Source organism: Coccidioides immitis (genome assembly GCF_000149335.2).
Source record: "Coccidioides immitis RS genomic scaffold supercont3.1, whole genome shotgun sequence".
Classification (NCBI taxonomy): domain Eukaryota; kingdom Fungi; phylum Ascomycota; class Eurotiomycetes; order Onygenales; family Onygenaceae; genus Coccidioides; species Coccidioides immitis.
The window spans coordinates 2,931,366-3,170,885 of record NW_004504310.1 but is presented as its reverse complement, the minus strand read 5'-3'; the positions used below and the strand labels follow the sequence as shown (position 1 = coordinate 3,170,885).

Sequence of the window (239,520 nt, the reverse complement as noted above, 5' to 3'; positions counted from 1 at the left end):
CAGGGTATAAAACCAGTGCAGAAGAATTATCAGAATGAGCCTATTTGAACTGCTTGATTATACTTTTAAGCAAATTAGCTCTACTGTCTTTAGTTGGAGACAGGCCTGATGCAGAGATATTTGACTGTGACTGAATAAAGAGAGAAGATGTGATTGAAGTAAGAAAGAGAAAGAGAGAAGCAGATACAACAGAAAGCAGAGCAGCAGCAAATTAATTTATCTTAACTACTGATTTATAGATGATTTCTTCTGTCTTTTACTTTTTCTATTATTAAATATTAAAGTCAGTTTAATTCATTCTGATATTGCATCAAGTATACTGACTGCAGAAGATAAATAATTAAACTTTAAGTTCTGGTGAATATTAATTAAGGTTCTTTCAATATTCTATATATATAACTACATTAGCATGAGTTGAATGTATGATATCTAATCAGTTCAATCTATCTTGACAGAGTAAAATGTATACTCTATAAGCTCTTTTTATTTAACTTGAATAGATATAAGCTTTTTTAATACTGCTAAAGTGGCAGCATCAACTTCAGTATTGAAGAAGGGAAAAGAGAGAGATTTATCAGTTTGAACTAATAAAGATATCATTTTAACAAGCAATTTACTGAGATCAGTAATCTGTTCTGTTATACTAGCTTTTAATTTCTCTTGAAGCATCATATTCTTAAGTCTGAGAAAATTATTATAATCAGACAGTAATGCTGCCACTTTCTTCTGCAGCTCTGAAGAGACAGAAGTACAGGCTTTTTTATCTTCTGCATAATTAATACAGATCTTTATAGTTTCTTGCTTGCAGAAACAAGACTTTTTAATATATGCTGTATACACAAATGTCAAACAGCAGCTACAGAGTGTATTATTTATTATAGTGAGCTCTTCTTTAATAGTCAAGAGCTTTTGCTCTGGCTTCTTCTTTGTGAATATTAAAGAGTACTTGTTCTGAGCTGCTGCTAATTTATATATTTGTGGAGCTATTTTTTACTATTTCTGTATATATTATTCTTCAGTTTACTGCAGTTCCTTATTTCATTCTGAAATTCACCACTTATCTTGATATTAGAATAGGGGGAGAGAGATAATAAGAAATATAATGAGCTTAAGAAGAGGAAAGAAAGAAAAGAAGAGAAGAAGAGAGAGATTTTATGTAAAAAGAGATTATTATATCTAGTGTGTCTGCTTGATTGTTTTGAATTTTCTAATTGAGATGTATCTATTTATATATTACTAAGTGTTAACTCATTTTGCTTAGAGCTCCTACAGCTGATTACAGTAAATGATAAAGAGATATATATTAAATATAGTGAAATTTGGCTTTTGCAAGCATTGATATAACAGAGTATTGTATTGAAGTCTAGATATCAAACCCTGAAATCTATTTTAAAGTACAAACTAACAGCTAATTTTAATCTGAGAAGACATCTTTTCATGTATTTAACTAGAATCTGTGTCTCTTTTGAGGCATGTGACCAGTTATAGCTGGTGTGAATCTCTTTAAACAGACAGACTGATTTGTTGCAGTCTCAAAATAATTCTCTGTAATATTCTGTAAAGAATTCTGATTCTTCTTGTCTGAATTGTCATTCTCTGGCTTCTGCAGAGCTTGCACTGCCTGAGCTAGATATAAATTAGGTTTTCTGAGCAGTATACTAGATATCAACTGAACTGCATTCAGAATTTCTGGCAAAGTCTTAATATAAACAGTCTTTAGCTCTCTTGATTGAATCTTCTGTTAAGTGAAGTTGTCTGAATTAACATCTCTCAGTTCTGGTTTCTGTGTCAAGCAGTTCCAGAGCTTGAGTATAGAATTCCAGATGTAGATCAACAGAATGAATACATTCTATTTCAGACTGTTGTTATCAAGATACAGCTTTATATATACTGCTAAATTTGCATACATCTCTATTGCCATAACTGTCAAAGCAGAAATTATGATAATTAAGATTTACTATTAACTTATGTTCAAAATATTATTTCTCTTGTGGGGCTGACTTCTCAAAATTAACATATGGCTTGATTCAGTAAAAGACTTTACAGAATTAGTTTCACTTGAATAATCAGATAAAATAGCTGATCAGCTTTTATTAATTGATTATTTCATGAAGTCTGAAATTAGAATTCCCAGTCAAGCTAAATTTAATATATTCTCTGACATGATTCTGCAAATGAGATCAGTTTATATTATAACTAGAAGTTTAGAGATGTTGTTTCAATCTTCAAGCTACTCAAAATCTTATATTTTCAATCTTTACAGAGATCTGACATGCATCTGAAAAGTTTATAAAAATATGAGTTATTTTTGACTTTCCAGTTCTCAAGACTCAGTATCTTCTGGATGATATTGGGAATTGAATCAGTATTTAATGTTAATATATAGGCTCACTGCATCTGATTTTGTATCTTGTGCTTCACTACTTGAATCTGCTTTTCAATCTCTGTATGATTAGAGAATGCTTCAGTTTGAATACTTGTATTTGAACTGAATAATATCTATTGAGTCTTTAGCATGTTGTGTGATTAGATTCATGAAAAGATGTGAGCTGTTTTTTTTGGTGCTGGTGTACTCTATATCTCTAATATTTTGGCTATTAAATTACTATTGAGAATGAATGAAAGTAAATGCTTGAATTTTAAAGAGATTTACTATCTATTATATAGTTGACTTGAAGTGCATTTGACTGCTCAAGTTGCTATTCAGATCTGTATTTATATTCTTCTACATTGTAAAATTCAACACCACTAAGTGATTGATTTCTTTAAAATAGGCTGATCATTCAGAAGAATGCAGATCATTGCTGATTCTGCATCTCCCAGAATTAATTATAGATCTAGATGATTAGAATATTATAGTTAGTCTGCAGTACAGTTGGCACATTTTGTGGCTGCTCTAATATTTAACTTTGCTATAATATATCTGATTCCTTAATTGAACAGTAATTTTCTTTCTAATTTCTATATATTTTGTTCTAAAGCAATTCTGCAGCAACTCTTACTGTTTCTGCAACTTGAAACTCAATCATTATGAAAACTGATGTATAAATCTTGAGCAAACATGCAAGATCTGAGATACTTGAGGTGCATAGAGAACTATATGTTTTGAAGAAGGTGACTTTATTTGTTATTTTCAGTCTTGCAGTTTTGAAGGTGCAAACAGCCTGCCCATTTGTTATAGGAATTGCAAGATTATAATTATATTTTATCTTCAGTGAAATCTGATATTCAGCTGAACAATCAAACTGAGAAGTCAGAATTAAGTATAAGATCTTGAATTCTCTGTCAGCCTGCATCATTCTAATTACTGTATACAGAATGCAGCAAGTCTTTCAGATATTTCTAATACTCTGTCTGATGCTCTATCTGACACTTATTCTGAACCAGAAGATATCAGAATGCAGAAGATTATACAAGAAGCAGTGGCAGCTCTATTCATGAAATCAGTTAATAATAATGAATTACAACAGTATAAAGAGCCTGAATCTGAACTCTGATTACAGACTATATTATATCCAGTGCATCTGATTAACAATGAAGATTCCAATTTTTATTCACAACTAGAGAATTCATTAGGCAACTAGCCAGCTGAGATCTACATTCTAACTACAATGAATAATCTATCAAAGATTCTAGTTCATGTACATGTGGAGTCTGATGAAATGCTGGACCACTTCATGCTTGCTTTAGAATTATAGTGCAAAAAATCAGGAATATCTTGCTGATACTATAAGATACTGTGGGAAGTCTTACAGATTTCTGAAGACATTAATGCACTGAGATCTCTATTATTAGAGCTGAGCATGTTGAAGAAGAAATGCAGAGCTTAATTTTCTATACTTTTCATCTGACAGGCATTCATACTGGCTGTTCTATTAAAAATATCAACTCTTTTGCCTGCTGAGAAGTAACTAATACAAACATCTCTTACATCTAATTTATTCTTTCAGAATTCTGTAGCTCTTTTATCATTACTGGCAAGATCTTCTGTATTTTGCAAGAAGATACATATTAATATGGCTGATCTAGTTGACAACCTGACTGAATTGTGGTAATCATGAAGCTGGAGAAGCTCTATTAGATGTTTGTTGAGTGACTTTACTTAATATTCTGACAGAACACCAGTCTTTTCTTCTGATTTTGTTTATTTCAGGTGCAACAATGCTACATATAAGTGTACTTGAAATGAACAAGAAATTCATATTAAAAGAATTTAATTTATAAGTTAGGACTGGAGACTGGCCTGCATAAAACCTGATGAAATTATTCTTATTATCTAGTATACTATTACTGCCAGCAGCTTTGATAAAAGAATTTATTTGCTGAGATCTCTGCTTTGCTCAAACAAGCTGCTCTTACTGAAAGATTAGAAAACTCACATTATACATAAAGACAACATTTTAGTCCAACTGAATGTTCATCTTGACTATATCTTTAATGAATTGGGTAGCTACAAATTCTCAGAAACAAATAGATTCTTTGTACAGTGAGTAATGAATACAATTTGCCACACATCATCTGTATAAGAGCTCTGACTTAGCACTTTGCTCTGGAATAAACTGGAAATTGTGGCATATAAAAGAAATATGCTGATCAAGATGCTCTGCTCAGACAATTCTATTAAGAGAACTATATTCATTTTCTTTCTGCTATTTATTGATAGATTTAGTCTATATTAAAACATGTACTGAAATATAGCTGATTTCTATATGATTTCTGCAGAACTTAATGATTCTGAAAGAAGATAATAAAATAATGTATATATAATTGCTCTCAGGTCTCATGCTACAAATTTTTCTAATGTTATAGAGGTGTTGGCTCCTGGTTTACAAGCAGTTGAAAGAGAATTTGACATTATGATAACTGGTGAAGAAACTGTCAGAGTCATTACTTCTTGTATTTCTTATCTTGATGACATACTAGAGTAAAATAATAATACTGGAATCAAATATTCTACTACAACAGTCTTCTGTTAAAGCTGTACTGTTTCTGATGCAGAGAGATTTAATATGAATTTTGACTTGATGAAATACAGCTGATATCATTATCAGCTACTCAATTTGTAAGTCAAAATTAAGGTGAAGCAGACTGTTTGTGAGTGAGAAGCACTGTAGAAGATCTATAGATTAATTAAGAAAAGTTCTTCAGTTTTGAAGATCTGTCTGATACTGAATCTGATAATATTTTTCTTCTCTGATCTTTATTATAGTGAATTTTCAGGCCTGTTCAAAATTGCACATACATTATTAATATCACATATATTAACACCTGAGAGGCAGAAGAAATACTGCCAAACTCTACAGAGATTTTTATTTTAAAGATGCTGAATCTGACTGCAGTTTCTAATTATCTATCTGGAGTTTTATTAAATTCAGAAACATGTCTGAGCTTTAATTATGATTTTAATTATACTCTGCTTTACTCTAAAGTCTGACTGAATTCAGACTGTTGTTCAGCACACTCTCTATAATTTTTTTAATAAATAATCAATTGATTCTGACATTTTGTATTTGTTGCTTGCTAAAATCTTTGGTGCTATTGCAAGAAGTAATTTACTATTAACTTCTTAGACATCTGTTGAGTACAATGAACTTAAAAGTGTGGTTGCCAATGCCTGAACTATACTTCAGAAAGTAATAGATGCTACTGTTATAACTGCCAAGACATTATAGTTAGCTAGCCAGGCAGTATGAATGCTGAAATTATAGCAGAATTCACCAGTATTTAATTAAATTGTGATATCTCTAATAAAGAATATTTTGATTAACACTGTCAGTATTACTCTGAAAGCAGGTAAGATGTTACATACTTTGAAATATCAATTAAATATATATATTGGGGTACACTATACTAATCAGGCAAAGAAGTATGCTATATCAAATAACTGCAATATACTGATTAGAGAGAATAAATACTGTAAATATAAAGTATTTGTGCAGTGAACTAACAAGTGTAATGTTGAAAAAATTTTACTGATTCATGAGAGCTTCAAATATACTATATTCTTGATACTTGATGGAGCTCTTATGAAATTGAAATCTTATATCAGCAGCCAGATAAAGTAACTTTATTATAAATGTCTGATTCTCATGCAAGATCTTGTGCAATTGGAACACAATAAGTAACAAGATGATGATGAGAATGCTGATGAAGCTGATAATTCATATGCTATTACTCTCTTTTATATTTTAATCAATGTTTACTGCTGACTACCAGCTAGCTGTAAAGTCATGAAATTACTTAATTTATAAAGCACATAACTTTCTGAACTATTAATTATGTATTTCTTTTTGCAAAAGCTCTGACTTTTATACAGCAGTAATTAAGCATATTAACATATACTTGATGAAGATTTGACTCCAATCTAATTATTTCAAAAGCTGATCTTTACATTTAATAAAGATGTGCATTGCACTACATTAAAACTTGATAATCTGATTGAGTATACTTATGTGTCAGGCACCAAGATTGAGCAAATAAAATGCATATTCATCTATAATCAGGACAGCTGCTGGAGGGTTTTTTTTGTCATGTTCTCTGCTTATGAAATTCAGTGCAAGAGAGTACTAGATTTGCTGATTTTGCAGGTGAATTGAGATGAGATTCATATAATTGGCCTACCTGCAATCTGTAAATCAAGTCTTTACATAATATCTGTTAGTAAAGATTCTGAAAGACTCAAACTGGATTTTACTCTGCTGACTATCTTTCTCAACTGCACTTGAAGTGTTTCCTTTTTATAGATGGATCAGGCAGTTTGATGTATGTAGTATTGTGTATTAGTTGAAATCTCTCCAGTGTCTGCTGGAGTAACTATACTATAATGGTTTCTATACTATAATGGTTTCTATACTATAATGGTTTCTATACTATAAACATTTATAAACCTGAAAAGGTATCCTGAACATTTCTAGATATATTTGTTGATCAGGGGTTTGAATGTTTCCTGATTTCTACATTGAGGATTGGAAGCTATGTTTCTGAATTCAGAATGTATATATTTTTAAACTTCCAAACAACTGTGGATTCAGATAAACATATATTCCAATGTAAATGTAGCGGGACTAGTGGATCTACGGTTTACAAATCCTCCCCATTTCTGCTATGGCATTTATGATTTAGCCGCCCCTCTCAACGCCCAAATCCATCACATCGCATTATTGATGCCTCGATCAGCATCAACAGCTTGAAGCTTCCTCGATCACACACCAGACGATGAGTGTTGGCTGGAGGCTTACTCCCGTCGGCTTTTTCAGACCTTTGTTTTCTCGGCTTGCCATTTTTCAGCAGCGCTACCAATACAAAAACAAAAAATTCCCGACGTCGCAGCGGCCCCAACTCGTTTCGCAGCCAGGACATCGATTTTCGTGTTTTAGTACCATGACTGAGTCAACACCATTATATCACCCAGAGTCGGATGTTGAGGATTTGGAAGGGTATAGGCCCGGCGGTTACCATCCAACCCTCATTGGCGACACCTTCTGCGATGGGCGCTACACTGTAGTTCACAAGCTTGGTTCTGGTGGCTATTCCACAATCTGGCTTGCCCGTGACCAACAGCTTCAACACTATGTATCACTGAAGATACTGGTTGCAGGAGCTTCACAGGATACACATGAGAGTGAAATTCTCCAGTTGCTCTCAAAAAGCAACCTGAATTGTCCTGGAAAGCAATTCATACCCACACTGCTGCACCAGTTCTCATTTGATGGCCCTAATGGACATCACCAGTGCTTGGTTGGAGTTCCTACTGGCTGCAGTGTAGCAAGTTCTAAGGAAAACAGTACAAACTTCATGTTTCCCCCTGATGCTGCCAGATCTCTAGCTGCACAGCTCATTATGGGTTTGGCTTATTTGCATTCAAATGATGTATGCCATGGAGGTATGTAATATACACGCTTGCTTCCTAGGGCGGAATGTTCTCCATGCTCAATGAATATAGATCTCCACCTGCACAACTTTCTCCTTCGCGCCCCAAGCTTCAACCATCTAAGCACAACAGAACTATATGAGCACCACAGCAAGCTGTATGAAGTCCCTGTCCGGCGGCTTGATGGAAAGCCGACCGCACCACATGCACCGCCCCGCGCCACTTACCCCATGATTTGGAGAATGCCCGCGAACAAAGTGGCCGATCCCGAGATCCTCATCTCAGACTATGGAACATCTTTTATCGCATCACAGACACCATCTCCAACTCTACACACGCCAGCCCTGTATGCTCCACCAGAAGAATTTTTCAACAAGCCCATTGCAATCCCCAAAGCAGCTGACATCTGGACACTGGGAGTTGTTCTGTATGATGCTGTGGGTGAATGCCCATTATTTGAAACATTTGCATGGGACCCGGATGACATCATTGCTGAGATGGTCAACACACTGGGTGATATGCCTGCAAGATGGTGGGCTGCTTGGGCTAACCGCTCTGAATTCTTCAACCCAGATGGTTCATGGATCTCCAACTTTCAGCGCATCAGCACGCCTGAATTCCGGCGTCTGCATCAGCGTATGTGGGACATGGGTCGGGGTGAGACGCCGGAGACTTGTCAATGGGATGTTGCTGCTGGGGAGTTCAAAGCCCTGGAGGATATGCTGAGATCTATGATGACGTTTGAACCGGCAGAAAGACCAACCGCGAAACAGCTCTTGGAGTCGGAGTATATCGTGAAGTGGGCGATGCCAGCGTGGGAGAGGCAGGTGGAACGGAAGAGTGCCTTGACTAAACATTGATCTCTCCATAATTGTTGTAGCGTTAGGCTATCTCGAAATTCGAGTATCCCAAGACATTAGGTAAAGAGGCCATAGAAAGTCAGTATTTTCCTTAATACAGCTTTTTGAAGCTGTTAGAAGAGCCGATTTCTTCCCAAGTGAACCATTGCTTGGTGGCCGCGGCTCCGCCGTTCGCTTGAGAGCTGGATACCCTTTAGCCGCCCCAACTGTTTTCTGATGAACACGGGTGTATCTGAGCCGGTCGATAAACTCTGTGAAAATAGGAGCGGGCAAAGAGGGGAACAGAAAATTCCAGTAGGGTGTGGGAGAGACTTTAGATCAGCTAGGATTTGGTTGAGCTGATCTTGAATGGACCTTTTCTGTGATATATCTAGCCCTGCCCAGATGGCTGCCAGTGTTGTCGTGGAGGTGTAAGTCATAAAAATTAAAGAGACATCGTTCATTCGCAGTAATCCAGATGGTCTTGGAGCAGGCACACTCGGCTTGTGCACTTCCAGGTACTGTAGTGTTGTATATTCAGTGTAGTCCAGCCCGTCCTTTATTGCTTTGACGACAATATTTCCATCGCATTTGAAAACCATTTTCTTTCGAGGAAATGGGCTTTTCCAGAGAATTTCACAGCGCCGCATAAGCCCTACTAGCGCTTCGGACATATCTGCATCCTCCAGCAGACTTCGGACTGAGTCAGCCAAGGGAAATATAATGGCGGTGGGTTCGGAAGGCCTTAGAAACACGCGGATATCTTCTTCAGTTGATTCGGACGTTGTTGCAGCAGAAATAGGCGTTACTGGCAGAGAAGTTAGAAAAGGCAGGCTCTGATCATGGAGGGAATCTTAACTTGTTGGAGGGAGTAACGGAGTCCGCATTTCAGAAAGACGCCTGGAGTAATCCTTCGGGAAGTATGATGTCAGGTCAATTTCTGGGTCCGCTGCCACCGCCTTTTGCAGCCGCTTTAATGTGTGGATGTTGAATCGTGCTGCTTTTGAAGACTGTTGGAGGGAGGCAGCGACTCTATCATCGAGAAACATAGGTGGAAAAGCAAACAGAAGAAATGCTGTGGTCACCCGCAAGGCGACAACCGCAGCGCAGAAATTGGATCCATCTTTATATGTGGCTTTGTCACCCTTTTGACCATAATACGGAGCAAAACGCCAGATTCCTGTTGCTAAACCCAATAGACATTCGGCTACTAGTGATGAACAGAAGGAAGCGCTCATCTATTGGATCAATGGCAGAAGAGGTTAATTGGCAGTCGCCCATCCAACATTCGGCCACCAAAAAACCTCGGACTGGTTCAGGAAATTACCGAGTCTTTCCTCTCCGTCTCCTGAGGCTTAAATTCAGCTGCGCTGAATTCTCTCTCCAACCGCGTGCATACCAATTCCTCGTCATACGCTAGGCCAACTTTCGCACGGAATGGAACATCTTTTATCCACTAGATCACAAATATTTCGCCATCTCAATTGCGTCCACCTCTCGTCCGCCTCGTCCTCGTCCGCCACCTCGTCCTCCACCTCGTCCTCCTCAAACCATGGTTTCACGAATGAAACTCTGCACCCTTTGCAACAAGGTAGTTGCTGCAACAAACTTCTCTCGGCACGTAACCTGTCAGTGCCCAGAGAGAAATACGGCTATCATCTGTGGGAAGAGTTCCTCCCGATCATTCATGTGCCAGAGGAAAGAGGCGACGCTGTCCGGTCTGCCACAAGTTGAAAGATGTTAACCATATGAAGCGTCATATAGATCGCTGTCAGCGACACCAGACCACTTCAGGAGCATCCAATCAGCCCCTTGGTAATGGCCCAGCCATTTTTCTGCGTATTGGACTGGACTGACCCCTCACACAGAGCACCGCAACTCAGCAGAATTAGTTGCACTCCTTGACGAAATATCCAGCCTCCAGAGTGACAGAAAATTCCCTGAATGTGAACTTGGCAACCTCGAGTTGCTTGTTGATGGGCAGGAACTACATTGGACGAGACCTGCTTTGATACCAATATCTGAAGTCTGGGACGAGCAATTCTCACCGCTTGATATATTCGATGCTGTGCGTTCCAGCATAAAGGACTTGCCTCCAAACTGCGTCTACAGAGATGGTGAACCCATCACAGAAGCAGAACAGGAATGGAATATTAGCAATGCCTTCTATCAGGCGGGCATCCCTCTCCACAACTCCGACCTTTCAGCAAAATCTTCCTTGATGAATGTCCCTCTTCCAGGGAAGTTCCGCCGCCTTCGGCCCTGCCAAGCGCTCAGGAACCAGCTTAGGATCGCATCTGATCATAATCTCGATCTCTTGGCTAATTTCGCACCTGCTGGGACCTTTGTTGATATTCACCTCGGTTTGTGGAAACTCTCCCTTAATTAATAGCTAAAACAGCCGCCTGACTTATCAGATCAGAATCAGCATGGCTTGTCTCAGTCTGTGGGGTATTCCAAGCATATATGGCTCCTGTATCCACCAACAAAAGAGAACCTTAGGGTGTTTGCACAGTCCTCTGGGGAATCAGGCTGCCTCTCCAAAATCTCAGGCAAACTTGTGGAAGGTTGCATCGCACGTGTTGATTCTTCCAGGGTTGTCTATCTTCCCCTGGCTGGTTACATGCCACCTTCACAACAAAACCTGGGGCACTGGTTGGGATCAACTTCAAATCTCTTGAGGGTCTGGAGATTATGGCCCGGAGTGTTGCCATACACCTCCCATATATATACCAGGTTCCTCAGGCGGTGCTGGAAGATTTCAGTGAATATGCCAGAGCCATATTGTTCTTTCTTGACAACAAACATGACCCTCAAATCATCACAACTGTGCTCAAGAGCTGGATAATGTTTTCAAAAGGCCTGTCAGGTGTTCAGCAGCATGTGGGTTTTCAGTCAGCAGTGCTTGCTTTTCTTGATGGTTTGAAAAAGGGATTGTCACAGAAAGAGGCATGGTGCTGTGGGACAGCTTACAAAAATGTCCTCCGCCACATTGCTCACGCACATGGTGTGGCTGGAATGTAACTAGCAGAAAGAAACAGCAGCAGTGATAATGAAGGGTGGGCAGAAGTTGCTTTGGCATCCATGAATACTATGTACATATATTATATCAGAACAATCGGACATAACCTTGTCCTGTTTCTTTGCTCTCAAAGTGTCAATTGTTTTCAAAGTGTCAACTTCTTTCAAAGTGTTGACTGCTGCTGGTGTATGGCTGAATATGTCCTCTGTGGAAAACACTTTCTCTATCTCCAGTCAGGAGCAGCGCTCCTCTGTCATGCTCAGAAGGCATGCATCATCCTCAGAGAATCATTGCAAAGACTTGGCTCCATGGCCCTGCATTCTCTTGCTGTGCCCATGCTGAGTTTGCTTGGCTGCCTGATGGGAATCCATGTGAACAGCTGACTGCACACTCTCATTGCATTCATGTGTGCAGCTTGTCAAAGCACCTTCAAACAGCCAAGAAAGGAACTGCAGGCGTTCATCAAGTTGTAGAGATAGGAAATGGGAACAAAGAGTGGTAAAGGAATCTTCCCTGGCAGGCAACACAGAAGCAATCTGAGGCTGTTTCACATTCTGTTCTTCTGATCCCTCCACTCCTTGCTTGAGACTCTCTGACTGTTCGCCAGGTGAGCCTTCATCCACACTGCTAGGACAAGGTGCATCAGTCCCAGCACTGGGATGGGGAAGGTATAATTGTGGATGGGCCTGGATGTGGGAATCTTTATCTAATTGGGCATTATCATCCCAGCTGTCAACCCCCTCCAGAGAACCTTGATGGTAGTTGAGCAGGTCGAAGAACATAGACAGAGGGGATTTGGGATATGGACAGTTTGCATTTGAGATTGCAGGGCTGTTGCCTCACCAGAAAGATGGGAGAAGCTCACTGGCCTCCCAGGGCCTGTCATCGGCAAGGATGGCCGGGTCAATGGGAATGTTGTTGTCATTCTGGAGAACCAGGAGTGTGAGGAATTCCTCCAGGCTGCCATTAGAGCTAGTTGTAGTTGCATCAGGTGAGGATGGACGAGGCCCTGCAGAGCCGGCTCATCTGGAGGAGCAGCGGGATCCTGGGTGTTGCAGGCGGCAATTCAAGGTGAACTTGGGGTAAGATGTGCCGGGTCATGTAGATATGAGGGTCCATGTTCAGGGCTCTCTGAAGATGGCATGCAGGGTGGTGGTATTGATATCTCTTGTGCTCAAGTTTGTGATGCTGATGGTGTACATTGCTCAGTGTTGGTGCTGAATGGCACACAAAATTCAGCTGGTGGTCTTGCAGGGAGGTGATGCTTGGGGGCTGGCAGAGTGCTGCAGGGAGAATCATGACAGGGTTTAGAGGGAGGGGAACAGCAGGCCACTGAAGAGTGTGAAGGAAGGAATCTATGAGATGGGAGTGGTTTAGGGTAAAGGGGTGCCCATCATTTGAAGTTCGCGTGAAATGGAGGGTTGATCTGGGCAGGAGATGGCATATTTCATGAGGGTGGATTTTGGACGCGGAGGTGATCAGAAACCGGGAAGGAGGCCAGGAATGGGAATCAACGAGGAGAGTGCGCGGTACCGTGTTCCTTCTCCCTAGAGCTCCCGGTGGCTGGTTAGCGTTATACCGCACCTCTAGCTCCGTGGTACTAAGTTGACCTACTTCATGGCAACGAAAGCGGTGTCTGGATGCAGGGTGTCGAGAGATTTCTCGACAGGCATGACGCAATGCGACATATCAGGAATTGGCGCCAGCGACCTGACCGAGCTCCAAGTTAACGTGTCCGGGATGTGGCCCCAGGGCATCTTGGAGGAATGTGTTTCTGGGCATCAAAGCATTGAACCCAGTGCTTTGGGCTTAGTGACCGCCGTGTCCGCACGGATGCTCTTTATTGACTGAGGGCGTTTTCATTGACAGCGGCTGGGTGCTACAGGCCAGATCTGCAGTTCAATGGGTGAAAGTACAATTGATGAAACTGAATCTCCCCTAGAGTTGATAACATTGACATGGGCGATAAATGGCATAAGATTGAGCATTAAGGGAACTGGAATGAGTTGAATTGGTGGCACATTAGACTAAATCCCCAGGCACACCCTCTTGCGCCTGTGACCCGAAGGCGGCCGCCCTCACCGCTTGGAATGCTGGCCGCCATCCAAATCAGCAGGTGAGGGTCGGTTGGAATATCTCTTATGGAACTCATCAACCAGCTCCTCGCATCCTGGTATCAGATCACACCGAGGTTGCCAGCTAGGTGTATAGCCTCTCCAGTCCACAAGGTACTCCAGGCGCACCCTTCCCCTTCTGTCAACCACCATTCTTGAATTTATGATCCTGTCAACAGGCCATTCTGGAGCTGCCACTCTGTTTCTGTCAACCAGAACTGGTGGTGGTGGTGGCTCTTGTTGTTCTGGCAGTGAATCTGCATCACTGCTGCGCCTGCAATTATTCTTGTGCTCAGGCTTCTTGTCATTGGCAGGTCTTCCTGCTGACATTGGGGATATCTGTTGATCGGAGGCATGGCTATCAGGGATCAGGAGATCTGAGGTGCCTTGCATGGGTTTGCTTTGATGTATTGCAATTTCACATTCAGTTGTGCTGTCACCTAACCCTGGTGAGTTGCCTGGCTTGTTTTGGGTATCTGGGCTTCCTGGCACATTTGGTGGTGTCGCTGGATCACTGTTGTATGGGGAACACAACTCAGAAACACAAGGGCTTTGATAACTGGTTTCACAATCTTCTGCATTGAAAACTCTTAGTACCTGATCTGTAGCAGGACAGAAATGGGAACAAAATGGGAGCCAGTAACAAATCTCTGAGGCAGGGTTGTTGGTAATCAAGCAATTGAATGTTGAAACATTGATCAGCCAGGGAGTCATCACAAGTTAGATCGCCTGTCTTGACCACCTCAAGCGCCTGCAACCACTGATTGAAATCATTCAAGGGGGGGTCTGTTAACTCTGGGCATTGCTGATTCGCAGCAGCATGACAACCTGCTATTGGTGGATGTGGAGTGGGAAATGCTGGGGGGACTTGGTGGTTAGGTGAAGAGATGCTTGACAATTGGGACTGAGCTCCTGGTTTGAAGGGTTTGAAGGGTCTGAAGGGTCTGGGGGGTCTCAGGGGTTGCTGAGGCTCTGAATGTGGGTTGTAAAATACTATGTTATTCAGGTCAATAGCAGCAGCCATTGCATTGAAGGAGCTGCAGCATTAAAGATCTAGGAATTCTGTTGAAGTAATTGTTGTGGAGCATCTCCTGTAGCAGGGGAAAGCAGATGGATTATATGGACTCTCGAGAGTGAATGAAAAGAGTTGGGATGGAAAACACAACTGCCCCAGCATCCGCGCCATGGGACAGATCTCAGTGCCGCTCAGAAAAGCTGTGTTGTGGCGAACCACACTGTAAACCACCACCAGCAACCAGAAACCAACTAGCAGTGTAACCCATGAATGCAACAAAATCAGCAGCACAGGTTATTTTGTGAAATGGAAAGCAGAGAAGGCTGTGGCAAGAGTTTTTTGTCCCTCCACTCCCCTGGCCTGGTTCCAGCTCAGCTGAAGGACCGTGTAGCATCCATGCAGCAATGCAGAGCAGGGAGTCCGGATGGGCATGGATCCTCAATCCTCCAGTTTTCTTTCCTCCTGCTGGCTACCGGTGACCTCCAGGGTTTGGGTCACCACAATTGCCATGTCTCAGTCTTGCTAATCCCTTCAGCGACAACCCGGGTGCTCTCGGACACTAAGCACGCCGTGATTCCCAGGCACCGCACGATTTTGCACTCAGCACCATGTTTCCAAGCACCAGCAGTTGACCTGGTCCTCATCTGCTGCAGCATTCGTGCCCATCAGTGGCAAGTGGAGGCATGATGAACGTGCATTGCATCTGAGATGCCGCAATGCGGCCACATCATCTCTCAGCCGCTGGAGTGAGGGGACAGTGTCGCTCATCCAGTCGCTCCTGCCGTCCGGTGTGATCCCATGGCTGCCTGGACCCAACACTGCATCACCACCCTGGAGTCAGTTCTCGATTTCCTGCGGCAGACTCGGGACGGGGTAATTGATCATGTGCAGTGACAGGACAGAGCCCTGCCATCCCAACGAGCTAATCTGACCACCCGCATCATCCATGACACGAGCCAGCCAGCCAGCCAGCCAGCCAGGGATCCACGCGAACGAGAAAATCTGAGACAAGATAGTCACAACACGTCAGCCATTCGACCAAATGAACGCGCGTATCGCCGCAGTGTCTCTGGATCTGGAGTCCGGTGACATCACCTCCATGTTCTTTACCTTGCCCACAGAAAGGTGCGTTGCATGTTGGACAAGGCAGCCAGGCAGACGCGGTGTTTGCTGGCAAGGGTGGGGTCCCCAACACGGAGTGAGAATTGCAGGGAGGTAGGGAGGTGGAGGGCGGACTTCTCTGAGGAGCAGTATGTGGCACAGTCCTGGCAAGTGAGGATCACAGGCGTTGTTCCAGGGAGCAGTGGCAGGAAACAGCTGAGGCTATCGCGGAAGAGCCCAAAAGCAGGCTGAAGCAGTGAGTGAGTGAGTGAGCGCAAAGCAGAATGCTGGAAATGACGCGAAAAGGAAGACAGATTTAGAGTTGGCCAGAATGGGCGTGAAGAAGGGTAAAGCAGACTGAAGATTGGGGTGAATGAGGGTGACTTGAGAGTGACTTGAGGGTGCCAGGGGCCAAATCTGGGTGGGGAAGGGTGAGCAATGGGTGAGCAGCTAGGTGAGGTACCCGATGTACCTATGTACCGCAGAGAAAGCAAGGACGATGAAGTGGCGGGAGGGTGAGGGCCACTTATATAGGTGGCCGGTGGGGCTCCAGGCGGCGACAGGGCGCCAAACGGCAAACGGCACGGCCGTTTCCCGAAGCGGCGACACTCAAAGGTAAATAACAGATTTGAGAGATTTGGAAGCTTTGAATCTTTGTGGCTCTTGCTCACTGCTGGAGCTTGTTGCATGGGGGGGTGTTAGGTAATCCAACTAGCACCTCACTCACGTGACCCACATAGATTAGCCGAGATTCCCCTTTAGGTAGCTTAGCGGATGACAAGCATACAAGTCCTCCATCATATCTAATCAGATTCGGATAAATAATTTCCCGATCTTATCGAAGGGGCCTTAGCCTTGGGTGACAATTTCTCCGTGGTGGGCTGACCGGAACGGCACGGTCAAAGTGTTTCGATGTTCCTGCAACTATTAAATCATTAAGTATCCAATCTAGTCGTGTTTAGATTTGCGTGTACTCGACTCTTCTAGACCTGGGATGGAAGAACTCCAAGCCAAACACCGCAAGGAGCAGCGCGACCTGCAATCCCGCATCACCCAGAAGAAAAAATCCGCGACCAAAAAGACCCGCAAGGGTGTGAACGACGAGTGCGAACGATGGCAGCGGGAGCTCCTGGAGCGTCAACAGACCGAAATTGCGGAGCTAAACGGCGACTTGAATGCCCCAATAGAACACTTTGACAATCTGCATATCACGGACAACTACCAAGCGCCCGTAACAGCCAACGGCCCAACAGATGCAGACGCCAGTAATGCCCCACCTGTACAATCTACACCAACACCTTCCACCGCTGCTCCTCTCGATGGTCCATCCCAGCAGCCCACTAAAAAGCCCAACCGCCAAAAAGCCCGGCTTGCCCGCCGCGCCGCTGAACGTGAAGCCGAAGCCGAAGCCGCCGCCGCTGAAGCAGCCAATCAAACAGATCACCGAAGTAACGAAAAGCAGGCCATGCAAGCTGTATTTGACCGCCTGGGCCTCAAAGAACGAGATATCGCGCCCGACGGTCACTGCCTATACTCGGCCGTCGCGGTGCAATTGGCGGAAGTCGGTGTGGATTTAAGCCTCGATGAACGGACCCCGGCTGCCAAGTCCACTGGGGAGAAACAGGGATCGACCAGGAATGATGGGTATAAAACTGTAAGAGCCACAACGGGAAAGTTTGTACTGGCCAATGCGGATGATTTTGCACCTTTTATCGACGAACCCCTAGAGGAGTATGCGCGAAAGATCATGTTTACCGCGGAGTGGGGCGGGCAGTTGGAGTTGCAGGCGATGGCGAGGGCATACGGTGTGGAGATAAATGTGATTCAGGGAGATGGACGGAATGAGAAGTTTGAGCCGGGGGACGATAAAGGAGGGGAGAGAAAGAAGATCTGGTTGGCGTATTACCGCCATTCTTACGGGCTTGGAGAGCATTACAATGCCCTGTCACGGGTTGCTTGAGGGAACGAGGCTCACATAAAGGTTTGTACATTCGATTGGGATGCTATATGTACAGAAAGGGGGGAGATACGTGCCTTGCACAGACACGCGGATGCAAATGCGATGAACAACAATAACTTCCGTACGCTAGATGCCAGTATATGTGACGAAACGATTAATCCCGTCGACGCCAAATCGAGACCCAGTCCAGCACATTTCCCTTGTCATCCATACCAACCGTGTGGGTCCTCTTAGGCTGCCAGTGAGCGACGCGCTCAAGACCTTTGTCGCTAGGTTGTTGGAGTGGATTGCTCTTGACATGACCCTTGTCGTCATATGGGATATCCTCACCGGGATGGCTGAGATGTTCCATATACATGGCGGGTGTAGAGGCGAATGGAGGTCCCAAAGCGGCAGGGTCCTTTGTTGTTGGGAATTCGAGGCAGATGAGATTCCCGCGAGGTGATGGTGCTAGTAATTGACGGTGGCGGAGCGCCCACTGTGGTCGAAGAGCTGGGTTCAAAGCACAGAAAAACTGCATTGGTTGTCAGTCCGATGTTTCTCCTTAAGCTCAAGACGGACAGAATCAAAAGATAACAGCAACATCGCCAGAAGGATGCTTTATACTCACCGTATAATCATAGATCAAATCAAAAGCGCCATCTTCCACGCCGGCCTCCTTCACCCAATCATCCTTGAAAAAATCTCCTTCCAGGAACATGACCTTCCCACTGCCCACCTTTTCATCCCTAGGAGGGACCTTCCCACCCTCTCCATACTTCTCCATCTCCTTCAGACACACGTCCACCGCTGTCTTACTATACTCCAATCCATACGCATCATACCCAAACGATGCCAGGAGGAAGACGTCCACTCCCCTCCCACAACCGGGAACCAGCGCCTTCTTCCGGCGCAACGGCTCATCCTCGAAAACAGGGGCGCCGAAGAACCCGCGTTTTTCTACCAAGGCGTCTTCAAGGGCGGGATTGTGTGAACCCCGGTCCCAAGGAGTGCGGGATTCTTTCCAGAGATCGTCCCAGACTTCCCCCTGGTTACGGCCGTCGAGGTTCTTGAAGCGATCGCTCAGGTTAGGGGCGGAGCGGAGGATTTCGTTAGCCATTGTTTCGATTGTGAGTAAAGGAGGTAGGCGTCGTGGTGTAAAGGAAGCTGGTGGTAGCGATTGTGGTAGTGATGGTGGGGGCGGGGTATTGTTTGTAGTACTTTTTGAAGACGCAGATTGCGATGGCTTTATTATCTGATTGTTGTGATGACAAATCGGGGACTTTGAAGACGCCGATCTAGAAATGAAAGTTAAAAAGATTAGTTGATGTATGGGGCTGTGGATATGGGAAGCTGGCGAGAGCGGGTTGGACGGGTTGAAAGAGCAAATACCTTGTTGATATGCACACTCTATCCACGGTCGGCCTGCAATTGGCGACGGATGAAGGCAAAGTTGGACATGCTCGTCCTCGTATTGTCCCAAATCGCATTGAACCTACTGGGAGATCGGAGTCTGGATGGTGGTAATTGAAAAACGCAATTTTGCTAGATCTTGTGATCTTCCATCAGAGTTATGTGCACACTGGATTTGCAGGACTGTGATACATATTACAGCCCGCCATTTCAACAGGCGTCTTCCGGTCGCCTTGACCCGTCCCACCGCTGGTCTGCGGTGGGTGCTGGCGCGGTGCGTCGACGTCATCCGTCCCGGGCCTGCGATGGCCAGAAGCCCGAAGCCCGATCGCCTGCGCCGCGACTAGACAGGCCGAGACCGCACAAGCCGCTCGAGTGGCTGAATTGTTAGGTAATCCAACTAGCACCTCGCTCACGTGACCCACATAGATTAGCCGAGATTCCCCTTTAGGTAGCTTAGTGAATGACAAGCATACAAGTCCTCCATCAGGTTATAGCCCTTTGCGCTGAAGAGCAAGTGTATAAGGTTGATTTACAGCTCAATTGGATATTGAAGCTTACAATCAACACCCTGAACAGTTATCCTTGTGGATAACGAGGTTTTACAAGCACTAAAGAGGGCGTACATCAAAGTGGACGCCTCCTATACGTGCAAACCCCTGTAGCTTTCTGGCACCCAACCAGAGAGTGAGCGAAACACCTGCTAAACACACCTAGCAAGCAAATCGAGCACCTGGCAACACCAAAGCCATGGTGAACTGTACAGATGAACCAGAGCACCGAACCCCCGACCGGGAGGCTCTGATGAACCTCCCTACACCCCAAACTGAGCTTAGGTGGTTGAGTAGGCTCAGAGGTGACTGGCCAAATGACAAGCAGGAGCCTAGGGAGGAGAGTGAACTTCAAATGTTGTGCAGAATGATGCTGCAACAACAGGAGACAGTGCAACAGCTGGCACAGCAAATAAGCCTCTTGTCAGGCCAAGAAAGCACTGCAAACATGCCTGCAACAGTGCAGGAGAACCTGGAGCAAGAAGCTCAACAAGAAGAGGACTGAGAGATAGACTCTGAGGACAAACTAGAAGAATATGTTGGCAACCTTATAGACATGAATATGTGGACTGGCAGAGTGATCACCCAATTCATGAAGATCTTGAAAATGGTAAAGAAGCCTATGACCCTGGCTGGGGCCAGCAACTACCTAGCATGAAGCAAAGCCATCCTAAAGATAGCTTGTCAAGTGAATACCAAGAAGATTATCCTGGAAAGACAAGAGACCTCACCATGGCCAGAGAACTTGAAGATTTCACAATACTGGAATGTTCAGAATAAATAGCTACATGATCTAATTGACAGTACAATATCTGCACAAGCCAGAGAACACTTTAAGAAATTAGATAGTCTTAGTGCTTACAAACTCTGGAAAGCTGTAAGAACAGCCTTTCAAGAGAGATCTGAGATACAGTGGGAAAGCCTATTGACAGAGTTAGTGAGAATGACACCACAGTCTGCTGGCTCAGAAAGAAATTATATAGAGAGATTTCTAGCAATCTGTAGAGAATTTGAGAGATTAGAGTTCAAACAACTGAACTACACCCTACACAATATCTTGAAGATGAACATTATGTTCTGATGAAGAGAGTTCATACAGAACCAATTTGATATGGCATGCCAGAGTGAAATGAATCTACTGGAGAAGAATTTGGAAGGCCTATTGAAGAATATTCTTCACTGAATCCCCAAGAAAGACCAGAAGAAAGATAATAAATCTACAAGACCAAATACAAATGCAACAACAAGCTCAGATTCCCAAAAGTCTTACAAAAATATGAACTCTGAATCCAATCCAGAGAAGAGCTCACTGCAAAACTGGAACTGCTATACCTGTGGCAAACCTGGCCACTTAGCTAAATTCTGCAGATCTAACAAGAATACAAAGCCTAACAAGCCTAAGAAAGACTCTAAAGACAAAGACAAGAAAGCAACAACAGTTGCAATGAATAAGATTCATTCAGTTCATGAAGCAGTCTTTTCTATGAGAGAAGTCTGTGAATTCACAAACAGATGGATTCTTGACTCTGGAGCTGGATTCTATGTGACCTCACATACAGATCTAGTTCAAATGGACCCAAAGAGCCATGCAACACAACTGCTTATGGCAAACAGTTTGAAATCAGTCACCAGAGGATTCAGCACAGCCAGTATCCAAACTGACAATGGTGAATTGAGTATTGAGGGGGTTAGAATCATGCCTGACCTCCAGATTAATCTCATAAGCTTTGGAAAGCTTATACAAGACAGCTTTACAGTGGAACAGCTTTATATTGATGGAGAACACATCTTCCTACTAGAATTGGCAGATAAAATGCAGAGCTTTGAAGCTGTGCTTAATGAGGATGACATTCTAGTTCTATAAATGTCTAGAATATGCAACTTACTGGTATACATGTTTCCAGTACCTATGAAACTTCTAGAGCCCTGCTATGTAACAGCAACTCTAGAGAATAAAGATAGAGATGACACACTTTTGGCACTGAATCACCTGGCAAAGACACCAGAAATCAAGGAGAATATGATGGCCAATTGGCACAAATGCTGGAGGCATCTCAATGCCCATAATATAGCTATTTTAGCTAGAGATCTGAGAATGGCAATGCAAATAAAGAGAGTAAAGAAGCTAGAATTCTGTGAAATCTGTGCTAAAGCTAAGCAAGCTTGCAACCCATTTGAACCTAGAACATGCTCTATAAAGCCTGGAGCTAAAATTTTTATTAATATTACAGGTGGTGGCTGTACCCTATCTATAAACTTCAATCCTCCAAGCTATAGTGGAGCAAAGTATTTCCTACTTATAATGGACAATGCCACATGATACAGGTGAATCTACCTTCTGAAGAAGTGGGTAGAAGCTCCAGAAACCCTAAAGAACTGAATCAACATGATCAAAGTATCTACTGAATGAAAGATTGACACTATACTGTCCAATGGAGCTCCTGAATTGATGAGCTAACAACTGGCTGAATTCTACAGGAGCAAGAGTATACAACAGGAGATTATGTGCCCATATACATCTTAACAAGATGGAATGAGTGAATGAGGAATATGACTTCTTTGCAAGTGCACAAGAAGTGTACTTATAGACTCAGGACTACCCAATAAGTTATGGGGTGAAGCTCTTGCTACAGTCTTCATGATGGTGAATCTATTGCCTACCTCAGTGCCTCTATATGGATGCAAGAACATGAAGCTGTTGATACTCTTTGAAGCCTGGACAGGTCATCAACCCCATTACAGATGGGTTTATAGATGAGAATGTGATGCTTATGTGAAGATTTTAAATGAATCCTCAAAGCTCCAACCTAGGTTCAAGAAGGTCAAATTTGTAGAATATTGTGGCATGCACACCTACAGGCTTTGGGACCCAGAAATGAACAGTATAATGATCTTGTGAGATGTTATATTCAATGAGAAATTGGATCAAATCCCTATGAATTCACTAACTGAAGCTGAATATGTTGAACTTTTGGAGGAGTATGATTACATAGATCTATTGAACAGCTGGCAACACAAGCTACTAGCTTACCTTGTGAAGGAGAAGCCAGAAATCATGAAGAAGCTTGTGGACAGCAAATTAGAGGCTTTAGAGCCCACATACCTGAATGAAGAGCAAGAAATTCTCTTGAATGTGATGGAAGAAGAAGAGGTAAATGGAGCTGAGCTTTCAGTGCTCAGCATGTGTACAGACATACTAAAATCCATTACTGAAGCCAAATACTCTGAAGAGTGACTTTATTGAAAGGAGGCTCTAGATGTTAAAGTCTTCAAACTACAAGAGAAAGACACCTGAATTCTAGTTGAGAAGAAATCTGAAATACAGATTCTCTCTGGCAAATGAGTATTTAATAGGAAGCTCAACAACACAGATGGCACAGTATAATTCAAAGCCTGTTGGGTCATATACAGATTTGAACAGCAAGAAGGTGTTCACTACAAGATTTATGCAGCAGTTGTCAGTGAACCTATAATGAGAGCCTTCTTTGCTATCTCAACAGCCAAGAACTGGAAGGTCAGAGTCTTTGACTTTGTGACAGCCTTTCTAAATGGAACTCTTCCAGAGAATGAATGTGTATACATTCAACTACCCACTGGATTCAAGCACAGGCGGGGTAATCTAGTAGGGCTCTTATGCCAGAGACTCTATGAGTTGAAGCAAGCTGCTAGACTCTGGTATCAAGCAGCTACTGACTATCTGAAATCTCTAGGATTCCAGATCTCTCCATACAATACAGGCCTACTCTACCACAAGAGAAAGCAAATCTACCTAACCTTACATGTTAATGACTGCTGTATAATGGGACCCAATAAAGCTGAAACAGAATGGCTCATTGAGAAGCTTCAGGAACACTTTGAGATCAAGAAGATTATGGAACAGAGCTGTTATCTAGACATGTGAGTTCAAAAGCAGCCAAATGGAGATCTTTTTGTGAACCAGAAACAGTATATTGAGAATCTACTGACTGAATATAGAATGGAAGACTGCAAATCTTTCAAAATGCTAATGAAGAAAGAAATAAGCATTGAATTTGTGCCAGATCAGACTCTCAAAGATAGAGTTGATGAGCAGGCTATGCTTATGAATTACAGGAAAGGCCTGGGCTCTCTACAGTTTCTAGTTACATGTATGAGACTGGATATTGCATTTGCAGTCAATTATCTGGTGAGATTCAACAGCAGGCCCAATAGGAAGAGCTGGGCAGCATTCAAGCAGATTCTACACTACCTCAAGGGCACAAAATCAAAAGGAATAGTCTTCAAAAGGAATATGAATTCTGAAGGCTTGAAACCAGCAGCCAGTTTGGATTCTGACTGGGCTGGAGCTGACCCTGCATACAAATCCACCAGCAGCTATATTATTACCATGAATGGAGCTCCAATCTCATGGAGATCACAGTGCCAGATGTCTGTCTTAAAATCTATGATCAAAGCAGAGTATTTGGCAGCTAGTGAAGCTGCTTGTGAACTGGTTTGGATCAACAACCTGTTGATAGATGCTGGAATAATTAGTGAAGGCTCAGCAAGGCTAAGGAGCTCAAAATTAAGTGTTGACAACAAGAGAGCTGTTGACTTAGCCAAAGCTGAAGCTATAATGCAAAGAGCACACCATATTGAGATTTGGCACCATATGCTAAGAGACTGGGTGCAAAAGAATGAAATCTTGATCAAGCATGTTGGAAGTGATGCAAATAAAGCTGATGGGCTCATGAAGGCTCTTGCAATGGATCTCTACACTCAATTTGTGAGTGTGATAGGGGTGACAGGTTAATACAGGAAAATATGGAGGTTTATCAGTAAAGCCAGTGAAAATACTGTATTGTGGTGAACAGAGCTAAGCCTAAAGAAGGAATAAATCTGGATTTTGTAATTAATTTTTATCACAGATTTGAGAGATTTGGAAGCTTTGGATCTTTGTGGCTCTTGCTCACTGCTGGAGCTCGTTGCATGGGGGGGTGTTAGGTAATCCAACTAGCACCTCGCTCACGTGACCCACATAGATTAGCCGAGATTCCCCTTTAGGTAGCTTAGTGAATGACAAGCATACAAGTCCTCCATCATGAATTCTTCCTCTCGGGACAATGATAACCCGCCACCCTCAGCCGCGGTTCGGTGCCGGCTATTACCTAATTACTCGGTACGATGAGTCAGCATGTCGGCATTTCCCCAATTGCTCATTGGCCGGAGCACTCTGCGATCGGAAGTTCGGCACATCCTGTGGCTTGACCATCTAGTCCCGAGAAAGTACGAAGCAGAAAGGGGAATGCCCATCGCCATGCGGAATACTCATTCCCAGGCTGACCAGGCCAAAAAAAAATATTATATTTTCTAGTGTCGGTGCTGAGGATGAGATAATTCATATCAGATTGTGAACAAACATGTATATCATCCGAATGTATGTGCGGTACATACCAAAAGTGGCCCTGATCCTGCAACAAAGTTTTCCCCCGGCTCTCGGGAGTTCGCCGTTGGCTCTCAACATGCGCAGAATGCGAAATGGAATGGAATTGGTGCCGGGAGCTAGACCAGGAATAAATCCTCCCCCGCACGCTGGGGGTTTAGTGGCAACGCTGGTATTCCCGTCGGATCCTAACGACGGCTTGCGTTGCCAGCAGGTTATGAATCGAGAAATGTCGTCAGATTGGACCAATACAACTCCTCTGGTGTTGTGAATGTGTTTCATGGGATATCAATCTTCGCAACATCAATCTCTGAGCTATATTCTTTTGAGTCATTTGATAACTGCAAGTAGCGCTACAACCCTGCTTGACCATAGATATATCAGCTCGCAAACTAGATCCACCCCTTCAAAGGAACCGCCTTGGTTAATGTGGAGCCGAACAAGTTTAGTTCGTCAACCAGGGAATCCTAATAAATCTTGGCTATTTTCCGTTCTCCAGTTTTTGAAGAATTTTTGATATTTTTTAATCTGACTCAGTTCCCTGATATCCTTTAGGATTGTTCTGTTGGCCTTATCGGTTATCCTAGACTATCCGGAATGCTTGATACGATGCATCCCGGAAGCAAAAGAGAATTTCCTTAGTATCCGATTCAGAACTGCTCCTTGGACCTTTCTCAGGGGGAGAAAAAAAGAGGAGGAAAAAGCGGAATGATAATTGCTTCCTTGAATGCCTTTATATTCAAGTGCCGAAACATAGCCTACGAGATATACAGTCAGAACCTACGCCAGCACATAGTGGACGAAGTCTACATCAAATTCATTCCATTAAGCCAAGTGCATTATGTTTAGCAAGGTGGACAGGTTGATTCGAAACCGTTGCATATGAATAAGTACGCATCATGACCGACTCCGAAAAGACCACAGCCGTGGCCGTCAGCCAGTCTACCCTCGAGCTGGACGAAAAGCGGCCCGACCCTGGGCCTCATCCGGGAGAAGCAAAAAAGAAGTGTGCACCAGAGACTCAGTTGGAAGATGAAGGTGGGAGTAGCAGACCATCGTCCGTCCACACAAACCTTTCGGATCGAGAACCGGTGGAAAATTTGGAGCTCGGTCCTGTCACAACCGGGTCAAGCGTCTCCCCTCCTCCCGTTTCGATTCCGATGAGCAAGCGACGCGGATTGTTAGCCCAACTTGCATTAGTGCCAGAGGTTGAAGAACCAAAGCATTATCCCCGAAAAACTAAATGGTTCATTACCTTTGTCATTGGCGTTGCTGCCATGGCTGCGCCCATGGGAAGCGCAATCTTTTTCCGTTCGTGATCCTCTCTCGACGTTGTATCACTCGAGTGCTAACTTCGGTCTGAAATCCAGCCGCCCTCGGCCAGGTCGCCGAAACCTTCAACGCTAGTCCCACGATCACCAATTTGTCTGTCGCTCTATATATGCTTAGTATGGGAGTATTTCCACTCTGGTGGTCTTCATTTAGCGAGAAGCTAGGACGTCGAACAATATATCTAGTCTCCTTCGCATTATTTGTTCTATGGAGTGTTTTGTCCGCCATCGCCAGTTCCATCGGGATGCTCATCGTGATGCGGTTGCTGGGTGGCGGCGCTTCCGCATCAGTGCAGGCAGTCGGTGCAGGCACGATTGCGGATATATGGGAAGTAAAGGAAAGGGGACGAGCGATGGGTATATTTTACCTTGGCCCGTTGTGTGGGCCCCTCCTAGCTCCAATTATTGGCGGCGTTCTATCACAGGCATGGGACTGGCGAAGCACGCAATGGTTCCTGGCCATATATGGAGGAGTAGGCTTCCTTCTCCTGTTATTCGGACTTCCAGAGACCTTGCCTCGGCCCAAAAAACCATCTGCAGACTCCCAGGAATCTGTTCAACGCTCCCTAAGTCGGGTCTCCTCTCGCCAGGTAGTTGAGGCGACGGCTAAATGGCTGAAACTTGCGAGGATAGTTTTTATTGACCCTCTTGGAATTCTGCTTTACCTCCGGTTCCCCGCCGTCCTATTAACGGTGTATTATGGAAGCATTGCCTTTGGCTCCTTATACATCTTGAATATCAGTGTTCAGGACACATTCAGCAAGGCCCCATATAACTTTTCGATGTTGATTGTGGGTCTGCTTTATATCCCTAACTCGTTGGGATACATCGTTGCGAGTCTCACTGGCGGTCCATGGATGGACAGGATTATGCAGCGAGAGGCAAGACGTGCGAATAGGGTTGACGAAAATGGGAAGTTGATATATCGCCCGGAAGATCGCATGCGTGAAAACGCCTGGCTAGGGGCGATACTCTACCCGGTGGCTCTCATCGTATACGGATGGACTGCTGAAAAGGGGGTTTATTGGATTGTTCCAGTATGTATCCCCTGCTTTCGTGCTTGTATCTTGCACCTTTTCTCCGATGCTGATTTGTATCGACAGATCATATGCAACTTTTTCTTCGGTCTCGGCTCAATGATTATCTTCAGCATGTCCACGACCATGCTAACCGAGTTCATGCCCAAGAAATCCTCCTCTGGAGTCGCAGTGAACAATTTTGCGCGAAATACCTTCTCTTGCATCGGCGGTATTGTTACGGCGCCTATCATACATGGAATCGGGAATGGCTGGCTATTCACCATCATAGGACTGGTAGCATTGGCAAGCTGCTCGGTGATCTGGGCAATGAAGAAGTTCGGCCCTCAATGGCGAGTGTCCATGGACGCACGACTGGGGTAACTAGAGCGTTGCATTGTGTCTGTTCTTCGCCCTGCCGGCTTTCGTTTCGTGTCCATGGACATACATGCATACACTGCTAGATAGCACTTGCAACTGCAGCTCGGAAACCTTCGGAGTTTATTTGCGTTCCCTGGTTTCGCATTTATGGAGTTTGATTGTTTGTTGGATATGAGAAAATATTTCGTGCGTCACGATCAACGAGAACCCCATTTTCTTCCTTTCTTTTTTCTTTTTTTTTTTTGCTCGAATACCCCCGCTATGTCTAAATTTTCCCTTTCCCGCTATATCGTTCGTGGACAAAGAATACGGCGATAGACCAATATGAAGCCCGTGCTTTCAAAAGCCATAGTACTTGACGCACACAAAATCAAACCGTCGCCCTGCCAGCCCCGTGATGACCTGGACATACGTACTGGAGCACTACAGCCTAGGTCAGGTAAACTCTAAAAGTCGGATAATAAGGAAATCCAGAAGGATAGTGTGGTTTGCGCACCCGAAAGCCAGAGCCCAACTTGCAACTCCAGGTTTCCAGCCTAATAATAGAGACTGCGATCCTTCAAGCCCCTAAAATTCTCCCAGCCTAGACGTCGGTCAAGTCGAGGGTCAATCCTCTCTCATAGATCATAATGATTGTTACGGCTGTGAAAAGCTGGCTGTGATGGATGTATGAAGACGAAGAATGGAGTAACAGAGTGACTTTGACAGTGATCACTTGGCTAACCAGCTAGTTAACGAGTTAGTTAGTTACTTAAGTACCTAGTTAGGTTAGTTAGCTAAGCTTTCAATCGTGCGAGACAAACTCTTGCAGGTCACTGCAGTTTAATGTTCCATGATGATTCGAGTCCTCGTCGTGTCGATGGTAATCTAAATCAGAATTTCCCCGTGCTCAGAGGATTTTGGTCGAACGATATATCAGCCCCCCTACTTACCTTATTGTCTCCCGCATTGCTCTCTGCATTCTTCGTATCTCGATGCATACTATATAATAACCCAAGTCCAGGTCGAGCCTTGTCTGGATCGGATCTATATATTCACAAATCTTGCTCATGTTTCTCACTCTTCGACTTCTCGAGAAGCTCGAACAGGCAATCTAGACATAGTATTTCAAACAAAGGATAATGATGTAGTCACTACTTATAGTGATGTTGACATTTAAAAACATCCTATCCATCTGCTGGATTAGTTTCGTTTCCTACCCTTCGGTGCCATGCTGTTTTACTTGCGTCTTTCTCTCCCCCCACCCCCAGCAGCAACAAGAGCCAGACAGCTTCAGTTAAGGATACGGAATGAAATCACCGACCCACTCGGATGCGTGTGTGCTGCTGGCCCTCCTGGTGCTTGTCACATCACTGCTAGGCCTGGCCGTGGTTCCAGTAGCAACAGTAAAACTCTCACTGCTTGTGCAAAGAGAATGGGCTGACCGAGGACTTGTTTCAAGTGGATCAATAACTAGTTGGGGTCAAGTGCTATCACCCACGTCCGCTTCAGAAGCCTCGCCTACTGATAGGAAACAGGGCGTTCTAGCATCCCGACGTTACGTCCTCTTTATCGTCGATAGAAATCAACACCGATACTGTAGTGAATTTTGAACAGAATCCGAGGTTGGTGGGTTTGAGTCAGCCATTCTTCGTAGCTGCATCGCCATCTCTTGCCAAGACTAACAGTCAAATTGTTCCGCCCGAGGGTGAAATGTCTTTGGGCAACAAGGCTCGAGAGTTGGTCGCGGAGGATGTGGTAAACTCTTGTAGGGTCAGCTCCTATCTACCTCTCTCTGTCGCAAGCTAACAAGTCGGTGATATAAAAAAGCTTAGAATGCTGAAAATCGAAGACGTGTTCGGCGTGACAATTGCCAAGGACGGGTAGGAGGCGTATGAGGTCGTCAAAGACAATATAGAGAAGGGCAAGAAAACCTCATATTGATGGATATCCAGGCAGCTTCTCGTCTTACCCTGGCCACGCCTTTCAACTGAGTTTAAGTTTTGTATAGATGCCAATCCTGGATGGCATACAATCGACGCGATTGATCAGATAAATGGGATACTCCGCGCCCATTGTCGCTCTGGGTACATTCGAAGAGCAGTGCAATATCAAAGTCTGCGTGGAATCTGGGATGTATACGTTCCTCAGGAAGGAAATACTTAGGCTTTGTAGTAGCATGTGCATGGCCTTTTTGCTAACCTAAACCTCTCAGTAAACTACTTCGAAGACGTGCTTTGAAGCAAGGCTTGAACAACTTCTCAACGATCTACGACGAGCCTGAGGCGCGTTTGACATAAGATTCTTGACTGGCATGGCATGCGTTCCCCTGCATTTCTCGTACTCACTGACAGTGCAGCGCAAGGGGTAAATAAAAGAAGGCGAAAGAGAAAAAGACTTCTTTGCCACCCATAAGGCGTGGTATGTGGATAGGTGGGGAACTCATCACTGGTGTCAAACGAATTTAATACACCCATTTGATAGCACATAAATTGCACATCCAACCGGCCTTCTTTTGAACCAGCCTTGTGGAGAATAGTGATTCACTAGAGGCAAAAGGATCCGGCTATTCAGATGAAGCAGCGAGACTTACTTGCCCCATATAATCTAGGAATCTAGAATTGCTGCGACGTAAACGTCAAATCAAGGCTGGGTAAGCTGTTTTTCAATTTGGCCGCCTAGAGATCCACATCGAGGTGGAAGCTCCTCTGCGTTTCCTTCCAAGTTCCGGCTCTCGGCAGCATCGTGATGAATCGATAGCCATTAGATTGGGTTCTTAAGCAATGCAGAGTGGTTGTACGGGGATTTGTTCGGATGAAAGGGCCGTCCGGAAGCGGTTGCCCTTTCCAGACTTGGGTGTATGCACGTACCTAAAAGTACAGTGCGGTGGTCGTGACCTGGCGGCCAGTATATTGACATTCACATGGATGAAGGAAGTGCTGTGGGTTGCGTCAGGACCTCGCAATGCCTGGCGGGGTTTTGCGGAACCTGAGGCCTGTAATGGACGGTGGTGCAGCGACTCCAAATGCCCGATGGTACCCGACTTTGGTACCGTGGACCGATGTGCGTGAATTACGCAATTATCGAGAGGGCGTTCGAAAGCAGTTGGCTCCAGGTCACCAGGCGACAAGATTTGTTTTCCTGAATCGAATGCTAAAATTAACACATATTAACGGGGGCTGAGCTGGTTGACGGTGAGGTTCCAAGAGCGTTCTCCTGGCGCTTTTCGGCCCAGAGACAAGGGACAGTATTTCGTAGCCTGAAGCTGGTCGAATTGACTATTGTGTTCTCAGGATGCTGACAGCATGGCATTGAATTGCCACAGCATGTCGACGTTGAGAGCGAATGGAGAGAGTGGGATGCTCGATGGCGTCCACCTAAGCAGGACAGCAAGGCCACCACATCGGGAAGAGAGGGAGGAGAGGATGACGAGTTCGGGGGGTCTGACCCATCATTCGCATCCCCGAACTCATTTGTTTTTCTTTTTCTTTCCTTTTTTTATCCTTTCGTTTCGTTGCTCGAGTGATTGGGGTCAGGATGTGCGAGGCATGGGATGACTCTGACGAGGGGAGTGAACTCCATGCCATGCCCATCAAAGCGTACGCACAAGCACACACGCTCGCTCTCAGAGTGTCTTTCAGGCATGCAGGCGTCCACGTGTGAGGCATCCAATGGCGGCTCCGACGCGAGCATTCCGGCCAACCAGCGCTGGAGCTCAGAGGGCGCTAGTCTCGATTCGGCCCGGCCCGCACCAACCACCGACAAAGACGACAAAACAAGACGACGTCAAGACGACCTCAGACGACACTTCTCCCCTGCCGCTCCACCCATCGCCCCATCTGCCATTGCGCATCTCTCTCCCTTCCTCTCGCTCTGCCATCGCCATCCCGGCTAGACGGGTCTCCTCTGGGTCTCAGACTACGTCGTTGGGCATGCAGGTATTATTTCTCTCACGCACATTCAACCTGGTGCGAAAATGCCGTCGACGTCGAGGTGGCCAGGGGCCGTGGTCGACCCTCGATCCCCCACTCAAGGATCGGGATTGATGGCTCTCTCTGTCATTGCAGCGAAACCTGCATCCCACCGAACACAAGGAGCCAATCGTGACATTTGCTTGGTTCACAAGCTTCTGCAGTGTCGCCGCCCTGTTTTCTGACAGGAACCAATTGCCGACGATGCTGTTCGGTAGAGTTGGGCAGGAAAGACATGGCCTGTTAATCCTCCTCTCCCGGTTACCACGCCACTCCACACAAGGAAGGGAAGAAAAGAAAAAGAAAGAAAGGAAAATTGACCTCCACCAAAATCTTATTGACTCCTCTCGCCTTAGTTAGAGAGACTAAATTAATTCCGAGGCTTCTGATTCGAGATCAGCGCCCTGTTCCAACCTCATTTCTTTGTTATTCTTCTTTCCTTTCCTCCCCGACCCTCACGGGTCTCGGAGATGCATCTCATCCACCGGATATGCGGATCCTGGGTGGGGATGCAACTGCATCATTTCCATTTCAGTATTCAGTACCTTTTATTTTTGTCAGCTTCGCCTGCACGCGTGGGATCCTGCGTTGCTAAAGCTGCTTGGCATGGGACCGCTTCACGTTGTGCGCTCAGGGCTCGTAGATTGACCGTGGACCGCCCATGAAATCGTGAGACGTGGCCCAATGACAGAACATTGGCCGTCCGCTGGTTCAATGGTCGCCAGGAGGCCCCTCCTGCGGTCCTTCATGCCTTCCTCGTTGGAAAGTTAGTACCTTCGTCGTTGGGATGGCAGATATCGCTCCATCTGCTTTGAGTCATCGAGGCCAGACATCTTTGTTGTGTTTCTGATTCCTCTGGACAGCACGCCCGACAAGTTGTTTTCTCAATCCGCTTCTTTTCCTGTCAAACTCTCAAGAATCTGCTTTCAGTCGCCCTGTGTCACTGCCTGCGGCATATACAGGCCCTGTGGTGCCGAGACTTGCCACAAATCTCAACAAATAATTTCCCGCGTCTTGCCATCCCTTCCCTCCATACTCCTTCTTCCCTGCATCCCCATTCGTCCCAAAGAAGATGGGAAATAAAAAGTCGAAGAAGAAGAACAAAAGAATACAATTGAATGACATCCAGGCCAGTAACAAAAACAATACCAACGAGGAGCCTCAGGTAGAAGGCCTTGCAGCTCAGCCTGCGCCTGTCGAAAATGGCCATAAGAAAGAACTTCGAGTATGCTGAACTTTCTGGATTTAAGTATCAAACCTTCGATCGTGAAACCCTTAAATTCACAGATGTCCCCGTGACTTCTCTTTACGTGAAGAGCAACGCGACTGCCGACGATGAAAAAGAAAACGCTGACACTGAGTCGAAGGACATGGCGTCGGAAGACCCTCCAGCAGAACCCCCGAAGGAGCAAGAATCCACACCCATGGAAGTCCCTGACAATCCAACCGGTACGTATATGATTCCTCAGCTTAGCTTCCTTTAATCTCTCCGCCGGCGTTCCCATTACACCATATTACAAAGTACATGCTAACGTTTACAACTCTAGAGCCGGAATCCACGGATATACCACAGGACGATACCCCATCGGCTGAACCTGTTGCCGATTCCCCCATGGGGGATGAAATAGGCGTAGAGGAGAGCACGAAAGACGCTATGGGCCAATCGACCGAAGAATCGGCGGAGAAACCGGAAGAAACGAGCGGAAATGACAATGAACATGAGCAGAAAGATCAAGGAGAATCGCCAGAGGATGAAGGCGACCATCCCGCGGCTACATGCGAAGAGCCTGCAGAGCCGTCACAAGGAGCTGATCCTGTCGAACCCAACGCCGATGCTCAAGCGGAAGATACGGATGCTCCAAAACAGGAGACTGAAGGAGGAGAAAATGAAGGTAAAGGTATCCCCATCATATTTTAGGGGGCTCATAACTAACGGTTCTAGACGAGTCGAAGTTCCCAGATGTTGATCCCGCGGCAGAAATCGACCAAGTTGAGGCGGAGAAGGAGGCAGAGAAAGCTGAAGCGAACCTTGATGACTTTGGTTATGACGGAACATTTGCAACTCTAGACGGAGGTGGTGACCAGGAAGGGGACCATACACCAGTTGAAACTGAGAATACCTCTCCATCGGAAGACACTAATGGTGGCACAAAGCAAGAGACAGAAACGGAGGCGACGGAAGATTCCCCTCTTGAAGTGAGTGCCGGAGAAGCCGACGCTACGGAGGGTAGCGTGCCGAAGGATCCTGAATGCGCAGAAAAAGAAGAAGCGGAACCAGAGCCAACGGAACCAGCGGTGTCCGTGGATTCCACCGAAGAAATCCAAGGTGATGATGAGGCGAAATGCCTAGGTGAAAGTGGATTACCTGAAGAACTTAGTGAAATTAAGGGCGAGCCTGATGCTGGCGCACAGGCTTCGGAAGCAGAGCAGAAGAGTGATGGAGCGGCTGAAGGTGCTGTATCGGAACCCTCAACCGCCGAAGCCCCCAGGACCGACGAAAATGCCCCTTCAGGCGCGAATACCTGCGCTGAGGAGATACCCGACCAAGTTGAAGGCGAAGGGGAGAGCCCTGCAGAAAACGAGACTGAGGCTAAGGAAGTTATTGGAGATGAGAGCGAAGCGTTACCTGCAGAAGGAGAAGAAAACCCTCCGACCACTGAGCCTGAAGAGGCCGCGCCAACTGGCGAAACCGATGCGGCACCCGATACAGGGGCACCAGGTGATTTAATTCCCGACGAAGAAGCGCCAATGAACACTCAAGAAGACACGCCAAGTGAGAGCAAGGTGGAAGAGGCAGCTGCGCAGGAAAATGCTGTTGAAGAGTCACCTCATGACTCCGAAATGACCCAGGCAGAAAATGCCGAAAAAGCACCCCCCACTGAAGCAGAGGAAGCGGCCGGTGAAGGCTTGGACCCAACAGAAACCCCACCAGAAGAGGACCAACGGGAAAAGACTGTACCCGAACCGGCTGCGGAAATTGCTGAGACAAGGGCCGATGAAACGCCAACTGAGGATACGCCGGCAGAAGCTGCTCCCTCCGAAGAACCCGTGGCAGAAGAACCTCCTGAGAAGCCTGAGGATGAAGGGGCAGAGAAAAATGACTCTCCTGCTGAGGAGCCACCCGCTGCCCTAGAACCTACCGAACAAACAGCAGAGGAAACACACGAGGAGGAATCACCGGCCGACCAGGAACCAGCCGAGAGGAACCTTGGCGAGGAAGCTCTAGCTGAAAGTCCACCGGCGGCCCATGAACAACAGACTGGTGTGGACGAGGCCCCAGCCGAAGAAAAAGCGGTCGAAGAGCCAGCAGCTGTAGAATCCCCGGCGGTTGAAGAACCTGGTACCAATAACGCCGATCCCGCCGAGGCTCCTATTCCTGATGACCCAGCAGAAGGACCCTTGGAGCGGTCGCTAGAAGAACCAATTGCTGACCCAGATCCAACGCCAAGGGGTTTATTTGGGCAGGAAGCAATAGATGAAAGCAGGCGTAGACGACGCAGACGACGATCAGAATGGGAACATGAACGACACGACTCAAAGGGCTCTATGGACATCCAACCTGGTCTTCGACGTCGGAAAAGCGAAAGAGCGCCTTTCGCAGATCCCATGGCAGATGCAGCAGCGCGCGCTAGATCTCGGGGACATGCCAGAGCAATTGTTGAGGAAGACCAGGACGAAAAACGAAGAAGGAGGCGTACCCAAGAAGCAGAACGCTCTGCACCAAGACACCGCGAATCTCGCCATGACACGACCTCACGAAGCCGGGGCAGTTCGAGCCACAATAGCATCTCTTCTCTGACGGCAAAGCCGGTTGCCCTCCTCAGACGAATGGCCACCGGAGAATCAGATACTTCGGGCCCCATGCTGAGAGTAAATGTAGACAGCTCGAGTTCGTCAAGGTCAGGGAGCCATTCAGACTCATCAAATCGCTCCCGGTCCCATGGCCATAGCCAAGGAAAGCAGCGACAACACCACCGCGAAAAGAGTTCCGGCTTCGAAGAGGAAAGGCGCCGACGAAAGGATTCCATGGCGGAGCCATCTCGTGCTCGTCGCGATCACAGGGAACCCAGGGAGCACCGAGAACAGAATCACCGGTCGAGAAAAGAAATTGAGCGTCAGCCACGGCCCTCAAGAAGGGATAGTCATGCTTACTATGACGAACGGGAGCGGCGACGAGAGCGACGTTCTTCTAGGCGGTACGAAGAAGAGCCTTCCCGAGGTTTCAGACTTCGAGATAAGATTAGAGAGAACTTGAAAGCTGTGATTGCGGCGGCATAAAACGGGTTAACAATACATGAAAACCATCAGATGCAACTTTTTGGCTTCTTTTCCCCTTCAAAGGGGATGAGATCTTTCAACTCTGGATTTAGCGTGATTTAGTGCTTTTTTTGTTCTTTTTGTCCTTGTTTTCATATTTAGCATCAAGCATTTGTTGGAGAATGTTTTATTTGGGCATTTCTATGGTTCGAGACACTTGTATGATCACAAAAGGGTGTTTCCATTCTTGAGGGATGCTTGCCAGTCCAGTCTTGTATTTACAAATGTCTTTTGCATCAAATTGTTCTTTCAAATGTCCTTCTGTTCTCCAGTCAGTTTTCACGAAGTTTATGCTGATGATGTGATGGTGTGCACGAAATGAAATCTGCAAGCTTATTTGGCATCCTGTGGTTGGTGATGTTGATGTGACACTCCGCTTCTGTTGTTTGTTGTTGCCCGACAATGATGGGGAACAGATTGGAGGGATACATCAGATCCTATTGCTGGAATTTGGTAGTCTGAATTTGAATATATTTTTGATAAAGTCCTATGCTGTCCTTGTGACGAAGACCAGAACAGTATATTGGCCTTGAAGCTCAGGAGCGGCCCAGCTGTTGAACCGCTTACCTAAACTATGGATCACCGGCTGGGTCATGTGATGCGGACGCGTGCGGCTCTGCTGTCGGATTATAATTACACCGACAGCCGCGCCTCGAGAATGCTTCGTGATTTAGATCAGCCAATCGGAATGGAGATTATATAAGCACGGGAGCCAATTCTGCCATGGGGCGCCGCCTTTATCTTCGCCCAGCTGATCGCGACACAGCTGAAGGCATGCTCAACTTCAGGCAACATTTCACCATTTTTCTTTCCCCTGTCGTGCTATTTCTTGCTTCCAGCTGTGTTTGCAGAATGATAGTTATCTGACCTGCCCGTTTGGACAGCTTTCTCGGCGAACTTGTCACATCCTGAGTCCACCGCCTATTGCGCTCCGCTTTTTGGCGTATCTGTCATCTCCGGGATGGGCCGGATACTTTTCTCAATAGCTTAGACCGCGAATTTTGTCGTCGTTACAACCCGCGCTTTACTAGTTATCTAGCTGTGTCCGGCCTGTCACTATGGCTGGAATGGAAGAGATTGAGATCCATAGCAAAGTACGCACGCACAATGCGCCCTCTTCCCCCTTTTTCCATTGTCCGAATCCCTCAGACTGATGGGCTTTTCACGTCTCGCCTACACAGTCATATCTTGTTCGGTGGATCAATGTCAGCGGAGAGCACACCATCTCCTGGAGCATCCAGCCTCATAAGAAGTCACTCAACTTCGGCATATTCAAGCATCCCGGTACCACGGGGACGCTGACTGCGACCTCTGCCTCCATCCACTCCAGTAGCGATTTTGGTGACGGAAGGGAGAATGGCAGGCCGGGGAATGCCTCGTCATCAGTGGTTACGGAGAAGCTAAAGGGCATAGGCCTCAAGCCCATCAGATGGGTGGGGAAATGCGAGGCGGATAAGATTTCCCAGGGGACGTACGATGTTGGGTCCGGCGAAGGTGGAAATTATGCCTTGGTGTTTGATAATACCTTTTCGAAGCAGATCTCGAAAACCGCCACGTTTGTTCTATTGACGTACCCTACCCATTGTCCCCCCCGATCCGGACACCAGATCCACCACTCGCAGGCGGGGCTGGGCTACGCTGCAGTAACCAGTGCGCTTACACGCTCGAATCCAAACATCGCCAGTGGAGCGTCGGATTCGACTGAGTCGCTCCGGAATTCTCGCGGATTGGCAAATAGTCAATCAAAAACCGGGTCGCGCGGTTCCGATTCTCCTTTTCCTTTCCATGCGCAATTGCACACGGGCATCCTCCAGAAACGGCGCAGAAAAAGACATCAAGGATTTGCCCGGAGATTTTTTTCACTCGATTTCAATACATCTACTTTATCTTACTACCATGATCGTAATTCATCCGCGTTGCGCGGCGCAATACCTCTCACCCTCGCTGCTATTGCTACTAATAGTGATACAAGGGAAATATCTATAGATTCCGGCGCGGAGATCTGGCATCTCCGCGCCCTTAACGAGCAAGATTTTAATTTGTGGAAACGTGCGTTAGAAAAGGCCTCGAAGATCTCCGAGGATGTGGTACAGCCAGAGCCAAAGGGAAAAGTTCGCACGCATTCAATACCGACGCGCAGACAGAGCATGATTACGCAGGACACAAAGAGCTGGACGGAAGTTGGGTGGTTGGCCGAGAAGGTTGCAATGGCCAGGGATACCGTTCGACAGCTTGCAAAGGATACGGATCCCAAATATTTACCTTATTCCTCTGACCGTCCCCATGTCAACACCCGCCAGATGCCTCAGCAAACAGATGGTACAAATGAGATGGCAGATCGGGAAAAACGTTCGTTTTGGAAGCTGAAATATCGGAATGACAACCAATCAGCCCAACGAGCAGTTTCGCATGGTGAACCTTTTGGCAGTGACAAACCACCTATGGAAATGCCAAATAGGGGGCGCGACCCTGTACATGACAGGTTGATGGCACTTCTCCAGGAACTCGATTCTGTTGTCTCGGACTTTTCGAGTCTCTTGGAGAAGAAGCGCCCTCGGCCTTCAAGACCTCCTTCAATTCGGACTCGTCCGAGTATAGAATCTGACGTTTCCGAAGAATTCTTTGATGCAAATGATGGGCACTGCTCCCCGTTACTCACTATGCATCGTGATAGCGAGGACGAAGACGAGAAGAGCGTTGCCGCAGAAACTGCGGTTGGTGATGAATCTTCACTGTCAGGAAGCGATATCGAAGAACGAGACGATTTCCTCAAATTTAGGCACGACAACTCCTCGTCCCTATTTCCTACAAAACCGAAGTCCTTAATCCCGCTGCCTGTGGAGAATGTTGTTCGACGGAAAACCGTTTTAGCCCCGACCGTCATGCCTCCCAGTTTGATCGGGTTTCTGCGCAAAAATGTTGGCAAAGATCTATCAACGATATCCATGCCCGTCTCTGCAAACGAACCGATTTCGCTTCTGCAACGTGCCGCAGAACAGTTTGAGTATTCGCGGTTGCTGGACAAAGCTGCTAGTGCTACGGATGCTTTGGAAAGATTAATTTACGTGACTGCATTTGCGATTTCGCCTTTTTCGAATATGCGAGTTAAAGAGAGAAGTATTCGCAAGCCATTCAATCCCATGTTGGGGGAGACGTATGAGTTAGTCCGCGGTGACCTGGGATTCCGATTTATTGCGGAGAAAGTTTCCCACAGACCCGTCCAACTAGCGTATCAAGCGGATTCAAAGGACTGGAGTTATGCACAGTCGCCCAAACCGACACAAAAGTTCTGGGGAAAGTCTGCAGAGATCATAACAGAAGGTAAAGTGCGATTGACGTTGCACTCCAGCGGAGAGCATTTTAGCTGGTCTCCGGGAACCTCATTTCTGAGAAATATCATTGCCGGTGAGAAGTACGTTGAGCCAGTCGGTGAGATGTGCATCGTCAACGAAACAACGGGCCAAAAGACCGTTGTCACGTTCAAAGCCGGCGGCATGTTCTCTGGACGCAGCGAAGAAGTCACCGTTAAAGCATTCGATACACACGGCGATGAGCTCCCCCTTGGTTTACAGGGTAGCTGGACCACATCTCTCCAGCTCACCGAACATGGTCGCGAAACCAACCATACCATCTGGGCCGCTGGTTCTCTCGTTGATAAAGCGCCGAAGCACTATGGATTTACGGTATTCGCTGCGAGTTTGAATGAGATTACCGCCGTTGAGAAGGCCAAATTGCCGCCGACGGATAGTCGACTCAGACCGGATCAGAGAGCGTTAGAGAATGGGGATGTTGACCAGGCAGAGAATCTGAAGGCATTGTTAGAAGAAAAGCAAAGGCACAGGAGGAAGGAAATGGAGGCTGTTGGGGAGGTGTGGAGATCGAGATGGTTTACCAAAGTTGGGGGGACTGTTGATGGAGCAAATGGAACCGGTACGGGAGACGATGACGACGATGGTGTGATGTGGAAGCTGAACACCGGAAAAGATGGTTACTGGGAAGAGCGAGCAAGGGGACAGTGGCCTGGTACTGTGCCTGTGTTCAAGCTATGATCCTGACGGCGCCATACGCTTGTCTTTAGGCTGGTTTAGATTTTTCGTTGCTAGACCCATCGTTGTATATCTTCAGCGTTTTGTTTTTCATTTTTAATTTTTCAACTTTTTTTTGGCGATATAGACTTATGACTTGACGATTTTATGCGTCTGGTAGATCTTCCTGATCTGACCCAGGAAAAAAACCATTGCACTTCTTTCCCCAGTCGCATCGTGGAATACAAATCACTGCTGTAGTACAGCTTCCAAGACTCTCTTCGCCCTCTCCCCGCCTAGATAGTCCCTCCCCTCTCTCTTAATCCGGTGTATCTCGTCCTCATCCTCATCCTCAATCCCCGCCTCCAATTCTAATTCTAAACTCGTCGCGTACGCCTTCATTACCGTATCTTCATCGACCTTGATCCCACCCTGCACCAAAACCCTTATACACCCCGCCAACCTCGCAATCTCCCTCCTCGTCGCGAGAGAGATCTCATCATTTTGACTCGAATACATTGTGCCCGAAACCATATCTTCCAGCCGTGTGATCGACATTCCCATCCCACTATCCTCCGCTGCAACATCGGCGCGTTTCGAGATCCATATATATCCATTGACACCCAGAATAACTTCGATATCCGACCCGCCATTAGCGCCAGGAACGGTCCATACCTGCCGCCGACTGCGCACCACGCCCGTACCACGCGCAACACCCGCACCACCCATGCCTGCCACAGCAAGGAATATACCATTCCGTAGCTTTCCGTATTTCAAGGACCGGGTATGCAGTGACGCAGAACCATCCTGGTGTACGCTCTGCACTTCTGCAACGACGAGATCGCCCTCGTTGAAAAAGGATCGGATCTGTAGTTCATCTGCCGTGGTGCGTTTGCGAAGAATACCGCCAGGCAGGTTGATCGCGGAGAGGGGCAGGTTGGCTAGGAGAGGTGCGGCAACGTCGACTTTCCATCGGCGGGATTGGACTTCGACGATGCGACCGACTACGAGGTCACCGATTTCTGGGTTGTAGCGGGCGCGGAGGGGGTAAACGGAGAGGAGCTTGTTGGTTTTGAGGACGGTTCCCGCGACGGTGGCGATGATGGTGCTTGAGAGAGAGGATTGAGCTGTCGAGGAGAAGCCGGGTGGTGCTGGTGTGAATGTGCCGTGGCCTCTGTTGAGTGTAGTTGGTCAGTTATGATGAATACCTTGAAGCTTCGGCAGAACGGGGGAATATAGCGACGAACCTCATCCACTGCGGGTCGTCTGTGACTACTTCTCCTGGAGTGACGATTGTGTTTTTGGAAAGGCGGGGTCGCTTAGACGGACGGGACGTAGCGTCATCCATTTCAATATCAGAGTCAGCATTGTGGAAATCATCGTTTTCTTCGGAAGAGGCGTATGGTTCGTCGTCGACGACCGGAGGAAGGATTGTGATAGCCATTGAGGGATGTGGAGTGGTGGATCAGATGCGCTCAAGGGAATATTATATGTACATATCAAAATTGCGGATTTGGGCGTCAAAAGAGAGCAGGATATGCTCATCTGTGTTGGGAAACGGTTTATCGGGATTAATTTCCATGTGTTGAGAGATCTCAGAAGATTAAATTTGGATGAGGAACGGAACTGCCCCATAATGGCACCTATGGCACTGGCCGGGTGCTAAGCCAGAACTAACCCACAGATTGGACTCTACACAAACGTCCGACATTTTGTACTGCAATGCATGGATGGGGCCGTAGCACACTGTATTATAATCTCTATTTAAGGTAAAATAAGATATATAGCCTGAAGGGATATATCGGTTCACCAAACACCACAAAAGGGCAAAAATACGTGGGATCCATACTTCACGGCTCCAAAACAATGTCTGTCCCGACACACCTGTTGCAGACAAAAAGATTTGTTGGGTCAATACGCTTCTTGATAGCTAACAACCGAGCATATTTCTCTCCCCAGAATACATTTTGCCAATCTGGCTCATACCTATGTCATTGATAACATTGATTGTCAGCTGGCTGAGCAAGCACAAAGAAATTTATCAGAGGAAAGAAGGCTTACGGGTTGGCTTCGTTGACATATGTTCCACCCCCTGGGCCAACTATGTCGCCGAGTTTCTTACTGATCTCTACCAGACTGAGCTTTGCGTTTCGCTTCTCGTTCGCTGACGCATCATCTCTCCAATTTGCCGCGAAACTTAGAAGCGCCCTGCTTTGCTCCCAGATAGGATGCGTAGATGTCTCGTCTCTTTTAGCGGAACTTACTTTACCGACTAGAGAAAGCGATAGGATTAGCATCACTCGCTAAACGGTGAAGTCCATATACGGTTTTCCTGTGTCTGTGGAATTCAAGTATGATACTAACTAAAGTTGAACCCAGGGCCAAATGATGCATATTCAAACATCAAATCCACTAGATCCCGAGTGCGGTGCAACAATGCTTGCGAAGTAAGCAGTCTTGACCCGTCGATAATATTTGTGGCGATGTTTGGGTCCTGCACGAATACTTCAGCGTATTCGATCCAGCTTGGGAAGTCTATGTTGGCAAGAGCACCGGAAACTCCTTGCATCTTGGCAATGTCGTAATATGGCTTAAAAGTCCGGGTGAAGGTGGCATTGGTTCCATTGGGCTGAATGAAAATTGCTCCAAATCCAAGGGGCTCTTTGCCGCCCGATAGGAAGTTCATAGAGCCATAGCCAGTGTAGCCTGCATCCGTAATACTTGGAAGCTCTTGCAGACACTTTTCAATGACGGCCCGTAGTGTTGAATTGTTAGTGACGTTGAATTGGACTAAACCCACTTGGATGTGGGATGGACTCGGATGAGTTTTATATGTGACTGAGGTGATCACCTATACTCACCTCCAATATAAGCAGCGGACCCTTTTGAGGGGCGACAGCAATACTTACACCCCAAGCGCTCCCGCCTCCACCGCGTAGTGCGTAGAAATATTCCGGATCAGTATATTGGTTGATGGTCCGTGGTGTCCCGTTTGCATCAACAAGGTTGACTTCCAGTAAATCTGCGGACATATCAGTCTCTCGTGAAATATAAATTTGTCCGAGAAGCACTCAAGAAGGGTGTGCCTTACTATCCACGGCTAACCCATAAAAATGGGAAAAGGGGCTATGACCCCCACCGGTAAGGTATCCTCCAGCTGCGCCTACAGTTCGAGCTGAGCCTCCGACGACAATCACACCATTTTCAGCAGCTGCTCTGTATACATCTAATCAAAGGTCAGAATGAAGCGGTGTTTAACATGCAGATTCTAGCCTTACCCAGCCATTGTTCTCCTGCCTGGAGTGTCACAGCAGGAATACCAGTAGTTTCCTGAGGAGCTCCTTTGGGAATGAAGGAGGTATGCCACTCTCTCCCCTTCATATTGTGTGTCCAAAGCGAAAATGCGCCTTGACCGCTTGAACGACCGAGGCTAACAAATGTAAGCTTCCAATGCTATCGTGCCAAGGCAAGGTTCCCTACTGGTCATGTCCGGTGTTCTTCACCGTCAGGTATAGTTCCTTTTGTGCTGCAAATTTAACAGCAGTTTGGATATCGCTCGTACTTTGTATATTCACAGAGTAATGTGGAACTATACGGCGGATATGAGTATATGCTCCCAACTAACGCAAGCAAGATATGTCTCACCGATGCCTTGATCACAGGGAGCATCCCGTGGGGAATCAATGAAACATTGTCCGTTTTCACCCAGCTCCCATAAAATTGCCGAATAAGCTCCTGTCTGGTTTGTTCGCCAGAAGCTATCTAGCCAGTTCTCTTTCGCAGCGGTGCATTTGGCGTCATCATAGCGCTCCGCATGGCAAACTGCTGCTGAAGGATATGTCCGAATCAGATGGCCAGAAACGGAAGCATTGAACGATTGCCATTCACCCTCGGTGGGCCAGCATGAGTCGCCGTATGAACATCGTTGCCGATGGCCAACAACAGCGGACGCTAAAAAAAGGGGCAAGGTAAGATATAAAGCCCGGGAGAAAATACCCTTCATGGTAGCATTAACCGCACTCGGCGTTACAAACTAGGTATGTCAACAAAGTGTGATGTATTTGAAAGACAATAAGTCATGCTCAGTTACTTCTGCTTGGGAAGCCATCTCTTTTATAACCTATCGTGACTCGGGATTGACAAAGACTCGTTGAAGGAGCAGAGGGCACACTTTCAGGCTGTGTAGAACATTTGCAACACGATGAATTTCCGGTTTTTGAACAGCATGATGTCGGATGCAAGTTGTTTCAAGATTGATAGTGAATATCAATCTTAGTCAAAGGCAGTGAATACGAATAATTGACGAGTTTGGTAATCTTGGATCGCTTAGCTAGATCCATTATCGTCAAGGGTTGCGGAGATCACTCCGCCTTCCTCTCGTTGAGTGGAGTGCATGGGGTGACCAGCCAACAAAACATATTTTGGCTTGGAGAGAAATACGAGTGAGCCTTGGAACTTTGACGCAAGTTGCGCAGCACTCAGTCCCATCGCCGATGGAGACGGACTCAGGCCGCTTTTACAATACCCATAGCCGTGTTTACCACCAAACTGTGGACTTTGTTTTCATAACTCCATGGAGATTTTAATCCAGATTCTTTTGTGTTCGAAAAATCCAAGCATGGCTAGTGAAGATGGGTTTGAATAAAGCTGAGGGATCTAGTGCTGTTTCTCTTCGCAATTTTCTGCGTGACAAGCACTTAACTACTTACACCAGTCCAGAACAATATCACCATGGCCAAAGGCTAACCCTCTCGTCAGGAACGAAATGGTTGAAGCTGCAGTTAAAGACCAGGGTGAGAATAAAGATCGACTGGTTACATCTTGCCCATCCTGATGTCAATTCAAAGACTCTTGCTGCAGCCTCCTAGCTTTATAGCTATTTAACTATTTTCATCCCTCAAATGGCAAATCAACTAACCGCTGTGTCCCACACTCAAACAAAATCATTCCCGCCGTCGCAATTTATTTTCGCCACGGCTCTTCGAAATCCACGAAGACTAGTTACGCATCAGCCGATATACTTCGCATACTTCCCAAATTCTGCGCCCACCTTAAGCGCCTCTAGATCTTCGTCCCTCAAAGAAATTGCAACCGCAATCTCTCCATCTCGCGCCCTCGGCATAAAATATATCAAACTCTCGACCGGAACGAATCCCGGCCTTCGCACCACCTCAGGCTTCCCCAGTCCAAGGTTAAAATCAAGCTCATAACAGTCTAGCTCGGCCCAGGAGCTTAACATAATGTCAGTTGATGCGTCGATTGACGCTGTAAAAGAGATGGTGCTCTTATCCGGTGTACGGTCAAATAGTGTTGCAAGAGCACGGGTTTGATAGGCTAGTCGTTTTGGGTCTAATGCCGAACGAAGCTGTGATGCTATAATGCCCAGCGGCTCGTCCACCAGTTCCTGAAACGTGTATGTATTGTACGTCATATTCTGCAAGAGGCCGGGATATGTCTTTGGAATGTTGAGATATCCTCGTACATCAACGGCGCGGGCCAAAGTTGACTTAGATGACGGATTCAGGCGGTGAAGGCGGGCTCGCGTAATCGACTGCCAGATAAAGGCGCTAAGAGTGTCGTCAGTCGAGACGTATCCTGAGGACTGGGGAATAGTGTTTGTAGCTAGTGTTTTCAGAGTGGCCAGCGAGGCGGCGTCGAAAGTGAAGTACACCCAAGTGCACTTTGGAGGCGGAGGTGGGACTCCGTGACTAGGAGATGGTGTAGGTTTCACTATCTGGTGAGGGAACTCAGGCCCTAGAATGTAAGAATCATCAAGCAAGGGGATGAGGTTGTCCCCAGGAAGGTTACCAGATGACAGTTCTGCATCTGTGAATTGCTCATTGTGGCAGGCTTTTGAGAAGAGGTGGATGACATGTCCCTGGCCAGTCATGTCCATCGTACTGTGCTGACCAACAAATGTGAGAATGAGGCCACCAGTGATGAAGCTGGCCTGAAGGAGAAATACAGGATCTATGTTGAACTCAAGCTCGTCGGGGCTTCCTGGGAGGGTCCTGCGAGGCGCAACGATGCTTTCATCTAGCATGCTGAAAGGGAACCCGGCCCGCTTAAGGAAGTCCATCGACGGTATCGAAGGGTCATTTCGAAGATCTTTTAGCACCAGACGTGAGGTTTTACCAAACAGTTTTATTTTGAAGGTCCCTGGATTGCATTCACTCAACCCTTCATGGACAACCTGACCTGCAAGCCACGGGAAGCACGCGCACAACCGCTCAAGGCCATTTATCAGGGTATCAACAATCGCTGAATGGGAAAAATGATCCGGCACTGGGAACAAGACGCTTATCTGGGTGTATATCTTAAGTAATGGCTGCTGTGCGAGTATATTCAGAGGGATCCCATCTACGCCCCCGTCATTCAATGGTCCGTGCATGCTGGAAGTTGAACGCACGGGGCTGTGGTTCCAGGACATCAAGTCAAAAAGATATGAGCTATTCACTCCCGGGGAAGCTTGAATGGGAAGTCCAAACCACTCTAGGTGTAAATGCAAAATGGCGCACCTTTGACAAACACTGTGGTTTAACTGGTAACTAGCTGAGCGAAGAGATTGACTCGCGGATAACCCGTTACCTTGGCTTGGTTAACTAACTAGTTATCTAAGCCTTGAGGCGGCACAACAAACTACAGGCCACAGCCCAGGTCCCCGTTCTTTGTACTGTAGATGGATCATCCCAGGGTGATAGGTCCCAATGGGACCTGTCGGTAATTCGGCAAAACCCTATCCGAGATCCCACCCCTCAAAATCCTTCGTGTTCAATTCAACCTCCTTTTGAATGCTACACATGTTCCTACACCTGCGCCTTGATTCCACCAACAGGACCTACCACATTCTTGGAGACTGTCTGTGACAGACATTTTGAAAAGAGGTTAGTATGACGCCGCCCTGCGCAGGCTACCTGAGGCAAAGCATTCCAGGCCACATAATTCACGTCAAATGCCACTACTTTGAGGCAAAAGCCACAACTTTCCAGGCTTCCTAGGGCAAACCACCTGTTTCATACCAAAAGCCACGACTTTAGGGACTCCCCAGGGCAAACCTATATCATACCACAAGCCATGACTTTCCAGGCTCCAGTGAATTCCGCAAGGCAACAGACACCCCAGGGCGGACCACTTTTTTGCAGTGAGAGCCACACTTGGAATGATTTTCCAGGGCAAGCACCTATTTCACACAAAAGCCACGAAGTTCCAGACTCCCCAGGGCAAACCACCTATTTCACACATGAGCCACGACTTTCTAAGCTCCCCAGGGCATACAATCCTACTGAGGCGGACCATAAAATTTCTGGTTGAAAGCCACACTTCTACTGATTCCACAGGGCAGAGGATGCACTGAGGCAAGCCACATGTTTCCATGGGTAGTGCTTTTCCCCAGGGCATTTTTTGCCGCAGAAATCTGAATGAACTGAGGCAGGCCATGATTTCAGAATGAAAGACTGAATTTCCTCAGAGCATTTTTGAGTCTTGAGGCATGAACATGATCAGGGTGCTTTTTTGGACTGTGGCAAGTCTTTGCCCCAGGGATAACCACCTTCCTTCACTTAATGGCCATAAATTTTGCTATTCCCCCAGGGCAAATCTTTGCCTCAGGGAGAGCCACCTTTCTTTACTCACAGCAATAAATTTTGCTATTCCCCCAGGGCGACCTGTTGCCCCAGGGGCGCCATGTTTCTTCACCAAAAACTGGGCTTTTCAATATTCCCTGAGGCAGCCACATTTGCTCCCTTGAAGCGATACATTTCAATATTCTGAACCCTGAATATCTCAGAACTTGTTATGGACTGAAGAGGCTGAAATCTCAGAATGACTACATCACTATGGGAAAAGTAGCTGACCGCTCATACGACACTGTGTTTCCATATGATAAGAGCTCGCAGTCAGGCCAGCCAAAGAAGCCACAGGTTAGAAACAAATCTACATTACAAAGTGGAGTTCTGAGCCTTCCTTGCTGCCAACTATTCTTTTCCACATTGATCCTACCTAGTCATCCTGAGCCTGATACCGTGTTCCGAGATCGCTTGCGGCAATAACTCACTGAAGAAGCATGAAATGTGGCCTAGGGCATGTTGAGTGCGCTGAGCTGCCCGGCAAATTGCTCGTGAACTCGAAGAACTTGCGCAGGACATGCTCAGAACTCGTTCTGAAGAGGCTGAGGTCTCAGAACGACTGCATTAATATGGGAAAAATAGTTGATCACAGGACAATGTTTTTTCATACACTAGGAGCTCGTATGATCCATAAAGCATTCACTGTTTCTCCTCCAACACTGTATTACATCACCTATCAAGGTGTTCAAGATCACCCTGAAGCTCCCTCAACTCAGGCCTATATCTTTTAATGAATGCGATAGCACAGGAAAAGCTAACATAGGTGCCTCGCACAATATGCTTCTCTCCATGTTTCTGGCCGCCAGGCATGACATAAAATGTCTCCTTTTTTCTCTTCAAATAGGATCTCATCACATCCCTTGAGAACTGAAGAGCCCAACATATCCTGGTAAGATTGATTGCCCTGGGAGGGTTCTTGTTAACATCATGGTTAACCCACATTTCGAGCTGAATTGCCCTGAGTCCTTGATTCTCAGCTGTGTGTATGTTACAAGTGGCAGAACACTCCCCGCATATTCTTCTTGTGGGCGGCCGACAGGTGGATGATGGAAGACAAGCCTCTCCTCCAGCTCCTGATATGCCTTCAGTCACTGTGAACCCACTGGGGAGCTGGGACTGATTCCAAAAGCTATCAAATGGGCGACATTCTCCACGATCAACCATCATACGGCCCGTCGCCTGGAATTTAAACGGGCCTTTCTTCGTCTTGAAATGCGCAAGTCCGTTGTATTCACTTGATCACCTCGAAATTAGCTTACACCCTTCTCACATGTAGATAGATAGATGATGCTCTCGTTCTTTCTCTCTTATTCCCCACCCAGCCCACGAAACAGACAGACCGACAGATTTTTGGCTACGACGGATAATAGAAACTCGCATGCAATGTACAACAGACAAGAAACAGGCGCCCACATAATAATTTACGCAAATTCACTCCTATCTTCCGCCTAATATTCTCAATTTCCACTTCGCCTAGCCCAATCTTCCATGGCTTGTGCATATCCTGGAAGATCCTCACCGCGGATAACACAACGGGCCCGCCTCTGAGGTATAATCCGTTCATATCTGTCGCGATAAATGTTCATGTCCATGGCATAGTTTTCATCGACACGACGTGCATATTCTTCCGCCTTGAAGCGAATGCCGCCTGGAGGCTGCTGCCCGCCCTGCAGGAATCCGATGTAGGCGTGCACCTGAGCTTCTGAGAGTTGGAAGATCATGTACCCGCCCACTGGGTGGATAAAGATATCCTTGCACTAAGATTGGCAAAAGATCAAAAGTTAGTGAATATTAATTCGGTTGAGAAGCAAAAGGAGTCTGTATGGGAAGTATGGGACTCTTACTTCATGCCCTATCTCCCCACAATCAAACAAAACAACCCCCCCGAACAGACGATATTCCGCCCAGTAACCAACAATATCAGCAATTCCGTTAGGATATTGCTGCCAGAAATCATAAGAATGATGGAAAAGTTCCGCTGGCAGAGCTTTAAGGGGTGGTGGGGGTGGCATGTTGGGCCAAAGCAGTTCATCGGGCCATACTATGGGGTCGGGGGGCTCTGGTTTATGAAAGCCTCCATCGTAAGCCTGATACAAGTGAACAGCAATGCTGTGACAGAGGACAGCAAGGATCTCAATAAGATGTAAGTGGAATTCTCTTGAGCCAGGGGTAGCATTTTGGAATGCTTGCGCAATCTGCTGACATTTTAGCATTCATTCTCCAAAATAGAAAGCTTGAGGCTCTGAATGTACTATACCTTTGCACTGATTTGAAGACTACCAAGATCCAGATTTCGACGGCACAACTCGACTGCCTCCAGAGCTGCATCACTTGGATGAATATTGTTGTGGAAGCTTTTGCGAAACTCGTAGACATAGTCTTGATAGACATCACGCGTGGGACGGCCATCAACAACTTGGGCAAATGTCTCCGTGGCCAGGTCCGTGGAGAGGATTGTCCACAAGGCCTGTTGCAAAACCTCAAAGTGCCGTGGGGACAAATTCTCCAGCCCAACCGTTGCCAGGCTTTGTGTCGACATCGGACACTCAGGCATGGTCTTGAATTCCAAACGTCAGCAGTAAGTGGACAATGTCTTCAAGAAGTCGTCTTTTTCAAACCGTGAATTCATGGAAGGAGGGGAAATCTTTGATGCCCTTGTAGGCTGCGCTTAGCTAGCTGAGGTCCGAGATCTCATCTGAATATCATCATCTTTGACTGGCATAACACCACCACATGATATTTTTTTGCGTAGTCCAGCCTTATGCCTGAACTTCTCAAGTTCTCAATATGTGCCAGAAAATATCATCCATTACAACTGCATTACATGATGCCCACACCTCTCTATAGCAGCATGTTAGAATACCAATTAACAATGTTAATATGGATGAAGTGAGGTATCCTAGGAAAACATTAGACAGTCGAGCCAATTTTCAACCGCTGTTCCTGTTCACATTGTGTTGATTGTGACATCACAGTTCTTTATTTACCTCGAGTCAAGTGTTGGCCTGCTCTACAGAGCTAACTCATTGTCATTGACTACATAGTGGAATTATGTTGTAAAGATGAAAGATTGGTCATTGAACTCGAAGAACAAACCCTACCACACTCACCTCTTCCTCCTCACAGTCGGTTGAAGCCATCTTCTTCAGGTCTATCGATTTTCGGAAGCCGGACTTGATACCCAGTAACCTCTTGAATGTGTTTTGCCACCTCTCTGAATGGGGTGATATAGCCTGCATCAAGACGATGCGATATACCGGTCTCCCTGACACCCCAGAGTAAGCCAATAAGATCATCGGCGTCGTTGAGCACAAAGGATCCGGAATCACCCCTTGCACAAAAAGGATGGGTAGACGCTGCGACAACAGCCCACTCCGCCAGCGTGACCTCGAGCTGAGTGTTTCGAAAAGTCAGATAGCTCTCGACTCCATTTAGATATCCTACTGTATAATCTGAACTCCGGCCAATCTTTACTACCCGGCTGCCTGAATCGAAGCCCGGCGCGACTGACTGAACGAATCCTTCTCGACACTAAGGAAGTTGTTAGTTTTATGGCGGTATTATTGCATCTGCTCATGTTCACCAACCCTGTTGACACCTATTCGGCCTGGATTCAAGTCAATAAGGGCCCAATCTAGAAGACAGCCACTCTCAGACACTTGATATCCGGATGCGGCAAAGAGATTACCGATGTTTCTATCGGCGTCTTTAGCCGATGCGAGCTTCTGGCGGTATACGGCGGCCATCCGCCGAGTATAACTCAGTGCCTCGATTGCTCTCAAGTTTCCGCTATCAACTCGGACTTTTTTTTCCTGCTCACGTTCAAAGTCTTCATACAGCTTGATTCCCCTTTCGTAGACCTCAATCATGGCGTTATGGTCACCAAAACTTGGGTGGCCAATTGGAATCGGGCTATCTTCAATCATGGTGAAGGGACCAGCTTGGTGTCAGCCGTGACACACCTGCGGGAGCTACAAAAGGAACTCACTGAAGTCATCATCTGAGGAAACATCTTCCTCATAGGCCATACCAATATGGCCGCAAGTAAGTGCGCAAATCCTGTCTGGTGCGCCAGCTTTGAAAAGCTCAACATATCCACCTAGAGTTCCAGTTACCTCAGACGAAGCGATGCTACCGATCGACGCTCCCATTGAAGGTTGCAATTCATATCCTGTTTTTGGAGGCAGTTCGCGATAATGGTACCCGGGGCATATGCGGCCTTCGATAAGTTCGACAAAGAGCCCGCCTAGGATTTCACTTTAGTAACCTGAGGTAACAATCCTGCCAACATGAAAATATTTACCAGAGAGCATATGAATATCCTCCAGCAGCTTTTTTTTATCGAATGAACTAGATGGAAGCTTTTCCAATGTGATCACGACTGTGGTGTCATCAAAATTCTTCCTTTTCTGTTGTAGCTGCCGGCGCTGAAAACACTCCACTCCCGCCCATTTCAACCTCGCATTATCCAGCTTCGCGATGATTTCCCTCGCCACCTCCCGCCAGCGAGCCACAATCGGATGGTCACGGTTAACAGGAAAAGTAAGGACCGGGGCAAGGCCCTCGCCCCGCTGAACGAAGTGACCCATTAACGGAAGTTCAGATATGAGAATCCCGTGGGGATCCCTTGGGTATACGATTCTACCGCACTGATCGTCTGACAGGTCCATATTGAAAGATTTGGCCTGTAGATTGTGTTATTGACGTGTGAGGAGAGGAGGGTTTAACAAGGCCCCAAAGGGTCTATGAGTTTTATACTTAGCATGCTTAATGCAGTCAATCCTGGAGAGATGAAAAGTGATAATAATTGGATATCCTTGGAATTGCGAAACAGTGACCTCAAAAGCCCAACTTTTCGCCCGAAGGGAAATTTTACCGTTTTTGATACGCCGCCTAGGATAGTAAGGTCATGATGAGCAAAATTTCCGCTTGCGGGATAGACAGACCGTAATATGTTCGAATAGCCAAAAGGATATGCTTTGTTCGACCTCTTGGATAAATTCATTGAGGACATGGTCAAAGACGCACTCAGCGTCTTTTGGCCACTGGACCCAGGCTCGAATATGGAAGGAATAGTTCTTGCTTGAGCCTTTTCATATTCTAGCACCTTTTCAAGATAATGCTTGCATTCGAAAGTGATTCTGAAGCTTTTTTCGAAGGTGGGCTTTTAACACGAGCAAGCAACCCTTATTGGAACACCAGCTCATGCTGAAACCTCTTTGTCCACTCTTTCATCATATGGATAAGTCACTTGTTCTGATGCTCCCACAATGCCGCGGTGATAAAAGTTGTGTTTAATGTTTCATCTGCAAAGACTTGTCTGCGTAAATCTTCATTAGATAATATCATCACCCCATTGAACTTGCACCTAGCTCTTTTAGCTTCTTGGTTCTTCTTCAGAACGAGATGTCTCCATTGTGCTGCCATATTCCAGTGAATTCCCAGCCTATAGATGTCAGGGCTGTTGTCAGGATCAAAGCTGTGGCACTTCTGACACAAGTAATGAAAGGTGACGGAATATGGTAGGTAGTTGTCAGCATCACTGCGCCTAGAGATGAGCTGATGCTAAACGTTTATATAGACATTATACCCCTTTTTCGATGCATTCTAGGTTGTGTGGGAAAGAGCATAAATGTCAATCTTAGAACTTATGTTCCAACGTGCGGAGACATCTCGCGCTTCCTATATGATGGCTGTGAGTAGAGCGATTGCAAGTGGGCTGATAAAAGAAACCTCGAAACCTCGATACCCACTGAAGCAATATACTCACCGGTTTCTTCCAGGCAGAAAACTTTTTTGTACTTCTCGCACATCATCATTGGCCAATGTATACGCAAGTCCTAACCATACATAACTGATGAGACGGGTATTTTGACAGTTCCACGCCAAAAAAAAATAAAAATAAAAATAAAAATAAAAAAAAGAAAAAGAAAGAGAAAGAGAAAGAAAAGAAAAAGAAAAAGAAAGAGAAAGAAAAATTCTCTAGCTTACCAAAATCTGCAAGATATAAATTCGGTTATCTCTCGTTGGCATCATCTGATGGAGGCGACCCAATGAAAACTATGAGAACCAAGTGATCAGAACCAGTCCACATATCATTTCTTAGGACGAAGTTGATTAACCCACTGTTACTTGGCTTGTCATCCTTATAGACGATCTCCTCCCATCCAGGTTTCAAGTATGACTTTGCATGACCATTTGTGCAGTGTAACACTGTCGTCACCATGCAGTGGAAAAAGTCACCACAAGAAAGATTCTGGGACCAAGACACTGCTGGAAGGAAAGGCAAAACTGTCAGCGAGTCCTCCTGTATTTCGATCTCGGAAAAAGCATATATATATCAATGCACCTGGTAGAGACTACCTCTTGGATAACAGTCGTAAAGAATGCGAAAATGATATTCTTCCACCGATTATCACGTAGGCCTATAAGACCAGATGTACTAGGGAGTGAAATCGCACCATCTCACCAAATGGATGCCAGGCACGGAGATATACGCTACCCTGCGCACCGTGACTGATGACACTGATGCTCTTCCAGTGATTCCCCTCGGTGACTTTGACGAGTGGCTTAATCCCCGGCAGGCTTCGTAGATATTTCAACTACTTTAGGAATCCATCCGGGTATTCGTAGTAGTCGACATCGATTTCACGATCAGCAGCTGACAGGTTTCTCATAAAACATCTTGCCGCATCCGGGCTAGGAATCACATCGTCTTTTCTAGGAGTAAGGAAGACGCCGCAGAACCTGTAGATGAACGCTCTGGAAATATCATTCATAGACAACACCGGGGAGTGCATTCATGATTGGAGCGCATCTAATAAGATACCTCACGGGCAAATGTGGATCCTAGGAGAAAATTTGAAATCTTGGACAGTAGGTCTGCCCAGTCGCGTTCCCAGACTCATAGGAGGAATTATTAGAAGGTGCGAGGCGGGTCGAGAATTGTGGATATGAGAACTCTTTGATGTATCTGCATGAGTAAATTCATAAACATAGAATGGAGATATGGAAGCGAATCGTCACCTATACTTGAAAATCCCAGCAGAATGAGCAAAACAGATCAGTCTTGGGAAAGTACAGTCGAGTTAGACACGAAAGGGGAAGTAACCCACTATCAAAGAATAACGATGATGGAAGACAATGGATCGGTATAATGAAAACGCCGTATATATTATGGATACAGGAGATGGAAAAAGCACGATTATACTGAACGGAGACTTAGAAGGGAAACGAAACCCAAGTGAAATCCATGGAATCAGGCGACGACACTCTCGAAGGACGGCTACTCAGCTCGCTGATGCAACGGCTGGTCTTTTCCTCTTGGTGCCATCTTCTTTCTTCTTCCTCGAGCGGCCGCTGCCGCCTTTTGGACGGTATCCTCCATCTTCATCTCTCTTTCTCTTGGTACGATTGCTACCTTTTGAGACCTCGGGTTCCAAGTCAAGCATGAAGCTATCGTCCTCGAATATTTTCTCTTCTTTCGGTGCTTGAGCTGCGGCCCGTTTGGATGTGCGGGTGGCCGCTGCTTTTGAAGGCGCTGATGGCTTCTCCGAAGCGCCAATCGATTCCGTATCCTGGAATGCATTTGGATCGTTTTTGCGGAGCCAGTTATACATGGATGTGGGATTCCGCATGATGATTTCTCTTTCTCTCTCAGCGGTCAATGGTCTGTCCCCAGTTCGGGTAAAGCCCAAACCCGAGTCGAGCTTATTCGTATATTCCATATCATGCTCCGGGGACAGGAAACCAAGAGTAGAATCGAGGTCTCCATCCACGGTTGAATGAATGCCGTTGGATGGCATAGTATGCGGCGTTTTTATCAACTCCGAGTAATGCAGAGCTGGGGCGAAATTATCACTTCGCGCGATGGATTCCTCCAAACGTCGACAAGCGACGGCCGACATTTTGCCTTCTAGTAATTTTACTCTTGCTTCCCGGAGCTTTTGACGAGCAGTGGCGGCATCAAAGCTGGGTGTTGGTGGAGTCCCGGGTTCCGGGGGGCAAGCTTCGGAGAACAGCTCTCCTGGAATGGAGAGGCTGTATCGGAGATGTCGAGGGATGCGTATACTCGAATTAAGTTCCAAAAGGAGCTCAAGTAGTTGGCTAGAAAAACGAACACTATTAACAATGCCAGTTTACTGCAGGGAATAGGCTCGAGCATACTCATTTTGCTCCTTGAGTCTCCTTGAAAGGTCGATAATCCTTAACTCCTCTTTGACAAGCGAGTTTCCTTCCTTCATTGCTTGTTCAAATTTGATCTTTAGCTTCGCAAACTTCCTCCTAAATAAAGATAATCAGCATCAATCACCCGGTGGTCAACGCGCGGTTGGCCTAACTTGAAAGACTTGTAGGCGCGGTGGCCCTCAGCTAAGCTCCCGTTCATGGACTGCGATTCAGTAGTATCCCCGTGAGAAGCCATCGGGACAAGTCGGGCGGATTACCAAGAAGAGATATGATAGTTAATGATGGGATTGTATTTTAACTTGATAGGAGCACGAGTTTTCAAGGAGTGAAGCAGCGCGTTTGTTTGAACTGGACTTGGGGGATCGTCTTTTGAGGTTTGCATCCAAAGGGACGAAAAAGCCGCGCTCTAGCCAATCTTGTGACAACCAAGCCCGCACAAGCTCCAAAGCTAAAATTTGCTGTTCCGCGCTTCTTTTGATCACTTTTCTTCTCTGAGTCGGCACGGCCTGCTCCTGTTGAAATAGTCTACATTTACTCCGTGGATTACTTATAATTGACAATGGGAGACAGACCTGATTCTTCTCCAAATGCCAGCCGCAAGCGGAAACTCGACCCAGATATCGAAATAGACCTCGCTGCTCCGGAACCTCCCTCCAAGAAAGCACTCCGAAAGGCTAAGAAAAAGTCAACGGCGAAAGTCGACGATGCACAAGCAATAACGTCCAAATCGGAAACCCAACCCCCCCCTCAAGAACCAACGAACAAGCGAAGTGGGTTTGGAATCTGGATCGGAAACCTTCCCTTTTCCGTGGCCCAAGATGATCTACGCAATTTCTTGACTACAAAGGGGCCATTTACTCCGGACGAGATTACGCGAATACATCTTCCTCAAGGCGAGAAAAGAAATGGGAAACAGCTAAATAAAGGTTTTGCTTATATTGATTTCTCGACTAGCGGTGCGGTGCAACGGGCGATTGCGCTGAGCGAGCAGCTTCTTGCCGGACGGGCAGTTCTCATAAAAGACGCGAATAATTTCGCAGGGCGCCCAGACAAGCCACGCGACGATGGAGGAACTTCCATGGGCTCTAAAACTTCAGCCAATCCGCCCTCCAAGAAGATATTCGTTGGAAATCTAGCGTTTGACATCACAAAGGAGATGCTCGAGGAACACTATAGACCTTGTGGTGGTATCAGCCATGTCCACATAGCCACCTTTGAAGACTCCGGGAAATGCAAGGGGTATGGTTGGGTCGAGTTTGAAGAGCTCGAATCTGCAGCGGCTGCTGTGCGAGGATTTGTTAAAGTCCCACCAGATGAGGAGGCGAATGCCATGAACTCATCAGAGTCCGATGAAAACTCAAGGTATCCCAAGGATAAGAAGAAGCCAAGAGAAAAGAAGGTGTGGGTGAATCGTTTACTTGGGCGTACTTTGCGAATGGAGTTCGCTGAAGACAGCACGACCCGGTACAAAAAGCGCTTCGGGAAGGAAAGCTCGGGGAGACAGGGCACGTCCGCCATTGATGGAGATGAGACCCAGGATGATGGTGCTCTTGCGCCTATCGAGGAAGTTCCTTTTGAGAAGCCAACTTCGTCGAGGAAGAAAGCCAGCCGTGATCAGCCAAAACCGAAAGCAAGGGCACAAGCTGGCTCCGATAGTCGCTATTCTGAAGAGACCGTACAGAGACTCAGCGGCGCTATTGTTGAATCTCAAGGGAAGAAAACAACCTTCGATTAGGCGATACCTAAAAAGTACATAATCGAATAGATCAGCTGCCATGAATTGTTCCTGCTGTCGAGTAGCCTCTCAAACATTGGTAATTTAATCCTCGACATGGTCTTGTTAATGGCGCAAAAAGAGGGTCGCAAGCCCTATGGTAGTAGCACAGCCCCAATCCACTTGACAAGGCTGCTCTCACTCGTGGTTCTGGGGTTTGGTGTGTTGTGGGAGGCGAACGGATGATGTACGGAGTAGTACATAATAGTTATGTAGTTAATTACGCAGATTGACGCAATTCAGGTATCTGGAAAACGGTCCCATAGACAAATGCCGGTTGGCAAGTGGCTTGGTTCTCGTCAACAAATGCAGCGATCACGGTGTTTCTCTCCGCGACATGTTGACCGAAGTGGGATTGACTGAGCCTTGAGCATGGAAGTCGGGGTGCTCCTGGCGCTAACCCCACTGTGGACTAGCGCGACTGTGGATGGGCAAGTTGATTTGCGTCGCTTCTGATAACGGCCTCTTGTCGTGACCACGAGGAGGGCTTTTTTTTTACTATTTCCTGAGGCTTCCTCCTTGCGAGCGAGAGTTGAGTAGAACAAGGTATCTTTCTCCCTTTTGTCTCATTCTCTGTCTCGGCTTGTATTGCTCTTCTTTGTTTTGCAGTGAATAGAGAGGAGCTATCCTTGGCCTTCTTGCACAAGCTGTTGCCTCTTCATCCATCCGCCTCTCTCTCTTATTTAGCCTCACTGGTCAAACCCGGAATCTTACCCTTTATACCATCTATGCACACCATCTAAGTCCCTTTTGACCCTGTCGCTATCTATTCCAGCTTATTAACTTATCATTGGGAATTTTACAGATGGCTCCACACCACCGTCGCCGTCTTCCGGCCAGCCGTCGTAGAATTGAGGATGAGGGAGAGGAGGATGGTTCTGTTGCCGGAGATTTCGAAGACGACTCTTTGAGCGAGGCCAGCAGTCATCAAGATGAAGATCCTGAAGGGGAAGGAAGTGACTTCAGCGACAATGACTTCCCTGCTTCACCTGAATCTCGGAAAGACGAACGCGTCGAAAGTCGAACCCAGAAGGAGGCAAATTGCTCGTCCCCGACCAAGACTCCGTTTGCAGCAAAGGTTTCTGAGACAGAAGCAATGCTAAACGGTATGAAGCTGGCGGATGATACTGCAGGGGTCGCGGAGATACACTTTGACGACATGGCTTCGGAACATGATGCTAGCCCCGATCTAAGTGATAAAGCCACCCGGCTCCCTCAATCCCAACGGAGGAGAAGAGAGCAGACAGAAAATGGAAAGGAGAGGGGAGCAAATCCAGCCTTCGTGCCAACTCGTGGCGGGTTCTTCCTCCATGATAAGAGAAGCAGCAACTCTCCAAATGGTTACCGCACCGCCAACAACAAGCTGAAGAGCAAGCCCCACGGCCTTATTGTAGACAGCAACGTAAGGTAAGTCTGGGATATCTATAAGTCATCTTGGTCTCTGCAAATTGCCTAATAACGTCTCTTTTCGTCGATATAGGCGTCCTCCGCCAAAGCCTGACATTACGGATGGCCCTTGGACCCACGACCTACATGAATCCGTCAACGAAGGACCTCCTCCCGCCTCTAGTCGACCGTCTTCCACTCTTCCCTCAAATATGCCTTCTGGGCAGAGCTCAAAACCAGTTCCCACTGCCCCTAGATCGACGCCACCCAATCGCTCCTTTTCAAGTACTGTCTTGATTGGGAATGTGCCTGTCGTTGTTTTCTTACCTGGCATGGCCAATCCGATTCCTTACTCTGCTGTTCCAAAGAAACAGCATACACGTCTTCCTCAGCATCGACCACCGTTGCGCAGAGATAAACCAGTGAGAATTGCGTTGCCCGGCTCACCACCACGCTACATCTTCCCTTCCACAGAACGATCATTCATATTCATCCCTCGTGCTCTTCGCCCGAATCAACAGGCTTATCGTGGTCGTGGACGCGGTGGATTTTACAGCAGCAGAAGAAGCAGCCTGTATGGAGGAACAGTGTATACTCCGAGTCTACCGATGAGCCGCAGATCGTCGGTTGGCAGAGTCGCTTCTCGCAACGGTATGATTTCGCCAGGTGGCTCCGTAATGTCCCGCCCGCCCATCATGGCTGGAGAAGCTGGAAAGCCAGTGGTTCGCCTCCCGCCCGTAGGACGAGGACCACTGCCAGCCGGCCCAATGGCGCCTCCTCCAGCCCCTCCCAGTGTCGCCTCTGCTGCCGGAGCTGTGCCGCAACCCCTCGCTCAGCCATCGCCCTATACTCCTCAGCACCCTCAGTTCCGAGAGAATCGCCCGACCCCTACTATACCCATGCACCAACCTAGACCACAGAAGACAGTTTCTGTAGCCGACATCGAATCGCCTATGAGCCTATATAACCCTCCTCAGCAGCTAGAACAGCCTTTTCACCATCAAGTGCCCATGGCACTCAATGGCCCTCCATACGGTCCTGAAACAGCAGGCTACTCTTCGCATACTCGTAACGTGTCACATCCTCCTCAGGCTTCAGCTACACCGCTCTCTCAAATCCCAGAGCGCGCGATCCATGCTCCTCCCTTCCAACCATACCCTTATCAGCAACCCCAGAACTACTATCCATCCGCTTCTTACCCGTCAGGACCGGTTGGGTACCCGGGTCCAAATCCAGATTATCCGCAGTACAGTGCCCCGGTACCTCCGGGCCCAACACCCGTGTTTGTTCCCGCTGGTCAACAGGCTCCTTATGGCATGCCTTCTCAACCTACGACCGAGCAGTTCACCCAATCCGGAACCGTTGCGCACGAATCAAACGGCACCGTTTATTATTATGATGCATCTCAATACCCGAATTACCCCAACGCTACCTACCCTGTGGCGCCGCAAGGCGGAGTTGTCGGGATGGGTGGCATGATTACACCCCCCGGGACTTATTACTATCCCCAACAGCCAAATGGGACAGTGTACTACTCCTAAGAAACGCTAAACATAATGTCTCCCAAAGTGCTTTGTTATTAGTACCTTGTTTAACCTATCCCTATTTTTATATCATTCCAATGTCTCCGGGATTACATGATAGCCGGCGTCCCTTTTGATGTTTCGTGATTATGGCTCGATTTTTCCTAGCTAGATTCTTTTAAGTTTCATGCATACTGGCGACCTCTTCTTTCGATATTGCAGCAAATTCCCCCTTCTGAATTTCATATGCTTGTGAACCTTTTTCGCCCCCCCTCTTTTTCCATTCTTCCTTACTTTTGGTTTGTGAAATCTTTATAATGATAGCATCAGTTATGCCGTATTTATTCGAATATTTTTGCTCTCTCCATTCAGCGACTGCCCAATGTTTTGTTCAAAAGCATGGACACATTTCTTTTTTGTCATATCTCTAGCGATTCCAAGATTGACCTTTGACTGACCACCCAGCGGTTATCCCTGTGTTCTTCTGTTCAAAGCAGCACTTTTTCCGTGGTACTTCCTTTTTTTTTAAATCTGCTCCCCTTAGGTGCCCCATGTTAAGCACTGCACTCTCCTCCGTTTTCGTTTCTTCGGCCTTTCGCTTTTATCGGATATAAGGTTGGTGTCGAGCGCACCTTTTTTCCCCCTTCTATTTTTTCTTTGTTTTGTGGCCTTTCACTACCATTTTCTGTTTCTTTTCTCTTTCTCTTTTTCATTTTTTCCTTTTTTTATCGGGTTGTCTATTTGTATCAACTTCCAAAAATTCTAGAAAAAAAAAAAAATCGCCTATGTCAAAAGCAAATGAAATGGCTCATGACCACTTTTCTTATGTCTAATACTTAATAACGCCTCTTCCCAAGTTTCTTTTCGCTTTTGAAGAGAAACAACATAACACATAATTCAGCCATCAATTATCCCCCTCCCCGGACAGCTTTTGAACCATGAAAAGCATTCAAACTTCTATCTGCCTCAAACTCCTCATAACGGGGCGAGACAATCAATAATTTCTACCCACTACTTCTAGCAACGGCCGCCAAATAAAGCTTTTCTATGCTTCCACCACTCCGGCCAAAATCCAGCTATTTCCCATGGCAATAACATGGCCGATAAATTCATCCACCAGAATATTTTCTTATGATCAGTTGGCATGGGCAAAATCAATGTGACAGTTATCAGGGAGCAATTTGTGAAACGTTGCTGAAAATTGTAGTTTTGGACAGTGCTGAGCCGGCGCAACAATGAAAGCTATGGAGAGAAGAAATAGAATCAAATGGTCCACACGGTAGCGTGATCTCAAGCAAAACTTCCAGAACAAGATCCAATCTAGCCAGGATCTGGTGAGTGCAAATTATAATGGGGCGAAATGGTAAGTTACTGCAACTGAGCAAATTGTCTCAGCTTGGGCTTTGTCAGCCATCTTCGGCCAGCAGATAGTTATCAAGACGACGACCAGGAGCGCGCATCAATAAAATCCAGGTGATCATTCGATTCATTCCCGAAGCATTGCTCTTGCGAATCTCTGGAACTGGAATAGAATTGTGTTTTCGAACAAATGCCAATGTTTCCGCTTCCATTTGAATTCCAACATGGCTCCCATATTTGCGAACAGTGGAATCACTCTCGATTACAATCTTCACGGTGCATTGCTGCAGTTTTCTGGAGTGCTGTGCACGAGAGGAAGCCGCGAGCTCACTGACGAATTGTCAGTGGACAGGAAGGGTCCCTTTGGACCACCTCTAATTCACAAGTCTTATACCTTTGGGATAAACAGAGTATCTGGTGACCTTGTCAGATATCATGATGTTCTGCGGCAAAGTTATTGGAAGAATCGCTGGAATAACCAGATTATTCTGCAGTGCTAATTATAATCTGGGTTTAACCAACACCCCCTATAATTGTATTCATTACCGGGCTTAGCAGTCATTCCCAAATGCCAAGGCAATCAGAGTCAACTCATTGTAACCATATTTGTTGATGATGGTGTTGAATGAGGGTTCTTGCAGAAGCTCTGTTGTGGTTAGATGTTTGCTAGGGTAACTCGGCAGGTTCAATTTCAGGGCATGTGCATTTAACAAAAGTTGCAAGATCAAGCTTAGGGTCAGGCGTGTTGTTTTGGCCATGCCGTGAATCGAAGCTTTTCTCAGTGTTAACTACTCCGTATTGATACTTACATTGCTCAGGCTTGTGGGCCTAAACGTGGAACCATAGAACTTGGTAGCGTAGTAACCCGCACTTCCATACACAGTTAAAATGGTCCATGCATATATGTCGAGCTCCATAAATATACATATATAGCTCTACATGTCACAAGCTGTGGCTGGGGGGTTCACTATGGAGTCTATCTGGAAAGGTATATGAAAGTGGTGGAAGTCCCTTTGAGTCACTGGAGCGCCTGGTTTCACCGCTAGACCAAAAGGCACTAAGGTACGATATCTCTGTATGTATTTTAGGGATCTCTATAGGCATCACAATCTCTCCCTATCTCTAGGCTTCGCGAATGGGATGATTTGTTGGTTTAGTGGCCAGCCAAGCGCTTCATACCTAGTAGGCCCGTCAAGATCATCGAGAGGAACAATGACTATGGAGTACAGTTCTTCTCATTTAAATCCGTTGGGCATGTTGGTAGATGGATGCACCGAAGCGAGTAGAAACTAGTGGGGGAATACTCACCATGGATTCCAATTCCAGCATTTTGAAGATTTTCCGGAGGCTCCAGCAGCTGCTTAGTAGCAGACATACATCTCTGTTGTACTGTATACCACGGGCCATCCAGACAGTGGAGAATTCATCATTGCCGAGTTTTATGCTCTATCCAATAATCTTGATTGAGCACCCCCTTTTCCCAGGTAGGGATAAGATAGAAAATGTGCAAAGTGCTCTCCTTTTTGTATTTAACAGCTTCTTCAGCAGCTAAGATCTACCCCCACGTCTTCGGTGGTTGCATAGTAGCCGGAATCAGCCACGTCAGTATCCTCGGGACACTGAGCCTCTGCCGCTTTCCCATGGCTGCTGTATTTGCATTCACATCTGTGGGAGTCATGATATGTATTTTGTGGTGGGTTACTTTTTGCACATACAGTATGCATTGCAGGGCAGGATTCACTCTGGATGAAATTTACCAGCAATTATATGTGGGAGGTTATAAGAGCAGCAGACACAGGATAATGGAAGGCATTAGACACAGGGGAGGAGATGATTGGAAAGAAACGGATGCGAGAAGGGCCCTTCAAGGAGTAATGAGAAGTGCACACACAGGAGTGGATGGGGATTTGCGGATCGCATGGATCAGCACCAGCTCAACGAGCCCTCCATGTCCAAACGCAGCCCTCACGGAGGTCGGTAGCAGTGCGAGTGTGAGGTAGCTCGTAAAGGCTGGTGTACCCAAAGAAGGGTCACAAAAAGCATTGGATGCCAGACGGGAGACCTGGAAATAGTAGCGGTCAAGATATCAAAGGACGTTTAGGTCGTGTCACGGAAACAGGCAACCTCAATGGCTCTGATGGAATAGCTCTCGAAATGCCCCTACTGCGATGCCGCTCGCATACGCCTCCTTATCTTGGACCCACCACGACGAACATCTCCTATGAAACTGGGGATATTCGCCAGGCCAGAGTCTGGCGCCAGTTTATCTACCCAAGCTATCATCCACCAGCGGTATTCCGCAGCGACTGTTCCTTGTTCGGGGCTCCTTTTCCGCCTCTCCAGAGCAAGTTCTTGAGAATGTGAGTTATGCTCCTCCAGCATTGTGCAAAGCACACCAAGAGTAACTACCTAGATTTCCCCAGTAACTCCCGAGCAACTTGCCTACTCCATGCTCCATGGGTGAAGTTGGTGAACGCAGGGGAATTAGCTCACCGCGTCCAGTAACAAACAGACCAACCCGTAACATGCTTACCGCCTCCTGTCATGTGACGGCGACTGATATCATCACTCTGGCAGCTTCTCCGCATTCCGGTGGCCTCAAACATCGCCACTATGCCTGTTCTCGCCTAGCGCCGTACCGGGCCCAGGCAGCCGGCCGGTGTCATCATCCTGCATCACCATGTAAGTTACAGTACCAGCCTCGAATTGGCAGGCAACGAGCGCAGGACGTAACACTGATTTCCATACAAAACAGCCGGAACCCTCGTCGCTGGTTGGCTCATTCCGCTGAACTTTGCATGATTCCGACCCCCTCAAGTTCCATCTTCCCCCGGCAGAGCTTCACCTCTTCTTCCCTTCCTCGCCTTCCGCTCCATTCTCCATCAACCCCCCATCTCGTCACGCACCCTTTACTACATCCATCGAACCTCCACTCCATCCTCCATCGAAGCAACCCCGAATTCATTTGTTTTATCAAGATAACATTCTTCCTCAGCAGTCGGCCTCATCTTTCGACAGATGCTCAGCTAGGACTCGGTCCCTCTGAAGCCCTTCTGCTCCAGGCTTCCGTTTTATCGTCAGCCTTGTCCTTCTCTCAAAGATATTTCAGCTTTGTTAGGAATCTTGATATCAGTCTTGAATCATGAATAGATCAGTGGGGCCCGACACCCTCATCGCCATCAAGGCCAACTACGAAGGTACCAATCGACGCTTTAAGCTTCCCTTGAAGGACCTCGAAGCCTACACATTTCCCCGAAAGGTGATCATCCCTTCTCTTCCTTGTGACCCACACTTGCTCGCTGTCGTGGAACCTCTCTGTCGCTTCTCTCAAATCCCTCGTACTCTATGTTCCTACGTCGCTTCCGCTAACTCGTAGTGTCTTCTCCTTTTAACAGATCCGAGAAGTCCTTTCACTTTCCGTCGATTCTAACATCGTCATCGAGCGCTATTCAGACAGTGCTGCAAGATGGGTGACTCTGAATAGCAGTGATACCGCTATCTACAAGCAACTCTACCGGGCTGCCAAAGCCAAAACCAAGCTCAGGATAAAGATTACCGAAAGCAAACAAAAGCCCGAATGTGTGCCAGAGCCAGAATTACAACCAGCGCACGCCAACGAGAGTACGATCCCTTCAACAGTTCACTCTGCTCGCGGCAGCTACCTGAACACTGTTCTGAATGATCCCCTGCCGATCACAGACAGTGATCATGGTGCCTCATTCAAGGAACGTAACCATCCCCCGGCGATTAAAGCTGCAGAAGATATTGAAAAGCCAACACGTGAATCAGAGGATGCATGGAAAACGGATAGGGAAGGCAGGCTACACTTCAATAACAGGACTAACGTCGCCGCGACCTTTTATATTGACTGTAACCACTGTGGAAACTCTATCCCCAATGCTCATTGGCACTGCAGTATTTGCGAAGATGGTGACTATGACCTGTGCCAACGCTGTATTGACTCCGGACTTCTCTGTCCGGGTGAGGATCACTGGCTCATTAAGCGCTCTGTGATTGATGGATTGGTCGTGAATAGCACCACAGAGACCATTGCCCCCAAATCCCAAGAACAGGTGACAAAAGAATTCGCCGAAGAGGTCGAGGAACCCGGGCTCGCGACTGTCGAGGAGGAAGCTGAACTCGAAGCCCCCGATGCCCCCGAACCGGAACCCACGGTTGAGATGCGTACATGCAATTCTTGCTTCCAAGGTAGGATCGGGTCTCAAATAATGGCGAGGCTGTGCTGGCTAACATTTCCGTAGACTTCGAGGAAGCGCAGCTCGTGACCTGCTTTGACTGCCATGACTATGATCTTTGTTTCAGCTGCATCATCAACGATGTCCATGGCCACCATCCTGGTCACTCTTTCTTCTTTACTCACGATGTTGGGACCTCAAGCCTCAAGGATACTGTTGGACACCTCTGTGACCCAGGTCGTGGAGTACGCCACATGGCCCTGTGCGATGGGTGCGATAAGGTTGATAACCCCCATCCTTCACAATAATTATGGCGCACAGCGATACTGATGTTCACTAGCGAATCCGTGGTGTACGCCACAAGTGTCTTGACTGCCCTGACTTCGACTTTTGTGGCGAATGTGTCCATGCTGCTCCGGCGACCCACCCAGGTCACCGGTTCGTTCCGCTCTATGAGCCGATTCCAGCTGCAATTGACTCATATGAAGTCCACCACGGCGTCTATTGTGACGGCCCACTCTGCCAAGGGAAAGGAGACAATCTATATATCACTGGCGACCGCTACAAATGTGCCATTTGCCATGACACCGATTTCTGCTCTCGCTGCGAGGCCCACCCTGACAATACTCACAACCGCACTCACCCCCTCCTAAAGTTCAAAACAGCTGTTCGCCATGTCTCCATCAGTACTATGGGTGAGAACGACAGAGGGCAGCCGTTGCAGAGAATGGGTGATCGCCCTAATACGAAGACTTCGTTCACCGAACCTATGGCCGTGGGTGTTTCTCACGCTGCAACCCAAGTACAAAAGACCAGTGACCTTCCTGCACCACGTTCACCATCACCGCCCCTCCCTACCTTGAAGGGAGAGAAGGTGTCTTCTCCGGGCGACTTAGCTTCGTCAGGACAATTGCAAGCACAGTTCATGCGAGATACTTATCCGGATGGATTTGAATTACCTCGTGACACCGTTTTTACTAAAACCTGGACCCTCCAGAACAGCGGCGCAGCTCCATGGCCCGAGGGCTGCAGTGTTCGATTTGCTGGTGGTGATACAATGTTCAACATTGATTCTGATCACCCAACTAGTACGAGCGAGCTTATTTCGGCAATGGAAAGCAATAAAATTACCAAACCGGTTGCTCCGGGCGATTCTGCTGATTTCAGGTTGACTTTGAAGACTCCTCTCCGCGAGGGTCGAGCTATTTCATACTGGCGTCTTAAAACTCCCGATGGAGCTCCTTTCGGTGATCGATTATGGTGTGATGTCGCTGTTGTGAGCGGAAGCAAATACATTACTATTGAAGAGTCCGACAAGCCAGAGAATGGATCGGGTACGGAGTCAGCTCATTGTGAAGATGTGATGAGCTTTGAAGACAAGGCTGAGGAACCCCTTGCAGCCAGTGACATGGTCTTCCCGAAGCTGGAGCGGGAGTCTCCTGAGATGAGCATCAGTGATACAAAGACGACGTCATCGGCGACATGCTGGGATGGCAGGGAGGACGAGCATGACCTTGCCGACGACGTTGAAAGCTTGACTATGGACGATGCAGACACTGACGGCTTCCTTACCGATGAAGAGTACGATATCCTGGATGCCAGCGACCAGGAGTTCCCCGTTGGAACCCAAAAGCATGAACAGAAATAAGCTCGAGGTCTTGAATTGCTGTGCTTAAATGGTATGTAATCCATAACATAACTGGTCCATAAAACCTTCGTTTCATATCTTCCAGAATGACAACACAAATCTATGCCTCCGCATATGTTATTATCCTATCTATCCTTTTTCCTTCATTCTTTGTGAGTTTTGTTCTGAGGGAGTTCGATGGGAAAACCATGACTTATTGTGTCTTACAACCGAGGCTTTGTTCCTTTTTTAAACTACCTGCTCCTCCTCCACTCTACAGCGACCGGGCTTGGGGGGTGGATAAATGACTTGTGAGGGAGTTGGAAATTAAATTTTCACCCAACACCGGCGTGCTTTTTGGCTGTTTTATCTATTATTTTCACCCTCTTGCAATACTCCGGCCTTGAGAATTACGTTCTTTCCACTCCGTTTACGACGACGATGATGTCTACATCGGGGGATCTGATATCTCGAGAGTTGTCTGAGAGAAGTCTGTTTAGTGGGACTGGGTGTAATTGTTGCTATCTGTTTTTTTTAAGTATCTCGGTATTGCCGTCACTGTATGGAGTAATGCCATCGTGTTCTTCTCTGTATAAATAACATGAAATGCGCCTCTGCAGCCGGCAGCTTTGCGTGTCTTGCGCGATTTGTAAGATTCCGTTCCTTTTCGGGGTTTGTCGGAAGGGGAATCGAATGTGGCTGATAGAGTCAAAGGTACCGCAACACCCCAAGCAAGCCCCCGTGGTCTAGTTGGTCATGACGCCGGTCTCATATCAACACATATGACGAGTAGCCACAACTACTTGGAAATCCGGAGGCCACCAGTTCGAACCTGGTCGGAGGCAAGCAGCCAAATTTCCCTTTTTTTTAGTTTTTAGTTTTTGTGTGCGTCTCTCTCTCTCTCTCTCTCCTTTTTCTCTTGTTTTTTTTAATGATCGGGTGGTTATGATCTCCCTTCTTTTTTTTCTTTTTTTTTTTTTTTTGGTAGATGCGGAATCTTCCACGCCCTATGCATGTCATGCCGGCTTAACCGCTCCAATTTATGGTAAATGACCTCAGATATCTCCAACAAATGGTTGAGAAGTCAAGTGGCTACCGAGTATACGAATCTCAGCCTTCAACATGTGAGAGACGTGGTTCCTTCTCTACGATACGAGGACATGTTCAAAGCCCATATTTCTACCCTCGACCTCACTGAGCCAGGTTCTCTTTGCTACTAGACTATCTAGTAGGAGGAACCCGCCTATGTTTCTTTTCTCCTCTCCCTAGCTAAGCCGCCCTCTCTGAAAGCAAGATGTCCCAGCCCGACGACTAGCAGCCTTTCCTGGGTGGAAATGCATTGTCGCAAGCCCCATCATTTCACATTCACCCGGTACGCTCCCCGCGGGACATCGCGACCGCAACCTCCTTGATCAAGTCCTACACCGATTCACTAGGCATCGACCTCAGCTATCAGGACTTCAGCACGGAAATCAGTCAGATGCCGGGAAAATACGCCCCGGAAAAGGGTGGCGAGATTTTGCTCGCCATCCAAAACAACTCCACCAGCGACAACTTCTACGAGCCTGTCCATGCAGAGGAAAGCCATGGGGGCAGCGTATCTCCCCGCAAGAACTACTGCTGCAGCTGTACATACGTCGAATCCGACGTCCTCGGGTGCGCAGCTCTTCGCAATTTGCCGTCTATAAACCCCTTGCGCATCTGCGAGATCAAACGGCTTTATATCCTCCCGCGCGCCCGCAGTCTGGGTATCGGCAAGGCGCTTATCAATGCAGTTATCGACACGGCCCGGGAGAAAGGGTACGCTGAGATGCGTCTGGACACGCTGCCGACCATGCATAGCGCTATTGCGCTCTATAAGAGCCTAGGTTTTGAAGAGATCGACGCGTACTATGAGTGTGACTGTCCCGTGGAGGGGAACGGTGTTTTTGGAGTTGAGGTTGGGTCGGGGTTGTTCTGTGAATGATTTAAGTGGAGTGCTTACGCAGTAGATGGCTGGATATCATGGTCTGAGGACTGAGCGCCTTGCATACTGCTGTGGAAGTAACACGTCTAGGCGGATTTTGGAGAATTTGTTGCAGTTGCTCACAAGCAGGAAAGGCTATGGGGGACAACCGCAAGAGTGCTATTTCTTTACCCTTAAAGGTAGTGAATCATGATATACATATTATAGAGAAGAAGCAAAAGGTTGTTTCAAACCTGAGTAAGCATTGCTCTTGTATTTTATCATCAGGAAATTTCTCTAGATTAAACATAGAGAATGGAAAACAGGAAGACAACACTAGCCCAAAGGGGCATGAAATCAAAAAAAAAAAAAAAAAAAGCTCTTCTTGCTTCGCCATCGCTCTCTTTCCAGCCAGAATTTCAGGTTAATATATGTATAAGTATATATGTGTTAATCTACTATGTCAGCGCAGAAGAAAACAAGAACCAGGGCAACCTTTTCAATAAGTTCAATGAACATAGAAGGAAGAACTATAATGCTTGCATAAACAGGAAAAGGGATAACTATTCAAAACTAAACGGTGGCCCTCCCTTATTTTATGTTGCTGTATTCAAATCAAGTAACGCCATGTTTGCATAGTCTGTGAAACGAATAGGAAAAAGACTGCTTGTCATGTTGGCTCATCATCAATTGCAACTATTCAGAAGACTGATAGTTGCAATGACATCCGCCGGTTCGAGCAGATGCCAACTTGCTTCAGTTTGCTTTGAGCTCGCGCCAACTGTGACAGCGAAAACTCGATCTTTCGGAAGATTTGAATGCCGTAGAGCGCGGAACATATCTATACAATCATAAGCTCGTTAGTGTTCGGGAAGTAGGTAAAATATTCCTAAAAAGAACAAGAGGGTGAGCGCACCTTCATCAGTGAAGTCATCACCAAGACATAAAACGAATTCTGGGCGCCCTTGACATTCGTTCACAAGCCTCGACGCAATCTCGCCTTTATTAACAAATGTCGGCCTAACCTCCAAATTCGCTTTACCTGCCATAATCTCGACGTCCCATTTCCTTGCCACAGTATTTTCCAAATGCTTCCTGCACTCCTTGGCCTGATACGCTCCGTATTCAGGGTCAACACGTCGATAATGCCAAGTCAATGCAACACGTTTTCGCTCGATGAAAGAGCCCTGTGTTCGTTCCGTATAATGCTGGAAGATATCAAGGACTTCTTTCTGCCACCCCATATTAGATTTCTCCGTAAGATTTTCCCAGACCTCATTGTGCGGTTTACGAATGAAGCATCCGTGCTCTGCGCTTAATCCTAATTCCGAGATGTGGCCCATCCATTCCTCAAGGAAGTTCTGGTCACGCCCGCTGATGATCCAAACAGAATTCTTAGGATCTGCTGCGAGTGATTTGAGGGTTCTAACAACGCGGTCTGAAGGAATGGCAGCTTGCGGGTCTTTCACAATAGGTGTTAATGTGCCGTCATAATCAAACATGAATAAACGTCTTCGGGCCTTGCGATATTGATATAGCAATTTTGCTTTGTCCAGCACCGGCGTAGCGATTGATTGATTGAAGGACGATAGGTTGTTCAACAGCCGACCAATATATAGATCTGACCATATTGAAACTGTGTGTGTTGTTACATATTTATACAGTGCTTCATGCTGCTCCTCACGTTGTTCGTAACTCATAGTAAGTGCCTCATTTATAGCCGCAGCGACTCCACCCGAATCCCAAGGATTGATGTGGATTGCATTGTGTAAGCTTCCAGCAGTACCAGAGAATTCCGATAGTATAAGTGGTCCATGATTCTCGTGCTGACAGACAACGTATTCCAAGCTGGTGGTGTTCATGCCATCACGGACACTGGTGATAAGACCCACGTCGGCTGCACGAAGAAGCGCAAAGTATTCATGACGGGAGAGATACTGAGGATAATGTTGAACAGGAGAAAAGCTGAGCGATCCGTATCTGCCATTAATGGTCGATACAAGGTGCGACATCTGACTTGATAGTTTGGCTTCTGATTCCTCCTTTTCTTCTTCCACACTAGTTGGGCTCGTGACTTGTATCAGGACGACCTTATCACGCCATTCCGGATATCGCTCCAAGAACATTTCAAAGGCTATGAGCTTCTGGGTCACTCCACGAGCCGAATCAAGGCGATCTCGACCGATGATGATCTTCTTTCCAGCATAGAGCTTCTTGATCTCAGCAATAGTTTTTTCGATGTTGGGTTCCCCATATGCCATCTTCCGGACTGCGTCCACATCAATGCCAATCGGGAAGACGTCCACGGCGACATGGGCACCGTACGCATCGATTCCTGCAGAATTTGAGTCGAATCTCAATATGCGTGTACAACAAGAGGAGAAATGGCGAGAATATGTAAATGACTGAAAACCAATCATGTTGGACCCTAAAACACCGGTAAGAACCTCCTTTCTTCGGGTCAGACAGCGGAAAAATTCACTGCTAGGGAACGGAACATGCAAGAAAAAGCCAATGTAAATCTCCGGTATCCGCTGCCTCAACATACTGGGCAACAAGAACAAATGGTAGTCGTGGATCCAGACAATATCTCCTGGACGATAGATCTCCAAAATTCGGTCTGCAAAGAGTTGATTCATGCGTTGATAGTCCTGCCACCAGCGTCGTTCAGCACGCCCATCCGTCGGGCCGTGCTGCTTGTAGTGAAACAAGGGATAGATTTCACGCTCAGCGTATCGGCGCCAGCGGGTTTGGTCCTTGAGGTGCAGGGTTTCTTCAGGCGACTCGGAGTCATCGCTGAGCCAAACTGGAAGGATCATGCCATATTTACTCGAGTGTAATTGCTTTTCGAGGCGATCTCGGTCTTCTTTTTTGACGTGAATTCCATCTGCCGGAGGTTGGGGCTTATGGCTGCCATCGACAGGAATGGGGGCGGAAGCCTTGCTTAGGGAGGTCATAGGAGTTTCCAGTGATAGCGACTCGAGACCAGAGCCTGTATGTGGCCTGCTTTGAAAATATGAGTCTTGTAGAGTGGAATTTTCCACTTCTCCAGTCCACCCAACCAGGGTGTGAGACCACGGATTTTCCGATGAGGCGAGATACTGGAAGGAATCGAACAGAGCGGAGGTCCCAGGCCGGTGATGCAGTTCCTGCAGCCGTGATCAGCATCTGGTCTAGTGTGAACGAAAGCCCAGACTCTGAAGTCTTACCCAATTCAAACCGGACCGAAAGCGGAGCTTATAAGGGATGCAGAACGAAGCGCTGATAATCCGTCCCGTCAAACGGAGATCCGCATGCTCTTCAGGTCTCGCCATAGCCGACAGCGTTGGTCTTCCCTCCATCAAACTCAGACGACGTAAAAGCTCGATCCCCGACTTTGCGCCCTTTGCTGCCTCGGAAGGAGTGCCCGGCGATGTGCCTAACGTTCCATGTTCTACGCCTGACATGGCCGCTGCCGAATTAGAGGGCTCGTGGCCTTTGGTGTCTGCAGGTCTCGAGGAGGAATTCATCTGCTCCCCAAAGCACACACCATCGCTCGTCTGGCTTCTGGTAGGAAGAATCGTTGAATTCGACAGCATTGGTGGCGATTCGGCTGATGAATGTGCCATGTGCAGGGGGCCTGAGGGATATAGGACGGGTATAAAGAACGGTTCGCTGACGGCTGGCGAATCTACAGCAAGACAAATCAATTGTCAGCCCGCCCGAAGTGAAGTCATTTCGTCATCAGAGTGACGTGTAGGCTGGAGTAAAAAAAAAAAAAAATGATGAGATCACGAACCTAATTACCTGGGCACGGGGCCAGGAAAGCGGGCGGCGGCGGCGCTGCGGCGAGAGCCGAGAGAGAAGCAAGGCGAGACTGGAGCCAGGAGGGATTGAACTCCGTGGTCGTGCGATGCACTGCGGGGCACAAAGCAGCAGAGTGGGAGTTGGGAGAGCACGTCTTTCTTGGCTGGGAAGAGTGGCTTTTTTGGGGCGGATCAAGGATTTAAGACAGCCCTACCTAACCTTGTTGTTTGCAGACATCCAAGGACAATCCTCTCAATCTCTAAACTGCTCATGTAGATGGGACAGGAGAGACAGGAGGTTGACCGGTTCTTATCCTCCATGGAGAGGGGATAGGATAGCAACCCGATTGACGACCCTGGCCCAGCCCTCCCAAGATCGACGTCACAGAATCTCGGAGAATATTCAACCAGTTACTGAGTGAACTAACTAGTTAGTTTAACCCAAGCAATATAACCAATTCGATGACAACCCCAGGTTGGGCTTCTGCTCTTGCGGCTCATCCTCCCAGCAAATCAAGCATCTGGTTTACCTTTCATTTAACATTCACGACTCGGTGGTTACACTACATTCCTCTTCTTCGCATTAACTCTGTATTCTATTTTGAACAGGAGTCTCGGCCTACGCCCTCGCACCTTGGATGGATATCCCTACCATGGTTTTGGCCTTGGTCTCACTCCCAAGTCAGAACAGCAGACAGTCCGATGAGACCTTCCAACGGGCTAATTCTACGGGTTGATGATACCCGGCTCAGCCCCTTAGATAGTATTAGATTCTATGAATCCAACAAAATGCCCTCAGTCCTGCGAATATCGTTATGGTGGCCGGAGTCCTTCTAAGTGCTTTCAGTGCACAGTCAATGTTCCAAATTGTCGCCCATGCCTGTGACCCTACTTCCGCTTGAGGCGCTTTTTCAACTAAATAACTCCTTGCAGATGTTTAGACGTCTGGATTTGGCATCTCATTCTCACAGCTGGTAGACAATATTTGGCGCTTTTCTAATACGAAATCTCCCCTGAGCCGTCTCTTCCTTGAGGACATCAGCCACCAATCGCGATGATATCATCAACATGGGTAGGGTCCCCAAAATAAAAATAAAATAATAAATAAATAAATAAAAAAATTGCTTTGACGAAATATGAAGCACATTCATGGCATCCTAAATTTTCTTCAATCCAAATCTTCATTTTTGAAGCTTGTGCCCACAGGCATGGAATATGGGCAGAGGATACCTATCGGAGATCCATGCGGGTTGATATCTAAAAGATGTAGTTTATAAAAGCGGTGAACTTATTCTTTTATCCTCTTCTTTAGGGAACGAATTAATGCTTGAGATATTCTCCGATTCGTGTAAAATACCATGCTTGGTCGGTCGGTTTGGCAGTTATTCCACGATTTGCACAGCTTAACGTTCAACCCCAGCTCAGTACAAATAACCAGTTGACTGATCAGCCCGAGAGTTTGGATGACTAATCCACCAAAAAGAGCTGCATCCAAAGTCTTCCCGCAATCCAGTGAAGAGGAATGCGAAGCTGGGTTCATTGCCTTCGAGTGTCACGGCCGTCAGATTGAACGGTGCTTAGCTGAATGTCCTCCCTCCGGCCAATCGTTCCCCACCATCTGCTTCAGGCGGAATGCTTCTACCACTCGTCTCTTGCCCAATCTGCCAGGCCCGTTTTCCACCACAATAGGCGATTCCATGCTTCTCCGACACGTGGTCGCCTGGGTGATCTGCCAATCGTCGCAGGCAATCTCACAGAGACCCTCGAGGCCCATCGCTATGCGAATAGGCAAAGGTTGATCCGGTGGATCCCCTGTAAACCCACAGGCGACCGCAATGCAGTTGCGATAGGACCAGCCCCGTCGGTACGGAGAGTACCACGACCAAGACAGAGCCTCCCCGCGACCGGGCGTTCGGTTCAGGAGTCTTCCGAATTGGGCCTAGAATTGCTACATCCCTCATCGAAGAAACTGAGGCCAGATATCCGACCACACGCGGCCATTTCACTATTCCGGAAGCTTATGAAGAAGAGTTCCGCCAGAGTATCGAGGAAAGAATGGTCCAGCAGCGACGCTCAATATCCCTGGTTAGACTACCTAGAATCGTCCAAGGATGATGGGCTGTCACGTCTGGATGACGAGATAAACGCTTTTGAAAACTACATGTCTCATATCCCGCAAGAACAAGCAGCTGTAAACAAAGTTATTACCGAAGTGGAAGAGATTCTTCTACAGGAAGACCACCCGCAACCACTTGTGATAGGTTCTAGGCGGACAGGGCTAGCGATGCGCCACTCCAATATCGACCTTCTGGTCATGCTTTCAGATCCAGACGGTCTCTTCAAATATCGTGGGCCAAGCCCTACCCGTCCCAAGATCGCAGAACTTCAACTTGAGCGGCAAGAGCAGATATCTCGCCTCCTACGGGGAGCCGCGAAGTTTTCATCCGTCATCCTAGTTCGTTCACGCATCCCAAAAGTCATCGCAACTCACGCAGCCACAGGACTTCCTGTGACCATCCATTGTGGCACTCAGCTCCCTACTTCACTGGAATTCACCCAGTCCTACTACTCCGAATTTCCCACTCTCCGTCCGCTCCTAGCAACTATCCGAATGATCCTCGAACAGCGAAACTTATTCGGGCCCCAGAACAGAGGCATAAGCACCTATGGCCTCACCATGATGATAATCGCTGCCCTCAAACTTTCAGAAGGCAAATATTCTCGCACAAGTACCGCGGAGCAACTGCTTCACGTCCTCCGCTTCTACTCCACAGTTGACTTCCACCGGTATGGAATATCCGTAGATCCGCCATCTATATTCCGCAAATGCAGGCATCTTCGTGAATCCTCTAAACTGGTTGAATCGGAAGCCCCGTACATCCGTGGACAGATAAGCATCGGGAAAAGATCGGCCAAGCTGGCGTACCATATACTGTGTCTGCAGGATCCGGCAAACTATATGAATGATCTTGGGATGGAGGCTTTTCGGACGTTCGAAATTCAGGAGGTTTTTGGGGACGTCTATGCTGACTTGCGGGCAGCTGTGAAAGCGTGGGATCGCGAGTGGAACGACAGTCTTGATGAAATAGCTAGCGAGAAGGTAAATAGGGAGCCAAGCGTGGAGTTGATAACTGCCAAAGCAATAAGGGATAGTGACGATAAGAAAGCTGTGAGCATGTTGCAGTTTGCCTTGGGAGGAGATTACGAGCGGCTTGAGAGGATAAGGGATAAAGTCATCCTTGGAGCCGGGAGTTGATGGGAAAGGCACGGATATCTTATGCCGCGATGGCGTCATGGTTTCTCGGAACTTCTTCGCTCCCCTAAGCTGTCAAATTAAAAATATCAGAGCATTCTATGATTTAAATGGGTATCCAGAGTATTCTCTTCTCCCAAATAGTACCTCATGAGTCGTGCAAGCTCCCGGTAGATCCAACAGCCATGATACTAATACAGATTCTATGAAATAAAAAGGTGCATCCGGGAAATGTCCCAAGGTCCTCTTTAAGCGGTCGAGAAACACGCAGGTCCCAAGAGAAGCGAAATGGGTTGTCTCGAATTATTTAATCCCAACCTTAGGCCTTCCCACCCTCTTCTATCCATCGCTCCAGCCATCTGCGCATTATCTTTACTTTCTCCTCATCCCTAATCCGATCGGCTCCAACATCCACTCCGCCTCTCTCCTCCACTGCAATTCTCACTTCATCTGCAGTTAAACCTGCCGCACCTCCAGCTTCCCTCATCAACGAATCATCGACGGATAAGTACTCTAACCATCTCCTCAACTTCGGCCGATACACCAAATTCACAAATGTAGCCTGCATAAACCCTGGTATATAAGCTGGCAGACGGTGCGACTTGGACAAGCCGAGCACGGCACAAGAGCTCAGGATGTCGTTCGCGGACGCATGCCGGACGGCCGAAGCTATGGATTTCGGCAATGTAGTTGCGTTAAGCCATTCCTTTTCGAACGAAGTAACAGCCGCATGAAGCGCAGCGCTCTTCCGATCCAATTTTAGCCGCCTTTCTTTCTCAAGCTGTTTGGGAATCCTGCAAGTCAGGGGTGTGACCCGTGATCCCAACGCCAGCACGATCAACGGCGTGAATTCTCCGCAGACTATCAAAATTAAAACAAAAGGTATCATCCTCCTAATGTCATAGGCGCTTCTTCTTAGTAGCTGAAACTCTGCTCGCGTTACACCCTCTTTCCTGACAAGCTGCTCAAAGGCCGCGGTTCCGGATAGAGAGCGCGGAGGCAGAGAAGTAGGTAAGTACCCTGAAAACCCCAGCCTCTTGCGAATCGGCGCGGCGGCGCGATAGTTGTGATATACGTTCTTCAAACCAGTCTTGTAAAACGCGTAGTATGCCTTTCCCAAAGATATATAATACTTGAACATTCCACTGGAATTCGCTGATTTTTCGGGAAGTTCAAGCTGTGCAGGCCGTGTGCTTTGCGGTGGGTTTAAGGCGGACGATAGGTGGGGGTGTACGGAGGTAGACGTTGAGGACGAGGCGGAGTGGGAGACAGGCTGAACTTGTGATGATTTGTCGGAAGGTGAGGCTGGTTTTCTGGCCGCGGAGGAAGACGAAAAATGAGCGACCCCATGACAAATGGCTCTCTGACGGAGCGGTATGGGAAATATAAGCATCGTGACATTCGTCCGGCAGGTGGAGGCAGCAGCAAAGCCGCTGCGAGCTGAGCGTTGAGAGATCATCGCATAGGAAGAGGTAAGATGTAAGCTTTCCTTGGTAGAACAAGCGAACAAAGAGTACCACAGGCGACGCAACACTCTCTCTGAATGAACGAGTATCCGCGTCCCAAAAAAGAAAAAAAGAAAAGAAAAACGAAGGAAGAGAGAAGGAAAAGAGAGAAAGAAATGAACTGGTTAAATCATCCCGACAGCTGCTTTCCCTTCCGCCTCTCCCCAAAAACTCGCGCTGGCAAATTCAATTTTCCGGGGTCGGGGCGGAATATTATATTCCCGTACTAGTTTGCTCTGTATGCGATATTTGCTCTGTTTGCACTGTTTGTCCTCTTTGCATCCCACGTGACCCCCCACGCCCTTCGCACGACGATCTCGGGCCGGCAGTTAAAACGTGCGTGCCGATTCACCCGGACCGCCAACCCTGGCGTCCTCCCGCCGTTGCTCACGGGGCCCGTGGCCTGCAGCAGGGCATGGATAATGGAAGTCAGATAGTTTGGCGAACCAATCGCAGGAGCAATGATCCTGGAGATCCAAAAGGCCCCGAAGCATCTTGCCGCAATCCAATTGATGATGCCTCCATATCTCTGGAAAGATAACCAAAGTTGAAGATTGTCTCAAAAGGTCGCACTCCACTTTGAACCTCAAATCCCGGCGCTAAAAATTGAAGCCCGCTTCTCGGAAGATGGTTTGAGGGTCGAGACACCAGGCGAATCCAGATTGACCGCTGCATGGCGGACAATTTTAGCTAAAGGAAATGATTCATTTTTCTCACTGAAATTCTCTTGACAATATTTCGTATTTGTTCCTTTCCTTTTGAAAATTAAAGGCTATGGCTGCCTTATGTGTGTAAAGGAACCCTTCTCCACATTGCCCCCGATTTGTAATCCCTTTTTCCTTCTGTTGGACTTTTTCAGAGATACCCACGGGGAGAGGCGGGTATATACCATCTGTTAGTAAGGTATCTTTTGCATAGTCAATCGATATACATATATGCTTGTGTTTCTGAAGTCCCCATGCTTTGAAAATCATCGCTCCTCCACAGTATTGGACTGCGAATACCGTGGTACTGAGGTAAGTAGTCATGGACCCTTTCCCCGGATGACTCTCCCATGAGCTGACAGTTCACCAGTCGGCAACGATTACGTCGCAGCAAGTGACAGCGGGAACACCGATTGCTCGGTTCGCTTGGTCCCCACCGCGTCACTCTGTTCAGGTGTAAAAACAGAAGTAAATCCCTCAATTGGGAGCCGCGCGCAGGATCCACAACATAAACTGCCGCCAGCAATATGGAGAAGAGAGGCCTCGCACTCTCCGGGGAGAAAGGCTCTTCCTTGGATCTCGAAAAGCCACCCTCTGATCACGATCTCCTGCCAAACAATGGATCGACTTCGCTCTCTAGCGATGTGGAACAAGGATCGTTCCACGCTGGCGATGAAATCGAGGAAGATCGTCGATACTCGCTTAGCCGCGAGCCGACCAAGACAGTTGGGAAAGAGAGCATTATAACCAAAACTCTCTCCATTGTACGGACAAAGGACTCTGGACGGGACCCTGGCCCCCCTCCTGATGGTGGATTTGAGGCATGGCTACAAGCGGGCCTTGCCCACTTGGTCATTTTCAACACCTGGGGCTTTATCAATAGCTTTGGAATGTTCCAGGAATACTACACTCAAACACTTCAGCGGCAACCATCCGATATCTCCTGGGTTGGAAGCATTCAAACCTTTCTCCTCTTCGCCATAGGGACATTTTCCGGCCGGGCAACGGATGCTGGATTCTTCAAGCCCGTCTGGGGTTTGGGAGCTGTTACCATTATGTTTGCCATCTTCATGACGTCCCTCTGTAAAACATATGTGCAGTTGTTCTTGGCCCAGGGGCTCTGTCTAGGTATCGGAAGCGGGTTGATCTTCTGTCCAACCATGACACTCCTGTCAACATACTTCTCCTCGCGGCGTTCAATAGCCCTTGCAATCGGTGCGTGTGGATCTGCAACTGGTGGGATTATATACCCTGTAATCGTTCAGCAATTACTGCCCCGTGTCGGATTCCCGTGGACCATGCGAGTATTGGGCCTAATCACCGTGGTGACTCTGGCTCCAGGATTCATATTCTTCCGCCAACGTATTCCGCCCCGGCGCAGTGGGCCCTTTTTCGAGTGGCCAGCTTTCAAAGAGGGCCCGTATTCCCTTTACGCCGTAGGAATGTACCTCAACTTCTGGGCCCTCTACATCGGCTTTTTTTACGTCAGCAGCTTCGCGAGAGCAAAACTCGGTGTCTCCCAAACCGAAAGCATCACTCTTCTCATGATCATGAATGCCCTGGGGACCATCGGCAGAATGGTACCCAGCTACCTCGCAGATTACTTCATTGGACCACTAAACACGATCATTCCATTCACTTTCATCACTTCGATGATGCTTTTTGCGTGGATAGGCGTGAAGGACTCTCCCGGTCTATACGCTTTTTCCATTCTTTACGGATTCTTCGGTGCCGGTCTCCAGGCCCTGTTCCCCGCCGTAGTAACCAGTCTTTCAACCGACTTGAAGAAAACAGGAATTCGATTCGGTATGATTCTGAGCATAGTCAGTGTCGCATCACTAACGGGCCCGCCAATTGCCGGCGCACTCATTCAAAAGGGCAACGGTGATTACTTGTATGCACAGATATTTGCTGCACTATCGATGCTCGTGGGAACGAGTGTGCTGGTTATGTCCCGCTACGCATTAACTGGTGCGAAGATCAAGGCCAAAGTGTAAGGAGTTCCGTGGATAGAAACGGCCTTCTTTTTACTCAAGGTAGCCGGAGGGCAAGACATATGCCTTGTCTGTTGAGCTGCCTTCAAAAGTTCGGTTTATCTCTTCTTTCCTTTTACATGCATGCATGGCGAAGCGAGTTCGGGTGTTAGACGTTGTGCCTGCTTGAAAGTTAGTGATAGACGTTGGCTAGGCCAGAATATAGCAGTTAGTATGAAGGAAATTTAAGAGGGGCAAAGTTCAATTTTTATTCCATAAGCTATTTCCTAAGGCCCTTGGTAAAAAAGAACAGAATCTCAGATTAGCCGAAGTGGGAAAATCGCAGAAAGCTTGAGAAGGAAATTACAAACTGAGAGGGCATGTTGGTGGGGGAATCGGGTATTATTGCGAGGCACAAGGGCTAAACGTGAAAAGGGGCATTTAATGTCGCATTAGGATTGGGATGGGGGGGTATAACAAAGGGATTCATGTAATTGCTTTTTTAAAATGGAATAGGGACAATTGAAAGTTGTCAATTTGGGGAGAAAAAAGAAAAAAGGTAAAAAAATTAAGGACAAAGGGGCCGCGTAAAGGCAGGGCATGGAAAAAGCACAAAAATGGTAAGAGAAGAGTGAACCACCACTAAGGACTGCTAGGGAAGCACGAGACCGAAGGATGCCACCAGTTTGTAAGCCTAACGAAGAGTGTAGTTGACTGGCGATTTTGCAAGGAGTATAGGGACCGATTCGCAGACCGCAAGATGGTCCACAAGGTCCTTAGATAGCAAGCTCTACTGGCCTTGAACAATGTATCAATCTCCATCCTTTCTGCCTCAACTTCGTTTGACATTGTTCGCTTGACCTGGGTCTTAAAGATATGCCTTTCATAGAGACATCCGGCACAGTATCTAGGGTGCTGTATGGTCCTCTCGGCAAGGTTTGCAAAGGGCAGAATGGTGGTTAGGAGGTAAGTATACTGATGAGTATCCTCGTTAATACTTGCTTCCCAGGTTCTAGGTCCGCGAGTAGGGGTACGTCCCTGTGGAAGAGCAGACAGATCGTACAGATTGGCTCGTGCACTGCGAAGGTATCCCTGATATTGAGACAAAGCAAGAGTCAGAGACGTTCGGCGGTCACTCTGCATCTGATCAAAATGACCAGCTTCCAACCGAGCTTGCTGGGCACCGGGCTCTGAGATCAAGTGCTGGATCACATCGTATTGTCTAAGTGGCACCCCGTAGGTCCCTGGGATGGTTCGGAATGTTGCAACGTTGCGAAAGTGTGAATCATCAAGGCCAAAACATCTTTTAACGCTGCTAACTTTGTAGATTCGGAATGTAGGAATGCATTTCCAACAGGTCCGTTTTAGAAGAGGAATAAATAAAAACGGGCCAGTGTTCCCACATTGAGAGCATTTAGTCGACCGCATGACTTCGAAAAGCTCTGAAGCATTCACAAATTTCAAGGTTCCAACAGATTGGATGGCTCTAAGGGTTTCAGAGCTATGTTTCATTGCGACCTCGAACGGTAGATAGGCTGAAACTAATGCAAACGCTGCGTAGTTGGCCTTTTTAAACTTGATTAGGGAAGCAAAGTCGAGATTTGCGAAAATCTTGAAGATGAGTTCGACAGGAAACACATCAAATTTCCCCACCTTTGAATCCCTCGAAGGAAACAAGCCTCCAGGCATGCCGGGGTTGCAAGTGAGGACACGATGCTCCATGCGGGACACCGAACTGGCGAGGGTGGAGAAATTTGGAAGCTCTAGTTCTCGAGGAGAAGTGAACTCAGAAGCCGTTGCCATTTCGATCGAAAGGACCCTTCCTTGTTACAATGTAGGATACTGCAAAGGCAAGCCAGAGTGAGACTTTGTTAGCTTGAGCAGTGATATAATAAGGGTAAACCTTTATTGCTCCAACAAGTGTTAACTGAAGGAAATCTCACATTTTTCAATTAACAATTATCACTTTCTCAGGTTCTTGATATGGAGCAGAGAGCTGGTTGTATGAACTATGGAGTCTGAAAGAGTAAGTTCAACAAAGTAGTCTCTCTAGCTCAGGTGAATTTCAATGAATTCAAGCTAACATTGAAGGCAAGGCCGGCCTTGTTCTTGATAGTAGAAGGAGGGTTGAGACGGAAAGAAAACACGTGAGGAAGCTTAAGCAATATAAGCATAAAGCAAATGAAGCTTAAGAAAAGTTCTTGGATGTGAGAAGGAAAAGAGACGAAAAAAGGAGAGAGACTCTGAGAGCTTTGGAGAAATATTTATCAGTTGTGGATGTGTTCCTCCTCCACTAGCTCCGTAACCTCGTGTGACAGGAGCTGAGAAGATAAACATTAGGAAAGAAAATTTCTTTCACTGAGGAACACATCACAGTGCGCCGAGAGAACCATCTGGGGGTAGTATAGAATTAGGTGCTCTCCCTGCGTGGAAATGGCAATTGCCTCACTACCGCTTGGAAGGACATTTGCGCTTCGCGCCAAAAATCCATCCATTTTTTTTTTTTTTTTCCGAGAAGCTTGGATATCATAAAAATAGTAACCGAAGCATAAGAGCTAAACGTTCTATGAGAAATGGAAAACTTGCTTGGCTAGAGGACGGTGAATCCTCTAGTTCATTTCCTAGCTATGGGCTGGGTACTATGAACAGATGCAGCGCCCAATTATGGGGAAATGGACTAAATAGAAGGGGAAAGTCTTCCAAAATACGCACTAGCATGCGTATCCGATGGGCCCATATTGGATGTAATTCTGGTGTGAGGCAGGCCATGGTGCCTATGGCATTCCTCATGGCGAGAGAGCGGATGCGGACGATTTTTGATGTGTCGTCGGCGAGACCAAAAAGGGGCAGATGGGCAAACAATGCAAACAGTTGGATGGATCTGCAACCTATTGGTGCCAAGTGATATTCAGGATGCAGCTCAAGAACAGTCACATAGCCCGTCGCCTCGTTCCCCTCTTTCTCCCTCCCCGCCATCAGCTTCTTCTGTTCCGGTCAAAGTCTTGAGTGGTAGCCCGGTTCGGTGCCTCTATTTCTGAGTGACTGTTTCTTCAAAATACTGTTATTCAAATCTCGTCTTGAGCTTCATATCCTGCACGTGCCCCGCGTTTGGACTCTGCCTCTCGCCAACTTGCAGCTTTGTTCGCGACTGAACCTGATCACCACCAGCAGGTATTTGGAAAACTAGACGGCTTTCCATCGTGTGCAAAATGGCTCCCCGTGGCCGTGGAGGAAAATTCAGTAAACCTACTCGTGGAGGTATGATTAAGCTTTTAAGATCGTTGCTCCTCCCCCCGTGAGCCCGAGTCTGACAAGCTCCTCCCTTCTGTTCGTGTAGGCGGAAAGCATTTCAGCCGTGATGTTCAGCCTTTAGACAAAGACGGAAATCCTATTGGCATGTGGAGGGTGCGTTTTCTCTCTATCCTTGATTTAAATGCTCATCCTAATTTTCATCTATCCTAGGATCCCGATGACGACCCTCTCTCCTCCGAAGAGGAAGAAGAGTCTGAGTCAGAAGAGGAATCTGAGGATGAGGCCGGTCCATCTCGGTCTATTCCTGAAGAAATGACTCGTGAGCAGCGTAAAGCGGCCGCAAAAGCTCGAAAAGAAGCTGCCATAGCCAGGAAGAACCAAGTAGCGGCAGCTCCAGGAGATCTCCCACCATCCGAGAGCGAGGAGGAATCCGACGATGACATGCCGGCAAATCCTAATCATACTGCGAAATCGCGCTCGCAGGCAGCGAATGCTGCAAATGGAATACCTACTCCGAGGGCTCCTGGAGAGCTGTCTCGCCGCGAGCGCGAAGCTATCGAGGCTCAACAAGCTCGGGAGCGATATATGAAGTTGCACGCAGAAGGGAAGACAGAGCAGGCTCGTGCTGACCTAGCGCGGCTAGCTCTTGTTAAAGAGCGCCGTGAGGCAGAAAAAGCACGAAAGCAGGCAGAAAAGGATGAGCGTGAAGAACGCGAGCGTGAGAAGGCAGAGCAAAAGGCCAGAGAGGCCAAGCTGCGTGAAGCAGCCATGGGCTCTGGTGCCAGAGGTAGAGGAGGTAAGAAGACTGCTGGAAGGAGCAAATGAGCAATGCCAGTCCGTTCAATCTTGGTTCCTCGTTGCGTTTATGCTGTAACGACAATGATGATATTGCATGGATCTCACTGGCTGCGATTGGGCGACGCTGGTCTTTGGCTTTTCCTGCACTGGCTGGAAGGAGTCGCATTGGATCTAGAATTGAGGTGCTGTGTCCAGGTCATGTTGACAACTCATTCAAATAACGATGATATGATGTTGCAATGCCAAATATATATATGCATGAAAACAGCCTCCTTTGCCATTTTAATTCTACTCCAACTCGCGCCAGACCTGGAATAAATCAGAGAGTGCCGGTCTTTGGCCACATCTCTGCGTAAATTATATAGATAACTACCCCAGACCAGACAGTCTACGGAGTATTTAATTTTTTCGCCCTTTTTAGTCCCTTTCGCCGTACATCCCAACCGTTGTCATCATATCGTACACAATACTCTGAACTAACACAGGTGCCCGGGGAGCTCAATAGTAGCCCATGACACCTTTCAATGCATCTGCGAATAGTACCCTCGCGTACCACTGATGGAACCAATTCAAATACCGTACCGTGGCAAGGGTGTCTTCTGCCCGATTCGGGTTGCAAGTGAAATGGGACAAACTGAAGGTTATCACTTCCCGATCCTTTTCACTAGATAACCAGTTGGCTTGTTTTTGGGGCTCGTGCGGGCATTGTCGATGTATCGAGAAGCGATGCGCGCCCCCAAAGTCACCGAGGCCAAAGCCAATATCGATATATGAATAAAGTGTCTCCAACTCATTGGTTGAGCCTTGGGAAGGTGTCGAGGAAGTCGGAAGTATGTGGGAGTCAATAACGAGAAATCCTCCGTAGATCTTTGAGTTGATTGGTAACAACTTGTCTTTTGGAATGTCGGAAGGTTTTAGTACGTCTATCCCGCCAACACTATGCCCATGTTCGAAGCGCTGCTGATATCCTGGGGATCGGTTAGACAATATAGAGCAAGCGATTGGTTTCAGGAACATTGTTTATGCAGACAGACCATCGAATTGGGCCTGGAACATCTTCACACCACCGATTCCCAAAATAAACCTCTCGGGCGCGAAGATATTCCCTCCGAAAAACCCGCGGGTGAACCTTGCAAGGAGCTCCTCATCACTAAATTGCGCAATCGGCTTTGATTCTGCTCCAACTTTTTGTGATAGCGGACCCGCTGAATCTGCAGAAGCAATAAAAATCGCAGTGGTATTTGGCAATGTAACCGTATAGCAATCTTCTGAAATGCGGTGGCCCCGCGGATTTATGATCCGTCTAGACAAGGTGGACCGGAATGAGGTGATCGGCTTGGAATGGTATTGGAGACACCTCAGGAAAGAAATGAATGTTGACGGCGCGGGGATCGAAGGTGGATATGCCATTATTTGGTGTTTATGAAGTGGTTTGACAAAACGACGCTGATGCCTATCTCCAAACGGCCTTTACACGCGCCCTTTTATATTCATGGACCGCCGAATAGAGATCAAGTGACGCATTGAGCACAACTCCATCATCGCACTACACGACAGGAGCTGATGCTTTTCACTTTCGTCATTGCCAGCACATGATGCCCCATATTTACTTAGGCCAGCTTCAGCAAACAGTGGGCAGTATGTCGACTTGGTAGTTTCAAAGGTCGAAATCGGAAACATATCGGCATATTCAGCCCTCAAAAGCTCGCCGACTCGTATTCTTTTCAGACGGGAGTGACCGCCACCAAGTCATATGTTGGCGAGAGAACTTATGTGTCAGGCCTCGTATCGACGTTGGGCTATAAGTTTTCCTGTTATCATAAGGTTTCCTGCTAACTAATAGCGTTAGCCAGGGGATCGAGAAGGCTTCTTTAAAGCCCTGGGAGAAATCTTCCGGGCCTCGCGGATCCCGTAAGACTAGATTTTGGGCCTTCGATATCTCTCATATGTATACGGAGGATAGAGAGTCAGTAGTCGTCGGTCGATACATTATGGAGATTCTCCGTAGATCTTATCTCAAAGAGAGCTCATCGGTCGGTTGGCACCAGATTGGAACGAACAACGATCGGATTGTGACAATGCAAAGGACTTGCAACGATGGTTTCCAGTGCATATCTAGGAATCACGATTTTGATATTTCGCACGGAATTCTCCGTACGTGAAAGCTGTAATACAAGCCAATCCCGCTAAAACAACAATGTAGAATAAAATCAAAAGAAGCAATCAAATCTATGGTTGATGCAGCGCTCTCAACTAAAAAATGTCACTCTGGAGGGTATACAAGAGACAGGCATCGCATGAGCCTTGAGCAATCGGCAGCCATTGCGACAAACTGTAGGCCCAAATTATGCTGCCAAAAAGTCCAATCGTCGGTAGTGTCCCACTCAACACACGAACGGTCTAAATACCCCAAAATAATCCTGCTACTGCACCCCCCTGGCCCACGATTCCCCAACCCAGGATCAAACTGACAAACCAGAGTATAGCAAGAATGAGGATTGGCAGTAGTAGAAGCTCTGTGTGGTGGAGGAACGGTAAAGCGTTATAGCCAAGAAATGTTATATAAATGTAATACGTAAACGCAGAGAGGTAGAGGGTGTTTCCAAGGAGTGTAGCAAGGAAACTTGGAGAGGAATCGGATTTCCGAGTCAATAGTGGGAGAAGCAGGAATTGGATCACGTATAAGTGAAGATATAGAGGGAAAAATGCGCGATTGGAGACCTTTTTTCGTGTTAATTTCGACCCTTCAATCCTGGCTCGAATAAGAAAGGGACACTCACATCAAAACAATATCCAAACTCGACCTGCTCTTTTTCCCCGGGCTGCGCAAACAGCCCCTGAGCAGCTCCCCGACGCCGTACTCGGCCTAGACCGGACCTCATTCCCCGCCATTCGATGAGGGAGGATGCTGGTCCACTGGGTCCAAATATTCTTCCCATAGCAAAGTACGCCAACGCGGAAATAAGAAGGGAGGAGCCGATAAAGTGGATAAATATGAAAGAAGCAGCGAGCCGAATAATGGAACTAAAGCTCGGTCGGTATGCGAGGCCCCAGGCGAGAGCGGTAAGAAGGAGAAAGAAGGAGAGAAGATACGTGAAGGACGGGTCAGGTCGGTGCCACGTATTCTTTGTTTCTGGTTTCGGGGCTCATAGTCAGACTAATGATTCATTTAAGAACAAAAGGAAAATTTTCCCTAGATGAAATTGGGCAACACAAACGTTTCTACGTCCAATGAGGCCACGAGTCAGTAACGGTTGAGATTGGAGAAATGACATGCGGAAATAGAGATAGGTACACGCACATGATAATACATTGACTTGAAAACCTTTTTTGGTGCAATCAGAAGAGACGTCATCTCCCAGATGGCCATTTCAAAGTCCATTTGCGGAAATTTAAACAATCTAATTCATTAGCCATGGTCCGATGGTCTCACAAGGCAATGGCAACCGCAAGCAGCACACAGCCGGGCATATTCGGCAAGTAATAACACTCACCCCCGGAAAAACCTTGGTAACCGTATGGAGGTGTTTCGATTTGGCGGAGATGTCCCGCCAAAATTGGCTGGGCCGCCATGCTGACGGGGGACTGAAATATGAGGGTTCATGGCCCCTCAACCGGTGGGTATATTCAATGGAGATCGAGAAATTGCATGCAAGAGTTTAAAAAAAAAAAAAAAAAAAGAAAAACAAAACCTGTCTCAGTATTAACCCTCAGTTGCTTTCGGTGCAGGGAGTCTAGAAAAGGCGCTCGAGAGTATCAACGTGTTTCGATGGAGCTCAGCGCAGGTTTGTTTGGTGACTTTGCCCACGATGACGCTGTGGTCATCCAGCCAATCATCCACCCCATATTGCGGTCGCCATCACGTGAATTCGGCTTCGCAAGAACCTTAATGCGGTCCACGGGCGGACTCCATTGGGCAAGGTTGGGGAAGGTTTGAGATAAGGCTGGCACCTGGTGACAAACCGGATATGCGCGTCAGAGGGACATCTGTCAGTCGTACGGAGTACCCAATGCAACATCGAATGCTTCAAAGAGGATGGTATTACATGGCACAAGTAATTCATACAGTTTACGTTCCATGTTCTGCACTATGTATACAGAGCATACAGAGTACACACACCTGATCTCAGCACACTCTGTTAGGATATGACGCACAAATGCTTGTTCACTACTCCGTACATGCAGGTTCGCGTGCACTTTGTGGATGAGGCTGCTCTCTTGTCATGAAAATCTCACTTAGCACACCAATTCTAAGGTGTGATACAGAGTATTCTGTCCAACCATAGCTACATTGGAGTGTTTCGTGCCTTTTGTACTCCGTACAGAGTACTCTATATGTATTGCATGTATGTATATATATGTACAGTACAGTACAGAGTACTCCGTGTACATACATCCATGCTTTCCACAGACAGCCTATATTAATTTAAGAATAAGATCAGAGATATTGTTATATGCACTTCCACACTATTCATCAGTTAGGATTGCATCGTCCCGGGAGCAGCACACTGTACACAGTAAAATGCTGTCTGTGCAAAACAATAATATGCCTATAGTTGCAAACTACTCTCTCGAATTCCGATGTCAGTGCCAAGGATGCGTATGTTTCTTCATCCCCGCCAATTTTCTGCAACCAAGATACATAGCCAACCTCAAAGCCGTTTAAACATGTATGGCTATTGTTGCCTGTCAACTGCACAGTGCAGTGAGGCCAGGGTGGTGGATTAAAAATCCATAGACTACTCCGTACTCCGTACTGGATACATACATACAAACAACCCAATCCCCCCCGACCAAAAGCGGAGAACCTTCCTTGATGGAGATCTGACACGTGGTCCGGGCTAAACTGTAATTAAGCTAGCTGTCCCGATGGCCTGCGTCAGTGGCATGGCGTACGGCTGGCTATTGGCTGGCCGCCTTCTAAGAGACACGGTAACCTCCCTTACAGAGGAACCTGTACGGAGTACTTATGTAATTTACCCCTGATTCAGTCGAAGACGAACTTGCAACCTTCCCCTTTCTACTACTCCTGTGACCCCTTGCAACCTGCCCAACCAAAGAGTTCAGACCACCAAGAGAGGACGATGCGAGACTCGACCACCGTCACCGACGAACTCGGAATGGCACATTGACCCCGGGCTTCGGACATCCTCTTGGTATCACGAATTGTTTCACGCAAACCCAATCGATTGAACCTTTCGCCTTGTTGGACCGGAGTTCACGACGACACTCGCTTTTCCAAAGTTGTTGAACCGCATCAGCGTCATGATCAGACAACTTTTGAACCGCCAATAATAGCCCATCCAATTAACAACAGGGATCCCATCAATTTGTCCGCGAAGAACCACTCCTTCAAACTCGATTTTTTTTTTTTTTTTTTTCTTTTCCCCCTCCTGTTCCATTCGTCATCTTCCGTCCCAGAGAGATGACTCCGTGAACCTCTCTTGTCTCGCATGCGGCTTCAGTGAGCTTTCGAGGACACGACGGCAACGACTAATCTGATCTTCGCCGCCGTGAGTTACCGGGGTTTCTGCCATCTTTACTTCTACCCGGAGTACGTCCAGGGTGTTCGCTCAAATTAAACCCTGCAATTATCCATTATCCCCAAGGTCGTCCCTTGCGTCGGGCTGTTATTAGTTGGTTTTTACCAAAGGCCAGGCTAATCTATTCTTTTTCATTTCAGGGACGGCATTCTGAACCGTCGATACGTTCGTTACCTTCATCACCACCACTTTCTCTTTCCGATCCCAGAGTTCGTCTCGTAGAGAAACTCCTCGGGCCTGCTCTCTGCTGCATCCTTGCTTCGAAACCCGTTCAGCGCCCACTGCACAAGCCGTTTACCCCGGCAGTCCCTCCAGCCATGTACTGACACCCATGGGGCTTCGCCAACGGCAATATTGTCAACCATATTCCGTTACATTGACGTCCCCTGAATCCCCCCTTCACATCTCTAGCTGGGAGAAGGCGACCAAAAAATCTTCTGATCTCTTTCGCCATAGGCACCTTGGTCATGTCTGCATACCAAATGTCTTCCGAAATCCCTTGGCAACATGACCCTTATTACGATGCTTCCCCTCCACGCACCCCTCCCCGCCATGTCAATTACATAGATAGCCAGAATGGACTCCTAGGCACGCGATCTTCCTTTCCGGAAACCTTTCTTGACGACATTACTCCAATCGACGGGAACCAACACGAAGACTCAGGAGATGACGAGAGAGATCCCCATGACCTTTCGTTATCTCCGCAGCACGGCACCAGAACTTCCGTCGTCGATAACATGCTCCTTTCATTAGATCAGTTTTCAGAGGCCAATTTCCATTCTCCGGAGGAACCACATCGCTCCCGGTCGCAAGACCCCGACCCCTACACCTTGTATTCCCGTTATGCGACTGCATACTTCAGTCGTCATCGTGGTCACACCCTCTCTTCTTCCCTTTCTTCGGAAATAGAACGATTTGATGATAGCGGCAGCCGTTATTGTGGCCAATCTGCACGTGGACGTCGCAGCAATAGCAGCTCCAATTTCCAGTCCACGATCCGACGGGTTGATGACGTCGATAGCGGAACAGAAAAACTGAGCAATCGCAGCAGGGTCTTCGAGGCACAACGGGCGACAATGGGCAAGCAATCTTCCCGATGCTTGAGGAATGGAAGCCGCAGCAGCGATTCTTCCGGACTCGACATTACCCAAATGTTGGCGGGTAGTCGTATTGGTAGAGGAAGGCGTTCCATTAGTTTCGATTACGGCGCAGACGGCCCAGCGACATTACCGGTGGATAATGCCATGTTACTCTATGACGACATCAACGCCGCACCTACACCCAATGTGCCCGTGGGGCCACGAAGAAGCAATTCTCGTGCCGTTAAGGATTACTCCAATTCTCAATATGTGGCCACTGGGAACGGTCGGACTCCTGCTTTGTCTCGCAAGAACAGTACTAAGTCTGCGCGGAGCATGTACAACAAAAAGGGACGGTCTGATACCTTAGGAACGACCACTATCAGAGGACGGCCTGACGACAGTAGGCACCTTCGAGACAATCGCCACGATATCCCTCCGATGCCGCCCCACGCCCGTATACCTGCCCCTAGCCCCACAATTGCACTCCACAAACCGGTTCAATTCCCCCCTCCCGTGGAATCTGTCACCCCACCGCCCAAAGAACGATACGGCTTCTTTCGACGAGTTTTTGGATCGTACAAGTCGTCGTCACCTCCTCAACCGGAGAAAACACAGAGTTACGCTCGGGATAATGAAGGTTTCTGTCGGCCCAGGGAATCACAGAGCGCTCCCAACAGTTCTAAGGGCTATCCTCAACATGGCCAGTACGGCGTGGGTCGCGAAAATACTTCAATCGTGACTAAAAAGCCATCATCTTTCTTCCGCCGACGAAAGAAATCCTCGACAGATCATGTTCCACCCCCGTTGGTTATACCTAATTCTAATCTGAAACTTGTTCATGCACAAGGAAACGTAGACGCGGAGGCGAGCCCGAGCGGTAGCCTCCGTGAGCTTATGAAGCCCTACATGACCGGGGCCTCTTCTCCTGGCGTTAACGAATCAAAAATGTTTACAGAACCTGATGCACATTTGGCTAGACTCGAGATTGAGCCCGGAAATCAACACCCCGTGAGAGAGGCACCAAGAGATATGGTTGGAAGCAAGCGTCCGTATACGGATGGTAGATCGGAATTTTCACATGTCAACAGCACTTCAAACGCAAAAACTGGCATTGATCCGAATTCCGCGCTCTCTAACCGCGGTGATTCTTTCTTGGTGGATAGCAGTGGGAATGAAGGCGCTCCCAAACAAAGCCCTGAGGATTTATCTAAACGCCCTAAGACAAGCCCTGTTCCTGAGACATCGTTACGTAACGCTATGTTAACTGGCAATGGAAGTAAACAGAACTCAAAAGTGGCTACTCGAGTTGACAACAAACTCTCTGTTAGCACGGGCATGCATGTGCGAGAGGAAGCCCGCCCTAAACCTGTCCCATCGTCAGATCCAAAGCATGAGCCAACCAAGCCGGCGTCACTGCTCGAAGGGTCGGTCCAATCCCCTCCAGTTTCAGCAGCAACCACCGTCTCTACTTATCAGACTGCCTTGAATACACCCCTTATGAGTCCCGCTGAAGACCTCAATTCAAACCTCGGAAAAATGATAACGACGTCTCCCTCGCCGATTGAAGAAAGTGAGGGTCAGAGACGGGAGGATGCGGCCGACATTGGCACCTGCGGAAGCCCCAGTGCCGCAGATCGGGACCAAGCTCAGAAGCTTTACGACTCGGTCGAGGATGGCCAGAAGGCTGAGCTTACAGCCACATGGCTTGGAAACCCTGACAGAGCTGGGGTCAGAAAGGCGTATCTAGATTTGTTTGATTGGTCGGGTATGGATATTTTGGCCGCCATGCGTAGCTTATGCTCGAAGATGGCTCTAAAGGGCGAAACACAACAAGTCGATCGGGTCCTCGATGCATTTTCATCTCGTTGGTGTGAATGCAATCCAAACCATGGATTCAAAGCAACAGGTACGTTTTGGGCATTCGACCTTTCCTCCAAAGCAAGATAACAGTCCAACTGATAGACCTTTCAGATGTTGTACATACGATATGTTATTCTCTTTTACTTTTGAATACCGACCTTCATTTAGCCGACATTGAACAAAAGATGACACGGAACCAGTTCATTCGTAATACCATGCCCACGATTGAGAGAGTCGTGGCGGATGCGGCGCCTGACGCATTTGAGGGCATCGTCTCCAACAAACTCCACCGGCCTCGAAGCACTGACAATAGTGGGTCACAGCCGGGGAGGGCTTCAACCCCCTATGGTGAGAGGGATGACAACGAAACGAACATTGCGTCAAACTTGCTAAACACTCCACAAGATAATATTTCAAAAGCAACCGCTGCGGCTAACATCCCTAATATCAATGGTGGTGATATCTCAGCTGCTAGTTCTATCCAACTTGTGAATGTTCCATTCCGAGGCACGAAAAAGGCGTGGGAAAATCAGATCGAATCGGCTCTCAAGGAGTTCTACAATTCCATCCAGAAGCGGCGGCTTCCATTGCGCGGAGCCCAGGCGGAGCCTGAGGAACAGCAGCCTTCCAATAATTTCCTAACGCTTACAAGCAACGTGTTACGAAGGACACCAAGTACCCTAAGCAGAGCCACTACATCAGATCTTTTTACCCGTGGTCGCCCCACGGATCATCGGTTGTCCACGGCTCGATGGGCATCCAAACCAAGGTCACGACCGCGCATGTATCCGCCATCTACGATGACGTCCAGTCGCACTAGTTTAGATGATCAATCAGTTTGGTCACCAACGGCATCCAGCACATGGAGCAAGGCCTCCTTGGGTAAAACACTAACGTCTATGTCGGTCGATTCTTTGGGTTCTGAGTACCCGCGAGGTGACTATCAGCAGTCGATTGGATTCGCAAATGCATTGAGCCATGCTATCATCAGGGAGGATTCTGCTAGCTGCATTTTTGGAACGGAAGACTCTACGCGTGCGGAATCCTTACTCGAGGATGACACGTTAGAGCTAGCTGGAGCACCATGGGCGAAGGAGGGGAGCTTGAAACATAAACACCACCTTGACTCTGTCGATAAACGAGCGAAGGATAGGAACTGGAATGAAACTTTCGCGGTCATTCAGCGAGGGTGGATGCGGTTGTTTTCTTTTAATTCGTTAACCAAGTCGACGCGGCTGAAGCCTAAGCAGAGACAAAACGGTGGTATCGTCGTTGGCGGAGGGAATTGGATGGAGAATGCAGAGGAAACATGGAAATTCCTCTTGCGCCATACGATAGCCAGCGCATTGCCGCAGCCAGGATACTCCAAGTCCCGACCTTATGTTTGGGCGTTGAGTCTCCCTACTGGAGCAGTCCACTTATTCCAAGTTGGCACACCAGAAATTGTCAAGGAGTTCGTTTCCACAGCAAACTACTGGAGCGCCAGACTCTCTAAAGAGCCTATGTTCGGTGGAATCAGCAACATCGAGTACGGCTGGAGTGATGCCGTCATAAATCATGCTCTGACTCAACCCGAGGACCATAAACCCACGAGCTCCTCTGGAACTCGACTCAGTATTCAGAGCTCCATTCGGAGCTCGATCGATCAACAAAGCGTTCGCCCACGGCTTCCTGCTGATAGAATTCACATCAGCGATTGGATGCCACCGCAACAAAGCATGATTGCATCAACCCTTACCGAAAGAGAGCAGCTTGATGCACTCCGCTCCTACGTAAAATACGTGGAAGAAGAGCTGAAACGCCATAATGAGCTTCGACCAGCCATGGTGCTTGCCTTTACCCCTCGACACCCGAATGCAACTAAGTCGCTTGCTAATTGGGAACGCAAGTCGTCCTATCTCCTTCGGGAGATTGTCAAGTTTCGGACCTATATTGATTGTTTACAAGCTGCCCGGGTTCAAAAAGAGAAATTTGATAGTTCCCTTCGTCCAGAAGAACAGGAAGCCAAAGGAGAGGAGCAACCCGAGACTCCTCATCCTATATTAGGCGACATCACGCTGGCCGACTAATTATTGCCGACTGATCAGCATAACTCAAACTTTTCATTTGTTTGCTCGGTGACCTCATCACGTTCAGGCGTTCTTATATCTTCCGTTTTATTACTTCAGTAAAAAGTCGACGCAATTCTTATGACATGATACACAGCTTCCTTTTTTTTTTTTCAAGCGTTGTATTTGTTTCGACCCTCGACAATTATCACCCTTTTACCTTAAACCCCCCCACCCTTTTTTTTTTTATTCGAGTTATTCCCACTGAACTCGAAAGTCCCTTACCTTTCGACTCTCTGATTTTTCATGCCTTATGCCCACCATTGTCTTATGATTAATACATCTTTACCCCTATTACATACTTTTAATAAGTTATTCCGGATAGTACTTTACCTTCTTACAGCATATGTATATATGGTTGAAATGAAGAATGAGATATGTTTATCCAATAGCGAGCGTCGTCTTTTGCAAAAACATTGGCATCAACATCGGCAACAAACCATGAAACGCACAAAGTATGATCTACAAAAGCCATCAGACCCAAAAATTATTTGCAAGGGAGCCACAGGAAAAGGGCCTGATTTTCCGACATCACCAGTCAACTATAGTTAGACCAGTGTAGCAAACTGAAATTGATATCTCTTTTGGAGAGCAGGAAAATAAGAAAATTGTTCTCCAGCTTTGACATTTAGTCTTTTATCATACCTTTTTTGTCAGCTTCTGTGGTTGTTTTTGGTCACCACTTTCAACATCGTCGATATCACCAGAACTTCATAGTCTTATGATCATTCACGGAGTGGGCCATGAAAATCACAAAGATTATCTTTTTCTAAGGTTAAATTATGACGATCACTCCTATCTTCTGGAGCACAGGCTATCACCAGACAAATGAAATACAGCCACCGTATTGGGGTCCCCCCAGAACCAAAGTACACAAACCCAGAGTTTGACATAACTCCCCAGGCTGCCTTTTTGATGAGATGTTTATCATCAGTATTTTCCCTCTTCCTCTATTTTACATTGCCCATCATGCCCATGAAAACATATGCCCCTTCGCCATGGCTTGGGGCCTTTATTTCCAGGAAAGTTCATGTGGTTCATGCAATCCGCAATCCAGCCTACGCACCTCTCCCACATTCCCCCTCAAGGCTCTAGATGATTTCAAATGTTCCACCATGGCAAGGCAAGAAAATGGATTTTTTTCCCGTCGGACCCCACCCTGAATCTTCCATTGAGTGCCAGACCATAAACTTTTTGATGTGACTCCGCTCTCCGTAGGTTGGTTAAATCGCAAATAAAATTTTCGTAAATTACGAACTCCTTCGCTTTGAGAATGTCAGGAACGGTATGGGCCCATTTTGGGCTGACAGCCGGACTCGCAATGCTTCCATTTGCTAAGGAAAGGTCCGACACATCGAGTTGGATCGGATGAACTGCAGCTTATATTTTATTGAAAGAATACTATTTTTATCATGGAGTAGTATTAAAATTTGAGTATCTAACTATTCATTATCGAACTTTGTCAGTTGTTGGGATGAATGCCAAGGGTGCGAGCTTGGATCGACCTCACCTGGTTGCTGGGACCTTCGGATTTTTTATGATCCGGGTCCGGCTCACCTAGTGGTCTATTTACATATGATGAATCCAGTTAGACCACAACACTGCGAGTTGAAGGAGCTTGCTTTGAGGGACACGGATGCAATCGAATAAATCCTTTTGCTATGGCTGATAGTGGCCATCCTGCGACGTCAGTTCCCCCCTCCTCCCCTCCCTTATCCCCGCGCCAGCAACCCGACAATCATTACACCCCCTGCGACCTCAGCGAACCCGGCGATCCCAATCCCAGGCCGGAGAACGATTACGATTCAAGCAGCATATTACCCCTTCCCGCAATCCACATATCAAACGATGATAGCATAACGCACAACATCGCCAATACTGACGACCATGACGAAGGCGACCTTAGCATACCGAATCGAACCACGGTGGAGGAAGGAGAGATGCATCGCAAGCTGATGGACGTAGAGTCAAGTTTCTTACCGGAGCCATCAGCTATCCGGGTAGGCGAAGGTCCCATGGGGCTGGACGACACATATCTTGTTGGTGTCAGTCCGGCCGAGTCTTCGCGAGTGGAAGAACAGAATAACCCTTCGTCTTCCCCATCTCGAACTCCACCAACTGACGCACACGGAGCTCCTGAACAGGAGCAAATTGCCGAGTTGGAACCATCGGTATTTGAGGATGAGGATTCCGTTGGGAATCTGGGAGATACACCACTAGACCAGTCCAAAGTGTCCGTTAATACTACATCGCTGGAAACACCCTTGTCATCCCCCACGGCTGCGGCCGCTGCTAGGACTATGTCGCGCGCTTTCTCTGCGACTACAAGTATTGGAAACGAAGGTGAGAATAATCATGGGGAAGGACACAACAAGCCTGAGGGCAATGCAGATGCAGGTATCGAAGATACGGAAGCCACGCCAAGGCGCAGCAGGACCTGTCAGCGACGAAGCTTTTCGTTATCACGATCCCTATCAAGCCGACGGCGTGGTGACCCTACCGATGGAGATACGAGCGAGGCAGGCAATTCTCAAGTCACGGCCGGCACGCCTTCGGATCGGAGGCGGAAGAGACCCAAGTTCCTCACTAGCAGACAGTCATCCCATCGCTACTCGACTTCATCTGTAAATACGGATACGACTTCCAGCGATGCCCACATAGGTGTAGACTACGCTTTACAATCTGGAGGAGCAGTGCCCGCAAACAACGACCTTAGGCCACACGGGGATAGAAAACAGACAAGAGAACTCTCGAGATCGACAAGTTTAGGTAGCATGGCTTCTGGGATTTCGGGTTTTAGTGACGAAAACCCCCTTGAGCGGAGAGGATTCAGCGGTATTTCGGAGCCAAATTTGCATACCCTAGATGAGGAGGATGCCGCGTCACAGTCGCGCCCAACGTCGTCAGGAAAGACGGCGGAAGCTGACGATGATGCAGTCCCTACAACTCCTAAAGCGAAAGCTATTGACCAACCGCTACCAACCGATACAGTTATTGCCCAACACGTTCAAGATATTCAGGTACCCGGTACATTCGCTCGCCAGTTCCGCGAAAGCAATCTAAACCTTGGCCTATCCCCCGATAAGCGCGGAGTGCCGACTCCTGGCTTCAGTCGCGGAAAGAATATGACACTCAAAGAACAGAGTAGCACTATCGATAGGCTCTCAAAAGAAAACTTCGACTTGAAAATGCGCATCCACTTTCTGAACGAAGCTCTAAATAAGCGATCTGAAGAGGGCGTCAAGGAAATGATCTCCGAAAACGTGGAGCTAAAGTCAGATAAACTGAAGCTGCAGAAGGACAACCAATCACTGAGAAAAAAGATCCGGGAATTGGAAAAACAACTTCGGGATCATGGCGAGGGAGAGAAGGGCGACGTAAAAGACGAGGGAGCGTCAGGTTCCGAAGAAGAACGAGCGACAATGGAGGAGGAAGAACTGATATATCTACAAGAACGACTAGAAACTTACGAAATTGAGATCGAAAGGTTAAGATCCGAAAGTATTGCGAGGGAAACCGAGAAGAGAAGATTGGCAGAAATGGTGAAGTCTTTAAGCGATGGGAGGGTTGTTGGCTCAGAAGCTGGAGCTAGAGAGGAAAGAGTGAGTTAATATTCCATTTGTTCCTGTATATTTTCATTATATTTGACGTATCAGGGCGACTAAGGTATGTTTCAGGACATGTGGAAAGACATGTTGGATGCGGAGGCTGCTGCCCGAGAACAAGCTGAGGAAGAAAATCGGCATCTTAGAGAGGAAATATTGCAGATGAGAGGTGGCGATGCGGTGTCGACAACCCATTCAAGGAGCACTCGGCGACGAGGGATGTCTTCTGTCATGTCACATCCTGACTCTGATGCTGCTCGTAGTGCGACACGGGGAACCGCAAGCAGCAGTACGCTTGTCGAAATAGAACTTTTGAAGCAAGAGAATGCCGAGCTACGTAGAGAGGTTAGTGCCCAGACGTCGATGCTTACTTCGCGCAATCGTGAAAAGGAACGGCTCTACCACGAGATCGAAGAATTAAAACTACAACGACGGTTTGATGGACGTTCAATCGCCGGTGATAGTATTTTTGAACGTTCAGCATCCAGAGCCCAGGATAGATCCGCCTCGCGGGCGAGTGACGGAACCCGGGCATCTCGCATGAGCGATACTGAGCGTGAATCTCTAGAAACAAAAAACGGCGAGCTCCGGGATCAGGTTTCAACCCTTAAACTTGAAAACCAGGGTCTCCGAGCTCAACTTGACGAGTACATGAGTGAAATCGAGACTATGGATCGTGCATACCAGGAAGATATGGATCAAGCGGAGGAAGAGGTTCAGACTCTTCAGCTAGAGCGCGATCAAGCTATACATCTCGCTGAGGAGAGGGAAGCTGAACTCCAAGATCTGAAAGCTGAAGCCCAAGAAGAGATTAATGCTCTGGAAGACGAATTAGACTTAAAAACCGATGAAGGCCAGCGAATGGAAGCCGAATTGAGAAACCAGCAAGAGAATTTGAGAGCGTTGCAAGCTGAGATGAGATCCGCGAATGAGGGCATTCTTAGACTCGAAGAAGATGCCCAGAATAACTTGCAAAAATACAAGGCTGTTCAGCAGGAGTTAGAAGATGCGAATCGAGAGCTTGAAGCTCTCGAGAAGAATTTGTTTGAGTCGAATAGTAAAATACAGCGGCTTACAGTGCAGCTTGAATCAAGCCAAAACGAAATCGCATTCCTTCGCGAAGAGCAGGATGCGGACAAGATCAAGATTGGTGATTTGGAATCTGACTTGAAAACAACTCAAATAAATCTGCAAAGTGAAAGAGATCAGACCAGAGAGCTTGATTGCCGCCTCGCGGAAGAGAGGCACCAACGAGAGGTTGTTGGAGGGAAGGAAAAACAAGAGGTTCAGCGAATAATGAATGAGTTGAACCGCGAGAATACCGGAGCCAAAGATGAAATCCGCAAACTAAAGAAGGCTCTTTCAGCGCGGGAAATTGAAGCAAATACGTGGAAAGAGAGGCTGTTTGAACTTGAGAGCAGCCTTCGGGAAGCTTTGGGAGACCTTAACGGGACTCGATCGAGTCTTTTGCTGTCCATTACGAAGCTGCAGAAGGAGCTGGAATCGACCACACTTGAACTGCAGAGTGCCCGTGAAACTCTAGATGAAAAGGAAGCTCTCCTTCGAAACCGAGATGCTTTGTTAGAGAGCCACGGTCTCGAGACGCGTAAACTAAGCGAGCTGCTTGAACGGGAACGCCAGGCTCATCGGGCCGATAAACATTCTTTTGAGCAGGCGCTGAAATCCCATCACCAGGCATCGCGGACAATTGCCCAGAGTAACACTCGCATATCTGACCTGGAGCATGCACGTGGTCAGGATAGAAAGCGTTTCAGTACACTCGAACAGCAGTACAAAGATCAGCTTAACGAACGGAATGCTATGTTCCTGGCAATCTGGAAGAGGCTATCGGTTATGTGTGGACCAGATTGGGCACACTCGAATAGTTTGATAAATGGCAACCTTCCAAGCCAGGAGGTTATTGGAAATATGCTCTTCTGGCCTGGATTCAGTAAAAATCTCCTTCTCGCCCTGAAGACTGTGGAGCACTTGGTGAACGGATTTAAGGGCCGCGTTAAGAACGTGGAGCGTGATTTAACTAAAGCATACCAAAACCTTGAGCACACCCTCAACATTCGACTTAAGAAACTTGACCGACTGGAAGAACTAGCACATCAGCTCAGGGTCCAGAAACGTCCGTTATCCTCTAATTCAACCAACGCAGAAATTTCAAAACTACGTGGGGAGAATAGGTTGCTCAAAGCAGAACTAAATTTGCTACAGTCCCATTCTCGATCTCGCGGATCTACTGCTGCAGCCGCTGCTGCTCATGCAAACCCGCGGTCCGACCGGAGTAGCAGCGTCGTGTCACGGGCCCCCTCTGGAATTCCTCAGCCAGCTCATCATCATTCCTCCTCGACAGCATTAGCAAACAACTCTTTCGGCCCTGTAGCCGGGCCTACGCCACCCCAGCCAAACCGCACGCCATCTAACGGCGATCGAACAGAGGAAAAATGGATACATCGCCTCCGTGAACTGGAGCGACGGTTGAAAGCCGAGCGTGAAGCCAGATTGCTTGATCGATCCGGTGCCAGGAAGAGATTGGAAGAGCGCAGTGCTGAGAATGAAGAGCTTCGGGCAGCTTTAGAACGAGAAAGGATGGCCGCCAAAGGGCATAGTAACCCTCCTGGCCCTCCACCGGGTGCTTTTGATGAAGTCGATAATCGAACGCGTGGCAACGTGATCGATCCGAAGTCTTCACACACCAAACAATCCCGGAATAAAAACAGACCTCGCAATAGCCAAAGCCAAACCCCGGATACTGGTACAGATTTAGATGGCGACGAAAGACATGGCGAAATGGTGCTGGAAAGTCGGGATTATGAACCATCACAAGGACGTCATCATCACCGGGAGGATTATCGTCATCGACGAGATGAAACTCCCGATGGATATGATGGAGAGGAAGATGAAGATGAAGGCACTGGAACCGGAACGTCTGACGGTGGTGGCTTGTGCGTTGAGGTTGAGGTTTAAAGAGGAGTTTGGGTTTAGGAGTTCTCTTTGTCCCTTTCGGCTTGAACTTGGGGTTGTTAATGGGATTTGGCGTTCAATGGAGGGGTGATATTGGTATATTTATATGTCTGCTTTTCTTCTCGCTTTTTCTGGCTCTGCAATGGCAGAGCTGTCCTTTCTATTTCTTTGTTAATTTGTGTTAATCACTTATAACATGATGTTTTTATGGTCAACGAGATATGGATGTTGTGTTGTCTCTCTTGCTTTTGTCTTCCTGGTGGTATTACTTCCCCAGTCCCAGCAGTGCATGGGGTGTCTGTTTCTATACCAAGTGATATTTTAGGCCCCAACTCTAATATAAGTGCAACACATAGAGCATCCCAATCCTGGCTGGTGTGAAATGTGTTGATCTAATAGGGTATAATGGGATTAAGGTGCTGCGGCTCATTGCGTCGCTATGACATTCGGGGGAATTGAAGACGTCACAAAATACATCATGCAGTGGAGGATAAGAGTATAAAGGCTCCAAAAGGTTAGGTGACAAGATACTTTCACTATCCCACTTTGCGTCCCGTAGACAACTTCCCAGCACGGTGCCAGAAGCATCATTACTTTCTAACCCTGGGTTGCTCTATGACGGAAAGTATCTTCGGGAAGACCGTTGGGAATTCATTCTAGAAGCGCGTCCCGATATCGCAATCGCAGGTTTTCTACTATTTCTTGACGTGTGTCAAACCCGTATGCAAGCTTGTGCTTCTCATCACCGGTTGAATCTGCTGTAGCCTATTCCATCCAAAGCGGCGTTTTGCCCTCCTTCGAAGATTCCCGACTCCACGGGTAAAGCGGGACCCAACGATCCGAAGGTGGAGAATTGACGTGCCCAATCTAATTATGTGGTTAACTGATGCCAAGCCTGTTTGAAGGTTAACCTTAAAAATCCTACGGTGCGACGTAGTGAGCATAGTATGATAGCTACGCAATAGGTCTGGCGGGATAAAAATACAGCAGAAGTTTGAGAATGCCGCAAACTGAGCTTACTTGGCTTTTGATCTAAACCGTATATAAATATAGAACACTTACTTTCGCTCGACCTCGAGTGTGTGGGCAGTCGAGACGCACGGTGGCGCTTCACCAGGAGCTTCCGTTGCCAAAGCAGTGGAGGAGCGGAGCATCAGCTACCCATGTTGGCCTTCCATGCTTACATGTAATATGTCGTAGGCGGGAAAGAGGACTGGCTGCAAATCAGTTTTCGTTCACACTGGGCACGAGAACCCCACTGAGACAGGCTGTGGTCTCTTTTTACTTGCAATCCTGGGTATATATATACACTGTACGGAGTAACTATCTATCTAATAGTCATTCCAAAGCGTATACCTAGCATACCTTAATTGATTACCGGCGGTCACACAAACCCCCTTTAGGACCCTCCAACTCGTATCTTGGACTATTTGTATTTCCTGCGCCACCGAGGTCCTTACATCTAAGATTCAGTCGCAAATACAGCCCATTTCTAAATTCTTCCGGTAGCCGGTAATTCATTGATAGAGCCTCTTTAGCATATAATTCCTCAGGCCCCACATAATAGTCTCTCGCACTGCCTTGAGGATCCGCATTGCAGAAATATTCAAGGATTTCCCGCATTATCATCCACGGCCTTGGAGATTTTCTTAGGACGACGGCCATAAATTAAAAATAGGGAAGTATGTCCTCTGTCATTATCCACTCCATTTTATAAAGCATCAGACAATTTTCTTGCTATCTGTATTCCAAGTAATGTACAGGCAATAGCCCAAGGATTACTTGCCAATCCCTGTGCTCTAATTTAACAAATGATTTGGTGAGCATTTCTACAAGGGAGTGCTGAAACACTTTTCAAATGATTGCCCGAAATCAATGGTGCACATGTGATCTGTCACAGCCTGCGGATGGGGATCATATAAAATCTCCCGGATAAACTAGGTGTTTTGGGAATACCCCCTAGATTTGACATAAGTCGACAAGGAGAATAGGTTATATAGGATTCCCATTACCTTCCATACCAAATTCCGTGAATGTAGCCAATGCTTCCTACCCAACACAAAGGGTGATCCTTTCAGGAGACGAAACATTCAAAAGGACCAGCAACTTGGTAGGTGAAACAAAGATGAGATCCATTGGAAGCTCTCATGCTGCAGTGGCTGAGGATCAACAGATAAACTTCTCCAGATCCAGACTTCTTTACCCAAGTTTAGTCGCCTAGAGTTCGCGACAGGTCGTGTGAGCTCATCAGCTACAGAGACTTCTAATGCAGCATAACTATTTATGTACTACATTGCAGATCGCAGCAAAGTCAGGTGTTCGCATATTCACCATTGCAAACTCTATGAACACTAGCTGGCGATGGGATAGGCGGAGGATATAAATGTAGAATCCTTGTGGTTGCAGAGCTTTGGGTTTAGGTCAATTTTGATTGCAATGCCTACCTATCCTCTTTCTTAAGCATTGGAAGATTCTTGGGTTAGCTTAACTATTGTGAACAATACATTCAGACAACAGCTTACTTTAACCATTTTACCCCTGCCTTACATGGGCCCGGCTGTTGAGCACTCCTAGCAAACATACTTAAATTATGCGGAAATCCTTCATGCTTGGGTTTAGAAATAAATGGCATTGTGAGACTGTGCCCACATACTCTGCATCCCATCCTAACTGTCAACCGGAATACCCCTCAGTTGGGGTAGTTGACCTGCATGATCTGCCATAGACATGTGGCTCTGTGTTCTTGATCTTAGTTCCGTCGAGCATACATCCTGAGTAAACTGCAACAGAAGCTGCCAGAAAAAAAGGTATTGAAGTTGAATCAGCTGGATGAGAGGTAAGGCGACTCTGATGTTGCTCCTGGGTTGCCTGAAAGCACTGGAAGAAAGCGTAAACACCAGTATCCGCCCAAGTACATATTATAGGTATCTCTGAAACCCGACATCGTTCCACGGACTGTTCCTAAATGTAAATACTGGGTTTCTTTCGCGAGTTCCATCGACTATCTTTCGTTTGTGTAGATTTGCGGAATTGAAAGTCTTACTGGTTACTTGATCCAAGCTTAGCTGTCTCCTTCCATTATTCTGCTCCCGGGCCACAGCTGGCGATAGGAAAAACTGCAGTGACTCATGCAGATAAACAAACAGGACTACGGAATCCCGGGGAACGAAACCTGAAGTATATTCAGGAACGCTGCAACCCGTCTTCCCAAGTAATGATCGCCGAAAAAGAAAGATTCATATCGATTCAGCGTATATGGAATGGCTCAAGGTTTCCAGATTAGGGAACGAATTCCTTTATATCCAGGCGTCACGGGAAGTGGAATTCAGCTGCTGCTCCTATCTGGAAAACCTTGCTTATCCCAGGCCCTGCTAGCGATAGTCTCGAACAGCATGGCACCTGCAGTATTCGGGATGAAAGTTTGCAGGAGTGCAATCGTATTATGACAAGGTAGGGTCAGGCGCCATGTTTAACGATAAAGTTAAGCGAACATCAGGGAAATCCACATCTAGACCTGGCGGGGCAAAAACATCGAACATCGAACAGGTCCGCATGGGCGTTAAAACTTGGTAAACGCGCTATATATGCAATGTGTCAAGAGAGTGGTTCAACCTCCGGGTTCGGAGCAATCAACACACGAAAACTTGGTTCATGATTAACATCCCCGAATGGTAGGTAGTTGTTTTTAACTTAGATTAATTGCTCTGTATTTTGCCAATCCATAGTCAATGTTTGGATAAAGCCTCGACAATGGGCCTTGCGAGACCTAGAACTCGAAACCTTGAAAGCTCTGGGTGTGTTGCCTCATCGTCATCGCTTTGATGCTCATGTTTTCTCGGAGCGAAAAGTTATTGGGGCACCATCAGAAAAACCGAAACAAAAAAAAAGGAGTACAAATTTTGATTGTGACATCATAGAGATGTTTTCAAACAAATAAAACAAAATCTGGTCAACTGGACCGGTTAAACATGCTTAACCCAAAGGCCTGACAGCAGCAGCGCGCTGTCATCAATTTCGAGAACGGGAAACATCTATGACATGTCATGACAAACAAAATCCAGAAAAACAATCCCACGGACACGGAGTTGCTCTTCAGGCAGTGTGACGGTGACACTGGATTGTAGATCCCAAGCTTAACTTAAACGGTCCGGCTCATGCGTGTAGGTGCTAACAGTGGCAGGCAAGAAGCGGCAGAAAACTGGGCCAATATCCTGCTCGACGCCGATAAATTTCCCACCTTTCTTGAATACCTTATCCATTTGAACTTGAGGTGCAAGCAGCGTATTGACTGAAGACAAGCAACGATATGGAAATTGCCCGGTCCTGACAACAAGTAAACGGGTGACGTCCCATGTGGATAGGGAACTTTTGCTGGTTGCCATCAAGCTTTTTTATACCTAGCCGATCTGCCGGTCGTCAAACATTTTTGGTCACTGGCAGCGAGTGGGCTGGTTTGCGAGTCGGTCGTCGGTGTGGGTAAACTAACCCTGCAGCAAGGATCAGCGTCTCGGCCGTTATTTGGCAGGATTAGCGATAGTAACGGCGGGCGTCACAATGCAACTGATTGCTGTATGGGAGTATACTGGGGAGACTGGGAGGAGGGATAGCATAGAATAAAATAGCAATATTTTTTCAACCCAACCACGACCTCAGCGCAGACACTCTTCAAATGCCACTAAAGCAGGTTGGCGCCAAGAACTGGTATATGATGAAACCAATCAGAAAGAGGACTATTGACTGTATAAATTCTGACTAATTCAATTTATGCAAGCAGCATAAACTGGGATCTCTGGCTGGGCAGAAAAGCTCGCCGCAACGTAAATAATTGACACGAACTGCACTTCAGACAGCGTCATCATTGTGAGCAACGCAACACGAATACATTCATGGTGCTCCGCCTCCAGCTGATGATTTCGAAGGAGGAGAGTGCATATATGTAACTAGAGGGGCGTGAATCGATTGTCCTGATGCGGTTAAGCAAGACTTTCGCCGAATTTGCTGAGGAATCATACTGAGCCACCTTGAGAAGCACCACGCTGGGTGTCCCATACACGCATTTGCGTCTACGTCCAGATCACTCCGTACTCCATCCATAATGTATTTCATACGATAGGGCGCATATTCTAACCTTGAAAGTGTGCAATGGCATAACGGGGTGTCAGTAGCGTCGCTTCTGAAGTTCAGGGTGCGGCATTTTTGCTCCGACCCATGATCAGTATCATTTATTTTTTCGCTTTTATTTTTATTTTTTATTGTTTTTTAACCCGCAGCGGAACGTTGGCAGTGCGCATCGGCCACAAAAACACCCCAATCGGGAAACGAGTGCGCCGAAGGGAGGGAGATCGGGATATTCGTACGCACAACACGGGGGTCCGGACACGCCCGAGTGCCTGTGGTAAATGTTGGCTCGGGTGAGCTACCAGACGCAGCTCCTTCAGGCTGATCGTCGTATTCGCGAAATTGGAAGCGCGTTAGTAATTCTGCTGCCTAGGTTGGTTCATCGTAAGGTACTGCGTCCTCGAGAGCCAAGCAAGCGTCTCCCCTTCGGAGCTTCGAGAATGCGAAAGAGCAAAGTCCGGGCGCGGTTTGGCATTTGTGCTGACTAGAGCACGGAGAAAGTGTCAGTCGGAACCTCCGGTATTTAATACCACAGCGTAATCAACGGAAACGCTCGTATGGATACGGTCATTTTCTCGAAGCTCGAGAGATTTACGGCTGTTGCTCAAAGGATTGCAGTTGGATCTTGGAAGATAATCGTCTGCAGCTGAAATATGAAGGTGCGAACAAGGCCCAGTTAAAAGCCGCTCTCCTCCCTGAGCTTGGGAGGGGCGAATTTTATCCTTTATTCGGCCAAAATCGGCCGAACATAGATCGTGGCCTTCGAGGAAGGCATTGAATAATACCGCTGCGTTACGGCAGATGTTGGGCTGAAGTAATGTAACAACAGGTGTATTGCTCCGTCCTCCGGAACGGAGTCGGTGATGTGCAATGTTCCAGAATAATGCGCAGATTTGTCCTAGCCCACCTTTTAGTGCGCCGGTTAGGCGACTCCAGCGTTGACGGTGAGCTCCAGCCAACTGTTGTTATCGCATCAGATACGCGATTGCTCCCTTCGCGTCTTATAGGTAAAGCTGTACGGAGTATTAAGGGTGCTACACTGCTACATATGATGTACCCCCGTAATTATATGTATAAACATACATACGGGAGTCTGTACGGAGGGTACAGGGAGTATTTTTTCCTAGTTAAGGTTGTTTACTCCGTACAACGCGAGCTGAGTAGAATAGACGTTATCCTTTGTGTCCCAGCTTCCAAGAAAGAAGCTTGGAATCTGTCCTCTCAAGTCTCTGAACGGGGATCTGCACTCCTGCTTGGCAGGAATTCCTCCCCGCTGAGTCGCCCAGCGAGGGCCAAGATGGACGATAAGGACGCCGAGAATCTTGTGACGAGAAACAAAAAGGGAAAAGCAAACGTGCAAAAATACGCAGGAATCCTAAGCCGAATTCAAACCAAAGAAAAACTTCGGGATCCTGGCAAGCCCAAAATGGGACCAAACATCAAGCCTCTTGCCCACCCCGTCCTGTCAAAACGGGGCCATGCCATGCTCCACGGTTCCACGGAATGTCGCAAAAGCCAATTGTACACCTTCTCATAAATTTGTTTTTACCTTTTGCTTCCCGTCAACCAGGTCTCGAGGCAAAGACAGTTCCTTATAGGTGATCGCTAATCCTGGCGGCTGGCCCTGTACCATGACTAAACTTTCTCCGGTTTGCAGTGATATAATAGTCATCCCGAACCCACCTGGACTGTTGCACTCCCTGTTATTGCTGGGAAAATCTTGTTGAGTGATGTTATTTTGCTACACCCCCAGTGCCGCTCTCACAGCTCACCCTTCTCACCGTCTTTATGATACCATAGGTCTCGGCCTTGTATTGGTTTTTCTCTTTGTCTACCCATCTCAAGCAATTGGTTTTGTTTACTTTTGAGATAGCCGTCTCGAATGAACACCCTGGAACAACGTCCTTGCTTCGGCTGTACAATATACTCGTCGTTTGTGTCTGCTTGGGCAGCTTCGATCTAGCATCCACCCCAGCTATTTCTCAACTGGAAGTGCGAACCTTCCCGTCGTCTCTTGAAGCAGCCGCAGTATCGCTGGACCTTCTTAGCCAGCCGTGTGAGAGAAAAGAGGGATCAAATTGCAGCGAAAGGAGGAAAATAGCGTCAACATTCCAAAACAGATTTACTGCTCAATTGGCGGCCTATTACAATTTACCTATCTCATTGAGTTCCACACGCGGGAGAATCCCGTCAATTGAGAACCACCGTTTCCGAGGATCGGCTTGAATTTCGCTGTTCCTCAATCCTGTCATGTCCGCTCAACATTCACCGTCGTCAGAGAGCCCGGGGGCTGAGGATAATAGGCGGAAGAGAGTGTGCAAAGCCTGCGATAGATGTCGAATGAAAAAGTCAAAGGTGAACTTCAGCCCGCCCTATACCTATCCATGGACCTCTGACCCTTTGCTAATCGTCTTCGATTAGTGTGATGGCAACAGTCCCTGTCAGAGATGTAAGTCAGATAACACGATATGTAAGTTTGGAGAACGAAAGAAAGCTCAAGACAAGGTGTACCCAAAAGGGTAAGCTTAGCGTCCTTGTTCAAGTTACTATTCTATGAAGTGAGGAAAGTATTTGGTGACAGAATGTCTTTCCTGGTTTTGTCAGATACGTCGAGATGCTAGAAGAGCAGCAAAAGCAGCTGGTTGCTGGCCTGCAGCAACTCTATCGGCGCGCGCGAGACGGCGAGGGTTGGCCAGGCTCTCCTCTAAGGGAGTTCAACGGCCGACCCTTAACCCACGACATACTCGAGGGTTTAGGAGTCTTGAAGGACGGAGAAGTGGCGGACGAGCATTTCGAGGATGACCTGTCTGTGTTGCAACAGCGCTTACTTGCCAGCGGTTCCGGGGTAATGCGAAGACGAGATTCGTCCGATGCGAGTTCAAACGGCGACGCTTCCCCGACGTTTACTAAAAGTATGCACGGTGGAGCTCCCTTTTCGGCGACCAACATGCCTCCTACACCCCCTAATTACAGTCCCTATTCCCGATCGCAACAAATAACAACGCAAGCAAACATATCACCGACACTACCACAGCAATCAACGTCGATACCACATCCTCATGCCCAGGCATCGGAATTTCAGGCATCCTTCGCACAACGACAAGCCTTTTTTGGAGCTCCAGCTATTGCTGTACCCCGCCATCCGTCATGGGACCAGGTCCATGGCAATGGGCTAGATATAGGACCACCCGGTTTAATACATGGCTTTGATCCACCGTTGTCGGGCGATAGTATGGACTACTTCCAACGACCTGCAGCCTCCATCTCAACGACATTAACCCATGGACCCATCGGTCCCTTACACGGACAAACCGAGTGGATAGATGAAGAATTCCAAAAGCTTTTCAACCCCAGCCCAGTTTGACCAACACAATTTATGTTGCAACCTAGATCTTGCAGTCTCGTTTCCGTGACCGCTTGTGTATTTTATTCGAGCACTTCGCCGGAGTGGTGAAGCACATGTTATTCTATGACCTGGTGCATAGCGGGTTCTGGTTCACGCTGATTTCGCCTCTCTTGGATAATGGTTTTCTTCTCTTCTGATCTTGCTCCTTTTTGATACCCGTCGACTATTTTTCCAGTTGTAAAAGTACCTATCGTTGGTCTCCACTTCGCCAAGATGATATCACCATTTGTGCAGTGCAACTTCAAAAATTCTAATCATCCTTGCCGATGTGGTTGCAGGGCTGAGACCTCAGGATGATTCATCAGCGAGGCGAAGCGTGGGGGCCTTCCCAGCCCCACATGAGCTGCGCGCAGCAAACTCGCTTGTGGCTTGCCTCTCCCTTGGCAAAATCTCGACATTCCTGCTGCCGTTTTCGAACCCCGTCTTCGTGTTGAACCCCCCCCCCCCCAGGCGCTCAGCTATTTGTTGCCCTGGATTCGAGTTCGACGATCGCAGGAAGCTGGACATGGGCAGATTCGTCGAAGCCCCTGATCCTATTATTGATAGTTTCTCCAATTCCCGCAAATTCGATAATGTCTAGTCCCACATTAATGATCTGGGGGAAAGTGTGTGTACACAAGATTTACACCGCAGAGAGGCCGCAATAGAGTTCAAGGCTTTTGGAGTGAAAATGACAGCGACAAGGTCTTGATAACGATTTGGGTTCTATTCACCGTTTCTTGGGCAGGAGTCGCTCATTCTGGTTCCCATCGTTATAATTTGTTCTTAGCCATGGCTAAACGATGTTTTAACGCATTGGGACAACTAACCACCCGATGCGATAGACGAGGCTCCGTACCTGCGGATGGAGGAGCTACCATAATGTAATCTACCTGGTTCCAAATAATTGTACGGAGTAGTTGACAATATTAAACGATAATATCCACTCAGTTGAGTTAATCGTACCTTCTTTGCCGTCAGTATTCGGCAAATAAGTTCAAGGATAAATCGGCAAAGAAGCCCTCCGTTTGCGCCCCTTTTTTTTTTTTTTTTTTTTTTTTTTTTTTTTTTTTTTTTTTAAAGAGCATGCCCGCTTCGGCCGAAATTCGAGCTTCATTGAAATTCCCGCATTGCTTTTTCTTTGCCATGCCATCGCTAGAGTTAGTTATTTACACCAACTCGAACGGAGCGCTGTGGGGTGCGATGTGCAACAGCTGAATGCCCAGCAATGTCTCTTCACTTGCGCTTTGGCGCAATCTCATGATGCAGACTGCGATCAACCTGACCACTAGTTAATCCCCCGCTCCAAAAATCAATGCTCATTAGCTGCACGCAAGGTATAGACTGAGGACAACAACCCGTATTATCAGGTGGATGCAGGTGTGCACATGACGACTTGTGACTGTACGGAGGACAATGCGTGTATTCTTGCCCCAGTAGGCTTCTAGAAAACGCAGCTGTGCTTGGCCAAGGGTTCCTTCTCCGAGGAACGTCTTCCGCCAAACCATCCACCACCATCTAGGCAAAAGAAAACATTCTCCGTGGAGTGGTTGCACGGGTAGGCCAGGGTCTAAAGATCTGGAAAAATGGCTCAAATAGGTACCCTACTTCGTGATATCAAAGTGGAATCTGCCCCTTCAGGGTACATATCGCCTGGGGTATCGTTGAAGGTGAACTCATGCTAGCACTGGCCGAGACTGTCTACGCAGCCAGCGTGCACCCGCATGGATTTAGTTATGTAGCCCCGAGTCGCCGACTAACATCGCCGACATTGAACTCCGTGCTCCATACGTTACTGTACATTTGTTTGCCCAGGGTGATTCCCAGCCCCTTAACAACTCCTCAAGCTCGAGCACCTTTGCAGAAACGGTGCATATTTGTTGGAAAAGTTTTGTAGCACAAACGCCTGATTGGCATGACAGTCAAGGATCCGCAATTATTGCAATTTCTATGTGTTATTACCCACAAAGAGGAATTTTCTTTTTTTTTTTTTTTTTTTTCAAAAGCCGATATCCCGGGAACCTGGATGGCCAGAATTCCCCATCACTCCTCGAGTGGATTTTACCTTGACGGGTTCCGTGCCATGCGAACAAGAATCTCTTCCTCGGTCGGGAAGGCGTCGATCATTGTCATTGTTTTCTCGACAGGGTTGTCCCGACGTTTTTCGAACGTGCGAGTCATCCGTCGCCGATCGAGAACCTTAAACCCCGGCCGAGGTTGAGCTGATTCTGGATGAGCAAGGATGACTAAACGAGCTGGATACGACGGCAGCGTAATGTAAGGTATCCGAGATGTCTCCGTCAACAGAGTGGGAGAAAAAAGGATGTTAAGTCATCCAACTAGCCCGGCCCACAGAAGACAGGCGAAGCTCTCGCGCCCTCTGTCCCGAGGCTAGCTAGCCCACTCAGCATGAACAGAAGCTCGACGAATACCATTTGATCCGAGCGTTCTGGCTAGCTCGCTCTCTCCCCTCTCAAGAGGATTTGGTTTTCATCGGAGCAACGAAGATCCGAGCCGAGACGCTGGAGCGGGACTAACTACATGAAGACTAGTGTCAATATGAAGTTACGGAGCAAAAACCGTCTGTATATGACTAAGCAAACCTAACTGAAAAAGGCACGGCTAAGTCAAGTGGCTACTCCTGACACTCTCAACAAGAAAATGCTGAGGTCATCGACATAGAAAACAGCCTTTTGTTTGTCCTTGCGGTTGCATCTTGTTACTAATCACTGAGAAAAGGCCGATTCAGAGCAACGCTGCCACTGTCAACCTTGAGGCATGTCCATCCTACACTGGTGATTTCTAGTGCTATCCAAGACCGAGGTTTTACGTTTGAGGTAAATCCACGGCCCCTAGCACCCATCATGGAGTCATGTCACCTCACAAACGAAACCAACATTGAACGTCTAACTAGTCCCTCCAATCCAGCGTTGCATCTTGCGCTCTCCTCTGGGACGCCTGGACCGGATCTCCATAGTCACTTTCAAGGTTACCTATGGAATTTACGAAAATATTACGGTGCCCAAGTTGTTATTGTCAACATTCTTGGCAGCAGCCCTAATCAAGCTCTTCAGGGTGACCTACAGCAGTTGCCAAACTGTATGATCCTCTCTATTTCGATCACAGTAGTGATGACACAGACCCCTTCCTCTTGTGTTTGTTGCCATTATTCACGCGAAGCAGCCTCTTATACCAGGCTCTGTGACCTCGAAGGCATGGTGATATCAGTTTACTGAGGGTCGTACTCTCTTGGACTACCTGTGGATGAGTTGTCTTCTGAAAGGAGTACAGATCAGCTCATTCTGATTGAGTTCATCCCTGAGCCTTCGATGCGAGAGCTTCGACCACAGGATTGCTCTCTCAGCTAGGACGACAGCAAAACATCGAACACATTATTGATGGAGAGTCCACAATTTACACCCGTGATGTACGGCTTGGTGACCTACACCCCGAGATATGTGATAGTGGAGTGGGATCCCAACCCCAAAGAGAACAGAACCAGAAGGGTTGTTCTCGTGGACTTTGGAGTAAATATATTGTCTCGACACTGAGGAAGAGCAGAAACTATTACCTGGGATCTGCATATCTCCATAGCTTTGTTGGTATGAGGCTTGAAGAATGATGAAGACCTTCTCCATTGACTGGGATTGCCGGACTTGGATTCGGACTGAATATGCACATACAGCATCCCCAGTCAAACCATAAATGAAATCACAATGGGTATCGGGTATTATTTTCGAAATGAGGTACATGACACGGGATGATGAGCGTCTGTATTAGAAACTGAACAGGTTTTGCTTCTGAGAGTGAGAGATGAGGAAAGTTATGGATGAAATTCTACAACCTAAGTGATTGTGCCCATTGGAAATCTGCCAAGGACCACCCCACTTAGGACAAACAGGCCTGGTTGTTAAAATAGCCGAGATAGGACATTAAACTTTGAAATATGCCAACATCTTTTTTATCAGCATAGCTGTGTGTACTTGATCCATCAGTATTGAGGGTAAGGAAACAATTTGATATGCACTTCCAGATTTCATCAGCCACACTCAGCAGCTGCTGTTTTGTTCCCTCTGTTCAATCCAGGTGATGATGTCACAAATGAACTCGCGGGAAACAACTTTGACCCCCTGGTTGACGAAGAAGTCCAGGTTGCAAGTGTTCTGTTAGCGTCAGGCAACCCCTACATACAGGCACGGCACACCAGCACCACAAGGGCGCAGATTTCTCTGTCTTCTTTGCTTCTTTATCTGTTACGCGCTGACTGGAGGCTGGCTGAGGCTATACTGAGTCCTTCAGGGGAGGATTTGTTTGATTTTTCTTTTCCTTTCCTTCATGCTGAAAATCCTCTTGTTTACGTGTCACATAGGTTAAGCAGCTGAATTGATACCCCTTCGCTTCGCAGTCATCCGGAGCATAACATAAAATTCAGCATTGCTTTCTTCCTTTTCTGCTCGTTTCTTTCTGAACTCCTGCGAGCTGCAAAGACGCGAGCGACTCAACAACTTGGCAACGGATGGCCGGGTTGAGAACCGACATGACCACCGTAGGGATACAACAGCCCTAGGATCTGATATACGATGGCACGACGGAATGGCGAGGTGCCGGCACAATGCCATGAACGCGCACGACGACCCTGCTATTACTAATTTAGCTGCTATTAGATATTCAACCACAACTCCTAGCAACACGGAACAGCGAAGCAACAGTCCTTACGGAAACAATGCTCTCGCTTATCCGCCAGCGGCGTCATTTGGCCACTCGTATCATTATTGCGACTAAAGAGCACGTTGTCTCCCAGCCTGCTGGATCTGTGTATTGTGGCCATCTTCCATCGCTTCACCTTGCTAAAATGGTTTGGGATACTGCGGAATCATCTCGCCGGTGCTGCAACTAGCCTCACCGACTCCAAAGAGCTCACCTTATGTAACAGGCAATGTATTCTCCAAGATCGTCTGCCTAAAGACTGGCGAGGCATTTGCCTTCTGCCCTAGTGCAATCCTAGACATAGATAGAATTCCGAAGCCCTCGACTAGTAGTGAAGAGGGTAATGACTACGCTGAGTCCTCATTCAGCGTCCCGTCTCCTAGTGAAGGCCCATGCAGATCTATGAACTGGGTCTCCGCTATATCAACCTGAAATTAGGAAACCGCATTACTGCAGGTGGCGGCCGAAGCATTCTTGCGCAGGAATACTGCTCTCTATAGACAACTCCTTTCCACGAGCATTAGTCAAAGAAAGGATTGAAGTTCGTTAATTGCTACTCAAGATTTCTTTGGACGGCAATTCAAGCTGCATCTCTTAATAGAAGTTTATAACCAAGAATTGCGACGAGGTTCAGTTTTCAACCTTGGAGCCGCAGGGGTTTTAAAAGTAGGTCAGGATTTCAGAAATTCCACGGTGACACTAGTAAGTTAGTTAGCTCTACTCCGTACATAGCAATGGAAATCAACAAGTATATTCTAACTGCGGTATTCGAAAGCCAAGCAGTGATGTTACTGGGAAGTTGCACGTCGAAATAACAGCTAACTGACTACCCTGGCATAAGTTTAGCTACCGTTTGTTCCTTCGGGGAATCAACTCGATTAGGACTGGCGGCTCTTGATTTCTCTTTCCCCCAAACCGAATACCGCACTTCCTTGTGAGTATTCTAGATACACATCTCACCAGATATCATGAGCGGTGTCAATTTAAACATCATGGCAAGAAACCTGAGGGGTGGTATTCGAATATTTAACTTGTCGTACAAAAAGGGCTCACCCCGTTTTCCCATCATGGTCAAACGGTGAAAGGGATGTTGCTTATCGCCGAAGTCGGTAGATGCAAACAGGGCAAACTGCGACCACCGTCGGCTTTGTCATTGTCAGAGTTACACACCACCACCAGCCACTGCCCGCTCGACGGAGATTGTGACATCAGACCCCCAGCCGAGGGTCACGAAGCCGCATATAACATGGAACTAACACGGAAAAGAGCCTTCTTCCTTGAGAGGTCTTCCACTACAATGTCACTCATCAGATATTGACTTTTCATAGGATCTTCTCTGCAACTCTGATTGCTGGAAGTCTCTAGACGCGAGTATCCTTCCCGGAAACGAGGTTTATCTATTGAAACTATCATGTCTTCGTCAGATGAAAAGGCGGCTTTTACATTCCTCCCGCTTGGCGGTATCGTCCAAGAATTTCGTGTGGAAGGCCACAACCTCGTTCTCGGGTTCCCTACTGAGAAGTTATACCAGAAGTACCATGCTCCTTATTTTGGAGCTACGATTGGCCGCACTACGAACCGGTTGAAAGATGCAGTTATCAATAATGTCAATGGAAGGTCATACAATATCACAACTGCCAGGGGACCGCACTCCATTCACGGGGGAAAGGATGGGTGGAATACTAAGACATTCTCGGGCCCAAAGCCTGTAAATCGAAACGGTAAGGAGGGTTTGGAGTTTAGATATATGAGTAAGGACGGCGAAGAGGGGTACCCGGGAACCGTTGAATTGAGAGTTTGGTATACCGCAGCTGAAGAGAACGAAGAAGGCCAGCCACAAAAAACAGTCCTTGAGGTTGAGTACGAAGTTGAATTTGTGGGGGATGAATGTGACGAGACCGTTGTTGGGGTCACGAACCACAGGCAAGTCGCAGTATCCGACGATAGCTGCTTGTCGAATGAGGAGCGATGCTTACATGAAACGTAAAGTTACTTCAATTTAGGTAATGGTCCGACGATCGAAGGAACTGAAGCCGTGTTGGAAACGGATAATTACCTTTCTACCGACCCCGAGGGCATACCTACCGGTACCATTGAGCGATATACCTCAACAGAAGTCAAGAAGCCATTTTTTATGAACGCCACTACCCCGGATATCGACGAGTGCTTCGTTATGGACACGGACCCATCGTCTATTCCGCTGGACACTAGATCTCGCCCGATGAGACTGCTTGCTTCTTTCAAACACCTTGTAACTTCTTTTCACCTGGAAGTTTATAGCACCGAGCCGGCCTTTCAATTGTATACTGGCAAGTATATCAATATTCCCGCAGTGTCTGGCTTGCCAGCGCGGGGACCAAGGTCAGGGTTCTGTGTGGAACCCAGTCGTTATGCCAACGCCCCGAACGAACCAGAATGGAGAAGTATGTGCGTGTTGAAAAAAGGTCAGAAATGGGGTGCCAAGTCTATGTACAGGGCATGGAAACAATAGCGTACACCCAAGAATATGCCTACAAATTTCATCATTGCCCTCCAGATAATCGCGGACCAGAAGCTGTGTATACCTTGGAAATGACTATCCCGGGTCGTGCTCAAACTGATCACGATTTACTGGATTACGGCGGGTCGATAGTCACGATTCCATAGGAGATAAATTGGTAACTCTGAATAAAAGGCCTATTTGTTTTATTCCACCTTACTGCAAACAAATGGATATCATTTTCATTATTTAACCCCGATACTTTCCCCCGCAGCATAAGGCGATATGCAAGTTTATGTATGTACATACATGCACTCAAGGGTCTCACCTTTCATTTTGGTCCGTGTCCGGTTTCAGAGTCTTGACCTTTGGACAATTACAACAAAGTATGGTGATAGGAACAATACGTCTATCCTTTTAAATGTCTACATGAGCATTTCATTATTCCTGGGGGCTTCTTTGCAATTGTCTCGTCTTAGGTGGCTTTCGAGTGAATATAAGTAGGTCGCTGTATTTCAAAGTTCGATACACGACATTCGATAGCACATGATTGATGCTACTACAAATTCTATGAATACCGACCCTGCAGGGTTGGTTGAAGAAGACGAAGGACCTGAGTGGCCGTTAGAAGCATATGCGTTTGTTGGAGGGCCCAGTTATAGAACCTGGAGAGAAAATTTGATCGACTGAGACGGATACCCTGACATATTTGCATTCATTCCGTTATATGAATGAATACAATCGACCGACCGACCGAAAATCCGTTCGAGTAGACAAAAGCAATCGACTGAACCTAGATATCGAGCCATTTCAGATTTCATCGATTTCTCTCGAGGCCTACACGTCTGGTTGATTCCCACGAAACTCTCTAGCAGATTACGATGTGTCGCCAACTCTACAACAAACATTCTTGCGGCCACCTGATATTTGTTCGAACAAAAACCTGTGGCAAGAAGCAATATTGCCCTGTAATATCGAAGCAGCCAACACAGGTAGATCACATGTGCGAGCGCTGCGCGGCGTCTATTTTGATAAGCATGAAAAATAGAACTCACAAAACATGATGATACGCTACAGATCCTTTTCAAGGCGTGTTCCCCGTTTTCCTTCCGAAGAATATGAACTGGGTATCTAGTTAACGCGTTGACGCGTATATAAGCATTTGGAAAGGACCTTGCTATTTTTACAGAAATGTTTCAGCCCAGCCGAATTCTCAGTTCCCACCCAGCCATAATTAAGTGCTAGTTGAAAAGTCATAAGATACATAATAAAGTTCATCAAGAAGCGTTAGCATCCGCGTAGAGTGCTCAAAAGGGGCGAGGACAAAAGTAGTCTTGCGTCACTTTCAGCCCACTTGGAACTAACTAGTTGTTCTAGAATACTGACGGTTTCAACATTGGGCATTGGCTTGGCGGTTCGTTCGGGGAAGATTGGCTTTGGAGCCGACCACACTCCAAGGCGTCTCAACAACCCCGCCTTACGAGCTCAAAATATTGCACAACGGATACATAACGAAGAGACGCCATGGCTGCTAATCACGGAGCCCTTAACAATCTACTACCATTGACCCATAAGCGCATGGTTGCTGCTTGGTTGGAGGAGGATTGCCCGAGCTTAGATTATGGTGGCTTTGTGGTTGGAGAGGTCGAGGGTGAAGCGAAGCTGCTCGGCAAAAGCAAGGTATGAAGTTCTCCTTCTTGCATGGCATGGACACTTTGGTTGGTTTTCGTCAGTCAGCGGGCCACGCGGTTATTTGATGGATCCTGTCCCCGTTACACACAGAACATTGCTTCGTGTTCCAACTCGCGAAATTTGCGGCTCATTTTTATCTTGGCCATGGTGCATGGGATCGGGCATGATCTATGTGCCTGCTCCTGGGTGTTTGTGCCTATTTGAAGGATGCTAGATTGTTTTGACGGAGCCGCTTTATGTCCTTGCACAAATACGCAAGAGTCGCCCTGCTCTTCAGAACCCAGAAAGAGACTAATTGGAGTGAAACGTTTAGGGAATGGTGGCTGGTGTTCCTTTCTTCGACGAGGTTTTTGCGCAGCTAGGTTGCACGTATGTCTTCCCTTCATGAAGTCTTCGGGTGAAATGTTCCCTTGAGTCTTTTCTTATGGCTTTTTTTGGCTGACGCTCAATTCTATAAAGCGTTGAATGGAAAGTCAAAGAAGGTGACAAAATCGAGCCTATCACAGTTTGTGCCATTGTCAGGGGTCCAATGAGGAAACTCCTCCTCGGCGAACGGGTTGCACTAAATATCTTGGCTCGTTGCTCAGGGATCGCCACCAAGTACGAGTTCTATATATCCTTTCCGCCTCCGCCGTCTCGCTCACAGCAAGGCGCAGTTGATGTTGGCAGTAGCCTGACTTTCTGTACAGGGCATCATCCCTTCTCACCATTCTTCGATCCCATGGATGGGGCGGTATCCTAGCAGGTACCCGCAAGACCACACCAGGCTTCAGACTCGTTGAAAAATATGGTATCATTGTTGGGGGTGCTGATCCACACCGTCAAGACCTAAGTTCAATGACCATGCTCAAGGACAACCATATTTGGGCCTGTTACAATAAAGACAGAGCATCTCACAGCAGCAGCGGCGAGAATATAACAATCGCAGATGCGATTCCTTCTGCTGTCGATGCTGCACGAGCGGCTGGTGGTTTCGCTGTCAAAATCGAAGTCGAATGTCGCAGCATCGAGGAAGCGAATGCGGCTATCGGTGCCGGCGCAGACATTATAATGTTGGATAACTTTTCCCCTGAAGAAGTTCGTCAAGCAGCTCGGCAGCTGAAAGATGAGTGGGATGCAAAAGGCAAACCAAGAGGAAGCTTCTTAATCGAGGTCAGCGGCGGTTTGAGAGAAGACAACGTCGCAGACTTTGCATGTGAGGATGTTGATATACTGTCAACGAGTAGCATCCATCAGGGTGTGGGTATCGTGGATTTCTCGTTGAAAGTGACGATAAGTTGAGGCGCGAGAAGCACGTGGCTCCGGGTATAAGTTGACTTCAATTTGTTGAATTTATGCAAAAGGCAAAGAGGTGGAAGCGGTGACGCTTGAATCAAATTTGTAAATACGGGAGCCTACCATTAGATGCAATAAGTGGATGTACTCATGGAAAAATAGATCTTAGTTTTTCGTCAGGGTTTTCGCGAGACCCGATGATTCGCAGCTTGAAACATGAGAGCGTTAGCCGAGCTTCTTGGATTATTGACTGAAGAACGTTCAATGTGTCGAAGTCGGGAAATTACTTAATTTCCCGTTGCCATACATCGAATCTCGTGTCTTCCCATATGGTTGGCGAGCCCTGCGCAGCCTGCGATTTTAGCTAATCACAACAGAGAAACGAGGCCTGAAGACCGACTGAGGTATAGAAAAGAGCCTGGAGAGGAGCTCAGGAGCTGATGTACATATCATATGAAATTGAAAAAAACTTACACATTGTTTCACCAGCCTCAGTAGACACTTTCAGAAGAAGGCTCGTAGGTAACGAGCTCGTGAGACCAGTCGATTCCGTTTAGAAGGGATAGATCCCTATTCCCTAAGGCATGTTCCCCTTCAACACGTCAAAGAAGGGGAGTTATATCGCAACGAAACGAAGTACATCAGAGAATGATCGACACACTAGGATATTTCAGCGAAATGCATTGAGCTCGGATATAGGAAATATACATTAAACATTATGATAAAATGATTAAATGATTAAGAGCGAGCGCAATTAACTCGTTTCCACCAACTCTCCTTAGAATTCCCGTCCTCGCTTTCCTGTGGTTTGGGGGCATCATCTTCCCGAGAATAGCTTGGTTCATTTCGCTGGGTTCCTTGCTGTCCTGTGTTTTCATGGTTGTTAGCTTTACTTTGCGCGCTAGAGATTTTCCTCTTGTGAGACCTTGCTGCCGAGGATTCTGCTCTGCTCCGCCGCCGCGGGGTGTCGGTAGTCGGGGCCGGAGTATCACTGTTCTTCCGGATTTTCGCAATCTTCTTCGAAAGAGCTCTTCCTAAGCCAAGCCATTGCTTCTGGGACCCCTCTCCCTGCGCCTTGTATACAGCATCGCTCAAAGCTCGCTCATGAGCTGTAAGAGGTGGTGTATGAGAATGCGCGATGAGTTGTGAGGTCGTTCGTTCCATGGGCGGTCGTGAACTCTGCGGTGGTAGGACCTGGCTAGCGGGTGGGAATTGTTGTAGGTGGTGGATCCGTCGGGCCTCAACAACGCGACGAACGATCACTAATTAATATGAGCCACACGCACATACTTCAAGATACTTCGATCGTTGCTGATTTCAAGGCCAAGGTAAAACTAAGCCAAAAGAAGGATCGCAACTTACGGGCAAAGGTCTCTTCGATATTTACCATTTCTCTTGCGCTCGTCTCCATAAACCCGCACCCCCGCTTTCTAGCCCATTCCAAACCCTGCCTTGCGCTCACAGTCCGTGCGTCCTTGAGGTCGCATTTGTTTCCGGCGACAATGGTAACTGGCGGAGCCATGCCTACGGCAACCCGTTCTGCTCCTGGACTAGTCTTTCGTGATTGCTTAATCAAGCGCTGATTATTCTCAAGCCTATTTTCAGCTTCCAAATCAATCATATCCATAAAAGAATCCAAGGCGTCCAAGGTTGAAGCGTTCGTAATGTCGTAAACGAGAAGAAACGCATCTGACTTCAAATTTGACGCTGCCCATAAACCACGGTACTCTTCTTGCCCAGCGGTATCGGTGAGGGAAAGGAAATACGGCCGGCCGTCCACAGTACGGGTGACGGAGTATGAATCTTCTGTGAACGCATAGCGAGTGGGGGCCCCCTGTCAGAACTCTCTTCTCAAAAGCCTGAAATGTGGCATATCCATTGGCTCCAAAAATGAAAATCTTGTACTCGGGATGCATTTACCGATAGTTGGATCATACCTGTAGGAAACGTGCCAGACAGGATTAGCTGCTAGTCAAGAATGAAGAGAGAAGAATGGAGGAACTAACTCATGAGTCCACTGGCTCCTCACAAGTCGCAATGTAATTGACGACTTGCCTAGTTTTGTAGATTAATCAAATTAGCCTAGTTCACGAATTTTCAACCCGGTGAGCGGTTCTCGTAACCAGCATTGATGCAAGTGCAGGGGGGCCCAACGTAAAGAGCACGGGGTCGAGTTATAGTGGTAGCTAGGGGAATATATATTTATGACCCAGGGTACTGGCGCAACGTACCACATCCTCCATCACCGCATATCGTAATGGACACCGTCTCGGCCATGGAATTGCGAAAGGACTCGCAAGGTCCGCGCCAACAACTACATATGGGAACGGCTCCCCACAACTTAACGTAAAGCAAATAGTTCACGGAGTTGACCTAGATACACGCGCGATTGGATATCATTAGGGGCTCCGAAGGACAACTGGCGGTTTGTTTCGCAGGCAGAGTACGCGCGAACTCGAGTCAGGTGTAAAGAGCGACTAGGTAATTGACGCGACCGGACGCGATGAAGCGAGAGAACAGAGGAGATCCTCAATTTCAAAAAGGAAAGCAGCGTGTAAGTCAAACCTAAAGGACCGAAAGTATGAAGAAATCAGGGGGAGTTTTCAAGAAGCAGAACTTTTTTTTTCCCTTGGTCACACCAAGCCCCCTTCGCGGCGTCTATGGAGGAGCAGCTGGACCGACGTTATTGCTTATCCCTGTTCCGGTAAGGCGCAACCCCGGATCCATGGATCGTCACAGCCTTAATTCTTCCTTCGCATTTTGGCGCCATAAAAGGAGGCAAACCGACGACGAAAGGCAGTGGGCATACTCCGTATAGAATATGGAGTTGGATATATATTTTGTGGTGGTAGATTATTACTACTACTATTAATATGCCTAAATACAGGAAAAGGCCTGACGCCAAACCTCGGAGAGGTTTTAGAAAATGAACAGATATGATGTTTAATCGGTCTATATTAAATCAGCGACTTAGCAAGAAATGCATTCGCTATACGTCGGCGTCGACAACCGGAATCTTCAGTCGCTGGGGGATGATCCGGGTGTGCATCCATCGTCGCCCCATGCCGTGTTAGCAGCAACAGACCATAGGTTGGCCATATCCAAAATAGTTTTCGGAGTATGCCAGATCCTGCAATCTGCGGGTTCGTTAACAAACTGTCTTGGGATACGCTCTTTGTCATCCGGATGAATGGCGTTTCGGTAGTTAATACGTCCCCCGGCTCCGTCGCCAACAGTGCGGGCAAGAACGTATGTTCCAGTGCGATAGATCTCGCCAATATGAGTGTCTTCCCATTGTCGCCGCTCCTGAGGTGTCGAATAAAGCTCAAAAACATGCGCTGCAGCTTTGAAGAGCTGCTCAAACGTTAGAACCTGAGAACCTTTCACGCCGCCAACAGCTTGGACGGGTCCTTGACGCGGGCGTCCTCCAGCCACGATTGACTTGACACCCTTTGCCTTCATCAAGTCTGCAAGCACAGCACAGGTTGATGCACACGTGGCATCAGTGAGCAAGATGATATCTTCTGCTTCGAAGGCCTGGGATGGCAGATCGGAGCGGGATCCATAACCTGCAACAACAAATCGGCTAGTTTTCAGCGACATTATTTCATTGTCCAGATCCCAGAGAGCGAGGTTAGTGAAATCGAAATCGTCGTTAGTTACTGGTCCAAAGTAGTCATCCCACGACCTAAATTTCCCCTCGTCAACGTCAACATACGAGTTGAGATCGAAAATTCCATTCCTCTCATAAGCAGCTCCCCGGCCACCCATGGTCTTTGGATCCTTAAGCAACTGGTTGATTTTTCTGCCAATGATATCAAGTTCTTTCGTCGCTCGAAGATTGAATGCACTGGTCACTTTTGCTTCCGGGAAAAGCTATCATGAATTAGAGGTGAGGATTTCAACTGGATAGATCCTCACGTACCTGCATGAATAAATCAAACCCTAGGAACAGAGAGCCACCACCGTTAGAAGTAACATCCACAATCAGCTTCTTCTTCCCTGCCTTCTTACTTGCGGCTAGAAATGTCGACGTCAGGTTGCTGAACTCTGCATTAACATTGTCGTCATTTTTAGTTAGCGCAAAGGTGCTAACAGAAAGGACTGCTATATCGGAATGGTCGCCTTCCAGGAAATAACCAGCGATGGAACCATCACTAAATTCAACAACCGGCTCCGGAAAATGTCGACGGGGACTTGCACTGGACCGCTTTTGCAATTCAACTTCTCTTTTCTTTAGCATTGGAGCTTGATCTATATTTCCACTGCAAAATTTCTTATAGAATGTTTCACCATCCCTCACCCCGTCAAAATCAACGTGGAAGATCGCGTCATTCTGGTACTCTTTCTTGGTTCCATTCTCAAACTCAACATGAATTTGAGGCTCAGTATACACTCCGGGAGCAGTGAAAAAGGCACCAACGGCATCCTGTATATGGCCTGGGGGATTATAAAACAGGGCATTGTATAGTGCATCAGGGTCCTGCGCGGACCCGCGGTACGAAAGACGGCGAAGCCATTGTTGCGCATCCTCGCCGTCTATCGATTTAATAGCGCTGGGCCTCCATTTTCCATTCGATTTACCATTTAAGTCATCTGTTGGACGTTAGCCAGTTGCTATACCAACGAGAATCCAAAAAACATACTATAAGAATAGACCTTGGGCAAGCTCTTGCCGTCTGAAGATAGGGACACTATCGGTCCAAACTCTACTCGGCGGAAACTGAAAATGTTGATAGCGTCCAGATATAAATTAAAATGACCATCGTGGACGCTATTCACGAGAGCGAGCATATCCTGTTGGAATTCGATTTCATTTTCATATTTATTCGCAGCAGCTTTGTTTCGAATTCGTAATATTCCCTTATCAAGATCCGTCGCTGGCATCAGATAACCTTCTGGAGGATCTTTCAGGTAGTCAATGGTGCTTTGCCAGTGCCAGAAAGAATCTAGGCCGTCAATCAAGCGGAGAGCATCTCGCTTTTTGAATGGGACCGATTGTAAGCAGGCATGAGCCAGTTCGGCTGAAATACGAAAAGTCTTCTCTGCAAAGCCGGTCAAGAAATTCGTGTTAGCCTTACTGAACAACTATAAAAAAAGTGCGTGTATATGGAGATTACTCCGTACATACCCTTTTTATTCCCCGACAGTTGCTTTTGCTGCGCTGCAGCCACTAATGCGCATGGTTCTTGCTCCTTCGACCTTGGCAGTACTGACACATCTGAGCCCAACAACACTCTTCCAAAGCTCAACGGTGCAGATGACAAGAGAGCCAAAGACACCAAAGCACAGCCAAATCTCCCCATATCTTGCGGGCTTGCTTCAAAACAAACAGGGTAGCGCGGAATAAGACCCTTTGACAAAGATGTCACTCCCTTAAACAAAGGTGTGGGCTAGCAATGACGGCTATTGCTCCATGCACATGAAAGCAACGAAAATGAGAAGCCTCTCATCTGTAAAAAGGGGTGAAAACTTCACACAAGGGAAGATGGCCAAAGGTTTTTGTTCTCGGGAAGAACGATGCTTCCAATTTTAGTAAGGGAGGGGAACATCATGGCTTAATGATGGTTTTCTCAAGGCTGACGCGAGTTGCCTCCTTCGAGCGTGACCCTTCACGCTCGTAAAGAATGGAGCGTTATGGACGGAGGGCTCCGTTGAAAATCTGTATGATGATGTTAGTGGTCCAAGGCCCGCATGTGGAGTCCATGTGGAAAAGCTCCAGCGCGCTAAATAGCACCGGCATTGTGAATGGTCACCAATGAAAGCGCAGTGTGCCGCACTCAGCTGAGGGTCACTCCAATGAGGGCTTCGTGAGAATATCGGCCTAAACGATCTCGAAACGGATTGGCAATGAAGTGGCACTGCTCAGCGCTGACCGTAGCTTGGCGCTCCGTCTGCCCCGGCTGCGCCATCCTGAATTGTCAACTTCGGCTGCCGCCCGTAGGGCGATGGGCAAATGCGGCAGAGTGGTGCTGGGAAGCCTTTCGAGGCCATTCCAAGCAAGCAATGGGAAAAGGAGAATGAAGGAAAACATTTGTCTTCAAGAATCCAGTGGGTGGCTCCGTACGGAGTACGGTGATGGCGATGATTCCTATCAATCATCGAATATGGAAAAGGGATACAGAGCACAGAGAAGCCAGCTATCCTCTTTCCACAGTACGAGAACGGCAGACCTCAAGAAATTTGGTTGAAAGATTGACAGTAATAATTGCTCCGTAATGCCGCTCCGATCGGCCAACTTTGACATTCGGGGATTTAAGGGAACAAACAAACCTGGATCATGCCGCTGCGACCTTCATCCTTTGCATATTCAGGGCATAGGACAGACAGATCAGAAATGATGATATTTGCCGTGCCATTTCCGTACTCCGTACGGACGAGCATGCTATCTGCATCATCTCGTGAGAAACAACTGGTAGCACAGAGTGTAATGTCGCTGTTGGTAAGGAGTTTGGGCCCGCTTATTTTTGTACCATCCCTGCCGATCCGAAAGCGCTCTCCACCCACGCGGAATATGGTGAACATGGGTAGCTTTCCCATGATATCATTTCCAATCAAGAGTTTGAAGGAGGCAAGGGGTGAATTTTGGATATTAATTTGAGTCTAGGAGCACTCGCCATGCTGTTATTCTTATCCAAGCTTACGGAGTAACTACAGTGTCAATAGTTAGAGCTGATGTAAGTCGTGGCCTTATGAGTGCAAGATAGTGGCCTGGTTGGTAGGTACAAATGCTCTCCCCTGGTAAACATCACTTGGGCGATGGCTTTCTGGCCTGACAAATAAGGCACCAAAGAGACACGAACCAAAACCAATCGAATGCATTAGGCGGCTGGGACTCCTCTCCTTCGCGTTCTCCTCTCCTCGAGCACAAAATATTTTCTGCCCCCACTCTCCCAGGCATTGTTTCTCACATTGCCTTATTATCATGGATATCCAACACCGATTTCCTGGTGTGCCCTGGATTTGGGGAGGAGGCATCTCCTCCGTCTATGAGGTCCACCCTCGCGAGCATTGTAGACAATGTTCCAAAGCCTGGAGAGTTCGAGAGAGCAATTTGGTAAGGAACTCGAAATCTATGACATTTTCTCGCGACATCCGCCTTGCCCCTCTTTGGTGCAGTGTTTTTCTACTCAACCAACGGCATTTTCCTCGAGTATATGAGAGTTGCGATCTCTATTGACATGTGCGTCTTCTAATCTCGTCACTAGATACGTCCCTCTCTTCTAGGATACACAGAAAAATCATGTTCAGGACCAGCAAACTATGATCGTTACTAAAGTGGAAAAGTTGGAACCCCTACCTCTACGAAAGGAATGGCTGAACGACCTTGCGCACGCCGTTGCTTTCCTTGAATCGCTCAACCTCGCTCATGGTGACTTACGACCTGAAAATATCCAGCTTGGTGGCGACCAACCGAAACTGTCCGATTTACATTGTACAGCGGAAATCGGGACAGATTTTGAAGCTTGCATGACCCTGCATGGAAGAATACTGAACGGGAACGAGGCAGACCAAGGACAACGTGGAACTTCCGGCGTCCTGGGTCCTCGAACGGAGCAGTTCGCCCTCGGTTCCTTGTACTATCTGATAAATAAGAAAGCCACCATGCATCAATAGCGAGCGAGGGAAAGAAGACGCGCACCCAGAGAATATCTCTCGTAGAAACCGGTTCTGGACTTTGGGCAGTATGTACTCAGAATTATCATACATACGTCCAAGTTCTCGTCGTATTATCACAGCACTGTCCAGCTTTCGAAAACCTATCCCATTCATGCCTACCTTGCGCCGCCTCTCGGCGCACTGGCATGCCTCGGCATGCCTCTGACTGTTTAAACATCCATCAGGGGAACCCACGACTGCGCAAACCGTTAATGGAGATTCGATCATCGCCGGAATAAAGCAGGCTACTTTGCTCGGAGAGACAAACGCATTTTTCCTTTAACGATTTATCAATGCATATCCTATCCGCCGGTCCCTGGGAATACGCCGCTACGGACCAAGGAAACGGGTGGATGTTCTCCACATTGTACACATTCCCGCCGGTGGCGGGAAACGCAAACTTCTGCAGGCGAGTGAGTGGCTGAGCATACTACTAGTCTCGCGAGGTACGAACAACTCCATCAACAGATGTTTCAAGAACCAGGCGCGCACCATCAGCAAAGTCGATGCCGTCTACGGAGGAGATCCGATGGGAGGCATCGTCAAAAGCGGATTTGACCAAGCCACCTGGTTCTCGAAATCAGACAAGCCAGGACACATGAATCGCCGATAATGTTGATTTTATCCTCGCGAAGCGAGCTCGCGACAATTGTCACGTTGCGTTGTGTAGCTTCGAGAATTCGAGCATAACATCAAAGGAACACTTGCAAGTTGGAATTCTATGATAGAACATTGAAGTCTAGCTTCAATACGTAGCGACCCTCCCTTTGTTGCAAATGATTCAGCTAACCGAAAGTCTCCCGCCAGGCCGGCCTCGGATGCCCAGTGCGGACTAACTTAACTCCCCCAGACGGAGACCCCTGGGGCTATTTTCAAGGTCATGTGATGGATCACCTCAGCCGTCCTGAGATTGCTTACGGGGTACTCCGTTCTATCCAAAGCAACCAGTCGAAGACTCTTCGCCGTACATATGCTCATGGTGAATGATGAGATTCAGTCGAATGTGATATCCATGTAAGTCATTTTGCTCCATGCTACCTCCCCTTTTCCCGATGATGAATTTTCGTATCATCCTTAGTCAGACGTCATGCCCGCCGCTCCTGACCTTCCTTCTTTGAGGGTTGGTTAAGATATAGGCGAGAGCAAGGCAATGATGGATTTAATCTTCTCTCTGAAACCCAGACGGCATTTGTCTGGTTGTCTCTAAATTTTTCGTACTGTTAAAATAATTTCACCGACCCGAAGCTAACATTACGCCAGGCCTGGGGAAAACCTACCCCAAAGTCAATGCCGTCCCGTTCCGCCTCTCATTCCGCATTCGATTGCTGGGCTCTTAGTGTTCTTTGTAACCTGAAGAGGCGCTGTTACACGGACAGAATTTGATTATTACGATAAACGTCAGTCCTCAATAACTTACGGAGCACACCCGTTCCGGTCTTCTCTCTACGGAATTTTGCCGTAGAACAAGATCAATAGATGACCTTTGCCAAGGATCTTTCTACGAAAGACATTATGCATACCCGATGCTTGGGCTGCACTCATCGGAGACATTTCATTTTGCGTTGCAGATCACCGTAAAACCTTAGGTGCCGAAACCCATGCTCGCGATACGAACACACACAACCCCCTCCGGTGACCATGTCTCTAATCCTAATATGGCCAACAATTTGCGCAAGAAGTACTCGCAAAATGATACCGCTGTCTCTTCTGACTCCTAGACTGGTCTCTAGGGCAAGCTGTTCACATTCGAATCTGTGAGCTGGCGAATCGTCCCTCAAAGGTTAATTTCACCAGATGAGGTTCCCCCCCAACACCGAAAAAGAAAAAAATATATATACGGATAGCCCTGTCTGTGTATTACCCTTTAGACACTCTGATACATGCAATATTTATCATACGTCCCCCAAGTTCTTCGAACGCGTGGAACTGGATTATGGGCTGGTATTGTTAGGCTTCAATCCGTGCGCTTGGCCCGTGATGCCACTAGAAAAGGGAGATGCTAAAAATAGGTATGTTTTGGATCAGCATGCTCGTGTACTGTAGTAACTTGACAAGGGTTGAATCTTTCAGATGTGCGACCACACAAGCATGCAACCAACCCATTGCTGCATGGACTTGAGGATTTATATACATTCATGGACGATATGCGGAGCTCTGGAGCGCAGATACAAAAATCTTGCCTTGGCCTGGAACCCGGTATTCAACGGCTCTTTTTTTAATCGCTATTTAGAGTCATTGAGTATAGCATGGGTGTTCTTGAAACTTACCTGCTCCGGCGAGGACAGCCTTTAATTACTCCAATGGGCCTGCGGATGAGTTTCCAATGATCTCGGCTACAAAGTATGCTTTTAGCACTCCCACCTTAATGTATGTTCCTTATGCAAAATTCAAAAATTTTCTGGTATTTTAGGACAAGCTCAACCCATATATGAAAGCCCCTATTGTCAATCGAGACAAATCCTATCAAATTCAACTCTGACACGTGTTTAGTTCCAGCTTCAAATTCGGTATGAATCATGATCAATTGGAAGGCAATGGCCGAATAACACATGTGAGATTTATTATCACTCCTCTACCGGAGTATAGCACGGTAAATAGCGCCGAATGTATGGAGGAAACGTAAGGAGAAGGTGACCTTAGCGCAATTAAGGCTAATTTAACTACTCCGTTCGGTAGCATCGTTAAAGTCTCGTTCCAAATATAGATACAAATCAATGTCTGTGCCCCCAATTAAAGGCTGGGAATTTCCCTCCGACCCTCGCATATCAACAACGTGCCAACGCTGCAATTTAAGTTCAACCGACGGCATGGATTTACGAAGTTTTATATGGCCGCACCCATCTCTGCAACTCATTCGTTACATGTTGAAAGCTTAAAAGGAGAGAAATTATTTTGGGGAAAAAAAAGGGGGGGTATATATAGAGTTCCGTGGTCCCCATACCAACAGTGGGAACGCGATTCGGCGTACTAGAGGAAGAAAAGGAAGGTAATACATGATATGAAGATTATGTGGGACAGTGGACCCTAATTTGGTACGGGTGGTATAAAGAGACCCGAACCTGGCTTACGATCAGATGGAAAAGAGGATGATCGCTGATAAAGCAGGGCCTTCGCCTGACTTATAAGGCTACAGATTAGCAGTGTCCGGGATGATATTTGGAAGGCGATACCGACAAATGCGATATGCCAAGATAAATACTCAAGGTTGGATCCTAGCTGGACATGTTCTCCTCAGTTAACGCAGGCGGCAACCGTGACGGTTTCGAAAGGGCGACTTTCTCCGTGAAATCTAGTCGACTCGTTTCGTCGCATGGATATCATTTGCAGGCATTTCAACGGCATTTTTCTGCGACCGTTTACTCTCGCCGAAGGACATGTATTGTCGAAAAACAGGTGATAACAAGCGGCCGGGCTCTTTGGCTGGTTTTTCAGGGGTTGTCAAGCTTGTATCGCCAGGAAGTTCGGAGAAAGGTACATCAGCAACGTCGCCAGCGGTTGAGATCTGATATTCCGTCTAGCAATAGCTGTTTAGCAGCCGGAATAAAACAAAGAAAAAGGGCCTACTCACACCAGCGGAAGTTATTGGAACTTTTTTGATATAAGCGACACCCTTGGGCATTTCAACCCAAGCTAAAACGACCGACTCTTCCTCATGCAACGACATGTATGACATGGCGAACGATTCGGATTTCAAGGTCAACTCCCTTGACGTTGCCAGCTTTCGACACTCCATGATACTTGAGTTGAGATTAGACAGTTGATACAATTGACCTTTATCATTAACAAGGCCTAGTTGGTTGCCGGATGGCGAGAACGCTGCGCACTGGATACGGTTACCAAGGCGCCTTGTGCCATCGGGTTTGATCTCGGCTTTATGACCATTTTCTGGCTGTATGAGGAGGGGAACGCCGGACTGTGTCCAGGTGGTGATGCACACCAAATCCTCGTCTGGAGAACTTGACGGCCGATACAGCGCTGTCGACACTCCGTTGTCTTCTGACTCGTGCAAAGGTACGTAATATCGGCATTTTACGAGCTCCCGAAATTCTAAGAAGGGAAATGACCACATATATGTCTGGATCATACCCATCTTTGGATTTCTCGTACTTGCAAGGAGGACAATACCGTCGTGAGAGAAAGACAACGTGTCCACAGATGGGCAGCCTCTGCATTGTTTGTGATATGGATGAAGGCGGAACTCTCTGGGCTGTTCGGTATTGGTGGTTCTGAAGAATCGGACTGTGGCGTTCTCGAATCCGATAACGACATAGTTTTCTTTGGGACTCATTGCAATGCTGCGGCACCATAACGTCGACGGCATACGATACTCAAGCACCAATGCCGTGGGCTGGACGAGATTTACAATTCGCAGCTACAAAACTATGAGTTAGCTTGGGATGTTAGCTTGATTACTTGGGCGTAACCGTTCTCACCGTGAGTTTTTGGTCACGAGTTCCAATGACATATGCTAAGTATGTTTTCGTCACAGCAGCCATCAGACAAGAGCTCTCTGTTGAGATTGCTCGGATGGGTGTGGGCGGGGACATGCCCACGTCCCAAATGTGTATCGATGGTTGCATCCAGAAAAGAGCATACGTTGAATTCTGAGAGAGGTACACATTTATGTTTTTTGACCCCTTGCCTCTCCCATGCACTTTGGATAAACTGATCAAATCCTTGAGTGAAATTTCTTCCATTTTCTGGCGTTCTAGAGTCCCAGAAGATAAGGAGCTCGTATCACCAACTGACGAGGCAGGCGGATCCTTTCTTCTTTTCGACATCCACTTACCTTTCTTATCTGAAGTTAAAATGGTACGTGTCCGTGAAAGTGGTATGGGTTGAAACGATGCCCTTGAGTTCGCGCGTTCAATGTGGTTCGTTGAGAAGTCTGTGCCAAATGGAGGGAGGGTCCCTTCGACTGGGCTATTCAAGACCCTCTCATTTGGAGAAATTTGCAGGCTGCTATTATGGATTGTGTCATTCATTGAAGACTGGAACTCCGGTCTGGCGAATTCACTGAGTGGCGAATCATATCTGTGCCGTTGGTCAGGGGAGATTGGAGATACGAGATCAGGAGAATAAAAATGGGGTTTATCTGAAGGTCCCGCGCTTGAGAAGCCGGTATATTCTGCATGAGGTGTATATGGCCCGGGAAGCTTTGGTTCATGCAGAGTGGGAACTCCGATGTCAGCGTGATTACCGGCGGCCGTTTGCGCCGGCACGCAGGTCCCGGCTTTAGGTAAGAGCTGAAACTGAGTAGGCAAGTGCCTTTCTACACCAATAGTGTCGGCGTTGCATTCCACTAGTTTTAAGGCATCCCAGGCCTGCCAAACGAGTGAGATCTCCCGCGCAACAGTAACCGCTTCACCGCATTGAACGCACTTTGTGCCTTCCGGAAGCTTGATCATTGGGACTTCAGATGGGTCCTATAAATCATAATTAGTATTAACTTGGCTGATACGGCCTCCTTGTGACTCCTCAAAAATAGGAGTTGCTGGACGATGCGACGCGAGAGCATACCGGAATTTTCAAGTTGTTTGCATCTGTGAACTGAAAATGTTCGACAAAATGGCAAGAGGGACAATTCAACGCATACGCTCTATGGTAGGCCGATCGAGGTCGCGGACCAGGTTCAACGAAAAGCGCGACGTTGTCAAGTATACTTGCCATAGCATTCATTAAGTGAGCATCGCTCACACGGTGGACCACTTGGCGGTCATTAAGGGAAAGACAAAAGGCATGGATCGCATCTGTTGCCTCTTCGTCGAACATTAATTTCGATGCATCTTCAATGCTTACATTTGGGGTATCCGGTAGAATGAGCCGGAAAATTTCACTAAAGGTTTCTATCATCTCCAATTTGGAGAGACTCTGAGGTATTCGAAAGCTGTCCAGCGAAACTAAAACTGCATTCCGAGAGTTTGCGCAAGACGCTTGAAGGTCAGCGTCGGAGGTCTCTTCATCCACGATGTATTGGATGAAAGCGCCCACCACGAAATGTGATACATCCCTGAGGGCAAGAAACTGGGCCAGCCATTGCTCCGAAGCCTCTTCGTTCTCGACAAGAGTAGAAACATAACCAGGTGATAGACATTCCGGCAAGGGGTACTAAAAGTTCCTCATCAGCCGAGATCAACGGTCAGTCCGAATATCCGCCATGTAACCAAAGGGGATAGGATTGGGATTCAAGAAATATTGGTTTTGGACGCACCAATTGCGTTGTCAAATTGGGTAGCTCTGAGCGTAACTTGGAGGGCAGCGGAAGGGCATTGGGGTCGTTACGCAAGACGTCGGTGATGGCTTTGCAGGTGCAGAGGAGGAATGACTTAGGATCGGGATAGTTGTCGAATAATTTTTCTAGCGAGCCGTGGATGCGTGCAAACCGATCTTTGCGCTCTTTAACCCGGTGGCCCCCAGGTGGCTTTGGGTGTAGAATCAATATTCGTAATGCGACGCACAGCAGTTCAGCAAGATACTTGTCTCGTAGAGGCCGTGCCTCCCAGAAGCTGTCCCGCCCTTCGATTATTATTTGCAGGATGAATTCGACAGAGCGTACGACGACTTCCCAACTTGCCAAAAAGCCCAGATACTGGCCGGCCTGCTCGCTTTCAGACGGTAAAGATAGGCGTTGAAGGGAGTAGATGGCATTGAGGCGGGCCAACAGGGCAATGACAAGGCGCTGATATGTCTGAGGATCGCATTCGGAGTAGACCTTTTCCAAAGAGAAACGACCGAGAAGCTCTAGGATGATATCGTCGACGTCGTGCCGAATCCCCAAAAGTTTCCACACGTTTGCCAAGAGGCTGACCTTGGAGCCGACGGCGGCCATTGCAAGCAATGGGATCTCGTCTTAACGCTTCTCCTTCCGCCCCACGGGGGCGGATGGACTCTCCGGTATATGAGGAAAGTGGCTAGGGCTATGCGATAGGGTGAAATATGGTTGAGAAGTGATAGCAAGAGTGGATGGATGAGTTTCTCTTCTGAACTCTTCCAAGCTGACGGAGCTCGCAGCGATGGGACTGACGGCATTAAAATTGCGGGTGGGAGATCGATCGAGTGGGCCCATCACAGGATGTCTGCTGAGACGAGGGAACTCATAGGAACCTTTTTTTTTTTTTTTTTTGCTCCCTCGTGCTTAATATTCTTTTTCTTCTCTTCCACTCCCAAATCCCCTTTCACAGCTTGTGGGCGTCATCCAAGGGCATGGGATGGGAACATGGCTGGAGGCAAGTGACTACCCACAACACCGACCTTTTGTTTTGGTGCCTTGCGATCGAATGGCTTTTACGGAGGACACGTTCAGACTCCACACACAGCGATGGATCAATTATGCTCTCTCTCTCTTCTTTTTTTTTTTTTTTTTTTTTTTTTTTTTTTTGGTGGTATTGGGGAAGATTTTACAGCAAGAGGATGGAAAAGTCTGGGCATTTCAGACCGGGTGTTTTCCTTCCCTTGCGCGTTTGCGTTGAAATAATTAAGGGCTTAATGCCTGTATGTTTTGGATATTTTTCCCTTCATTTTTGACTCGCTGGCACTCCTTTATCAGCGAGGCGGTAAGGTTAGGCTTCCTTCATGGCTCACACTTCTCCACTGATGTGCCCGGGGTACTTGGCGGATCGATTGGAAATAAGTGGAGCGACTTGTAACGTCGCAAGAGCTGCTCGCGTCTGCTTCTTTTTCCCACCAATGATTGCGGGCTGCAGATCGGCTTCTTCCAAATATCGAGAATTGCTTGATCCAGATTCTCAGACCCCAGTGCCCGGTTGACACAGGAAGCGAAAAAGGGACGGAGCCGCATTCTAGCCTGTTTCCTGCAGCCGGGCTGTGGCTGTTTGGATTTGCGTGATGGCGCAAGAGGTGCGATTATCTCGTATTATTCAAAAGGCCGGTACGACAGAGGCTTGAGGTTTGTGCCACGTTTGAAACGAAGTCATTCTTAGTGCCAAAGTCTATCCGCCTGCTTGCCCTCTTGAAGCTGAACAAAAAATCATACAAAATCATTCCTTGTAGGCTTGTTTGTTTGTAGGGGAAAGAAAACAAATTGACCCAAAAAAAAAAAAAAAGAAAAAAAAGACTCAATCGCCTCCCCTGGAGGGACGTCGCTTGCGACATTGCCGAATACTGCGAAATTAAACGAGGACTGCAGAATTACATCCGGTTCTACGACGAGCAACAGCCATCCCCGTGGCTTGGGATGTGGTACAGCATGACAGTCAGAAGCGTCCTCCTCCGTAGCAAGGGAGAGGGGGGGGGGGGGGGGGGGGGGGGGGGGGGTTTCACAGCATCAGTTTCGCACAAGAGTTAAGCGGTTGTGTGGGAGAGTAGAACATGACGGCTACATAACAATCCAGAACCCAGAACACGTTGCTCAACTTGGTTGTCTTGCTCAATCAAACGGCGAATTGGACTGTTCATTGCTTTCTCCCAACCAATAGCCGACGATGCGAACGGCAGGATTGATTTCGGCTTGCAGCGGTGATTGCAGGGTTAAGTCCCAATTTGTTTAGTTAGCCAGCAGGGAGTATGGAGTCAAGTGCTGATACTTAACCCAAAATAATAATTATCATTATTTCAAATTCCAGCGCCTATCCGTAGTACAACAGAAAGGGTGAACTGACATTTAAGCCGACCTCATCTGCTCCTTGTGCTGGCTTACCGGCTTGAGGATTTCCGACCAAGGGACAGACTTGGGAATCCCGAGGAAACAGTGACTCGTCAACTCATCTCAGGCGATGGGGGTCAATGAGAGAAGACAGACAATGAGGACGGAGCACATATTGAAAGTATCCCCCCCTGGAGTTTGGACGTTCGTAGTCAGATGCTGCGTAAGAGTTGAGAATGCCAGAAACGCTCAAGGGAGCGTCGGCCTAACGCACGTCAAGGCACTGCAAAGTTTGACGATCCTCCTCCACGAGGCATTGCCAAGGCGCAGTTCCGCATCTTCACCCATCGCCATCATCAGCATTAATTACCATCCGGTCCGTGTCTCGATTCGTGTGTATGGTCGTGAGAGAGAGAGCGAGTGTGTGTGTGTGTGTCACTGAGAGGACTCCTTCTCATACCTTCCCAGTCAGCTGGCTCGTCCTTCCTGCAGCCAGTCCTTTTCTCGACTCGGGGTAATCCGTCCGTTCGGCAGAACCCTGGGCGATCTTCATGGTCTGGGCAAACTCTCTTGTGGTCAAGGCCGCCGCACTAAGTGAACAATTCCGGGTTCCAGTGTAATAATCGATATCCCGGTGTAGCAGCAAGGGCGGGGGTCAGTCAGACCAAGCGTTACTCCCTGTCTCCCCCGTTGTCGCTCTCGTCGCTGGCTGCGCACCCTCCCCGCCATGGCGATTGGTTCCTATTCCTTGTTCTGGGGCATGTCAGTGCTTTTCATGAGCCACAGCCCTCGTCTGGTGTGTGAGAAATGAAAAAGCAAACGTCCCCCATGCGCAGGTGAAATCACCATGCTCTCGTATCTCAGAATTATTCCTTTGCATTCTCTGTGCAGTTCCACAAAGCCTCTCTGTGGTTTATTCCTGATCCCATCAAGGCCGTGTGTGATCTGACGCGATCGTGCCTTGTTGGAACGACACGCCGGAGAATGTGAACGCTCCATCTATGGGCAATCATTACATTGCAATTCCAAGCAGAATGGCTCAAGATAAGCCTCGCGGCTTGGGGCCGCAATATCAGAAATTCTCTCCGGACGATTTTCCGGAAGAGCCGTCTCCAGGTAGCAATGAAATGTCTCTCGAGGAACCTGTCTATTCGGAGCCGGGGAGAGAGCGAGTCGGAGAGAATGTTTGGTAAGAGAGTCGTGGCCCTGCCTACAAATGCCCGACCATCACTGAGACAGCTTTTAGGAGAGTGTTAGGTGAAAGACAGATTAACGTGAGTATCGGCAATAATTTTTTTTTTTTCGAGGGGATCCGAACTTTGGAACTGATCCCACTATCTTCGCCATGTAGATGATTACTTTTTCAGGGTAAGCCAGAAAACTCCTGTTGCCAACACCCACAGGCTCCAACCTGCATGCTGACACTCACTCCTTTTCTAATAGCACAATTGGAAATGGTATGACACCGCGAATATTCCAGAAAGAACGTCTTATTGATTGAGATCCACGTAGGATTGTTTCTCGGGAGTGGTCGATCCCTTGCTGGCGCGGGCCCAGGCGGTGCCGTTGTCGCTTACCTGCTTATGGGCGCCGTTATATCAACAGTGATATCTTGTCTAGGCGAAATGACCGCGTTGATGCCCGTTAATGCCCCAGTCATGGAATTTCCCCGAAGATTTGTCGACAGAGGCGTCGGTTTTGCCGTCGGTTGGATGTATTGGTGAGGAAGCTATTCCGGAATTTGGTGAAGGGACAATTGCTTAACTGAAATATTCATGTTTAGGTTCGCATATGCTGTACTTGCTGCAGATCAATTGGTCGCGGCTACGAATTCTATTAAATTCCACTACGAAGATAAGCGAACGTACATTAGCTGGGTGGTTGGGGAGAATGTCCACTCAGCAGTCTGGATTACGCTTGTGCTTGTGATAGTGACCATGGTCAACATGTTCCCTGTCAAAGTCTTTGGGCAACTGGAGTATATCTTTGGGAGCATAAAGCTTACCTTTATTACCTTCCTCATTTTAATGAGCGTTGTGATTGACACCATGCAACGTGAGTCCCATTCTTTTCAAATCTGTGAAGGGCGTTACTGATATTACGAGGGCGCAGCTCGATCGAATGCATACTATGATAAACCATTGGGAACTAAATGTACGTTTCAGGAATTCACTTTCCTGTATAAAACATCACAGGAGGCTAATAGGTTTCTATAGACTGGGACGAGCCGTACGGCTTTTTCAACCGTAAGTTCCCGATCAAGAATGAGGATGGATCAGTACATATGATGACCGGTTCAATGGGGTCTCTACTCGGCATGTGGTGAGCTGTGAATCTTCTCTAGATATCCAACGAACTTTGATTGACCGTATGTCTCTAGGACAACCCTTACTAATGTCATTTTCTCCTACATTGGTATGGATATTGTCGCTGCGACGGCCGCGGAAAGCAAGGCCCTGGCAGACTCTGAAGCAATGAAAATGGCAACGCGAAAGATATCACTACGTATTATCACGCTTTACGCCTTAACTATGATAACTGCTTCGTTCACGGTCCCTCTTGATCATCCCTTCCTGAATGGAAAAGCACAGTCAGTTGGAGCGCAGACGATATTTGTCATAGCGGCCGTTGAAGCAGGGATGCCTGCTTTGGCTAACTTTTATAACGCCGTGTATTTGTTTTCGGCGTTTACCTGCGCCATCAATTCGATGTATGTGGCATCCAGAGTCTTGCATACATTGGCATTACGCGACCAAACCGGCCCCGAATGGATTACGAAGAGATTACGGCAGTGCCATGCAGGTGTGCCGATAAGGACTGTTCTTGTAACTGCTGCGTTGATGCTGGTGGCATATATGGGCCCCACTGGAGCCCCAGGAGAGGTACGCTCGTCGCGAAGTGTTTACCGTCTGTAACCAGACATGAGAATTGTCCAACTAATAAACGTATCAACAGAGACTGAGCGAACTCGCAGTAAATTGTACCGTTTCATGTTTAATTGTTTATGCAAATATCTGCGGGACCTATTTGTGCTTCTTTAGAACGTATATACTCCAAAGGATCGCCCTTTGTCGAACTCAGCTAACGGGTCCATAGGCTCCAAGATATTAAGGATTACAGTAATACCTCGGAGGCACAGGCGGCCTGCTATGACCGGAATCATCCAAGATACCCCTATAAGTCTCATGGACAGTGGCTAAAGGCACTATTTGGTCTAACTGCTTGTGTCATTCTCGTTCTATTTAATGGCATCGTATCCTTCTTAGAAACACCTTTCAACCCTCAAGGATTCATTGCTGCGTACATTGGTGTAAGTATACATCTTCCCTTCCTCATTCTTATGTTTCTACGATCGCTAAGTTAACGATGCCTTCGCAGCTCCCCGTTTACATACTACTCATCATAGGATACAAGATCAAAAAACACGGATTCAGATTTGATAACTGGGGCCCAGAGCGATCGAATGACCTCTCTAATGCGGTACAAGTGACAAGCGAGAAGAGAAAAGGAAGACTTGAATTCCCTGATGATGGATTCACTTCAGAAAATTTCCGTACATTCTTCCGCTGGGTATGGGCTTGGATGAAGTAATATCCCAGTATCGTCCTTTTTTTTAATTTTAATTTTCTATTTTTTTTCCCCTTCACTTCATCGGCGTCCATTTTGGTTTTGGTCGGAGGCTTATCTCTCTCTTTCTTCTTTGGTTGGATCTCCATTATTACAATCTACATCTTATTCATCGCAGGCATTTAGGCATGATACTGGGCGGAAAAGCAGGTTTTTTTTATCACGTACACGTTTGGAGCTACCTTTTTGATACCTTTGGCTAGCGGTCTTTTGGTTCTTGGGTTCTTTTGGGTTTTCATTGATGGCCAATACCTTGGATGCATACTAATACGCATAATACGACATCCTCAGTCGTGTAACTACTTTACAACAGATGATATACTGTTCGTGGCAAGGCTCTTGAAAGGCGATGAGATTACAAACCTGATTCACTGTCTCTCACTGCCTTTGGCGTGTATATGTATTGGTGGTCAGATCAGTCAAGGATTTGAAGGCGACTGGGGGCCAAAAGTAGAAGTTAAATATAGCAACGTCATCGGGCCACGGGAGAATCGAACAGGACGGGCTTGTCTTCGTACTTGATGTAACGACATCATGGGCCCCGGCTGGGGGTACACATACATTCACATTTTCGAGCTGACCACCACGACAGAAAGATATCAAGCTTGACTCATTCAGAACCTCCATGGGCATACGTGTGCGTATATCCCTTTTGATTCCTGCGACGATCGGGTCTACAGCACCCCCATGCGAAGATGGAAACGTTCTCTTCTCCCCTCTAATCTTACTCGCATCTCCTCAGAAGAGCGTCGGGATCACTGTGGGGTTCCCACCCATGCAGCCTCATTCTCCGGGGAACGAGATCAGACAAGACAAGCTTCCGAGAAATTATGATGCACATTTCTGATGAGCGAACACCAGCCAAGAAGATCGAGAAAAAGAAGATTCTTCTGCAAGTCTGACAAGAATCCCAGGAAGGAGAATATCCATGTTGCGTATGTATGCCAGGATAAGCCCGTCAAAACTCGGTAAGATCAATGTAACTGCAAGTTTGAACTTTCGCCGGATTCGGGTTAGAGGGCTTTTCTTCCCGGCAGCGCAAGCACCCTGGTGTGGAGGTGGCTCTTAATGACCTGTGAGATATTGACAAGGCCGGGAAAAGCGTTTATAGATGTTCCGAGGGGCATCGATGATGGCTCACTTTGGTGCCCAGGAACATTCGGGGCGAAGCTTTGACGGTGATGGTCATTAATTAACTACTTATTGGGGAGCTGTAGGGACAAATTCTCCGAGACTGTCGTCGCCTTCCCTGATTCTTTATATGTGTGGTTATACGGAGTTCAAGGTCAAATGGCTGCCTGCTGATCGTGATTCAGATTTGAACTGGCGATTAACTCCAATCACGGGATCATTACTAGTTAATTAACGAGCTAATTCAAAGGTATAGGAAGGCATGTGAAGTGGATTTACATTCAACGGAGCTGCCAAGATCGTCACATCACGAAGAAGGGAACCAATACGCAAACTACGCCATTGAGCCATCTCTTCAGTGTCAAAATCCTCCCTGCGTTAGTCGTCTGAATCGCAATTGGCGGCGAAGTTGACTGGTCGCCTGCGGGCGGTTCGACCGAAGCGCTCGTTGCAGGTCCTTCAGGAACCTCTGGCTCATCGCCTGGTGGAGAAACAGGTGGCGTTCTAGGTGCTGTAGGTGATGGGGGCGTTTCAGGCGGGTTTTCTGGCCCATTGGATTCTAGAGGCGGTTGCGTATAGGATTGCTCTGGCGGAGGCTCGGGCAGGTCTTCAGGAGGATTATGAGGGAGGTCCTTTGGTGGATCTCCTGGGGCGCTGGGTGTGCTCGTCTGTTTCGATGAAGGCTGGGCTGTCTCGGCTTCCGTCTGGTTTATTTCAGTTTCGGGGCACACAGTTGTTGTAACCGTGCTTCCTTCAATAATAGTAGTGATCACGGTCTCACTCGGTGTAGGAATTCTGGTAACAGTAGTTTCGGGGCAGTAAGTTGTAGTGAGAGTGGTTCCATCAACTGTGGTCGTAACCGTCGTAGTGCTGGGAGGTCGGGAAGCTGTGGAGGGTGCAGGGACCCTTTCGTGTTTCCACGAAGAGGCAACGAGGTGAGAATCCTCTGTTTCTGCAATGAAAGAGGCACCGTATATGGCCTCGTCTGAATGAAAGGAAAGCTGATAAGTTGTCTCGGATATTGGCTTCGAAGACCTAAAGGAGCAGTAAGCTTCTGAGCTGAAATACTACCTGTCACCCTTTCACTTACGCTGCATATTCATAACCTTGGTTGTTTATCACAAAAACATTTGTAATTTGTGAATTCTTCGGAAAAGATACCATGACGCGATGCCTAAAATAAGCATAGTGAGACCAAGGTTTTGGGTTTAGCTGTAATTGCAGACACAATACTCACGATCCAGCTTCCACATCCCCTAGAGCGATCACAAGTCTTCCGGTGTTTCGGGCTGCATCTGGTGGATAGAATATCCCCTTTGAATCTGTGAGGATATCACGCTTCCCAAAGCGATTGCACTTAGGAATATCATCTTCATGAACCACATCGCAGTCAATACCTGTGATTTTCATATAATACTTATCACCTTTCTTCAATTTATAATCTCGGTAGAAAGCTTTAAGGTAATCACCCTGTGCACCATTCTGGAAGGCCACAATACATCCAACATGTGCATGTGGACCACCTTCAACCGTTGAAGAAAACGGGTATTCATCGCAGGAAAGTGGGAATCCTTTATTTGCGCCATGCGACTTTGTCTGGCCTATATCTAGTTCAGTTTTGATCATATTCTGTTGAGTCTATGACATACCTTTGCAACAATCTCCACCTTTACATTGTGTCTGCTGACGGTTCTGGCTTCTAGCGCCGGCATAAGTTAGAATTTCCCCATTTACTGGTGCATTACGTTTTCGAAGTCCTTGGTGATTTGGTAGTTAGTTAACTGAAACACAGGAAATACTTTCTTTAGTCAATCCTCACCTAGACACATATTCTCAACAAGCTATTATAGTTAGCACGCAGTATGTGAGCTTGAACAACATGTGACGTACATCATCTGTGAGGTCACGAGCCCAGTTAAAGATAAGCGTAGGGATAGCACTAGCAGTACTTGTAGGGGTTTCAGTCCGGTCATCAGTTACTGTTACTGACAATGATGAACCCTGTCCTGTTGAACTATCCGACGTTGTTATCGATGGAAACGTTCTAGTCCCAGTTTGTTTGCTATAGAGACCAGTCAGTCAAGAGCTTGCCAAAGTCCACCCAGGTGTGGTTTCAGACCTCTCCGATGATGTACGCGAAGGGTTGGATTTTGTCGGCTCTTCCGTAGTCTTCGAGGGTGTTTCGTCGGATTTGGTTGGTCTAGTCTGAGTTGAATGCTCACGACTCGTCGACGATTTCTCAGGCTCAGTCAACGTAGGCTCGTCCGAAGGCCGAGACGTTGGTTTCGTAGACTTAGTCGGTTTGGAAGTTGGCTTTGTCAGAGTCGGTTTCGTTTTTGTTGGTTTTGTCAATGTGGGTTTGCTCGACGATTTGGTGGGCTTCTGCGTGGGAGACTTCGATGGCGTGCCGCCGCCCTTTGTCTCGCTCGGCTTGGAGCCGCTTTTGGTCGCACCGTCTTTCAGGCAGTATCCACGTTGGGCGCTGCATTGCGATCCCTTAGGGCAACCTTCCAGATTGAATTTTAGTAAGAATATTTAAGAATTTCCCGGAATTTCGACATACACCACCCGTTGCATGCAACAGCATTGGGCGCACAGCAAGTGTTCCCGTTGAAACATTTTGAACCACTTCGGCAACAGCCGTTGCCGCAGCACGTTGTTCCTCTCGGACAACTCGTTCGTGACGGAGCTGGGCAGCAAAAATGACTAGGGATCTTGCACCTTGTCGGGTTTGATGGTCCACACGCATTCATACCACGAGGGCAGCAAAAGCGATTCGGCTGGCATACTGGATGGGCAGGATCACAGCAAAATCCGGGACACTAGACTTCGTTAATGATGTTCCAGCCGTCACACAAGATATCAAACCTTACACATGTATTGCCAATTGGACAGCACATTCGACCGCATAGTCCTTGAGAATAAACAAGTATTAGATTTTATTTCCATATCTTTGATAGCAGTTATTTTAACTTGCGGTAATCAGCCGCACAACTCACTCGTTCCCGGTGGGCAGCGAACCTGCCGTTTACTGATAGCATTTTCAAACAGATCAGATCCATCCAAGATTGGAGAGCCGAGCCCCTGCTCCCCATCAACAACCGTGATGTTAGACTCTGTCAAAGGTAAGTATCCTTCTTCGAAGATCTGGGCGCTGCTGCTTCTCAGCAGGAAGCCCAATATCAAAGCCAAGGCAATGCGTGCCATATCGCCGGTGTGCGACCAGCTTCAGGATCGTGGGGGGAATACACTCTGAAGCGTTGCAAAAAATGATCGAACATGATGGACGAATATATACCGCCCCGTATTAATCAATTGAACGGCGCGCCCCAGGTTACCTCTTAAAGTCGCGCTCTCATTCCGTCAGAGAACCATTTTGCCAAGGCATGGTGATAATGTCCCGCATACGAGCTCCAACCGTCTCAGCGGAGACGCTTCAACTGGGGCTCAGGCCGATCAAAGCACAGGAGTCCTCCACTACTCCGTACTGGTGCTATAATCGCGCACCCTACGAGACTCATGTCCTCAAACGCGAAATCACGCGTGGGGTATAGTGTTGGTAAAAAAAGTAGAGAGGAGAAGATCATCTGGAGCTGCTCCTGAAGACTGGAAAATGCCTTGCGACAGAGACAGCCTGCCACGGCGTGGAGAAGTTTGAGTGCGGAGAGTTTCTAGGCGATCCTTGGGTTCAGCTCTTCTGGTCCCTGAGCCAAGCCCCTTTTTTTTTAACTCTGTACGGAGCACGGAGTACGAAGTAGTTGGATAAATAACTGGTCCACCGGACCACCACCGCCTCTACCTCGTATCTCTAGTTGCGGGATCCTCCATCAAAGTCCATCAAGCCGCACCCATGATGGGCTTTCTGGAGTTGTGAAATATTATATTCCGTCTTTGGAAATAGTATACTCCGTGGAGATTGGCGCGAATGAGTTTTGGGTTGGACCATTGGGAACGGTTGCTAGACTGGATACGAAGCTCTACCCAGCTCCCTCTTTTTCTTCAATTTGGAATGTCATTGCGCCGCATCTCGGAATATCGAGTCCGTCACATGAAATCTTTGAACCACCTGTTCCGCCAAAGAAGAGATGCTCCTCATTTGCGTGTCGCTCTCAACCCACATTATTTGTCATTGCCCCATCGTCCACGCCCCACTGCGTTTTCCTTGTGGGCGGAGTTCTATTTTCGGCTCCTCAGCGGCTTGTCGAAAAATAAGTGCTTTGAGCCGCATTTGGACCGTAATTCAACCTGAATGAAGAAATATGTCTTTTGTTAACTCGGATACAATATATTACCTTTATGCCTTCTCGCTGTTCAACTTAAAAATCAATAGTACGGAGGGCAGTATATACATACATGCATGCATAGACGTAGGAAATCCTTGCAAGACAGATAAAGAATGTGCTCAATCAGACACGCACGACATTTCGATACGTAGTAACCAGGATACTGGAAAAGCTCTCGAATTATTATGGATAAAGGAAAATAAAAGGCTGAGGCTCCGAATTGGTATTGGAATGAAAAGACAATGGAGGTGTCGAGGAGGAACAAAAGAAAACAAGGGTATTATTAAAAACATAGTTATATGAACTTCATCCACTCCGGAAAAAGGAATAATCATACGCTGTCCGCTGTCGTGGAGCAAAAATGGATGAGATACCACTTAGGGGAGCGTTTTGAATGAATGTTTTTAGTTACTATATGGTAGTTAGTAAAAAAGACTTGGATGACAGGAAAAGGTTAACCTACTATATTTCCAAAGGGGAGATTTGATCGAGTGTATATAGCCAATTACCCCCTTGCTCTTCGCGCTCGAGCCTGTACGTGGCGTCAGTCAGGTATGAACATATCTATGGGGGAAAAGGGGTACACACCACTCGTACGGCCACAACACCAAATGACCTTGCACCATGCCGAGCAACTCTTCTGCCTCGTGCATGCTGATGATGTCGTCCGATGCATGGAACTCGCGCTTAGAACTACGTGTTGTTCCTCTCCGTCTCCGCCGTTGAGATAGAGAACCATTCAAGGCGAGTGCATCAGGGTATCCATTTGTCTGAGCGCCCGATCGCTGACGTTCTAATGCCTTATCGACATCAGGAAACGCCACCGACGGTTCTACATTTCCGCTGGACTGAGAGGATTTCGTCTCCACAGCCTTCAAAGCTTCCTTCTCTCCCAAAGTTTCTACTTTGGCGAGCTCCTCTTGTTGCCGTTCAATCTGAGCTCGATTGGCTTCAGCAGCCCATTGTTTGAGGCTGTCCTCAGCAGAGGCTTCGTTTGATAAATGATTCGCGACCACTTGTTTTGCCTCGCTACCAATCTTTTCGACGTCGTGCCCAACCTTGCCCACTGTAGAAGTAACACCCGCTCCTGGAGGGCCACTCTGGAGTTTGGACCCGCCGCTGGGCTGCAGATGTGGCGCATTTTCATCGTAAAAGTAATTATTCTGCATATCAGCGAATCGTTCGGCGTAGGCAGTATATTCCTTGTATTCCTTCCACGACTTGACTTCGCTGTCCGGCATGCATCGGAATACCATGCGGAATACTTTGGTGTTGTTTTCTGCTATGGCCTGCCAAGTATCGAGGTAAAAGGCATCGCAAAGAGGGTCCTTCATGCAGTCCTTGTCAATAATAGGACGAGCGGACGCGGGTAACATAAGATGGCAATTGTTAGATTGCGTCAATGGATTAGCTTGCGTAGGTTGGTTAGATGCAGCATCGTCATTATGAAACGCCATCTGCTGCTGGTTCAATACATCAGCAGGACTGTTGGCAGCTTCAAGGATGGATGGATGGTCCTCTTCTTGCGTGTTTAGCTCGGATGGGGTTGGCAGGCGTGAGTCGCTACGCTGTTTGGAATCTTTTTGCAGCTTTTGCTTCTCGTTCACATCTACCTCCTTCAAATATTCAACGTTGTCTTGCCCAAGGAACGAGTCTCGGCCAGTAATTTGCCCAGCTTCATGCAGAATTTGCATCTGATCCACCCCAAAGCCTTCCAGATCCTTTCGATGGCTAGCATTTCTGGTGACCCTAGCGTCTGCCGTAAGTTTTCTGTTTGACTTAAGATTAGGATTGTTCGCCTGCTCCCAGTCAACGTCGTGGTTGAAACTATGCATATCTTCTGATCGAGCAAGGAATTCATCTTGGAGCCGATGCCTTCGCTCCAATATTTCTCTTTCGTCCTCCCTCTCGCCCCAATTATCAGTGTCCCGTGGGCCTTCGCTCGCACATGAGTCACTATTCTCCTGTCGGGACTTTCTTGACTCGACTTCACCTCCCATTTCTTGCTCCATAATTTCATCAACATCGACGCCGAGATGTTCTCTCATTAAACGCATTCGCAAAGTATGCGGGAAGCGACCAACTAAATATGGTTTGCCAGCCATCGTGGACCAAATCAAATCCGTATCCCGAACGATTGCTGCGCATTCCGAATCCCTAGAACCAAGCATAGACCGTTCATTAATATTAGCGGATCCGATTATCGCAACTCGATCATCCACGATCATGCACTTTGCGTGAATATAAAGCTGTTCAGTGACAAAGTGTTTTCTTGGTCCAATACGACCCCAAGATCTTAAACTAAAAAATTGGATATAATCCTCAGGCTCGATACCTTGAGCCCGTAGTCTGCCAAATATGGATGTTTCGCCACGGCATATACTCCGATACTGGCATTGCATGATCAACCGAACACTGGTGCCGCCTTCCGTGTCAACGGTATTCTGGAAACCAGGCATTAGCGGAATCAATATAACTGCACGCCAATCCTCCTCATTTCTGGCGGCACGGACAATCCGCTCGACTAGAGCGTCTCCAATAAGGTTTTCGATTTTCTTTCCCTCGACTTCGCAACTGCTCACAAAAAACTGGTTTTCGATATAAACGAAATGCTCAGATTTTTCAATCATTTTGACATATGCGTTCATAATACTATGCTCTGTAACTTCGGGAGTTCCGGTTGACCACGTACTGCTTGATCGTAAAACTTGCACTTCGCAGCTACCATCTAAGCCAAGTGCCTCTAAATCCGCGGGGTTAAAGTCTGGTGGTGGTAATAAAAATGGAGTCGGCCTTGTTGGCTTCCGTTGGCGAAGGATGTAGTTCCATCTCTGCACAAAATGGCGAGTCAAGTCTCGAGCTGGCTGGCCAACAACGTGCATGGCAATATCATGCCAGGGCATCCTCGGTACCACTTCGCGATCATACATTTCTTCGTATGGCTTGTCAAGGTCATAGAAGTCCTGCACCCTCGGATTGGAATAGTCCTTGCCGGGCCACAGCTGACAATGATCCGCATCCTTTGGAGCATCGGTCAACTCAAAGCCCGTCAGTTTATCATCAGTAAGTAAATGTTGCGGAGTGTCCCATCGACCGAAGCAAAGATCGATACCTCCGATAAAGGCTAGCGTGTGGTCAATAATGCATAGTTTTTCATGATGGGCCCAAAAGAACGTATTCTGTCTGAATTGATTCGGCGATCGCTGCACGAAAACATTCGGATGTAGGTCCAAAAGGGAGAATTTCGAGTACTCGGAATCAATAGGAATAGCAGAATTGATATTTCGATACATGATAACAAATACTTTCACTCCTTCTTGGGCCTTTCGTTGAAGCAGGCGATCTAGTCGCCATTTTTGGCTGATGGCAGCTGGTCGCCGCATATAAAGTTCCGGGCTTAGCCACCAATCATGGATGTAAATAACATCCTTAGCTTGGTTTATTGCACGGGATACCACCCACATGTAATCACGCCCGTCAACCAGCCACTGTGCGAAGCACTTTGTCCGAACGGGTGCGAAGCTGTCGAAACGATTGGGCTTGGACCAAGGTGTACTCTCGATCATAAAGCGTATAGAATCCTCAAATTGGTGAAGCTGGCGTTCGTTTCTAGCTAGAAGTCTTAATTTGCGTTCGGAATTTTGCAATTTAAGTGTATGGTGCTGCGGATGGGCAGCAGATTCCTTCGCGGATTTAGCAATCTCTTTGGGCTTCTTGTCTCTGAGGCGTCCCTTTTTGGCCTGAATTTGGAAAAAAGGGTCCACTAAAAAGACATCATATATGTGCATTTCTTCAGGCGAATCCACACATACAACATAACTATGCCGGACCAGGAACCACTTTGGTGAATGTCGCGATTTTATCATGGAAGGATTTAATGCACTTCTAAAGTCCAACCCTTTAGAAGACTGAATTATCAGGAAGCCTTCCTTACCATGATAGCTTCCTTCTGCGGCGAGCCGAACTCCCAACGCAGACAGTTCTAGAAATTTGCAAAGACGATTACTATCAGGGCGGAATATGAGGAAACGAATCATCTTCTGTAAGTAGTTTTCAAGTTTCTTGCGTTGCTTCTCGGGGTAAGACTCTCTTTTGGGTGCCCCAGAAGCTGTAGCGTCTGCGACGCCATCAAGATTAGTGACAGGAGCATTCCCATCTGGTGGAGATGCAAGACTTGACTGCCGGCGAGAAATTGCAAAAGAGGAGCGTCGCTTTTTCTTCTTCGATGGCCTTTCATTTCCACTAGTGGCATCGGCAGCCGTGTCATCGCCAGGATCTTCTTCCTCGTCCTCAGCATCGCTATCCAGGCCCCTTACCCCTCGCAGATATGGAAAAGCACTTCTCGGGAAATGCGGTAAAGTATGCCCGGATTCCTGACTTCTGAGATGAATGTACTTTTGGGTGCCGATTTGAAGCTTGTACTTTATGTGTAGATTTGCAAAGTCCTTGAGTGTTCTGTTGATAACCCATTTCATGCGCGTCATTCCGCTACCATATTCTAGCTCAATCCGAAAAACCAAGTGGCGATCACCAGAATGGGAGTCAAAATGGCTGTCAGTTATGCGAACTTTTAACTGCTCAAGGAGTATGGGTATGCGTCTACTCCCATGCTCGTCTCTTTGAAACATACTTGCAAGGAGCAAAGCAGCAGGAACGCCTGATGTTAGTTCTGCTAAAAGCTCTGCTGATTTTACGTGATCAACGGTGGGCTCAGGCTTCTTTCTTTGACCGATCATTTTCAGTCCTGCTTTGATCTGGCGCCATTTTTGGGCGCTGAGGCTAGTTCCACGTTCAGCCTTGTGTCTTCTCCAGGCCGCAGTAATTCCCTCGGCACCCTCTGATGGGTTTCCAAACCCGGTGAGTCGTCGTAGATTACTAGGTCTCCTTTCATCCTGAGAGTTCCGCCCTTCCTGACGAAGCGTTCCACCGTAACTTAGGCCACGAGCACTTTGTAGCCACCCACTTCTGCGACGCCACATCGAGTCCCGTTTTAGCCTATCCCGGCCTTCATCTTCAGATACACCTTCCCGCCCATGGTATTGTACAGATGACATAGTGGCTCGCCGAGCCAGCGGGTTCGGATTATAATCTTCAGGAGGGGAAAATGAGTTAGAACCAGGCAATGGGGACCGCTCGGTGGTCTTTGGAGAAGAAGGCTCAGTACGCGGGCCTGCGTCTCCGGGCAACCGTCCTCTAAATTTCATTTTTCGCTTTTTGCGTGTCTTATTCTCTTCTGAGCTTGATTCTCCATCAGCATCGGCCTCGCTACCATCCTCCACACTTCTAGGAAACCGAAACTGCGCTCTCTCTGACAAAGGCACCGAAGATTCGCCCCCATATCTGCTATCACTTGGCTCGCCTCCAACCGTAGCACCGCTTGCCGATCTTGAATGGGTCGGAAACGAGGGGTATGCAGCGAGAGCTCTCAGTTTTGAAAGAAACGAGTGACCACGGCGATCCGGTGTCGACACCTCCCAATCATCTGGGGCTGCTAACGATGAGGCTCTCGATTGAGTAGTATCTTGGGCTTCACGCTCTGTACCTGTTCTAGCAAATTGGACGCTTCGACGCCTTGGTGTGGTCATGCCGTCGATTGAAGGGGGATGGTGGCTAATCGGCTTGTTAGACGGTTGTACCGAGGCCGATTCCGTCTTGACGTTGGCTCTACTTTCAGATTCCCCGAGGGTGGGTGGACTTCTCGAGTCGACATTAAGAAGTGGTTCGTTGGGCTTTATTCCTGGGATACCCCGTACGTTTTCGGTGCCGTGGGCGATACTCCTCTCAGGGGCGAGTCTCTCTGCATTTTCGTCGGGGGAAGGGCGTTCTGAAATAATAGGAACTATGTTCGCCGTAGAAGTGTTCGGGGGCTCTGTCATTTTCAATAGTCTCAATGGGCTGTTATAGTCCGATGTTGTGGCCGACCTGACACTGGTTATTGTGGCATGTTGTTGTTCGGGGCCACAGGGTGTTGGTGATCTAAAATTGTTTTGGTTCCGATAAATTCACACCAGTCCACAGGTCATGGTGCTATCAATTCGGGTGAGATAGGGAGAAGATCAATCCCACTAGAGCATTCCGTGCATCAGGATTGCAAGAATGAATTGAGGAATGTTTAGGAGTTCCAAGCTTAGGTTTGGAGTGCTGACACGCTTTGGAGAAAAAGGAGCATCATCACCGTCCCAATGCTTGGCACATGTGTGCACAGTCGTGTTGGCCCACAAGAACCCCCCTGGACAAAAGTTACTATCACCATTCTTATCAAAAATTCTTTTGAGTTTATGCTTTGTGGTGATGTTCATTCCATATTTATTAGCTACATCCTCTAAACAGGAACTTGTCCCCTACATTCATAAGTAATTAGTCTCACTTGTTCTTCATTTGGACCCGACGCTTTGTATTTTTACATGCGGAGTACTGGCAAATGAAATGCGCTCTACAAGATCTTGTGCTTGAGGTTCTTCATATCCGGAGCCGCCATCTGCTCTACGGTCAGAATAATGTCCGGTTCAATGGCCGTAATGTCCCTGGCTTACGAAAATATCTGTCCGAGGTATTCGAATCGAGGCCATAAACGAGAAAGAACTCATTGAGGTGTGCCAACCCTAATCGAAAGAAAGCACCCACGCCAGATTGCATGCAAATAACAAAATGCAGGTTCAAGTTGTAAAATCATAATCTTGACAGTGCCTTTGAGCGCAAATTGTCTCTAGCATTAAACATTTCTTCACTGTTAGCGTCTCGAAGCATGTCCATTTTTCCTCTGGCCCATGAAGCTAAAGAAGAAGGTTGGTTCCCCATGTTGGATTCTACAACCCTCATCATGATTATCACGCCAGTAATCTGGATTGTCGCCCCATCGGAGGTTCTTCGTTGCATTCATACCGTCAATGCATAAACCCTCAAAATACCCACTCGTCTTTCTTCGCGCGTGCATCACAGCAACTTTCCAATCACGGACACAAAGACAACGTCGGTTGAGATCAGTCCGCTTCTTTGGTGTTTGACTCTGCGCAGAATTGGATTTGGTATCCACGGCATGTGCATTAGACACCCTGGGACGACTCTCCGGCCCCATACTGGCATTTCGAAAGTTTTCCAGCCGGTCAAGGATGGTGACAATACTAGTTCTATAAACATTGTCTTCCAATGGCCACACACAGATTCTAGTAAGCTCGCGCAGATACCTAAACATTGTACCCTCTTTACAATCGCATCTAGCCTCTTCAATAATATGGTTCATGTGAGAGAACAGCTCGCGTCGGAGAATATTACGCAGACGACCTTTGGCTTCATTGAGTTGTTCTGGGGTTTCATCGTTAGTAAACTCTATTTCTTGAGAAATAATTGAGCGAATTTAATGTCATTAAACCTGAGAGGACTTACGGATTATTTTTTGTGGTAAGTAACTATAACCGGTGCGCAATAGGGCAAAGTTCCGTGATGTGATCCGAGAATCCATATACAAGATGTTTTGAAAGAAATTGAAACCCCCTAGCAAAGTTGAAAGCGTAACAAGGTAATAGCAGCTGGCGGTAGACACAAAAGTCCTCATCTTGCTCTTGCCCCTGTATTTTCTTGTCGAACCAAGCCCCAAACCAAGATTGAAGTTGTTTTAGGTCAAAGTCTTACTTGTCGCCCGCCACGATCATATGCCACACTTGGGCTATGGAGACTTCATGATCTGGCACTTGCGAGAGGGTGGAGTGGAACAGTCTGAACCAGAGTTCCATGCTCTTGATGTTGTCCTCTTTTAGAGAGATCGAATCACCACAGGACTCAGCGCATGCTCCGTTGAACATATTCTGAAAGTAATCACTATTTTCGATTAACTTAAGCTTCTCAACCCGAAATAAAACGGTCTATTCGAGAATGGCTCCGGCCATGCGAGGTCCATCTATTTCGATGGCACCATTGACCTTCTCCCCGCCATATTGTGTCACGGAAACCGTAAGATCGCCAGGGTAGGCGAGGAAAATGCGTCCTTTGGTAGCCATGTGCCAATATTCCAGAACAACAAGCCAGCTACCCCTGTAAGAATATAGGGATGGAGAGGGTTAGATGTGAGAGAGAATGTGTGAGGAAGAGGGCTAGACGAATTACATAAAGTGAGGGGGAGACAAAAAGTGAGATAAACACAAGCACAATTGTAATTTTTGTTAGCAGGATCTTTTGGTATCAGTAAGGTCTGTGGAAAATTGATAAGCAGGGAGTCAAGGCGACCTTCTTTCCCACAATGAAACCAGGGCATTGTCAAGACTCAAGAGTGGATGTAGCAGAACCAGGACTCACGCTGAGAAAACAGTGTCAAAATGAACCCAGGAGTTCCCTTTCCAGTTAAGAATAGCTTTGCTATACAGCTGAAGCCTAATTGTCACCCGACGATCATCAACTTGCCTAAAACATAAAAGAAGGATATATCAAGTATAACACAAAGGAATTGCCTTCATCCTTTCTGGTAGATGGACCTGGTACTTGATCCCACACAAGCAGCGATGATGCTCTCATTGCCAACTGAATGTCTGGATCAGGGGTGGTTATGTTTGCCGCACCAAGGAAGCAGTGCTAAGGTATTTTTTTGATTTTCTCTCCTCCCTCGCTGAAAGATTGTAGTTGCAGCCCCAGGTTCACTGAATGTGCAACAGAGGTATTGCTGAATGAATTCGGTCATGGAGAAGTTGGACAATTGACTAAGGTAACTACTCCGTAGTTAGTTAAATTAACTAGTTAATGACTCGGGACTCAACAGAGTACCCGTGAACATGCTGAGTGTTCCGAGCGTGTACAGGTCACAGGTAGTTATAGAGTACACAGCACCGCAAAGCCACTAGATTGTTCACCAAGTTCGCAAGGAGGGAGTTAACTATTCTGTTACATACAGAGAGTAATTAACTGATGACTGAGTTAAGTTGTAACTACTCTGTACTCTGTGCTCTGTAAAAGTTTTTAAGCATGGAGTTATCCAACAATAACCTCGGCCATAGCACTGAGCCGGAGCTTTGGGAGAAGATGTCTTTGCCTTGGTAGTCCGTGTAAGTATAAGGGCAACAAATCACGCAAAATCACAATAGCCATGGAATTTCTATAAAGTATGCCACTTGTTCTTGATGGCCTTTAGGCTTTGTTTCAACATATCTATTATTGCATTCAGTGCTTGACTTCAATTGTGGATCACATTCCTGGGCTACTTAAAACTTGCTTCCCTACGGAGTGCTTGATTAACCTCGCGCCTATCGATATTAACATGGCAAACCCGATTGACCCCATGGTCAAGACATATGCCACACCTTCCCCAAATGTGTCAAAGAAGGAGTTCGTTATCGGTGGCATTTTATGCGCTGTGCATGGGCTCGAGGAGCTTCCAGTGCAGTGCAAGCATGTTTCTTGTTTATATGTGCTGCACCCGCGAGGTAATACAATGCAGAGCATGAAGGGTATTGCAACTTCTGCGGTCGCAGACTGGAATGAAAGATTGAAGAATGGGAAGGTTAGCACGAGTCAACAAGACAACGGTCTAATTGCTGTGTGCTTCGACCAGAGGAATCATGGGACGCGAGAAGTCGATAAACTTCGGAACGAGGCTTGGAGGCAGGGAAATCCGAATCACGCGCAGGACATGTTCTCGATCTTCAGTACGTAATATTCCCCGTATCTCATTTCCTGCGCAAGTGATGACTATCCGTTATAACCGCCTTGAACATGGTCCCGAGGTTACCCCGTGCCCACAAACGGCCGAGCATTGAATATTTAGACTAACATGATAGCGGTCTAGATGGCACGGCTCGCGATGTCTCGCAAATTATGGATTTTATCGGCAGCTACGTATTTCCAGACGCTGATCGACACATTACCAACAGTCTAGTCCTCGGCGTTTCCCTGGGCGCTCACGCCGCATGGCACTGTCTACTTCACGAACCACGGATAAGAGCCGCTGTCATCGTCATTGGGTGCCCAGACTATGTTAGCCTAATGTCTGATCGTGCTCGACTTTCAAAATTGGCTTCATGGAAAGACAGTAGTCCTCCGGGTTCACAATTCCTGGGCTCAAAAGATTTTCCGCAGAACCTAGTGGATATGGTAAAGATCTGGGATCCGGCGGGCTTGTTATTCAGCCAAATGGACGATTCATGTTTAAAAGAGCCAATAAAACCTAGCACTGTGCGCGAACCTACAAAGGCTGAACAAAAAGCACTCAAGACAATCATGAGGAGATGTCTAGCTGGAAAGAAGATCCTGAACTTGTCGGGCGGCTCAGATAAGCTGGTACCATATAGCCGTGGCGAGCCTTTCTTAACCTGGTTGAAGAAAGCCATTGCTTCTGGTGGTTGGTTTGCCGAGGGTAGGGTTTCCTTGGAAGATATTGTTTTTGATGGGGCCGGCCACGAAGTAACGCCAGCCATGATAACAGAGGCCATTCGATTCATCGGCGAAACGCTAGCTACCGGCGATGACGAACCAGAGACGGAAGCTGTGTTCATGTCAAGGATTTGAAGGCAGGAAGCAGAAAGACAATTCGGAGCCAGTGGGGCCGGTTCAAGCACATTTCCCGGGCCCCAAGGGCGATACTAGCACGCTGCAACTATCCGTTTCCAAATACATACCTTTGGGGATCTTTCGAATAAACTGATGGATAAAATAGTGGAGTTTATGAAACGAAATAAAGCACATGAGCGAATCAACTCTAAAGACCCCGAATCACGACTCTCTGCAAAGCGATTTTAAGTCGTAATCCTGTTCAAATCCAACTTCTTGGTGTTCTGACGTGTTCCACCTTCATCCTTAAATTGGTAGGGAGACAGATACCTTGCTAGCAATCCTCAATGAAGGAACATACAGTGCGATATATAGGTGTCTAGGTACATATAGATATACGTGAGTGAAATCTATGGAATTTCATTTGAATCCGGTCACTTTGCTCGGTGCTTTTCCGTCCATGCAGTGATCGCATCTAAATCGTGACATCTTGTCTTTACATCCCAAAATACAACAGCTTCTTTCGCTCGTTCTTTTGGTGACATTGACAGGTATTTTTGGGTGAGTTGCTTCTTGCCATCATTGTCTTTGTAGGTAAAATCCCTATTCCACCAAGAAACTAAAGAGGCGTCGCCATTACATGCAATTGTTTGGCGAAGTAGGTCAAAACAATGGTCTGAATCAGGGAGTTAGTTGTTAGTAAGTAATTATATCTCAACTAATTAGAGCTGGAAAGTTGGGAATGATTTAGAATGGAACTATACTTTTATGAAATTGAATATCCTTTTCGGACTCATGAGCAAAGAATTTATCCGCATAGAACGTTTTGCGTATGCGGTTTAGGCAGTGAAGTTGATGGAACACAGAAACACCATATACATAGTGTCCTGGCTTAAACCAGGCTTCCAGCGTCTGAGGAAGCTTCGAGGTATATTCTTTCGGGAGGGTTATAACGCCTTCGCTCGCTGTTTTGTGTATCTTTTCCCTTAGACATTGCTCGATGCCTTTAACACTTTTTTATAGGTATTGGGGAGGGAATCTCACGTCCGAGGGTGGCGTTCCAAGCCCGTTCGACCTCATCAGAGGTCTCGGACTGGAAAATTTTCATCGGCCTAATTCGTTTGTTCACGTACTTGACTGCTCCGTCTTCCCATAATGGTGCTATTGATGGGTTATTAGGAACCGAGATGTCCGCCTTTACGATAAACTGAGAGGGAGGGCAGGAAAAAACATACAATATGGAGGCTCGGGTGCCCCATAACACCTCGATCGAGATGTCAATGCCAAAATGCTCAGCAAAATTATAGTGAAACAGATGTTAAAGATTGTGCAGGCTCGGGCGGAAATTTTCCACATTCTCTGTCTCTTTCTCAATCTTGCTTTTTGCCCCAGAAAGCCGTCCTCTTCGGTGGAAAGCATGTCACGGTCGCTCTCATTGTCTCCCTCCTGACGAAGCTGCTCAAAGCCTGGCTTTGAAGCCACGTTTTCCTCCATTTCCATTTCTTCAAGTGAAAAAATTATATGACTCAGTGGATTTCGTCAGTATTTGCCCTCAGCCGACATCTTGAATGGCGTTGGTATTTTATTATCATGGAGAAGGAAACTTTTCACGGTCAGAGCCTGGGAGAACCCCTGACCTCCAGCCCTCGGATTAAACACTGATCACCTTGCAAATGCTAGGGCATGCTCCATAGCGAACCAGAGGAAATGGGAACAAATTGTTCAATACCCGTGACGGAATCAGCTGTGACCCCCGCTCTCGGGTATAGCCATTGTTGCCACTCTCATTGCATGTTCATCTGTGAAGGTGAAGAGTTTCGTGGCGATGGGATGGGAATTACCACGTAGTTACAAAGTAGATTTGTTACTATTACCCTAGAGCGGCCCAAGCGTCGTAAAATATCCGGGGATATCCTTTTACTACAGCTTCGGAGAATACAAATTTCTTACCCTAAAGCTGGAGTGGGGATAACCAACGAAATTTGGTGAGTGCGTCATACCATGTTGGCATGGTATAGGATGAAGAGAGGGAATTTCACCGCATTGATAGGGTTGCAATTGATGATCATCCTGGAAGTGACAAGAGGCTGACAGTGGGGGGTAAAGTACCTGACATGGAAAAAGCCGTGGTAAGAAGATGGGACAAATCAACATATATATGGCTGCTTCATCATCTTCGCCTGCTTTGAACAAAATTCCAATTTCGACACAAGTCTGCAAAAGCCCTCCTCCCATTTGAAGAACCCAGCAGTTGCCTCAATAAATTTATCACAATGCATTTCAAAGCCGCACTCAGCATTTTTGCTGGTCTTGCTGCCATCGCCTCGGCAGCCCCAGCCCCTGTGGATGATGCGGTTATCGCAAGAACACTCTGTCCGACACTTAAGCAGCGAGGTGAAACTGGGCTTTCCGTGGAGGAAGCCAAGGCAGAGCTCGTTAAGAGGGCTTGCGCAGGATTTAACTGGTTTGGGGATTTCCGTGAAACTGAATCTGAGGATAACCTCGCAAAGAGATTGTGCCCTACGCTCAAGAAGCGTGGACAGCTGAACGCCCGAGACGTTGAAGAGCTTGTCAAGAGAACTTGCGCGGGATTTAACTGGCGTGGGGGCTACATTGAAACCAGTGATGTCGAGGAAGATGCCGAATAAGCATTGATGTAAGAATTAACGGCCTCGTGATCGTCAACATGGCTTGGAAGACCACTGACAATCTTCTTGTTCAGCAGCTTGAGAGCGAGCAGAGACGAGAAATATCAACACCAGATGAACGATGTTAGTCGGGTGGATGTGGTCGGTCTTGGCATGTGAGCTTAACTGCGGGATGGGGGTGGATCTTGGGGTTGGTGGCCGTCGATCGCTCAGGCAGAACTTGCTCGTTGCTTCGTGCAGATTTTTGAGTCAATCCACATTGCATTATTACCTACCTTCATGACTCTCATTAAGCAACACCATTGATCATTTGTTGCTCCGATAGCTATACAGCTGTAATATGGAGTAATAGGACTTGTGAACTTTGACATTAACACACCATCCTCACATCCGGCTGCTGATGTAGACCTTCATCAGCCAGTTGGCCGGTCCGCAGCCATTATTTGCCGTAACTTTCGGAAAACCTCCCCCGGACAATCATTTGTTCTTTTGCAGGATACCTTGGACGCGTCGATCAGCATGTGGCTTGTTCCATTTGTTGGGTGTGATTGTACTCTATACCCTGTATCCTAAATAATCCTCAGCCATTGTCACAGTCCTCCGACGGCTTTTTGGCATTGAGGCCCGAGGACTGCTTGAGTGAAACGATATTGGCAAAGGACAGGGATGCCGAAGCCTATGGCGCCAGAGGTACGGCATCTTTCTCTCACTGAGTACGGAGTAACATGTAAACTATTCAATTAGGTAAGAACACCTCCGCACCGGGCCGTTTTTGTTGGTCCCAAGGATCTGCGCATCCGGACGTCAACAACCAACAATAATACCACCCAGACGGATTACCTCTTCAGCTTCACCGACTGGAGGAAACTATGTCGCCTTGTGATACTGGCAGATTCCTAATCCACACCCTCTTATACACGTTCGCAGAGGGCTCTAGAACCAATTAGCCATTAATCCGCCCGTACTATCGTTCCCGCACCCGGAACACCCCTCGACATGATTTCGGGTGGTTTTTCTCCAAAGGAGTCGTATGGGCCAGCCGAAGAATATGCAGACCTCAGCAGTAACCTCGATTTCGTGCGTTCACATGTAATAACTCGCCAGGGGGAGGTACATGCCACGTCAAGAAATGGAACGCCAGAAGTCCTTTACTCCGCTCACTAACGGTGTGTGTATAAATGGAAACAGAGTGAGCTCAGCCATTGCTTTTCCCCGCTTTCACCCTCATACGGCTAGGCACTTCCGACCTTGATTATTTCTAGCATAGAATTCCGTCAAAACCTTATCCTGTGGCTTCTGGCTTGTAGTGGAATGTACCAGGAAGCGCCCTGCCGCGGAAACAAGTTTAGGATCGACATTCTAGTTCCTATTTGGTTGTCTGGAGGTGAAAATATTGGGTATCTGTTTTTTGAAGGTTATTCATTCCACCTATGAATGGTATTCAATGAGATCGTAACAAGGAGGGACGCAGTTCATTTGCCCAGTCCGTCTTCCTTAGGCACCGGCATTATGAAACACTGAACCCCAAACCAGACATGCTTTAGTTTATCGAGCCCAACACCGGTTTCGTTTCCATTTCCCCAGGCAAGTGGAAAGAATAAAATCAACCCTGGACTCGAATGATGGTTTTCCCGGCATATTCCCACGCCAAATCATACCTTTCCCATCCATTTATGCCACCAGCTCAACAACACCGCCAGCTTCCTTGATCTTTCGCTCGGCCTCTTTGCTGACGTAGCGCGCTCGTACGACCATCGGGACCTCTGGAAGTCTGCCCTTGCCCAACACCTTCGAGTAACCGAGAGAAAGGAGGTCTAGGACGGGAGCAGTATCGGGTTTCTGGTTGCTAACATAGGCTTCACGGGTCTCCGCAGGAACCAAGGACCAAAGCTATACATACAAGCCATACCAGTTAGCATCCATCTGACCATTTAGCTTTTCGCGCCCTGCTCCTCCATTGTGATCCATCATCTCCGTCCACCAGCAGCCTTCAGCTAGGTCCTTATATATGTCGCGACGTACCTTGTCCAAGTTGATTGTGGGCTTCCAGAACTGGTTCATTGTCTTGTGGAAGTATCTCATGCCGACCTTTCCAAAGTAACCTGGGTGGTACTTGTCGAGGTTGGTTCGGTGGTGGTGCTGACCACCAGCCATACCGCGACCTCCAGGGTGCTTTCGGTGCTTGCCAATGCGACCATAACCGGCGGAAACGTGGCCGCGGCTAGAAAAGAAAAGGAGAAAGACGGTTAGTATTTCAGGGTTTGTTTAAAGGCGACTTTGCTCTAGTTGGATCGGTGGAGCACGTAAAACCGAAATTGTGTCAAAACTTGGTCCGGGAAACTCACTGCTTCCTTGTCTTCGAGAATCTGGTAGGCATCTTGTCGACTGTGCTGTATCCGGCAAGGAGGTTGAGGAAGACGTTGCGTTGGGCGTTGGACTTGTTGACAATTCGGACGTCGAGGTGTGTGCCAGAGCGCTTCGCTTGTAGGGTCAAGCCCTGAAATTCTTGGCATTCACTAGTGGGAATTATGTAATAAATCTTGGCATTGAGTAACTACGGAGCAACGGCCGGGGAAACTTTCAAATCACATGATCAATACACTAGCTGCCCACCACCCAGGACCAGTCGAATTATCATCGCTCAGGAACAGGACAATAATGTTGACGGTTGTCGAGCAGAATCTTGAAACGTATTTATTTCTCTTTTGTCACTTCTATGGAACTCTTTTCTTCAAAGAACGTATATAGGTTACTTATTGTAGCTCCGATCGGAGCAGAAATCAGACTCCGCCGAATCCATTCTGGCAGTTTGGATTGTATGCGTGCTGTCCCATATCGCCGATCGAACATGAGGATAGCGGCATAATCGTGCTGATGTCTGATCGCCCTCCCTATGCATTGATTCACCACCCGCATGCAGGCATTTTCATAAAAGTCTCTGCCCGCAAGCTTGGCTTTGCTCCTTCTAGTTTCTTCACCCCCCGAAGACCGTTCATAAGTCTTCCTCTCCACGTATTGTATTTTTGCTTGCCATTCTGCGCTGCGGATGTTGGCAAATGGAAGGCCGATGACAATCACGCCTCTGCCAAGCCGATCCGAGAAATTTATTCCTTCGGAAAGCTTTCCGCCCATGACGGATAGCAACAACGCTCCTTTGCCTTCATCTATGAAGTTTGCGTACTTCTGGAGAAGCGCCTCGGTATTCATGGCTTTTTCTTTGGATTCGTAGAGCAACGGCTTTACCAACCCAAGTGAATCGAGAATGCTTGGATTACCTGAATTTGAACACGGCTGCTTCCAAATTTCGACCACCTGGTTCAGAAAGTCATAACTTGGAAAAAAGGCTACCACACCATCGGGGGTGGCTTTGCAAATCTCACTGATGGTCTTGCCTAGGTCAATGATCTATGCCATATTAGCCCTGTTGATCACCCATGGACAAAAGGAGCTGTTTTCTACCATTGCACGGGAATTTCTCTTTTCAAAAGTAAAATCAAACTCTGTATCCAGTATTCCTCTTGATACAGGTCTTGCGCTGAGGTTACTTGTGGGGATCACATGACCGTAACTAAAAGTTCTCAGTTGGCCCGGGGCAAGATAGGAAAAAAGGTGGTCTCTGTAATCACTCATCTAGCACAAGGTTTAGTGAAGAACAACAGGGTGGGTGGCGGACTCACAGGTGACATTGTCCCTCCAGCTAGAATGACGGCTCTTGCCTCCTCTACCGCTTCCCGGAAATGTGCTGTTGGGTCCAGCAGCGTATACTTGAGCAGAACATCGTTACCATTTTTCTCAAAGAAGAGGCGGCCCTCCGCCGACGGATTCATCAAAGAGAGCAAAAATGACTGGACTTGGAACAAAACAGGCACTGTCGTACTCGTTTCAGGATTTTTCTCTTCCAAAGATGTTGAACTTTCAATATACCCGTCTACTTTGCGGGCTAGCTTGCTTTCTTGCAAGTATCTCGAGAGCTTGTGTAAGTTGATTTGGTCAATTCCTTTTCCACTCATTAAATATGACGGATCTACAGCCCCTTCCCTAAGTTCCCTGGCAGCCAGTACGGATTCAAGGTATTTGGCTATAGAACCTAGTAGGCGCATAACCTGCGCAACGTATACTCTGTTTTTGCCTTTAAGCCGAGCTTTATACTTTCTTGCGTAGATAGTTAATTGTTCAAGACCGATTCGGAGCTGGGTGAGAGAAACGTTCACTGAGTGAATATTAGCAATTACATCCATAAGATTGTGGGCCTCGTCAATGATAATAACATGGTCCTTAAGCGAAATATCTAGAGCATCCCTTGCTGACTTCTGAAGCAGAAGCTGGTAGGGAAGTGTGACAATCTTGAGGCAAGAAGGTCAGTTTTGACAGAGCATAAGCATCGAGGTGTCTGTGTACTTACTTCGCTGTGGCCGATAACGGATCTGGACGCATAGTACGGACAAATGCCTGTGCGCTGCCCGATTTTACCTATATCCTCAATATCATGAACTTCAGCAAGAACATGGTCCCTGAAGTCATTAATAGCTAACTCGTTCTCTTTGGATGGAGCAAATGGACATTTATGCCCCGGGAGAACGTTGGAACTTTGCAAATCAAGACACCGCTCATTGATGGCTGTGGCATTCCCAAGGCGTCTGACCTTCGGGTTTATACACATCGTTTTCCTTGAGCCGAGCGATACATGCTTCGTTGGCTCCTCTAATTCCGTGTCTGGGTGTCTTCTGCCCTCTCCTTGAGTATCTATCTCTCCATCTTCGGTCTCCGGCGGTATACTAGGCGGAAACACCACGCGCCGCAACTCTCGTGCAAACTGAGCCAGCTGTGAATGGGTCCTGGAACAATAAAAAATTTTGACAGCATTTTCCTCTTCGAAGTCATCCTGGATCTCAGCTGAGCCACTAAGTTTCTCCAGTAGTGCGATAGTAGTGGCAGAAAGATCGCTGTTACTCTTAGCGTCATGGGTTGAAGTTTCTTGATTGTCACTATCGTATTCATCCAGCTCGAATGCCCCATCATCGGCCATTTTATCCAAGTGTCGCTTGCCATCTTCCAGCCTCTGGAGAGCCATCAGCACCGTAAGTGTTAAAAAGGGAGTTCGTACCAACAATACCTGCTTTTTGAATGGTATATTGGCTATTGCTGCCTTTTCACGCAGGAGCTCCTCCTTGCGGATACGTGATAATCGATCTTCCACTCGCTTCCTTCTTTCTCTGATGATTCGCCTCTTTTCCTTTCTTGAATATTGCAAGATCCATTCCGGCTCGTCATCACCTATGTATTGGTCAGCACCGAACTGTTCGCAAGCTATAGTTGCTCTACCATCACTATTCTCTATGTCTTCCAGGAAAACCGATCGTTTATGGTCTCGTAGCCACGTCAACGAGCCACATATTAGACTCAGGGATTTCCCCTGTCCATCACAATTAGCATTTCCGGTCAGATAACTACTTGGCGAATTTCTTTGGGGATTGAGGCGAATTGGTTAAAGAACATAGGATCCCATTCTGGGTCTGCAGCGTTCTCTTCAGGAGCATCGGATCTCAAAGAAAAAAATCCCATACTACACCCTTCTGGAGTTAGAATGCTTACAGTGCCTTGCAAATATGTCAGTCTATTTCATACTCACGGTATATGGCTATTTGGAAATGCTTCACAAAACTCACCTGTTGGAGATTCGAAGATGCCAACTTTACATTCTTCTATGCAAGTATAGAGAGAACGCATAAATTGGACCTGGATGTCATAGGGAGAATAAGGGTGATAGAAGGTCTTGCTAGATGGATTCATGGCCGGACATGAGACGAGGGGACGTCAAGGCCATCGAAACGACTGTTCTAGCTTTAGTTTCACTATGGAGCACTCTGCAGATAGTGACGCACCGGTCATCACGAACGAGAATCATCCGACTTCTTTCCAAGCTTGCGCCACGGGTTACGCGGGACCGCGCTCTAGGAGACGCGTCTGCTGGAAAAATTAAGTTGCACAACCGATCCCCTTACCTCGCCGTAGTTAGCTAGGGAAACACGGACCACAATGTACTCCGTACGGAGGATTCAGTATGTAAGCTTGTATGTACGGAGTACACCGTACTGTACTGTGCATATATACGTAAATCCATATACCACGTTACGGGACGGACGACCTCTAAAATAGGGATAAGTTATCTGCAGGGTGGTAACTCCGAAGTAGACTACATATGTACGGCGCATATAGGTACCTGTAAAACTCCGCGGGCTCACTCAATCAGGGTACAGATGAGCCTACAGTGGGATGAGCTCACCTCGCGATGTGTGTAAGCAACCATGCAAACTTACCAATACCTATCGGTAATATTACACAGTTGTGTAATCTGGCTGCGCAGCAACCAATATAGGTGAGGGATTTGGGGGATTAGGGTTAGGGTTAAGGGGTTAGGGGGAATTGAGGGAATGATTTTTGGGGGGGATAATTTTTGAGCGTTCAGCACTCTGTACTGAATTTATACTTTGTTACAGGTTATCAGGTCACAGTGGTTCTGAGCTCAGGACACCGAGAGTTGATCTGTATCCTGGGTACTCCGTACGCTCGGATTCGATTGTTTAGATGGAGCTTCCTCGCTGGAAACAATTGGAACGCGGTCCCCGTGGTGCAGTGGCGCGCACGCGCGCTAGGGTTCAGATCCCTTGGGATGGAGAGGAGCCTTGAAACCCAAGCGCAGAATCTTTTATTTCCGGAGTACTGGCTTGTGTCTCTCAAATTCCTCTCTTCCATCAGGCTCGCTCCGCTTCCGTTCAGGAACAACAAGCCAGTCTTGAAGAAGCGAAGGTCCGCGAATCCATGGAAGTTCCACCGCCCCTGAAAACTGGAGACTGGAGAATATTACATTTAAGCGGGTCCACGCATCTCGGAACCGTCTGGAACATCCCAAATTGAGGTTGATCGCGGATTTTCTTCTAATGAGCAGATAAAACTAGTGAATCCCGGACGGACCAGTCCTCTGTGAAAACTGGCTACCTGACAGTCGTCATTAATAAAGAGACAAAATCAGCTGGTCATCCGAACTTACACGCGGCTGTACTCCGTGCTCTGTCCCCTTACCAAATAAATGAAAGCCCCAGACCTCGGAGAAAAGATTGTGGACAAACTAATTTCTCTGTGCTCCATACACTGCAGCTACTCTGTTGTTGGTTAGCTCTTCGCAGCTTGTATTCAACCCGTGCACGCTGTGCTGATGGCACCCTGACACTCGCTGGGACAGCTGATTGTTGCACCTGCCCTCAGGCTGTCTCTGCAACTCTTTCGTAACCTCAGCAGTGACTTTTTGATTTACAAGTTAACTAATTATGTATGGAGTAACTACCGTGTAATCACTCTGTATATACTCCATAGTTAGGTAACCATGTTCGGAGTACGAAGTATGTCCTTCGTACGCTTGCTTTGCCTTTGATGTTGGAATTCAGACTAAGCCCAGCAATCAAGTAACTAGTTAACCAACTCACTAACCAACATAATACATGAGCATAGCACATCCTTAGCAAACATGGGCTATTGCTCCATCCTATTGCCAAAGCTCAAGATATCTATATATATTTTATCTCGAAAATAGTTGCAACATGAACGTTCTGCTGGTCGCTGCCGGGGGGCGGCGCTGATTATCGAAAGCCCCCACCCTCCGCCAGTCGAAGGCGCCTGCGCTACAGCCAACTGTACCTTTCGTACTCCGTACGGCGTACTCCATAGCGATAGTTTCCCCCCACCCAAATTGATCAAAATTTTTCCCCGATAAAAACAGGAGCTAAGGAGTGCAGAGGAATATTCGTTGAATCTTGCATGAGGCCTTCTCTTCCAATCATTATCACAAGGTGCTATTCATGCCTTCTGGTTGCTTCGCTGCTTGTTTTGATGACAACCAGCCAAAATTTCCCTGGGCGTTCCATTGCTGCAGGGTTGTCGTGAATGGAATCGGTGGGGTTCAAATTAACCAGGGGGGTCAACTTCTCAGCAGGTCTTGGTGATAATATTTAATAATATTTCTCATGGCTGCACCTTACGATTCCTCCCGACCACGAATGGGAGCAACATTTTATCCAGGTGCAACGGATGACTACCAAATGCCAGAAGTAATATCTCCGGCACCCCAAAGGTAATAAAATCGATGGACGGCGTCTATCTGTTGCTTTTGTGATAACCTTTCACTTACAGTCTCTTTTGACAGGGTGATGCCTGAAGTTCCCGAAAATATGCAAGATAATCTTGCCCACCTCGAACAGGAAGCCTCTGGATCGCATCGTACGGCGAATCATTATCCTCCCGCCCACCGACCACAGTTCCCAGCTCGAAACTCTTCGATGCCGACTCAAGCATACAATAATAATAGTAGTTCGTATGTGAATCAACATGCGCAACCTGGCAGTCACATTCCGGCGAACGACTACATGGACCACCCTAATTTCTCGCCGTTCCCAGTCTTGCGGAACCCACCGCCCAACGTTCCTCCAAGCGATGAGCAACGAGAAGCGAACCTCGAGCGCGGGCGGGTCGCAGTTCTAAGCTCCAATGATCCAGAGATGCAACTTGCTTGGGCACAAGATGCCCTTTCCTACGTGGAGGTAGCCATGCAAAATGAGCTTCGCCTTGCCGTCGTTCAACCCCCACGACCCCACACTCCACAAGGCGAGCATCAGTTGAAGGTTGATGCCATTAACATTGTCTCGTTTCTTGCCGATCAATCACACCCGCGAGCAGAATTCATCCGCGGTATGTGGCTTGAGTTTGGGAAATTTGGATTCCGCATCGACAAGAAGGAGGCTTTTCGGTGCTATCAGCGGGCTGCTGAAAAGGGATATGCGAGAGCCGAATATCGAATGGGCATGCAGTTTGAGAATTCAAATGAACCTTTGAAGGCAATCAAACATTATGAAAAAGGCGTAAGCCTCGGTGATTCTGCCTCATATTATGTAAGAGTGGCGACGCTTAACCTTTCAACGAAAAGCTATGCTAATTTTTCTCTAGCGATTGGGGATGATGATACTCTTGGGACAACATGGACAACGCCAAGATTATGCCGGAGGGCTGGACCATATCCGATATGCTGCCCAAACATGTGATGAAAATGCTCCTCAGGGCGCCTACGTAAGTTATGGAAAGCTTCGGCCCGTCATAATTTGGGTGTTGATTGACTCAATGTCCCCTTTTTATTTAGGTTTATGGAATGCTGTTAGCCCGCGAGCTTCCCCAGGTTGCCGTTCCCGATGAATTTTTGCCCCTAGACTTGAATGGTGCACGTTTGAATATTGAAAAAGCCGCGTATCACGGCTTTGCGAAAGCCCAAGTAAAGATGGGGGCAGCTTATGAATTGTGTCAACTAGGATGCGATTTCAATCCAGCCTTGTCTCTACACTATAATGCACTCGCGGCACGGCAAGGCGAGCCCGAAGCTGAGATGGCCATCAGTAAATGGTTCCTTTGCGGACATGAAGGTGTCTTTGAGAAGAACGATGAGATGGCATTTGTCTACGCTAAACGAGCCGCCCAAAATGGACTTCCGACGGCTGAATTTGCCCTTGGGTATTTTTATGAGATCGGTATACACGTACCAGTGGACCTTAAAGAAGCCCGGAGCTGGTATGCCAAAGCGGCTGCCAGTGGTAACAAAGACGCTTCTTCACGAATTGACAGCATATCAAGATCTAAGACCTTGTCAAGAAAGGATCATGAGCGTGTCGCGATTGCACGCATCAAATCACAGTATGCTTCTCATGGGCGAAATCAGCAACAACGTTACGCGGCTATGCAAAATGAAAGGCCGGCGCAGGAAACATTGGAAATGCCAGATCCCTCCAAAATGACTATCTCTGCCGATCCTACAGGCCCTCGACCGGTCTCGGCTGCTCCTTATCCCGAAGGCCCAAATTCTCGTTATGGGCGCCCTGGTGGTCCCGGAGGTCAGTACGGCCCCGACATTCGGCCGACCTCTGCGTTCGGTATTAACCCAAATCTACGGACACAACCTGTTCCGGGCGGTCAGCTTCCGCCACAACGTGTTGCCTCAGTGGGCCTCCCTCAAGGCTACGGACCACCTCCAGGCCCTGGTATGGCTCCTTATCCAACTAATCAATCGGCCCCCTCGCCAAAGTTAGATATTGGTTTCTCAGCGCCCCCTGATCCTACAGGTGCCGATAGGAGACGGAAATTACAGCGACCCGCCACTACAAACGAACCCTATGGCCAGTCAGTGCCAGTGCAAGGCAGGCCTGCTCCTCCATCAGATCCACGGCAGTCACGAATGCCCGCCTCGCCTAACCCTGCAGGCCACATGCCACACGGGCAAGGTACTGGGAAGTTCCCAGCACGAGGTGACTCTAGACCGCAACCATCACCTTCTGCGAATGCTTCTCCAAACAACCCGGCACAGGCTCAAAAGCCTGCGTCTGGATTACCTGGGAAGGGCCCCAAAACTTTTGAGGAAATGGGCGTTCCTCAAGGCAAAACTGAAGGGGAATGTGTGAGTAGCATTTTTTGTCAAAAAAGTGGACTAGAGAATCCGATGATGCTAACTGGTCTTAGGTTGTTATGTGATGGGTGCTGTCTCTCAGAGAACCACTCATATTCAGTTACGACTTACATTAATAGGGCAGCTTGTTCGGCGTTCTGTCGGTGCTTCTTCGATTTCCATTTAAGTTATTAACCATTTTAGGGGATACTGTTGGGATGCATTAAAGTGGCGTCGACGATGACAGTATAGCAAGCATCAACTATGCTAAACACAAGCTACGCCGTATTGCTTCCCATTAACTTAGCCTCAGAAAAATACGCCATATATCTATACACAGTTCAGATTTGGGAAGTTCTAGAGGAAGATACGGGATAAGTGGAATTTGTGCTTTTTGAATTCCCTCTCCGATTCGGGGAAGCTAGTATTTGGGCTGGAATTCATTAGCCACAGTCTTAGGAATATATTGGTAGGACATGTCATTAGGAGCTCGTTAATTATTTCCCTTGATGCTTTGTTATTGTTATCATTAGCAAATCCAGCGACATCATTCACTCTTCCTTCTGAGGCGTCCTTGTCGGAGCTTTATCTGCTCGGTGCTTGTGCTTAGACCCTTTGCTAAGACATCTCTAAATGAAGAGCAACCTGCCAAAGGAACTATGTCTGGTGCCCTCTGATCCTTGAAATGTACCTTTGCTATCTTGCCCCTCAAGCCTCCAACTACAATGGCTTCCCCATGGCTGTCTCCCTGTCCAGGTTTTCAAATGTATTATATAGACCGGTTTAAATCAAACTTGGACACGCATCCCACCCCGTAGGATTCGATATTGGTGTGATAAGTGCCCTGCCGGCTGCTCTGTCAAAACTGGTGTCTTCTCCCGACCAATCGGAGTGTACCGTCCAGAAGCGCCAAGCCTTTTAGGGGGGGATCACCCGCTGCATGATGGCGCGACGCAGCGGAGCCGCATGCCTGATGATTAAGCGAAAGACGCTTTCACGTGGAATTCATCCACACATGCGGAGTACCTTGGAATAGTAGAATGCGGGGTCCACGGTGACGAATGCTATCTGGGCGTGCTCAACTTGCTTAAGCTGATATCCAGGTCTGAATGCCCATTGCCAACGTGAAGCATAATGGCACCGCGAAAGGAGAAAACAGAAAAGGGAGACAAGGGATCTGTTGAGGACGGTAGCTACCCTCAACCTATCTATGCACATCACGCTTTGATTATTTCCCAATGAGGCATCTTTGGAGATCTACAATTGTCATATTTATGTACTGACTCGAAAAGAATAGGAAATGCGCTGATCCTAGAATATCTTCGTGAGTTGTCCCAGAAAAGTTTGGGCATTTGATCAATCCCCTACCAACACACGCCTTTTGGGTAGGGCAGCAAAAGTATGTGGTCCTATAGCCACGATTTTCCGGTTCTTGCGAAAATCCGAATTGCTCATGGGATTTCTACTGATCTACGGCTGTATTGTTGCAAAAAATATAGTCGTCCATATTCCGTAAGCTTGATATTAATGTCTTAGGAGCCAGACAGATGCTAACCGTGCGACAGGCGATTGACATCAGTGCCAACCTCCACAATAAGGTAACAAAAGGTAAATCGGGAATAACCTTTTCATTGCCGGCAGCATGAAGAAACGGGATGCTAATCAGGTGGGTTAGCCTATACTGCTAAAGCGTTGAGAGAACTGCACGAGAAAAAGCAGGTGGAAGGCAGGGCCTTGGGCAAGTAATCACCTGTTTTGAGCGTCTTCAAAGGCGCGGGGTATTAAAGCCAATGCTTGTCCTAAATCCGTGATTCTATTTTTAGGCAAGCAAATCGTGTACCATGCGATCCAGGATGCAATAGATGAAGCCACTCCAGAAGGGCTCGCTGGCCTTGATGAAGAAATTGAGGCCTTTAAAAGCCAAGTCGCTTCGGCCAAGTCCCAGAATAAACTGTTAAAGGCAGAGCTCACTACTCTTAATGCGAGGGTGTCTACCTCCGAGCTACGACAGTGTCTCGCTGCCCTAGAGGGAGAAAAGCGGAATTTGATAGCTAGTTTGGCGCCATCAAAAGCTAGCTCCGTGCAGGCCAAAGCAGTCACTGCGGAGGAGAAAGCTAGCCTGGAAAAGGAATGGAGAAAATGGCGCAAACATGTGACAGTGCGAAAAAAAATATGCCATGAGATGTGGATGAGGTGCACAGAGGTGTTACCGGAAGCTGTACAGGGCAAGGAGGAGCTTTGGGAATCTCTGGGGTTAGAAGGCAGCCCAAGAACCTAGAGGCTACCGAGCCTTTGCCTTTCTCGCAAGGGAGTCAAGAATTCTATGGGCACTGTGTGGCCCTGTAGCTTTCAATCAGATTCCTCTGTCGACACGTCTTGCTAAGCGCATGGCATGTTATTGCGCCTGGGATGATAGGGTATTTTCAACAGAGATTATTTACGATAACCCGGGTCATTGTTGAAGAACAACTATACCCGCAGTTTGATATGCAATGTGTAACTAAATATGTAACTAATGCCACCTGCAGCACAGAGCAACTAGTCAATCCATAGAAATCAGCCATAATAATCTTAAGCTCAGTGATTCCACATCATTCCAATCAAGTAAAAAGGGGCTACCTAACTGCATGCAGTTCCTTTTGTGGTGACCATCCAGGTGACTTTGCTCGTAGGCTTCCTGTTAGGGTGGTAAGCTTCTGAGCTTCAAGTGACACTTGAGCCCAAAGTTCACTCCAACCCTGACACAATTTAATAATATGGTTTCAGAAAATTGTGGCTCTAAGATGCAATGGCAACCAAACAACCAGGGTATTTTAACTCCGCGCGAATCCAAGAACGTGGCATAATCGAGACAACCACATGTTGCCCCTGCTGGTTCCAGGAGTTCCCTTCCAGCATTTTATGGTTCTGTGTCAGCTGTGAGACTATGGCTAAAGGACTGGAGCGAGGGGATGTAGCTCCTACATACATCATTTTCGTTAAATAAACAGCCCAGACACAATCATGGGTTTATTTCAAGCGCGGGGCCAAGCGTGCCTGTGTACTCCGTACCTTGCTATGAAACCACAGACCAAGACGCCCTGCAGGGCCCAGGTGACAAGCCCCTCAATTCAAGGTCATCTGCATCAACTTGAATGCCACTCATTGAACTCTCTCGCCACAACGCAACAGGTAGTCACATATCTCCCTGGCTAATTTGGGCTGTCTCCTGGGGTGCGAGTATCATGAACTTCCCTCCCAGCACGCATGTCGCGCAAACCCCTTGACCTGACTCAAGTAAATACTAGTTATCTTGGTGAACAAATGATCCTATGATCGCCCAGCAATTTGTACATATATTTTGTTAGCTTATCGGACTTCATGGCTCTGGAAATTAGAGCCAGCGCAATCAGGTTACGAGATCAGTTCTGATCTTATTGACATCTACAGAGTACAATTTACGTGTAACTTCGGAGACGGATGTCAGTAGTTACTTAACCAGTTAACCGGTTAACTGACCAACCTAGGCTTCACCCATGAATTCTCTGGATATCCAGCTTATTCACAAGAGAAAACAATTCAATTTTGGCGGGAAGTTCACTAGTGTTGAAATCATTTTACTTGTCCAGGTCTGCTGGAACCCTCGTTTCAATAATAAATTAAGAATTGTGTGCTGATGATTGACAATGTGAATGACTTTGCCATCGTCCTTCCCCCTCTTAAGGCCCAAATAGAATTTTCAGTTTAACGCTACCGCCACTAGTAAATAAGTTCCGCCTCCCACAGCAAAACTCCTCTGGTACGAACCTGGTCCTGGCAGTTGGTTAACTAGTTGGTTAACTCGAGAGTTGACCTGAAGGTTAGTCTTTTTTCCTCTCCGCCCGCTGCTTCTTCTTGGGTCGTCCGCCGCCCACAGAAACAGCAATATTCTAACCCACCGTATCTCTATCTTCCCGCCATGCAGCCCCAGCAGCCCCCTCCGCAGCTGCAGGATCCAAGAAATCGTCCTTCATCTCATCCTGCAAACGGTGCTCTGAGGCCTCCAAATCGAATGGCGAACGATCCCAGAGGCCGTGCCCCTCTCCCTGTGCCGTCCGGCCCTGGACCTCATTTGCAAAATGGCCAGCCACGATCTGTCCCTTCATTTGACATGGCCCGCAGCCCTCCGAATCCACCTCCCAGCAAAAGTAATAGCCAAAACCTTTCCGCTTGTCGCTTTTGCTGCGTGTACTAACTACATTTGCCCTTGGTGATTAGATACTAAACATGTGCCCTGCAAATTCTTCCGCCAAGGAGCCTGTCAAGCAGGTCCCGCGTGTCCCTTCCTTCATTCTACGGATTCTGCCGTTGATTCCGCGCCGTGCAAATACTTTACAAAGGTACCATTGCTTTCCTAAGGCTTCAGGTCCTTCGCCGATGGCCTTGTGTGGCAAATTTTACCACCAGTTGCCCTGTGTAAAATCGGGGGTGAAGAGCAGAACAAAGAAACTAACGCACTTACTTTTGATAGGGAAACTGTAAATTCGGAGCAAAATGCGCTTTGGCGCATATCTTGCCCGATGGTCGTCGAGTGAACAGGCCGAATATTGGAATGGGGATGAGTGGCGGTGGAAATCTCAACTTGGGCGGACGCGTCAATTATCCCCCTTATCACCCGCAAGATTCGGCACTTGCGAATTCCCTATTATCACAACAGCAGCAGCAGCAGCAGATGAACGGTCATGGCCCTCGGCTGTATACATATCAAGAGGATATACAAATGATGCATGGTCAACCTCAACCTCAACCTCAACCTCCAATGCAACCTCAGCCACCATTTGAGAACATTCCTATCATCGACACGGGATTAGTGTCCGACACCGGTTCGAAGTATGGATCTCCGCCTGAAGATGGCCGACGTGCTATGTCGCCCATCGGACGCTCTGCACTTGACGCTCCCCTTCCCGCTTCCTTCGATAGTCAGGGAATATCTTACATTGCTCGACATGGCCCTGTTGCCTCATCTGTCCCCTCGAGATTTGGTTTTGATCTTTCACCGACTCCTTCCAATAGACCAGATATGTTCCGTAATCTCCATGATCACACATTTGGATCGGATTTGAAGAAGTTTTCAACTCTCAGCTCTTCGCCAGTTCTTAGCGGAGATGAGGGAAACACTGCTCGCATTATGCATTCGCAACGGGTATCTCGACCGAAAATGTTATCAGCTAGTCTTCCCCGGCCTACAGTTCTGGACGATTGGGATGATAATTTTGCTATGGAGGAGGATTATTTGCCCACAAACCTGCATGATGATGTGTTAACTCCCCAAGAAAAAATGAGGCGACTTTCACGGACGGAAAATGATTCTCATGGTGCAAGAGACTTGAGTGGCCTAGGACTGCCACTTACGGGATCAACCAAAGTGGGATCACCGTTGGCGTCTAGTCCTTCTAGATTCGGGGCGCTGTTCGCGAAGCAAAGACAAAAGAAAGAAGAAGAGAGTCAGTCAGCATTGGGGCATGTTGGATCACCTCTCCGTGATTCGACACTTAGTATGCGATCTAGCCCTGGTTTACGTCCGATTGGCAGCCGTCCTGGCTCTGGCGACGTCTCACCGTTCATCGCCAGTCCTCCACGTCAGCCCTCAATGTCAATGATCACTCAGCAACTCAGCAGCACCTCATTACATCCTAATTCAGCTCGTCATACTACTGGAACTCGACTCGATCGTTCGATATCGTCACCGATGAACACAAGCAGAATTGATGAGGAACAAGGAGATTTAGTGTTTTCTATGGAGGAGGAGGAAAATAAACGCAACAGCTCATGGGGCGTGAATAAGCCTGCCACAAACGAAGCATCTAATACCTCCAGAGATGACACTTCGGCCACCGCAACGACACCCAAGGATATAGTATACAAAAAACGAACATAATTGGAGCTGTGGCCTTTGAAGCGTATCTTCATTCACAGAAGAGCAGTTGAAATGCTGGATGCTCTCCAAGAGAGCCCAGTAATATGTGTGTTGAACCTGATTGGCGCGATTTTGTTAGTCAACCCTTGTGGAAATTTTCCATTTCCTGTCCCCTCTGTTTCTGCCTACCCTGAAAATCGACGCCAAATCGAATCATCTTCTCATCATCTTCTTTTCTTCTTTTCCTCTTTTCCTTATTCTATTTCCATATTAAATCCCATGGCAGTCACTTCTGCAGCAGTTGTCCCCCCTTAAAACAGACCCAAAATTATCTCTGTCTTCCTTAAGTAATAGGAATATGCATTCATATCCTCCTTCAATTCTTCTCCATTTGTATGTCCTGTCTGGTCTATTACTACACTCTGTTTATTTCCTTTCAGCAGTACCTGCACATATGTATTGCATTGCATATTGTAAATATTTCGTTGTGCGTCATTTTGTACTAAGCTGGTGGTGGCATGGATGGCGATGCACATTTCTACTAAAGCACTTTGGCCATGAAATAAATTGGGCTTCTTGTTAGAATTTATCTTCTTTTGCGCTGCGGCTTGCAAGCAGGGAGAATGGGAACGGATAATTCGCAGGTTTGATACTATTGAATGTCATCTTTACATGCTGAGCAATAAAGGTTGGGGAGCTGCATCAATACCTGTTCGAAATGCTCTCCTTTGTAACTCCGCAACGTTTCTCTCGGCAAGAATAACCCTACGACTGGTCTCTCCTATTGAAATTAACCCCAGCCTGGGTGAGGCAAACTAACAAGAGTGTACAGGGACAAGTTGCACTCATACAAGTTCTCTCCTTTTCTTCCTAAACAAATGTGGTAATCTTTACAAGATGAACACTGTAAACAGGAAAGCAGCGAACCAAATTCTACTCGTACAGGAAGTTTGCGCCATCCACCCACTCTTAAAACGCCACAGAAAATGCTCTTGGGTTTCCTTCATAGCCAGTCATAACATTGTAGCTTAAAATGTAACAAAAGGACTGAGGTGACGAAGGTGAGACGAAGTAAGAAACACAGAAAGAGAAACAACAATTCAATCCTGCTAAGTACCTAGAGCACCCTTCTTTGAGGACTCAGTTAAGTAGGTCCAGTGATCTTTTACAGGAAAATATTTTCGACGTGGAGAGAGTGTCTTCGGATCAAACATATCACCCTTGTCACGTCTAACAATGTTTAAAATTTTGGCGTTAGTATCCTCTTTGTCTGTGGTGCGGCCGGCTATATACGCTCTAGCGATTTCTAACTCCCGCCCATGGCATTCGCCTTGGGTTTCTCTGGAGAAAGTTCGCAAGGGTGTGGAGGGTTTGGTATATTCCATTTTGACCTTAAGGTTTTCTTCTTTAACAGCCTCCTTCTCTTCCTCATTGAATCGGTGCTGTTCATCCTCTTCCGCATGCTTTTTTTGTTCATCAAGAATCTTCCTGCGCACACGATCAATGACTGTCTGACGTCTTGCTCTCGCAGCAAGATACTCTGGAGTGTGAGAGAGTGGCTGGGGCTGATCATTCACCACATCAATTGGCGGAGTGCTCCAGAAAAGCACACGGCCTTTGTCGTCGCATTGGAACTGCGCTCGCACTTCTGGGGGGATTGCGTTGTTCATTTCCTCAGGCAAGGTAATGAACTCAGAGGACCTCGCCGCGTTCGGGTTAGGTGTATGTGTATGTGGCATCGCCATTGAAGGCTGTGGGACGCGACTTGGCATTTGCGCAGGATAATTGTGCGACATAGCAAAAGGCTGCTGCGTAGGTTGTGGATAGGTGGCATATCCAAGAGGAACATGTGGGGCTTGGACAGGCTGAGATGGCTGATACTGTGAGGAAGCAAGAGAGGGAACTTGGAAAGGCTGTTGAGCTATCGAAGGCATCAAGGGTACCTGTGCCGCCGGCTGTAGATGGGGCGGCTGAACTGGAGATGGCGTTGGCACAGGAGCAAAATTGGCGGCGTTCAACCGGGAATCGCGCCTCGCATCAAGGTTTGTTTGAGGTGCTGGTTGATTCGCAGACATTGGTCTAGGTGGTAAGCTTGGTTGCGATTGAGAAGTTGGCTGTGGAGGAGGTGGTGGAGTTGGCTCAGGAGGCGGCGATTCCTTAATGATGAGAGTCAGAAAGGGAGTTTTGGATATCTTTTTTTTTTAAAAAAAGCCCGGGGGGGGTTTACTCACATTTTCATCACGGGGGCGGCAGTGGACGGCCCCAATAATTGGCGGCGCGTTCTCAGCTCCCCAAGTTGGTTTGGGCAGATCGTCTGTTTCTTTGGCGTCTGTTGGCAACAGATGCTTGATTGGACTTGGGACTTTCCTAATTTTTCTAGGTCCATCAAAAAGGTCCATCTCATAATCTTTCTCTCGAACCTCGTCGGGAAGACAACTGGCCCAAGTTTTTATCTTGTTTAATTTATGCTTTTCCTCGTTGTAACGAGCTTCGCAGACATACACCTGTTTCTCTGGTGGAAATCCCCGTGGTCGGCCGCGGTTGTAACGCGTAAAAAACATCACAAAACACCTATCTTCGACCTCGTCAATCCGATGGTCTCGATATTGACCAGTTTTCATAACTTCATTGGGGAGGAAGTGTTTGTCAACATGGTGTACAGTTTGCTCCGGTCGATAATACCAACAAGCATTCACCCACTTTTGGCCGTCTGAATCCTGCCAGGTCCGGTAAATCTGGGCAACAATAGGCTTGTGTGCATCATTCGGGTTCTGAATATGCACCCAGTCGCCGACTCTCCAGATCTCATCTTTGTACGAGATTCCATTGGGAAGAGGAAGCCGTCCATCCTCCATGAGATACTCGCTGTCAGGTTTGTTCTTTTCTTGCTCTGCGAGTCTATGAGCTTCGGCTTGAAGATCATCGGCATCCTGGTACAGCTGACTATCGGGTTGATTATACGTCTTCGCGTTATTGAACATGAGATCTATGTCTCTCATGAAGTGATCAACTGATGCGTACTTTTTTCTTTTGGATTTCCGTTTGACGAGGTCAACAGCCATGGGTTCCCTAATCTCCGTGTAGTAATCAGGATACAAGGCTTTATCCGGCAACTTTTCGAAATGTCGAATCTTTAACCCTCCTTGGTCTCTAGGTTTTCGAATTCCCTTGAGTACTGCTTTAATTCTTGCTTCCATCGGTGTATCAACTCGCGGGGGTCGGCCTCTCTTCTTGCGCGTCGCTGGATCTATGCTCTTGCGGAATTCATCCTTGTTACCACCACGTTTGGAGGATTGGCTACCTCGCCGGAAGCGCTTGCGTCTACGACGACCGCCTTCCTCGTCAGAATCTTCAGCTTCTTCATCGTCGTCTTCTTCTTCATCGTCGTCATCTTCCTCCTCGATAGGAAGTGGATCTGCTTCGGGGATCTCGCCCAAGTCTGGCAATTCGGCAGTCTCTGCAGATATTATTTCTTGATCGGCAAGCTTCTTAAATTCAGAGGCAAAAACATCCTACAATTTGTGCATCAGTTAAAGCAAGCGTAGTGTTATGTGCACCAACAGACCTTGATTATGAGCGCGTCTTCATAGGCTTGCGACCTGGGTCGATTGTATGTTTGGGCATTGTGCGGAATCTGGGGAAGAGGGAAGCATTAGCGCTGGGACAGGGTAATGGAAAAATAAAGAGAGATGGCTTGCGGTGAGGGGATCTTACCAGAGCGCAATCCCTGACGAATTCTGCAAAGGTTTTATAGGATCGATTGCGGATCTTTTGTTTTAAGATGCTCAACGCCATCGGCTCCTTGATGACATCGTAGTAATCGGGAACGTTTCGCTTATTAACGCTACGATGAAATAGCCTCGACGGATCGTGACCACTGTCCTAGAGTAAGTAAGAATAACTGGAATGGGTTCGGGTCGTTAAACATACTCCGGTTCACGGTACTCGTAGATGGAGAGGACAAGCTCGAACATTGCTTTCCATTGGTCCTCCGTGACTTGGCTTTCTTCTTCATTTTGTTTGATGTCTGTTTCGATTGATTCGGCTAGAGCTTGGGGTTGCTCAAAATTTTGACCAATGTGCCCAGTATTCTGCGAGGATGGCGGATCGACCCCGGGACTGGCTTGGTTGCCAGGCCCAACACTAGCCTCCGCCATCGCTGGGAAAGGCTGAAAGGTGTGCGGTAACACTTTTCAGGAGGAACAAACCGAAGGGTGACAGGCTGAACAACAGAAATGAAACGATAAATTCTTTTTTCAATTAACAGCACCAGGGAGTGAAATCAACACATGAAGATAGGATGTTATGATTTTGTACTCCGTACGGCGTAGGTGAGGAGGAACAGAATCGCGTTCAAAGGAAGCCAGAGCTCTCACGTGGATTGGTGCAGTTTCCACCGGGGGGGCCGTTAGCGTGCTTGTTCAGCGCTAAACCAAAAGTAGAGACGGACATACAATGATCCGCGCTGATTAAGGCACCTCTGCACCTCTCCCAGACGCCCCTTTTGCCGCGATAAACGCCGGCAGCCGGGGCCAGCGTTGGCGGGGGGCCCGGTCAAAGCATCCATTTGTCTCCAGCCTCGGGAATTTGCGCGCCCTCTCCTGTATTGCTGACGGTATAGATCGCACCTTTTGCACTGGTTCGGAATCAGGTCAAGGAGTTGCCTGAGCTCACAACATGCGGATCCGGATCAGGGGCCCGTCTGGCCAATCCACTGTTTCCCTACAAGAAAGTGCAACAATTGGTGACCTTCTTGATCAAATTAAAGAAAATACTTCTTTACCTGTTTTCGACATCAGACATGGATATCCACCAAAATCGCTGGCTCTAGACCAGTTTGGTCGACAATCAAAAGTCACAGACATCGGTGTCGACCTAAACGGAGAGCAGCTCATCATCATCAAAAGGAACGATTCTACAATTAGCGACACACAACCCATTTCTACCCAAGCCCCGGAAGTTACTACCACCCAGCCCTCCAACTCGTCGGAGCAACGGCCAAATTTCCCATCATCGAAGCAAAAGGTTACGCGTAGCGAGGATGACCCGCCAGAGATTCCCTCCCCGAATCACGGCGGAACCATTGTCCTTCGTATTATGCCGGATGATAATTCATGTCTCTTTCGGGCGGTCGGAAGCGCCGTTCTAGGTGCTATGGATACAATGACGGAGCTACGATCGATTGTTGCCCAGACAATCCACGAGCACTCGGATGTCTATACCCGAGCCGTTCTCGAACGGAGCCCCGACGACTACTGTCGATGGATTCAGAGCGAAGAGGCTTGGGGTGGCGGTATCGAGCTGAGCATCCTCAGTAAACACTTCGACATCGAGATATGCTCCATTGATGTCCAAACGTTGCGTATCGATCGTTTTAACGAAGGTCGACCAACAAGATGCATTGTAGTATACTCCGGGATACATTATGATACTATCGCTCTCTCGCCCTCGGATCCCCCTTTCAATCATGCGTATGCCTCTCCCGATTTTGATACAAAGATTTTCGATTCGGCAGATCAGGTTATTTTAGAAAAGGCTGTGGAGCTGTGTCGCATCCTACAACAACAACATTATTACACGGACACTGCAAAGTTTCAGGTCAAGTGTAGTGTTTGCGGGGGGGTGTTCATTGGAGAGAAAGGCGCAGCTCGCCACGCCTCAGAAACAGGACACTACGATTTTGGCGAGGCCAGCTGAATGCTATGTTATTGCTACGGGGTACACTTAGTCCATGCCTCCATATTACCATAGTACATACAAACATTCACGCAATGTACTGTGCTTACGGCATCTGTCTTCTTATGTCGATGTGTCTTGGAGAGGTTCATGGCTAGTGCCGGGTTCCTACTCTTTTCCAGATGGGTCTCGTCTAACAGTAGGGTATGAAGTGCTCCGTACATTTGGAAGAGTCCCAAAATCACTTTCGTTATCTGGTCCCGTGGTCGTGTGATTGGATAGCAGAAGCTTCTGAGGCTCACTGGGGTTGGCAGGGGTCAATGGCGTCAAGATACTCGGCATTGCTTATTTTCCTAGGAATTACTCCTTGTCAAACCGAGCGCTGTAGTCCTTAATACTCGGCCCCACAGCACGATACATTGATACAGAAATGCCGTGGGATGCTAATCTTCGCCAGAGACTAAGTTCGGTTGAACTAGTTACCCTATGACGTTTGCCAACAATGCATTCCAAGTCCACTGTCGCAACCAAATTTCAAGATCCGCAAAACTTTGAAGGTCCCAAAAACAACACGAGTAACTCTCTCGGGGATGTGTGCATTCCATTAGGGTACGTCCGGGTAATTCCCAGATCCGCGAGTCACGGAATAGCGATCCGTTCTGCCTCTAAACAAGCATCTGACAGGCGGGAGGAAACAGCCGCCAGTGTAGATCTGCATTACCTCGCTTTCAAGAGCCCTACCGTGGATCGACGGTGAACTCTCCCCAGATCCTACCTACCTCTTTAATAAAGCCAGTATCCTGATCCGTCCTCGAAGATTTTCTCTCTACTGATTCAGCTCCAACACAACCTAGTACAACTTCCACAATGTCGCATGATACTGTCCTCCACGATATTGACCATTCAAAACCAGCGTCAGAGGATCCCTCACGATTAAGGACCTTTTTTTCCATCCTGCGGAGGTATGCGTCCTCTACACCGCTCGTCAATTTATCCTACCGCTGGCATGGTATGAAACGAAGGCTAACTATGATTCCTCTTTTTCTATCAGGTTCATTGGGGTGACGGACATCGCGACTGCTCGTTTCTCACTGCCAGCCCAACTTCTCGAGCCAACGCCAAATTTAGGTATGTCGGACCCTTGGACAGGATGGAAGACATGCAACTAAAGCTCATGTTAGAATACTGGAATTATCTTGATCGACCCGAGAATTTTATTAGGTATGCCTGGCATGATAGTTTCCTATGCCTTGGAATGTCGTTTTAACTTGCTTAGTATTGGGAAGTCTGATGATGAACTGGGTCGTATGCTAGAAGTCTTAAGATTTTGGTTTACAAAAGATGTGGTGAGGATATTCCGTTGACAGCACACCATTAAGCTTATGGTTCCTGACGATCGAGTAGAGATACGTGCAAAGCAAACCTTGCAAACCGTACAACTCCGTCCTAGGCGAATTTTTCAGGGTTGGTTCTGACTACACCGACCCATATGAGATCCGTGTGAGAGAGAGCTAACGCTTTACGCAGTGTTATTGGGAAACAGAAGACTATCAGTCCCCTGTCCTCCCAAATTCTGCTGAGGATATCACAGCAGGAGTTCAGGCTGCTGGAAACGGGGAAAAGGTGAAAATATCATACCTCACGGAACAGACATCCCACCACCCCCCAGTTTCGGCGTTTTACGCCGACTGTCCGCAACGCGGTATTATAGCTCGTGGTTTCGATCAGATCACTGCAAAGTTCAGCGGTACAAGCATTCGAATTGCCCCTGGCAAGCACAATTTGGGTATCTTCCTGAATCTGCAAAAGCGGGATAATGAAGAATATCGCCTAACTCACCCTGCGGCTCACATCGGTGGATGGCTCAGAGGATCATTGTCTATATCTGTTTCAGATACATGCTACATTACCTGCCCCAAAACTAGGATAAAGACAATTCTACAGTACCTCGAAGATGGCTGGCTTGGTAGATCGCACTATAGAGTGGTCGGTGTTATCTTCCGTTACGATCCTGAGAACGACGACAAGAGAAAGATAAAAGAAGTCCCTGAAAGTGACGTCCTTGCAACAATTGATGGGAGTTGGCATGAGCAAGTCTACTACACATTAGCTGGCTCCGTTGAACGCCATCTCCTTATTGATATAGCTCCTCTTTTCCCTTCTTCCAAAGTTGTTCCGCCAGAAGAAAAGCAGTTGTCCAACGAATCACGGCGATGCTGGTCGGGAGTTACTGCAGCCATCCATTCTAGGCAGTATACTCTGGCGACTCAGAAAAAGCATGAGCTAGAGGAACGCCAAAGAGTGAAGGCAGCTATCAGAATGGAGAGGAACCATGAATGGAAGCCGCGCTTTTTCATGTTTCCCGTTGACTCTTCTGGAAGACCTGAGTTGACAGCTGATGGTCGAAAGGTCCTGGAAAGGCTCCAGCAAGGAGACTACACGCTCGAGGAGAAAGAAGTCGTTTAATATGTTAAGTATTGACTAATAACCGGTTTGGAGTTAGATGGGTCTGAATCCTGTTGGATATTGGGTATGAGTGGATTCGTCTGTCGACTAAGTTCCAGCAGGGATATTATTTTTTTTTGGATTTCCTTTTGTACTCTGGCCCTCACAGTTTTCAGTCTTGACAGCACTCGTCTTCCACTCGAGGTACTGTTTCCGCTTCCCAATTTTTCGAGATACCCACTCTCTGATCTGGCTCTTGACATCCTTCAAATATCTACTGGATGTCGCAAGAGATGCCTTTCATTCTGATTTGATTCACCAGGTTGTCTCTTTGAGCCTTTCATTCCACCTTGACATAATTAATTCCCTGTGTCCATCGGGCTTGCGTCTGATATGATATAGCAGACATCATATAGAGATAGATAATTCCTCCTTAATAAGATCCGAAACATTGCCACGGCAGTTAATATCCAGGAATCTCCACTCTCGTTTAGAATTCAGCTGCGGCATCAACCCTTCTATAGTAGCACGCCTTTGGAGCTATTTCCCGAATAAGTTAATTCCACAGATTGTTTTGCATGGAATCTTTAGAACAAGAGATACCTCAAAGCCCGTTCTCCGTGCTGAAAATCCTATACCTTTGAATTCCTGGCTAAGATAAGCAAATATTCTGTTCTCAAACAACGAAAGATTTAGCGCTCTAGTCTTCGACGCCGGTCATAGGAGTACGCTTTAAAGGCCTTTGCCATTCCAAATGTACGTGTGCTATGGAATGGAAAGGCAAAATATACGGCAGCTACCTTTTACGCTGTTGACTTGACAACCTTAAAACCAGCGCTCACAATCCTAGATATCTCTTCATTTTTATGAGGTAGCAAGCCGAGTGCATAAGCAACATCGTTCCACTGTTTCTCGGTATCACAACGAGCAAGCCTTGCAGCAAGTTTTTCGGCTAGCTGTTTGGCATGTTTGTCCTATACGGTAGTTAGCAACGGTTAAGAAAAAGGAAGAATGTTCTTAGCAATATGGATAGTGCATATGGTGTATCGAGTCCATACTTTCTCAACAAATCCAGCTAAGAACTTAATGATCCTCCGTAGAGAATCCTCATCGAGGTTCTTTTCCGCGCTCAGGAGACTGAACATATCGACGAAGTGGTTATACACAGCATTATCCTTTGACGCGAGCTCGGTGAAGAACATTCGAGCGAGCTCGGCAATCTTCTTATCTTCGTCCTCAAGACATTTAGCCATTTCGCCGAGCTGACCTTTGACTTTAACCTGGCCAGCGAGAATCAAGAAAGTAAGAGTCATCAGGCAGGTACGTTTAACAGATATATCGTTATCATTAAGTCGGCGGTAGAGGAAGTCCGTGTTCTCATCAATAAGGTGGTTAAAACAGACGGCCATATCACCTAGTGCTATTACCGCGTTACTTCGAACTATGGGGTCTTCCGATCGTTCCATTATTGTGATCAGGAGTGGCAGATTCCTCTCGCAGTATTCACCAGAGACACACATCAGCTTGGCCATACAGAGAGTCGCTGCTGCTTGAAGGTTGCGGTCAGAGTAAGTATTGTTATTTGCACATATTTCAGCCACCAAAGGGCCGAAGTTAGTGAGCAAAGATCTCTCTCCAAAAAGAAGTTCACGTTCTCGAATATGTGCCATTGCCTCTGTGAAATCATCCTCGGTTGTACCACCGATAAGATCAAGCTCATCATCTCCCGGGGCATTGTTTTGATTCTGTGAGGCAGGATCAACAGCTCTATTCTTCTCCTGCTCCGCCTTTCGGCGTTTAAATTCCTGTTCACAAAATTCGAGATGAACGATCTGTTTGATAGAAATATGACCAACTATAAAAAGCAGCTGGGACAATCCAACTGGACTGGTCTTCTGAGTGACATTCTGTGATGGTCCTTGGCGCTCAGGGGTATGGAGCCTGGATTCATTGCTTTCGTTGAATGGAGAACTTCGAGAGAGTATATGCGGCTGGAACACTGATTTAGTTTTTCGTCGCACAATGTCGGAGCAGAGGCAGTCTGGGTGTTTGGCAAGTGCATAAATTGCATTAATTGCCTGCTCAGCAACGCCATACCACTCCTTGCTGTCCGAAATAATTTCTGTCATGGCGGCTAGCTTGGTAAGGACAGCATGATCATTGGATAGCCTTGGAGATGTAACGTCGGTTGCCTTTGCTTGACGGCCCGGCTTCATCCTTCTTAGCGCGATGCAAGTGTATTTAGCCAAAAGAAGATCAGCTCGACCTAGACACCCAAGACCAATCCGTAACATTGTTTCTATTTCTTTCACAACCACGTCATGATCCGCTAGTGCGAGCATTCCAAGAACGATTATGGAGCCCCTTCTCTGAGTCCGGGAGATATCTCTTTTTTGGACGCCATATACTTGCCAAAGCTTCGCAATCACCAATTCTGGAATATGCCCGGCTTTCATCATCATGCTTAGTAGTTGCTCTAGCGAAGTGAGTTCCGCCGGGGTAGCACCAAAAGTTAAACTGATCATATTGCGAGCGATATAGTTGGCGGCATCGTTAGGGCTAAATGAGGTTGGTGCGTCGAAAAAGAGACCTTTATAGCAGTCAACCAAATGGTTTTGAACGCCTTTCCCCTCGTCACTATTCCCTTTTGTCCAAATTAGTCGAAGCATCCTTCGGATGCCAGGTCGTGCAGTTTCGACTTTGTATGCATCAAGAATGACAAAAAAGTCCATTGCTTCGATCACTTCGCTCTTATTTCGGGATGAGAGTAGTTGCGAAACGACGTGGGACGCCGAATGTAAAACCTCAATAAAACGAATTGCTTCAAGATAGTATTTTCTTGTCAGTTGCAGCCGTGCAAGCATTTCTGATGTCGCTGCCTCCTCTTCCGCTTTCTTTATGGCTGCGGCTTTCTGTTCATCAGTCATTCTTGGCGCTTTAGATGGAGACTCGTCCAGCAACTCAGTCGCATCGTCCAGCAGCTCACTGTCTATATTCATGTTTTCCAGGCCCATTTCTGCCAAACCTGGTGTCTCAGGAGGAGGTTTCAAAGCGTTCAATTCTGTCTCGACAGCTTCCAGTCGCCCTTCCCAGTCTTTGTATGACAGCTGTCCACCGTGCATTACACTGAATGGATGAGTAGAAACTAATTTAGCAAGTAGTTTTATCGCATTCCTGCGAACATGGCTGCTGCGATCCTCAAGACTTCTTGAAGCCAGCTCCGCGGCGGTTTGGCGTCGTTTTGGAAATTTCTGGTCCAGATCACAGAGCCTCATGTAAACTTGAATGGCACGATATCGACAGAACGGGTTTATATCGAGGAACCGTTCCTCCAAAACGTCGAAAAATGAGTTTATTTGAGTTTTTGCATTCTCACTTCTTTCATCTTGTTTGCTTAGATCAATAATGAGATTGCCACAAACTTCGATAACGGCACACCGTAAAGCATAAACCTATTCTTCTAGTTAATATCTCGAACACGTGCACTCATACAGATCGTAATGTACCTCGCTGTCAAGTTGTTTGGCTAATAATGTCATTTGCTTGATCACTAATCGTGGAGCAAGCTCCGACAGTTTCGTAATGAATACAGAAACGGATTTGGGTCCCTTGGTGTCATTTGGGTTAAATTCTTTATTAGCTAGTTCTCTGTCATATAAATGTGAGCAACTACCCTTAAAATGTCCAACTGTCATGCTTACCTAAGAATCTCGTCTGACAACTGTGGATAGTCATATTGTTCCGCCAGAATATGCAAGAATTCTGCCATAGGTTCCGAAAGATGCTCAAAGTATGTAAGGCTCTGGACGATCGAGGTCTGCGCGCCTAATGTATATGTTAGATCTTCCAAATTAGGAAATAGAGCACACCCCTTACCGAATGCATGACCATGATGTTTCACAGCAATACATAGGACTTTAAATGCATGCATGCGGATAGCCATGGTTCTCACTCGTTGCTCATTCTCAAGAATAAGGTAAATGGAACGCGTGAATAAGTTGACAAATGTGTCGCGATCTGACGTTGTCATGAATATCTTATTCAGTTTTAATTTTAATACCTTGCACATAGTCTCCATGGCAATCTGCAGCTGCGCTGCAGAGTCCCAGGTTGTCTCTTTGGTCGCTGTTTTTGATTTAGAAGACTTTCCTGCCCCTCTTCTGACCGGCACAGGAACCGCCGGTTTTTCTGCCATCTTAGCTTCCACTGCAGAAAGAGCCCATTGCAATAAGAAGGCGTATATTTCTAGCAACTTCTTGTGGTGCGGTATAATATCGGTTTCATCGGATTCGAGATCATTGTGGACAACGTCCGCCTCAGCAGCGAGCCCCGAGACAACAAGGTCTAAAATTTTGCTCAAAGCTTTTGTGGGAAGCACAACAGGAAATCTAAATTGATCAAAGGTTTCAGAATCATGCCCTAGTCGATGGTATTGTTGGACGTTACGAAAAGTAGGTGCAGACTTGAGGAGAAACTGCAGGGAATCAAAATATCCACGTCGAGAGAGCCCATCAGGGTTCTCTGCCACCGCATCGACTATTGTATCCAGAACTCCATCGATTAAGAGCAGTGTTAGCGATTCAGGATCCGACTCGCAATCTAAGAGTTCGGGGTCGGCTTCGGGCGTGGGGACAGAGGCGGGATCGCTGAGATAGTACTTCAGCGATTCGTTGATGTCAAAATCTATTCTCTCCTCCATAACAATGAACAGGATATTAATATGACAAGAAAATTTCCAGCACTGAAAAAGCTGTTACTTGAATGTTCAGGAAAAATTCGTGAACGGCTTTTGGCACTTTCATGAAAATATGTTTGTGGTTCGTCAGCTAGGTTCGGTCAGTTTGTTTGGGTTTTCCCTCTTTGAGATGAGCCAAGCAGCACTGCTCTTCCCTGGATTGTGTGGTCTGGCTCCTGGGTTTTTGCTAGAAAATCCTGAGGCACATTGAATTCTCAGCATAGCCAGTTATAATTACTTTGTAGAGGAAATAAGTAAATTATTCTCTCCTGCTTTAATTTTCCTTTCTACAGTCTTGCACTCAAAGTGTGAAAGAAATTTCCTCGAAATCTGCTTTGCGGGGCAACATTTATATCTTAAACATATGGAGTGCAAAGTACACTGTACAGAGTAGAATACAAAGCAGTTCATTAATCACCTCCCACTCTATACATACCGAATTTTGTGATATCCTGAGATATTCCCTTCACTCCAGGTCTAGGTTGAGCTAGATTCAAGCTATTTTATTTCTCTCCCTCCAGGTGGATGATAGGGTACGTGTAGATGCGGCTGGGGCGGCGATTTGGAAGTTTTCATGAGTAAATATTCTGTCTAACGTCAAGGCGAATTCACCAGAGCAGAGTTCTTCTACGCTGAAAAAATTCAAGGTGAATAATCCATGATTGTGTTTTCATAATCACCTCTTTTCTTCCACATGTTGTACTCTGTAAGTACATACGGGCGAGTCTGTACGGGGTAGTTATTTGGACATACATGCAGACATCACTTCCCGGTAAACTTGACATGTTCTCCTGACTCTATGGAGTAGAGAGTAACTATCGGGTGGGTAGCGCGTAACTCGAGTACTCTGCAGTACGTAATGTGTAGATTAATACATAACTAGTTTAACTAACTATGGAGGAACTTACCACGTCAAAGCTTTTGATGCTGTCGATGCCTCTTTGACCTGCACAACAACAGGTAACGCGCGCGCCGACGCAACTTTGGTAGATCAAAGCCCTGGTGGAGGGGTATTTATAAGATCTTGCGATAATAACTATTTACTGAAAGCCGCAATCGTTCAATTTCAGTATTCGAGCGTCAACTAAGTGGAGTTTTGGTTAAATAGAGGCGGCGTTCTGTTTTGGACGCGTCGCGCTGTCTGGTTGTCGCGTGCAGACGTTCTCGAGGAAAGAAAAATCTCGAGTTGCGATATACCCTGGAGAGTTCTCCACATCTCGCATTTACCTTGAATACGCCCAGTTCGTACGCTTACTCGAGCTATACCTCTACCTTTCTTCCGGAATGGCATCCCATTCAAACGGGAACGTAGCAGCGATTATCAAAGAGGAAGACAAAAATTATACGGAGATATCAGAGAGTGGAGAAGAGCATGGAGAAATACAGGGCATCTCAGACCAAGATGATTTAATTGATAGTGATCTCGAGGAAACAGACGAGTCTGTAATCGAGGACATGAAAAAACTAGAAGACAGTTTCGACGGGTTCTCCGAACGATATCGCTTAATCCGGCGCATTGGAGAAGGTTCGTGGAGTGATGCCTCTTTGATCTCAACTCTACCCAGCTGTGGGTAAAACGAGTTCCCATCAGAACCAAGTACTCTGAAGAAACTAACAGCTGATCCTAAGGAACGTTTTCAACTGTCTATAAAGCAGAAGATTTGCTCTACGATCGTTTCTGCAATGCCTGGGACCCGGACTCAGAACAGGAGGAGATTGGTGATCATGACCGGGCGCCCTCCAAACGCCCTCGTCTTGGGGATTCCCGGGATGTCTCAGTGCAAAGAGCGAAAAAAAGGAAGACCGCGCGTTACGTTGCGTTAAAGAAAATATATGTGACCAGCAGCCCGTTTCGGATTCAAAACGAACTTGAACTATTACTGAGTCTCCGGGGTTGCATGTCAGTCTGCCCTATAATCACTGCATTCAGACATCATGACCAGGTTGTGGCAGTCCTACCATATTTTCCCCACGCAGATTTCCGAGTGTTATATCGTACTTTTCTAGTGGAAGATATGCGATTATATCTCCGGTCCCTTCTCATTGCACTTCATGCTGTTCACCGAGAAAATATAATACACCGGGACATTAAGCCAACGTCAGTCCAATGACCCCTTACTACAATTTCGGAACCGAAAATTCTGATAGTGCTCGCTAGTAATTTTCTATATAACCCAGTGCATCGCCGCGGTGTTCTTGTGGACTTTGGGCTAGCTGAGGTGAGTGCTGACGGATTTGACAATACTAAGTCCTGTACAGGTAATTGATCTTAATTAACTTGACAATAAATCAGCGCGAGTATCTCAGCGGAGAACCATGCCCCTGCTCCGACATGGCCGGTATGACGCGACTTGTTGATGCACCCTATTTTAGTAGGACACAAGTCATGTCGGCCGGCTATCCAAAAAGTGACTCCCGGCCGTCTCGTCGAGCGAATCGAGCTGGAACTCGCGGGTTTCGGGCACCGGAAGTATTGCTTAAATGCACATCGCAGACCACTAAGATCGATATCTGGTCGGTTGGTGTGATTTTACTCACCCTCTTGGGGAGGCGCTTTCCTTTCTTTCACTCCGTTGATGATGTAGATGCAATGATCGAGCTAGCTAGCATATTCGGAACTCGCAGGATGAGAAGTTGTGCAGCGCTCCACGGACAGGTGTTCGAAACCACGATTCCTACAATTGGGGAAAGGGGATTTTCCTGGGAAAAAATTGTGCAATGGTCGAGCTGTGTCGCAGAGCTCACTGGCCGAGAAAAACAAGGAATAAAGCTTTTATACCGGCTCTTGGAATTGGATCCGATGCACAGGCCTAGCGCAAAGGAAGCATTACGAGACAAATTTTTCACCCATCCAGAAGGAGATGACTTGTCTTGGGATGATAATGATGATATAAAGCAAGGCGAAAAGCAAGATGGGACCGGAAAGGGTGAGGAAAATGGAGAAATAGCGGTTGAAGGTCCGGAAGAAGTGCAATTTGTCTAGTTGGTTCAGGTGGCTGCATTTCAAAAGGACCTTTAAGAAAAATGCTAAGGTACTCTATACACATGTTTACTTCATTCAAACCTCATTCATGAATGATAGTGTTGTGAGAAATTAGCTCCTCAGATATTAAATCTACCTGGCCTGTAGGCTACAGGTAAAGGACAGCTTCATAGCCTAAGACTAGAACTCTGGATAATATAAGAACAGCAAGGCACTCTATACAGTGATAATTCACTTGGATCATAGGCAGGCAGCTCTAGCTTGCCTCAATCTTTAAATAATCATCTATTCGAGAGAGCTTACCGTAACTCTAGAAACCAAGTTACTTAGTTAGTCATCCTTACATCATAAATTAGTTAGTTAACTTAACTAAGTTAGACCACTAACTCATTCCTCCACACGAGCTTAGGCAAGACTTGCTAACATTGTAGGTAGGTATCCAGCTGACTCCCCTCCAAATGGTTGAAAACGTCATCACTTTCAAACTCAACTTAATCACACAAAACAATGCAAGATATTAGCCAGGTGGTCAATCAACAAGAAGTCAGGACTCAGCAGTGTTGGCAGTCAAACACGTACAATCAAAAATCCCATCTTAGTGTTCTGCGTCAGAAGGCACAACTAACTAATCAGTTGTCTGGTCAAGGAACTTCTTCCACAAACCATCACCAATCAGCAAAGTGTTGTCTCGCAATCTTTGTTTCATATCCTGTCTCAGTTGTCTGTTCCTTGCAATATACCAGACCCTGCTTCAAAGACAATTCAGTGGACTTGTGCCCACCCTGTCTTTTCCTCCCAAATTCACCACTGTGACCGTGCTCCTCTGTAGGAGATCTCTTGCCTCAATGGCCTGGTACTGTTCTGGTTCTACCAATGCACAACTAGTTCATAACCTCTTTGAATCGGGTCTTATCAAAACTGAACGAGTTAAAAATGCTATGCTCAATGTAGGGCCTCGCTTTACTTATGCAATTGACTTTGGTGCCGATGTGACCTTATTTAACATGCGCTAACAGTTTCAGGTTGACCGCGGTGACTACTCTCCAACCAACCCGTATGCCGACTCTCCTCAGAGCATAGGATACTCGGCCACCATCTCTGCTCCACACATGCATGGCCACGCCTGCGAGTATCTTCTTCCTTATCTTCATCCCGGGTCGCGTGTGCTCGACATCGGATCTGGCTCGGGTTATCTAACACACGTCCTCGCAAATCTAATTACAGACTCTTCATCTCCTCCGTCATCTACGGATGGCCATGTCATCGGCATTGACCATATTCAGGGTTTAGTCGACATGTCTCGCAGCAATATGGCCAAATCTGCAAGTGGCCGTAAACTACTTGAATCTGGTAAAGTAAAATTTGTTACCGGTGATGGGCGCTTGGGTTGGCCGGAAGGTGGTCCTTACGACGCCATTCACGTTGGAGCAGCAGCGGCTACCATCCATCCAGCTTTGATCGAACAGCTAAAAGCACCTGGTCGCATGTTTATTCCAGTTGAGTCTGGAGGAGAAGCTGGTAGCCCCAGGTTGTTCGGCTTAGGCGGTCCGCAATATATCTGGGTGGTTGACAAAAGGGACGACGGCTCAGTCCATAAGGAAAAAGTGTTCGGAGTTAGCTATGTTCCACTAACTGATGCGCCCAAATAAATTGTTAGATTGGGTGCATGACTCGCTTTTACACTGTCTTCATTTTGCTTTGGGCTTGGTGGTGAAAAATCAAGACACCGGTAATGGTTGCACGTGATGCAATTGTGACACTGTTCTGTTTTTGGGAAGTAAAGTATTCCCTGCTGGATCTTTGCTACTTGACTTCCAACTTCACTTGAAAAATAATGATCTCGGTTCAGGATGGTTGCTCAATTTGTTGAGCATCTTTCATAGTGTGTATGTGGGTAACTTTGAGTGCAGCGTGAATCCATCTCAGCTGCCATAGTTCGCCTCCTACGATCCTAGCCTCCCCATTTGCCTTGTTGAGACGCACAGGCTTCGAACAACACTGATGTTTGGGTTGAGGCAGAACCAGCCAAACACACTATTACATTCATTGCTTCAGACTGGATGTGCAGGCAACATGAGTCTGTATACATAGCTCAAATTCTCAGTTAATTCTGATCTTGTCCATGTTTGACCATTGGTGGTGATTTGCATATTTTTACGTTTTGTGATGTTTACTGATAGGCAATGATATAGCAAAATAGGGGTTTGGCTGTTAAATGATTGAAGTGGTGGTATCATAAACAAATGCATACAGATACGAGAAAACAAAAGATAAAAAAAGGAAAAGAAATAAAAGGAAAGGTCAGTAGGAAAAGAGAGAGAAATTAACCAAAGTGGAACCCTCCAGGGAAATTGAATCCTTGCTGAGAGAATTTAAAATGCGGTCCGCCGGCCCCTTGGTGGAAAAAAAACTGCTGCCCTCCACCGCCGGGTCCAAACGGGCTGCCTTGGAACGGATGTTCTGAACGACCTTCAGGATTGTTTGGATCATCACCTCGATCAAACCGCGCTCTCAGTTCTGAGTCTGAAAGAACTTCATATGCCTCATTAATGGCAGCCATCTTTTTCTCAGCCTCTTCCTTGGACACGCCTTGCGATTGAACTTTATCCGGATGATACTGCTTGGTAAGTTTTCGGTAGGCGCGCTTGATTGTCGCATCGTCAGCTTCGCGGTCAACGCCCAGTACTTTGTAGTAATCCTTTTGTTTAGATCGCTTTAGCAGCATCTGTGCTTTCTGATGAAGGGATCGAACCGCATGAGAATCTGGATGATGCTCGTTGGCGATGCCAAGAGTTTGGATCGCAGCTTCATATTCGCCCAAATCAACCTCATTTTCTGCTTTTGACATGAGGCCATGAAGAGAGGTCGGATTTAACTTAAGCGCTTCAAAACAGAAAGGCTTAGCTTTGCGTTTGGAGTTCATCTAGTGGTAAAAATATTAGCAAAAATGATGGAAAGTTTGGTCTGAGTAGATTCACTAACTTCTCGATATGCTCCACATGTTTTCTCAATCAAATCGGCATAGAGTTTATCAGGAGCATTCTCATGAATATATCCATCTGCACGAGCAGATGCCACTTCCTCTTTTACATCATCGATTAATCCAGTTTCCTCCTTGGAACCCACCAATAATTCCACAGCCTTACTGAATTTCCGCTGCTCCAAAAATTTGTCGACGCGTTGTAGGGACTTGAAGATCTGCTTTTCTCTTCTGAACAGACGACTGCATACTTTGGAATCCGGGTCAGAATGAAGACATTTTCGTGTTTGCGCTATTCCCCGTTCCGTATCTGCTAAGGAATAAAATAACATTGCAGATATTTCAAGGTGCGGTTGGACGGAGCTTGGAGAAATCTGCAAAACATGTGCTAAATCGTTAATTCCCTCTTGAATCTCACCGCGTTCGAAACGGCATCTCGCTCGGCGCCGACGAAGCGGCAGATATGTCCCTGCTTTTAGAATGGCCACACCAGCTCGGGACACACAAGTTTCCCAATCACCCTCCTTCTCTGCCTTTTCCGCCAGTATAGCAGCATTTTCGGCCTCTTCCAGTTCCTCTAATTCGGCTTTCCCTAGCTTTCCAGCAGCTTCTAAATCTCGCTTCGCTCCAACCCAATCAGCGGATTTGGTACGAATTCTGGCTCGTTGCACTAGCGCTCCTTCGAATCCAGGTCTAAGTTTCAGCACACGGTCAAAATCTTCGATAGCTTTTGAGCTCCTCCCCAAAGAGAGATATGTTGCACCGCGTTGAAATATGGTCAGGTAGTTTGTGGGGTCCCTCGAAATCGCGGCATCAAAGTAAGTGAGTGCATCACGAGGAGATCCATTGGCCAAGTGGGATTTTGCTGTAGATATTAACGATGAAACAGGAAGGTCTAGAGGAATTTCTGATGCTTGAATGTTACTTGCAGTAGATATGATGGCAAGCAGGAAAGTAACAGATTGAAGCCGCAGGATCATGGCGAAAGTCGGCGTCGCAGAACCAGGAATTGTGTTTGAAAGAGTGAAGATAAAGCCCCTTCTGGCTGTGAAAAGAGTTGAAACCGAAAGTCAAAGAAATCAAGTCACCTGGTTACTATCAATAAGTCCAGGGGGAAGAAAGAAAAAAAAGAATCCTCGATAGTCCTCCGAACAGCGCAGGAGGATGTGGCCACGCTTTCCCTTTCACCCAGGAACCATCAATTAACTAGTTATCTTATCAGTGATTAGTAATTGCAGGTAACTCCATACTGTTAGGTAATCCAACTAGCACCTCGCTCACGTGACCCACATAGATTAGCCGAGATTCCCCTTTAGGTAGCTTAGTGAATGACAAGCATACAAGTCCTCCATCAGGTTATAGCCCTTTGCGCTGAAGAGCAAGCATATAAGGTTGATTTACAGCTCAATTGGTTATTGAAGCTTACAATCAACACTCTGAACAGTTATTCTTGTGGATAACAAGGTTTTACAAGCACTAAAGAGAGCATACATCAAGATAGACATCTTCTATATGTGCAAACCCCTGTAGCTTTCTAGCATCAAGCTGAAGAGTGAGTTGAACCCTGTAGCTTTCTGGCATGTGATCAGAAAGTGAGTGAAATGCCTGCTAAACACACCTAGCAAGCAAATCAAGCACCTGGCAATGCCAAAGCCATGGTGAACTGTACAGACAAACCAGAGCACCAAACTTCTGACTAGAAAGCTCCAATAAACCTCTCTACACCCCAAACCAAGCTTAGGCAGTCAAGTAGGCTTAGAGGCAGTCCACCAAACAACAAGCAGGAGTCTAGGAAGAAGAGTAAACTTCAAATATTGTGTAGAATAATGCTGAATCAACAGAAGATGATGCAAAGACAACAGAAGTTAATATAAAGGCAACAGAAGATAGTACAACAGCTGGTACAGCAAGTAAATCTTCTATCAGGCCAAGCAAGCACCACAAACACACCTGCAATAATGCAGGAGAATCTAGAGCACAAAGCTCAACAAGAAGAAGAGAAGAACTGAAAAATAGATTCTGATAAGAAATTAGAAGAATATATTGGCAATCTTATAAATACAAATACATGAATTGGCAGAGCAATCACCCAATTCATGAAGATCATGAAGATGGTAAAGAAGTCTATAACTCTGGCCAGAGCCAGCAACTATCTAGTATGGAGCAAAGCCATTCTAAAGATAGTCTGTCAAGTAGATATTGAGAGAATTATTCTGAAAAGGCAAGAGACTTCACTATAATCAGAATGCTTGAAGATTTCACAATACTGGAATATTTAGAACAATTGGCTATACAGTCTAATTAATAGCACAATATCTGTACAAGCCAGAGAATACTTTAAGAAATCAGATAATCTTAGTGCTTACAAACTCTGGAAAGCTGTAAGAACAGTCTTTCAAGAGAGATCTGAGATACAGCAGAAAAGCCTACTTATAGAGTTAGTGAGAATGACATTACAGTCTGCTGGCTCAGAAAGAAATTATATAGAGAAATTTCTAGTAATCTGTGGAGAATTTGAGAGATTAGAGTTCAAACAACTAAACTACACCTTACATAATATCTTGAAGATGAACATTATATTCTGATGGAGAGAGTTCATACAGAACTGATTTAATATGGCATGCCAGAGCAGAATGAATCTACCAGAGAAGAATCTGGAAGATCTACTGAAGAATATCCTCTACTGAATTCTCAAGAAAGACCAGAAGAAAGATGGTAAATCTACAAGATCAAATACAAATGTAACAACAAGCTCAGATCCCCAAAAGTCTTATAAAAATATGAACTCCAAATCCAATTCAGAGAAGAGCTCACTGCAGAACTGGAACTGCTATATTTGTGGCAAACCTGGCTATTTGGCTAAATTTTGCAAATCTAATAAGAATTTGAAGCCTAACAAGTCTAAGAAAGACTCTAAAGACAAAGACAAGAAAACAACTATAATTGCAACAGACAAGATTCATTTAGTTCATGAAGCAGCCTTCTCTATAAAAGAAGTGTGTGAATCTACAGACAAATGAATTCTTGACTCTGAAGCTGAATTTCATGCAATCTCACATACAGATCTAGTTCAAATGGACCCAAAGAGTCATGCAACACAACTGCTTATGGCAAACAGTTCAAAATCAGTCACCAGAGAATTTGGCACAGCCAGTATTCAAACTGACAATGGAGAATTGAGCATGGGGGGAATTAGAATCATGCCTGACTTCCAGGTTAATCTTATAAGCTTTGGGAAGCTTATACAAGACAGCTTTACAGTGAAACAGCTTTATATTGACAGAGAACACATCTTTCTACTAGAATCAGCAGATAAAATGCAGAGCTTTGAAGCTGTGCTTAACAAGAATGATATTCTAGTTCTACAAATGTCTAGAATACATAATTTACTGGCATACATGTTTTCAGTACCTACAAAACTTCTAGAGCCCTGCTATATAACAGCAACTCTAGAGAATAAAGATGACACACTTTTGGTACTAAATCACCTGGCAAAGATGCCAGAAATCAAGAAGAATATGATAGCCAATTGGCACAAACACTGGGGGCATCTTGATGCCCATGATATAGCTATTCTAGCTAGAGATCTGAGAATGGCAATACAAATAAAAGAAGTAAAGAAGCTAGAGTTCTGTAAAATCTGTGCTAAAGCTAAGCAAGCTTGCAATCCATTTGAATCTAGAACATGCTCTATAAAGTCTGGAGCTAAAATTTTTATTGATATTGCAGATAACAGCTATATTCTATCTACAGACTCCAATCCTCTAAGCTACAGCAGAGTGAAGTATTTCCTACTTATAACAGATAATGCCACATAATACAGGTAGATCTACCTCCTGAAGAAGCAGGTAGAAGCTTCAGAAATCCTGAAGAACTGAATTAACATAATTAAAGCATTTACTGAATGAAAGATTAGCACTATACTGTTCAATAAAGCTTCCAAATTGACAAGCCAACAACTGGCTGAATTCTACAGGAGCAAGAGTATACAACAAAAGATTATGTCTCTATATACATCTTAACAAGATGGAATAAGTGAACAAGAAATATAACTTCTTTATGAGCACACAAGAAGTGTACTTATAGACTCAGGACTTTCCAATAAGTTATGGGGTGAAGCTCTTGCCACAGTCTTCATGATAGTAAATCTATTGCCTATCTCAGTGTCTCTATATAGATGCAAGAACATGAAGCTGTTGACACTCTTTGAAGTCTGGACAGGTCACCAATCTTATTACAGATGAGTTTATAGATGGGAATGTAACATCTACATGAAAATTTTGAACCAATTCTTGAAGCTCCAATCTAGATCCAAGAAGATTAAATTTGTAGAATATTGTGACATGCACATCTACAGGCTTTGGGACCCAGAAATGAACAGTATAATGATCTTGCAAGATGTTATATTTGACAAGAAATTGGATCAAATCCCTACAAATTCACTAACCAAAGCTAAATACATTGAACTTCTGGAGGAGTACAATTACATAGATTCATTGAATGGCTGGCAACACAAGCTACTAGCTTATCTTGTGAAGAAGAAGCCAGAAATCATGAAGAAGCTTGCAGACAGCAAATTAGAGGCTTTAGAGCTCATATATCTGGGTGAAGAGCAAGAAATTCTCTTGAATGTAACAGAAGAAGAAGAGACAAATAAAGCTGAGCTTCCAGTGCTCAGCACACATACAGACATATTAAAATCCATTGCTGAAGTCAAATACTCTGAAGAGTGGCTTTATTAAAAGAAGGCTCTAGATGTTAAAGTCTCTAAACTACAAGAGAAAGGCATCTGAATTCTAGTTGAGAAGAAACTCAAAATGCAGATCCTCTCTGGCAAATAGGTATTTAATAGAAAGCTCAACAATACAGGTGGCACAGTATAATTCAAAGCCTGTTGGGTCATATACAGATTTGAACAGCAAGAAGATGTTCACTACAAGAAGATCTATGCAGCAGTTGTCAGTAGATCTACAACAAGAGCCTTCTTTACTATCTTAACAGTCAAGAACTGGAAGATTAGAGTCTTTGACTTTGTGACAGCCTTCCTAAATGACACTCTTCCAGAGGACAAATATGTATACATTCAACTATCCACTGGATTCAAGCACAGGCAGGGTAATCTAGTAGAGCTCTTATGCCAGAAGCTCTACAGATTGAAGCAAGCTGCTAGACTCTGGTATCAAGCAGCTACTGACTATCTGAAATCTCTAGGATTCCAGATCTCTCCATATGATGTGGGCTTTATCACAAGAGAAAACAAATCTATCTAATCCTACACATTAATGACTGCTGTATAATGGGATTCAATGAAGCTAAGATAGAATGGCTCATCAAGAAGCTTCAGAAACACTTCAAGATCAAGAAGGTTATGGAATAGAGCCATTACCTAGACATGCAGGTTCAAAAGCAGCCAAATGAAGACCTTTTTGTGAACCAGGAACAGTATATCAAGAATCTACTAACTGAATATGAAATGGAAGACTGCAAATCTTCCAAAATGCTAATGAAGAAAGAAATAAGCATCAAATTCACACTAGATCAGACTCTCAAAAATGAAGTTGATAAGCAGGCTATGCCTATAAATTACAGGAAAGGCCTGGGCTCTCTACAGTTTCTAGTTACATGTATGAGACTGAATATTGCATTTGCAGTCAATTATCTGGTGAGATTCAACAGCAGGCCCAATAGGAAGAGCTGGATAGTGTTCAAGCAGATTCTATGCTATCTCAAGAGCACAAAATCAAAAGAAATAGTCTTCAAAAGGAATATGGATTCTGAAGGCTTGAAACTGGCAGCCAGTTTGGATTCTGACTGGGCTGGAGCTGACCCTGCATACAAATCCACCAGCAGCTATATTATTACCATGAATGGAGCTCCAATCTCATGGAGATCACAGCACCAGACATCTGTCTTGAAATCTACAACTGAAGCAGAGTATTTGGCAGCTAGTGAAGCTGCTTGTGAACTGGTTTGGATCAACAACCTGTTGATAGATGCTGGGGTAATTAGTGAAGGCTCAGCAAGGCTAAGAAGCTCAAAATTAAGTGTTGACAACAAGGGAGCTGTTGACTTAGCCAAAGCTGAAGCTATAATGTGAAGAGCATGCCATATTAAGATTCAGCATCATATGCTAAGAAACTGGATGCAAAAGGATGAAATCTTGATTGAGCATGTTGGAAGTGATGCAAATAAAGCTGACAGGCTCATGAAGACTCTTGCAATGGATCTCTATGCTCAATTTGTGAGCACAATAGAGGTGATGGGTTAATACAGGAAAATATGGAGGTTTATCAGTAAAGCTGGCAAAAATACTGTATTGTGGTGAATGGAGCTAAGCCTAAAGAAGAAATAAATCTGGATTTTGTAATTAATTTTTATTGTGGATTTGAGAGATTTGGAAGCTTTGGATCTTTGTGGCTCTCACTCACTGCTGGAGCTTGTTGCATGGGGGGGTGTTAGGTAATCCAACTAGCACCTCGCTCACGTGACTCACATAGATTAGCCGAGATTCCCCTTTAGGTAGCTTAGTGAATGACAAGCATACAAGTCCTCCATTACATACAGCAGTTAACTACAGAGTAACATTATTTCAAACCAAGTGACCTCAGCCACCAACCTTATCTACTCTGTGTACTCCGTACTCCATAAATTAACTGATTTGAATTACAAGTACTCCGTACGGAGTACAGGGAACTCGTACAACTATCAACAACAAAAAAAGTATTTTTATTACAACTTACATTATACCAGGGTTAAACCATCTTATTCTTGTATATGTTAATGTACAGAGTAAAGTACAGAGTACTATATACACACACAAATATTAACAAGCTATGGAGTACATCACGGCGCGCCCTGTAACTAGCGGTTAGATGGGGGGGGTTTAGTGTGGGTGATCACCCAGGTTGCTGCCTGGTTACTGCCAAGCTGCCAAATAACCTGTTTGGACCAGGGAGGGTGGGAGGTATATTATATAATCAGTACAGCATGATCAAGATCACCAATTCAGCTCCATCTCAATCCATTCTGTATTATACAGGAGCTTCTGCTTCTGATGAATCTACATTAATTGACATACTCTCTGCAACACTAGACAGCATGGTCACTCCAACTCTGAACAGCCAGTCTGCCCTGATGGTGGAGATGGAGGTATGTGTATGGCATGTACTTGATAGTGCTCTGAATACCTGGTCAAAAAAGACTCAGATGCAGTATAAGTTATGTCAGGAGAAGTAAAGAGTAGATATCTATATTATATGCATTCTCTTGTTAATTCTTGCTCTCTTCTATTCTGTTCTTATACTGTACAAGATATTTGCATTGGCCTGACTGATACTCTTTGACTTCTACTTGCTAGCATTTCTGCTAAATAAAGAGCTTTCAGAATGAAGAGCTGGTGACAGAGCAGAAGCTACTCTGATTTCTGTCTGAATATATAGTTAACTGTTCAGTCAAAAGATTCTGCCATTTCTGCAACTATATAAATAAGAATGGAGAGTCTGTTATGCAAACCCTGAACTAATTATTTATCAAGATCTACAAGACTGTAATTGTTAATCTCTGGAGCTACTAATAGAGCTGTTATACAAACTCTTATCTTTATCCAGTTGGCCAGGCTGTCCAGGCCCTGCTTGAAACTCATTCAAAACAGAAGTATGAACACAAGAAGACAGAGTTTGTAAATTATGATACAGAAATTCTGCTGAATAGATATCATGAGAAGAATATTGTACAGCTGGTTGAATACTGCTGGCAGAGCTGATCAGAGTTCAAAAAAAGCTAGTCAGTAGAGCTATATCTTCATACTGCAGTAGACTTTCTAATAAGCTACAGCATGCTTCTCTGTAATGAATCCTGCTGTACAGCACAGCTGGCTGATCTCTTCACTCTGGAGCTGACAAATAAAGACTTAATCTCTTGCTTTCTCATAATTTTAATCATAAGAAATGGTAAGACTAACTAGATGAACCAGATTAAGTATGCTACAGTAATATGCTATTATAATCTCTTGCTCTGCACTATTGTACAGACAGTCTTTTATCTCTTCTATTAATAAGATATTGTATGAGAGCCATCACTTCAGTTTCATAACTGTCAGAACTGGTACCAGCTGCATCTGATCAAGAGAGATGATGTAAGAAAGTTTCTGTTATATAAGATTCAGCTGAACTGAATTTAATATATCTACAGTAAGACAGAGCTTTCTGGCCTGAAGAAGACTTATACTGAACAAGCTGCTGGAGCCAGACATGCAGAGCAGGTTGGAGTCAGTAAGAGTTAGATTTACTATACTGAAAGATAAAATAATAATGCTCTCAGCCAGTGCTATCTGACTAATATCTTCAGAAAGTTTGTATAGATTATGGCTGGCTTTGACTCTCACATATCTGAGAACTTCTATCTGCCACAGGCTAGAGTGCCTGTATCTGAGTCACTGGAGTGTACTGTCTGGCTCTGAATTAACAACTGGATGTGGTGGTTTGAGTCATATAATATCTAGAACTTCAACTTCTGTCTCCAGAGATCAGAACTAAGAAGATTTTCAAATCAGAGTGATTCTTGAAATCAGTTCAGAAGATTTTCTGCTGTACAGCTGAATAAGAATAATCTGACTGCTCAAGAGTTTCTATATCTACTTTATTATCTCTGTATAATTCTCTTGCAGAACTTTATTATTCTTCAGTCTCTCTTTTCTGACTACTCTCTGTAGACTAGTTCTGTATTCATGAGAGAGAACTATTGTTAGTTTGCAGAGGCAGTCTGAATGACTAACATTCATAAAGAGAAGTTGTATGAAATACAGCTGCAGCAGACAGTACTTATAGTAACAGATCAGCTGTATATTATACAGCAGAATTTAAATGTAGCCTGTAGTTATTTATATACTGTTCTGGAAACAGAACTGTAGAAAATTAATAATTAGTTAGAAGTACTGACCAGTGAACAAATTTCTTTTCTTGTATAAGTATTTTCTGCTAGTTAAAGAATAATGACAGCAGCTGCTGTCTTTAAAGATAAAGATAAAAAGAAAGACAGTAATTCTATAGTATTTAGAGAAGCACAAGCTTCAGTCTGTTTATTAGAGATAGCTCCAGTCTCTGCTAGTGTCTCTGTTCCAGTCACATACCAGCTTTCTCATACAATCACTACAGTTTCAGATCTGTAGCAGAAATAGACAGTTAATCTGGAGAGTGGCTCTTCAGTACAGAGTCTAGATATCTTGTACAGAGCAAAATAACAGCCAGATAATATAAAGAGAATGGTCTACAACAGAAGAAAGATGATTATTGATTATATTAACAGATAAAGATAAAAGAGTGCCAGTAGCAGTGCTGCTGTAAAGAAACTAGAGCTTGTATAACAGTATAAAAAGCTCAGTTTGAACAGATTATTCAGAATACTGTAAGTAAAAAAGAAACTGCTCTAATTCTTATTATAACAAATTTTATTTATTATATTCAGCATGGCCTGTCATACAATAGAAAGATAAAGAAGAAGAGATGCTGAATATATAATAGTAATTTGCTTAGCTTTATCTCTTAGAGCTACTGGTTCTGAATACTGTATAGAAGTATAAATTATATTCAGATGCTGTATACAGAATCTGTATAACTAGACAAGAGCAGTTGAAAAAAATCATAAAGAAAAGAAAGAAAGCAGATAAGTCAGAAAAGAAAGTTCATGCATATTTAGTTTAAAATAATAGAATTGCTCTGAGAGTCATTTTCTGACTTCTCAGACTTCTTAATCTTGTATAGAAAGATCAACAGCAGATCTCCAGAGCAGAGTAGAGAGAAATTAATTTTAACATGAATGGAATTATTTACTGTCCCACTCTCAAGAAGAAGAATTAAGTAAGCAGAAGACAGTTCCAGACTAGCTTTGCTATCTAATATGTGTGAGTGGTTAGCAGCTCTGTACAAACTCAGTTCTCTGTTATTATATCTCACTACAGATTCTGGTCTGCCATGCAGAAAGCAGCAGAATGCATAGTCTAGTTATTTATAGTTTCTGCATGCACTTTTAAAGTGATCATACATATAGCAGCACAATAGAAATAAAGCTATAAGCTTTATTTCTGTGCATCTGTTACAGATACTGCTCCAGTGCAAAGTTCTTCTGCATGACTAGATCAGAATTGCATTAATGTATAACTAGTGGTGCATGTTAATCTGATAGAGAAAGATTTATTCAAGAACAAACTTTATATTTCTTTCTGATTAAGCAAGCAGTTGCTGTAACTAAGAGAAGTAAATGTATGGAATCAGCTGATTCTGTCCAACAAAAAGACAGAATAATTGATTATCAGTTTAGATCTGAATAGTAGCTTCAGCAAGATTCTACTTTATCTGATCAGAGTGAAAGAGAATTCATTAAACAAGTACTCTATATTAACAAGTCAGTATCTTCTTCTTGCATTTCATTAATATACAGGGCTATACAGACATTTTCTTTCTCAGATTTGTAAGAGAGAGAGAAAGAAGAAGTGAGCAGAGATCTTAGTGATAGAGAATATTATAATAATATAAAATTGTGAAATTATTCTGTAAGTCAGTCAGCTTGCTATCATACAATTAATAGATAATAACTAATGCATAATCTGCAGAAAGACTTATAAGAGAAGCAAAGCAATAGTAATAATAAAGACTCTGATGAACAGACTTAGAGTAAAAGAAAGAGAGAAGAGAAGAGAAGAAAAGAGAAGAGAAGAAAGAAAGAAAAAGAAAATCTGTTATCAAGATGATGCTTAATTTACTGTTTACTGATTCTGATACTACCTGCTGTATAATATATTAGTATGATGTATATAAACAAACTAAGCATCAGGACAGCATCATGACTACATCAGATGCTGATACTGAGCAGCACTGCTATATACACACTCTGTTCTGTATGAAATAGAGAATAGTATAATTATACTATATAGGTATCTAGCTATCTACAGAATCTATATTTGCCTGCTCTACAGAATCTTCTCTGAGATCTCCAGCTGCTGATCTGAGCTATTACAGATGGTTACTTGATTATCTGGTGGGTGCACTCTGATACTGCTGTTCCAGTCATACAGCACTGTCTGAAAGATCTCTGTAATAAAGAACTCTTACTGGTCCAAATGACTGACTCAGCACTATCTTCTGTACCAGCTAGTATGCAACTGCCAAGATAACCATATGACATCAACCCCTCAGAAAACCTGGTTATTTTTGTGGTCTTGCTGACTAACTCCCTGTCTAACCAGGTTACATAGGGCGCCTGGGTAGTAACCCGCCGCAACCTGCCACCCAGCTAACTATGGCTGACCGGGAAGGCTGACTAATCAGAGACCTCAACGCCGCTAAATAGGAGAAAAACTACCCCATACCATCAAGACTTAATTTTTGAAATATCTCCACAACCACCTATCTATCCAGCTCACACAGTGGCTTAATCTGCTCATCAGAGCTCTAGGTATCACCCAATATCAAGAAAGTATGGCAAGCAGCCAAACCACATCTTGGGTGGGCCTCCAGCCCCAGAACATCTTCAACCATGTAACCTAAATGTAAGTACTCCGTACGGAGTACTCCATAGTGGAGTGAATAATAGGAATCTTGGCTAGTTAATACCAATGGCAACACTAGGATGTTTACATAACCCTTTATGCTTTGATACTGTTCACACTTGGCAGCCGTGTGTTCGCAAACCTCAGTTGTTATTGCAAGGTGATCATCCCTTGTTTAGACGGGATGAGCACTTACTTCTTCTTGAATTCAAGTTTAGCAGGGCCGCTTTGTACGTAATATCAATTTGTAGTTAGGTTTCCTCCAGGGTTAGCATGAGCACATGAAAAGTACAGAGTAACTAAGTTATGGATTCTCATCATCCTAGGCGGCCAAGTTGGACGATACCTTCTGATCACATGACTGCCAAAAGCTACCATACCGGAAAAATGAGCTTTTCAGGCAACTGTCAGAAAATGTTTATCTGACACAACCTATTGAACCACAGGTCACAAGCTTGAAACTGTAGATCAACCATATATTTATAATGCATGTATAAAGGGTCCAAAACATATAAAATTTGGAATATATATATTTTTAAACTTGAGGGTTTTGAACCTGATTCAGAAGCTTTTTAATTACTAGAAACTAACTAAGTATTATAAACCATCTGCATAATCTGAATTATAATGAATTTTTTTTTTTTTTTAAATTTCAGGAGCCTCCTCACCAGTTGAAGTCTCTGGTTTAGGGACAGAACATAAGATCAGTGCAAAAGAATTATCAAAATAAGCTTATTCAGACTGCCTGATTATACTTTCAAGCAAATCAGCTTCAGTATCTTCAGTTAGAGACAGGCCTGATACAGATATATTTAGCTATAACTGAATAAAGAGAAAAGATGTAATTGAAGTGAGAGAGAAGAAGAGAGAAGCAGATGCAGCAGAGAGTAGAATAGCAGTAAATTAATTTATTTTAGTTACTAATTTGTAGATGATTTCTTCTGTCTTTTACTTTTTCTATCATTAAATATTAAAGTCAGTTTAATTTATTCTGATATTGCATCAAGTATACTGACTGCAGAAGATAAACAACTAGACTTTCAGTTCTGATAAATGTTAATTAAGATTCTTTTAATATTCTATATATATAACTATATTAGTATAAGTTGAATGTATAATCTTTAATCAGTTCAATCTATCTTAATAAAGCAGAATGTATGCTCTACAAGCTCTTTTTATTTAACTTGAATAAACACAAGCTTTTTTAATACTGTTAAAGTAGCAGCACTAACTTCAGTATTAAAGAGAGAAAAAGAGAAAGATTTATCAGTTTAGACTAACAGAAGTGCTATTTTAGCAAGTAATTCACTAAGATTAGTAATCTGTTTCATCATACTGGCTTTTAATTTCTCTTGAAGTGTTGCATTCTTAAGTCTGAAAAAATTATTATAATCAGATAGTAATACTGCTACTTTCTTCTGCAGCTCTAAAGAAATAGAAGTACAGGCTTTTTTATCTTTTGTATAATTAATGCAGATCTTTATAGTTTCTTGCTTGCAGAAACAAGACTTTTTAATATATATTATATAAATGAACATTAAATAATAGCTACAAAGTGTATTATTTATTATAGCAGGCTTTTCTTTAATAGTTAAGAGCTTTGACTCTGGCTTCTTCTTTATAAATATTAAGGAGTACTCATTCTGAACTGCTGCCAATTTATATATTTGCAGAGTTATTTTTTGCTATTTTTGTATATATTATTCTTCAGTTTGCTGTAGTTTCTTATTTCATTCTGAAATTCATCACTTATCTTAATATTGAAACAAAGAGAGAGAGACAACAAGAAATATAATAAGCTTAAGAGAAGAAAGAAAAGAAAAGAAAAGAAAAAGAGAGAGATTTTATATAAAAAGAGATTATTATATCTAGTATATTTACTTCATTATTTTGAATTTCCTAATCAGAACATGTCTATTTATACATTACTAAATACTAACTTATTTTGCTTAGAGCTTCTACAGCTGATTACAGTAAATGATAAAGAGATATATATTAAATATAGCAAAATTTAACTCTTGCAAGCATTGATATAATAGAGTATTATATTGAAGTCTAGATATTAAACCTCAAAATCTATTTTAAAGCACAAACTAACAGCTAATTTTAATCTGAGAAGGCATGACTCCTTTTTATGTATTTAATTAGAATCTGCATCTCTTTCAGAACATGTGACTAGTTGCAGCTGGCACAGATCTCTTTAAACAAACAGATTAATTTATTGCAGTTTCAAAATAATTCTCTGTAATATTCTGTAAAGAATTTCAATTCTTCTTGTCTGAATCATCATTCTCTAGCTTCTGTAGAGCTTGCACTGCCTGAGCCAGACATAAATCAGATTCTCTGAACAGTATATTAGATATTAACTGGACTGCATTCAGAATTTCTGGTAAAGTCTTAATATAAACAGTTTTTAGCTTTCTTGGTTAGATCTTCTGTTGGGTAAAGTTGTCTGAATTAATATCTCTCAGTTCTGGTTTCTATATCAAGCAGTTCTAGAGCTTGAGTACAGAATTCCAGATGTAAATTAATGAGATAAATATATTCTGTTTCAGACTGTTGTTATCAAGATACAGCTTTATGTATGCTGTTAAATTTGTATACATCTTTATTATCATAACTGTCAGAGCAGAAATCATGACAATTAAGATTTATTATTAACTTATGTTTAAAATACTATTTCTCTTGTGGAGCTAACTTCTTAAAATTAATATATAGCTTGATCCAGTAAAAGACTTTACAGAATTAATCTTACTTGAACAATCAGACAAAATAGCTGATCAGCTTTTATTAATCAGTTATTTCATAAAGTCTGAAATCAGAATTCTTAGTTAAGCTGAGTTTAATATATTTTCTGACATAATTCTGCAAATAAGATTAGTTTATATCATAACTAGAAGTTTAGAAATGTTGTTTCAATCTTCAAGCTACTCAAGATCTTATATTTTCAATCTTTACAGAGATCTGACATGTATCTGAAAAGTTTATAAAAATATAAGTTGTTTCTGACTTTCCAGTTCTCAAGACTTAGCATCTTCTGAATAGTATTAGAAATCAGATCAGTATTTAATATCAATATATAGATTTATTATATCTGATTTTATATCTTGTACTCCATCACTCAAATTTGCTTTTCAATCTCTATATAATTAGAGAATGTTTCAGTTCAGATACTTGTATTCAAACTAAATAATGCTTCTTAAGTCTTTAGCATGTTATGTAATTAAGTTTATGAAAAGATGTAAGCTGTTTTTTTTAATGCTGGCATGCTCTGTATCTTCCACATTTTGGCTATTGAATTGCTATTAAGAATGAATGAAAGTGAATGCTTGAATTTTAAAGAGATTTACTATCTATTATATAATTAACTTGAAGTATATTTAATTGCTCAAGTTGCTATTCAGATCTGTATTCATATTCTTCTATATTCTAAAATTCAATGCTGCTAAGTAATTAATTTCTTTGAAATAGACTGATCATTCAGAAGAATGCAGATTATTACTAATCTTGCATTTCTTAAAGTTAATTACAAATCTAGATAATGAGAATATTACAGTTAATCTGTAGCACAGTTAATACATTTTACAGCTGCTCTAATATTTAACTTTGCTATAATATATTCAATTCTCTAATTAAACAGCAATTTTCTTTCTAATTTCTATATACTTTATTTTAAAGAAATTCTGCAGCAACTCTTACTGTTTCTGCAACTTGAAACTTAATTACTGTAAAAACTGGTGTATAAATCTCAAGCAAACATGTGAGATCTGAGATACTTGAGATGCATAGAGAACTATATATTTTAGAGAAGGCAACTTTATTTATTATTTCTAGTCTTACAGTTTTAAAGATGCAGACAGCCTGTCTATTTATTACAGGAATTACAAGATTGCAATTGTGTTTTATCTTTAGTAGAATCTGATATTCAGCTGAATAATTAAACTAAGAAGTTAGAATTAAGTGTAAGATCTTGAATTCTCTGTCAGCCTGCATCATTCTAATTATTATATATAGAATACAGCAAGTCTTTTAGATGTTTTTAATGCTTTATTCAACACTTTATCCAACACTTATTCTGAACCAGAAGATATCAGAGTGCAGAAGATTATACAAGAAGCAGTAGCAGCTCTACTTATAAAATCAGTTAATAATAATAAATCACAACAGTATAAAAAGCCTGAATCTGAATTCTGATTACAGACTATATTACATTCAGTACATCTGGTTAATAATGAAGATTCCAATTTTTATTTATAACTAGAGAATTTATTAGATGACCAGTCAGCTGAGATCTACATTCTGACTATAATGAATGATCCATCAGAGATTCTAGTCTATATACATGCAGAGCTTGATGAAATGCTGGATTACTTCATGCTTGCTTTAGAATTATAGTGTAAAAAATTGAGAATATCTTGCCAACACTACAAGATATTACAGGAAGTCTTACAGATTTCTAAAAATATCAGTACACTGAGATCTCTACTATTAGAGCTAAGCATGTTAAAGAAAAAATGCAGAGCTTAATTTTCTATGCTTTCTATCTGACAGACATCCATACTAGCTGTTTTATTGAAAATGTTAACTCTTTTATCTGCTGAGAAGTAACTAATACAGATCTCTTTCACATTTAATTTATTCTTTCAGAATTCTGTAGCTCTTTTGTTATTACTGGCAAGATCTTCTGTATTTTGCAAGAAGATATATATTGATATAACTGATCTAGTTAACAATCTGACTGAATTGTTATAATTATAGAGCTGGAGAAGCTTTATTAGATGTTTGTCAGGTGACTTTGCATAATATTCTGATAAAACATCAGTCTTTTCTTCTGATTTTATTCATTTCAGATGCAACAATACTGCATGTAAGTACACTTGAAATGAACAAGAAATTCATATTAGAAGAATTTAATTTGTGGGTTGGAATTAGAGACTGGCCTGCATAAAATTCAGTAAAATTGTTCTTATTATCCAGTACACTATTACTGCTAACAGCTTTAATAAAAGAATTCATTTGCTGAGATCTCTGCTTTACTCAAACAAGCTGCTCTTACTGGAAGATCAGGAAACTTATATTATATATAAAGATAACATTCTAGTTCAACTGAATATTCATCTTGACTACATCTTTAATGAATTAGATAGCTACAAACTCTCAGAAACAAATGAGTTCTTTATATAGCAAGTAATAAATATAATTTACCACACATTATCTGTACAAGAGCTCTGACTTAGCACTCTGCTCTGAAGTGAACTGGAAATTACAGCATATGAAAAAGATATGCTGATCAAGATGCTCTGTCCAGATGACTTTATCAAGAGAACTATATTTATTTTCTTTCTGCTGTTTATTGATAGATTCAGTTTATATTAGAACATGTATCAAAATATAACTGGCTTTTATATGATCTCTGCAGAACTTAATGATTCTGAAAGAAGATAATAAAACAATGTATATATAATTACTCTTGAGTCTCATACTATAAATCTTTCTGATATTGTAGAGGTATTGGCTCCTGATTTACAAGTAGTTGAAAGAGAATTTAACATTATAATAACTGGTAAAGAAACTGTCAGAATCATTACTTCTTGTATTACTTATCTTAATGATATTCTGCAGCAAAATAACAATACTAAAATTAAATACTCTACTACAACAGTCTTCTGTCAGAGCTGTACTATCTCTGATGCAGAGAGATTTAATATGAATTTTGACTTGATAAAATACAGCTGATATTATTACCAGCTACTCAATTTACAGGCCAAAATTAAGATAAAGCAAACTGTTCACAAGCAAGAAGTACTGTAGAAGATTTATAGATTAATTAAGAAAAGTTCTTCAGTTTTAAAGATCTGTCTGATACTAAATCTGGTGATATTTTTTCTCTCTGATCTTTATTATAGTGAATTTTTGAGTCTGTTCAAAATTGCACATACATTATTGATATTATATATATTAATATCTGAGGGGCAGAAGAAATACTGCTAAACTCTACAGAGATTTTTATTTTAGAGATGCTGAATTCAACTGCAGTTTCTAATTACTTATTTGTAAGAATCATATATGTAAATCAGTGTGACAATAAATCTATAGAAGAAATTGTACATAGAAAAGAGTATGTGAGGTAAGAGATCTAGTATTGACAGCTATATATAACTTGTAAACAAGATTGCTACTGACTTCTAACAAGAAATTTGTGCAGTGGCAGTCTTTTATATGTGCTTGTAAGTATATAACTTAGTATCTTGCAAGAACACATGTACTTTCAACAGCTTGTGAGCTGAGACTCTGAACTCTTACAGATGTTATTTGTCTGTATAAGAGGTTTACAAACAAATTCTTACAGATTCTTCTCTTTTATAAGTCTTGATCTCTCAAGACAGCTGTCTCATTAAAAATCTTCATAAGTAGAAAAACAAAACCTCTTGAGAAAAATAAAAATTTCCTTATAAGAAAAAGAGTACAGTCTTACTAGAGATGTAATATCAACACAACTCTAATAATACAACACAATATAATAATACAATAGAGTTCAATAATATAATAATATGTAGAGAGTCTCTATTGTTCTTACTAGCTTCATATTATTATTAGATAATAAACACTAGCTTAAGAGAGAGCTTTCTCTTGCTTTCTCTTTCTATTCTTTTCTTTTCTTTCTTCTCTAGTTTATATTATCATTACTCAGATAAGTGAACTCTTCAAGCACTGCTTTGCATAGAAGATAGGCTTGTGGAAGATCTCTGATATTTGAAAGAAAACTATAACTACATCTTAACATTTTACTCATCTGACTGCAAGATCACAAGTTAGTGAGTTCACTTCTGGTTATGTCTTTGCTTCACATAATTATAAGATTTTGCCTTCATGTGGAGTTTGGTTTGCAGAGATACTGATGCTTACTAGAAGCTGCTGGTTTACTCTCTTTCTCTCTTCTCTTTCATGACTGATCTTCTCTCTTCTTTCTTAGAAGAATCTCCACCTCTCTCTTTACAGAAGATATTAGGCCTTCAGTAAGTAGTTCTGAGAGATTAAGAAGTGCTTACAACTGACAGTTCTAGAGTATTATTACTTCTCTCTCTTTCTCTTCTCCATCAGTTATTACTACTTTCTTCCTGCTAGCTCAAGCTGTAAGTGCTTCTCACAAGCTGATATTGATTTGCATGCTGATAAAGTTAAAGTCCTGCTGCTCTGTCTTTCTCTTCTGCAGTTGTTGTACTGGCTCCAGCCAGAAATATAAGTATTTTCTATTACATTTTAGTTTGTGGCTAACTCTCTTTAGATTATTGTTGCTGTTTCTCCTGCTTCAGCAGAATTTATAGATGCTATAATTCTGCAGAGTGTCTGAAATCATCCAGTACCTCTTCTGCAAGATCAACAATAGTGATTTCAGACCATCTTCACTCAAATATCACCAGCTACTACTTTTGCTAGTACTTCATGAGCTAATCTGGTAGTTCTTCCAGGTCTTTCATCCCATACTGGAGCACAAGCTTTGTCTGCTCACAAAAGAGCATGGTGTCACAAGTCTATTCAAAAACCTGTACTTATTGCTGGTTTAAATAATTTAAACTAGTTGACTATCTGTATCCAGCTCTGCAAGAGTATTCTCATGACTCAAGCTGGAGTCCAGCTGCCACCAGAACAGAAGTGCTCTGCCTGCAAGAGAGCTTAGTAAGACTATAATAATATAGTCTTTACAGAGTGCATCTCCATGAACTTGAATCAAAAATATAATAACTGTTTATACTATAAGCACCTTGCTTGCTCTTTCCAGTAGTAAGATTATAGATAGTTGTTATAAAGTTTTGCAGAAGAAAGCTGGAGACTCTTATATAGTCTTTAGATAGTTCTTTTGAAATCAATTTAATTTGATTTAACTATATCTTTTCTCTCTCTAATTCATTTTCTAGTTTCACTATCTTCATGCATCTCTTTTGCAAACCTGGCTTGTTCAGATTTCTACTATAAAATTGTTGGAGTAGCTTTCTCAGTAAACAGACATTACTTGTGGAAATTCATGTCTTGTTCTTCTTATCATTATAATCTTCTTAATATACTCTGTACCACAGCTTGTGACTCTCTCTCTTTAAGTCAATTATCTTACAGATCTGATACTTCTTTTCATTTTTGTCTGTCTTATAAACTTTATAATAAGATGAGCTATTGATTTCTTTGCAGGTCTTGTGCTTACAGAGCAGGAATATATAAAAGATATTATGAGTTTGCAGATCTGGAGACAGCTCTAGTCTGTAGACTTGTAAGTCTATATTCTCTACAATTCTACAAGGCCCATACCTCAACAAATCCAATTTTTTATTAGACTGTATGATCTTAATATTATGAAGATCAAGTCACATCTTGTCTCTTATCTGGAAAGTCTTTGCAGTATGCTTCTGGTTATAATACTTCTTCTGATAGACTTGTGTCTTCATGAGTGATTTCTTGACCTTCTTATAAAGCAATCTCATTACCTCTGTCTGATTCTTTAAATTCTTGCACATATAGCTATACTTATCAGAGTCCAATAAATCTGTTTGTGGATTCAACTCATATATCAGCTAAAAAGATAATTTTTGTATGGAGATCTGCTGTAAGTTATTGTATGCAAACTCTGTCATTGGCAACCACATCATTCAGTTATCTTGATTATAACTGATATAGCTTCACAGGTACTGCTCTAGCATACTATTCAGTCTCTCAGTTTGACTATCAGTTTGCAGGTGGAACACCATGCTCATTGCTCTTATAATCTTCAAGATATGAGTTAAATTACTTTAAAATTCACTCACAAACAGAGATTCTTGATCTGTTACTATGCTTGCAGATAATCTATATAATCTCACTATCTTGCAAATGAAGAGATGAGCTAATTCCTCTGATATTAGCTTCTTTGTTGTAGGAATAAAGTGAGCTATCTTTGTGAGCCAGTTCACTACAACCAGAATACAGTCAAATTGCATCTTCTCAAAATTCAGACTTGTGAAGAGATCTGTAATAACATTCATACTAATAGATTTTCAAGAGCAATTTAAAATTAATAAGAGTGATAGTTCTTCTTGAAGTTTTCTGTGAACTCTTCTTGAGTTCTGGCAGATTCTACAGGCTTTGCAACACTTCTTCACCAGTTCTCTTATTCTTGACTAAAAGTATTTGTGAGCTATAAGCTTATATATTCTTGCTGTAGCAAAATGCTCTGCAAGAGGTAGATTATAATGATATCTGATCAGCTTTATTCACAAGATCTTATTCTGAGAAATATACATGCAATTATCTCTATAGAGAATGCTCTTCTTCTCTTTTCACATCATAAATTTCTTTATATCCATCTTAATGTCTTTGTGAACTTCAGCTGCATAGTTGTCACTTTGCAGTAGGTTTAGCAATAATGCCAACAGATTAGAGCTGCTCTTCTTATAAGAATTCTTCTTGTGAACCAGATCTTTAATCTTCTGAATCTGTATTGTAATCTTCTTCACTTTACACATGTCTTTCAAGACAATCTTTGTGAGTAGTTTGTTGATTGTAATCCAAAGCTTTGTGAAGATAAGTTACATATTCTTATCTTCTCTCTTCTCTCTCTGATTAGGAGAAACTTGAGCTATCAGTCTTAACTTTTCTGTAGTCTTTTGCTTTTTTGTAAGCATCACTCTCAGTTAATTTACAGTCTTGTGATTCTCTATATCATTCAGACCAGTCTTCTTGGCATAATCAGATCTTTATGAGAGTCCATCTGCTGGATTCTTGATTTCTTTCATATAATCAACTGTAAACCAAAAGACTGTCAGTCTTTGTGTCCAGTGGACCTGTCTTCACAAGAGATCTTGAGCAGTCTGGAAATAGTGCAAGCTATTATGATTTGTGAGAACTTGAACTGATGTTCACAAGTCTTCCAACCAGCAGCACTAATATTTAAATAACTCCACAATTGTAAGCAGTTCTTGATCATGAATGCTATAGTTTATCTTCACAGGTTGCATCTTTCATAAATAAAATCTAACTGAAACTCAAATGCCATTCTTTGCCAGCTGTAATAAAATACCATACATTACAAAGCCAGATACATCTGTTTTCAGTCTGATCTTCTGTTCCATATTAAAATAATGAAGCATAACAGCTTCTGTAAATGCTCTTTTTAGATTTATAAAGACTTTGTGATCTTTCTTAGTCATGAAAGTGTTGATCTCTCTTCTCATCTCTCTTCATGTGTATCTGCTTAGCTTTGCTTCTCCTCTCTTTAGGAGAGCAGTCAGGCCACAGACTATCTTAGAAAATCTTGAGATGAAGCATCTGTAAAAGTTTACAAATTCTAAAAAGATCTGAATCTCTTTCTTACTAGTTGGCTCTGGCCAGTCAAGAATAGTGTTCATATGACTTTTCTCCATAAGAACACTCTCTGGTGTTATAATATACTCAAGATAGTCAATCTTGTAAGTATTGAACTTGCACTTTGCCAGCTTGCAATAAAGACCTGTATTCTTGAGTATCTTAAGTATCAATTTCATATGCTTCTCATGATCTTTCTCATGAGTCAAGTACACAACCACATTATCAAGATAAATCATCACAAACACATTCAGATATTTGCTAAGTGCCTTTACAATATATAATTAAAAGCCTGCTGGTGCATTCACAAGTTTAAAAGATACTATCAAGTACTTAAATAGTCTTTGTGGAGTCTGAAATACAGTCTTTCACTCATTCTTTTTGTGAATTCTCAATCTATAATAGGTATTCTTGACATTCAACTGAGTGAATATTACAGCTTCCACAAGCTTATACAACACATCTTCAATCAGTAGTAGAGAATATCTATTCTTGACTGTTTTTGAATTCAGGTTGTGATAGTTCACACACATTCTTAGTCTACTGTTCTTCTTGAATGTAAACAGAATAGGTGCTTCTGCAGATAACTTGAAAGAGCAGATGAATTTATAAGTTAGTGCACTGCTCAGATATTTATAAAGAGTCTCTTGTTCAGCTTGTGAAAGTCTGTATGTTTTTTTAAATTCTGGCTGCTTCTCCAGCTCAAGATCTATAGCTAAATTATCTTTATAATGTGGTGACAGCTCTTAAGCTCTCTTGTTACTAAATACTTCTGTAAGTTCATGGTAGACTTCTGGTATCTGGAGATCTAAATCTGCTGTCACCACCTGTTCTGATTTGTGAAGAGTTATTATATAGATGAGCTTCTCTCCCTTCACTAGCTTCAAGAGATTAACTGGTTTAACCTTCACAAGCAGGTTATAATATACAGTTTGGAACTCTAGTCTTAGTTTGAAATATATCTTGAGATTGTATTGCTGCAGCCAGCTCAAACCCACTAGCATCTCATCTTTTATGTTTATGACTATCACTTGTTCATGAAACAACTGCCAGTTTCTCTGAAAGTTACAGACTTTAAAGAATATATTCACAATCTCTTCTGTAAGAGTGATATTCTCATAATCTATAGCAGTTTTAATCTCTATAGATATCTTGTGCACCTCTAGTGCTAGCTTCACAGTCAATCACAAACTAATTACTAGAGATTGACAACCAGAGTCTATTAGTACTGACCAGATGATACTTCTGTTAGTTAGGCTTCACACATCTAGAACAATAGAAGGGAGAGCAAGAAGACTTTTCTTGAACAACTTCATTATATTAATTCTATCTACTTGCAGCCCCTCAATTTTCTATTTGCTACTCTTCTTCTTGAGACAGTCTTTTACAAGATACTTCTTTTGATTACACTTAAAGCACTTCTCTTCTTTTCTTAAAGCTTTGTGATTCTTGATAAGATCTTTCTTCATCTTCTGAGCAGGTCTCTGAAGTTGACTTCTTTTATTTGTTTGTAGTCTTAAGTCATCAGTTTTCATATCTCTATAAGTACTTTCAACTGAATTAGTAGACTTTGTGTGTGAGGCATTCTTTTCAAGAGCTGCTGTCATACTTGATTGAAGTTAGATAGTCAGTACTACTATCTCATCAATATCATCTGGTATTTCCAGCTGTTCATCTAGTTTAGCTTGCATGAGCTTATTCAAGTTCTCTATATATAGATTCTTCTTTATTTTTTCAAAGCTTTCAAATTCTTCATCAATTTCTGTTACAAGCTCTAGAAATTATTAGCAGTAGACTTGATCAGTTTCATTCAAACTCTTGTGAAGATTGAAGATTACTCATTAAAAGTTTCATATATAGTTTGCTGGATCTTCTAGTCTTGTGTGTAGAAATTTCTTGAGACTATCTCAGTTACTCTTTAATAAGTTATTTTTGTGGTAAATCTTTCAGAGATCTTTTTTAATATAATCAAGTTCTGTAAGAGCATATGTGAGGGTTTTCTCATTATCTAATTTGCTTGTGTTGTGAGTGAATTTAATACTGGAGATGAACTACTAATATTTTGTATAGAAGCCAGTCTGATAGAGCTTTATATGTTGTGGTGGTCTCAAGACTAACAGACACTTTACAGATATTGAATTGGAGATAACTATATTAAGAGATTCACTTTGCAAGTGCTTTTGAGTGATCTGGAGAGTATTTAACTTTTCTTGCTATTTTATCATTCTCTTTAGTAGTTTGGTTTTCTCACAAAGTTGTTAGATTTCATCTCTTGATGCTAAGATAGACTCTCTCTCTGAGATTATAATACTAGTTTCAGTTTCATTCATGATTGAGAGAGCTGAAATAGTTTCAAGATTTGTCATCTTCTTGTAAACTTGAGTTTGTTCTTCAGATAGGTTTTCTGCTGGTGTTCCAGGTTTGCAAGCTTCAGAAGATTGACTTTTTCATGTTGATATCATTATCAGATATCATCAAAAAAGAGTGGCAAAATATGAGAATTGTACATGTAGATTAGTGTAACAATAAATCTATAGAAGGAATTGTATATAGAAAAGAGTACACAAGATAAGAGGTCTGGTATTGACAGCTATGTATAACTTGTAGACAAGATTGCCACTGACTTTCAACAAGAGATTTGTGCAGTGGCAGCTTTTTATATGTGCTTGTGAGCATGTGACTTAGTGCCTTGTGAGAACACATGTACTCCCAACAGCTCATAAGCTGAGGCCCTGAACTCTTGCAGATGTTGTTTGTTCATATAAGGGATTTGCAGGTGAATTCTTACAAGATGTTACATGCTTTGAAACACTGATCAAACATGTATATTAAAGTGCACTATACTGACCAGACAAAGAAGTATACTGTGCCAAATAACTGTAATATACTGATTGAAGAGAATAAACACCATGAATATAAAGTATTTGTGTAGTGAATTAACAAGCATGATGTTAAAAAGATTTTACTGATTCATGAGAGCTTTAAATATACTATATTCTTGATTCTTGATGAGGCTCTTATAACATCAGAATTCTATATCAGCAGTCAGATGAAGCAACTTCATCATAAATGTCTGATTCTCATGCAAGACCTCATGCAATTGGAACATAATGAGCAACAAGATGATAATGAGAATGCCAACAAAGCTGATAATTCATATGCTACTACTCTCTTTTATATTTTAATCAATGTCTACTGCCAACTATCAGCTAGCTGCAGAGTTATAGAATTGCTTAATTTATAAAGTACATAACTTTCCAAACTACTAATTATGCATTTCTTTTTGCAAAAGCTTCAACTTTCATACAGCAGTAATTGAGCATGTTAACATATGCTTGATAAAGATTTGACCTCAATTTAATTATTTCAAAAGCTGATCTTTACATTCAATAAAGATGTGCATTACACTATATTAAAACTTGATAATCTGGTTGAGTATACTTGTGCATCAGACATCAAGATCAGACTAAGATGCATATTCACTCACAATCAGAACAGCTGCTGGAGAGTTTTTTTTGCCATGTTCTCCACTTATGAAATTCAGTGCAAGAGGGTACTGGATTTGCTTATTTTGCAGGTGAATCAGGATGAGGTTCATATAATTAACTTACCTGCAATCTACAAACCAAGCCTTTACATAATATCTGTCAGTAAAGATTTCAAAAGACTTAAACTGGATTCTGCTCTGTTGACTATCTTTCTTAACTGTACTTGGAGTGTTTCCTTTTTATAGATGGATCAGACAGTTTGATGTATGTAGTATTATGCATTAGTTGAAATCTCTCCAGTGTCTGCTGGGGTAACTATATTATAATGGTTTCTATACTATAATAGTTTCTATACTATAATAGTTTCTATACTATAAACATTTATAAACCCAAAAAGGTATCCTGAATGTTCCTAGATATATTCATTGATCAGGGGTTTGAATGTTTCCCAATTTCTATGTTGAGGATTGGAAGCTATGTTTCTGAATTTGGAATGTATATATTTTTAAACTTCCAAACAACTGTGGATTCAGATAAACATATATTCCGATGTAAACATATCGGGACTAGTGGATCTACGGTTTACAAATCCTCCCCATTTCTGCTATGGTAAATAAAGCTCGAAGGTCTGAATAATTAGTCTTATTCCATTTCTTTGCGTGTCATGTTCAATATGGCGCTTCCCAATAGATGAAGTTGCAGCACGACGCGATCCATTCTTGGGAAGCCATGCCTGTAAATTTCTTTAACTGGGATACTTCTTTGGGTTTCTTTTTGGGCGCCGTGATCGTGATTGTCGTCACCTCTCTCCCCTTTGTTTTGTCGTTCGGAGTCCGCGACTTTATCGGTCGAATCCGCCGCGAAAAGAAGTTGGTTTCTATTGCTCATCCACCACGCCCGTCCGAACTAGAGGACATTGAAAGAGACCCTTATTGCGATGATGATGATAATGATGACCTTCTCTCGGGCTTCGTCACGCTGAATGAGTCAGTCGCCACTGAGTTCCAGTCCAAGTTGCAGTCAAGTCGCTGGGCAGATCTCACTAAATTCTTCCTCCGATGGGGACAGAAGTATCTGTCTGACCGTCGTAGATTGGAGAGGGAGCGGAGTAGAAAAAGCCAAGACTGTAAGTACGGGGATTTGCAAGTAAGTCAGTGGCGTTACTAATATCCCTGTTGAAGGCCGTGGTAGGAGTGCTCCAAAGAAACGTGCAGTTCAGGATATGTTCTCGATCCCAGTGCAGACTCCGGTTGTACATCAGCCTCTGGTATCTGAAGTACATGACCTTCTGCACAAATACAGAGATAGTAATGGGCAAGATTGCTTATTGACCAGAGCCAGAGATGATGATCCGGCAATTTGCCTCGCCCTCTCCAGTGCTTTGCAAAATGGAAAAGTTCTCTGGGGCCACTTCTCTCGAGCAGTTATACAACTCGATGAGCATATTGTAGTCAAGCTGGGCCATAACCTGCTCCTCACAGGTGCAGAAGTCATGGCTCATATTCACAAACACACAAACAGCGACATCCCCGTTCCCAAACCACTTGGAGCAATTTCCATCGGCAAGACAACATACATGTTCATGACCCGTGTTGAAGGCTCGCCGCTCGACAAACTCTGGCCGACGTTGTCCAACGAAGAGAAGCTCTCTATTCGCGATCAACTAGATGTCATTCTAGCCAAACTCCGAAAGCTACCCCTCCCGTCGCAGTATCTGGGCATCGGCAATCCACCATTCTGCATTGACTGTAGAATGTGGCTTCGAACAAGCAACACACACCTCAAAAACGAAACTCAGTTTAATCAGTTTCTTCTCTCTGGAAACCATACTCCTGTAACCGCGCCCTATGTTGAATTTGTACGACCCATGCTCCGGGCTGACCATCGCATCGTAATGACGCACGGTGACTTACATCCAAGAAATATCATGGTTGTTCGGGAGCAAGATCCATCTCAATCTACATTCAGTATTACTGTAACGGGCATCATTGACTGGGAGCTCGGAGGGGCATACCCGGAGTACTGGGAGTTTATCAAGTCTCTCAATACAATGTACCCTGTACGACAAGGGGATTGGGCTTTTTTTCTACCTCAAAAGGGTATGGGGACATATTTTGCTGAGTTTGCTATTGATCATTTTGTAGAGAAGATTGTTTCCTAATATAAATTGCATTTCTTAAATGGTAGCCAGAGGATGAAGATTAGAGAACATATTTATAAACTGCCTATTCATGTTTTGTCATCCTGCTGCATGTGGCTCCCAAGCAAGTGCACAGTGGAATAACAGCACACCATTTGTGAAGATGCCAATTCTATTCAACCTAACATACAAATAGAGCGCAATACACGAAGATTCAAAGCTGAGGAAGGGAAGAAGAAGAAGCGAACAAAGCAAGCTACCTAAAATCCTTATATTCCCCCCGCAGGCGGCTTCCAAAGCCCCAAGGCCTAGCCCTGATTTCCTGTTTATACAATGGTCTGAGTCAGCGGTCACGTGCACCAATATTGATGTGGTAGGGCCCAGCGTGCCAGATTTGGTGCCAATCCTTGCCCAACAGGTTCGGGTCCGAGCCCGTGCCGTCACAATTCTCCGGGAAAAAAAGGTAAAGAAATGGAAAAAGAGAGAGAGAGAGAGGGTGCGTGTGTGTGATGAAAATCACAGCTGCAAATCACAAATTTGAATACGCTGTACGTTCCAGGGTCACCTTCTCCCCATGATGGCTCCTTCGTTATCGACAAGCAAGGGGACAGAATAATCTTTAGGCACTTGTCCAAGCTCAATTAGTAGGCCCCGAAGACGAATGACTACCTTTGTGGCCTCACTTGCTAACTCATATTCTGCCTCCGTAGTGGCTCAGTCGGGAATTCCACCTGAGATGTGGATACACCCCAAGGAAAGAGGAATCAGTCATCGTCTGTGCCTCTAGGGTCGAAAGAGTAAAAGGTGCGGGCTGAGATTAAAGCAAGCGAAGCAAGCCCAACCAGCTCGCCTTTGGACCAACGAATACTCTTTACCACGAGATGCTAGAATGGAGAGAATAAAAAGTGAGAAAGTATTTTAAGAATGGAGAGTGAGATTAACCCAACCTGCTCCAGTTCTTGAATTGAGTCAGCGGAGGTGGTTGCAGACACAAAGCTTACAGCCAGCGAATTAACTAGCCAACGGTCAAGATTCTCAGTTCCAACCGCACTGTTATCTTTGCTATATTTTTGCATAAGTTCCATGGTGATTCTAGCCACAGCAAGGACATCCTCCTTTTGCTTTTCTTCCAGTAGGCTTCAGCTGTGGTTTTTTCATAAGAGAAGAATATATACCGATTTGTATCCTTCCATCAAGGCCCATCAAAATGTTCAAGCAATTCAAGGATTCATGCTTGAAATGTTGTGCTATGAGATAGGAGAGGCCGTTTAGGATCTGATGGTTATGAGCAACGACTTCAAAGAGTGCAAACAGCGAGGGGGGAAAAACCTGAGTCAAGATAACAGCCAGTTGCCGCTCGTTGGGGTATGCTTTGCATGCAACAATATGCTCTAGAGTAAGTGGTAAATGATCAACCTCAAGTTAAACCACATCTTGCACGCGGAAGCACTGAAGGGCTTTGATCACATTTTCATGATCGATATCATGAAACTTTTCCAAAATCCCATCAGCATCTTTGCTCGCGAACTCACAGATGGCACGAAGGCGGGTGGGGTTGGTCTGATGAACGATCACTGCAACATCGCCTGCCAGATCACAGTCACAGATTTTTTTTAAATGTATCCCAGGGGGACTCGTTCCTTGTGATAAGTGACCGACCTGTGCTTATTCCAGATCTGGAGGCCTCTACAAGGGAAATATTGCGAGCCTTGCCAGTTATGATCTTTCAATTGCCTCGCAGTGAGGGTGGCGGAGGAGATTTTCTCTTGGCCAGACGACTGGCTGAGGCTGAAGCTGTTGTATTTGAGAGCAAATTGGGATGTTTTGGCAGTTCGGGGATTTGCGGCTTTGGAGAGGGTGGGCCCACTCTTAACCTGTCAAGGTCAAATCGAGTAGAGCGCTTGTCTTCTGTCGACATATCTACAAAAAAAAAAAAAAAAAGATAATGTTCGGCGAACGCAGATTGAAGACGGAGGGAAACAAAGGGTTAAAATATGTATGTGGCCCCTCAGGATGAGTTAACTGTGTACTGCTCAGGGACATTCCCTCAGGATTGAGTCAACCATGTATTGCTCTCAGGGAGGAAGCTTCCCAGAGCAGCCTTCCTCAGCTACAAAGGTGCCCCTGCCAGCCATGTTTTCCCTTCCGTTTCCCATTCTCCTCCTGCTTCCTTTGCTATATCTTTTGCTGCCTGTCTTCTTGTCATGCACCGAGCTTGGTTCACGGAAGAGGAGGTGAGGGTCGCCACGGAGCGACGTCTAAAATACCAGGGCACGGCCAAGGTCCGGCTTGACCAGATCCAGTTTGACCCTCCTCTCCCGCGAGACCTCAATTCCAGTAATTTGGAGCGACTTCGACAGGTTTTCCAAAAAAAAAACACTGTCGCTGTCTTGATGCTGACAATCATGTGCCAGCAATCATATCGCACCAAAACCTCAAAGAAGCACTCGATTGTGCCAAGGTTCAGCCCCATGACTTTGAAGACTAATCTTCCAGAGAAGTACCCCATGCTCCATTTTCACAATAGCAAGCTTCATGGCCTTCATGGCCGCCACCGGGTCCAAGTTGTGTCCGAACTCCTCCCCCCTGTCGACCGGTGGTGGATGGTGGATCTCTACTTGGATGGTATCCTTCCATGGGTACGTGTACCACCTATGGCGCCGACTATTCTGAATTATATGTAGATGTCGGTGAGGAATTCAGGATCTCCCTTCTTGAGGAGTATGCAAACCAGAGAAAACCCACCAATGGAGAAATATACCAGAAGATCTGTCAATATGAAGAAGAACAGAATGAACCATTTCAGCAGCAATGGCTTGCGTGCTTGCTGTGCTGTAATCAGAAACACCTTGAACAGCTTGACAATCACCAGAATCATTGACTCTGCCAGGGCTTCAATGCACTGTTGGCCATCCCGGGCCTCTGGGGCCGCAGGATGCGGATCAGCATGATCCATTGCCTGGTCACTATTGATTGTGTTGAGGTATGTCCAGTCAGCACAGCATTGACACACTTCATGCTCTAACATTTTGGAAGGAAATCCTCAACTACCTTGAGAGTGTGAAGGAGTTCTGGTCATCCCTTGTTAACCATCATCTGATTGCAATGAAAAGAATTGATCAAGACATGGTGGAGAAGCTTCAATTGATGGCCCCCTGTGCATCTTACATTGATGTGCAAGCTGTGTATGGATTTATTCTGAGCAGTCAGGCCTTTGCCAGCTTCAGTGAAACTGAGTGATGGACTGTCTGGACCTGAATGGAAAGGTTTGGTAGGTTGGTCCCATCCCTGCACACTTTCTTTAAGGACTTCAAGTACCTGGAAAGCTGTGCTCAGTGCATAAAATGACTGTTTAGCCCCCCCTGACAAGTCCATCTGGAAAAGCATAACAGATATGTTTGTGACATCTTCTGAGATAGAGAAAGATTGTCTTGTTCAGACATCAGAGTCTACCTTCCAACAAACTCACATGGCGGGCATGGAGTGTCTTGATATTGTGTACCAGCAGGTTTGGCTCTATGCCATGCAACATTATCCCTCAATGCCAGCAGACCTGAAGAATGACAATGACCTGCTGGCCAAACCAAATCATGCCAAAGCCAATGAATGTGTGGTCTATAAGATGGCTGCACTGGTGCACTGTCTCAGGTTCTGCTCCACCAAGATCACAGAATTAATGAACCAGTCTCCTGACAGACAGATTGCACAGGCCACTCTTCTCAAGGCCCAAAAACCCAGCTGCTTTTAATATAACTCTCAAGTATTTGAGACTCTTGTTGACTGAATTGTCAATTGTTTTTTAACTGTGGACCCTGATGAACCAGAACAGACTCATGAGCTGCTTGCTGATGCCATTGTGAAACCATGGGCATGTTGCAGTATGCCGCAAACACAGACACATAGACAAGACAGTGCCTTTCTCTTCCTTGATAATTTACATACAGATGCACCACCAGCTGCTGATACCATTACCACATTCTTTGCCTGCTGCTGCATTTACTTTGCCTTCCTTGGAAAGGCCTCCTCTTTTTAATCTAGGGATAGGGAGGGTAGTGGGCATTCTCCCCCTGATAGTTCTCTTTTAGATGTTCCAATGTCACCTTTGTTTGTTCAAGATGGCCATTGGGAGCAAGGGCGGCTGGGACAAGAGCTTCAAAGGGAACACAAGTGGGGAAGGCAGCAGAATGCACCCTGTGGGGAGAGGGGGGGGCCCACCACACAACACCAAGCTCGCAAAACACATACATACAGACAGTGGTATGAACACCTCCTTCAACACAATCAACTGCTAATGGAGTTAGATGTTGACCCACCTGATGACAACTATACCAATCCAATGCGGGAAACAGACATGTTGAGACTGAGCTGGATCCTGCTGAAAACAATGCAGGATCACAGGGACCAGATATATTCAAGCATGAGCTAACAGAATTTGTGGAGTTTCAACAACAGCTGTGTGACCAAGAGATCTCCATGTACTACCCTCCGGATGAACTGCTAGTGATTCTTGATATAGTGCTTCTGGAGTATCAAGACCAACGGGCCTATATGGAAGAAAGTTCTCCTCCAGACCTTGTTGACCTGGAGTGTGTAAACAGGTTTTTGGCACAGCAACCAGCTGAATCAGACACTGGTGTAGCGGATCTGATTGAACAGATTGACACTAAACTAGAAGAACCAATGCAAGCTGACAATAGAATCCAGGATGAAGACTACCAGGAACACCAGCAGCAGCAATCAGACCAGAACTTGTCATCCTGGGACAAAATTGCTCATGACCTTGAAGAGCGCGAGAGGCTAGATGCAGAGTGGGAGAGGGAGCAGCTGGAACAAGAGCTTAATATAATACAACCTGCTGAAACACCCCAGCCTCAGCCAGAAGTCAGCCAAGAAATCCTGCCGCCAGGTGGCAACAATTCTAATCAAGAGCAGCCAGTGACTGAACCTGATGTGGAAAGCACAGCAATTGCACTTAGAGCTGACAGAGATGACCTGAATGACAGTAGTAATATAAAACAGAAAAACAGTAGACTCTAAATTAACAGACTCCAAGTTAACAAGCTTTAAGCAGAGAGATCTTGTCATGCATGCTTTACATATATATTACTGCTGTTCTCTTTGACTACTGTAAGGATTCACCTGTGAACCCCTTACACAGATGAATAACACCTGTAAGAGCTGAGAGCCTCAGCTTGCAAGCTGTTGAAAGTTGCATGTGTTCTACAAGACATTAAGTCATGTGCCTGCAAGCACACATAAAGACTGCTACTGCATGAATCTCTTACTAAGAGCTAGTAGCAATCTTGTTTACAAGTTATATATAATTGCTAGAATACCAGATCTTTTATAATCTCATAGGAAAGTCTAAGTATCAAAGTAGCAAGATTTATAATGAAGACTAGATTACTTGAACAGTTACAGCACACCAATATAGAGTTAGTAAAGTGATAAGCCTTTCTGAAAAGTAATACAGGTGTTAGGGAACCTAACATAGGTTTCATAGGTATTTCTAGAATTTGAAATACAAAAGAGCTAAATAGGTCTAATACCTACAACTGGTGAGAGAGAGTTGCGTGTAGAATGTAGGGGTCCTCTAACTTGAAGACTGAACACTGACATTTTCATGATCTATGCAAATTATATGATTCTTACATGTTCAGAGTTATAGATTGTATGAGTTCCTCTGAACATCTGATATTATCTGATGCTTGGTTAACCTGTGTTTGTAATAACAGGATAAAAAGATACAGCAGCAGAGATATGCAGGATTCAGAATACACCAGCTATAATAGTATCAAGAATCTATCTGTATTTTTATTTATATCTCATTTCTTGCTTCTTAACACTTACTGCTTTTGAGATTATAAAGAATAATGAAAAACCTGTATTTATATTATTATGTTTGTTTAGTTTGCTTGTTATTATGTTTGTTTATTTTGCTTGTTATAGTGTTTGCTTATTTTGTATGGAGGTGTGGAACAAAAGTTCCCAGAAACTCTATTATATTTCAATGTATTGCAGTTACCTGCTGCCCCACCAAAATTTGGTGGGGTAGCAGGTATTTCCCCAAACTGTGGAAGGAAGCTAACTTTCAAATTCACTGTGAAAACTGGCAAGCTTGTTTGACAAGACAAGAGGAGAGTTGATTAATATAGATATCAGAAGATATTAAGATTCTATCATCTTATTATTGAATTCTCTAGCTAATCTGATATTTCTTTTATTTTAGAAGATTCTTCTTGCCAAATTATTCTCTTTTGTCAAGAAATGTCTTGAATCCCAATTCAATACTGTTGTTCTAGAAGATGAAGCTTCAGCACATATCTATTTCTATTAACAAGAGCTTTACAATATACACAAGATCAACTACTTACTTTGGTCTGGCAATTCACCAGATTTAAATATGATTGAGTCTGTCTGAATATAGCTCAAGTAATATACAACTGCTAAAGATACCCCACAAGAATTCAAGACTGCTGAACATAAATAAAAGAAAGTCTGGAAAGAGCTGTCACAAGTAAAGATTCAACAGTGGATTGAGTGAATTTCACATTATATTTAAGAAATTATATGCTTGAAAGAGAGTAATGAGTATAGAGAAAGTAATTATAAGATATCTTGTATATAGAAGAATCAACAACTTAAGAAAAAGCTCTCTTAACAGTAGAATCTTGAGACAGATTCTTGAGCAGCTGATCTAAAGACTTTAAAAGCTGCTGAAGCTTTAGCTGCATTATATAATTTGGGTAGAGAGGATTCTTGAGAGAATACTGAAGATGAGAATTTGGAACAGAATTCAGATAAGAGTGACTTGTCAATTTCAGGGGTACTTGAGTTTCCTAGCAAATTTGGTGGAGTAGTGGGTATTTGTAAAACAGTATTGTCTGTATAAGCTTTCCGGGAACTTTTGTTCCACACCTCCGTAGCTAGAGCACATAACTGAGCTGGTGATCACGCGAGGTTATGCCTGCATAGCTGCTGACAAAGTGGCTAGGTGTTGGAGCATGGAAAAATAATCTTGGTTGTACTGCTACAAAAGAGGCTAGCAAGATCTCATCTCTTACAGTAAGATGGAGCTTGGCAGCAGAAAAGAGTCAGATCAAGAGTGATCACATAAGATTACATGCATGCTAAGCTCAAAAGAGATTAAAGTGCACAAATACTCTCACTCACTCTCAGAGCAACAGATTTACTAGCTAAGAGCTTTAAAGATTATCTCCAGCAGGATCACAAAATCTCTTACTTATAGAGATTGATACACACTTTCAAGGAAAAAAATAAGCTAATTACATGCAGGTTAGATGAAAATCTTACAGATAAAACTCTGTAGAAAAAAAACTCATAAGAAAATTATGCTTAAGTAGATAGATGACTGCTATTCTATAAGTATTTTATATTGAGAAATCCATCTCTATATTCTTCAAAAATCTCAAGTCAAGTTCCACAATATGCTTATAATAAAGATCTTTAGATAACAGCTTTATGAGAATATCTACTGTTATTTTGTTGGTGTGTATATATTTTAATTATATTTGGTCATGCATGACAGTCTCTTTGTTATGAATCCTGCAGCACAATGACAGAACATACAAGATGATTGGATGACATCTGACAAGATGAAATTACAGACTGTTGTAGAAGAATCTTGAGACAAGAATCATATAACCAGTGATAGAACTGATAAGCTGACTGATTGCACCAAGCATGATAGGATTGATCAGAGAACATAGCAAATGTATTATGATAGAACAGATAGAACAGCTTAGTAAAACTATCACCAGAGAAGTATCATATATATAAGAACACTCATTATTAGAGATCTGATGAACTTGTTCATCATAATTAATCTTCTTACTTATCTACTAGATATCTTTGAATCAGATACTTTCATATCTTGGTTACTTTTCATATTACTGAAGTCCTGTGATACTGTATAACTGTACCTGATTCCACTACTCTTGAGAAGATCTTATAGTCTTGCTCTGACTCTGTTACATCTGCATGAAAACTCTTTATTATCAGAGCAAGACTGCCAGCTTAACTGGAGTATTATTAGACTATTGATTACTATCTTAATCTGTTATTACTTACTGTAATACTCTTTAATTCTTAACAATTCAAGAGTATCACATAAATATATAACACATTAATTATCTCTGACTCAGAAGAAAATACATCTGAGATTTCAGAGATTATATATAAAGAAAGAACTTTCTGCATCATATTAAAAGATAAAGATATGATTTCACTCTATATCAAGATCTAACAAAATATAAAAACTATGTCTGCATTTAAAGCACCAGCTATCAACACTTAAGATCTTATAAATAGAATCTTGCAGCTTGAACAGATTATCAAGAAACTTGAAGAGCAGAACTGTAAATTAAAAGATTATAATAAGCAGCTTGAGACTCAAATCATGACTATCTTATTTACTGAACAACAGAAAAAGAAAGATAAAATTAAAATTAATTTATCAGAACTCTTTAAGAGCAAACAAGAAAAATTACAAGCTTTCTTGAGTTAACTACACATCTACATAAATATAAAAAGTAAAGAACTTAACAGCAACAAGAACAAGATAATAATAGTAGTATTATATCTTTACAGAGTAGTATTTAATTAATTCAATATCTATCTGTAGAATTACTACAAGAAAGATAAAGATTACCAGAACAATAATATACTCAAGATTATTAATAATTATAATATCTTTATTTGAACATTGAAAACTACTTTTAGAGAAGTCAAGAAACAGAATGTAGCAGTTCAGCAGCTATATCATATATAATAAAAGATATCACTACAAGATTATACTATGAGATTCCAGCAAGTCTGTATCAATACTGATTAGAATAATGAAGCCTTAGCTGATATCTTTTATTAAGAACTATTTGATGAGATCAAAAATAAAATAGTATAATTGAAAAAATGATCACACATTCTGACCAAAATAGTTGAAGTGGCAGTCAGGATTGAAAACTAACTTTATGAATGAAAAATGGAAAAACAAGAAAAAGCATTATAAAAGAGAGTCAGTCTGTTAAATTATATGAAAAATTGAGACCAGAATAAGCCAGTACAACCAGATTCTTATAAACACACACTTATAAAGCTGAATATGACAAAGTTTGACACTATTAATAAGAAAGAGAAAGAACAGAGAAAAAAGAAAAAATTATACTTCTACTGCATCAAGCTAAGATACTGAGTGAGATAATGCAGAGTAAAGAAGACAGATTAAAAAGATAAGAAACTCAGAATAATCTTAAAAAAAAATAAAGAAGATTCTGAAGTGAAATAGTATCTTTAAGTAATAACTTAGAAAGAGCAAATTAAAGAAGAACTTTAATAACAGTTCAGAAAAATATTCAAAGATCAAATTATAAAAGCTTATCTGAAGCTACTTCAGCAGCCAGAAAGTGAATCAAAATACTAAAACAAGCTGAATAATAAAAAATAGAAGTTATGTGAAGAACTATATATAAGAACAAGAAATGAATCAAGTAATAATTAAAGAATTTGATCACTTGACTGTAAATATTATTATGGACAAAAAATGAACAAAATTCAAGACTTAAAATACAAGAAACATGCTTAATACTTAATCTATAAATATTTATGCAAACTTTACCAGAAACAACAAGAAAAGTTCAAATAATGAATATAGATTATGAAAGACTTCATGTATTACAGAGACTATAGCTGTAATATCAAAAATTACTAGTGTTGCAGATGCAACACTGAGAAGAAAGAATGAAAAATGCCAGACTTACAGAATATCTTATATATAAAATATCCAGATTACACCAGAATTCATTAAAGCTTTTGTTATGAGAATGATTACTCTATCCATTAAGATAAAAAGAATAGCAGATATTACTTATAACTACTGAAGGAGCTGTAAGTAATCCAGAAGCAAGATAATAGTAATAATGAAGAATATTAGTTGGATAAGAAAGAAAAGCTCACACTGAAGTTAAGAGAAGAGCTAAGCTGGAAAATACTAGAATTTGAGAAGCACAAAGATGATATCATGAAAAAATTAAGTCTTATAGAAAGCAAGATACTTAAAGAGCAAAAATACTTAACAGTAAGAATATTACAGATTTAAGATAATTAATTATACTAGATAATATATGAAGAAAACAATAAGTTGTTAGTAATAATAACATGTGAACAGTACTGGAGTAACAAATAAAAAGAGATGAAAAAACCAGACTACTCTTGCCACAATAAATTCAAGTACAAATATTAATGTGAGTTTCATAAAAATAAGAGATTTTGAAAAATGGCAAGATCTCTGCATGATTTAAAAGAATGTAAAACCTGTACAGAATGTAGAGATAATATGTATGTGTAAAGAATACACAAGATTTGATATATTAATAAAGAAAATTGCACAATATACAAACAGATATTTAAGATAACTCTTATTAATTCAGAAAATGAGTGAACTGTTATGAACAAGAGTCTGTAAGTAGTATGAATAGGCAAGCAAAACTGTTAGCCATTAATAAACAAATCTGTCATCTCAGAGTTACAGTAATCTTACTTGAATCAAAGTGTGCAATGATCTTAGTGGACTCAGAAGTGACTGAACTATTTATTAACAGAAGATTTACTAAACAAGCTAATATTATAAAGCAAATAAAAAAATACTTCTATTAGTTATCAGAACTGGAAGAAGAAACTCTGAACAGAGTTAAAGAAGAGATATACTTTATTAAAATAAGAATAAAATAACATCACAAGAAAGTGTATTTTAAAGTGATAAATCTAAAAAACTATAATATAATCTTGAAATACTCTTGATTGAAACAGCACAATTCAGAAATAAACTGGTGAGAAGAAAAGATTAGACTGATAAACTGTAAATACTCTCTTGAACCAGAAAGTTATAATTAGAGACTCATATTCAGAAATAACTTAGACAAGACACTGGCTATAATAAGTCAGATTAATCAGAAGATACTGCATGAAGAACAATTAATTAATACTACAGAAAATCATAGAAATCTGACTCATGATGAAAAAGTGAATTAAACAATAAAGAATTCTAACAACTTAGCACAGCTGTAAGTACAAAAGAATAACCAGAATAAAGAAATCAAAAAGACTCTATTAAGAGAATTTTGAAAATATATTAACATATTCAGAAAAAGAAATCAGAGCAACAGCTTATCAAAGCACAAATTCTGAAACCACAAAATAAAGCTACAAGAAGAAAAACAACCAACAAAACTGCTAATATACAGGTTGAATGAAAAAGAATCAGCAGAAGTGAAAAAATATATTAAAGATAATCTTCAGAAAGATTATATAAGAGAGTTAATATCACTAGCAGAATACTCAATACTGTTTGCACTAAAGAAAGACAGAACTCTACAACTATATATAAATTATAGACAGTTGAACAGCATTACAGTCAACAACTATTATCTAATACTACTAATTAAGAAAGTACAAGACAGATTAAGAGAAGTAATATGATTTACTCTAATTAATATTAAAAACATCTACCACCAGATACAAATCAAAAAAGATGATGAATGAAGAACAGATTCTGAAATAAAATATCTGAATGATGTAATAATATATATCAAAGAAGACTAAAAGAATCATATTATAAAAATCAAGAAAGTACTAGAAAAGCTACAGAGATATAATCTACCAGTAAAACTAAAAAAGTGTGACTTCTATAAGAAAGAAATCAGATATCTCAGACACATTATATTAACAGAAGAAATATGAATGGAGCCAGGAAAAATTAATAAGATACTACAGTAACTAATATTAAAAGAAGTCAGAAAAGTGCAGATATTTTATAGACTAGTAAACTACTATTAATAATTTATACATGAATTTTCAAAGAAAGTAAAACTACTTATAGAGTTATTCAAGAAGAATAAACTATTCAGATGAATAATAAAGTGTTAACAAGCATTTAAAGTAATAAAAGACAAATTCAGAAAAGAAGAAATAAGAAGACACTACAATCTAACAAGAAGATATGTAATTAATACAGATATATTAGATTGTGCAATAGCAGAAAGACTACAACAACCAGATAAACAAGAAAGACTAAGATTAATTATATGCTACACAAGAATAATAATATTAGTCAAACAGAACTACAATATTCACAATAAAGAACTACTAGCAATAGTAGTATTACTGAAAAAATGAAAGATCAAACTGCAAGAAAACTAATACTAAACAGAAATTATCTCAGGTTATAACAATCTGCAATACTTTATAATAATAAAAGAGCTTACAAGAAAACAAGTCAGATAATATACAGATGTACTAGTATATTACAACTTTAAGATAAGATACTTCAAAAACATGAAGAATGTCTGAATGAATACACTAAGTTAAAAATCAGATCTGATAAAAAAAGAACAAGATTCAAGAATACTTTTTAAAGAATTAGAAGAAACAAAGAATATGATTCTCAACTAATAGATACTGAGAGCAACAAGAATCATTACAGAAGAATCAGATATTAAAGAAAAAATTACAAAAGTAATAAGAAAAGATAAATATATGAGAAAAATTGACAAAGAAAATGAAAACTTCAAGAAAGAAGATAAAATAATACTATATTATAGACTGATATACATATCTAAAGAGATTAAAAAACAAGTAATAATACAAGAATATGATACAGTCACTTCAGAATATTTTGAAACTGACAAGATAATAAAGAAGATTATAAGAACTTACTATTGGTCAGAAATGTGAACAGATATTCAACAATATGTTAAAGAATATAAGACATGTATACAAAGCAAAACCAACAAAAACTAATTATATGAAAAACTGCAATCAATACTGCAACTGCAAGAATTATAGAAATTTATAATAATAGACTTTATCACAAAACTCCCAAACTTAAAGAACATAAAAAAAAAGAAGTATAATTCAATACTAGTGATTACTGACAGATTAATAAAGTACAGATACTTTATATTATTCAGAGAGACAATAATAGCACCAGATACAGCAATAATAATACTATAAAATATACTTGCCAATCACAAAATGTCAGAAGAGATAATTACAGATTAAGATATCAGATTCACAAGCAAATTCTGAATGACATTAATAATACAACTGGAAATTGAACAAAAAATGTCAACAGTCTATCATTCACAAACAGATAAATAGACAGAATAATTAAATCAAATCTTGAAGTAATATTTATAAGAATATATTAACTATTAACAGAATAATTAGATTATGCTACTGTTTATGGCATAATTAGCTTACAACAGAGTAAAGAATACTATTACAGAAATAATATTATTCTACATAAACTACAGCAGAAAATCAGAAATACAGAAACAATCAAGAATTATACAACAAAAAGCTCAAGAAGCAGAACTTATAATAATACAACTATAAGAACTGCAAAACCAGATAAGACTAGATATTAAATTTCAGAACAAGAAAATAAAGCATTACTATGACAAAAGATATTAGAAAATATCAATCTTGAAAGAGAGAGAAAAAGTATTTTTAATTTGACAGAATATCAAAACCAAAAAATCTAGCAAAAAACTTGATTTTAAAAAATTGAAACTATACAAAATTATGAGATGAATCAGAAAAGTCAACTACAAACTCCAACTACTTAAAAAGATAAGAATATATTCAGTATTTCATGTCTTATTATTAGAGAAAGCACTGTTATACACTAAAGAGATGCCTACAAAGATTAATAAAGAACAGAAATACAGAGTTAAATAAATACTGAATTATCAGAAGATCAGCAGAAAACTTCACTACTTAGTAAAATAAAAAAAGTATAATATCTCAGAAAACATTTGAAAATCAACAGAAAATCTCAGAAACATTCAGATAATTATTATAATATATTATTAACAATACTCTCATTCAGCAAAGTATTAATAAATAAATCAGAGATAATCAGAAGAGAATCTGAGAAAGAAAGATTACTTAATAAAGCAAGCAGGCTCTGAATCTCTGTCTGTTCAATTACTCTTTTCAGCTTTTTCTTCTTAAGATATTTCAAGTTCTCTACAGACTTTAACTCAGATTCAAGAAATTTACTAGTCTAATTATAAAGTAGCTTTTTCTGTTTTTGAAGATAAAGAAGATGAGAGAGAGTCTCTTGCTTAGTATGCTTAAGCTTATTCTGAGTTTCAAATAATTTCTGTTAATTGGCAGCAGAAGAATTATTATTATGAATATAATAATAATTAGCATGAATATACTTACTACATCAAGAAGAATAACTTGATTTTAAGCAAGTTTTAATAAAGAGCATCAAGAACAAGAAGAAAGTATTATGAATTCAGATTACTCAATAGTAGAAAGAAGATTATTCTTGTAAATATTAGAAGTAGATAATAAAAGAAAAGAAAATCATAAGAACACTTACTAAGAAGAAAGACAAGAGAAAACCAGAAACTCAAGAAAGAGAGAATACTCTTTTATACTCTAAAAAGTTAACAGATAGAGTAGTTGGGGACAACATACTGTAAAAGAAGAAGATGATATTATAAATTCTGCAGCATAATAATAGAGCATACAGAATAATTAAATGATATCTGATAAGATGAAATTACAGACTATTGCAGAAGAATCTTGAGACAAGAATCACATAATTAGTAATAGAACTGATAAGCTAACTGATTACACCAAGTATAATAGAATTGATCAGAGAATATAGCAGATGTATTATGATAAAATAAATAGAATAGCTTAGCAGAACTATCACCAGAGAAGCATTATGTATATAAGAATGCTCATTACTAAAGATCTGATAAACTTGTTTATCATGATCAATCTTCTTACTTATCTACTAGATATCTTTGAATCAGATACTTTTATATCTTGATTACTTTTCATACTACTGAAGTTCTGTAATACTGTATGATTGTACCTGATTCTGCTACTCTTGAGAAAATCTTATAGTCTTGCCCTGACTCTGTTACACCTGCATGGAAACTCTTTATTATCAGAGCAAGACTGCCAGCTTAATCAGAGCACTATTAGACTATTGATTACTACCCTAATCTGTTATTACTCACTATAATACCTCTTGACCTCCAAAGACCTAAGAGTGTCACATTAATACATAATATATAGACTACCATCAGACTTCTTGGTGAAGAGAACTGGTGCAGCTGTACTAGACTTGCTGACTCAGATGAACTTCTTGTTCAGTAGATTTGTTAGTATTTTCTGTAGAACTAGGAGCTTCCTCTGTGACATACTATATAGTGGCCCCCATGGTGGCTAAGATTTCTTTCTGTTCTCTGCTATCAGTTTGATCTGGTAGTTGATTTTGGATCTGTAATAGAAAGGTAGCTTGTGGGTGTTCTTCATGCTGAAAACATCTAGAGATTTGTGGTAGTGCCTTGGTAATTTTGCTTGAGGGTTTGGATAATTCTTCTCATGGAGGGCCTTGTTGATATTGGCCAAACTAGCAGTAAAAACATGAGCTTGTTTGGTCTTCTGTTTCTGGTGTCAAGTCATTAAGCTACTGGCTGAGATTTGCAACACTTCCATGTCTTGAACTGCTTGCTCTAGATGTTTGGTGAACAGTATGATGCCAGAGAGCTTGAATCAGAGAGTATCTTCTTCTTTATCCAGCATGGCGATTTTGAACTGTAGCCAGAGTCATTCTAGTATTATATCACATCTATCTAACTGGAGGACTTCATATGCAAAAGCTTCTTGTGTTTTGTGCCCCCTAATATTCAGGTTCATTTTCATCACATATCTTATTGTCTTGTGGTTCTTTGCATTGAATCTCTTTAGTATTTGTTTAAAGATGAGTATACACTTAAGCTTATACTTCTGTATAGCTTGAAAAGTGATAAGAGAGTAACCTTGATATTCATTATCTATTATAGTCTTAGCAACATTTGTATTATTAATAATTACATGCATGACAAAGAGTTTTGTAGTAGACATCTTCTTAAACTTCCTCCACTTCTCTTGTATAAGCTTCTTGTAATGCTTCTGCCAGTACTTTTTAACAGGAGCTACTCTTTTCTCTTCTTCTTGTCATTCTTTATTATATATTCTTTTTCCAGTCTCAGTGTAATGTAGGCAGTGGTTATAAATTATGGTTGAGCTTGATGTTGTGGATGTTGAGATAAAGTGTAAGAGCAGACTCATATTATGTGATCTGATCCATTATAATATAAGCAGAGTTCTTTTTGCTGCTGTAGTTCTATCTTCTTGTTGTCTACCAGTTCAGCTTGCTAGAGCTGCCTCCTGGCACTGGCAGAAAGATCCATAGAATCACCAGCAGAGAGCAGAGTAGACTTTTTTGAAATATAAAGTCTAGTGCTGAAGCTGAGAATAAAGAAACACATGCACATACAGAATTTGATCTGATTTAGCTATTGTATCTGATAGTCAATCTGGTAGAGTTGCATGCAGTATTCTTTGTAGATCTCAGCTGTAGGCATTCCCATAGCTCTTTTTATCAGTTCAGTACTCAGAGCTGATTGCAGATACCTCTTTCTTAACTAGTTATCCATCAGTACATCTGATTTGAGAAGAAGACAGTTGAACTTAGATAAAAAGATTGTAAAAGAGATTCATTCTTGCTTAATCAAGTATAGGCTTTGCAAGACTTTTTGTTGGTGTACAAGATTACTGAAGACTAGTCTTATCTGCTTGAAGAATTCTTTGAGTATATAATCTATTATATCATGATAGTCTTTAATCTAAAAAAGCATTATCTTAACTGCATCTTTCTTCAATCATGAGTTCATGTAGACTGCTTGATCTTGTTCATTTCCAATGATGTATTCATCAATTTGTAACTTGTCTTGTAGATTCACTTTAAAGCTTGAATACAGGCTCAAGTTCTTTTTGTTAAATTGAGTGCAACCAGAGAGCTGGTGACAAGAGTGCTTGACAGGAGTTTTGCTAGTTGTTATGTATTTGTGTGACACTCTTAGATCTTTAGAAGTCAAAGAGTATTACAGTAAGTAATAACAGATTAGAGTAGTAATCAATAGTTCAATAGTGCTCTGATTAAGCTAGCAGTCTTGCTCTGATGACAAAGAGTTTCTGTACAGATATAACAGAGTCAGAGCAAGACTATAAAGTCTTCTCAAGAGTAGCAGAATCAGATACAGTTATACAGTATTACAGAACTTCAGTAGTATAAAAAGTAATTAAGATATAAAAGTTCCTGATTTAAAGATATCTAGTAGATAAGTAAGAAGATTAATTATGATGAACAAGTTCATCAGATTTCTGATAATAAGCATTCTTATATATATGATGCTTCTCTGATAATAGTTCTGCTAAGCTATTCTATCTGTTCTATTGTAATTCATTTGCTATATTCTTCAATCAATTTTATTATACTTGGTGTAATCAGTTAGCTTATCAGTTCTATTACTAATTATGTGATTCTTGCCTCAAGATTC

At 44.9% G+C, this 239,520-nt stretch overlaps 77 protein-coding genes and 1 non-coding gene across 78 annotated transcripts; 39 read left to right on the top strand and 39 right to left on the bottom strand.

Annotated features, from left to right (window-relative positions):
• Positions 1-7,215: 7,215 nt before the first annotated feature.
• On the top strand, positions 7,216-8,730 carry CIMG_02020 (CMGC/SRPK protein kinase; the record flags this gene model as incomplete). The annotated part of the gene is made up of 2 exons (XM_001248248.2): positions 7,216-7,882; positions 7,943-8,730. 2 exons carry the CDS (start codon positions 7,216-7,218, stop codon positions 8,728-8,730), a joined length of 1,455 nt encoding a protein of 484 aa, XP_001248249.2.
• CIMG_10857 (uncharacterized protein) lies at positions 8,720-10,055 on the bottom strand. Its single transcript, XM_012358922.1, has 2 exons — positions 9,569-10,055; positions 8,720-9,517 (listed from the first exon to the last, which is right to left on the bottom strand). Exons 1-2 carry the CDS (start codon positions 9,945-9,947, stop codon positions 8,844-8,846), a joined length of 1,053 nt encoding a protein of 350 aa, XP_012214345.1. The 5' UTR covers positions 9,948-10,055; the 3' UTR covers positions 8,720-8,843.
• Positions 10,056-10,457: 402 nt separating this feature from the next.
• On the top strand, positions 10,458-11,860 carry CIMG_02021 (uncharacterized protein; the record flags this gene model as incomplete). The annotated part of the gene is made up of 3 exons (XM_001248249.2): positions 10,458-10,524; positions 10,578-11,072; positions 11,127-11,860. 3 exons carry the CDS (start codon positions 10,458-10,460, stop codon positions 11,555-11,557), a joined length of 993 nt encoding a protein of 330 aa, XP_001248250.2. The 3' UTR covers positions 11,558-11,860.
• Positions 11,861-13,809: 1,949 nt separating this feature from the next.
• Positions 13,810-14,238, bottom strand: CIMG_02023 (uncharacterized protein; the record flags this gene model as incomplete). Its single annotated transcript, XM_001248251.1, has 1 exon — positions 13,810-14,238. One exon carries the CDS (start codon positions 14,236-14,238, stop codon positions 13,810-13,812), a length of 429 nt encoding a protein of 142 aa, XP_001248252.1.
• A 666-nt stretch (positions 14,239-14,904) lies between these two features.
• On the top strand, positions 14,905-16,427 carry CIMG_12728 (uncharacterized protein). The gene has a single exon (XM_004445664.1). It carries the CDS (start codon positions 15,131-15,133, stop codon positions 15,545-15,547), a length of 417 nt encoding a protein of 138 aa, XP_004445721.1. The 5' UTR covers positions 14,905-15,130; the 3' UTR covers positions 15,548-16,427.
• Positions 16,428-16,923: 496 nt separating this feature from the next.
• CIMG_02024 (uncharacterized protein) lies at positions 16,924-18,185 on the top strand. Its single transcript, XM_001248252.2, has 2 exons — positions 16,924-17,942; positions 18,052-18,185. The coding sequence occupies exon 1, from the start codon at positions 16,956-16,958 to the stop codon at positions 17,919-17,921; it is 966 nt and encodes a 321-aa protein (XP_001248253.1). The 5' UTR covers positions 16,924-16,955; the 3' UTR covers positions 17,922-17,942; positions 18,052-18,185.
• Positions 17,955-19,127, bottom strand: CIMG_02025 (thiol methyltransferase). Its single transcript, XM_001248253.2, has 2 exons — positions 18,532-19,127; positions 17,955-18,435 (listed from the first exon to the last, which is right to left on the bottom strand). Exons 1-2 carry the CDS (start codon positions 19,018-19,020, stop codon positions 18,076-18,078), a joined length of 849 nt encoding a protein of 282 aa, XP_001248254.1. The 5' UTR covers positions 19,021-19,127; the 3' UTR covers positions 17,955-18,075.
• Positions 19,128-24,921: 5,794 nt separating this feature from the next.
• Positions 24,922-25,547, bottom strand: CIMG_12727 (uncharacterized protein; the record flags this gene model as incomplete). Its single annotated transcript, XM_001248257.1, has 2 exons — positions 24,922-24,983; positions 25,277-25,547. 2 exons carry the CDS (start codon positions 25,545-25,547, stop codon positions 24,922-24,924), a joined length of 333 nt encoding a protein of 110 aa, XP_001248258.1.
• A 617-nt stretch (positions 25,548-26,164) lies between these two features.
• Positions 26,165-27,996, top strand: CIMG_02030 (multidrug resistance protein; the record flags this gene model as incomplete). The annotated part of the gene is made up of 3 exons (XM_001248258.1): positions 26,165-26,576; positions 26,636-27,633; positions 27,700-27,996. The coding sequence occupies 3 exons, from the start codon at positions 26,165-26,167 to the stop codon at positions 27,994-27,996; spliced, it is 1,707 nt and encodes a 568-aa protein (XP_001248259.1).
• Positions 27,997-28,576: 580 nt separating this feature from the next.
• On the bottom strand, positions 28,577-29,205 carry CIMG_10859 (uncharacterized protein; the record flags this gene model as incomplete). Its single annotated transcript, XM_012358923.1, has 4 exons — positions 28,577-28,720; positions 28,926-28,974; positions 29,032-29,086; positions 29,193-29,205. The coding sequence occupies 4 exons, from the start codon at positions 29,203-29,205 to the stop codon at positions 28,577-28,579; spliced, it is 261 nt and encodes an 86-aa protein (XP_012214346.1).
• A 480-nt stretch (positions 29,206-29,685) lies between these two features.
• On the top strand, positions 29,686-30,272 carry CIMG_02031 (osomolarity two-component system, sensor histidine kinase SLN1; the record flags this gene model as incomplete). The annotated part of the gene is made up of 4 exons (XM_001248259.2): positions 29,686-29,730; positions 29,803-29,855; positions 29,928-30,059; positions 30,188-30,272. The coding sequence occupies 4 exons, from the start codon at positions 29,686-29,688 to the stop codon at positions 30,270-30,272; spliced, it is 315 nt and encodes a 104-aa protein (XP_001248260.2).
• A 1,371-nt stretch (positions 30,273-31,643) lies between these two features.
• Positions 31,644-32,018, top strand: CIMG_02032 (uncharacterized protein; the record flags this gene model as incomplete). Its single annotated transcript, XM_001248260.1, has 1 exon — positions 31,644-32,018. One exon carries the CDS (start codon positions 31,644-31,646, stop codon positions 32,016-32,018), a length of 375 nt encoding a protein of 124 aa, XP_001248261.1.
• A 997-nt stretch (positions 32,019-33,015) lies between these two features.
• Positions 33,016-36,750, top strand: CIMG_02033 (uncharacterized protein; the record flags this gene model as incomplete). The annotated part of the gene is made up of 4 exons (XM_001248261.2): positions 33,016-33,168; positions 33,311-33,392; positions 33,491-33,835; positions 33,886-36,750. 4 exons carry the CDS (start codon positions 33,016-33,018, stop codon positions 36,219-36,221), a joined length of 2,916 nt encoding a protein of 971 aa, XP_001248262.1. The 3' UTR covers positions 36,222-36,750.
• Positions 36,751-37,067: 317 nt separating this feature from the next.
• Positions 37,068-40,309, top strand: CIMG_02034 (oxysterol-binding protein; the record flags this gene model as incomplete). Its single annotated transcript, XM_001248262.2, has 2 exons — positions 37,068-37,354; positions 37,442-40,309. Exons 1-2 carry the CDS (start codon positions 37,319-37,321, stop codon positions 40,307-40,309), a joined length of 2,904 nt encoding a protein of 967 aa, XP_001248263.1. The 5' UTR covers positions 37,068-37,318.
• A 225-nt stretch (positions 40,310-40,534) lies between these two features.
• On the bottom strand, positions 40,535-41,729 carry CIMG_02035 (exosome complex exonuclease Rrp4; the record flags this gene model as incomplete). The annotated part of the gene is made up of 2 exons (XM_001248263.2): positions 40,535-41,459; positions 41,533-41,729. 2 exons carry the CDS (start codon positions 41,727-41,729, stop codon positions 40,535-40,537), a joined length of 1,122 nt encoding a protein of 373 aa, XP_001248264.2.
• Positions 41,730-42,135: 406 nt separating this feature from the next.
• On the bottom strand, positions 42,136-44,288 carry CIMG_02036 (FAD/FMN-containing protein; the record flags this gene model as incomplete). The annotated part of the gene is made up of 8 exons (XM_001248264.2): positions 42,136-42,271; positions 42,347-42,557; positions 42,650-43,136; positions 43,195-43,307; positions 43,377-43,511; positions 43,564-43,715; positions 43,766-43,874; positions 43,931-44,288. 8 exons carry the CDS (start codon positions 44,286-44,288, stop codon positions 42,136-42,138), a joined length of 1,701 nt encoding a protein of 566 aa, XP_001248265.2.
• A 1,005-nt stretch (positions 44,289-45,293) lies between these two features.
• On the bottom strand, positions 45,294-46,676 carry CIMG_02037 (trichothecene 3-O-acetyltransferase; the record flags this gene model as incomplete). The annotated part of the gene is made up of 1 exon (XM_001248265.2): positions 45,294-46,676. The coding sequence occupies one exon, from the start codon at positions 46,674-46,676 to the stop codon at positions 45,294-45,296; it is 1,383 nt and encodes a 460-aa protein (XP_001248266.2).
• Positions 46,677-47,976: 1,300 nt separating this feature from the next.
• Positions 47,977-48,720, bottom strand: CIMG_12726 (uncharacterized protein; the record flags this gene model as incomplete). Its single annotated transcript, XM_004445662.1, has 3 exons — positions 47,977-48,110; positions 48,339-48,469; positions 48,584-48,720. 3 exons carry the CDS (start codon positions 48,718-48,720, stop codon positions 47,977-47,979), a joined length of 402 nt encoding a protein of 133 aa, XP_004445719.1.
• A 395-nt stretch (positions 48,721-49,115) lies between these two features.
• Positions 49,116-50,660, bottom strand: CIMG_02038 (uncharacterized protein). Its single transcript, XM_001248266.2, has 3 exons — positions 50,168-50,660; positions 49,755-50,105; positions 49,116-49,667 (listed from the first exon to the last, which is right to left on the bottom strand). Exons 1-3 carry the CDS (start codon positions 50,462-50,464, stop codon positions 49,368-49,370), a joined length of 948 nt encoding a protein of 315 aa, XP_001248267.1. The 5' UTR covers positions 50,465-50,660; the 3' UTR covers positions 49,116-49,367.
• A 370-nt stretch (positions 50,661-51,030) lies between these two features.
• Positions 51,031-52,924, bottom strand: CIMG_02039 (uncharacterized protein; the record flags this gene model as incomplete). The annotated part of the gene is made up of 5 exons (XM_012358784.1): positions 51,031-51,441; positions 51,498-51,850; positions 51,899-52,156; positions 52,214-52,595; positions 52,787-52,924. The coding sequence occupies 5 exons, from the start codon at positions 52,922-52,924 to the stop codon at positions 51,031-51,033; spliced, it is 1,542 nt and encodes a 513-aa protein (XP_012214207.1).
• Positions 52,925-53,442: 518 nt separating this feature from the next.
• Positions 53,443-55,257, bottom strand: CIMG_10860 (uncharacterized protein). Its single transcript, XM_012358924.1, has 6 exons — positions 55,026-55,257; positions 54,274-54,936; positions 54,037-54,180; positions 53,902-53,970; positions 53,681-53,750; positions 53,443-53,592 (listed from the first exon to the last, which is right to left on the bottom strand). The coding sequence occupies exons 3-6, from the start codon at positions 54,052-54,054 to the stop codon at positions 53,552-53,554; spliced, it is 198 nt and encodes a 65-aa protein (XP_012214347.1). The 5' UTR covers positions 54,055-54,180; positions 54,274-54,936; positions 55,026-55,257; the 3' UTR covers positions 53,443-53,551.
• On the bottom strand, positions 55,200-56,462 carry CIMG_02040 (uncharacterized protein; the record flags this gene model as incomplete). Its single annotated transcript, XM_001248268.2, has 3 exons — positions 56,250-56,462; positions 56,077-56,193; positions 55,200-56,016 (listed from the first exon to the last, which is right to left on the bottom strand). Exons 1-3 carry the CDS (start codon positions 56,330-56,332, stop codon positions 55,200-55,202), a joined length of 1,017 nt encoding a protein of 338 aa, XP_001248269.1. The 5' UTR covers positions 56,333-56,462.
• A 160-nt stretch (positions 56,463-56,622) lies between these two features.
• CIMG_02041 (RNA binding protein Rnp24) lies at positions 56,623-57,927 on the top strand. Its single transcript, XM_001248269.2, has one exon. It carries the CDS (start codon positions 56,657-56,659, stop codon positions 57,830-57,832), a length of 1,176 nt encoding a protein of 391 aa, XP_001248270.1. The 5' UTR covers positions 56,623-56,656; the 3' UTR covers positions 57,833-57,927.
• Positions 57,928-58,547: 620 nt separating this feature from the next.
• CIMG_02042 (uncharacterized protein) lies at positions 58,548-61,130 on the top strand. Its single transcript, XM_001248270.2, has 2 exons — positions 58,548-59,278; positions 59,352-61,130. Exons 1-2 carry the CDS (start codon positions 58,677-58,679, stop codon positions 60,796-60,798), a joined length of 2,049 nt encoding a protein of 682 aa, XP_001248271.1. The 5' UTR covers positions 58,548-58,676; the 3' UTR covers positions 60,799-61,130.
• A 1,056-nt stretch (positions 61,131-62,186) lies between these two features.
• On the bottom strand, positions 62,187-63,056 carry CIMG_02043 (protein kinase; the record flags this gene model as incomplete). The annotated part of the gene is made up of 4 exons (XM_001248271.2): positions 62,187-62,469; positions 62,534-62,553; positions 62,741-62,785; positions 62,949-63,056. 4 exons carry the CDS (start codon positions 63,054-63,056, stop codon positions 62,187-62,189), a joined length of 456 nt encoding a protein of 151 aa, XP_001248272.2.
• An 820-nt stretch (positions 63,057-63,876) lies between these two features.
• Positions 63,877-64,597, bottom strand: CIMG_10861 (uncharacterized protein; the record flags this gene model as incomplete). Its single annotated transcript, XM_012358925.1, has 2 exons — positions 63,877-64,490; positions 64,549-64,597. The coding sequence occupies 2 exons, from the start codon at positions 64,595-64,597 to the stop codon at positions 64,300-64,302; spliced, it is 240 nt and encodes a 79-aa protein (XP_012214348.1). The 3' UTR covers positions 63,877-64,299.
• CIMG_02045 (ZZ type zinc finger domain-containing protein) lies at positions 64,472-68,594 on the top strand. Its single transcript, XM_001248273.2, has 5 exons — positions 64,472-64,821; positions 64,895-65,398; positions 65,535-66,348; positions 66,402-66,616; positions 66,676-68,594. The coding sequence occupies exons 2-5, from the start codon at positions 65,282-65,284 to the stop codon at positions 67,981-67,983; spliced, it is 2,454 nt and encodes an 817-aa protein (XP_001248274.1). The 5' UTR covers positions 64,472-64,821; positions 64,895-65,281; the 3' UTR covers positions 67,984-68,594.
• Positions 68,595-68,697: 103 nt separating this feature from the next.
• On the top strand, positions 68,698-68,807 carry CIMG_15020. The gene has a single exon. It is a non-coding gene; the product is annotated as a tRNA-Met (tRNA).
• Positions 68,808-69,011: 204 nt separating this feature from the next.
• On the top strand, positions 69,012-70,285 carry CIMG_02046 (acetyltransferase; the record flags this gene model as incomplete). The annotated part of the gene is made up of 2 exons (XM_001248274.2): positions 69,012-69,165; positions 69,312-70,285. The coding sequence occupies 2 exons, from the start codon at positions 69,012-69,014 to the stop codon at positions 69,926-69,928; spliced, it is 771 nt and encodes a 256-aa protein (XP_001248275.2). The 3' UTR covers positions 69,929-70,285.
• Positions 70,286-70,314: 29 nt separating this feature from the next.
• On the bottom strand, positions 70,315-73,991 carry CIMG_02047 (trehalose-phosphatase). Its single transcript, XM_001248275.2, has 4 exons — positions 73,686-73,991; positions 73,117-73,577; positions 70,824-73,056; positions 70,315-70,748 (listed from the first exon to the last, which is right to left on the bottom strand). The coding sequence occupies exons 2-4, from the start codon at positions 73,513-73,515 to the stop codon at positions 70,594-70,596; spliced, it is 2,787 nt and encodes a 928-aa protein (XP_001248276.1). The 5' UTR covers positions 73,516-73,577; positions 73,686-73,991; the 3' UTR covers positions 70,315-70,593.
• A 1,286-nt stretch (positions 73,992-75,277) lies between these two features.
• CIMG_02048 (uncharacterized protein) lies at positions 75,278-77,083 on the top strand (the record flags this gene model as incomplete). Its single annotated transcript, XM_001248276.2, has 1 exon — positions 75,278-77,083. The coding sequence occupies one exon, from the start codon at positions 75,278-75,280 to the stop codon at positions 76,946-76,948; it is 1,671 nt and encodes a 556-aa protein (XP_001248277.1). The 3' UTR covers positions 76,949-77,083.
• Positions 76,990-78,528, bottom strand: CIMG_02049 (uncharacterized protein). The gene has a single exon (XM_001248277.2). It carries the CDS (start codon positions 78,402-78,404, stop codon positions 77,265-77,267), a length of 1,140 nt encoding a protein of 379 aa, XP_001248278.1. The 5' UTR covers positions 78,405-78,528; the 3' UTR covers positions 76,990-77,264.
• A 1,153-nt stretch (positions 78,529-79,681) lies between these two features.
• Positions 79,682-81,398, top strand: CIMG_02050 (MFS monocarboxylate transporter; the record flags this gene model as incomplete). Its single annotated transcript, XM_001248278.2, has 1 exon — positions 79,682-81,398. One exon carries the CDS (start codon positions 79,682-79,684, stop codon positions 81,149-81,151), a length of 1,470 nt encoding a protein of 489 aa, XP_001248279.1. The 3' UTR covers positions 81,152-81,398.
• A 67-nt stretch (positions 81,399-81,465) lies between these two features.
• Positions 81,466-82,930, bottom strand: CIMG_02051 (uncharacterized protein; the record flags this gene model as incomplete). Its single annotated transcript, XM_001248279.2, has 1 exon — positions 81,466-82,930. The coding sequence occupies one exon, from the start codon at positions 82,928-82,930 to the stop codon at positions 81,770-81,772; it is 1,161 nt and encodes a 386-aa protein (XP_001248280.1). The 3' UTR covers positions 81,466-81,769.
• A 1,406-nt stretch (positions 82,931-84,336) lies between these two features.
• CIMG_02053 (uncharacterized protein) lies at positions 84,337-85,204 on the top strand (the record flags this gene model as incomplete). The annotated part of the gene is made up of 3 exons (XM_001248281.1): positions 84,337-84,385; positions 84,465-84,532; positions 84,590-85,204. 3 exons carry the CDS (start codon positions 84,337-84,339, stop codon positions 85,202-85,204), a joined length of 732 nt encoding a protein of 243 aa, XP_001248282.1.
• A 103-nt stretch (positions 85,205-85,307) lies between these two features.
• Positions 85,308-86,914, bottom strand: CIMG_02054 (uncharacterized protein). Its single transcript, XM_001248282.2, has 2 exons — positions 86,212-86,914; positions 85,308-86,145 (listed from the first exon to the last, which is right to left on the bottom strand). Exons 1-2 carry the CDS (start codon positions 86,585-86,587, stop codon positions 85,676-85,678), a joined length of 846 nt encoding a protein of 281 aa, XP_001248283.1. The 5' UTR covers positions 86,588-86,914; the 3' UTR covers positions 85,308-85,675.
• A 364-nt stretch (positions 86,915-87,278) lies between these two features.
• CIMG_02055 (uncharacterized protein) lies at positions 87,279-88,920 on the bottom strand. Its single transcript, XM_001248283.2, has 5 exons — positions 88,672-88,920; positions 88,479-88,578; positions 88,396-88,399; positions 87,958-88,310; positions 87,279-87,898 (listed from the first exon to the last, which is right to left on the bottom strand). The coding sequence occupies exons 1-5, from the start codon at positions 88,779-88,781 to the stop codon at positions 87,578-87,580; spliced, it is 888 nt and encodes a 295-aa protein (XP_001248284.2). The 5' UTR covers positions 88,782-88,920; the 3' UTR covers positions 87,279-87,577.
• A 247-nt stretch (positions 88,921-89,167) lies between these two features.
• CIMG_12725 (uncharacterized protein) lies at positions 89,168-90,326 on the bottom strand (the record flags this gene model as incomplete). The annotated part of the gene is made up of 6 exons (XM_004445661.1): positions 89,168-89,265; positions 89,357-89,463; positions 89,572-89,593; positions 89,687-89,863; positions 89,950-90,023; positions 90,205-90,326. 6 exons carry the CDS (start codon positions 90,324-90,326, stop codon positions 89,168-89,170), a joined length of 600 nt encoding a protein of 199 aa, XP_004445718.1.
• Positions 90,327-90,564: 238 nt separating this feature from the next.
• On the top strand, positions 90,565-96,166 carry CIMG_02056 (Sec7 domain-containing protein). Its single transcript, XM_001248284.2, has 3 exons — positions 90,565-90,786; positions 90,861-93,708; positions 93,774-96,166. The coding sequence occupies exons 2-3, from the start codon at positions 91,188-91,190 to the stop codon at positions 95,729-95,731; spliced, it is 4,479 nt and encodes a 1,492-aa protein (XP_001248285.1). The 5' UTR covers positions 90,565-90,786; positions 90,861-91,187; the 3' UTR covers positions 95,732-96,166.
• A 1,265-nt stretch (positions 96,167-97,431) lies between these two features.
• On the top strand, positions 97,432-102,828 carry CIMG_02057 (anucleate primary sterigmata protein B; the record flags this gene model as incomplete). Its single annotated transcript, XM_001248285.2, has 2 exons — positions 97,432-99,372; positions 99,448-102,828. 2 exons carry the CDS (start codon positions 97,432-97,434, stop codon positions 102,349-102,351), a joined length of 4,845 nt encoding a protein of 1,614 aa, XP_001248286.1. The 3' UTR covers positions 102,352-102,828.
• A 215-nt stretch (positions 102,829-103,043) lies between these two features.
• Positions 103,044-104,013, bottom strand: CIMG_02058 (uncharacterized protein; the record flags this gene model as incomplete). The annotated part of the gene is made up of 2 exons (XM_001248286.2): positions 103,044-103,215; positions 103,727-104,013. The coding sequence occupies 2 exons, from the start codon at positions 104,011-104,013 to the stop codon at positions 103,044-103,046; spliced, it is 459 nt and encodes a 152-aa protein (XP_001248287.2).
• Positions 104,014-104,749: 736 nt separating this feature from the next.
• On the bottom strand, positions 104,750-105,594 carry CIMG_10862 (uncharacterized protein). Its single transcript, XM_012358926.1, has 3 exons — positions 105,392-105,594; positions 104,871-105,303; positions 104,750-104,803 (listed from the first exon to the last, which is right to left on the bottom strand). Exons 2-3 carry the CDS (start codon positions 105,011-105,013, stop codon positions 104,770-104,772), a joined length of 177 nt encoding a protein of 58 aa, XP_012214349.1. The 5' UTR covers positions 105,014-105,303; positions 105,392-105,594; the 3' UTR covers positions 104,750-104,769.
• Positions 105,595-106,025: 431 nt separating this feature from the next.
• On the bottom strand, positions 106,026-106,943 carry CIMG_12724 (uncharacterized protein). The gene has a single exon (XM_004445660.1). It carries the CDS (start codon positions 106,728-106,730, stop codon positions 106,482-106,484), a length of 249 nt encoding a protein of 82 aa, XP_004445717.1. The 5' UTR covers positions 106,731-106,943; the 3' UTR covers positions 106,026-106,481.
• Positions 106,944-107,607: 664 nt separating this feature from the next.
• Positions 107,608-109,099, bottom strand: CIMG_12723 (uncharacterized protein; the record flags this gene model as incomplete). Its single annotated transcript, XM_004445659.1, has 3 exons — positions 107,608-107,835; positions 107,997-108,425; positions 109,016-109,099. 3 exons carry the CDS (start codon positions 109,097-109,099, stop codon positions 107,608-107,610), a joined length of 741 nt encoding a protein of 246 aa, XP_004445716.1.
• A 57-nt stretch (positions 109,100-109,156) lies between these two features.
• On the top strand, positions 109,157-111,870 carry CIMG_02061 (C6 transcription factor). The gene is made up of 3 exons (XM_001248289.2): positions 109,157-109,821; positions 109,888-109,985; positions 110,071-111,870. Exons 1-3 carry the CDS (start codon positions 109,717-109,719, stop codon positions 110,828-110,830), a joined length of 963 nt encoding a protein of 320 aa, XP_001248290.1. The 5' UTR covers positions 109,157-109,716; the 3' UTR covers positions 110,831-111,870.
• Positions 111,871-113,715: 1,845 nt separating this feature from the next.
• On the top strand, positions 113,716-114,219 carry CIMG_10866 (uncharacterized protein; the record flags this gene model as incomplete). Its single annotated transcript, XM_001248290.2, has 2 exons — positions 113,716-113,950; positions 114,143-114,219. 2 exons carry the CDS (start codon positions 113,716-113,718, stop codon positions 114,217-114,219), a joined length of 312 nt encoding a protein of 103 aa, XP_001248291.2.
• A 2,566-nt stretch (positions 114,220-116,785) lies between these two features.
• CIMG_02063 (aldose 1-epimerase) lies at positions 116,786-118,438 on the top strand. Its single transcript, XM_001248291.2, has 2 exons — positions 116,786-117,481; positions 117,548-118,438. Exons 1-2 carry the CDS (start codon positions 116,970-116,972, stop codon positions 118,047-118,049), a joined length of 1,014 nt encoding a protein of 337 aa, XP_001248292.2. The 5' UTR covers positions 116,786-116,969; the 3' UTR covers positions 118,050-118,438.
• A 1,027-nt stretch (positions 118,439-119,465) lies between these two features.
• On the top strand, positions 119,466-121,238 carry CIMG_02065 (nicotinate-nucleotide diphosphorylase (carboxylating)). Its single transcript, XM_001248293.2, has 4 exons — positions 119,466-119,717; positions 120,043-120,098; positions 120,189-120,329; positions 120,419-121,238. The coding sequence occupies exons 1-4, from the start codon at positions 119,562-119,564 to the stop codon at positions 121,008-121,010; spliced, it is 945 nt and encodes a 314-aa protein (XP_001248294.2). The 5' UTR covers positions 119,466-119,561; the 3' UTR covers positions 121,011-121,238.
• Positions 121,239-121,510: 272 nt separating this feature from the next.
• CIMG_02066 (small GTP-binding protein) lies at positions 121,511-123,590 on the bottom strand. Its single transcript, XM_001248294.2, has 5 exons — positions 123,236-123,590; positions 123,011-123,059; positions 122,925-122,941; positions 122,367-122,810; positions 121,511-122,266 (listed from the first exon to the last, which is right to left on the bottom strand). Exons 1-5 carry the CDS (start codon positions 123,279-123,281, stop codon positions 121,743-121,745), a joined length of 1,080 nt encoding a protein of 359 aa, XP_001248295.2. The 5' UTR covers positions 123,282-123,590; the 3' UTR covers positions 121,511-121,742.
• A 256-nt stretch (positions 123,591-123,846) lies between these two features.
• Positions 123,847-127,050, bottom strand: CIMG_02067 (uncharacterized protein). Its single transcript, XM_001248295.2, has 4 exons — positions 126,136-127,050; positions 125,651-126,049; positions 124,930-125,600; positions 123,847-124,880 (listed from the first exon to the last, which is right to left on the bottom strand). The coding sequence occupies exons 1-4, from the start codon at positions 126,308-126,310 to the stop codon at positions 124,023-124,025; spliced, it is 2,103 nt and encodes a 700-aa protein (XP_001248296.2). The 5' UTR covers positions 126,311-127,050; the 3' UTR covers positions 123,847-124,022.
• A 700-nt stretch (positions 127,051-127,750) lies between these two features.
• CIMG_02069 (uncharacterized protein) lies at positions 127,751-128,734 on the top strand. The gene is made up of 2 exons (XM_001248297.2): positions 127,751-128,061; positions 128,232-128,734. The coding sequence occupies exons 1-2, from the start codon at positions 127,930-127,932 to the stop codon at positions 128,619-128,621; spliced, it is 522 nt and encodes a 173-aa protein (XP_001248298.2). The 5' UTR covers positions 127,751-127,929; the 3' UTR covers positions 128,622-128,734.
• Positions 128,735-129,373: 639 nt separating this feature from the next.
• CIMG_12722 (uncharacterized protein) lies at positions 129,374-131,074 on the top strand. The gene is made up of 3 exons (XM_004445656.1): positions 129,374-129,677; positions 129,924-130,672; positions 130,734-131,074. Exons 2-3 carry the CDS (start codon positions 130,458-130,460, stop codon positions 130,780-130,782), a joined length of 264 nt encoding a protein of 87 aa, XP_004445713.1. The 5' UTR covers positions 129,374-129,677; positions 129,924-130,457; the 3' UTR covers positions 130,783-131,074.
• Positions 131,075-131,331: 257 nt separating this feature from the next.
• Positions 131,332-135,822, bottom strand: CIMG_02071 (WD40 repeat protein). The gene is made up of 5 exons (XM_001248299.2): positions 134,875-135,822; positions 134,184-134,771; positions 133,097-134,089; positions 132,232-133,035; positions 131,332-132,177 (listed from the first exon to the last, which is right to left on the bottom strand). The coding sequence occupies exons 1-5, from the start codon at positions 135,490-135,492 to the stop codon at positions 131,953-131,955; spliced, it is 3,228 nt and encodes a 1,075-aa protein (XP_001248300.2). The 5' UTR covers positions 135,493-135,822; the 3' UTR covers positions 131,332-131,952.
• Positions 135,823-138,266: 2,444 nt separating this feature from the next.
• CIMG_12721 (amino acid transporter) lies at positions 138,267-140,913 on the top strand (the record flags this gene model as incomplete). Its single annotated transcript, XM_001248300.2, has 12 exons — positions 138,267-138,454; positions 138,512-138,539; positions 138,617-138,633; positions 138,709-138,722; positions 138,778-138,985; positions 139,049-139,320; positions 139,378-139,419; positions 139,482-139,587; positions 139,646-140,147; positions 140,221-140,309; positions 140,362-140,575; positions 140,644-140,913. 12 exons carry the CDS (start codon positions 138,267-138,269, stop codon positions 140,854-140,856), a joined length of 1,893 nt encoding a protein of 630 aa, XP_001248301.2. The 3' UTR covers positions 140,857-140,913.
• Positions 140,914-141,992: 1,079 nt separating this feature from the next.
• Positions 141,993-145,230, bottom strand: CIMG_02073 (prp 8 CRoW domain-containing protein; the record flags this gene model as incomplete). The annotated part of the gene is made up of 11 exons (XM_001248301.2): positions 141,993-143,058; positions 143,114-143,197; positions 143,261-143,619; positions 143,673-143,722; positions 143,843-143,864; positions 143,914-144,085; positions 144,143-144,519; positions 144,587-144,712; positions 144,779-144,845; positions 144,897-144,937; positions 145,045-145,230. The coding sequence occupies 11 exons, from the start codon at positions 145,228-145,230 to the stop codon at positions 142,326-142,328; spliced, it is 2,217 nt and encodes a 738-aa protein (XP_001248302.2). The 3' UTR covers positions 141,993-142,325.
• A 1,206-nt stretch (positions 145,231-146,436) lies between these two features.
• CIMG_02074 (phospholipase D1) lies at positions 146,437-152,182 on the bottom strand (the record flags this gene model as incomplete). The annotated part of the gene is made up of 3 exons (XM_001248302.2): positions 146,437-146,717; positions 146,770-146,838; positions 146,895-152,182. The coding sequence occupies 3 exons, from the start codon at positions 152,180-152,182 to the stop codon at positions 146,711-146,713; spliced, it is 5,364 nt and encodes a 1,787-aa protein (XP_001248303.2). The 3' UTR covers positions 146,437-146,710.
• Positions 152,183-153,036: 854 nt separating this feature from the next.
• Positions 153,037-154,300, bottom strand: CIMG_02075 (uncharacterized protein; the record flags this gene model as incomplete). The annotated part of the gene is made up of 4 exons (XM_001248303.2): positions 153,037-153,608; positions 153,690-153,871; positions 153,936-154,165; positions 154,223-154,300. 4 exons carry the CDS (start codon positions 154,298-154,300, stop codon positions 153,037-153,039), a joined length of 1,062 nt encoding a protein of 353 aa, XP_001248304.2.
• Positions 154,301-155,390: 1,090 nt separating this feature from the next.
• CIMG_02076 (uncharacterized protein) lies at positions 155,391-156,794 on the top strand (the record flags this gene model as incomplete). The annotated part of the gene is made up of 3 exons (XM_001248304.2): positions 155,391-155,935; positions 156,076-156,642; positions 156,700-156,794. The coding sequence occupies exons 1-3, from the start codon at positions 155,548-155,550 to the stop codon at positions 156,792-156,794; spliced, it is 1,050 nt and encodes a 349-aa protein (XP_001248305.2). The 5' UTR covers positions 155,391-155,547.
• Positions 155,995-158,276, bottom strand: CIMG_02077 (uncharacterized protein; the record flags this gene model as incomplete). Its single annotated transcript, XM_001248305.2, has 4 exons — positions 155,995-157,452; positions 157,541-157,741; positions 157,821-157,937; positions 158,012-158,276. 4 exons carry the CDS (start codon positions 158,274-158,276, stop codon positions 157,211-157,213), a joined length of 825 nt encoding a protein of 274 aa, XP_001248306.2. The 3' UTR covers positions 155,995-157,210.
• Positions 158,277-159,049: 773 nt separating this feature from the next.
• Positions 159,050-159,424, top strand: CIMG_02078 (uncharacterized protein; the record flags this gene model as incomplete). The annotated part of the gene is made up of 1 exon (XM_001248306.1): positions 159,050-159,424. The coding sequence occupies one exon, from the start codon at positions 159,050-159,052 to the stop codon at positions 159,422-159,424; it is 375 nt and encodes a 124-aa protein (XP_001248307.1).
• Positions 159,425-160,754: 1,330 nt separating this feature from the next.
• Positions 160,755-161,870, bottom strand: CIMG_02079 (60S ribosomal protein L28). Its single transcript, XM_001248307.2, has 3 exons — positions 161,770-161,870; positions 161,447-161,645; positions 160,755-161,314 (listed from the first exon to the last, which is right to left on the bottom strand). Exons 1-3 carry the CDS (start codon positions 161,799-161,801, stop codon positions 161,096-161,098), a joined length of 450 nt encoding a protein of 149 aa, XP_001248308.1. The 5' UTR covers positions 161,802-161,870; the 3' UTR covers positions 160,755-161,095.
• A 248-nt stretch (positions 161,871-162,118) lies between these two features.
• Positions 162,119-165,852, bottom strand: CIMG_02080 (ATP-dependent RNA helicase CHL1; the record flags this gene model as incomplete). Its single annotated transcript, XM_001248308.2, has 8 exons — positions 165,091-165,852; positions 164,876-165,021; positions 164,747-164,837; positions 164,538-164,698; positions 163,827-164,483; positions 163,102-163,767; positions 162,884-163,054; positions 162,119-162,829 (listed from the first exon to the last, which is right to left on the bottom strand). The coding sequence occupies exons 1-8, from the start codon at positions 165,212-165,214 to the stop codon at positions 162,119-162,121; spliced, it is 2,727 nt and encodes a 908-aa protein (XP_001248309.2). The 5' UTR covers positions 165,215-165,852.
• Positions 165,853-166,936: 1,084 nt separating this feature from the next.
• CIMG_02082 (chitin synthase activator) lies at positions 166,937-170,697 on the top strand. The gene is made up of 5 exons (XM_001248310.2): positions 166,937-167,549; positions 167,622-168,363; positions 168,419-168,538; positions 168,609-169,910; positions 169,973-170,697. Exons 1-5 carry the CDS (start codon positions 167,443-167,445, stop codon positions 169,982-169,984), a joined length of 2,283 nt encoding a protein of 760 aa, XP_001248311.1. The 5' UTR covers positions 166,937-167,442; the 3' UTR covers positions 169,985-170,697.
• A 602-nt stretch (positions 170,698-171,299) lies between these two features.
• CIMG_10871 (uncharacterized protein) lies at positions 171,300-172,176 on the top strand (the record flags this gene model as incomplete). Its single annotated transcript, XM_012358927.1, has 4 exons — positions 171,300-171,410; positions 171,464-171,506; positions 171,574-171,636; positions 171,722-172,176. 4 exons carry the CDS (start codon positions 171,300-171,302, stop codon positions 172,174-172,176), a joined length of 672 nt encoding a protein of 223 aa, XP_012214350.1.
• A 633-nt stretch (positions 172,177-172,809) lies between these two features.
• On the top strand, positions 172,810-176,358 carry CIMG_10872 (spindle poison sensitivity protein Scp3). Its single transcript, XM_012358928.1, has 4 exons — positions 172,810-173,736; positions 173,842-174,064; positions 174,135-174,256; positions 174,388-176,358. Exons 2-4 carry the CDS (start codon positions 173,929-173,931, stop codon positions 175,792-175,794), a joined length of 1,665 nt encoding a protein of 554 aa, XP_012214351.1. The 5' UTR covers positions 172,810-173,736; positions 173,842-173,928; the 3' UTR covers positions 175,795-176,358.
• Positions 176,359-176,615: 257 nt separating this feature from the next.
• On the bottom strand, positions 176,616-180,058 carry CIMG_02084 (RSC complex subunit). The gene is made up of 5 exons (XM_001248312.2): positions 179,704-180,058; positions 179,488-179,650; positions 179,339-179,407; positions 178,005-179,285; positions 176,616-177,929 (listed from the first exon to the last, which is right to left on the bottom strand). Exons 1-5 carry the CDS (start codon positions 179,928-179,930, stop codon positions 176,883-176,885), a joined length of 2,787 nt encoding a protein of 928 aa, XP_001248313.2. The 5' UTR covers positions 179,931-180,058; the 3' UTR covers positions 176,616-176,882.
• A 392-nt stretch (positions 180,059-180,450) lies between these two features.
• On the top strand, positions 180,451-181,470 carry CIMG_02085 (zinc finger protein; the record flags this gene model as incomplete). The annotated part of the gene is made up of 1 exon (XM_001248313.1): positions 180,451-181,470. The coding sequence occupies one exon, from the start codon at positions 180,451-180,453 to the stop codon at positions 181,468-181,470; it is 1,020 nt and encodes a 339-aa protein (XP_001248314.1).
• An 825-nt stretch (positions 181,471-182,295) lies between these two features.
• On the top strand, positions 182,296-184,369 carry CIMG_02086 (oxysterol-binding protein). Its single transcript, XM_001248314.2, has 6 exons — positions 182,296-182,411; positions 182,501-182,577; positions 182,631-182,670; positions 182,726-182,795; positions 182,854-182,913; positions 182,977-184,369. The coding sequence occupies exons 1-6, from the start codon at positions 182,317-182,319 to the stop codon at positions 183,913-183,915; spliced, it is 1,281 nt and encodes a 426-aa protein (XP_001248315.1). The 5' UTR covers positions 182,296-182,316; the 3' UTR covers positions 183,916-184,369.
• Positions 184,370-184,697: 328 nt separating this feature from the next.
• CIMG_02087 (condensin complex subunit 1) lies at positions 184,698-188,673 on the bottom strand (the record flags this gene model as incomplete). Its single annotated transcript, XM_001248315.2, has 6 exons — positions 188,358-188,673; positions 187,771-188,282; positions 187,596-187,719; positions 187,401-187,542; positions 184,953-187,346; positions 184,698-184,868 (listed from the first exon to the last, which is right to left on the bottom strand). The coding sequence occupies exons 1-6, from the start codon at positions 188,591-188,593 to the stop codon at positions 184,698-184,700; spliced, it is 3,579 nt and encodes a 1,192-aa protein (XP_001248316.1). The 5' UTR covers positions 188,594-188,673.
• Positions 188,674-189,913: 1,240 nt separating this feature from the next.
• On the top strand, positions 189,914-191,612 carry CIMG_02088 (CDC7 protein kinase; the record flags this gene model as incomplete). Its single annotated transcript, XM_001248316.2, has 4 exons — positions 189,914-190,154; positions 190,259-190,727; positions 190,788-190,848; positions 190,923-191,612. The coding sequence occupies 4 exons, from the start codon at positions 189,914-189,916 to the stop codon at positions 191,610-191,612; spliced, it is 1,461 nt and encodes a 486-aa protein (XP_001248317.2).
• Positions 191,613-192,078: 466 nt separating this feature from the next.
• CIMG_02089 (protein-L-isoaspartate O-methyltransferase) lies at positions 192,079-193,545 on the top strand. Its single transcript, XM_001248317.2, has 2 exons — positions 192,079-192,559; positions 192,635-193,545. Exons 1-2 carry the CDS (start codon positions 192,458-192,460, stop codon positions 193,259-193,261), a joined length of 729 nt encoding a protein of 242 aa, XP_001248318.1. The 5' UTR covers positions 192,079-192,457; the 3' UTR covers positions 193,262-193,545.
• A 298-nt stretch (positions 193,546-193,843) lies between these two features.
• Positions 193,844-195,710, bottom strand: CIMG_02090 (DnaJ domain-containing protein). Its single transcript, XM_001248318.2, has 2 exons — positions 194,595-195,710; positions 193,844-194,535 (listed from the first exon to the last, which is right to left on the bottom strand). Exons 1-2 carry the CDS (start codon positions 195,570-195,572, stop codon positions 193,936-193,938), a joined length of 1,578 nt encoding a protein of 525 aa, XP_001248319.1. The 5' UTR covers positions 195,573-195,710; the 3' UTR covers positions 193,844-193,935.
• A 5,869-nt stretch (positions 195,711-201,579) lies between these two features.
• On the top strand, positions 201,580-202,354 carry CIMG_12720 (uncharacterized protein; the record flags this gene model as incomplete). The annotated part of the gene is made up of 3 exons (XM_001248320.2): positions 201,580-201,741; positions 201,968-201,988; positions 202,169-202,354. The coding sequence occupies 3 exons, from the start codon at positions 201,580-201,582 to the stop codon at positions 202,352-202,354; spliced, it is 369 nt and encodes a 122-aa protein (XP_001248321.2).
• Positions 202,355-220,680: 18,326 nt separating this feature from the next.
• CIMG_02094 (uncharacterized protein) lies at positions 220,681-222,165 on the top strand (the record flags this gene model as incomplete). The annotated part of the gene is made up of 2 exons (XM_001248322.2): positions 220,681-221,077; positions 221,133-222,165. The coding sequence occupies 2 exons, from the start codon at positions 220,681-220,683 to the stop codon at positions 222,110-222,112; spliced, it is 1,377 nt and encodes a 458-aa protein (XP_001248323.2). The 3' UTR covers positions 222,113-222,165.
• Positions 222,166-222,855: 690 nt separating this feature from the next.
• Positions 222,856-223,176, bottom strand: CIMG_10873 (uncharacterized protein; the record flags this gene model as incomplete). The annotated part of the gene is made up of 2 exons (XM_012358929.1): positions 222,856-222,975; positions 223,093-223,176. The coding sequence occupies 2 exons, from the start codon at positions 223,174-223,176 to the stop codon at positions 222,856-222,858; spliced, it is 204 nt and encodes a 67-aa protein (XP_012214352.1).
• Positions 223,177-224,295: 1,119 nt separating this feature from the next.
• On the top strand, positions 224,296-225,839 carry CIMG_12719 (uncharacterized protein; the record flags this gene model as incomplete). Its single annotated transcript, XM_001248323.2, has 5 exons — positions 224,296-224,730; positions 224,776-224,925; positions 224,982-225,074; positions 225,128-225,296; positions 225,448-225,839. 5 exons carry the CDS (start codon positions 224,296-224,298, stop codon positions 225,837-225,839), a joined length of 1,239 nt encoding a protein of 412 aa, XP_001248324.2.
• Positions 225,840-226,206: 367 nt separating this feature from the next.
• Positions 226,207-227,146, top strand: CIMG_02096 (uncharacterized protein; the record flags this gene model as incomplete). Its single annotated transcript, XM_001248324.2, has 2 exons — positions 226,207-226,348; positions 226,521-227,146. The coding sequence occupies 2 exons, from the start codon at positions 226,207-226,209 to the stop codon at positions 227,126-227,128; spliced, it is 750 nt and encodes a 249-aa protein (XP_001248325.2). The 3' UTR covers positions 227,129-227,146.
• A 10,215-nt stretch (positions 227,147-237,361) lies between these two features.
• On the bottom strand, positions 237,362-237,835 carry CIMG_12718 (uncharacterized protein; the record flags this gene model as incomplete). The annotated part of the gene is made up of 2 exons (XM_004445651.1): positions 237,362-237,548; positions 237,777-237,835. 2 exons carry the CDS (start codon positions 237,833-237,835, stop codon positions 237,362-237,364), a joined length of 246 nt encoding a protein of 81 aa, XP_004445708.1.
• Positions 237,836-239,520: the final 1,685 nt, after the last annotated feature.

Bases quoted from the DNA above. Each gene is read 5' to 3' on its own strand.
- CIMG_10857 (XM_012358922.1), bottom strand. From the start codon at position 9,947: ATGAGCGCTTCCTTCTGTTCATCACTAGTAGCCGAATGTCTATTGGGT. The intron at 9,518-9,568 runs GTTAAGATTCCC...CTTCTCTGCCAG, and splicing joins TCCGTTACTCCCTCCAACAA to TAACGCCTATTTCTGCTGCA.
- CIMG_12728 (XM_004445664.1), top strand. From the start codon at position 15,131: ATGCAACAAAATCAGCAGCACAGGTTATTTTGTGAAATGGAAAGCAGA.
- CIMG_02024 (XM_001248252.2), top strand. From the start codon at position 16,956: ATGGAAGAACTCCAAGCCAAACACCGCAAGGAGCAGCGCGACCTGCAA.
- CIMG_02025 (XM_001248253.2), bottom strand. From the start codon at position 19,020: ATGGCTAACGAAATCCTCCGCTCCGCCCCTAACCTGAGCGATCGCTTC. The intron at 18,436-18,531 runs GTGAGTATAAAG...CAACCAATGCAG, and splicing joins ATTTGATCTATGATTATACG to TTTTTCTGTGCTTTGAACCC.
- CIMG_02038 (XM_001248266.2), bottom strand. From the start codon at position 50,464: ATGCCTGAGTGTCCGATGTCGACACAAAGCCTGGCAACGGTTGGGCTG. The intron at 50,106-50,167 runs GTATAGTACATT...AAATGTCAGCAG, and splicing joins GTCTTCAAATCAGTGCAAAG to ATTGCGCAAGCATTCCAAAA. The intron at 49,668-49,754 runs GTAAGAGTCCCA...TGCCAATCTTAG, and splicing joins GTGGGGAGATAGGGCATGAA to TGCAAGGATATCTTTATCCA.
- CIMG_10860 (XM_012358924.1), bottom strand. The intron at 53,751-53,901 runs GTAAGCTAGAGA...ATGTATGGTTAG, and splicing joins TTTATATCTTGCAGATTTTG to GACTTGCGTATACATTGGCC. The intron at 53,593-53,680 runs GTGAGTATATTG...GCCATCATATAG, and splicing joins TTTCTGCCTGGAAGAAACCG to GAAGCGCGAGATGTCTCCGC.
- CIMG_02041 (XM_001248269.2), top strand. From the start codon at position 56,657: ATGGGAGACAGACCTGATTCTTCTCCAAATGCCAGCCGCAAGCGGAAA.
- CIMG_02042 (XM_001248270.2), top strand. From the start codon at position 58,677: ATGGCTCCACACCACCGTCGCCGTCTTCCGGCCAGCCGTCGTAGAATT. The intron at 59,279-59,351 runs GTAAGTCTGGGA...TCGTCGATATAG, and splicing joins ATTGTAGACAGCAACGTAAG to GCGTCCTCCGCCAAAGCCTG.
- CIMG_02045 (XM_001248273.2), top strand. From the start codon at position 65,282: ATGAATAGATCAGTGGGGCCCGACACCCTCATCGCCATCAAGGCCAAC. The intron at 66,349-66,401 runs GTAGGATCGGGT...ACATTTCCGTAG, and splicing joins ATGCAATTCTTGCTTCCAAG to ACTTCGAGGAAGCGCAGCTC. The intron at 66,617-66,675 runs GTTGATAACCCC...GATGTTCACTAG, and splicing joins TGTGCGATGGGTGCGATAAG to CGAATCCGTGGTGTACGCCA.
- CIMG_02047 (XM_001248275.2), bottom strand. From the start codon at position 73,515: ATGGCACATTCATCAGCCGAATCGCCACCAATGCTGTCGAATTCAACG. The intron at 73,057-73,116 runs GTAAGACTTCAG...TCACGGCTGCAG, and splicing joins TTCGGTCCGGTTTGAATTGG to GAACTGCATCACCGGCCTGG. The intron at 70,749-70,823 runs GTGCGCTCACCC...ATGATTGTATAG, and splicing joins TGATGACTTCACTGATGAAG to ATATGTTCCGCGCTCTACGG.
- CIMG_02049 (XM_001248277.2), bottom strand. From the start codon at position 78,404: ATGATCTCTCAACGCTCAGCTCGCAGCGGCTTTGCTGCTGCCTCCACC.
- CIMG_02054 (XM_001248282.2), bottom strand. From the start codon at position 86,587: ATGGCATATCCACCTTCGATCCCCGCGCCGTCAACATTCATTTCTTTC. The intron at 86,146-86,211 runs GTCTGTCTGCAT...ACCGATCCCCAG, and splicing joins GTTCCAGGCCCAATTCGATG to GATATCAGCAGCGCTTCGAA.
- CIMG_02055 (XM_001248283.2), bottom strand. From the start codon at position 88,781: ATGAACCCTCATATTTCAGTCCCCCGTCAGCATGGCGGCCCAGCCAAT. The intron at 88,579-88,671 runs GTGAGTGTTATT...CTAATGAATTAG, and splicing joins TTACCAAGGTTTTTCCGGGG to ATTGTTTAAATTTCCGCAAA. The intron at 87,899-87,957 runs GTGAGTGTCCCT...ACACGAAAAAAG, and splicing joins AGTTTGGATATTGTTTTGAT to GTCTCCAATCGCGCATTTTT.
- CIMG_02056 (XM_001248284.2), top strand. From the start codon at position 91,188: ATGTCTGCATACCAAATGTCTTCCGAAATCCCTTGGCAACATGACCCT. The intron at 93,709-93,773 runs GTACGTTTTGGG...TAGACCTTTCAG, and splicing joins CCATGGATTCAAAGCAACAG to ATGTTGTACATACGATATGT.
- CIMG_10862 (XM_012358926.1), bottom strand. From the start codon at position 105,013: ATGGGATGCAGAGTATGTGGGCACAGTCTCACAATGCCATTTATTTCT. The intron at 104,804-104,870 runs GTAAGCTGTTGT...CCAATGCTTAAG, and splicing joins GCAGGGGTAAAATGGTTAAA to AAAGAGGATAGGTAGGCATT.
- CIMG_12724 (XM_004445660.1), bottom strand. From the start codon at position 106,730: ATGGCAACCAGCAAAAGTTCCCTATCCACATGGGACGTCACCCGTTTA.
- CIMG_02061 (XM_001248289.2), top strand. From the start codon at position 109,717: ATGTCCGCTCAACATTCACCGTCGTCAGAGAGCCCGGGGGCTGAGGAT. The intron at 109,822-109,887 runs GTGAACTTCAGC...GTCTTCGATTAG, and splicing joins GTCGAATGAAAAAGTCAAAG to TGTGATGGCAACAGTCCCTG. The intron at 109,986-110,070 runs GTAAGCTTAGCG...TGGTTTTGTCAG, and splicing joins GACAAGGTGTACCCAAAAGG to ATACGTCGAGATGCTAGAAG.
- CIMG_02063 (XM_001248291.2), top strand. From the start codon at position 116,970: ATGTCTTCGTCAGATGAAAAGGCGGCTTTTACATTCCTCCCGCTTGGC. The intron at 117,482-117,547 runs GCAAGTCGCAGT...TGAAACGTAAAG, and splicing joins GTTGGGGTCACGAACCACAG to TTACTTCAATTTAGGTAATG.
- CIMG_02065 (XM_001248293.2), top strand. From the start codon at position 119,562: ATGGCTGCTAATCACGGAGCCCTTAACAATCTACTACCATTGACCCAT. The intron at 120,099-120,188 runs GTATGTCTTCCC...AATTCTATAAAG, and splicing joins TTTGCGCAGCTAGGTTGCAC to CGTTGAATGGAAAGTCAAAG. The intron at 120,330-120,418 runs GTACGAGTTCTA...CTTTCTGTACAG, and splicing joins TGCTCAGGGATCGCCACCAA to GGCATCATCCCTTCTCACCA.
- CIMG_02066 (XM_001248294.2), bottom strand. From the start codon at position 123,281: ATGGCCGAGACGGTGTCCATTACGATATGCGGTGATGGAGGATGTG. The intron at 123,060-123,235 runs GTACGTTGCGCC...CTACAAAACTAG, and splicing joins ATGCGGTGATGGAGGATGTG to GCAAGTCGTCAATTACATTG. The intron at 122,267-122,366 runs GTAAGTTGCGAT...CATATTAATTAG, and splicing joins TATCGAAGAGACCTTTGCCC to TGATCGTTCGTCGCGTTGTT.
- CIMG_02067 (XM_001248295.2), bottom strand. From the start codon at position 126,310: ATGGGGAGATTTGGCTGTGCTTTGGTGTCTTTGGCTCTCTTGTCATCT. The intron at 126,050-126,135 runs GTATGTACGGAG...CCGGCTTTGCAG, and splicing joins ACTGTCGGGGAATAAAAAGG to AGAAGACTTTTCGTATTTCA. The intron at 124,881-124,929 runs GTACGTGAGGAT...AATTCATGATAG, and splicing joins GGTTTGATTTATTCATGCAG to CTTTTCCCGGAAGCAAAAGT.
- CIMG_02069 (XM_001248297.2), top strand. From the start codon at position 127,930: ATGGATATCCAACACCGATTTCCTGGTGTGCCCTGGATTTGGGGAGGA. The intron at 128,062-128,231 runs GTAAGGAACTCG...CCTCTCTTCTAG, and splicing joins GAGTTCGAGAGAGCAATTTG to GATACACAGAAAAATCATGT.
- CIMG_12722 (XM_004445656.1), top strand. From the start codon at position 130,458: ATGAGGTTCCCCCCCAACACCGAAAAAGAAAAAAATATATATACGGAT. The intron at 130,673-130,733 runs GTATGTTTTGGA...TGAATCTTTCAG, and splicing joins AAGGGAGATGCTAAAAATAG to ATGTGCGACCACACAAGCAT.
- CIMG_02071 (XM_001248299.2), bottom strand. From the start codon at position 135,492: ATGGCCGCCGTCGGCTCCAAGGTCAGCCTCTTGGCAAACGTGTGGAAA. The intron at 134,772-134,874 runs GTGCGTCCAAAA...AGGAACTTTTAG, and splicing joins CCAATTTGACAACGCAATTG to TACCCCTTGCCGGAATGTCT. The intron at 132,178-132,231 runs GTGAGTAGGCCC...AGCTATTGCTAG, and splicing joins TTCCAATAACTTCCGCTGGT to ACGGAATATCAGATCTCAAC.
- CIMG_02079 (XM_001248307.2), bottom strand. From the start codon at position 161,801: ATGCCTACCAGATTCTCGAAGACAAGGAAGCA. The intron at 161,646-161,769 runs GTGAGTTTCCCG...TTTCTTTTCTAG, and splicing joins TTCTCGAAGACAAGGAAGCA to CCGCGGCCACGTTTCCGCCG. The intron at 161,315-161,446 runs GTACGTCGCGAC...TTGTATGTATAG, and splicing joins CCACAATCAACTTGGACAAG to CTTTGGTCCTTGGTTCCTGC.
- CIMG_02082 (XM_001248310.2), top strand. From the start codon at position 167,443: ATGGCTGCACCTTACGATTCCTCCCGACCACGAATGGGAGCAACATTT. The intron at 167,550-167,621 runs GTAATAAAATCG...CTCTTTTGACAG, and splicing joins ATATCTCCGGCACCCCAAAG to GGTGATGCCTGAAGTTCCCG. The intron at 168,364-168,418 runs GTAAGAGTGGCG...ATTTTTCTCTAG, and splicing joins GTGATTCTGCCTCATATTAT to CGATTGGGGATGATGATACT.
- CIMG_10872 (XM_012358928.1), top strand. From the start codon at position 173,929: ATGGCGAACGATCCCAGAGGCCGTGCCCCTCTCCCTGTGCCGTCCGGC. The intron at 174,065-174,134 runs GTAATAGCCAAA...CTTGGTGATTAG, and splicing joins GAATCCACCTCCCAGCAAAA to ATACTAAACATGTGCCCTGC. The intron at 174,257-174,387 runs GTACCATTGCTT...TACTTTTGATAG, and splicing joins CGTGCAAATACTTTACAAAG to GGAAACTGTAAATTCGGAGC.
- CIMG_02084 (XM_001248312.2), bottom strand. From the start codon at position 179,930: ATGGCGGAGGCTAGTGTTGGGCCTGGCAACCAAGCCAGTCCCGGGGTC. The intron at 179,651-179,703 runs GTATGTTTAACG...ACTCTAGGACAG, and splicing joins TACGAGTACCGTGAACCGGA to TGGTCACGATCCGTCGAGGC. The intron at 179,408-179,487 runs GTAAGATCCCCT...CCTCTTCCCCAG, and splicing joins TCGTCAGGGATTGCGCTCTG to ATTCCGCACAATGCCCAAAC.
- CIMG_02086 (XM_001248314.2), top strand. From the start codon at position 182,317: ATGTCGCATGATACTGTCCTCCACGATATTGACCATTCAAAACCAGCG. The intron at 182,412-182,500 runs GTATGCGTCCTC...TTTTTCTATCAG, and splicing joins TTTTTTTCCATCCTGCGGAG to GTTCATTGGGGTGACGGACA. The intron at 182,671-182,725 runs GTATGCCTGGCA...TAACTTGCTTAG, and splicing joins CGACCCGAGAATTTTATTAG to TATTGGGAAGTCTGATGATG.
- CIMG_02089 (XM_001248317.2), top strand. From the start codon at position 192,458: ATGGCCTGGTACTGTTCTGGTTCTACCAATGCACAACTAGTTCATAAC. The intron at 192,560-192,634 runs GTAGGGCCTCGC...TAACAGTTTCAG, and splicing joins TTAAAAATGCTATGCTCAAT to GTTGACCGCGGTGACTACTC.
- CIMG_02090 (XM_001248318.2), bottom strand. From the start codon at position 195,572: ATGATCCTGCGGCTTCAATCTGTTACTTTCCTGCTTGCCATCATATCT. The intron at 194,536-194,594 runs GTTAGTGAATCT...TTTTACCACTAG, and splicing joins CATGTGGAGCATATCGAGAA to ATGAACTCCAAACGCAAAGC.